Source organism: Sciurus carolinensis, chromosome 17, assembly GCF_902686445.1.
Source record: "Sciurus carolinensis chromosome 17, mSciCar1.2, whole genome shotgun sequence".
Taxonomy (NCBI): Eukaryota; Metazoa; Chordata; class Mammalia; order Rodentia; family Sciuridae; genus Sciurus; species Sciurus carolinensis.
In genome coordinates, this window is record NC_062229.1 from 19,184,569 (window position 1) to 19,461,711 (window position 277,143).

The window sequence follows — 277,143 nt, forward strand, 5'->3', positions numbered from 1 at the left end:
GTGCTGTTGAGGGGGACAACCCCTATCCTGGCTCCAGCTGGATAGGGGTAGCCTGGGGCTTATAAACAAAAAGTTGGGTTTCCCCACCCTCTTCCAGGGAAGACCCCATGATTGGCCTCCAACCAGCAAAGGAGATAACAGAGTTTGCGTCTTACCCTCCTCGGCTCCCATTTCCCACCCCTGAAAAAATTGAGCACTTAACCCCTCCCTTTTGGAGGGGCCCCACCTGAAGTGTCAGGTTGGGGCATTTAGGTACGGAACATATTTATTGCCTCCGTGCATGTGTGTGTCTGTGTGTGAGGACTAGTGTGCATGGGCCCGTCTAAAGCGGGTGTGTGGGACTTTCAGGGACCACAGAGGGGAGAAGAGTTTGCAGTGCCCAGGCACCCTGAAATCCCAGTAATCCAGTGGGAGAGTAAGGTACCCTTCCTGTCTCCCTCTTCTTTCCCTCACCTCCATCTTTGTGGACAATAAATCAATATGCACAGGTTCTGCAACTGAGTCCTTGGGCCCCCGTGGGCCAGAAGTGATTTATTCAGTCCCTAAGAGAGTGGGGTAGAGAGACACAGTTGGGTCCATAGAAAAAGGCCCAAAGCTCTCCAGGGCTGCCTGGTGCCTCCTGAACTTTGGTCCCTCCATTCCCTCCTCAGGGAGTATTGTGAAGTTATTAACCTTGTGAAATAAGCCCAGAGCAGGCAAGGATGATACTCCAAACCATCCAGGCAGAGTCCAGATGTAGGAAGGGAGCTAAGTGTACTGACCCACAAGGCTCTATACAGAAATGGAGCCATCACGGAAGTCCGTCCTCCCAATGAGAATATTGATCACCACTGGGTGGCCATCCCGGCACTGCTGCTGGCCATCACGAAGCACCTTCACTACATGATCTTCATTCTCCCGTGAGAGCAACAAGCCCCGGGCCCCCAGGCCCATAGCTGCTTTGTGATAATCTAAAAGAGATCAAGTCAGACACTAGGAAAGGCCCAGCCCACAGTGTAGCCAGTCCAGAAGAAGAGATATACAAGCCCAGCTGGGCCCAGATAGGCTTCCATCTACCCACACACACCCTGCCCAGACCCCTCACCAGTGTAGGCCAGGCCACAGGCCACATTGCTGCCCAGTCTGGGCACCTGCTCCCGAGAAATCTGAGTCCAGCCAGCATCATTCCCTACCAAGGCCATCACTGGAATCTGGAGGAGGAAAATGGGGCCAGGCTACAACTTTCAGCACAAAGGCAAGTCTAGCCAAAAGACAGGGCCTTGGGCAGACAGAGGAGGCTACCCATCTCAGCCCACCCCTGACAACATCTCCCAGGATCCTGGGCCCTAAGCTTCCATCAGGGAAGCCCAATCACCTTGTGTCTGACGAACGTGTCAAACTCGATGAGACTATAACCAAAGGCTCCATCTCCAAACAGGCACCAGACCTGGTGGGGGGAGCCAAGGACAGTTAGGGTGGCTCGTGGCCCAGAAAACAAGTCTCCCACTTCCAGTACCTCACCTCAGCATCTGGATGGCACAGCTTGGCCCCAAGTGCAAACCCTGCGCCTACTCCCAGAGTCCCAAAGGCCCCTAGAAGGATGAAGAACAGATAGTTGTAAAGAGTCTGGATTGTGAAAGGTGCCCTACATGTGGACCTCTCCTTACCAGGATCAAGCCAGCGCAGGGGGCCACGGGGCTGTACAAGGTAGGCAGCAGTGGCTACAAAGTCCCCACCGTCAACCACAAGAAACGAGTTGTCCGGCAGGGTCTCCTCCACCAGCTGCAACACCCGCACTGGGTTCAGGTGCTGGGCTATGGGCATCACTGCCTTCTCCCTACAACAGGGCTGCAGAAGTCAGTAGGCACAGTAGTAGAGCCTGTTAGGAATGCACCCTCCCATGTCCACCCCATTGAGCCCCCACCGATATGTCTGCTCCTTCTGTCGATCCGCTTCCCGCAGCTCTTCTGCCCACTCTGGAGCCCATGTCTGGCCCTGAAGGCCTTCCACCAGCTTCAGCATGAAGGAGGCCACATCTCCTGGAAAACAGAGAGCACAGCTGCAAAACAGTGCCTTCCTCCTGCCCTCAGCACCAGATGCCTGAAGATGGCCGGAAGCTAAGAGCAGCATCCGAGCAGGAGTATGGAAGCAGGTCAGAAGTGCTCCTAGGGCAAAACAGGCTAGGGCAGCCCTGGTGAGACAGAGCGCAAACCAGGGAAACGAGGTTTAGGGAATAAAAAGTAAGTTATAGACCCAAGTCAGCCTTGTCACCTCCCTGCCCCTTATACCCCGAATCATGAAATCCTGTCAATTCCACCTCCAAAACACAGCAATAAAAAAAAGCTATGTCCCACTTAAGCAGGTCTCTCAAACTAGGGCATGCAGGAGCTCACAGTGCGCATCCATGCGGAGAACGAGTAAACATCCCACTTGAGAGTGATCAGAGGCTTGGAGATATTGAGTTCCTCACCCAGTCCTTTCCCACTTTGGGCCATGTGGTTTCTATCCTGGCCCTTAACAGCCCTTCTCCTCTGCCAGTGCCCCTTCCAGGCTGATGCCCACCAGCTGCTAGGGTGGACCTTCCCAAACACAAATGCAGTGGTGCTGCTGCTCTGCCTAACCCAAGACCGCCCTGTCACCTACACCTCAGGGAGAATCGCTGTCCTCAGAATGATGGGCAAAGAAGAACACAAAAAGGGGATGGGATGCAGAGTTTCAGGGGCCAAAGAATATGCTCTCTGACACAGAGAGGGCAATAGGCAGTTGAGGAGACTCTGCACCCAGGCATGTGATCAGGTACCCCTGTGCCCACCTCTCCATTTGTTCCTATGGAAATACCCATCCACCTGACTATCAAATACGAGTCTCAGGCTGCCTGGGTGTCCCATGGGGCAGGGTCTGGGCCTTGATCTCCCAGTACCCAGCTCAAGTCAGCTGTAGCAGAGGTCATGAGGAGAGGGACCATGTACATGGTGGGGATGCTGGGGGCTCACCCTGCACAGCCTCCTGGGGCTTCCAGAAGATGTCTGAGTTGAGCAACATATCATCCCGGTTCCGATTGATGATAATTATCTTGCTTTTGCGGCTGAGGATTCGGCCATAGGAGAGGCGGAAGTCACACACAGTTCCTGGGGTGAGGGAAAGGGCATCAGTGGTCAGAGGACCGATGCCCTAGGTGACACCCACTACCTTACTTTTAATCCACTGTGGACACTGTATGTTAAATGGTTCCCATTCTTCACCTCTCCCCGTTCCTGTGCCATTTGCAATGACTTTGCAGCTCTTGAATCTGGACTGAGCAATTCTGGTCAACAGAATGTGGCAAAAGCAATAGTGTGCCATTCCTAAAACCAGGTTTAAAGATGCCTAAAGGGCAGGGATGGGGAGCTCAGTAGTACAGAGCCTGCCTACCACACACAAGGCCATGGGTTCAATCTCCAGCATGGCAAAAAAAAAAAAAAAAAAAAAAAAAAAGAGGCTGGGTGTGGTGGCAAACCCCTGTAATTCCAGCAACTCGGGAGACTGAGACAGGAGGATCTTAAGTTCAAAGCCAATCTCAGTAACTCAGAGAGGCCCTAGCAACTTAGCAAGACTCTGCCACAAAATTTTAGAAAAAAGGCTGGGGATGTGGCTCAGTGGTTAGGCACTCCTGAGTTCAATCCCTGGTACCAAAAAAAAAAAAAAAAAAAACAGCATGCCTCTCATCTTCTATCTAGTGACCCAACTCAGGCTAGCCTGCTGGCTGCTGCAGATGCAGAATATGCAGGTAAATGTGGAGACTTGCTTATCCCAGCTGAGGCACCCTTGATCAGCCACAGAGTCAGACAACTCCCGAACAGATGAGCAAGGTCCACCTCCATCAGCACAGCTGCCTGACCAGACTCATGAACCAGTCTGACCAAACCCTGAATTACCACCAAACCTCTAGGTGGGTCTTAAGAAATCGCTGTAAATCACTGAGTTTGGGGAAGGTTATTATAGTCCTGGAACCGCATAACAATGTTTTGGTCAATGTGGATCACATACAAATGTGAACATGGTCCCATGACATGACATCACACAGTGATGGCGTAGCCATGTTATTTTTCCTAAGTTCATCTGATGTCCACACAATGAAGTCGCCTAGCAATGCATTTCTCTGAATGTATCCCTGTTGTTAAGCAATGCCTGACTGTATACAACAGAGAATGCCTACTATGCATCTGGCGCAGGATTCAAAGGTCTTCATGTGTAAATGTAAGGTAAGACACCACGGAAGCCCACTAGGTATTCACCCCCATGGAAGCCCAGGCACAGCACACAACTGCATCCTGGGAGGGTTCACCCGAACTTCAGACTTAAGACTGTTCAAAACCCTTGAAAAAAGAAGGTGTGAAGGCAGATGAGAGAAGGCAGGTGATCGGGAGGGTGGGGTATCAGTGAGGAGGAGGGGCAGAGTTGTGGGAAGGAGGCTCCTGGAGGAAAGGAGTGAGGAAGGGAGGGTGCTGAGGCCCACCTGCCAGGAGGACAACATCTGCTTTCTTCAGGGCAGCACTGCGGTTCTGCCGGATGTGCAGGGGGTGGTTGCGGCCCAGCAGCCCCCGTGCCATCCCCCCCAGGAAGCAGGGGACGCCTAGGGTCTCCACAGCAGCCCTGAGGGTTCAGGCAAAGCAGAAATCAATGTGGCCAAGGGACTCCTTCCTCCCCACAGGGCACCAGAGGACCAGGACTGGGGCTGGAGCTCCTCACCGAAGCCTGTCAGCAGGTACTGGGGGCAGCAGGGCCTGACTCCCCAGCACCAACAGGGGCCTCTTGGCCCGGCTCAGGATCTCCACACAGCGCTGAACCTGAGGCAAGAGATGGGGCTCAAAGCGTTGTCCCTGAGTCACCATCAGCCCCCAAGACTAAGGTCCCAATCCTGGCTCTAGGAGAGGGTCTGCAGAGCTCTGCCAGAAGGGGAACCTGGGCCCGGCAAGGGAGACAATTCACCTGTTGGGGGGATGCCTGGGGGATGTCCAGGGGCAGGGGCCCTTCAGGCTGAGGCTCCCAAGCCCCCACAAACAGGTTAGCCAGGCAATTCTTTAAGTACCTGTGAGAAGGAAAGGAAGCAGCCAATTACCAGAGTCCACTGCAGAGATTCCAAATGCCAAGGAAGGTGAAGGCAGGAAAGGGGCCCGGAGCACAGTGGGAAGGAAGAGAGGTGGATGAGCAATAGCACAGGGTCACCAAGCCTCCAGCTGCCTGATTGGCCTCAGAAGCTCTGTGGCCTTCCCAACTTGACAAGGCCCCCGCAGAAAAGCAACACAAACACCAAGTGTCAGGATGGGGGCTGTGACTGTGGGTCAGATGGATGTGGGTTTGGGCCCCCTTGGTTATGCCACTTCCTAGCTGTGTAACTTTTGACTTCACCTTTCTTTGCTTCCTCCTCGATTTAAAAAAAAAAAAAAAAAAAAAAAAAAGACCCTCCCTTCCAAGTTTCAACCACCTATTTTAGGGTACAAAGTACTTTGCAAAGCGTTCAACCCGCGGGAGTTATTAAGGTCATCCTCTCATTTGTTAAGAAGGCTTCTCTAGCTAGCATGGAGGCGCACTCCTGTAATCCCTCCAGCTGGGGGTGCTGAGGCAGGAGGATCACGAGTTCAAAGCTAGATTCAGCAAAAGCAAGGCACCAAGCAACTCAATGAGACCCTGTCTCTAAATAAAATACAAAATATGGCTGAGGATGTGGCTCAGTGGTCAAGTGCCCCAAGTTCAATCCCCAGTGCCCCCCCCCCAAAAAAAAAAAAAAGAGTGCTTCTCTGCCTCCTCAACTCACTGGGTCCCAGGCCCTGAGTTTGCTTAAGGCCCTGGAGACAAAGAGAAATCCTGCCCAGACCTTGCCCTCAGGAAACTCTCAATCCAGCTAAAGACAGATGTGTGGGTGTTGGCAGGAAGCCACTGGAGCTCAAAGCCAGAAGCATGTTTGCTCTGTTAAGCAGTAAGGTTGCAGAGGAGATGAAGCCAAAGATGGACCCATGGGAACCAAGAGTTTAAAGGCAAGGGAAGAGCTAGCCTTGCAAGGGGCACTGCAAGGGAGTGTGGGGGGAGAATGAAAGAGGGAGCAGAAGGGAGAGAGAGAAAAGAAGGGAACAGGGTGACCTGGAGACCAGAGGGCTAAGAACTTTAAGAACAAGGCCATAAAACAAAATCACTACTGCTTGAGCCAGCCCCCAGAGCAATTCTCAGAGACCTATCTTGTCCATCAGTGTCACTCCATGCCATTACTGGGGTTCACTATATATTTGGAAGAGGCAAAGACAAGCAAAGGGGAAGGCAGCAGGGATGGGAAGGAGGAGAAAGAAGAGGAGAAGGGCAGAAGAAAGGGGACAGGAAGATGAGGAGGGCTAGTTTGAGCTCAGGCTCTTTCCCTCTCCACTCTGCTCACCTGCTGTCACCTTGCTTTCCCAACCCACCAATTCATTCCTGCCTCAGGACCTTTGTGCATGCTGTTCCTTCTACTTCGAATGCTCTCCTCCCCACAGCTGGTTTCTCTCAGTCCATGTGCAAATCAATGAATGAGTCAGAGGAGGATAGATGTGTGCAGAGAGGAGGCTGCAGGTGAGGGGAGAGACGGTGTAGTGGGAATGGCACTATTCACCAGGAGATCACTCGACCCATGAGGCCCTTGGGCAACTTGGCTGGCACCATCTCCTTCTGGATCATGAAGTAGGGGTACAGCACATCGACAGGAAGCTCCACAAACACTGGACCTATGGGGTCAGGGAGGAGGCTGAGCCTGCAGCACCTCCCCCAGCCTCTGGGTCTGACCACTGCCCAGCACTCTACCCCACCTACCTGGGGTGCCCGACTGGGCAGCAGCCATTGCAGCCCTCAGAGTGGGAGTAATGTCCCGCACCCTCCGTACAGATGCACAGAACTTGCAGAGCGGCCGGAATAAGGACATCTGATCAATGGCCTGGAGCGCACCCCGTTTCTGGCAGAGACAGGTGCGACAGTTAGCACATGAGCCCCTGGAACCTCCCTGGAGCCCCTGCACCCCACAAAGACTAGGTACCTGCAGCAAGGTACTGGCAGCCCCTCCCAGAAGCAGGACTGCAGACTGTGCCACCTGAGCGTTCTTCACAGCAGTCACTGTGTTGGTGAGGCCAGGCCCCGCCGTCACTGCTGCCACACCCACCGTCCCTGAAACAAAGACTCTGTCACAGCCATGCCCACCCTCCAGTCATTCTCCTACCCGCAAGAAGCCACTATTACTCAGAGATGCCCTATGCCACTGTCCCACCCGCCCCCCAGTCCTCTCTGCACTGCCCTCACCTGTCAGGCGAGCCACAGCATCAGCAGCAAAGACAGCAGTGACCTCATGGCGTGTGTCCACCACACGGATGCCTAGCTTCTCACAGGCCACCAGCAGTGGGGAAATGTGCCCACCAACCAGTGTGAAAAGGAACCGTACACCATGGGCCCTCAGCACAGCTGCCACATGCTCCCCTCCATGCCGGACACTCGCCTCATCCACCTGAGGCGAAAGAGCAAGACTGTCAAGGGCTAAAGCATGGGCAGCTGGGAGAAGGGGTAGGAGCAAGGTCAGAGGTCAGGGTAACTTGGGTGTTGGCTAAACACATACCATACTATACATTAGGCTCAGGGCAGGGCACATCATCTTATCATAGTCTCTTGTCTTTATCTCTCTCATCCAGGTAAGGACACCAAGACTTGCCCAAGCAAGATTCAAAGTATTAGAGAAAGAACCCATATTCTTAAGTACCCATGTTACACTGCCTTTCTTGGGACAAGCAAGAAAAGAGGACAGGGAAGGTAGACATACAGAACACAAGGTAATGTGGCCAGGGCAGGGAGCCACTGGCAGGGTATCCCTGCAGGGCCAGGCACTTGGACTGCTACTTCAGCCTACCTGCTCCCTCCTACTCACTGCTGAGCAGGCCCAGGGCCAGCTGGCAAGCTGCCAGCCACCACATGCCTGGAACAGAAGCACACCTGCTGGCAGAGACCAAGCCACGCCTCCCAGCCCCAGCATCCTCCCAGCCTTAAATCTCTACAGACTTCAACATCAGTGACACGGCTGCTCACTAGAAAAGGGAGGATTGAGTAAAGGGCCCAGGAAGGAGTAAATTCTTGACAGAGAGCAAGAGGTTTGGAGGGAGATCTGTGGGGTCAGCTCTACCCATTCCATCGCCTTGAGCAAACAACCTCTGTGGACCACCCTCTCCTCTGTGGAAATGAAAAAAGAAACAACGGCACCTACTTTTGGGAGATGGTAAGGGATGGATGAGAAATTCCTCTAAAACTTAAGCTCAGCAAAGTGCAATTATCACAGCCACACCCTCTCATGTCTGCCTTCAGCCCACTGATGCCACTGGGTTAAAAAAGTACGATCCTGGTGGTGTCCCTCCGCTCTGTGATAAGGGCTCGGGCCCTGGGTAAGGAGGCAGGCAGAGTGTGAGTACCCAGGCACCGATAGTTCCCCTTATCTCTTAGTAGTGGCAAAGTCCAGGACCCATAAAAAACTTGGAAATGGGGACTAAGCCTTAAAAGAATCTCCCCACCAAACACTCCGGACTAGTTGAGACTTGCTTTCCCCACCTGTAAAATGAGTGAGCTGGAAAGGAACACCATAAGGCCCTCCTTCCTTGAGTGTCCCCAGCCCGCCTCCCGCCTGTGCCCCTGCACCTTGTGCATCAGCTGATAGAAGAGCCCCAGTCTGTGAGCGGCGCCCAGCAGGGCGGCCAACAGTGTCCCGCAAGCCAGGAGCAGGAACGAGGGGAAGAAGCCCTTGGCAGGAGCGATGGCCGCGGGGTTCTCCATGAGGTGGAACCTAAGGGAGAAAGCGCAGTGCCAAGACTGGACGCCACAGGTAATCTCACCCGGAAGAAGGCAGGTCCCCTCTTCCAGGCAAGATCCTGGGCCACGCCTCTTGTCGAGTTTCTAAGAGGCCACGCCCCAAACGCGAAGGAGGCTAGCCGCGCCCCCCCCACCCGGAGGTCCGGCCACGCCTCCCATGACGTCAACCCCATCCCCTTACTTCACCACCACCCAAGCTAAGCCTAGGCGACAGCGACACTAACACCACTTATCCTTCCCACTTACCTATTTGTCAGTGTATCAGCGGGGAGCCCCGCCCCTCTCTTACGACAAGACCCCCAATCTCAGGCCCAGTGGCGAGCCCACCCCACGTCTACGTCAACCAGAGGCAGGAGACCACGCTCCCAAGTCAGCAAGCGCGACCCTCTGCCCAAACCACGCCTCTCCCCCTTGGACAACACGAATTCCAAGCCCGACTCTCGACCTCAAATCGCGAGTCGAGGTCAAATTGCACAGTATGCTTCGCTGCCAGCTTGACCCTTAGGGTTCTTCAACCTTCACCTACAGGACGTGCCCTGACTCCAGCGGAATTCGGTACCCGGTGTGTCATGTGACCCTAGCGCACCGCTATGCTCCTTTTGCCCACTTGGCTCCGCCGCGCCCCGTAGTCCACCCAGAAGCGCGTGCGCAGAACTGGAGGCCCTCTGTGGAGGGGCGGGAACCCGCCCGGAAGAGCCCCACCTTTACTGGCCAAGTTTCACGCGGTCCCGCCTCTCCCGCCTCTCATTGGTTCGCGCTGCAGACCGCGGACCTCTTCTTTTTTAGTCTATAGGCCACGTCCCTTGTCTTCCACTAGACGGACTCGCGCAGGCCCACCCTCCGAGGTCTTTCATTGGCCCAACGTTGCAGTCCCTTAGGTTCTGGACCCTCGGCTTTCCACACCAGCGGAGGCGCCCCGCTTCACGTTAGCCAAGAGTGGATAGTCACCGGCCCGCTATCCAGAGCCGGGTCATCAAGGACCTCCTCCCAAGCAGGCCCCGCCCTCGCCCCCGCACGAGGCCCCGCCCCCGCACGAGGCCCGGCCCCCTCCGTAGGCCCACCCCCGCTGTGGACTCTACCCCTTTCTGGAGCCGGGAGGATGGAGTTTCTTCGCTTCTCAGGGAGCGGTGTACTTTGGTCCCAGATTCCATGCTGCGTTCCACCATATTCCAAACTGTTCAGCCTCTGGAAAAGGAACTCCCCTTCAGTAAAGGAGGAGTCGTTCTTGTAGTGAGCGCCCTGCTTCTGTCCGTACGAATGAATCATGCCGTTTTTACACTGGCTCCCTTCCTTCGTCTCCTGGGATTTGCCTCTGAGGATTCTCCGTCGTGGTTAATTTTCCCTTATGGTGAATCATTCGTACGTCTTAATAGCACCCACTTTCTTAAAAAGCACTTCCAGGACTGGCAATGCAGGTCAGTGGTAGAGCAGTTGGATGAGGCCCTTGTTTCCATCCCCAACACTGCAAAAATAAAATAAAATAGAGAAAGAGAGTAAGCAAGCAAGCTAGCAAAACTCCGCCATGAGTTGTGTATACCTAAAGACTCCTCCAGTTTCCTCCTGAACCTAATCTAAACATGCTCTTCCTTACCACTTCATGAGAGCTGTTCTGGATTATTCCAGCAGTCTCCAAATTGGTCCCTCTCCCTCCTGTCTCACTCAACCCAGTTTTCTCCGGGCAGTGTGAAGAAGTCACCTGTTCCTGGCTTTGTTTAGCGAGGGGACCCATAATTAACAGGGTGAACCACAAACTTCTAGAAGGGCCTTCCAGGCTCAAACTCCCGGAGCCAAAAATGAAAGAGTGCTCATTACTTTTTGGCAAGCGCTTATTATGTGCGAGGGGTTGTTCCAAGCACTTTTCACATATTAATTCATTTCATCTTCACAACAGTCCTGTAAGGTAGACTGACTCCCCATTTTACAGATGAGGAAACTAGAGCACAGAGATATTGAGGAACTTGCTCAAGGTCACACAGCTTGTACATGGTAGAGGTAGAATGAGAACTCAGGAACAGCGACCCAAATGGAGCATCCCAAAGATGAGTTTTAACCACGCTTAGCTTCCCCAGATCTATCACAGGATGTAGTGTTTGGGACCTGCTCAGATCCCCTTGCAGTTACCTCCCAGCTGCAGCATCTGCATCTTTTTGAAGATTTCGAAGCCCGTTTTACTCAACAGCGCTGCTCAGCAGGCCAGAAGTGCTAAGGAATCAATGCCTCCCTGCTGCAGGGCAACCCTCAGTCCAGCAGTCAGCGGACATGGCTGACTACCCCAGTTCTCTCATCCCTCAGGTGGGACAACACACAGGTGTGTTTCTACACTCATGCCCAGCCTTTCCCAGGGCTGCAAAGTCCCAGCTGCCCAAGTTGGTAATTTGCTTGATACCATACCCTCTTCTGGCCACCTTCCCATCCCCAGCTCTTCCCCACTCCCCTGCTAGAGTTTCCTTGGATCATCTACCGAACATCTCAAACAAACTACATACTCATTCTACTTCTGAGAGACTCAATCTAAGACATAGAGCTCAGTACAAAGCATATTCATAAAGTTCTACCCCATGGGTGAATAAATTGCTCACCCAAAGGAAGAGCAACGAGTGTCATCTAGAATGGCAAAAAAAAGTGTGAGTGAACAATGCCGACGCTTCTAGCTTCCTCTTGGACAGAGGCTTTAACTGTTAACCAGAAAATTGGCTTTTAGAACAATGATTGGCCTTTCTCCAGCAAAATTCTTTGATCCAACCAAAGGCTGATGAACTCTGCCCATCTCGTCAGATTCATGTTTATCTGAAACCACTCATTTCATTTCAGAACTCATTTCTCCCAGGAACCAGGTCATAAGCAAACCAGGTTGACCTTAACAGGATCCTCACATATTTCTTTCTACTTATGGTGCTGGGGATTGCATTCAGGACCTTCTGCATGCTAAACATACGCTCCACCACTAAACTACAGTCCCAGATCCATTTACATATATTTCTTTTTTGAGATGGAATCTTGCTATGTTGCCCAGGCTGGCCTCAAACTCCCAGGTTCAAGCCAGCCTTCTGCCTGAGCCTCCCAAGAGCTGGGACTACAAGCATGTGCCACCACACCCAGTTTCCTAAACTTCACCTGTTAAGAGTTTCACATTGACAGTCTCAACCACATTGGTGCTTTGCTTCTCCTTTATAAAAAGTTTTTTCATAAACTTTTTATGTTGGAATAATTCCAGGTTTACAGAAAATTGTAAAAATAATAAAGAGTGGCTATCTATCCTTCACCCAGCTTACCCTATTGTTAATATATTATAGCACTGGGTGCATTTGTCAGAATTAAGAAGCCAATGTTGGCACATTACTCTTAGTTAAATGTGAGGCTTTATTCCAGTGTAACCAGTTTTTCTGCAAATATCTTTTTTTCTGTCCTGCTATCCCATCCGCAACCCTACATTGCCTTTAGTCACCTCTACTTTGATTTTCTTTCACTGAGGCACCATGAGCCAGCCATTATTTTAAACATTTTGAGAGTATTTACTCAAGCTAGGTCCAGTGACTCACACCTATAATCCCTGCAACTCGGGAGGCTGAGGCATGAGGATGGCAAGTTTGAGGCCATCCTGGACAAGTTAGTGAGGCCCTATCTCAAACACAATCCTCATTACAACCTTCTGTGTGACGTAGACACAGTCATCCTTCAGTATCCAAGAGAAATCACTTCCAGGATCCCTCTCAGATACCAACATCCATGGATTGTTAAGTCCCTTATATAAAATGGCGTAGCATTTGCACAAAACCTCATTCATCCTTTCTTCTACATCCTTGAGCCATCAGCAGCTTTGCCTGGGTCTCCAGCCATGTGTGTGAGTCATCCCCTGGTCCCAACCCTGCATGAGGTAGAGTCTTACAGAGGCCTGTGGAACTGGTATTTCCACCCGCTCAAGCAGCAGGATGAAAACCAACTAGTCCTCACTACAGGAACAATTAAAAATCCACAGAAACCACAAAGGCATTACTAAAGGGGTCGTTAGTGATTCATAAATGGACTGATTCCCCAATTTCTTTTGTAAAGAAATGGAGGCAGCCTACGAAAAATGTAATGTGTTTAGCATCACCATAAAGTTAAAATTGAAATCAAAAGCTGGAGATGCAGCTAAGTGGTGGAGCATTTGCCTAGCGTGCGTGAGACCCTGGCGTCAATCCCCACTGCCAAAAAAAAAAAAAAAAGGATGAAATCAAATATCCTAGAGTCAGCTGACCCATAGCAGCTTTATTTGTAAAAGTTAAATTTCAGGGGAAACAGCTGAGAATGTAGCTCAGTGGTAAAGAGCTTGAATGGCTAAACTTATATCCATTCTAAGGGCTGCTACTCAGCAACGTGGTACGCATTATTACATACACACACACATACACACACACACACGCACACACACATAGTGTGGGTTGACACAATAACTTTATTTTATTTTTATGTGGTGCTGAGGATCGGACCCAGGGCCACATGCTCACAGGGGAGCAGTCCACCACTGAGCCACAACCCCAGCCCTGTATCTTATATATTATAAAAATCAAGGCAATTACTATGAGTGGAGAAGAGCAGCATCCTTTGAATGTGTCCCTCTTTCATCATGCCCAGTGCCTAAAGGGAATAGGAACATTCTATTACCAGAAAGTTTTACTATTAGACAATCATCAATATACACAGTCCAGAAACTAATCTGAAACTTTTTTTTTTCTTGGATCTCCTTTCAGTTCACCTGGGACGAAAATCTTCACTCCCATTTTCCTCCCTCTTCTCATACGTCACATTTCCTCTGGATTTTTTTTGTAGCAGAGATTAAACCCAAAGGTGCTTAACCACTGAGCCACATTCCCCAGTCGCCCCCCCCCCCCCTTTTTTTTTAGACAAGTTCTCACTAAGTTGCTTAGGGCCTCACTAAATTGCTGAGGCTGACTTTGAACTTGCGATCCTCCTGCCTCAGCCTCCTGAGTCCCTGGGATTACAGGTGTACGCCACCATGCCCAGCCTTTGGATTCTTTTTCAATCTCTTGGTTCCACTCACAGGGTCCTGGCTCTCAGTAAATTTGTGAAGATTGTTAAGAGCACAGATCACTTGGGGCTGAATTCCAGTGTAGCCTTTCAGGACCTGTGTGATATTGGGCCATTTTCTTAAACTCTCTGAGCCTCAGTGTGTCTTTTCAATAAAAGGGCAATAGTAACCTTGCTTCATAGAAGATGTAAAGCTGAGCTAAAGAAGTAACTTTGGATGGAAATGATTTAAGAAAAAGCCACTTTCCTAGCCTTGAACCACCCATCTCTAGACTGTTCCACAAACAACACAATTTCTAACCAGGTTTAGCTACTGTGTCTTGGGGTCTCTAGGTTATAGCCCCTCACACTGTACAATAACTTAATGCTGAAGTACCAAAAAATGAGGTTCTACGGTAATATAAACTGAAACTATGAGGCATTACGTTAATTTAACAATCAGACAAGCCATGAAGACACAAGACAAGATGGAAAGTTGGTAACACCTGTTGCATTGTGGCAAACAACTAGGTAAAACTTTTTCCTTTTTTGCATGCTAGGTATTAGACCCTGGGCCCCAAACATACTAGGTAAGCACTCTTCCCCTTAGCTACATCCCCAGCCTTTTTTATTTTTTATTTGGAAACAGGGTCTTACGAAGTTGCCCATGCAACTTGGCCTTAAACTTGAAATCCTCCTGCCTCAGCCTTCCAGGTAGCTGGGATTACAGCTTTGTGCACCACCACACCTGGCAACTATGATGCCTTGAATAACAAGCAAGGCACCCACGGAGCCTTTGGGGACATGAGTGGGAGAAGCCAGGCTATTTGTGTGTGTGTTGGATAGTTATTGCAACTGTTAATAAAGAGAGAGAGAGAGAGTGAGGCAAGCTGAGATGGAAGGAAATATAATTAGGGATGCTTTCTTTCCATGTAGGCTGTAATTTTAAAATGAACTGTAAGCTCAAGGGCGGGACGGGTGGCCAAACAGGAGTCGGGCAAAAGCGGCGGAAGCAAGCTTTATTGGAATTTGGCTCTCAGGACGAAATTCCTAGCCCTCGGGGGTAAAGATCTGGGTGGAGAGCCCGAGAAAATGGCACGTGGCCCCTGCTGCCCAGGGTCTTTAAAGGCCGGAATAGGTGGGGAGAAGGTTTGAGGGTTTGTTTAGTGGCCCCCTGAGGCTGGCTGGAAACTCCGTTGATTGACGGGCGGTTGCAAGACGCCACTGAGGTTTATCTGCCGGTGTCTGATTGGTTGTTCTTTGGCGCGCCGGCTTCCTGATGCCAGCTGTCCTGCCCTCTCCCATGCAGCCACTTAAATGCCGACCTGACATGGACGAAGTCTGCCGATGTGGGTCAGTGCTTCTGTACTCCCAAAGTGAAGTAGTGACACCAGGCGGATCCAAGCAAGCAGTCAGAGCAAAATAGGTATTAGGCCTTTCTCAACAGTTTCCCACTTAGTCTCTTCTAGACTGTGAAAATCCTCCCAGCCGCAAGTATACTGCCTTCTCTCTTGTGTTGGTCTGCTTTCTGTTACTATAGCATAATACCTGAGTTTGGGAACTTTATAAAGAAAATGTGTTTATTTATCTCACTGCTCTTCAAACCAAAACACTTCCCAAGCCTACTTTTAAGAAGGTTCAGAGTAGACACCATGAAGATGAGAGAATGCCAAAGGTCAACACAGAGGCCAGGAAATAAAGGACACATTCAGGTTTCAGAACCATGTTAGAAGTCATCTTTGGCTGTGGTTGCTTGGTTGCTTGCACATAAAACTTCTTATAGATTCAAAGAAGGAAAGCCTCATGAATTTCTGAGAGACCTTCATTATCAAAAAAAGACAATGACTATTTACTTGTAGAAACAATCCCTCGAGTGTGTTCTGTGAGCCCCTCAGAACTGTACCAGCTGGAAATGGCATGAAACATCAACAGGAAATGAGATGAAAAAGCTACATAAGTGACCATGAGCACAGAAGACAAAGTAGAGCCACACAGGCGACAAAACCCAGGACCACAGAGCAAAATGGACAAAGGACTCACTCTCGGGCAAGGACAGCAGCCTTCATGATTCCTGCCTAATGAAATTTTAATTTTTCTAAGATCCTTTGACTTCTGCTTTAGCCATGCTTCCATGAATGTTGGGCATTTCATGATTCAAGGGGTTTTCGTTGTTGTTGTTTATTGGTTGGTTGGTTGGTTGGTTGGTTTTTTGACTCTTTACTATGGTTTTACCATTTATATTGCATGGAGCCTGGAGAGGTTTATTAAGCATGAAGGTTCCTGGAACATGGGAAACTGTCCTGGGGTTTGGTGGCAAACCTTACATTTCAAACTGAATGTGGCGTATGACTGAATCATGAGGCTACATCCTTGGGAGAAGATGACTTCTAGCAAAGACGAGCAGTTGAAGCTGGGAAGTATGCCCAGCTGCATAAGGTGACACCCGTCCATCTGGCCCTACCTGTTTAGGAGGTGCATTCAGATCTGTTAGAGCCCCGATATCTACAAGACACATGAATCCTTCTCTGGCCAACAGTAACTGCCTTTTAGAGCACAGCTTCCTTCAGTTTAGGTTTAACTATGGCAAAATATGTAACAACAAAACTAGTTTTAACTAGTTTTAATTATTCAGCTCAGCAGCACTAATGATATTCACAGTTGTGCCGCTGTGACCACCATCCATTTCCAGGACTTTTTCATTTTGCAAAACTGAAACTCCCTGCCCCTGAAACACTCGCTCCCCAGTCCTGCCACCCACAGGCCCTGGCAACTGCTCTACTTTCTTTCCTGTCTCTGTGAGTTTGTCTACTCTGTGTACCTTGCATAGGAGGACTCATTCAATATCTGTTCTTTGGTGACTGGTTTATTGCACTTAGCATAATATCCTACAGGCTTATCCACATTGTGTCAGAATTTTCTTCCGTGTTAAGGCTGAATTATATCCCACTGCATGGATGCACAGAATTTGTTTATCCATTCGTCCACTGATGAGCTCTTGGATTGCTCCCACCTGTTGACTGAATAATGCTGCTATGAATGATCCACTACCAACACGGGTACAAATGTCTCTTTGAGAACTTGCTTCACTTCTTTTGCACATATACCCAGAAGTTGAGTTGCTAGATCCTATGCTGATTCTTTTTTTATTTCTTTTGGTTCCAGGGATTGAACCCAGAGGTGCTTAATCACTGAACTACATCCCCAGCCCTATTTTGTATTTTATTTAGAGACAGAGTCTCACTGAGTTGCTTCTCACCTCACTGTTGCTGAGGCTGGCTTTGAACTCATGATCCTCCTGCCTCAGGGTCCCAAGCTGCTGGTATTACAGGTGTGTGCCACCACACCCAGTTAGATCATATGCTCATTTCTGTTTCTAACTTTTCAAGGAACGCCCATACTGTTTTCCACAGTACTCAAGGGTTACCATCTCTCCACCTGCTTGCCAACACTTGTTATTTTCTGTGGGGTTTATTTACAGTAAACATCCTGATGTTAGTGATAATTTGGCTTATAATTCATCATTCTGCAAAAATTCATTCTCTTTCCTAGATCTTGTCAATGCTTCGCTTAGAGATAAGATGGAAATACTGATCAGCTACAAACACACACATCAAATTCGGTTTCCCCAAAGAGCAGGTCAGGCAGCCCAGCCAACACTAAATAAATACTCCAATCCATGTTTCCCAATGTGATATTCATACGCTATTTTGGATTAATTGGTTTCCAGAACAATTCTCTTGTTCCCCTGGTGTGATTTGGATATGATTTGAGTATGTCCATGTGTTGGAAGCTTGGTTCTCATGTCACAGTGCTGATAGGTGATGGGACCTTTAAGAGGTGGGGCCTAAAGGAAAGTAATTAGGTCACTGGGGGTGCTGCCCTTGAAAGGGTGCTCTGGCTTCCTGTTTTGAGATAAGATGTTATCACTCCCTCTCACATGCATTCCCAACATAATAGACCTTCACAAGAGGCTGAACCAATGGGGCTACCCAATCTCAGATTTTCAGCGTCCAAAATTGTAAGCTAAATAAACATTTTTACTTTAGGAAAGTTAACCTATTGGATATTTTGTCACAGTAATGAAAAAGGGAAAAATACATCCCACAAATCATACCAGCAGAACATGAACTCCAAAAGATTCAGTTGCAGCCGTGACAGAGGACAGTGAGAAACCTCCCATAGTGCAAAATCAGATATGAAAAGAAAGTATAGCATCTTTATTCACTGGAAATTTAAAAATCTTCCACTACCTCTGGGTAATGACAGAGGGAAGGGTAAAGGGAAAACACTATTTGAAACATCCGTTTCCATTTGAGGGATGGGCTTTGAACTGCAAATGGGTTTAAATGATATGCACAACCTATTTTTTCACATAACAAGAAACCTCATTAAGGACACAGACTTTTTTCTGCTTTTCTAATACCATCCTCCACATGTGTCACAAGATGGCTGCAGAAGCTCCAGACATCACCTTCTCACACAGACTCAACTAGATAAAAGAAAATAAAATGTATCATCTAACATTTAATTGTTTTAATGCAAGGAAACTATGGAGTCCCCTTCCACTGACTTCTCTTCCATTCAAATTGGCCAGAAACGAATAATGTGCACACCCCCATATCACTCTCTAACCAGAGAATAGAGTTACTGTGATTGGTTTATAATAATAAAAATTCTCAATTTCTCAACTCTGGAGCTAGGTAGGAGCCCATTTTTTAAGATTTTCCTGAAACCCAAATTAAAGCAGGGTTCTGTTTTCAAGATGTAAGAGGAAGCCAAATGCAGGGGCATTCTGTAATTCTAGTGACTTGGGGGGCTGAGGCAGGAGGATCACAAGTTGGACGCCAGCCTGGGAAATTTTTCAAGGTTCTCAAAATTAAAAAATTAAAAGGGCTGAAGATGAATCTTAGTGGTAAATCACCCCTGTGTTCAATCCCCAGTGCTGAAAAAAAATTTTTTTTAAGATGTAAGAGGAAAAGAAGAATACTGAGTGAGTGAACCTACATGACAGGTTCTTCCCAGAGTTCATACCACGGAGAGGGGAGGTCTCTAACTTTCCCACACAGGTGCAAGTGGGGAAACATGATTTTCCTAGTTCACTTACATTGTTTTAGCCTGAATTCAGTTTTTCACTGACTTTGTGGCTGGAGGCTACGTTCAGTTCCTTGCCAAGTGAGCTGCTCCAAAATGGTAGCTAATGAGGGCTGGAGATGCAGCTCAGCAGATCACTTGCCTAGCACATGTGCAGCCCAGCTTCCACCCCCAGCAGCTGGGGGTGGGGGTCGGGGGAATGGCAGCTGACCTCATCAAAGCCAGTAAGGGAGAGATAAGCCAGCAGGAAGATAGGTCAGAATCTTTCTCATGTGATCATGTAAATGCTATCCACTCCAACGCATTTTCAAAATAGTATCCCTGTGAGAACCACATAATCATATACACACTTAAATATGCAGAATGAGTAGTAGAAATTAAAAACAGAAACTCGAAGAGAGGTGTTTAAAGGCAAGGCACAGAGTCTCATGAGAAGTCAGAGCTGGCGGAGGTGACGACTCAGTTTCTCCAGTGTGATCAGAAGAAGGTGCATGGGGAAAGCTTCCAGTAGGTTTGCCTCCTTCCAGAGGTTCCAGTAGTAAGTGTATTGACTGGATCCAACAGGACTGGACCTATTCCTGCTAGGTAATTCAGGGAGTATTTGTAAAGGTGTGGGCAGAGTTAAGGGCTGCTGCAGCACCCCCAACTGGCCACTGGGGAAGTTGCAAATATCTGTTAATGACTGTGAGGTAGAAGCATTAAGCCCATCAATGACGTCCATACAAGTCTGTCTGCTGAGACAGAACAGAGTGGAGAATAGAGTAGACCTCTTGGGATGAAGGAAAAATATAGCACATTCAGCACAAATTCTTGGTGAATCTTATGGCATCAGTCCTATCACCAGTGTTTAACAAACTCTTATTTTTCTAGTGCCTTGATGTATAAAATTAGGATATTGATTTGGGATCTTTCTTCTTCTCTAATGTAAGTTTTTCCTACTATGAATTGCCCTCTGAAAACAGCTTTGGCTACATCCCATAAGTTTTGGTGTAATTTTTTTTTCACTTTCATTTATCTCACTCAAAGTGTTTTCAAATCTAACTTGAAACTATTTATTTGACCTTCTGACTGAATGTGTGTTCTTTCGTTTCTGCCTATTGGTGAGGTTTTTCTTCTGTTACTGACTTCTCATTTCATTTCATTATGGTCAGACACTTCAGATTTCAATCCATCACCAATGTTTAATTAAGCAAAAGCAAACCACAAAACCACAATTAGACACCACTTTATATCTAATACAATGCCTGTCACTTCTAAAAACATAAAGTAAGTGTTGCCAAGGATGTGAACAAATGAGAAGCTAGGATTGCCTCCTGGTGTAGGAATCCCACCCCTACTTATACAACCAAAGGGACTGAAAGAGGAATGCAAACACATATTTGTACACAAATATTCACAACAGCATTCTCCACCCTAGCCAAAAGGTGGAAACAACCCAAGCTGGTGCCAACAAATGATTGGATAAACAAAATGTGCTTCATCCAAATGATGAAATATTTTCATCCATAAAAAGGACTGGGCTCTGGCACATGCTACAACATAAATGGACCTAAAACATCATGCTAAGTAAAATAAGCAAGACACATCGTGTGGTTCCACTTAGATGAAATAACAAGATTAGGCACATTCACAGAGATAGAAAGTAGATTAGAGGTTACCAGGGACTGAGAAGAGGAGGAAAGGGGAAGTCAATGGGTACAATGACATTCAGTTTGGACGATAAAAAAAAGCTTTGGAAGGAGGTGGTGGTGGATGTTTTCCCAACATTGTCAATGAAGTGAATGCCACTGAATTTGACACTTCAAAATTATGACACTTCAAAATTATTGAAATGGCAATTTTTGTGATATGTATTTTTTACCACAATAAAAAAGAATGCTTCGTCCCTCATTTGCTGCCAGTAGATACCAAGAAATCAAGGACAAAGGTGGAAGAGAGCTAGAACCTAATTAAAAAAAAAAAAAAAAAAACTGTACTTAATTTAAAAAGAAAGAAAACAACTGTACTTGGGTGTGTGGTTTTGACAAAGGCAGCCTTGATCTGGCGACTTAAGAAAAAAAAAAAAAAAAAGTGAGCCGGGCGGGGTGGCACACCCCTGTAATCCTAGGGACTCCGGAGGTTGAGGCAGGAGGATCAGGAGTTCAAAGTCAACCGAGGCAATCTTGCGAGGCCCTAAGCAACTTAGCCAGACGCTGTCTCTAAATAAAACATAAAAAGGCCATGGGATGTGGCCCAATGGTTAAGCTCTCCTGGGTTCAACCCCCTGCGCGCGCAACACACACACACACACACACACACACACACACACACACACAGAGTAAACTACCTCTTAAAATAAATGGATGCAGAACACAGAACAAGCCCTGCTCTCTGCTGGCTAACCCCCCTCCCCCACCCCTATCCCCCCCACATTGCGAACCAACCTTTGGCGGCAGCAGGGGCGCCCTCCACTGGTGACTATGTTGCATCCCATCAAAATCAATGAAACCAAGAAAACGGGGGGGGAGGGGGGGAGATATTTTTATTGAGTTTTTACCGTCTCCGAAACTAGTAAATAACGCCTATTCTGTTTGGTGTAGGACTAGCTTGTTTTCCAGGTGGGGGATCTGGGTCTCAGCAAGGGCCTAGGTTGATGAAAACCTAAACGGTCGTGAATAATGCAAAGCAGGTCCTTATCTCAACACCCCGCAGCTGCGCGCCAGGGTCCTCTTGAGCGCCACCCTCACCTCCTGGTTGCGCAGAGTGTACACCACAGGGTTGAGAAGCGGCGTCACCACCGTGTAGAACACCGCCACCAGGCGGTCCTGGGCGGGGTTGGCCCCAGAGTCTGGCCGCAGGTAGATGATAGAGGCGCAGCCAAAATGCACCACGACCACGGTGAGGTGTGCGGCGCAGGTGGAGAAGGCTTTGCGCCGGCCGGCCGCAGAGCGGATCCTCAGGATGGCCGCCACGATGAAGGCGTAGGACAGGAGGATGAGGAGGAAGGAGACCAGCACCACCAGCACGCTCAGGAAGAAGATGCCCAGCGCCTTGCGCGCACTGTCGGCGCAGCTGAGCTTCAGCACCGGGGCGATGTCGCAGAAGAAGTGCTCCACACGGTCTCCGCGGCAGAAGGGCGACGAGAAGATCATGCAGGTCTCCATCAGGGCCACCGAGAAGCCAGAGCAGAAAACCAAGGCTCCCAGGCAGAGGCAAACGGTGGGTCTCATGATCACCGAGTAGCGCAGGGGATGACAGATGGCCACGTACCGGTCGTAACCCATCAGGGTCAGGAGGAAGCAGTTGTTGCATCCAAGGACCAGAAAGAAGAACATCTGAGCCCGGCAGCCAGAGATGGAGATGGCCTGGCTCTCCATCAGCAGATGGGCCAGCATGTTGGGGATGGTGACCAGCGTGTAACAGGTCTCAGAGAGGGACAGCACGGCTAGGAAGCGGTACATGGGTGTGTGCAGCGTGCGGTCCGCATGGACGATGGCGATGATGGTGATGTTGCCACTGAGGGTGACCAGGTAGGTGAGGAGGAAGACCGCGAAGAGCGTGGTCCTCAGGTCTGGAAGGTTGGAGAACCCCACCAGCACGAACTCGGTCACTAGCCCAGTCCCATTGCCCCGCTGCTTCTCAGGAGCCTGGGAAGAGAGCACAGAGTGAACGCAATAGAGCAGAGAGTGGTGGGGTCTGCTCGGCCTCAGGTAGAGTGGGGTAGGAGAGTCGTCCCTCTTTACCAACAGCACAGACACCCAGAACCCAGTCACTGGTTTTCCTCCTGTCACCCAGCTGCCAGTGTCTCCTCCACAGGTAAGAAAATCATAGGGACAAATAAGGACAAGAGACTTGAGATGTGGTGGGAGGAGGGCAGTAAGAACATCGTGTCTAGTTGAAAGTCCCTAGAAAGGGATCCTAGAGAAGGATTCAAGAGTAAGAGTGAATAGTTGCTGGGTGTGGTGGTGCCCGCCTGTACTCCCAGCAACTGGGGAGGCTGAGACGGGAGGATCTCAAGTTCCAGGCCAGCCTCAACAACTTGGCAAGTCCCTGTCTCAAAAGAAAAAGCAAAAAAGGTGGAGGGGGACTGGAAATGTGACTCAGAGGTTGAGCACCCCTGGGTTTAATTCCCATTTTCTAAATAAATAAGTAGGGCTAGAGCTAGAGATGTAGCTCAGTAGTAAAATACCCCTGGCTTAAATCCCCAATGCAAAAATAAATAAATGAATAAAAAGGTAAATAGTTCATGTGGGAGACATCCCCAAAACCACGAGGAGGGAAGTGAAAGGGAGACAGGCAGGAGTAACAAGGAACTGACCTCTGTGAGCAACTGGGATCTGATGTGACCTGGGGCCCCTGAGAGGGCTGAGGACACACAGCTCGGCGTCAGCCCACCTCTGGGCGAGGGGCTGGCGTGTTCATGCCCCACTCCCCTCAGATCGGTTGAGGGTTTTCCCTAGCAGATGTTAGTGTCCAAACATTTCCAGCTTATCAAATGTACAGAAGATTCAACATCAGTGTGATGAGCAAGAAACAGTAAGAGTCTAGGGAATGTGGGTGAGGGATGCACAGGGTCTGCTGGAGGATGGGAACAGAACCCCTGAGAGGGCAAAACCTATCATGTTGATCCCCAAACCAAACCCAGCACCACCTTAAGTGTCTGGTGGTGTAACTCAGGGGCAGAAATGCTTGCAAGTGTGAGACCCTGGGCTCAATCCCCTGAACTGCCAAAAAAATTAAAAAGGGAGAGGGGAGGAAGGAAGGAGAAAGAGGAGGGAGGGAAGGAAAAGAGAAATCCTACTGCCCAGAACTGCATCAACACTTTTGCCTTCCCTCATAAAATAAATAAATAAATAAAAAAGCAGGGCCTGTGGCACACACCTATAACCCCAGCTACTCAGAAAGCTGAGGCAAAAGGATCACAAGTTCAAGGCCAGCCTAGGCAACTTAGCCAGAGCCTGTTGCAAAGAAGGGCAGGGAATGCGGCTCAGTGGTGGAGCGCCCTGGGTTCCATCCCCAGCATCAGTAACGACTGTGCTTGTGTCAAGATGAATGTAATCGTCAACCGTGAACGTTCATTTTTTTTCCCCTGCTTATCAAGAGTTAATCTATGGGGTGTAGCTCAGGGGTAGAGCACTTGCCTAGTGTGAGCAAGACTCTGGGTTTGATTCCCAACACTGCAAAAAATAAAATAGTTGATGAACTCAGAATGTCAAAGAGACCTCTGCACGCCTGTTTTCATTGCATCATTATTTACAACAGCCAAGACATGGAAGAAACCTAAGTTTCCATCAATAGATCAATGGATGAAGAAATTGTGGTTCAAATAAGCAATGAAATACTTATGATCCAGCCATATACCAAAGAAGAAAATCCTGTCATTCACACCAACATGGATGATCCTGGAGGACCGTAGGGTCAGTGAAATAAACCACGCACAGAAAGACAAACACTACATGATCTCACGTGTGGTACCTAAAAAAGTTGAACTCTTAGAAATAGACAGTAAAAGGTTATTACCAGGGGCTTGAAAGTTAGCAGTTAAGGAGATGTTTGTCAAAGGTTAGGAAATTTCAGTTGGATGAAAGGAATCCATTTAAAAGACCTATTGCACACATGGAGACTACAGCTAACAATAATGTATTATAGTGTTGAAAATAGCTGAGAGTACATTGTAAGTGTTCCCACCACAAATAAATGATAAGATTATGTGGGAATGCACGTGTAAATTAGTGCAATTTAGCTATTCCATAATGTCTACATAATTCAAAGCATCATAACGTTGACGTGATAACTATATACAATTTGTGTATGTTAATTAAAGTAAATGTATAATTTTTTAAGTTAATTGACAGCTGAGCCTTGGGTGCCTACTTTGAGAGGAAGAGAGGTCTGGTTTTTCCGCCATCTAGTGGCAGTTGTGGCAAACTGCAAGGAGTTCGGAGAGACTCTGGTTAGGAAGAAAAGACCAATCAAGACCATGAAAGAACTTAACTGGAGCAAAAAATGGTGAGAGAGGAATGCCCATTTTTCCTGAAGAGAACAAAACCAGGAAACAAGAGGCATACAGTGGTGTGGATCCAGCACTGAGGTAAAAATGTATGCTGGAGAGGGCATAGTTTGGCTTTGTGGGCTGTCTAGTCTCTGCTGCAATGCTCGGCTCTCTCATTCTAGGATACAAGCAGCCATAAGCATTATGGAAATGAGTATGCATGGCTGTGTTTCAATAAAACTTTGTTTATACAAACAGGTGGGGGGCCATATTGGCCCCCCCAGACTATAATTTGCCAACCCCTGTTTTAGCACAAGTAAAATCAAAAAGACATTCAACTTAGGAGGAACTCCAGTGAGATTCTCTTCATGTAATTCGTGTCTTTAAATCTTCAGAATGTAAAGCAAAATGAGACCCCCAAACCAAGAATCTAGGATTCCATTTAAGAAATCCAGACCGGAGGTGATCCAAGATGGGGGACTAGAGGGTGACTGCATCTCCAGTCGCTCCAGAACCCAGGATTCAAGAAGGGGAGGCATTGAGGACTCGGACTAAAACAGAGCCACGGATGAGTCTCCCCCACCGGGTAAAGATCGGCCTGGGCAGCAGGCCCGGATAGAGATGGCTTATCGGAGCAGGGCAGGGCAGCTAGAGTCTTCCTCAGGTAGCCCTGCACACTCCGGCGGAGGGCCCCTCCCACACGGCCAGCTTCTCCAGTTTCTTGGAGCAAGCCCCCCAGTGAGAGCCTTTCTGATCAGAATCAGCTCCAAGTCCCAGAACCAGCGCGGCGAGCTCCGACCCACAAGCGGCTTCAGGGACCAGGACAGGGCAGCCAGGGACTTCCCCAAGCAGCCTGGCCCCCTCAGGCGGGAGGCGCCTTTCAAGGCTAGCTTCTCAGAGCAGACTGCCCAGTGAGAGCCTTTCTACACAGAGTCAGCCACAAGTCCCCAAGCCAACAGAGAGCTTCGACCCGCAAACAGCCTCTGGGATCAGGGCAGGAAAGCCAGAGACTTCTCCAGGCGGCCCTGTCCCCTCCGGCCACAGGCTCTTTCCACGGGGCAATCCAAGATGGCAGACTAGAGGGTGACTGCATCTCCAGTCGCTCCAGAACCCAGGACTCAAGAAGGGGAGGCATTGAGAGACTCAGACTAAAATAGAGCCACGGGGTGAGTCTCCCCCACCGGGTGAAGCTCGGACTGGGCAGCAGGCACGGATAGGGGCGGCTTATCAGAGCAGGGCAGGGCAGCTAGAGTCTTCCCCAGGTAGCCTTCCACACTCCGGCGGTGGGCTCCTCCCACCCTGCCAACTGCGCGGTGCAGGCCCCCCAGTGAGAGTCTTTCTGCATAGAGCCAGCTCCAAGCCCTGGAACCAGTAGGGGGCTAGGGGCAGCTTTCTTCGGAAGCACTGCATTATCAAGTTCCTCCAAGACTTCAGGCTACTGAAGGCTGGGAGGTGATACACTGGAAATCTACAGGGACACTATAAGCCAATAGAGGAAATCTGCAATATCTCAGGGTCCCACTGACATCTGACCAATATGAGAAAACAAGGGAAGAAAATGTCCCAAACAAACCTAGATACTATATCAATAAAACCCAATGACAGCACAGCAGAAGAAATGTCAGAAAGGGAGTTCAGAATGTACATAATTAAAACAATCAGGGAAGCAAATGAGGAGATGAAAGAGCAAATGCAGGCATTGAAGGAGGAGATGAAAGAGCAAATGCAAGCATTAAATGATCGCACCAATCAACAGTTAAAAGACCAAATACGAGAAGCAAGAGATCATTTCAATAAAGAGTTAGAGATACTGAAAAAAAAAAAAAACAGAAATCCTTGAAATGAAGGAAACAATAAACCAAGTTGAAAACTCCATAGAAACATAACCAATAGGATAGAACACCTGGAAGACAGAACCTCAGACATTGAAGACAAAATATTTAATCTTGAAAACAAAATTGGCCAAACAGAGAAGCTGGTAAGAAATCATGAACAGAATCTACAAGAATTATGGGATATCATGAAAAGGCCAAATTTAAGAATTATTGGGATTGAGGAAGGCTTAGAGAAACAAACCAAGGAATGAACAATCTATTCAATTAAATAATATCAGAAAATTTCCCAAATCTGAAGAACGAAATGGAAAACGAAGTACAAGAGGCTTATAGGACTCCAAATATACAAAATTACAACAGACCCACACCAAGGCACATTATTATGAAAATACCTAACATACAAAATAAAGACAGAATTTTAAAGGCCGTGAGAGAAAACAATCAAATTACATTCAGGGGGAAACCAATAAGAATATCAGCGGATTTTTCAATCCAGACCCTAAAAGCTAGAAGGGCCTGGAACAACATTTACCAAGCCCTGAAAGAAAACGGATGCCAACCAAGAATCTTTTTTTTTTTTTATGGGAAAATGTTAATTTCTTATTTTATTAATGTAAACATTTGATACCAAAGAGATTAAGGTAATTTTATGAATTCAGAGTTGTTTTAAGTACATGAAATTTCCATTTTACTATATAGTTTTATAACACTAGTTCAAATACATTTCTCTACAACTATTCTTCCAAAGCTTCTTTGGGATTAACTGAGTCATCCCTAACGTGGATGTGGCTTTACCACTAATCCTGAAGTTAAAACAAATAAAATTCCAAATATTAAGCTAATAAACGGTCCTCAGATAAATAGGGGTGTTAATCTCCAAGACATACTGTTGAAATGTTTTTTCTGATTCAGCAGTTCTAAGTCAGAATCTTCAAAAAACAAGGGCAGAACAAAAGCACAAAGACACTTATGCAGCTTAAACCTCCCATAGTCCTAAGCCCAAGCAAGGCAAAGCAATATTCTTGCAAACTAAAAGGGTCTCCAGTATTTGCATCTAAATGAGCTTTCAGAGATAGATACCTGAGACCTAACAGTAATATATTTACCATCTTGGCTGTGGCTGCATTAATTATGTCTAAATAGTTTAATACCCATCCAAGTCCAAAGGTGAAAGAACACATAGACTGGTATGGTTATTGGCAAGAGCAGACTATAAAAGCAAAGGCTAGCAGTACTGGTGCAGCCCTGTGGGAAGTTTTCTTCCACAGAGGCAGAGTAGAACAATCCTGCTAAAGAGATCAGTGGGATCAGAACAGTCAACGTAGGCAGAGACAGAAACATTCTTCTTCCCCACTTATTACACGCCACCTTGTTTTTAAAAGGTATATAGTAGTAAGAAAATTGAATTGCTGATTTTTTAAAATTATGAACTAGTGCTGCTCCGTTTCTTCTTGTTTCTTATTTTGATGTGTTGTCCTAGCTGCTTGTGGTATCATATTAGGAATTCCATCAATGATTGGATAGGCTATTCCCAACTCTTCATTAATCAATTCGTTTGTTGAGGCTTCATATCTGAGCGGCTTCTTGGAGAGCGGACACACTAGGAACTCCAGCAGCGCCTGGTCGAAAGTGCGGGGCTTTTTCCGCCCTCTCGCTCTGATCTGCCAAGGACAGCGACCCCGTCGTGCAGAGGCACCTACAAACGATCGCTGACGGCGGCGCGCGTTTCCTCCACAGCCTGGAGGCGAGCCTGCAGCATGATCCGCAGCCGGCAAACGCTGGGCCTGCGCCTTCCGCTAGCGGGGTAGCGCTCCCTTCCCTCAGCACCCCTTTCCTCGCACACAGTCGGCTACGCCCCGCCCCTGGTGCTGCGAGCCCAACCAAGAATGTTATACCCAGCAAAACTTACTTTCAGATTTGATGATGAAATAAGATCATTCCATGATAAACAAAAGCTAAAGGAATTTACAAAAAGAAAGCCAGCATTACAGAACATTCTCAGCAAAATATTCCATGAGGAAGAGATGAAAAACAACGATGCAAATCAGCAACAGGAGGCGCTAGCCTAACGGAATAGCCAAATAAAGGAGAAACCAAATCATGTCAAAAAACAAAAATGAGTCAAATGACTGGGAATACAAATCATATCACAATAATAACCCTGAATGTTAATGGCCTCAACTCATCAATCAAAAGACATAGACTGGCAGATTGGATTAAAAAGAAAAATCCAACAATATGCTGCCTGCAAGAGACTCATCTCATAGAAAGAGATACCCATAGACTAAAGGTGAAAGGATGGGAAAAAACATACCATGCACACGGACACAGCAAAAAAGCTGAAGTATCCATCCTCATTTCAGATAATGTGGACTTCAAGCCAAAACTAGTCAGAAGGGATAAAGAAGGACATTTCATACTGCTTAAGGGAAGCATAAATCAGCAAGACATAGCAATCATAAATATCTATGCCTGAATATTGGCTCATCCACGTACGTCAAACAAATCCTTCTCAATTCCAGAAATCAAATAGACCACAACACAATAATACTAGGCGATTTTAACACACCTCTCTCACCACTGGATAGATCTTCCAAACAAAAATTGAATAAAGAAACCATAGATCTCAATAACACAATCAACAATTTAGACTTAACTGACATATATAGAATATACCATCCAACAAAGAACGAATACACTTTCTTCTCAGCAGCACATGGATCCTTCTCTAAAATAGACCATATTTTATGCCACAAAGCTACTGTTAGCAATTACAAGAAGATAGAGATACTACCTTGTATTCTATCAGATCATAATGAATTGAAGTTAGAAATAAATGACAGAATAAAAACCAGAAACTTCTCCAATACCTGGAGATTAAATAATACACTATTATATGATGAATGGATAACAGAAGACATCAGGAGGGTAATAAAAAAATTCTTAGAAGTAAATGAGAACAAAGACACATCATATCAAAATCTCTGGGACACTATGAAAGCAGTACTTAGAGGAAGATTTATTTCATGGGGCGCATTCAACAAAAGAAGTAGAAATCAACAAATAAACGAGTTAACACTACAGCTCAAAGCCCTAGAAAAAGAAAAGCAGACCAACACCAAAAGTAGTAGAAGACAGGAAATAGTTAAAATCAGAGCCGAAAGCAATGAAATTGAAACAAAAGAAACAATTGGAAAAATTAACAAAATAAATAGTTGGTTCTTTGAAAAACTAAACAAAATTGATAAACCCTTAGCCACACTAACAAAGAGGGAGAAAACTCAAATTACTAAAATTCGGAATGAACAAGGAAATATCACAACAGACACGATTGAAATACAAAACATAATTAGAAGCTATTTTGAAAATCTATACTCCAACAAAACAGAAAACCTCGAAGACATCAACAAGTTCCTAGAGACATATGAATTACCTAAACTGAACGAGGAGGACATACACAACTTAAATAAATCAACTTCAAGCAATGAAATAGAAGAGGTCATCAAAAGCCTTCCAACAAAGAAAAGTCCAGGACCAGATGGGTTCTCAGCCGAGTTCTACAAAACCTTTAAAGAAGAGCTCATTCCAATACTCCTCAAAGTATTCATGAAATAGAAGAGGAGGGAACCCTCCCAAACTCGTTCTATGAAGCCAATATCACCCTGATACCGAAATCAGACAGAGACACATTGAGGAAAGAAATTTTCAGACCAATATCCTTAATGAACATCGACGCAAAAATTCTCAACAAAATTTTAGCAAATCGCATACAAAACATATTAAAAAGATAGTGCACCACGATCAAGTGGGTTTTATCCCAGGGATGCAAGGTTGGTTCAACATCTGGAAATCAATAAATGTCATTCACCATATCAACAGACTTAAAGTTAAGAATCACATGATTATTTCGATAGATGCAGAAAAAGCATTTGATAAAATACAGCACCCCTTCATGCTCAAAACACTAGAAAAGGGGGGCCAAGATGGCGGACTAGAGGGCGGCTGCATTTCACGCTGCTCCAGGACGCAAGATTCAAAGGAGGAGATAGTGAGAGACTTGGGACCAACTCAAAGCTGCCGGGTGAGTCTCTCCTGTTGGGGAGGCGTCCCGGATGGGGCAGTAGCCCCGGAACGCAGGGAATTTGTGAGGTGGAGTTGCTCGGCGAGACGCCCATCCCCCCGCTGGAGCGGTAAACACGGACAACTGGGATCATCATAGAGGAGGCGGCTCAGCACAGCACTTGGACTCAAGCAGCCGCTGGGGCTCCGGGCGGCTGCCTGGGGAGGAGCTGCGTGGTGAGCTGTTTGGACCCAGAGTGACCGCTTCCGAACACCGGGGGGTTGCCCGGAGGAGGAGGAGAGGCCCGGCGGGTCGCTTGGGTCTAGGAGTGACTGCATCAGAGCCACGGGCGGTTGCCAGAGGAGGAGCTGCGTGGTGAGCTGTTTGAACTCAGAGTGGGCGCTCCTGAGCGCCGGGGGACTGCCCGGAGGAAGAGGAGGAGCACGGCGGGACGCTTGGTCTGGGAGTGACTGCATCAGAGCTGCGGGCGGTTGCCGAAGGAGGAGCTGCGTGACGAACTGTTTGAACTCGGAGGAGCTGCTCCAGAACACTGGTGGCCTGCCTGGAGGAGGAGAGCGGTGGGACGCTTAGTCTGGGAGTGACTGCATCAGAACCACAGGCGGTTGCCAGAGGAGGAGGCGAGTGGTGAGTTGATTGGACTAAAAGCAACCGCTCCTGAACACCGGTGGCCTGCCTGGAGAAGGAGCGTGGTGAGTCACCTGGTCTCGGAGCCACCGCTCCTGAACACCCGGGGGGCTACCCCAAGGAGGAGGAGGAGGAACAGGGCGGGTCACTTGGACTTGGAGTGACTGCCTAGGGCTACGGGTGGTTGGTGGGAGGAGGAGACCCAAAGTGAGTTGTTTGGATTCCTAGTGACTGCGTCGGAAACCGGGCGGCTGTCCGGAGGAGGAGGTGTGTGGCGGGTCTCTGTGTCTCGGAGCTATTGTACGGGGCTCCAGGTGGTGGCTCAGGGGAGGGGCTGCATAGCCAGGCGATTGGTGCAGAGCAGGGTCCCAGGAGCTAGGTGGCTTCTTGCTGGAAGAGCCGCACAGAGACACGCCTAGGGGCGGAGCGAAGTTTCCAGGACTGCGGGCAGATTCACTGGGAGAGGCAGCCTAAGGAGACTCGCCTGCGAAGGGTGAGGCTCCCAGGCCCAGGACGTAGGTCCGGGCCCCTGGGATCGTTGCAGAAGAAGACAGCCCAGCCCAGGTGGTAGTTGTAGATTGAGGGGAACCTCTAGGAGGGCAACTGACTAGCGAGACGTCCCCACCGAGTGACTCTTCCCGGCCGGGGGAGGTTTTCCCACAGGGACGGTAAAGTCAGAGACATAGGCACAAACAGGCCTTGCCTCAGCCCGCAGCCTACTTCCCCATTGGATGACCATTGGTCAACAAGTGGAGGCACCTCCGCCCACTAGCAGGGAATATACGCCACCTGAGGGTTACCACACCTAGAGAGGCAGCTTCTTCGTGGAGCTCTGCATTATCAACCTCCTCCAAGACTTCAGGCTACTGAAGGATAAGAGGGGATATACTAGCAATCTTCAGGGACATTATAAGTTGATAGAGGAAATCTGCAATATCTTAATGACCCACTGATCCCTGAACAATATGAGAAAACAAGGGAAGAAAATGCCCCAAACAAATCTAGATGTTACATCAATAAAATCCAACGACAGCATGGCAGAAGAAATGACAGAAAGGGAGTTCAGAATGTACATAATTAAAATGATTAGGGAAGCAAACGATGAGATGAAAGAGCAAATGCAGGCATTGAACGATCGCACCAATCGACAGTTAACAGAGCAAATTCAGGAAGCAAAAGATCATTTCAATAAAGAGTTAGAGATATTGAAAAAAAACCAAACAGAAATCCTTGAAATGAAGGAAACAATAAACCAAATTAAGAACTCCATAGAAAGCATAACCAATAGGATAGAACACCTGGAAGACAGAACTTCAGATATTGAAGACAAAATATTTAACCTCGAAAACAAAGTTGAACAAACAGAGAAGATGGTGAGAAATCATGAACAGAATCTCCAAGAACTATGGGATATCATGAAAAGGCCAAATTTGAGAATTATTGGGATTGAGGAAGGCTTAGAGAAACAAACCAAAGGAATGAACAATCTATTTGAAGAAATAATATCAGAAAATTTCCCAAATCTGAAGAATGAAATGGAAAATCAAGTCCAAGAGGCTTATAGGACTCCAAATACACAAAATTACAACAGACCCACACCAAGGCACATTATAATGAAAATACCTAACATACAAAATAAGACAGAATTTTAAAGGCTGTGAGAGAAAAGAACCAAATTACATTCAGGGGGAAGCCAATACGGATATCAGCAGATTTTTCAATCCAGACCCTAAAAGCTAGAAGGGCCTGGAACAACATTTTTCAAGCTCTGAAAGAAAATGGATGCCAACCAAGAATCTTATACCCAGCAAAAACTTACCTTCAAATTTGACGATGAAATAAAATCATTCCATGATAAACAAAAGCTAAAAGAATTTACAAAAAGAAAGCCAGCATTACAGAACATTCTCAGCAAAATATTCCATGAGGAAGAGATAAAAAACAAAGAAGCAAATCAGCAAAGGGAGGAATTATCCTAAAGGAACTGTCAAATAAAGGAGGAACCAAGATGTGTCAAAATTTTAAATATGAACCAAATGACTGGGAATACAAATCATATCTCAATAATAACCCTGAATGTTAATGGCCTGAATTCATCAATCAAAAGACATAGACTGGCAGATTGGATTAAAAGAAAGATCCAACAATATGTTGCCTGCAAGAGACTCACCTCATAGAAAGAGATACCCATAGACTAAAGGTGAAAGGATGGGGAAAAACATACCATGCACATGGGCTCAGCAAAAAAGCTGGAGTATCCATCCTCATTTCAGATAATGTGGACTTCAAGCCAATGTTAGTTAGAAGGGATAAAGAAGGACATTTCATACTGCTTAAGGGAAGCATAAATCAGCAAGATATAACAATCATAAACATCTATGCCCCAAACAGTGGCTCATCCATGTATGTTAAACAAATCCTTCTCAATTTTAGAAACCCCTAGACCATAACACAATAATACTAGGTGATTTTAACACGCCTCTTTCACCACTGGACAGATCTTCCAAACAAAAATTGAACAAAGAAACCATAGATCTCAATAACACAATCAATAATTTAGACTTAACAGACATTTATAGAATATACCATCCAACCAAGAGCGAATACACTTTCTTCTCAGCAGCACATGGATCCTTCTCTAAAATAGACCATATATTATGCCACAAAGCTAATGTCAGCAAATACAAGAAGATAGAGACACTACCTTGTATTCTATCAGATCATAATGGATTGAAGTTACAAATTAATGAAAGAGTAAAAAACAGAAACTACTCCAACACCTGGAGATTAAACAATATGCTACTATATGATGAATGGATAACAGAAGATATTAGGAAGGAAATTAAAAAATTCTTAGAGGTAAACGAGAACAAAGAAACAACATATCAAAATCTCTGGGACACTATGAAAGCGGTACTTAGAGGAAGATTTATTTCATGGAGCGCATTTAATAAAAGAAGTAAAACTCAAAAATAAATGACCTAACACTACAGCTCAAAGCCCTAGAAAAAGAAGAACAGACCAACACCAAAAGTAGTAGAAGACAGGAAATAGTTAAACTGAGAGCTGAAATCAACGAAATTGAAACGAAAGAAACAATACAAAAAATTGACAAAATAAATAGTTGGTTCTTCGAAAAAATAAACAAAATTGATAAACCTTTAGCCACACTAACAAAGAGAAGAAGAGAGAAAACCCAAATCACTAAAATTCGGAATGAACAAGGAAATATCACAACAGACACGACCGAAATACAAAACATAATTAGAAGCTATTTTGAAAATCTATACTCCAACAAAATAGAAAATTTCGAAGACATCACAGGTTTCTAGAGACATATGAATTGCCTAAACTGAACGAGGAGGACATACACAATTTAAATAGACCAATTTCAAGTAATGAAATAGAAGAAGTCATCAAAAGCCTTCCAACAAAGAAAAGTCCAGGACCAGATGGGTTCTCAGCCGAGTTCTACAAAACTTTTAAAGAAGAACTCATTCCAATACTTCTCAAAGTATTCCATAAAATAGAAGAGGAGGGAACTCTCCCAAACTCATTCTATGAAGCCAATATTACCCTGATTCCTAAACCAGACAGAGACACATCGAGGAAAGAAAATTTCAGACCATATCCTTAATGAACATCGACGCAAAAATTCTCAACAAAATTTTAGCAAATCGCATACAAAACATATTAAAAAGATAGTGCACCATGATCAAGTGGGTTTCATCCCAGGGATGCAAGGTTGGTTCAACATCAGAAAATCAATAAATGTCATTCACCATATCAATAGACTTAAAGTCAAGAATCACATGATTATTTCGATAGATGCAGAAAAAGCATTTGATAAAATACAGCACCCCTTCATGCTCAAAACACTAGAAAAAATAGGGATAGTGGGAACATTCCTTAACATTGTAAAGGCCATCTATGCTAAACCCATGGCTAATATCATTCTTAATGGTGAAAAACTGAAAGCATTCCCCCTAAAAACTGGAACAAGGCAGGGATGCCCCCTTTCACCACTTCCATTCAACAGCATCCTTGAAACTCTAGCCAGAGCAATTAGACAGACCAAAGAAATTAAAGGGATACAAATTGGAAAAGAAGAACTCAAACTATCCCTGTTCACTGATGACATGATTATATATTTAGAGGAACCTGGAAATTCCACCAGAAAACTTTTAGAACTCATAAGTGAATTCAGTAAAGTAGCAGGTTACAAGATCAATGCTCATAAATCCAATGCATTTTTATACATAAGTGATGAATCTTCAGAAAGAGAAGTTAGGAAAACTACCCCATTCACAATAGCATCGAAAAAAATAAAATACTTGGGAATCAATCTCACAAAAGAGGTGAAAGACCTCTACAATGAGAACTACAGAACACTAAAGAAAGAAATTAAAGAAAACCTTAGAAGATGGAAAGATCTCCCATGTTCTTGGATAGGAAGAATTAATATTGTCAAAATGGCCATACTACCTAAAGTGTTATACAGATTCAATGCAATTCCAATTAAAATCCCAATGATGTACCTTACAGAAATAGAGCAAGCAATTATGAAATTCATCTGGAAGAATAAAAAACCCAGACTAGCTAAAGCAATCCTCAGTAGAAAGAGCGAAGCAAGGGTATCGCAATACCAGATCTTCAACTCTACTACAAAGCAATAGTAACAAAAATCGCATGGTATTGGTACCAAAATGGACAGGTAGATCAATGGTACAGAATAGAGGACACGGACACAAACCCAAATAAATACAATTTTCTCATACTAGACAAAGGTGCCAAAAATATGCAATGGAGAAAAGATAGCCTCTTCAACAAATGGTGCTGGGAAAACTGGAAAACCATATGCAACAGAATGAAATTAAACCCAATTAAAACTCAACTCAAAAAGGATCAAGGACCTTGGAATCAGACCAGAGACCCTGCATCTTATAGAAGAAAAAGTAGGTCCAAACCTTCAACTTGTTGGCTTAGGATCAGACTTCCTTAACAGGACTCCCATAGCACAAGAAATAAAAGCAAGAATTAATAACTGGGATAGATTCAAACTAAAAAGCTTTCTCTCAGCAAAGGAAACTCTCAGTAATGTGAAGAGAGAGCCTACAGAGTGGGAGAATATCTTTGCCACTCATACTTCAGATAGAGCGCTAATTTCTAGAATCTATAAAGAACTCAAAAAACTCTACACGAAGAATACAAATAATCCAATCAACAAATGGGCTAAGGAAATGAACAGACACTTCACAGAAGAAGATGTACAAGCAATCAACAGATATATGAAAAAATGTTCATCATCTCTAGTAATAAGAGAAATGCAAATCAAAACTACACTAAGATTCCATCTCACCCCAATTAGAATGGCAATTATCTAGAACACAAGCAACAATAGGTGTTGGAGAGGATGTGGGGAAAAAGGTACACTCATACATTGCTGATGGGGTTGCAAATTAGTGCAGCCACTCTGGAAAGCAGTATGGAGATTCCTCAGAAAGCTTGGAATGGACCCACCATTTGACCCAGCTATCCCACTCCTCGGCCTATACCCAAAGGACTTAAAATCAGCATACTACAGAGATACAGCCACATCAATGTTCATTGCCGCTCAATTCACCATAGCCAGATTGTGGAACCAACCTAGATGCCCTTCAATTGATGAATGGATAAAGAAACTGTGGTATATATATACAATGGAATATTACTCCGCAATGAAGAATGATAAAATTATGGCATTTGCAGGCAAATGGATGAAATTGGAGAATATCATGCTAAGTGAGATAAGCCAATCTCGAAAAACTAAAGGACGAATGATCTCACTGATAAGCGGATGAGGACATATAATGGGGGGTGGGAGGGGTTAGCATTAGGGTTAGGTTTAGGGTTAGGGATAAGGAGGGTGGTAAGAATGGAGGAAAGAAGGACTGTATAGAGGGAAAAGAGGGGTGGGAGGGTTGGGGGGGAAGGGGAAAAAAATAATGAATCAAACATCATTGCCCTATGTAAATTTATGATTACACAAATGGTATGCCTTGACTCCATGTACAAATAGAGAAACAACATGTATCCCATTTGTATACAATAATAAAAAAAAGAAAAAAGAAATCCAGACCTAAGAAAAGGCACACTAAGCAAAGATGTCCAAAAGATGGTCTGAAGCCTTTTTATGTAAATTAAACAATACCAGAGAGACCATCAGCATCTTTACAGAGAGAGAATGATAGACACTCAATTATATGGAAGACTTCCCAGAGAAAAAAGTAATTAGATGTGACTATGTAAAAGGTGGAATTCCTGAACATTACAGAGTTATTAAATTGAGAAAAACACATAAGCAAATCACAAACTAGAAAAAGCTGCAATCTACACCATGTTTAACTTTTTTCATACATTGAAGCCAGGGATGCTCTGTCATGGTCACTGAGCTTGTCCAGGCTGGTCTCAAGCTTGTGATCCCCTTGCCTCAGCCTCCTGAGTACCTGGAATTACAGGTGTGCACCTCTACACCCAGCCTAGTTTTAACTCCTACAAATCATTAAGAAAATAACGAACATACAGACCCACACACCCCCATCATTTCTAGAGTTCAAATGAAGGCCACACACACCATATGTTTGAATGTTTAAAGTTAAAAATAAATTCAATAAATTTGTGAAATAAAACGCACAAGCAAAAGGAAAAATAAACCTACGAGTTAAATTAAATACACATTTCTTCTTTGTTATCCTAGGGTATTCATTCTGGAGACATCACTCCTGCCAAAATCTGGGAATAGAGACATCACCCCTGCCAAAATCTGGGAATACCGAAGTCCCCTATGTAAAATAGCACAGTATTTGCATATAACCTATGCTTCCTGTTCTTAACTTTAAATCATTCCTAGATGATTTATGATACCTAATACAATGTGAATGCTACCTAAATAGTTGTTACACTGTATCATCTAAGGAATATCCACAAGAAAACAAGCGTACACACGTTCAGCACAAATACAATCACAGCAAGCCTGACTACATTTTTGATCCCTGGTTACTGAATTCAAGGGTGCAGAGAGCCACCTGGATTCTAACTCCCTTCTTGGGCTGGGAGTTTAGCTCAGTGGCAGAGTGCTGACCTAGCATGTCCGAGGCCCTGTGTTCAATCCCAGCACCACAAAAAATAATAATAATAGCAACAACATACTTCCTGATGACTTGAAAAGTCAGAATCAAATATGGAACTGCTGGTCTCTTCAGAGGCCACAGCAGAGGCTGGTGTGGTGTGGGAAGCACCCTGAACCTGCTCTTGACCCATGGCCTGTCCCTTCTCTTCCCACCCAGAATCCAGCCAGCACACCAGGGGACCTCACGTGCACCTGTACGGGCACCCCAGCCTTGCAACCAAGGTTGCAGCCTCCTCCAGCAGCCACACCTGGCCACCTCCAAGGCACACACACAGCAGTGAGGCCCAGGACACAGGGATGGCACCAGGCAAGGGGTGCACTCTCAGACCCGCTGGTGCCTGGCAGCCACCTAAGCAGGCAGTTGTGGGGTCCTGGGCTGCATTGCTTACAATGGGGTGCAAGCTCAAGTCAACACACACTCTTGGCTTTGTGGAAACGGCATGCCTCAGGGTGGGATGGGATAGAAGAGGCCCAGATAGGGTCCCCAGAAGCATCCCTAGCAGGGCAGAGGCCCCTCCTGCCCAAGGCTAACAGTGAGCAGGTGGAAAATGCAAACATCCAATGCCATTTGGAGCAAAGGTGTTTTAGTTTTGTGATAATTGAAGAAATGCAAGTTGAAACGAGATAGCTTGTTCTTCAAAATTAAACCCCTGGGTTATCACGGGGCCCGGCATTGCCACTCTTAGGTATAGACCCGAAGGAACTGAAGACGGTCTTTTGAATAAGAACTTCCACACAAATGTTTATAGCAGCAGCACCCTCACAAACACCAAAAGGTAGAAATGACCCAAATGTCCATCAGCTGACAAATGGATCAGGAAATGGGCACATCGTAAACTGAGTCCCCATAAAACCATGACGGTCTGGTATCCAAAATCACAACTCGATAGAAATATGATGCTCAGTGAGAGAAGCCGGACACCAAATGCCACAGATTGTGTGATGACATTTATGTGAAATTTCCAGACTGTGTAAATCCATAGAGACAGACAGCACCGTGGTTGCCAGAGACTGGGGGAGGGGAATGGAGAGTGGGTGCATATAAATGAGGGGTTTCTTTTGGAATGATGACAATTTCTTGAAACCAGAGAGAAGTGGTGTTTGCACAACATACTGATGTCTCCAGTAACGCTGAATGGTCTACTTTAATGCTCACTTAATGCTATGTGGACTTCACCTCGATTTTTTGAAAGACAGCACTTTCCATGCATCAAGTTGGAACCAATCAAGAATGGAGAATTCATCAGGCACAGTGATGCCTACCTGTAATCCCAGCGGCTTAGGAATCTGAGACAGGAGGATCACAAGTTCAAACCCAGCCTCAGCAACAGCAAGGCAACTCAGTGAGACCTGGTCTCTAAATAAAATATTTAAAAAGGGCTGGGGATGTGACTCAGTGGTTGAGTGTCCCAGAGTTCAATCCCTGGTACCCACCCCCCCACCAAAAAAATGGAGAATTTTTTAGAAACCATAGATAAATAGAAGAAAGAGCAATAGAATAGAGTAAAGGGAACAGGGGGAGGAGCAGGGAAGGGAAGTACTAGGGACTAATTTGAAGCAAATTATAGTCCATGCTTGTATAATCATGTCAAAGAAACCCCAATATTATGTATAACCATAATGAACTAATTCTTTTTGTTGTTATTTTTTTTGGTGGTGCTGGGGATTGAATCCAGGGCCTTCTGCTTGCAAGGCAAGCACTCTACCAACTGAGCTATATCCCCAGTCCCATAATGAACTAATCAAAAACATTAAAAAAAAAAAAAAAAAAAAAAGCATGGTGAGTGAGTACCGTTGCTTCCATGTGAGAGTTGCAGTTGGTCCTCTGCCACTGTCCCTGCCTGGCAGGTAGTAACAGCACACAAGTGGCCCATATGCCACATCACCAAAGCCGCTCTGTAATTTCACATCCAGTTTTTTCTCATAAAGAAATGATCTAATAGCCAGATGTGGTGTCCGGCGCCTATTGTCCCAGCTAATCAGGAGGCTGAGGCAGGACGATTACAAGTTCAAGTCCAGCCTGGGTAACTTAGAGAAACCCTGTCTCAAAATTAAAAGGGCCGGGGTGTAGCTTACTGATACAGCACTTGCCTAGTGTGCACGAGACAGAGTTCAATCCCAATGCCAAAAAAAAAGACAATTGAACAGCTCTCCGGCAATCTCCTTCCAAATCCATCACTGCCTGGTGGTTTGGGGTGAATATTCTGACACTCCGCAAGGCCACTCTCCCTACACTCAGTTTTGAATCTCAGTCCTAAGGCCCAGGATAGGTCTCCGTGACTTCTCCAGCCAGGCGAAAGCCCTGAGGTCACACTCACCATGACACAGAAAGGCTCACACTGTCCCTACTAGCATCCTTCTGCCTGAAGGGAGGGACTAAGGACCCAGGTCCTGATATTCCAGGGATCCCTGGAGTTGCTGTCCCAGGGGACCCTTGAGTCACTAACAAGCCCCCCAGAGCTCAGGCTATTGATGCCTGAGGGCTTCTTGGCTCTGGAGACGGGAGACCCCAGGGTCTGTTCCTCAGCCCCTGAAGGCTCAGAACTGGGGACGGACTAATTGGCATTTCCCTCCTGAAGGCAATCACACATGCACGCCTAGCCCATCAATGCTCCTGGTCCCCCAGGAGTGCCCAGCCCCAGGCCCTGCCCTCCCAGGGAGGAAGAAGATGCTGCATATCATGACACAGACGCTGCCCAGGCTTCACGTTGCCTGGACACTCCGTCTCCCAGGCCCCGCCCTCTGCTCGGATGTTAGCAGTCACCACATCTCCATTCTTCTCCCCAACATCTCCCCAGGCCCTCAGCGCCACCCCCGCTCCAGCCTGCGACCTTCTGCTCTGTAGCAAGAGGTCCCACCAGTTCCTCCTCTGCACTGGCCACCTGAACTCCGGGCTCCAGCTGTGTCCCCCCTACTCGAGGACCTTCCATGGTTCCCCACGCTCTCAAAGTACAGTTTCAGATTGCCCATCCGCACATCCAAGACCCTTGTGATCTGGCCCCTGCTGCCTTCTCTAATTCCAAATGCAGCCATTGCTCCGCAAACCGACGCTCATCCACACACAGATCAACCATCAAGAAACAAACGAGGTGAAGACCCACCAGATTTTCATGCTCTTTTACACCACTTTGCCCCTCTCCTGATTTTTTTTCTACATTTTTTTATGACGGGATTTGTCACTACATATTCATAAATGTACACAAATTCTTCCTAGACTTCCGACAAACCCCTGCTTGTCCTGAAAGACACATCTGCAGTATTACCCACTCCAGAAAGCCTTCCCTGATTGACCCAGTGTGATGGGCTGCCAGATCTGACTCCATGAGAATGTGATAGGCCAGACTCTAAGGGAAATGACTAAACAGACTCCATTTTGCTCTGAGACTCCATGTTATGTAGGAAATAAGTTTCTCCCATGGGAACACCCGCCTCTGTGCCCATCATCAGTTACTTGGTGTGACATGTTTAATAACACAATGGCTCATCTATTTTGGCTATTACTCTTCTGTTGGCGGAGTAACTGGCAAAGAGTTTCTCCTTATCTGTGGACTGTCTTCTCACTCTGTTGTTTCCTTTGCTCTGCAGAACCTTTTAAATTTTTTTTATTTTCTAAGTGCTTATTGCTGCTACATAAAAATATAACTGATAAAATTCATTAATTTTAATAGTTTACCTTGTAAGTTTTTTCACTTTCTATTTTTGTAATCATGCCCTCTAAGAATAATGAGTTTGAGCTTGAATTTCTTTTAATTCTGAGGCTTTTACTTTTGCTTGTTTATAGTATATCAGCTGTGCCCTGCACTACAGTGTCCTATGCCAGTAGAGACAGCAGTTCTTGTGTCACTTACAAGCTCAGTGAGAAATCTTTTCCATCATGTCACAAAATGTGAAGTTTGTTGTTGTTTTTTTCCCCAGATCATCAGTTAAGTAAGAATGGTATCCTCTGTACTGTTTTCCAAGGTTTTTAAATATGTATATGAATATATAAATGATTAAATTTTTTTCAAGTCCCCCCCCCCAAAAAAAAAAATACAATGGCAACTCCTACGTAGTGAAAATTGCTCTCTGTTGATCTTTATTGCTCTTAACCAATGTACCATGGGAACAGTGATTGTGTGGATGTTAGTTACCATTCTTTAGTTTGTACCTAGGTAAGGGTCGTTTTGACCCACTTCCCCCTCCGACGATGATCTCATGATGTTAATGTGTAATTTCGTATCATAGCAACAACACTTATTTTTTTTTTTTTTTTTTTGCACAGTAGGAAGGTTTTATGTGCTTGTTCTTATTTCCTGTTAAATTCACTGTGCAATATTAACCTTCCATCTACCCCTCAGTCGTGGCTGCGAATGGGACAAGAAAGGCAGAAAACACCAGGGTAGTGTGACACCATCTGCTCAACGTGGGGCTGACGCCTGGGGTCTCGAAGCCTCTGAGTTAGCGCCAGAGCGAACAAATCCCGGGCTCGCTGCGCTGCTCGGTTTAGCAGCTGTGCTTCCAGCTGAAAACTCAGTGATGAAATGCTTCTCTTCCATGCAACATGTTGGCAGAAAGCTCGGCTTGGCAGATCTGACATCTATTTCCAGTTCTCTCTCCCTCCTCAGGCTGTACTGGAGGGAAAGCAGAGCACCCAGCACTGTCCCGGCTCGATTGGAAAATTCTCAACGGTGCTTACAGTGCGTTGCAATGAGACTGCGCGCCAGGGTGCAGAACCCTGCTCACCTGCGTCCCTCATCACCACAGGCACGCCAGCACCTTCCCACCACCTTCTCGCCCCTGCCTCCGCCACCCAGCAACCGCAACCAAGCGCCCAGGCACAGGCCTGGCAAAGGTTTGGACAGGCGCTTCCCGTGCAGTCAGGTAGAAGAGCCCAGCACCTGCATCTCCACCGACCTCACGAGCATCCCCAACTGCAAGGCAGCGTGGACGACCTCGATTAGAAAATAAAAAACTCGATGGCAGGTGAGAAGGGGACCTTGCTTGAGCCCAGGGTTTTTCATTTGGCATCAGGTCCTGAAACTTGCCAGCCCTAGCCAGAAGCACCACAATTCTGCCATGCCATCCTCCCCTGCAAGTGAGAGGCCCCCCTGTGAGGTGGAACTGGCCGTCACAGCCTACTTGCCAAATGGAGTCCCCAAGAGCTGGCGATGTTTATGTCTCACTCCCTGTGAATTTGCCAGTATAGAACAAAGAGCAGGTGCTCAGTAGAATCTGGTAGAATTCATTAACTAAGCCCTGCACAGCCTGTTTCTGTGTGCTTGCTGACCCTCCGTTGAGTGCTTGCATCATTTCTTGTGCCGGACCCGGCCAGTGGAGAGAATGAGGGTCAGCGCCCTGCATGGTGACGAGCTCTCCTGGGGTTCTTTCAGTTCCCACTGCGCTTTCTACATTGGACAGCTCTGTTCAGGATATGAAGACCCAAGTGTAAAAGGCTTTTGGATTGTGCCATCTAATAACATAAAAATACTTCTCTACCCCTTTAACTGATTTTTGCCTTAAATTCCAAATGTAATACACACACTACTACACACATGCACTACCAGGCATTGATTTCACTCAGACATCTTTGCCTATTCTTTTTTTTTTATTTTAATTTATTTTTATTGTAAAAAAATGGGATACATGTTGTTTCTGTTTGTACATGGAGTAACACCATACCATTTGCATAATCATACATTTACATAGGGTAATGATGTTTGATTCATTGTTATTTTTTTCCTTCCCCCCCACCCCTCCCACTCCTCTTTTCCCTCTATACAGTCCCTCCTTCCTCCATTCTTGCCCCCCTCCCACCCATTATGTGTCATCATCCGCTTATCAGCGAGATTGTTCATCCTTTGATTTTTTTGAGATTGGCTTATCTCACTTAGCATGATATTCTCCAATTTCATCCATTTGCCTGCAAATGCCATAATTTTATTATTCTTTATAGCTGAGTAATATTCCATTGTATATATATACCACAGTTTCTTTATCCATTCATCAGTTGAAGGACATTTGGGTTGGTTTCACAGTCTGGCTATTGTGAATTGAGCAGCTATGAACATTGATGTGGCTGTATCTCTGTAGTATGCTGATTTTAAGTCCTTTGGGTCTAGGCCGAGGAGTGGGATAGCTGGGTCAAATGGTGGGTCCATTCCAAGTTTTCTAAGGAATCTCCACACTGCTTTCCAGAGTGGCTGCACTAATTTGCAACCCCACCAGCAATGTATGAGTGTACCTTTTCCCCACATCCTCTCCAACACCTGTTGTTGCTTGTATTCTTGATAATATACATTCTAATTGGGGTGAGATGGAATCTTAGTGTAGTTTTGATTTGCATTTCTCTTATTACTAAAGATGGTGAACATTTTTTCGTATGTTTGTTGATTGCTTGTAGATCTTTTGTGAAGCGTCTGTTCATATCCTTAGCCTATTCATTGATTGGGTTATTTGTATTCTTCGTGTAGAGTTTTTTGAGTTCTTTATATATTCTGGAAATTAGTGCTCTATCTGAAGTATGAGTGGCAAAGATTTTTTCCCACTCTGTATGTTCTCTCTTCACATTGCTGATAGTTTCCTTTGCTGAGAGAAAGCTATTTGGTTTGAATCTATCCCAGTTATTGATTCTGGCTTTTATTTCTTGCACTATCGGAGTCCTGTTAAGGAAGTCTGATCCTAAGCCAACAAGGTGAAGATTTGGACCTACTTTTTCTTCTATAAGATGCAAGGTCTCTGGTCTGTTTTCAAAGTCCTTGATCCACTGTGAGTTGATTTTTGTGCATGGTGAGAGATATGGGTTTAGTTTCATTCTGTCACATATGGATTTCCAATTCTCCCAGCACCATTTGTTGAAGAGGCTATCTTTTCTCCATTGCATATTTTTGGCACCTTTGTCTAGTATGAGAAAATTGTATTTATTTGGGTTTGTGTCTGTGTCCTTATGATTGATGTGATTTTGGTATAAGAACCCCTACAATCCTGTGGTTGGGGCTGTTCTCCCAAGAGCCATTTTTTGGGGCATTGAGTGAGACAGTCAGCCAGCCGGCTTAATAAAGACTCTCAAATTTGGACTTCTCAGTGGTGATCGGTCTGTTCTTAAGTTGCGCCCCATAACACCAGGAGCGTCACATGCAGTATCCATGCTCCCCGAGGCCCTGAGTCTCCCCTTCACATCGTGGAACCTGGGTGGAGCTCACTGGTGGAGCACTTGCTGAGTGTGCACGAGGCCCTGGGTTCCATCCCCAGCTCCAGGACGACACAAAACAAAAAACTGAAAGTGCACTTCCTCTTCCTCTTCCTCTTGCCTGTGTCCTCCTGTGTCTCCCCTGGCCTGTGAGCTCTCTGGAAGCCTCCTCATCCTGTTCCACCTTCAAGGAGCATTGAACCCAGATGACAAGCCCCTTCCTGGAAACGTCCCCCGCCCCATCTTGCTGTCCACGGCTGCTGCTTTGTCTCTAGCCACCCCTTCTCAGTGTCCTTCTCTCTTCCCCCACTATTAGAATCCCCCAGGACTCAGTTCTAGACCGTGGTCTCCCTGTGGGCAAGTGGGCTCCACCCCACTGCCAACCTCTGGGAACAGCTTAGAACATTCGCCCAGAGGGATGAGAGAGTCAAGGTCTGTCAACACCAACTCAGTCGGGTCAGTGACACGGGATGCTCCAGGGGACAGTTATTCCCTGTACTCCTAGCCTGCTACACATCGAACAGAGTAAGCTTTGGTGTCCAGAGAAAGTCCTCAGCCACATGGAGGCAGCCACTGGGCACTGGAGGGCAGGGTAATATGCCCGGACGTGGGCAGAGCACGAGGAGCTGGGCAGGGAGTGACAGCATCTACTGCACAAGGTTTGTCCCTTTCCTCTGACCACTGCTTCTTCTTTCGCCTCTCTGGCTACCCTAACTTTGGAGCTGTCCAGGGTTTCGACCTTGCCTCTCTTCCTAAATCTGGTCACCTCCTCAGTGCAGTCACGTGGTTTAAATACGCCTTCCACACGGGTACTGTTTATCTACCTAGTAAACAGCTGCCTTAGATGTGCTCAAAACGCCTCCCTCGTCTTGAGGTTGAGCGGAACTGTCTCACATAAAACCTCCTTCTTAATAAAGCGTTGTGTGTCTCATGGGATCTATTGAGTCGTATCTGAACGATACTGGCAACATAGTCCACAGCGAGTACCGCTGTGCACCCTCGTGATCCTGAGGCCAACAGCAAGCTACAGCTGGCTGCCCATGCCCAGCATCCCAGCTTCCTGGAACTAAAAAAGATTATGTGGGGCATCGGCTTTATTTGAGATGTTTTCACTTCATAAGTTGGGTGATAAATGCAAGCTGTGTTTTACCTTGAATTATTTCCTTTGTTTTTTTGAATGCCTGCCTGATGAAATTAAGTTGGTATTAATCCAAACTAGATTTTTATAAATTATGAGGCTACCTGTTATCTCCAGAGCAATCGCTGAGATAATGACTCAAAAATACATCATAAACTGGGTGCTGTGGCACACACCTGTAATCCCAGCGACTCAGGAGGCTGAGGCAGGAGGATTGCGAGTTCAAAGCCAGCCTCAGCAACTTAGTAAGGCCTTAAGCAATTCAGCAAGATCCTGTCTCTAAAAATACCAAAAAAAAGGGCTGGGGATGTGGCTCAGTGCTTAAGCACCCCTGAGTTCAATCCCCAGTACCCCCCCAAAAAAAAAAACCATAATAAAAGAAATGACAAGAGAATTAAAGTAGTACACTAGAAAATACCTATTTACAAGGAAAGGAAAATGGTGGAATGAGACAAACATCATTACGCTATGTACATGTACGAGTACGTGAACGGTGTGACTCTACATTGTGTACAACGAGAGAAGTGAAAACTTGTATCAAAATGCAGTCTGTAAAAATAAAAAAAAAAAAGAAAATACCTATTTAATACCAAAGAAGGCTGGATGAAACAAAAGGCAGGAAAATATATACAGAAAACAAACAGTAAAATGGTGAACATAGCTCTTACCTTATCAGCAATAACAGCAACGTACATAGATTAAACTCTCCAATTAAAAGGCATACATTAGGAGGACGGATAATAAGACATTATTTGGGTTCGACACAGTAGCACATGCCTACAATCCCATCTACCAGGGAGGCTGAGTCAGGAAGATCGCAACTTGGTGAGACCCTAGCTCAAAATAAAATTTAAAAGGGCTGGGGATGTAGCTCAGGGGTGGAGGGCCCCTGGGTTCAATCCCTACTACCCCATGCACACGAAAAGGCAGAAAATGGAAATAATAAAAATTAAAGTGAAAATTAACAAAACACCAATGGAAAAATAATAGAAAATACTTGAAAACATAACTTCTTTAAAAAGATCAGCAAAATCGGCAAAGCTTTATCTAGCAAGAAAACAAACAAGGAGACTCAATTTTTGAAAACTAGAAATGAAAGAGGATCCTTACCACTGATCTTTAGAAACAAAAAGTGTTTTGAGGGAGCACTGCAAATAACAGCACAGCAGGCATATGGGGGGTCCCAACCGCTCAGGAGGCTGAGGCAGGAGGATGGCTTGAGTCCAGAGTGGGAGGCCAGCCTGGGCAACATAGTGAGAGCCCTTCTCAACAAACACAAACAAAAAAATGCAATAAATAAAGTAACTGCACACTGAAATATTAGATAAGGTAGATGAAATGGGCAAATTCCCAGGAAGACATAGAATACCAAAACTGACCCAAAAAGAAAGGGGGGGATCAGAACAGATCTATAAAATTTTATTTATTTATATTTTTAACTTTTTGGCATCCTGGGGATTAAACTGAAAGACACTTAACCACTGAGCCACATCCCCGGTCCTTTTTTATTTTTTGAGACAGGGTCTAAGAGGGGACTAAGTCACTGAGGCTGGCCTCAAACTTGCAATCCTCTGCCTCGGCCTCCCCAGTAGCTGGGATTACAGGTATATGCTATTGTGCACAGCTCAGACCTAAAATAATTTTAAAATTTGGTAATAAAAAGAATTCCCACAAAGTAAAATCCAAAACCAGATAACTTCACTGGTTGATTTCTCACCAAATATTTAAAGAAGAATTAACACCAATCCTTCACAAATTCTCCTTAAAAATAGAAGAGGAGAGATCATGTCCCCACTCATTCTATGAGGTCAGTATAATATCACCCTGATGTCAAAACCATGAGGTAGGATTTTAAAAATTAAGTAGAGGGGCTGGGAATGGGACTTAATGGTCCAGTGCTTGCCTGACATTTGTGAGATCCTGGGTTCAATTCCAAGCAACACACACAAATAGGTAGAAAGAAGGAACAAGGAAATGTAATTTTATTTTTTTAATTTAATATATATATTAATATATATATATATATATTTTTTTTTTTTTTTAGTTGCTGATGGACCTTTATTTTATTCTTTTATTTATATGTGGTGCTGAGACTCGAACCCAATGCCTCACACATGCTGGGCAAGTGCCCTACCACTGAGCCACAACCCCAGCCCAGGAAGTGTAATTTTAATCTGAGGTTCTGCCTACCTTTCCAGGACTGTCACTTCCAAGCCAGCCTCTCGCCCAGACCCATCACTCCCAAACTCTGGGAAACCTGTAAATCTTAAAGTTACCATAAATTTACTCACTTAAGAAAAATTACCCTGTGCACTGTTAATTAGCTCACCATTAAATAAGTAGAGATACAACATTGTAAGAAACCTATAATTTAGGGAATTTTTACCTACTGATCAAATCATGGATCCCGAGCATGATCAGGCTGGGTTGTCCTCACCTTCCCATGCCCAATCCTCCCCAAGTTTCCTTTCTAAGAAAGCCCATGAACCCCCAAAACATCTCTCACTCTTGAGGTGGCCTGCATTCTCCCTGGAACGTGCATCCCTCACTTTCCCAAACAAATCTCGGTGCCTGTGCTGCTATGTGCTGAAAGTCTTATTCATGGGTCATGTCAAGGACCCCAGTAGTCCTCAGGAGAGTCCCCTCTTCTCTGGGAATTCCTCAGAACCCCCTTTGAAGACATCTCTTTTCCCATGACAACCAAAGATGTTGTAAGCAAGAAAATTATAGACCAAGGTCTCTTATTCTTATGGATGCAATATGTCCTTCAAAAACACCAGAATGTCAGATTGAGCACCATATAGAACAGATTATACACCGCGACCAACTGGGATGTGTCCCAGGAACATGGAACTTGTTCAACACTCAAAAATCAATCAGTGCAGCACACTGCATTGACAGAATAAAGAACAAAAAAACACACGGTTGTCCAAGAAGACACGGAAAAAGGATTTAATAAAATCCAGCACACTTTCCTGGATAAACTACTCAACAAAAGAGGGAGAGAAGGGAACTTCTAAGCCTTAAAACTGGCACCTAGGAACAACCCACAATTGAAAGGGAAAAAGGGGATTTCTTCCTCAGATCAGGGACTGGACAGAGAGATCGTCCTTCACCACTCCTGCCTGTCATTGTTCTGGAGCTTCCATCAGCTCACTCACCCCTCTGGGCGAGTGTTCTAGGCCATTCCAGAGGTCAGAGAGGTCAGCAGTGGGATGGAGTCCCCTTGCTCACAGGGTAAAGTGCCTGGTCAGCATCCACATCACGATATGAAGCATCGACTTCTTCCTCCCTGGGAGGGCAGGGCCTGGGCTGGGCACTCCTGGGGGACCAGGAGCATTGATGGGCTAGGCGTGCATGTGTGATTGCCTTCAGGAGGGGAAATGCCAATTAGTCCTTCCCCAGCTCTGAGCCTTCAGGGGCTGAGGAACAGACCCTGGGGTCTCCCGTCTCCAAAGCCAAGAAGCCCTCAGGCATCAACAGCCTGAGCTCTGGGGGGGCTTGTTAGTGACTCAAGGATCCCCAGGGACAGCAGCTCCAGGGACCCCTAGAATATCAGGACCTGGGTCCTTAGTCCCTCCCTTCTCAGGCAGAAGGATGCTGGCAGGGACAGTGTGAGCCTTCCTGTGTCATGGTGAGTGTGACCTCAGGGCTTTCGCCTGGCTGGAGAAGTCACCGAGACCCATCCTGGGCCTTAGGACTGAGATTCAAAACTGAGTGTAGGGAGAGTGGCCTTGTGGAGTGTCAGAATATTCACCCCAAACCACCAGGCAGTGACGAATCCGGAAGGAGATTGCCGGAAAGGTATTCAATTCTGGTTTTTGAAGTGCACAGAATATTGGGTAGAGGAGAATATGAGATCTGGACAGAAAGGGAAGGTGGAGTATCTGAGGAAACCCAAAGGTGACCCCTTAAGATCACCCACTGCCAGACACAGAACCCTGGCACACAGGTGTGGGGCCAGCAGCAGGTGGCACTGTGTTCTAGTGGTCAGAGCCTATTGGACTAGAACACACACGTGCACACTTGCAGGCGCACACACAGACACACGAAGAATTGTGTAGAGTGAAAGATCAAGGGGCAGGAAGGGGCTCCTGTTTTGCGGGGGCTCCCTGATAAGAAGAAAGAGGAAAAGGTGCAGGGTGTGGTGTCATCCCGGCTATTTGGGAGCCTGAGGCAGGAGGATGCAAGTTCAAAGCCAGCCTCCACACCTAGTGAGGCCCTATCTCAAAATTAAAGCTAAAAAAAAAGAAGGACTGGGGGTGTGGCTCAGTGGTTAAGCACCCCTGGGTTCAATCCCTGGTACGAGAAGAAGAAGAAGGAGGAGGAGAAGGAGGAGAAGGAGGAGGAGGAGGAGGAGGAGGAGGAGAGGAGGAGGAGGAGGAGGAGGAGGAGGAGGAGAGAAGGAGGAGGAGGAGATAATGAAGAAAAGAAGAAGAGGAGGAAGAGGAAGAAGAAGGACTGCAGGCCCTCATGCCACTTTCTCTCTGAGGCTCCTACAGGTCTCAGGAAGCACACCTGGGACCCTCTAGCTGGCACCAAGGAAGTGGCATGGGCCAGGTCCCTGAACCCAGCAGCCCACTAGTAACTCACCCACCAAGCAGGCAGCTGTCCTGAGGATCCATCAGTGGGTGCTATTTTTTATGGATTCCAGGTATGAAAGTAAGAACTGCTACTCGTGTCCTTTGTCCAAGCAATCTCTCCAAAGGATCGGAAGGAGGGATCCAGACATGTTGAGGCAAACTCAAACTCACAGGTCCTCAGTGGCTGTGGGATGAAATCCCAGCCACATTCAGCTTGCCCTCCGCTTTCTTCCTTGTCTCCCCAGCAGAGGCAGTGGCTGAAGCAGATGCCACCTCCAAGGTGAGAGGAGAGAAGGGCGCCTTGTACCCCTTCATGTTCCCCACAATGAGTGCCTCCCACCTCCAGCTCCCCCTGAGATGAACAGAGGCCTCCACGAACCCCCTGGCAAAGGGCACCTGGGAACACCTGACTCAGGATCCCTCCATGGCTCCCACCGCACATCTAGTCAACACCACTGTCCTCCCCGTGGCCCTCAAGGCCCTGCACCACATTTCACTGTCACCTCCTACTCTTGCCTCCGTCCTCTCACTCATTGTACCTACCTGTGTGTCCCCCTGCCTGTTCTAGTCCAGCCACTGGGCCTTTGCACAGGTTGGTACCTCCAACTGGAATGCTCCTCCCCTGCCCCACATAGCCTCCCAACTAATTTTCTCATTTCCTTCAGGTATGAATTTGGGGTCTTTGCAGAACCAACCCCCCTGGTCCATCCCCAGACTAGAAGTGAAGCCTAAAAATGTGGTGGTTGGAAGAAGAAAAATTGTACAGACTCAGGGTTAAATTTCCCAATCTTCCCTCAGCTTTTTCCTTTTCTTTTTCTATGCCTCTCATCTTCTACTCCACATCTCACTTTCCTGATGTCTGTGACTGGTTGCTGACTCCCTCTTCTCAATCCTGTCCTTCTCCAGGACGGCCCTCTCCGCCCACTTAGTTCCTTGTTATGTCCTCAGGGCACAGAGCACCACCTGGCACAGAACCGATGCTCCAAGAGCATGCGCAGTGCAGAGAGTGACGGACAGATTCTTCTAACTCCCATATGTCCTCACATGTAAATTTCACATAAGTGCCATCACACAATCTGTGGCATTTGGTGTCCAGCTTCTCTCACTGAGCATCATATTTCTATCGAGTTGTGATTTGGGGCACCAGACCGTCATGGTTTTATGGGGACTCAGTTTAGGATGTGCCCATTTCCTGATCCATTTGTCAGCTGATGGACATTTGGGTCATTTCTACCTTTTGGTGTTTGTGATGGTGCTGCTGCTATAAACATTTGTGTGGAAGTTCTTATTCAAAAGACCGTCTTCAGTTCTTTCGGGTCTATACCTAGGAGTGGCAATGCCGGGCCCCGTGATAACCCAGGGGTTTAATTTTGAAGAACAAGCTATCTCGTTTCAACTTGCATTTCTTCAATTATCACAAAACTAAAACACCTTTGCTCCAAATGGCATTGGATGTTTGCATTTTCCACCTGCTCACTGTTAGCCTTGGGCAGGAGGGGCCTCTGCCCTGCTAGGGATGCTTCTGGGGACCCTATCTGGGCCTCTTCTATCCCATCCCACCCTGAGGCATGCCGTTTCCACAAAGCCAAGAGTGTGTGTTGACTTGAGCTTGCACCCCATTGTAAGCAATGCAGCCCAGGACCCCACAACTGCCTGCTTAGGTGGCTGCCAGGCACCAGCGGGTCTGAGAGTGCACCCCTTGCCTGGTGCCATCCCTGTGTCCTGGGCCTCAGTGCTGTGTGTGTGCCCTGGAGGTGGCCAGGCGTGGCTGCTGGAGGAGGCTGCAGCCTGTGGTTGTAAGGCTGGGGTGCCCGTACAGGTGCACGTGAGGTCCCCTGGTGTGCTGGCTGGATTCTGGGTGGGAAGAGAAGGGACAGGCCATGGGTCAAGAGCAGGCTCAGGGTGCTTCCCACACCACACCAGCCTCTGCTGTGGCCTCTGAAGAGACCAGCAGTTCCATATTTGACTCTGACATTCAGTTATTATAAAAACATATGTATCAATGTAGGGAATTAGAACACATTTCATATAAGTGTGAGATTGATTGACTGATTGATTTTGAGACCAGTCTCACTTATGTGGCCAGAGTAGCCTCAAATTCCTGGGCTCAATAAGTCTTCCTATCCTATCCTCCCAAGTAGCTGGGACTACAAGAACGCCAGACTAGCTTGACTTTGAGCTTTAAATATTCAGTCCCATGCTGTATGGGTCTTTATTTGAACTCTGCAAATGTTGAGGGTGGCCCTGGGTGGTTTTGTTTGCTTGCTTGTGTGTTTTGTTGGATTGTTTTGGTGTTGGGGATCACTTCCTTTATTATCTGGAGATTTATGCCAGGTGTGGTGGTACACACCTGTAATTCTAGCTACTTGGGAGGCTGAGACAGGAGGATCACAAGTTTGAGGTCAGCCTGGGCAAGTGTGAAAGACCATGGCTCAAAATAAAAAATGAAGAATGTTGAGGATCTGGTTCAGTGGTAGAGCAGTTGCCCAGCATGCATGAGGCCATGGATTTGATCACCAGTACTGCAAAATAAAGTTTAAAAAGTTTAAATTCAGTTTTTGAGCCGGGCATGGACCTATAGTCCCAGCTACTCAAGAGGCTGAGGCAAAGTGGATGGATCACTTGAGCACAGGAGTTTGAGGTCAGCCTGGGCAACATAACGAGACCCCCATCTCAAACAATTTTTAAAAAGTCAAACTTTGGGGTTTTTCATTAAATGAATCCCTCAGAGAATCTGACTGGAATTCCTCCTAAGTGTTATGTCCCTGTTGTATTTGTGCTAGATCCAGGCTTAGCAAACTACAGTATGACTGCCAAATTCAGCTCCTTGACTTTTCGTATAAATAAAGTTCGACTGAAACTCATTTTTGTAATATAGTATTGATGCATGTATACTAGAATGATAGAACTGCAACAAAGACTGGACAGCCCACAACACCAAAAGACTCTCGAGCCCTCGCTGAAAATGATTGTATGGCAGTGCTGGATCCACACGGCTGCCTGCTGCCTGCTTCCTGCTTCCTGCTTCCTGCTTCCTGGTTCTGCTCTCCAGGAAAAATGGGCATTCCTCTCTCACTGCCTTTTCTCCTGTTAAGTTCTTCCATGGTCCTCATTTGTCTTTTCTTTATAACTAGAATATCTATAGGCTCCTTAAAATTTTTAGTTGTTTTACTCACTTTAGTTCTTCAGAACTAAAATTTAAAACTTAGGTTTCAAAAGGGAAAATGTGAACTAATTTTTCAAAAAGTTAAGTCATAATTTAAATATCCATCAACCCACTGTAGATGATGAATATCTTAAGGTGCACAGAACCTAAATTTAATTTTTCCTCTCCCCACAAGTCACTGGGTTTGCAGATTACCCCCAATACCCCTAGGTGGCACAAATATCCAGCCCCTCTGTCTCAATACCCTTTCTGTCTCAAAGGAGGTAGAGACAGACCTGTGCTCTCTCATCTAAACCAATTAACTCTTTTTAAAAACCATATATTTATTTCAACTGAAAAGTAAAAATGCATACATTTATTGTGTACATCATGATGTTTTGAAATAGATATACATGTGGAATGACTAAATGCAGCTAATTAACATATGCTTTATCTTGCATAAGCTATCATTTCTGTGGTAAAAGCACAATTCAGTCTCAAGGGTTTGCAAGACAACAGTGACTGCTATGTGGTACAATAGATCTCCTCAAATTGTTCCTCCTAATAAATTTTGCACCGAGTGGGGGAAGAATATGTCTCCCAAACCTTCCCCCATCTCTGGCAACTACCATTCTAGCCTCTGTGCACCCCCTAACTCCCATCCCCTAGTCCTGGGGATTGATCCCAGAGCTGCTCAACCTCTGAACTACACGCCCAGCCCTTTTGATATTTTGTTTTGCGACAGGGTTTTGGTAAATTGCCGAGCTAGCCTTGAACTTGCAATCCCCCTGCCTCGCCTCCCAAGTCACTGGGGTTACAGGCATGCGTCACCATACCAGCTTAGTCTCAGCTTGTATAAATTCAATTATTTTAGCTCCACATATAAGGGAAATCAGGTATTAATTGTCTTTCTCTGCCTGGTTTATTTCACTTAACACAATGTCCTCCAGGGAAATAGCACCAGCTGGGAGAAATCTTCAACCAAAGACTAAGGGGAGTGGGGCATGAACACGCCAGCCCCTCGCCCAGAGGTGGGCTGACTCCGAGCTGTGTGTCCTCAACCCTCTCAGGGGCCCCAGGTCACATCAGATCCCAGTTGCTCACAGAGGTCAGTTCCTTGTTATTCCTGCCTGTCTCCCTTCCACTTCCCTCCTCGTGGTTTTGGGGATGTCTCCCACATGAACTATTTACCTTTTTATTCATTTATTTATTTTTGCATTGGGGATTTAAGCCAGGGGTATTTTACTACTGAGCTACATCTCTAGCTCTAACCCTATTTATTTATTTAGAAAATGGGAATTAAACCCAGGGGTGCTTAACCTCTGAGTCACATTTCCAGTCCCCCTCCACCTTTTTTGCTTTTTCTTTTGAGACAGGGCCTTGCCAAGTTGTTGAGGCTGGCCTGGAACTTGAGATCCTCCCGTCTCAGCCTCCCCAGTTGCTGGGAGTAGAGGCGGGCACCACCACACCCAGCAACTATTCACTCTTACTCTTGAATCCTTCTCTAGGATCCCTTTCTAGGGACTTTCAACTAGACACCGATGTTCTTACTGCCCTCCTCCCACCACATCTCAAGTCTCTTGTCCTTATTTGTCCCTATGATTTTCTTACCTGTGGAGGAGACACTGGCAGCTGGGTGACAGGAGGAAAACCAGTGACTCAGTTCTGGGTGTCTGTGCTGTTGGTAAAGAGGGACGACTCTCCTACCCCACTCTACCTGAGGCCGAGCAGACCCCACCACTCTCTGCTCTATTGCGTTCACTCTGTGCTCTCTTCCCAGGCTCCTGAGAAGCAGCGGGGCAATGGGACTGGGCTAGTGACCGAGTTCGTGCTGGTGGGGTTCTCCAACCTTCCAGACCTGAGGACCACGCTCTTCGCGGTCTTCCTCCTCACCTACCTGGTCACCCTCAGTGGCAACGTCACCATCATCGCCATCGTCCATGCGGACCGCACGCTGCACACACCCATGTACCGCTTCCTAGCCGTGCTGTCCCTCTCTGAGACCTGTTACACGCTGGTCACCATCCCCAACATGCTGGCCCATCTGCTGATGGAGAGCCAGGCCATCTCCATCTCTGGCTGCCGGGCTCAGATGTTCTTCTTCCTGGGCTTGGGTTGCAGCCACTGCTTCCTCCTGACCCTGATGGGTTACGACCGGTACGTGGCCATCTGTCATCCCCTGCGCTACTCGGTGATCATGAGACCCACCGTTTGCCTCTGCCTAGGAGCCTTGGTTTTCTGCTCTGGCTTCTCGGTGGCTCTGATGGAGACCTGCATGATTTTCTCGTCGCCCTTCTGCCGCGGAGACCGTGTGGAGCACTTCTTCTGCGACATCGCCCCGGTGCTGAAGCTCAGCTGCGCCGACAGTGCGCGCAAGGCGCTGGGCATCTTCTTCCTGAGCGTGCTGGTGGTGCTGGTCTCCTTCCTCCTCATCCTCCTGTCCTACGCCTTCATCGTGGCGGCCATCCTGAGGATTCGCTCTGCGGCCGGCCGGCGCAAAGCCTTCTCCACCTGCGCCGCGCACCTCACCGTGGTCGTGGTGCATTTTGGCTGCGCCTCCATCATCTACCTGCGGCCAGACTCTGGGGCCAACCCCGCCCAGGACCGCCTGGTGGCGGTGTTCTACACGGTGGTGACGCCGCTTCTCAACCCTGTGGTGTACACTCTGCGCAACCAGGAGATGAGGGTGGCGCTCAAGAGGACCCTGGCGCGCAGCTGCGGGGTGTTGAGATAAGGACCTGCTTTGCATTATTCACGACCGTTTAGGTTTTCATCAACCTAGGCCCTTCCTGAGACCCTCCCCGACCTGGAATACAGGAACGACTCTCGTATTGCTCCCAAAGATTCGTGTGTTTGTACTTTATTCCCCAAGTGCTGGACTGGAAGCCGAAGCCTTGTGCGTTTGGCAAGCGCTCTACCACTGAGGTGCATCCCCGGCCCCATGAGTTGGAATCTTCATTCTCAAAGCAACAAGTGTGAGAAGTGGGAACATGAAGAAATGATAAGATCATGAGGGATCTAACCTTTTGAATAGACTAATGACAACATCAGGGAAGTAGATGAGTACCCTTGGAGTGGTCTCAGCCCCCTTCCTGTCTCTAATGCTCTCCTGCCCTTCCACCTTATGCTATGGGTGGTGAAACCACAAGGCCCTGGCCAGATGAGGCTTCTTGAAACTCCCCACCTCCAGAAAAAAATCCTTCTCCTTTATAAATAACCCAATATGTGATATCATACTGTAGCAGCTCAAAAGAAGCTAACACAAGGGACTGGGACATAGCTCAGAGGGAGAGCTCTTGCCTGGCATGTACAAGGCCCTGGATTCAATTCCCAGCACCAGGAAACATACACACACACCAAGACAGAAATTAGTACCACAAATGGGTTCTTGTTATAACAAGTACCTGAAAATGTGGAAGCAGCTTTGGAACTAGGTGTTGGGTGAAGACTGGAAGACATGCAGGGCAGGTCTGAATCTTCTTAGAGATTACTTAAGTGGTCAGGATCACGATATTGGTAGAAAGATGCGCCTGAGGTGAGTTCTCTGATGGAAATGAGGAATATCTTATTGGAAACTAAAGTACATTGTTATAAATTGACAAAGAACTTGGCTACATTATGTATAAAACCAAGGATTTTTATGGAAGGCAAAATTGAAGTGCCATGAACTAGAATATCAGGTGGAAGAAATATCTAAGAAAAATACTAAAGGCGTTGTATAAGCACTTTTAATTGCACATGGTAAAATGCAGGAAGATAGATGTGATTTAGAGACAGAAATTACAATTAAAAGGGAAGCAGGACTGGGTGTGGTGGTGCACACTGTAATCCCAGCTACTTGGGAAGCTGAGGCAAGAGGATTGAAAATCAAGACCAGTCAGGGCAACTTTGTGAGACCCTGTCTCAAAATTAAATTTTTTAAAAGATGCTGGAATGTAGCTCAGGGATAGAGCATCCCTTTTTAAAGAAGAAAACATAAAAAGAAATTTAAAACCAAGTATTCTATGCCTGGCTTGGTGGTGGATACCCGTAATCCTAGCAACTCAGGTGGATGAGGCAGGAGAGTCACAAGTTACTATGAAACCCAGCCACCTCTCTCCTAAGAAGAATGAAAATGTGTGTCCACACAACTTGCATGAATGTTTATAGCAACTTTATTCAAAATACCCAAAACAGGAAGTTACCAAAATATCCTTCAGCAGACAAATGGGTAAGTAAATTGTGATATATTCATACAACACATCACCCAGGCCATCTTCTGCAATGAAAAGGAATATGCATAGTAACGGGTGCATGTAACAACACAGATGAATCTCAGAAGCCAGCCTTGAAAGGTTACACGCCACAAGATTCCATTTACTTGAAATTCTAGACAAAACAATTGGTCTACTGACAGACAGTAGACCGATGATAACCAGAGCCAGGAATCTGGGAGAATATTGACCACAAAAAGACACAAGAAAACTTGTGTGGTAGTTTCATAGCTGCATGCATTTATCAAGACCTGCCAAATTTCACACTTAAAATTGATTAAATTTAGTAAATGTTAGTCATACCTCACAAAGCTGAACAAAAAATTAAATGAATGAGAAAACAGAGTCCAGTTTTTCAAATTGCTTCCACCTCATTCCCTTAGCTCTAAAAGCCAAAATAAAAAAAAATAAAAATAAAAATAAAAATAAAAATGTGAGCCATCTTGAACAAAACAGCTTGGTCTTTGTTGTAAAGGAGTAGGCTCACACTGATTGGGGTATCTCACTCTGAGCATTTATCTATGGGGCTAGAAAGTGGGGTAAAGGGACTGGGGTGTAGCTCAGTTGGTAGTGCTTTCCTCTCGTGCACGTAAGCCCTGGGTTCAATCGCCAGCACCAAAAAAAAAAAGAGGCAAAGAGCTTAGAGGGTAGTCTTACTATCACCCACAGTCTAGCAGATATAACTGAACCGTCTCAACGCACTGATTTTTAATAGGAAAATGGTGTGGACAGCTGCACGCTGGCCCCCCACGTTGATTCTCCACATTTACATATGTCTTCCTGACAGCCAATCACCATTTACATATGGCTTCCTGACAGCCAATCACCATGCTCCAGCTCCACCTTCCCCAACCTTCCCTTTCCTGAGGGAGAAGCACCTGTTTAAAGGTCAATGGTAGATGGAAGTTGGAGTTCTATATTAAGGAATGACTGTGTGTTATGGTTTAGATGTGAGGTGTCCCCCAAAAGCTCACCAGTAAGACAATGCAAGAAAGTTTAGAGGAGAAATGATTGCGTTGTGAGAGCCTTAACCCAACATTGAATTAATCCCCTGATGGGATTAACTGAGTGGTAACTAAAGGCAGTTTTAAGATGTGGCTGGAGAGGGTAGGTCTGGCGCACCTTTGAGGTATACATTTTGCATCTGGCAAGTGAACTCTCTCTGCTTTCTGATCATCATGTGAGCTGTTTCCCTCCACCACACTCTTCCACTACGATGTTCTGCCTTACTTTGAACCCTGAGCCTATGGACTGAGACCTCTGAAACTCTGAGCCCTCAAATGAACTTTTCCTCCTCTACAATTGTTCTGGTCAGGATCTTTTAGTCACAGCAGTGAAAAAGCTGGCTAAAACACTCTGTGCAACGTGTTCTGGTATATTCTTTTCCCTAAAACATTAACTTACTATTTTAGAGCTAAGCATTTTCCCTCATTTATAAAGCGAGAAATAATCATGCACCCCATGAGTTTCTTGGACCCAAGAGATTTGCTGAGAAGGAAAATGCTTTCAAAAACTCTTAGCTGTAACTTTTCCTTTGACTATTGATATATCTTAACAACCACACAGTCTTCCAAGTTTTCAATTTTAAAATTCGTGTTCCACAAAACATCTTGTTGGCAGTTGCCCCAAAGATTCCTGTTGTCTTGTAAGCAGTATCAAATTTATCAATGGTTAGTAGAATTTGTAGGAATTCTTTATTTCAATAAGTGCTTCTGATAATCTTAAATTTAAAAAGAATAGTTTCTGTGCTGATTCTCAAATGAGAAAGCTCATTTCTGATGATTGCTTAATTTTATCTCAAAAGAAATCTTTCCGCCTTTAAAAAAAAGAGAAGAGGGACGCTTTCTCCACACCAACTTGCCTGAACACATCTCCTTTGTTCCTTTCTTCTCCGTTCTTGAGATTTTCTGGCACGATGGGTGCCTGGCAAGCAGCTTGATTTGCAATGACAATGACATAGTCATCAACGCATCTTCTCTGGATGCATTTCTAGGCTCAGAGTGACTTGGAGGTAGAATGTGGTCATTTCAGTTCCAAGTTTCCCCTTTTCCTCTGAAGTCTATGGTTTAGACCGATGGCATTATTTCATGTTGTGCTGCATTGAATTTTAAGAGACTTGTTTCCTTTCAGGGTAGAACTTCTAACAAACCTATGTCCAACTTACTCTGCAGTGATAATGGGAGCAAGCATTTGGTTAAAGCTTGAGGATCTGCACCTCTTTGGTTTTGAAAAGTAATTATGAAATCACCTCTTCCTTTAACCCAGCAGATCAAATTTCTGATTGAAAAGAATTGAGCAATGCTGGTCAAATTATATTGTTATATGTTGTGTGTTTGTATTAATATGTAACAACAAATCGCATTATTATGTACAACTATAATGCACCAATAAAATAATGTGGAAAAATGAAATGAATGAATGGATAGAAAAAAGATAGATGACAAATGATAAGTGATAAATGATAAATGATAGGTTATAAAAGTAAGGTAGATTATAAATAAATAGATGGATAAAAATGATAGATAAGTGGATGAGTAGATTGATAGAAATACATAGAATTCCAGGAACAGTGGCACACCTATAATCCCAGCTATTCAGAGGGTGGGGCAGGAGAATCGTAAGTTTGAGGTTCACCTGGGCAATTTAGCAAGACCCTGTCTCAAAATAAAAAAAAAAAAAGACTATGGATGTAGCTCAAAGGTAGAACACTACTGAGTTCCGTTCCCAGTACTGAAAAATGAGAAATAAAAAAGAAAAGTAGAAAGAAACAAAGACAGAAGATAATGGCCAGTGCTGCTGCTGTTGATTATATGAAAAGATATGTTTGATGATGATGAAGACTGATAGATAAAAATACATGAAAAATGAAAGAATATGCTAAATTAATGAGACATGGTCAGGGAACAGGCAAGGGATGGAACCACATCTTGAGAAGAGCCAAGAAGAAGGGGAAATGACCCCGATGCAGAGAAGGTGGCTGAATGAAGAGTAATAAATGTATTTATTTCCCCTACAAGGTGCCAGAGAAATAAATAGATTTCGTAAATACATTTCATATGCCAGGTGCAGTGGTGTCCACCTGTAGTACCAGCTACTCGGGCGCCTAAAGCAGGAGGATCCCTTGATCTGAGGAGTCTGAGGCTAACCCTGGCAACATAATAAGACTCCATGTCAGGATACATAAGTAAGTACCTCCTGCCTTCCAATCTCCCACCAGTGCCTCCCATTGGTCAATCCCAAGGGGACATCGGAGAGCAAGGGAGTCGCTTACTGTTCCCCTGTGTCATCCTCCTGGGTCACAGAACAGTTGGAGAAGGTGGAGGGAAGATCTGGAGGACAAATGGCAGCCACTCAGCTGCTCCATCATTGTCCTTTCAGTGAGAAAGCCAGCTGGGACATCAAATCCAAAGTCCCCAAATCATCCCAAATTTGGGGTACTGATAAAGTCACGTGGGCCTGAAACTTTGATTCCCAGGAGCTCATTTTCCCCAACCATGATGGCAGGCAGTCTTCCTAGTCCTCCATCTGACACCACCGCCCCCAACCATTCCTGAGAGCCTCAGGTGCGGAGGGGGAGGTACATCTCACAGGTGCCAATTAGTACGTCAACTCTACCTGGTCCAAAAGGTGGGTTCCTTCTGTGGGACACACTTCTCCAATGCCCCATCTCATAAAGCCAGGGTTGAAAGATACAGTGAACAAAATAGATGGGGAGGACTTTCTCCTCATTTACATGGCCTTCAAAAAGAAGGGTCCCCAGACTTTCTTGCGCTCTGATCACTGTTTTAGCTACCACTCCCAAGCATCTACTCATGCACACAGCTAAGATGGGCTTCTCTCCAGCCAAGGGTTCAAGTGTCAGGAATTCTGAAGAGAGAGATCATTCCAGGCAGCTCCAGAGTGAGGAAGAGCAGGTTGCTGCCATGGGCAAGTGGAGCTCAATCCCAATGGGCAGCCTTCAAAACACTGTGGATCCTACCCAGACTTTCCCCCAGAGAGAGGGGTGAGAAAGCTGGGGTACAGATCCACCAACTCCCATCCATCTCTCATTTATTGAGGCTTAGTCCCACATCATGCAAAAGAAAGTCCCCAGGTGGAAATTTCAGGCGTTTTCAGCCAGACACCCCAGCAGGCACTAGGGGTAAGCTCTCAGGGAAGTTAGTGAGCACTTCCTGTAACCCCCCCTTAACTAGCCTCAAATCCCATCAAAGCAGAGACTGGGCCTGTGTAACTCATTACTTTACTCTCAACAACTTGCCCAGGACTTGTCTCACAGCAGGAGCCCAATAAATATGTACAAGTTAGATGAACAGAGCATAAAATAAACTTGAGACAAAAATAGAAAAGACTGTTCCATCTCCTAAGTCTAGGAGGGGGGAAGTAGAGTGAATGTAAATTTGTTGCTCCCACAGAATTCATCTTACAAAGCTAATGGTCTCTAAATGTATTCCACCCCCAGTAACAGAGCAGACTTTGAGAAATGCATTAAGAAATTAGCATCGCCTGGGGCTGGGGCTGGGGTGTAGCCCGTGGTCCAGCATATGCTTAGCAAGTGTCAGCTCCTGGGTTCCCTCCCCCACACTGCAAAAGAAAGAAATCAACACATCCCTTATTCCATTGCCATAGTGATCATTTAGAGCAGGAGTTGATTCTGCCTCTTGGTGAATAATTGTCAATGTCTGGAGACAGCTCCCCACAGCAAAGAATGATGTGGCCCCGAGTGTCAATATTCTTGACATTAAGAAACCTTACATTAGAGGATAGATACATGACCCAGTTGAGGTCAACAGAAAATCAACCCCAGGGCTGGGGTTGTGGCTCAGTGGTAGAGCCTAGCATGCATGAGGCCCTGGGTTCAATCCTTGGCAACACTACAAATAAATTAGGTCCACATACACCTAAAAAGAAAAAAAGAAAATCAACCCCAAGACCTGAAGTTTCACTCTTCTTTGGAAAGTGCAATGTGGTCTATGACTCTGGCACTTATTTTGCTGACAGAGATGTGCTGGAGTTGTACAGGGTACACACAGGTACGTGGGGAAGAAACTGCTGAGAAGCTGTAGAGATGAAAAGAATCTCAGCCTTTGTTGACTTCATTTGAGCTGCTAGGTTGAACTTCCCCAAAACTGGCCTTTTTTCTTTATATGATCTAATAAACTCCTCTCTGGCTTAAACCGATTGAGTTGACTCTCGTGTTACTTGCAACCAAGAGCACTCCAAATGACAGGGAGAATTTATGGACATTCTATTCCACTGACCCTCCATTATGTGTCAATCAGCTTTCCATCACTGTCACAAAACACCTCAGATAAGCAACTTGAAGGAGAAAAGGTTTATTTTGGCTCACGGTTCAGTCCATGATCAATTGGCTCCTTTGCTTTTGGGCCTGTGGTAAGGTGGTTGTCATGGCAGAAACACATGGAGCAAAGCTGCTCATCTCATGGTAGCCGGGAAGCAAAAAGAAAGGAGAGGCCAGGGTCCCCATATCCTCCTCCAGGGCATGCCCCAGGACCTCACTTTCCCTCCTCTAGGCCCATTCAAAGGTTCCACCACCTCCCAATAGCACCATGAACTGAGGACTAAGCCTTCAACACCTGGACCTTTGGAGACATTCAGATCCAAACTATAGCACTTTCCTAGAAAGCCTTAACACACCTTGCCTTGGAGCATGGTTTGTTGCAAGAATCCAAAACCCACTGAAGCTGGGCAGAGTGATGCACGCCTATAATCCCAGTTGAGTCAAAGCAAAAATAAAAAGGGCTGGAGATGTAGCTCAGAGACAGGGAAGGGAGAGGAAAAGCAAGAAAGATGACAAAGAAGAAGGAAGACAAAAAAGAAACCCACTCAAGCCGTTGTATGTAAAAGGGTATTTATTACATGTACACAGGGATAGCTTCAGAACTGCAGAGAGCATGAAGTCAAGGTGAGTTTCATGCAGAACCGGCATCTGGCACTTACACAGCAATTAATACATACCTGCTGACTTCAATGGAATGAGTGAAGGTCAATTAACTGGAATCAATACTGCATGTGGATCTCAGATACTTCCTCCAGTCTTGGGGGGGCCAACTGAGCTCTCAATCGATTCTCCTGGCATATAACCTCATCAAAGTGCTGTCTGGCTCATCAGTAACCACAGCACAAAGGCAGGGGATGTTGCTCAGTAGTAAAGTGCTTGCCTAGTGCACCTGAGGCCTTCGGTTCAATCCCCAGCACCACGGGGGGGCGGGGGGGGGTAGAATCCCCACTGCTCCAAATTGGCAACCAATATTTCTTAATCTGCCTGTGACCTTAAAAGTTCCACCAACTGACAGTTTACTTAGCATCTCCATTATAGAAAGTTCTTGAACAAGAGAATCTCATTGGCTCATCTTAAGTCAGGTAACCATCCCTGATCCAATCAGTGAAGACACCTGCCAAAAGAGACTGAGTGGCTGAATAAACCAAATAGGTTTAGCCCAAGATGGGAGCTCAAGTTAGCCCTGGGAAGACAAGAGCCAGCCACCACCACACCCCCACCTTACCTCGATACAGACCAGTGACACTGAGTGTTAACTATTCCTTTATTAGGCGGTGAGGGTAATGGGGCTGTACAATGCAGGGCCTGAATTCAGCTACACAAGCCATATTACAAAAATAGTCTAAAAATACTTCTATTCTGCCATGAGCCGGGCCAGGGGAGTACCAGGAGGAGGTGCCACTCAGGCAGCTCCTCTCTCCTGCCTGCAGTCCCACATTTGTGGGGAGACAAAATGGAATGCACTCTCCCCTGGCCCCCATTTTCCACCAGCCATCCCCAGTTCCCAAAGGGATATGGCCCAAACTCTGGGAGGGTGGGAGGCCTAGAAGGGGGCTCAGGCCAGAAGGGCCCTTCCCCAGCAAGGCTACAGGACAAGTCTCATCTGGAATGCAGTGAAGTGAGGGAGGAGGGGTGGGGAGGAGGCTCCCGAGTCTCCCCTGACCCCTGGCCCCAGAGGGTGCGCCCAAGGGTGCCTACTTGGTACATACCAGGGTCGTGTACTCGGTACACGGGATCCTAGTCATGCCTGTGTACTCGGTACACAGAATCCAGCTTGGCCGAATGGGCCCACAGACTCAGCCCCACAGGGGCACTGGGGGATTCGCAGGGGGGAGGGAGTGTCTCCATATATATATTTTGTAAAAAATAATAATAATAATAAGTTTGTTTAAATGAATTTGTTTCTATACAAAATGTAAAAAAAAAAAAAAAAAAAAAGAAAGAAAAGAAAAAAATGATAATTCACTCATGTCAGAGTGTGAGAAAATGAGGAGGGAAGAGAACGGGGGAGGGGGGGGAGAGAGAAGGTCCCAGACTTGTTACAAGACTGAGCGGGCAGGTCAGCCCCCACCCATTATAAATAAAGGAAGCCTGAGGCCCTGGGCTGATGACCCACCTTGGCCACACAGCAAGGCAGGACTGCAGGAGGGTTGCTGGAGAGAAAGAAGAGAATGAATAAAACTACAGGTGAGGAAGGAGTCAGGAGGGGCTCCCCAGCCCCCAAACCCAGGACCCAGGGCGTTTCAGGCCAACACCTGCCTCTTAGGGGTGACTTCTGGCTGGGGCCCCAGCTGGGTCTGGGCCTGAGCAAGGGAGCTGGGGATGGACAAGGAGTGTGGCTGGGCAGGCAGCGCCCCAGCGGCCGTGGCAGCCGTCCCCGTGGCAGTGGCCGGGCTGGGTGTAGAATCGGACCAGTCCGAGAGGGAGGGGGGAGAAGGGCTGGCCCAGTGCTCGGGGGACTCTGGGGAGGGTGTCAGGTAAGGGTGTTCACTGGGGACACGTAAGAAGCGAGCTTTCGGGGGGCTGCTGTGGGCCCCCGCTGCCGGGTATTCCTCGCCATGTCCTGGGGCTGCCAGGTAGGGTGGGGGTCGCTCCTGGGGAGAGACGGGGGTCCCAGGGTTGAGCATCTGGGGTCCCGGTGCAAGGGGCAGCAGGAATGAGGGCCCTGGAGGGGCAGGTGGAGGCAGCCGGGCCCAGTCGAGGGGGACAGCCACCGGGTTCAGCAGACCCAGGCTAAGCACACAGCCTCCAGGAGGCTGGCGCCCTAGGGGGCCTGCCCGGCCTGTGCCACCAAGCTGCGCCAAGGACACTGCAGTGGCCGTGGCAGTCGCATAGGGACCCTCAAGGGGGAAGCCTCCAGGGGAAGCAGGGGGCCCACCGAAGGGCCGCGGGGAGTCCAGTGAGTCCACCGGTGACAGTGTGACGGAGCTCTCGGCCAGGGGACCTGGGCAGGCCAGCGTCAGCTTTTTGCCCCGGCCCCGGGCCCCTTGCGGCCCTAGCCCTGCCTTCCCGGGGGGCCTCCTGCTCTTCTTGGCTCCGGGTTGTGCCGCCTTGAGGCCTGGGAGAAAGGCCCCAGGTGGGCAGAGCAGGGGCCCCAAGCCATGGGGGCCAGGGGGGCTGCGCGGCCCACTGGGCTGGTCCAGCAACCGCACGATGTCCTGGTGCAGCCGCTCCTGGGCCACATCCCGGGGCAGCCTGTCCAGGTGGTCTGTGATCTCCCGATTGGCAAAGTGGTCCAGCAGTAGCTTGGCAGCCTCGAAGCTGCCTTCCCGGGCAGCCAGGAACAGCGGGGTCTCCTCCTGAGATGGGGATGGGGGAAGAACCCAGAAATGTTGAGGTCAAAATCACTCTCTGGTCAACACCAGCAAGGTCTCCAGGCTCTGGGGAACCTGAGAACTCAGAGTCTGTACCCTGGAGCTTGTCGCACCTGGATGGGAATCCCAGCAGGGAATCTGGGCAATTATTTCCTTTGAACCATATACACCCAGCAGGTAATTCAGGTGAGACAATCACCTTAGGCACAGAACTTAAAGGAACACCAAAAATCTCAGTAATCAAAATAAATTATACTTCAATGTAACTTTTTTTTAAACTTAAAAGAAAAAAAAACATAATGAATAAAATATTGAGCCGGGCGTCGTTGTGCACACTTGTAATCCCAGCGACTCAGGAGGCTGAGGCAAGAGGATCAAGAGTTCAAAGCCAGTCTCAGATACTTAGTGAGGCTCTTAGCAACTCAGCAAGACCCTGTCTCTAAATAAAAATACAGAAAAAAAAAAAAAAAAAGGTTGGGGTGGTAGGTCAGTGGTTGAGTGTTTACCTAGTATGCATGAGGCATTGGGTTTGATACTCAGCACCACATATGGATGGATGAATGAATGAATGAAAGAGCGAATGAATGGATGGATGGATAGATAGATAAACAAATAAACAAACAAACAAACAAAGTGCTGGGGATGTGGCCCAGTGGTTAAGTGCCCCTGGGTTCAATCCCCGGTTCCACAAAGCACTTTGCAAACACACCGGCTCACTGAATCCTCAAGGGAAGTGATGAAGCAGGTCCATTACTTCCCCACTGTACCCAGGTCAGGCAACCTGCCCAAGGTCACAGGGTGACTCCTGCAGACTTCCTCTCCGATTCACTGTTGAAGACTCTTGGCCCCAAATCCCACCCCTGAAAGCTGGCTGCAGGCAAGGTGAACGCCACCACCAGCTTCACCCCACCCTGCTCCCTTCCACCTGTGGGGGCTATGCTGATGCTGCCCACCAGGTGGACTGAGGGCCTGGGCTCACCTTGCTATCCTGCATGTCCTTGTTGGCTCCATTTTTCAGCAGAGCCAAGGTGGCCTCCACATTGTTCACAGCTGCAGCCCAATGTAAGGCTGATTTTCCTAGAGGGGAAATAGAGATCAGGGTAAGGGTAAGACTCATGTCCCAGGTCCCCCATCATAAGTGGGCAGGAGGGATCTAGAACATGGCCTGGCAGTGGGTAGGAGAGGGACAGGCTGCTGCAAGTGCCTCAGTAGCTGTGTTTGGGTTCACGTGTGTGTGGACAGCTACATAACTCCTCTGACCACATGGCTCTCCATGTACAGGAGGTGCTGTGTGGACCCGACTCTGTGGGACCTAGAGCTGGGCTGTCCAATGCCATCACCACCAGTCTCATGTGGACCTTCAGATTTAAACTAATGAAAATTCAATAAGGTCGGTGCTGCAACCATAATGAGAAGTTTTTTCAACTAACGGTACTGGAACAACTGGATCTATCTATGCAAAAGAATGAAGTTCAACCCCTCCTTCACACCATCCACAAAGCGAACTCAAAATGAACCAGAGATCTAAATGCAAGAGCTCACACTACAAAAACCTCTAGAAGAAAACACGGCAGTAGATCTTCATGGCCTTGAATTAAACAAAGGATTCTTAGACATGACACCAAACACACAAGCAACAATGAACAACAATAAGTAGACTATATATTTTATTTATGATATGCAATTCATCTATTGTTTTGCTTCCAAGGACACCATTGAGAAAATAAAAAGAAGCTGGGCACAGTTATACATGCCTATAATCCCAGCAATTGCAGAAGCTGAGTCAGGACAATCACAAGTTCTATGCCAGCCTCAGCAACTTAGCAACTTAGTGAGACCCTGTCTCAAAATAAAAATTACAAAGGCTAAGTAAGGATGTTGCTCAGTGATAAAACACCCCTGGGTTCAATCCCCAGTACCAAAATAATAATAATAATAATAAGAAGAAGAAGAAGAAGAAGAGGAGGAGGGGGGGGGGTAGAGGAGGAGGAGGAGGAGGAGGAGGAGGAGCCAGGTATGGTGGCATATGCCTATAATCCCAGCAATTTGGGAGGAGATCCAGGAAGATTGCAAATTCTATGCCAGCCTCAGCAATTTAGCGAGACTCAGTCTCAAAATAAAAAATAAAAAGGACTAGGGGGTTCAGTGGTAAAGTGCCCCTGGGTTCAAACCCCAATACCAAAAATGTAAGTAAAAAGAAGCCGGGCAGGGTGGTCCATGTCTGTAATTCCCACCACTTGGGATTATAGACATGGACTTTCGGAGGCTGAATCAGGAGGATTGAAAGTTTGAGGCTAAACCTCAGAAGTTTAGTGAGACCTTGTTTCAAAATGAAAAATAAAAAAGGGCTGGGGGTGTAGCTCAGTGGTAAAGTGCCCCTGGGCACCACACGATCCCCAGTATCACAGAAGAGACAAACCCTGGGGCTCAGAGTATAGCTCAGTGGTTAAGAGCTTATCTAACATGCATGATGTTCAGCACTGAAGAAAAAAAAAAAAAGGATCTCACTAAAAAGGGAGGGGGGTAGGCACACCTCTCAATAAACATTTCTTCCAAAGATATACAAATGGCTAAGGAGCACAAGAAAAGATGTTCAACATCATTAGCCACCAGAGGGACATCCACTTTATACTCACTAGGAGGCCATAATCAGAAAGACAGAAAAAGCTGGGCAAGGTGGCACACGCCTAGAGCCCCAGTTATCAGGAGGCTGAGGCAGGAGGATCACTTGAGCCTAGGAGTTTGAGGTCAGCCTGGGCTACATAGTGAGACCATGTTTCAAAACAGAAAAAGAGGGCTGGGGACATAGCTCAGTTGGTAGAGTGCTTGCATTGCAAGCACAAGGCCCTGGGTTCAATCCCATCCCCAGTACCGCAAAAAAAGAAAAAAAAAAAAAAAGAGAGAGAGAGAGAGAGAGAGAGAGAGAGAGAGAGAGAGAGAGAGAAAGAAGAAAGAGAGAAAGAGGAAAAAAAAAAAAAAAAAAACAAGCATAGTCAAAGATGTGGAGCTATCAGGACCCTCACACAACCACTGGCGGAATTGTACTGTGGGACAACTGCTGGGAAGAAACTATCTGTCACCATGTGACCTAGAAATTCCACTCCTAGGTATGTACCAAGAGAAAGGAAAACACCCTACACAAAAACTTGTATTTGAATGTTCACAGAAGCATTATTCACAATAGCCAAAAAGTACAAACCACCCAAATGCCCATTAATGGATAAATGGAAAAGTGGTCCAGCCATACTATGGAATTTTTTTTGGGGGGGGGCAGTAATGGGGATTGAACTCAGGGGCACTCAACCACTGAGCCACATCCCTAGTCCTCTTTTGTGTTTTATTTAGAGACAGGGTCTCACTGAGTTGCTTAGCACCTCACTTTTGCTGAGGCTGGCTTTGAACTCGTGATCCTCCTGTCTCAGTCTCCCGAGCTGCTGGGATTACAGGTGTGGGCCACAGCGCCCAGCCATACTGTGGAATATCATTCAGCCATAAAAACAAGGGCTGGAGAAGTGGCTCAGTGGCAGAGTTTTTGCTGGGCAGGCATGAAGTCTTGGGCTCAATCCTCAGTACCATGAAATCAATTAATTAATTAAAAAGCAAAGAAAAACGAAGCCCTGACACATGCGACTATGTGGATGAACCTTGAAAACATGGGGCTCAGTGTAAGAAGCCAGGTACAAAAGGCCACATGGCATATGATTCCACTGATATGACATGTCCAGAAGAGGCGAATCCACAGAGACAGGCAGTACAGAAGGCTGCCAAGGGCTGGAGAGATGAGGGATGGGCAAATGTGGCTGACGGAGTGAGAGTGTCTTTTTCAGGTGATGAAAAAATATTCCAAAAATTGATTGTGACGATAGTTGCACAACTCTGTGATTATGCAAAAATACAGTGAATTTTACAATCCCCAGTAGAGTAAAATAATAGATAAATAGCTGGATGCAATGGAACACGCCTGTAATCCCAGCAGATCAGGAGGCTGAGGCAGAGGATCCTAAGTTCAAAGCCAGCCTCAGCAAAAGCGAGATGCTGAGCAACTTGGTGAGACCCTGTCTCTAAATAAAATACAAAATAGGGCAGGGGATGTGGCTCAGCGGTTGAGTGCCCCTGAGTTCAATCCCTGGTCCCACCCCAACTGAAAAAAAAAGATAAATAAAAATAAAAGTCTTTGAATCTTATACTTTTTTTTTTTTTTTTTTTTTTTTTTGCAGTGCTGGAGATAGAACCCAGGACCTCCCACATGTTAGGCAGGCACTCTGCCATGGAGCTTTATCCCCAATCCAAAGTTTATACTTTAGATCTTTAGATGGGTAAACCATGAGATATATGAATGATGGCTCAAAAAACTGTATGTGTATATATATTTTTAAAGCAAATAAAACACATATTTTAAAAATTAAATGAATTAAAAGAATATTTAATTCTTCACTCGTCCCAGCTACATTTCAGGTGCTCAGGAGTCACCACGCACAGCCAGTGGCTGCCATATTGGACAGTGCCAACAGAGGACATCTCCACCACCACAGAAAGGGCTATTGCCCAGTCCTGCTCTAGAGTTGTGGTTCTCCACCAAGCACACTTTTCTCCCTACAACGTTTGGTGGTCACATATCAGGGTTGGGAAGCTACTGGCATCTAGCGGGTCAAGGCCAGGGAGGCTGCTCCACACTCTGTAGTGCACTGTCCCCACACAGCCAACCACTGTCCCACCCCAAATGTGCACAACACTGAGGTTGAGAACACCTGCTCTAAAGGATGTATCTCCAGCTGTGTGACGCCCTCTGGCCCTGCAGACAGATTGCTGTGAATCAGCACAAGTCAGCTCCCAGTCAGCAAGTGGGCTCTGGGGAGCCATCACCATTACAAATTTTTTCAATGTGCAACTTTATTGCAACTCTCCAGCATGTGGAAGTAGAGCGAGTTCTTCCAACAAAGCAGTTGGAAGAGTCCTGGAGAAGTACACCTTTTTTTAAACTCCTGAGATGCCCTAAAGACCTTGCATAAGTGTGTTAAGTCCTTGTGAGAGGTGGTTATGTGTGCATGAGCTTCAGCGACATGAGTGTGAATTCCCATCAACAGTCAGGGCCCAGGGGACATCCTCCCAGCCACGCGGCCGCTTCCCCAGCCAGCCTGCCTGCCTACCTAGCTCATCCACAGCATTGACATCGGCGTGGCTGGCGATGAGCTCTTCCACCATGCCTTCCACTGCCAGGCGGGCCGCCAGGATCAGTGCAGTCGAGCCATCTGCCATGCGGGCGTCCAGGTCTGTGGAGCGGTTCCTGATGAGAATCTAGAAAAGAGAAGACGCCGCAGGGAAGACATAGCAGGAATGGAAGGTTCAGGAGCACCCCTAAGCCCCGTTCCTCTGGAATCAAGCTACAGATGCTCCTTGATTGACAGTGGGGTTATATCCTGATAAACCCATCATAAATTGAAAATATCCTAATGAAAACACATGTAATACACCTACACTATCAAACATCAGGACTTAGCCTAGCCTACCTCCCGAGGACCTTAAAGTACTTAGAAAACTTACACATCAGCCTACAATTGGGCTATTTATTTTACTTTTCCCCAGGTACTGGGGATTGAGTCCAAGGGTGATTTACCACTGAGCTACATCCCCAGCCCTTTTAATTTTTTATTATGATACAGGGTCTCACTAAGTTGCTGAGACTGGCCTCGAACTTGTGATCCTCCTGCCTCAGTCTTTGGAGTCACTGGGATTATAGGCGTGTGACCCTGCGCCTCGTTCACAAAGCCTATTTTATGATTGCATTGAGCTGGGATGTAGCTCAGTGATGAGTGATTTCCTAGCCTGGGCAAGGTCCTAGGTTGGATCCCTATGACTACAAAGGGAAAAAGAAGTGTGGAATAGCTCATGTAATTAATTGAATACAGTACTGAAAAGAAAAAATAGATCAGCTATATAGGTACACATCTGAAACATCCTGAAGTGGAAAAATCTTAATTCAGACATCATCTGCCCTTGCCAGACACTGTACTCAGGTAGATCCCCACCTTGCTGCACCCTTGCTGCACCTTTTTTTCCATTTTTCTGTGATGCTGGGGTTGGAACCCAGGGCCTCTCATGCCAGGCAAGCACATTGCCACTGAGTTACACAGCCTTAGTCCCATTTTGTTTTGGAGCTAAGGTCTGGTTAAGTCACCTCAAACTTGCAATCCTCCTGCCTCAGCTCCTGAGTGGCTGAGGCCATGGCACCAGCTCCCATTTTCCAAATGAGAAAAACAAGCTCTGAAAGAAGGACCCGAGGCTCAGACCCACATGCATCTGATGCCCACCCCAGTTCTGATGTGCAAAGAGGGGGACCCGTCTCACCTGGAAGACACCCTGGGCGTCAGCAGTGACAGCTGTGTGCAAAGGGGTGCGACCCGAGTGGTCCTGGGCATTCGTGTCTGCCCCAGCATCCAACAGCCGCTTGGCCGCGTCTGCCCGGGCATAGCGGGCAGCCAGGTGCAGAGCTGTCTCGCCCGTACGATCTGTCCGGGCCCCTAGCTGGGCCCCCTGGCAGATCAGGTCTGAGATGATGCTGGCTGATGTGTCATCGGCCTCATCCTCCTCAGCGGGCATCGGCTCCAGGGCCCCCCCACAGAAGGAGGCCAGCATGAGTGGGGTGAAACCATCTGCAAGGACCAGAGTGTGTCACAAAGGCACAGGGCCTCTCCAGGGAATAAGGCCAACAGCACTGAATTAGAAACAAGCGGGACACACAGGAGGACAAGAAAGTGGCAAAGCCTGTCATCTGCACACCCACCCCCAGGATAAGGACTCGAGGGCACGTGATTGATCACAGAAGGGCTCCTAGGGAGCAGGGGATACAGGACAAGGGACAGAGGAAGTCCAGCAAGCACAAGCTCAGGCAAATCCTAGTAGGGTTTCCAATCTGATCCCACAGAGGACCCTAAAGTTAAAGATACCCTAGAGTTGTAATCCAGTTCAATATAAAGGGGCCTTCCATACTCCTGCATCCACCAGTTAAGCCACCCGCAAGGATGCACTTCAGGCCCTGGTAGCATGGGAGACTTCAAGAGAGCAACAGGTATGGGCCATTTGGAGTAAAAACAAAATAAGCTGGGGAAGGAATACTCTGAAATGTGGCAAAGATTGATCCAAGAGGATCTGGACAACAGGAGCTGCTACACCCTGCATGACCTTTTGCCCTGGTTTTCCTTAGGGAATCATTTGCACCCTATTCTCCAGACTCAAGCTCTGACCAGAGGTCAATTTCCTTCCCTGGCTCAAGGACAAGCAACTGGACCAGGACTAGTCAATATGCATATCCCAGCCCCCTGGTCACACTTATTGGCTCAAGAATGAGCATGTGACCTTATCCATCCAATCAGAAGGCATTCTGAGACTTTTGCTGGAGCACTTGAGAAGAAAGGTTTTGTAAAGCAGTAGCTAAGGCATGTAGAGGGGAATACTGAGTCCAGGATCCAAATGTGCCCACTACTTCCAGTTACATGGCAGTAAATGCCTTGATTTATTTAAGTTAGTTGGAGTCGGGCTTTTATTATGTACAACCAAGAGTCTCAACACACACACACACACACACAAGCCCATTCTCCAGATCACAGACCCAGATGTAACCTCTCCAATGTAGTTCAGGCGAAAGGCCTCCTCTGGGAGGTGACTGACCTGGGCCACGCACGTTGACATCCATGCCATCAGCATCTGCATCTCCCTGCGGTGGTGTCAGTGCCATGGCTGGTGCTACACGGATGTCAGCGGCAACCAGGTGGTGTTGGGTCCACTGGCGACAATCCACAGGCTCCTCAGCCCCCATACCAGGCTCTTCTACCTGGAGGAACAGGGACCCGAGTTCTCAGACCTCACCCTTTGGAGGTGGGGAGAGGCACTACCAGGAAGTGGGCTGGGCTTTCCCATGTTGATGAAGATATACATGCAGCCCTGGAAAACCATTTGTATCCATTAATATCCTGCTTCTATTACAGACAAGGAAATAAGGAATGGATGCCCTGGAGCTCAGGAAGCTAATGAGAGGAAGAAATGGGGTTTTAATCCAGGTTGGAAGGAGGGAGAGGCTAGGAACCCAAAGTGGGTAATGTATACACAAAGAGGCATAGTGCACGGTACCAGCCAGCACCCCAGATGCAAACACAATGAAAATGAAATTAAGAGAGATATCCCACTGACAAGAACAACAGGAACAAATATTTAGGATTAAATTTTTATGAAGAAGAGTAAAATTTATACTCTGGAAACTAAAAATCCCTGGTAAAAGAAACACGGAGGATCAGCATTAATCCTTCAAGGATCAGTATTTATCTGGGGAAGGAATGACTAGGTGCTGAAAACAAGATGACTTGTCAACAAGCCAGAAAGAGCCCCCTCCCTGGGGTAGCCTCCAGAACTGTGAGAAAGTAAATTTGTTAAGCTACCCAGTCTATGGTATTATGTTATGGCAGGCTGCTATGGTTTGGATATGGTTTAAGGTTATCCAAAGGTTCGTGTGCTGGAAGCTGGGTGCTCAATGCAATGATATTTAGTGGTGGTGGATATTTTAAGAGGTGAAGTCTCAGGGGAGATGATTACATTATTGGGAGCACGGCCCTTGAAAGGGATTAATGTAGTTCCCAAGGGACCCAGTCAGTTCCTTTGAATGGGAACTGAGTTATAAAAAGAGTGAGTCTTGCCCTTGAATTTCTCTCTGGCTTCCTGTCTCACCATGTGATCTTCCCTGCACGAACTCCTGCTACCGTAATGCCATCTACCATGAGGTTCTCATCAGAGACCAGACCAAAGGATTGGCCCAAATCTTGGACTCAATGGAATGGCCCAAATCTTGGCTCAAAACTATGAGCCAAATAAACCTCTTTTATTTATACATTATCCAGCTTTGGACTGAATAGAAAATGGACTAGGACACAGTCTAAGCTGACTAATATAGAGCCCATGAGAAGGCTCCAGAAGAGGAAATGATGCTTAGGACCAGGGGATACACATTCATGTTGGGGATGCTGGATGAAGATAGAACCAAAAGAGAGAAAGCAGACGTGCTACCAGGGTCAGGGCCCAGGTCATCCCCTTTGGGATGACCCCAGGCTGGCCTGGGAGCAGGAACCTGGTTGAAGAGGGGCAGGATGGAGGAGAGCCTCTACCCCCTGGAGAACTCTGTGGGTCCCATGTCCAATCTCTCCTTCCTCCAAGTGCACAGAGCCACACCAAGGAGAAAATGAGGTCACAAAGCTATGGCTATTCTCTGGAGCTGGGGAGGAAGGGAAAGCAGAGACTCCCCTGTGCTCTCCCACTAACAACCAGGGTGCCCATCTCAGACCCCAGGGGCAGGGTGCAGGAAAGGGGGCACCACCTTCAGTCGCTTGGCCTCTGGGCACTCTGTGTCCATCCAGTCTGTGGCCACCTCCCCGATCAGACTCTCACTCTTGGCCATGTTCCTGTGGGGCCAATGGGAAAAAAAAAAAAAACATAAGAAAGAACACGGGAGACATCCAGCCTGGGAGGAGGATTTGGAGTATGGTCAGAGCAGACATCACAGAAGCAAGTCAGGGATCCGGAGCTGGGATTGGGGTACTGGGTCAATAGGTACAGGGGGAGGGCTAAGATACAGATTTCAATGAGGGAGGGAGGAACAAAGGGAGGGAGGGAGGAAGGGAGGGAGGCAGTCAGATTGCAAGGGGTACAGTCAGGGATTATGCTGGCTGGCAGTCAGTTATAAGGTAGAATCAGGGAAGAGACAGGAGTGGAGTCAGGGTCAGAGCAATAGGTTACGGGACAGATGAGGGTCACAGGCATACCAAGGGGTTATAGAAGATGATGTCAGAGTCATGGAGGATGGAGTTGCCCTCATATTGAGTGGAGTAGGTAGCCAGGATTGAAAAAGTGTGGTGAAGGGTCTAGAGTCATGGAGTCACAGAGAAATGTCACATTCAGAATGGGGTTACAGGGCTGGGGAGATAGCTCAGTTGGTAGAGTGCTTGCCTTGCAAGCACAAGGCCCTGGGTTCGATCCCCAGCACCGCAAAAAAAAAAAAAAAAAAAAAAAAAAAAAAGAATGGGGTTACAGGTCAAGAATAGAGATACAGGTCAAGTTGGGGGTGAGGTCCAAGGTTAAGACTGAAATTAAAGATCATGAGAAATGAATGAGTTGGGTAGAAAGGGGGTCAGAGGTGAGGTCAAAAGTAAGGGTAGGTTGGAGCTAGGGCTGGTTTGGGGAATCATAGAGAATAAGGATGGAAACAGTCACATAGGAATGAATCAGGGTAAAGTTTGAGAAACTGGTTTAGGGCGTTGTCCAGGCAGGATATGAATCAGGAAATGATGATATAGGAAATAAAATCAGAGGTCAGGCATCTGGGGTGATCCCCAGGAATCATGGAGTCAGCAGTCAAGAGACTGAACATGGGAGTACCAGGTGGAGGCTAAAGTAAGGTGAAGATGGGGTCAGAGGTCAGAGACAGACCAAGGTGAAGTCCAGGGCTCACAAAGTCCCCACAGTCAGGGACAAGAAGACAGGGTTCTTACTTCATTCCCAGTGCATCTTGTCCCACAGGCTCCCGCCGGCCCTTGTGGCCTGCTGCGACGTCCTTGTGTAGTGCAAAGCCCTCAGGGAACCAGAGGGTGCTGTGCTCACGCTTGCGCCGGGCCACCATGACGCCCAGGACGAGAATGACCAGCAGGAAGACAGCACCCGCGGCCAGCAGTGGCAGCAGCGGCACGCTTGGCTCAGGAAGCTCCATCGGCTCCCCTGCAAGAAAGAACCAGGAGACACTGTTGCCACCACGCAGTGGGGCTGCAACCACTGCCAGCGCCTCGTCACTCTTCCTTCCCAGCCTCACCTCGCACATCCCGCAGCGGGTACGGGAAGTCCAGACGCTCCACGGCCGACAAGGCCCCCAGGTAGTCGGCTGCGCTCTGGGCATCGGGGAAACAGTGGTCATTCTCAGGCGACTGCAGGCAGAGCCGATTGTCAATCTCCAGCATCACTACAGAGCTGTGGGGACAAAGTTGAGGGATCCGAGGGCTCAGTGGTCACCTAATGCATCTCGGGCACCAAGCCCCATTCTGGAGCCATCTCCACCTGCCACATCTCCACCACCCACCTGCTCCCAGCTGCCTTCCAACCCCACTGCACCCCCAAACTGGTCTCGCTGTGTCCACCAGTGTTCTCGGAGCCAGGAGCCCAACAGACATGTTTTCATATCAGTATCTCAGTAACTTCCTCACCCACCCTAGTAGAGAATATCTGAGCACAGGTTTTGGTTTTCACTTGCAGTACTGGGGACCGGACCAGGGTCTAGGGAGTGCTAGGCAAGTGCTCCACCACTGAGCTGTAGCCCCAGCCCTTCTCCTTGTCTTTTCTAAGCTAACTTCTCTCAACCAATCCATAGGCCTGTGTCCCCAGGCTCACTCTTCTGTCTCCTTCTCTCCCCATTTCACTGATCTCTTCCTGGCTTTAGTGATCATGAACATCCTACCATCTTTCTTGTTTCTATCTTCAGCCCCCAGGGCTGAGGGTCTCCCCTCCACACCACCAAGTCCCAGAGTGGCCCCTGTTTACCATCAGGTGTCCTTACCACTCAATCACTTCAGCAGAGGAAGGCACATCAGCCACCCTCCTCCACCTCCTCCACTTCCGGCTGCATCCACTCACATCCGGCCCCTAACCCCTGCCCAATATCTCTAAAGTCCAGCTCTCTTTTCTGTGTCTGGGAACATCCTTCTCAAGCTCCTTAACCATATTCAACTAAGACCATGTCACTTTCTGTCCCTTTACCAGGACACCAACAAGATACTTCTATATTTTTCTACATTTCTCATTTCTTAGAAAATAAAAAAGCCTACATGTGCTCTTACACACTCTGCTAAACCACCTGTATCTCCAGAAGTAGGTAGCACTAGAACCCAGGTGCAAGTCTGTGACCTCCTCTAAAGGGACATTTGCTCGTATCTGGAGGCATTTTTTTCATTGTCACAGCTAGGGGCAGTGTTGCTATGTCTAGTGGGTAAAGGCCGGGGATGCTTCTAAGCATCCTACAATGCACAGGACAGACCCCCACAGCAAAGAACGATCTGGTCCCAAATGCCAGTGGAGCAGAGGTTGGAAAGTCTGCGGGAGCCAGACATGGCAGTGCATGCCTGTCATCCCAGCTACTCAGGAGGCTGAGGCAGAAGGGTCACAAGTTCATGGCCAGCCTGGGCAACTGAGCCAGACTCTTCTCAAAATAAAATAAAAAGGGTTGGGGATGTGGCTCAGTGGTGGAGTGCTTGCCAAGCATGCACAGCTCCAGATTCAATCCTTAGTAGCTAAAAAATAAAATAAAATTTAAAAAAAGAAAAAAAGAAAAAAGTCGGTGGGAGAAACACTACTAAGGAAGACTCAGATGCTCACGGGAGAGAACACACAAGATCAATCACCAGTGCCCCTCCCCTTCCAGTCCCTGAGCCTCCCTTGGTGTTTCAGAATTCAGATTTTGGGGGAAATTTTGGAATAATTGTATATATATACACATTGTGTATATATATTGTATTGTATATATATATACATTGTATATATATATAGTAATGTGTATATATACATTGTATATATAATTGTGTGTGTATATATAATTTGCATATATAAACAAATATATGCACATATATGATAATTTTACGGACAGAGCCCAAGCCTAAACACAAAATTCATTCGTGTTTCATATGTACTTCATCCACATAGCCTAAAAGTAATTTAAACAATATTTTTGGTGAATCTAAGGTTTCATTTGTGGTGCGAGGAACCGAACCCACAGCTTCTCCAGGTGGAGTCACTCACCCGATCACCTCAGGGGCCAGCTCCCTCCGGGTCCGTAATTCTGAACCAGGACTTGGTCGGTGGTACGGGAAGACCATGGCCTGGCCGTGCGCGTCCAGGCGGAAGCGCAGAGAAGTGCGCAGGATGGCGCTAAGTCGCTGCAGGAAGTCTGCGCTGGAGCGCAGCAGCTCTTCCGGAGGCAGCAGCACTGTGAGGACCAGCACGCCGCGGGCCAGCAGTGCCGGCACCTCACTAGCACAGTCCAGCCCGTCCCAGCCACACTCCTCAGTGTTGCAGCCCTGGTCACAGCGGCCATCAGCAAAGTGGTCAGCGCAGTACTTCTCATACACTGGGCTAGGAGCAGAGAGGAACAGGGGTCAGGGGACCTTCAACCCCCCAAATGCACACACGGCATACAGCACCAGGCTCTGGACAGTGCTTGCTTAGGGAACGGAAATGTACTGGCACATGTGAAGCCACTAGTTAGATAACCACAGGGTGAGTATTCTTATCTGAAAGTGCTTGGACCAGAAGTGTTTCAGAATTCACATTTTGGGGGGTTTTGGAATATTTGCATATGTGTTTGCACATACATGTGTGACATATAATATATATGTATATATATCATGGTGATATATATCACATGTGGATATTTCATATATATACACATATGATATCTTAAGAATTATATGTATGATTTTTCTTTTTTTGCGGGGGGGGGGTGGTGGAATATCAGGAATTGAACTCAGGGGCACACAACCACTGAGCCACATCTCCAACCCTATTTTTGTATTTTATTTAGAGACAGGGTCTCAATAAGTTGCTTACTGCCTTGCTATTGCTGAAGCTGGCTTTGAACTCGTGATCCACCTTGTCTCAGCCTCCTGAGTTGCTGGGATTACAAGCATGTGCCCGGCTTATATATATGATGTTTTAGGGATGGAGCCCAAGCTTAAACACAAAATTCCCAATTATGTTTCATATGCACTTTATATACATAGCCTGAAAGTAATTTAAACAATATTTTTGATGTGCCTGAGGTTTTGTTTGTGGTGCTGGAAACTGAACCCAGAATCTCATGCACGCCAGGCAAGCACTCTATCACTGAGACACATCCCCAACCTGTGCCTATCACACGAGGTCAGGTGTAGAATTTTCCATTGTGTTATAATATCCATGCTCAACAAACTTCTGATTTTGGAACATTTTGATTTTCATATTTTTTCATTAGGGATGCCCAATCTGTATTAATATATCAATAACTATTAACTGATCACCTGCTACATCTGGGTGCTGCCACAGACATCAAGAATATGACCCAGACCCAAATCTTTGCCTAGGAGGGGCTGGCACTTCAGTAGATGGAGACATATTAAATAAGATGAGAGAACAGAAAATACAGCATTCTGATTACATGTCAATAAAAAATAAATAGATCTAAACAAATATAAACACACAGTGCTAGATGAAATTAAATGTTAAGGAGAAAAATAAAGCAAGGGACATCCTGGAAGTAACCAGGGAGGAGCTCACAGAGAAGTTGATACCATTTGAGCAAAGGAGGTGGTCAAGAGCCACGTGGCTTCTCAAGGGAAGAGCAGTTCAGGCAGTGGAAACACCCAATGCAGAGGCCCTAAGAGGGGACCAAGCCCTGGGTGCCTGAGGAATGACAGAGGCCAGGGTGGTTGAGGCAGAATGATGGAGGGGAGGATTGAAAAGGAGAAGGGTAAGGAGCTAAAGGTAGGGAAGGGATGAACAAGCAGGAGTATAGACAGATAGTTGGGTGCAAGAGGAATGAAAGAAACTCATGGATAGAGAGCCAGACAAACAGGGAATGAGGATGGACAGGTGGGGTGCATAGGCAAAAAGAAAAGCAGACAGGAGGGCACACAGATGAAAAGAAATGGACAGCTATGGATCACACTGATGGAGATAGAGCAAATGGGTAGCCGGACCCTTAGACAAGAGACCACACCTGGATGTGCAGATGGCATGCACAGAAAAACAGACCAGAAAATGAAGAAACAGCCCGATGGACCGTCCAAGAATAAACTGACCAAGAAGCAGAGTGGGGCAAATGGGCAAGAGATAGGGCCTATGGATGGTCGGATGTGGCGCATCGGCAGACATACTGGGGCAAAGAGATGGCTAGAGGGACGAAGGCGAGGCCCATGCACCGACAGATGGATGGACCACTCACTTGCAGGTTCGCTCCCGGCCACCGGTGTGGCAGTCGAAGTTGTCATAGAGGCAGGCAGGTGAGCTGCAGGCAGGGTCACAGCGGCTGTTGTTGAAGAGACGCCAGCACTGCAGCGCCTCGCACTGTCGCCAGGGGTCTCCGACGCTCAACGAGCAGTCGCCACCGTCCCAGCCGCAGCCCGGGCTGTTGCACTCGCGGTCGCAGCGCTTATCCCCGCGCTTGGCCTGGCAGGCGGCCCTCGGGCAACGCGGCTCCTCGGAGATCTCGGGCGCGGCTGCGGGGGTCTCACAGCGCGGGCCGCTCCAGCCCGGAGCGCACATGCATCGGAAGAAGGGAGCAAGCGGTGCAGCGCGACAGGAGCCCCCGTGGAGACAGGCAACAGCTGCGCAGGTGGCGTTGGCAGCCCCCGGAGGCGACCCCCTGGATCCACGGCAGGAGGGCCCCGACAACCCTGGGGGACAGGCGCAGCGAGGTCCGCGGGCTGTCTGCTGGCATGGGACACCCACAGGGCACTGCAGCTCCCGGCAGGAGCGTGCAACTTGTTCACAACGAGGACCCCAGAACGGCTGGAGGTGGGTTGGGGGTAAAGAGAAAAAAGTGTGGAGGAGGAGGGAAGGAAAGGAGGAGAAATGGAAGGGTGGAGAAGAGGAGAGTCAAGAAAGAAAAGAGTGAAGGGTCAAGAGGGAAGAGGTTGAGACCCCAACCTCTCCAAGTCCTGCCCAAACTCTCTGGGTTGCTCTGGAAGCCCCACTTCATGTACAAGCCACGCCTTCTCCAGGAGGCCACACTTCCAAATCCCAACCTTGCCCCCTACACTCCCGACTTCAGCATTTCCATTCCACTTGTCCCCTAAGCCACACCCTTTCCTGAGGCCCCAGGAGTCACCACCCACGCCACTCACACAAACCTACCTGGACACAGTGGCAGGTGAAGGTCAGCCCACCCCCAGGGCCTGGGCTGGGACGGCACTGGCCTCCATGTTGGCATGGCTGAGACTCACAGGGAGACAGGACAGTCTGACAGCGGGGACCTGAAAAAGCAGGGGCACTGGAATCAACCACAGTGGAGGAACAACAGCAATAACGGTCCCAGGCCAGCCCTACCTCTCACACTTACCTGTGAAGCCAGCATGGCAAAGGCAGCGGAAGTGCCCACCTGGGTCTTGCAGGCAGTCCCGGGTGTGTGCTGCATGGCAGGCACCTGGACGACACTCATTAATGTCTGCTTCACAGTGCAGGCCAGTGTATCCTGGGGGGCAGTTGCAGCGGAAGCCACCCACCAAATCTACACAAGTGCCATTGTTTAGGCACCGAGGGCCTGAGTCCAGGGGGGGACCAGGGCCACAGTCATCCTCATTAATCTCACAGAGCACACCTGCAGGCAAGAGGCGAGCCATCAGTGTGGGAAAGAGACTTGGCCTCCTAACCTATCCCCCAACCCTGGCCCTGGCATACCCAGCGTCCCAGGGGGACAGGAGCAGAGATATCGGTCCACAAGGTCAATGCAGGAGCCCCCATGCTGACATGGCTGGGAGGCACATTCATCCACATCGTCCTCACAGTCGTCACCAGAATAGCCAGCTGGACACTGTGTAAGGGGAAGAGAGGGACCCATTTCAGTCTGAGAACCACAGACATGCCTAGACATACCTGTGAGGGCACAGAGAATCCCAGCACAAAAGGACACACCCAGATATCCAACACATGGAGACATGCCCAGTGTGCAGGATACACGCATGCAGATGCAAGGAAACGACCAGTGCAGAGGGACACACACATGCAAACACACAGGAAAAACACCCAGATGCCTCAAGATACCACAACCAGACACACACTCTGGTTCATTCATTCATTCACAAGGAGACGCCATGCACACAGACACACACAGATGCTCCCAGGAACCAATTGAAGTCAGAAGCAACCCAGATACAAATACCCCCAGATTTACCTACAGTGATACCCACAAAGATATACCCAGTCACAAAAGTAAACACCCAGACATGCCTGGGTGAGAGACATACCTGCACCAGGTCATAGACACTCAGAAATATGTGCCCATGCACACCCAGACATGCCCAGACATGACTAGCTCCCTTCCCTCTCACTGGGCCACACGCTTACCTCACACATGTAGCCTCCCATGTAGCCACGGCAGGTGCCTCCATGCTGGCAGGGCTGGGCCAAGCAGGGGTCCACTTCATGCTCACAGTAGCTGCCGGTGCGTCCCTCTGGGCACACGCAGTAATGGGAGCTGTCCTGGTCCACGCACTGCCCACCTGCCTGACACAGCTGCTCCAGCCGCACCCCTGGGGAGAGGAGAGTGGCAGCTACACATTCCTCCTCTTTTCTGCCCACATCATACACATCACGCAACATCCCTACTGGCATCAGTCCCCAGGATCTCACCCACATTCCATAGGGCTGTCACACATCCTCTCAGCTGGCACGTCTCAATCACTGACATACACATGACTTTACTGCTCATACTGGCTCAGTCACACGGACTGTCCCAGCTGTCTCAGGATGACAGACACACATAACATCCGGGTCGCTGTCACACAATCACACACCCACACACAGTTACACACCCCATTACACCCACAAACCGTGGCACTCGTTGGGCTCACACTAGCAGGAGGTAGGTTCATACCCACCCTCCCCTAGACGCAAACGCCAGCCAGGCCACGTGCTCCACCTTACCAATCTGGGCTGCGGCCTCTCTGCAGGGCAGGCTTCGGATGTCACAGAGTCGTCCACTCCATCCAGGGGGACAAAGGCAATAGGCCCCATTCTGAACACAGCGACCCCCATTCTGACAGGGCTCATGGCTGCACCAGTCTACCAGGGTCTGGAAATGAGGCCCTTAGAATCGGTATTGGGCTTCGCTCCCAGAAGGAGGGGCAGGCCCTTCCCCAGACTGCGCCACCAAACTCCTCCCCCCAGGACCTGTGGTCCCGCCCACCTGGCACTGGCTGCCGGCGAAGCCCTCCCGACAGGCACAGTGGAAGCCAGGGTGGGTGGCGCTGCAGACGCCCCCGTGCAGACATGGCCGGGAGAGGCAAGGATCGGCCTCATATTGGCAGTGGGCACCCACGTAGCCCGGGCGACACAGACAGCTGAATGAGTTCACACCGTCCACACAGGTCCCTCCATTGAAGCAGGAACTAGGGAATGGGAAGAAAAGCGTCAAGCTCTGCTCCCTCCCACCTTCCCTCCTAGAACTGGGGGTTTCTCCAATCTCTGACTCATCCCCCCACAAGAAGCTGCAGCACTAGCAGAGATCCCACCTCATCCCTTAGTCTCAATTTACCAAGATTCAGCGCTAAATTGGGAACCACCTGCAGGCTCAAGGTGCAGCGTCTCTAAGATGACCTCCAAACCAGTCCCTTCAATCATCAGAGTCCTCAGCTGGGTGCCAAGCCAAGGACCTCCCCCTAGTCCTCCACTCCATCTGGGGCCTCATCTGATGCCAGAGCCCCTGAGTTTCAAGTCGAGGCCCCACCCACCTGGGGCTGCAGTTGGGCAGGTCTTTCTCACAATGGAAGCCTCCATAGCCTGGTGGGCAGGTGCAGGTGAAGGAGGCCACGTGGTCGGTGCAGGTGCCAGGGCCACAGGGGCTGCTCAGACACTCATCCACATCATGGGCGCAGCGTGGGCCAGCGAAGCCAGGAAGGCAAGAGCAGGAAAAGGAGCCCACGCTGTCCTGACAGGAGCCACCATTGAGGCACGGGTCTGTATTCAGAAGAGAAGAGGTCTGTTTAGCCCACCTTGTCCCCATCGCCTGGCCTGGCCTGGTCAGGCCTCACATAGAGGGTCATGGAGAGGAACTCAGAGGAAACCAGGTTCAACTGGGAGGGGCACATTTGGTCAGAGGGATAAAATTCTGTCCCCTTTCGCAACCTTATCTCCTGTCTCATCTGGAAACCTCCCTGTGTGGAAGGGAAGGGCTTTGGGAGAACCAAAAAGCCCCTTGAGCTGCCAAATACACTCTGCCCTCCATAACCTTGGATTCAGCATTGGTGGATTCGACCAGTGGATGGGAAATATAGAAAAAAGAAATTGCATCTGTACAGAACATGTACAGACATTTTTCTTGTCATCATTTCCTAAACAATAGAGTATAATAAGTTTTTACATGGCCTTTACATTGTATTAGATATAACTTATATAAGGATGATTTCAAGTATCTGAGAGGTTGTGCATGAGTTCTTTATAAACACTGGGCCATTTTATGGAAGGGACACAAGCACCCATGGGTTTTGGTATCCATGGGGGTCCTGGGACCATCCGCCATGGATACTAAGAGACAATTGTACTGCTAATTGTGCTTGCTTTCATTCCTGGTCTCGGCACAGGCCAGCATAGCCACGTGTGGTTACATTGTTACCAATACAAATGGAGATACAGAGTAAGTATAAAATACATACTGAATTTCAATCTTTGAAAACAGTATACAAGTAAAATATCTCAACAATTTTAACATTGGTTACATGTTCAAATTATAATATTTCATATACTGGTTTAAATAAAATACAGTATTAAATTATTATTGCCCATTTCTTCTTTGTTTTTCAGGGTGCTGGAGATTGAACGCGGGGTTTCATGGATGCCAGGTAAGCATTCTACCACTGAGCTCCACCCTCAGACCTTCTTTATATATATATATATATATATATATATATATTTTTTTTTTTTTTTTACATGGCTACTAGAAATTTAAAATTATAGTTATTTGTCTATTAGACAACTCCAGAGAACTCTCTGGGGCCCTTTGCTTTTTTGTTTTGTTTTGTTTTGTTTTGTTTCTTTTTGGCAGAGCTGGGGATGAAACCCACAACCTCAGGCGTGGTAGGCAAGAGGAATACCTCTGAGCTACATCCCCAGCCCACTCTGGGGGCCTTTATTTCTTACTCTAACACAACACAGCAAGCAAATGCTTGCTGCCAGAGGCAGAACACAGGCTTTGGGGCCAGACAGACCTTTGCTCCAAACCCAGCTCATTCCCTTACTTGCTGTATGCTCTTGGGTAAGTCACTTAACCTCCTTGGGCTTCAGTTTCCAAGGGAGTAAAATGAGGAAAGTACAAGAGCTGTGAACACCACATGAGAGCACAGTGCCACTACGCAGTACAGGCTTGATGAATGTCCCCAGGGCAACACTCCCCACAAGCTCCCCTGTACTCACTGGGGTCACAATCATTGATGTCCTGATCGCAGGAAGGACCAGTGTAACCCCCGTGACAGGTACAGCTAAAACTTCCCACCAGGTTGGTGCAGGAACCATGGGGGCCGCAGGGTGAGGGGCCGGCACACTCGTCCACATCTTGCTGGCATCGTGGGCCTGGAAGTGGGGGAGCAAGGTGACACCTAGGGTTAGAGGGTGCAAGGCAGGGTCTGAGGGTACCTGGGGCACAGGAAGAACCTGTGGGTTGAGATAGGTAAACATATTTGCACAGGCCATTTCAGAACTTACTTCTGTCTGTCTCAGCGGGTACAAATGGTCTGCCCTACAGGAAGCTGTCCCCAAAACAGCTGGGTTGTAGCAACCCCAGCCCCATATGGCTTCTTCTCCAGAGCCGACCCATATCTACATATGGGTCAGTAGATACTGATTATCTACAGTGAGAACCTATATCCAGCTCTGTTCTTTCCCAGAAGGAAGCTCCCTCAAAGACAGGGTTGGAGTGAGGACCCCTCTGGCCCCCAGCATAACCCAGTATGGGGTAAGGCACACAGGAGGTAAGGGAGAGGAGTGGCTAATGTACCTTGCCAGCCTGGGGGGCAGGAGCAGACAGTCAGCTGACCTGGAGCAGACTCACAGCGGCCCCCATGCTCACAGGGGTTTGGGGAGCAGGGGGACAGCAGCTCACACTGACGGCCTGTGGGGGGGCAGACAGAATGGGATAGTCTTGAGGGACTCCCTGTTCCCATCTTCCCCCTCCCTGGGATCCCCACCCTGATATCCAAACCCCTAGGAAGCACCTCAGAGGGAAAAAAGAGAAGCAAAAAGAGGCAAATGTAGACGAGAACGGAGGAGAAAAGAAATGAAGACAAGGGTGTCAGAGAGCCTGGGGAGAGAAAGTGGGGCACACACCCTGGACTCCTGGGGGACAGGTACAGTGGAAGCCCATTCCATCGCTGATGCAGGTACCACCAGCCCCACAGGGCTGAGACTCACAGGCATCTCGAGCCAGACTCTGGCTGCAACGGGGGCCACTCCAGCCGGGCTCACACACACAGCGGAACCTGGCAGGGGAGGCAGTCAGGGTGGCAAGTGGCCAGGGAGACAGCAGAGGGGGCATGAGTTGGGCAGGGGTCTTACCCGCCAGGCGCATCATGGCAGAGGCCATGACTGCAGGGCTCGTGAGCACAGGGATGGCTTGGCGGGAGGCAGAGTGGAGGCAAGGAGCCAGGTGGGCAGAGGCAGCTGAAGCCATTTTCCCCATCCACGCAGGAGCCTCCCTCACCGCAGGGGCTGGATGCACACTCATTGATCTCCACGTTGCAAAGGGGCCCTGGGAAACAAGCAGGCCATCTCATCCCTGGACGAGGATGGTGGAGCCAACCAGAGACACCTTGTCCCATACCCCTCTGCAAGGACAACCTCATTCTCCTCATGTATCAGCTCTTACACAAATTAGGTCAGCTACCTCCTCAACCCAGAGCTGCTTTGCACCAGATCACGCTGGTTCCCCAAACTGACATGAAGGCACTTCCAATTCCACCAAGGATTACCTTGTCACCACACAGACACAATCTTGTCCCGGAGTCTAAGCTTCATCTTTACTCCAGAATAATCATGAGCCAATATGGGGACAATCCCAAGCCAATGAGAAAGAGCACAGTTTCAGGGAAGAGTGAAGACAACCTCATTGGACATGTGTGCAAATCCAGCTAACAGAGACCAGTGACTTCACCCTTACCCGATAATGACACCTTCTCCATGGCAGTCACTTGCTCACCTGTGAAGCCCGGTTGGCAGACACAATCATAGCGGTTGATGCCATCACGGCAGACTCCAAAGGTGCAGGGGTTGCTGGCACAATCATCTATGTTGACCTCACAATTCACGCCTAGGGGAGGGAAACATGGCAAGAAGCCACCACTGTCGTGCACCATTCCCAAACGCTATGCGCCCCTCCAGGTGTACTGTTCTTGTCAAGCCCCCAAACCTACCTGTGGTGCCGGGAGGACAGCGACAAAGATATTTGTCCACCAGGTCTAGGCATTTGCCCCCATGGCGGCAGGGTTGACTGCGGCACTCGTCCACCTGACTCTCGCAGCGCGTGCCTGTGTACCCTGGGGCACAGGCACATGAAAAACTAGCAATGCCATCCACGCAGCGTCCATGGTGGCACGGATCCGGAGAGCAGTCGTCCACATTGTGCTCGCACAGCGTGCCCTCGAACCCTGCAGGGCCAGAGCGTCAGGCTCCACCCACTTGCCAAGGGCCTGCCCACAGTTATGGCCTCTGCCCAATCCTGGCTCAGCTCCATCTAAGGCCCTGCCCACCAAACCATCGGGAAGCATGTTCAACTCAGGCCTTCACTCCATCCAGCTCCAGCCTCCAAGACCCTTCCCTGGCCTGTGTCCCCAACCTCTAGTCCTTACCCTATGGGCTTCTCCCTTGACTGGAGAGGCTAGGGGTCACGGGAAGGTAGAAGGGACTGAACTCATTTACAGGCTAGATCCTTTGGCCCAACCCTCAGCCTACATCGATCCACGGCGCAGGTTCTCTCACTGGCCCTGCCTGGTGCTTGCCAAAAGCCTGCCCCCAACCTCTCCTTCTGAGTCCAAGTCTGTTATTGGCGCCCTCTGCCGCACTAGCTCCGCCTCCAGATTCTTGCCAGATTGTCATTGAGCCGCCCTCACCTTCTGCACAGCGACACTCGTAGCCGTCAGGCTGGTCCACGCACTTGGCGCCGTTCCTGCAGGGCGTGCTTGCGCATTCATCCACGTCCAGCTGGCAAGTGGACCCACTGAAGCCTGGGGTGAGGAAGGGAAAGAAAGGAGGCCCAGACAGGGTGAGCATCACCCCTCACCATCCCTGCCTTGTTTGTGTGGGAAACCTCATTTCCCATTTACTTAGTTTTAAATAAATTTTAATTTTTTTTTTATACTGGGGATGGAAACTAGAAGTACTTTACCACTGAGTTATATCCCCAGCCCTTTTTATTTGTTAGTTTTAATTTACCTTGTTTTCCTTATTTATTTAGTAGTACTGGGAACTGAACACCAGCTCTCACTAAGCTACCCAACACTTTTTTATCTTTTACGTGGAGACAGGTTCTCACTAAGTTGCCAAGACTGACCTCGGCTCTGTGATCCTCCTGCCTCAGCTTCCTGATGAGCTGGGATGCCAGGTGTGCCCCACAGTGCCTTGAACCTCAATGTTTTCGAAACTCTTCCAAGTTATCTGCTCACATGACCTGACGGTTCCCACCCTGGAGCCTTTGCCCCTGCGCAGACCACTCTTCCTTAGGCTGCCTGTCCCAGGATTCTCACCCGAAGGGCAGGCACAGCTGAAGCCATTGACTCGGTCTTTGCAAACACCACCGTTGACACATGGGCTACTCTGACATTCATCAATGTCCACCTCACAGTAGGTTCCTGTGAAGCCTGGGAGTGGGGAAAGAGGATTAGGGCAGTAGGAGCTACCCTCTGATCTAAAGGGGGCCCAGGGAGAGAGGCACCCCTTTTCCTACCCAAACAGATCCCCTGTGTCTCGGCTTCATCCTCCGCTCAACCTAATTCAGTTTTCAACCACAGGCTGGATTCTCACCCAGCTGAGGTGCCAGTTGGACCAAGATTTATGAGACCCCATATGTGCCTTGCTTTTAAAACACCCACTTTGTGACCTAGTCCTAGAGTCATGCCCTGCCCAACTGCAGGACCCATAGCAGCCTTGTGCACAGCTTCAAGTCCCCCCCCTCCTTAGTGCGAGACTGTCTGCAGGAGACATGTGACCCCACTGCAGCCACTGGCCCCACTCCTGCCATCCGCCACCACCACCCCCATACTCATCCTCACCCCAGTGTGGTTCCAATGCCTGGACTCCACCCCCAGCACATCAGAGGGACTACTGACTCCATTGGACCCACGTCCTCCCACAGTCTCAGGCAAGATTCTGCTCCCACCTCATCCCAAGTTTCTATCTCTAAGGATCTCACTTTTGAGGGGGTGATTCTGGGGATAAAAACCAGAGCCTCACCCACACTAAGCACTTGGTGCTGTCACTAAGCTAAACCCAGTTCCGCTCCATGGAACTAGGCCTCAATCCCCAGCTACGGCCACCACACACCTGCCATACAGATGCAGGTGAACTGGCCAATACGGTCCAGGCAGGTGGCCTGATTGCGGCAGGGCCCTGACAGACACTCATTGACGTCGGTCTCACAGCGAGGTCCAGTGTAACCGCGACCACACTGGCACAAGAAGGATCCCTGCGTGTTCACACACCGACCTAGATGTTCACACGGGTTGGCGCCTGCAGAACGGGGCACAGTGTGGGCATGACCCGCCGAGACCCCTGACTGCCCTCATTCTCCCCTCATTCTCAGAAGGTGCCCTCTCACCAATGGAGCATTCATCCACATCCTGATCGCAGGCCCCACCAGTGAAGCCGGGTGGACAGGTGCAGATGGCCCGGCCATTCACGGGGTTTGTGTCACAGATAGCATCCTCGTGACACGGGTTGCTAACACAGGCATCATCCAGATGACACAAAAGGCCTAAGAAAGGGTAGACAGAGGTCAAAGACTGATTCTCCAGCTCTGCCTAAAGGTTCCTTCCACATCCCTCCAATTGGGGGGTACAGGAGGCGTTGGTGCAGGGGATTGAACCTGGGGCCTTAGGTATGCTAGGCATGAGCTCTACCACCAAGCCACGCTCCCAACCCCTTGTTTTTGTTCTTATTAACCTGCAGAGTATTAAGTAGCTGTTTTTTTTTAAATCTATCTATTATGAAAATTTTCAAATATAAAAGTTGATCATTCCTGTACATACCACCAAGATTCCACTACTGTTTATGTGTTAATCTTGTCCCCCCAAGCTATTTGAAAATAAGTTACAAACATTGTTTTAAAATCTACACACTCTTCTGATTAGAAAAGGGTCCTACCCTTACGCTTTCCTTCTGTAGTACTTCTCTGCCAGGCATACCCTCCCTCCATTTCCGAGTCCCGCTTCCAAACACCACACCTCCCCATTCCAATGGTTTCTGCCTTAGGCAGTGTGCCAGCCTCCTCCCAGGCCTCTCCTAGGCTCGCCATTCACCCCAAATTCATCCTCCAGCACATCCTCAATCTCCTCCTCCCTCCCTCCCTCCTTCCCGGTTGCCGGGGAGGGAACTCAGGGCCTGGCACATGCTAAGTGCACACTCTGCCACTACACGCCCAGCCCCAGACTGATCTTTCTTATTCTTTTCTTTCTTTTCTCATACTGGAGATTAAACCAGAGGTTTTTACCACTGAATAACACCCCAGACCTTTTTATGTTTTATTTTGAGATAGGGTCTCAAGAAGTTGCCCAGGCTGGCCTTGCTCCAATTTGCAATTATCCTGCCCCAGCCAAGTAGCTGGGATCACAGGCATGCGCCACTACACCCGGCCCCAGCAGGATCTGTCTATCACTCAAATCAGAGCCTTCACTGGTTCTCCGCTGCCTACAGAGAAAATGACCACTGACCAGTCTTGCCCATGGGACAGGCGCAGTAGAAGGAAGCCACACGGTCATGGCAGGTGGCCCCATGGAAGCAGACAGCTGTGGCACAGTCATCGATGTTCTGACTGCAGCTCTCTCCTGTCCAGCCATTGACACACACACAGCTGTGGCCACCCAAGGTGTTGAAGCAGGTGCCCCCATTGTGGCAGGCATTGGGCTGCAGCTGACACTCATCCACATCTTCCGTGCAGAATTGGCCTGTGGCACACAAATGGACCAGTCTAGCCCCCTGGTATGTGCCAACCCAAGGTCTGCCACCCAGTTCCCTCAGTCCTGGTGCCCACCTGTCCACTCAGGAGGGCACTGGCAGTTGTAGGTGTTGACACCATCCACACATGTCCCCCCATTTAGACATCGGTGTCCTGGACAGTCATCCACGTTCACTTCACAGTTCTGGCCCTCAAACCCTAGTACGGGAGGAGAGGGCAAGGATGGTCACTAGAGGCTGAGCCACTATCCCCACCCACCCTGCCTCCCTGAGTACAGCTCACTCACCAGGAAGGCAGGCACAGTCATAGGTGAGGTCGCCATTCTGCCTACAGGTGCCCCCATTGCGGCACGGCGAAGGAGCACAGGGCACTGTGGGGCTCTCACATAGTGGCCCTGTGTAGCCCCCTGGGCATTGGCAGTGGAAGGAGCCAGGTGTGTTAAGGCAGGTGCCGCCATGGCGGCAAGGCCCCCCCACCCGGCACTCATCAATGTCGCTGCGGCAGCTGCGGCCCTGGTAGCCGGGTGGGCAGGAGCAGACGAAGCGGCCATCAGACCCCACTGAGCAGCGGGCACCATGGGCACAAGGGCTGCTGAGGCAGGGATCCGGCAGGGAGCAGTCTGGGCCTGGAGGAACCAGGAGAGGTGAGCTTGGGACTGACCGCACCCTCACTGGCCTTGGGCTCCCCTCCAGAATGCCCCCCTCACCTCGGAAGCCACGGGGGCATCGGCAGGAGAACCGGGCAGTGCCTGCCACCACCGAGCTCTGGCAGACACCACGACCAGCACAGGGACCTGAGTGGCAGGGGTCTTCCAGTTGGCATCGCTCACCCACCCAGCCTGGTGGGCACCTGTGGCAGAGACAGTGTATTGGGGGTACTCAGGGCAAGGTGGACCCAGACACAAAGATACAGGGACAGGCAAAACATACCAGCAAACACATACTCCACACACTCATTCACTCTTTTTTCTTTCTTTTTCAGTACTGGAAATTGCACCCAGGGACACTCTACCACTAAGCTATAGTCCTAGCCTGTTTAAAATTCTTTACTTTGAGACAGTGTCTCACTAAGTTACTGAAGCAGGTCTTGCACTCTTTTTCCTCTTCTTGTTTTTTGCTACGGGGGCCTGAATCCAGGGGTGCTTAACCACTGAGCCACCTCCAGTCCCTTTTTTGACACAGGGTGTCCTTAAGTTGCTGAGGCTGGCCTTGAACTTGTGATCCCCCTGCTTCAGCCTCCTGAGTTGCTGGGATGACAGACGTGCGCCACTGTACCTGACCACACTCATTCCTGCAATGAACAGTTACTGAGTACCTACTATTCGCTAAGTCATACAAACACAGAAGCAAATACAGTGAAAGTGACTTTTCCTCTCTGGATACTCAACAGCCAGATCAGGCAGAGTACACAGACAAGCAACAAATTGATACACTACATGTACTACGTGCTGGCCGCCGGGCTGGGTGAGCTATGAAGGCTATGCAAGTGTGGTGAGGTGAGTGGTGGCCCCCAAAAAAGACAAGTGCAGGTCCCAGAACCTTGTTTAGAAAAAGTTTTTTCAGAAGTAATTACATGAAGGATGTCAAGATGAGATCATCCTGGACTATGGGGGGGGGGGGGGTTAAATCCAATAACAAGTGTCCTTATAAGAGAGAGACTACAGATTTGGGAGGGAGGGAGAAGAGAAGGTCATGTGCAGACAAAGGCAGAGAACCGGATGAGGCAGCCACAAGTCAAGGAACGCCTGGGGCCATCAGAGGCTGGAAGGAGCAGTGAGGGCTTCTCCCCTGGCAACTCTGGAGGGAGTGTGGGCTGCCAACACCTTAATTTCAGACTTCTGGCCTCCAGAATTTCCAGAGACTACATTCCTGTTGTTTCAAGCCACCCAGTTTGTGGTAATTTGTTACAACAGCCACAGGAAACTCTTACACAGGCTGAGTGGATGGAACGATGGGAAAAAAGAGAATGGGTATTATATTTTCACAGACTAAAGAAGGTGAAAAGGGACCACAGGGTTGTGTGGGGAAGAGCATTTCAGGCAGAGGGAACAGTGAATTAAGAACCTCAGGGGCTGGGGAGATAGCTCAGTTGGTAGAGTGCTTGCCTTGTAAGCACAAGGCCCTGGGTTCTATCCCCAGCACCCCCCCCTCAAAAAAAAAGAACCTCAGATTCTGAGGGATAAGTATCAAGGCACACCCAGACAGACACAGAAACCACAGATACACATACAGAAGGACGCGCCAACTGAACACATTGGCCTGGCAAACACAAACACCAAGCCACAGCCTCCTCCGCGGATATGGGCAACTCTCACTCACATGAACAGGCGGATGGGCTCCCACAAATCCTCAACTCCTTTCTCCAGGATTCATGCAAACTTCCTCCCATGCAGGAGTGTTGGGGTTTGTGGTAGGGACCTCCACCCTCATGTTGGGAGAAGACCCTTCAGTCTGCAGACCCCTCCCCAAGCCCACAAAGGCAGCCTTGATTGTAAAGGGAAATGAGAAAGGGGGAGAGGGTTGGCTTGAGATTGGAACCTCCTGGGGGACAGCCCGAGGAAGGATTCTGAGGGAGGGGCTTGGAAAGCCGGGGGTCCAGGCTGTCTTGGCAGCGTCCGGGCTCATCCTACCCCTCGCTCTCCCTATCCCCGCCCCAACCCTCCCCTGCTACTTGCGCCGGTCCCTTCCCTCGGGCTGGTCCCAGACTCCTGGGACCGAACACAAGCAGGTGACTCAGTTCTTAGCGTCACCACAATGTCCCCCCACCCCGGCCCCCAGCGAAACAAGTCGGGGCACAGTCCGCAAGGGCGCGGGTGGCGTTAGGAGCGGAGGGTACAGCCCTCGGCCCCCTCCCCAAAAGCCCGCAGGGCTACCACGGCGGCCAGGACTGCGCGCCGGGAGGGGGCGCGCTTGCCGGGCGCCTAGGACAGCGGGTCCCACCGCCAGGCAGGGCGCGGCCGGCGCGGCCCCCTCCCTACGCCCCGGGCGGGTTCCCACGCTCTACGCCCCGCGCCCCCGCCGACCGGTCGGGCCGGTTCCAGCCCCAGCCCGCGCCCCGCCCCACGGCCTGAGCTTTGGGGGAGATCGAGGGGGGAGCGCGGGCTTGGAGGGGGACCGGTCCGCTGGGAAAGCGGGGGAGGCGAGGATTAGACGATAAGGACGAGGGCTTGGATCCTACTTTGGGGAGGCGACTCCGGAGATCTGTAGGGGAAGGTACCCCTAAAGTTTGGGGTACCCCTAAAAGGACAGGAATATTTGAGATCTTGAAGATCGTTGGGGGATTGGGGGGTTTAGGGAATGGTTCCCCTACAGCCTTGCTCTGGAGACTGAGCCCGCTCCACTCCGGGTGATCCGGGCTCCGGGAGGCCAAGCGTGCCGGTGATTCACCTGTCGAGGGGCGGGGCAGCCTCGGGCGCATTCACCTGTCGGCAGTAGTCCAGGCATGGAGTTCCAATGCGCAGGCGTCCGAGCCCAGTGGCTTAAGATCCCGAGTGAGTGGCTCCAGGTAAGATCACATTTTCCCCCAGCCCCACGAACCCCCATCGGCCAGTTTTAGCTTCCCCAAAGAGGTAAATCCAAGTGGGGTTCTAGCTAAAGTAAGTGCGGTGAAACTTCAAAGGGGCTCTTCTGGGTCTAAAATCACCCCAGACCCACCCAGCTCGAGCCTGACCCAGTGCCTGGCACACATTCTGTTGAATAAATGAATACCTTAATGAATCCATTAATGGCTACTGGGTGAACTGCTATTACCTGTTAAAACATAAAAGGAGCCAAGCCTTTCCCCATAACCTTGAGCATTATTTCCTATCATTATTATTTATGAGTATTTATTTATTACTTGCTGTACTCTGAGCATATCCTATGAAGAGACTCTTAATCTTCACAGTCAACCCCATAAAGGAAGAGCTATTACTGCCATTTTTCAGATGCAAAAATCAGAGGCTTAGAAAGTTCCAAGCATTTGCTCAAGGTATCCTACAACCCGGAATTCGAACCATGCTCTGACTCTGCTCAGCACTTTCTCAGCGCCAACTCTGCTCCTCCAACCCCCTGCCTTTTCTTATATTGGGGAAGAACTAAATTCTCGGGCTTCTTCACAGTCCCAAGCCAGGAAGAAACATTCCTATTTCACAGATGCATCCCCAAAGAAGTAAACCCAAGTGGGGGTTCTAGCCACAGTAAGTGCGGTGTAACTTCAAAGGGGCTCAGAGAAGGGAAGTGTCTAGACTAAGGTCACACAGCAAGAAAGGTGGCAGAGCACTAATGCATTATAGGCCTCTGCACCGCCCCGCTACTAAAATTTGAGATATGGCAGAATATGAATGATGTCCTCACCACTACCAAGCCGCTGCCATTTGGACCCTCAGAGTTTGTTAATTATTAACTCTCTTCATTAAGAGGCTTTAGATGTGACCTTAAGAGGCTGAGAACTCCATGAAGTCGGGGTTACTGAGCCCATTTTCCAGACCAGGACACTGAGACTTAAAGGGTTTAATTCCCAACCAGTAAGCAACATGACGTGGGATTTGAATCCAGCCCAGGCAGACTCCAAAGCCCCTGCTTTTAACCCTGCTCAGTTTCCAATGGGGACACAAGGTTACCCAAGCCACACACATGTAGGAAGTGGTACAAGCACCCGCAGTGGACACAGTGGCCGAGGAAGAAGACTCCCTTCCCACGCAAGGCCCACCGATGGCGCTGTGCCAGGCACTCACAGGCAGGCAGCCTCCCGGGAGGGCAGCTGGGTGCAACGACCTCCATTTGCACACGGGCTTCCGTCCAGGCAAGGGGGGGCTGCGAGGGGCACAGGAAGGTGGGGGGTCAGCTGGGCGCCCAAGAACCCCAATCCGAGTGACAGACCCCCTCCCTTCCTCTGCCAGGCAACAGCTGCACTGGGCTGGGGGTGTCTCTGTGGGTGCAGGGAGGCCCCCTACCTACAGTTCCCACGGCCCCCGCCCTGGCCCCAGCTGTTGGGGTTGCAGCTGTCCCTGCCAGCTCTAGCCCTGGGAACCACAAGGCAGGGGCGGGAAGAAGGAGGGACTGGTTTGTGCCAGATGTGGGGGCTCAGGAAGCTGCCAGAACTAAGATGTGCAGAGTGGGGAGTGCAGAGTCAGGAAGTGAGGGTGCTGAACGTTAAGGGAGTCCGTGATTTAATGTCCAGGTCTCATGAAAATGGAGGGGCGGGAAATCTGGGGGTCTATGGGTCTCGCTTCACCTGATGTTGGTCACCTATTCCAGCTAGCAGGTCTCTGTGCTGGCTCTTGAAGAGAGGCCAAGGCAGGTACTCAGGAGTCAGTGAAGACTACAAGGAGAGCCACTATGGGCATCACAGGGATAGGGTGTGTGTTGCAGGGAGGGGCAGCTGGCATGAGACAAGTGCTGCCCTGTCCGGTGTCCCCATCCCTGAGGGCTGTGTCCCTCTTGGGTGTGGCACAGTCTAACTGTCCTTTCAGATGGGCCAGGGGTGTGGCTGGGACTGAGCTAGTGGAGAATGGAGTGTGTCCGAGCAGGTGTGGGGCCATATGGGTGTGTGTCAAAGATAGATGGAAAGAGTGAGGGAGCTGGAGAAAAACAGAAACAGAGAAACATAAAAGAAGAAACTAGAAGCAGGAAGACGGAGAGAGAGACAGAGGACAAAGACAGAGATAGGGAGAGACAGTAACAGAATAAGTTGAGAATGAGAATGGCCAACATGACAAGTTCAGGGCACTGTCACTCAGACAGGGGACTGTGGGTATTTGTGAATTTACCCTGGTGGCTGTGTGACATGAGCCATTTCCTCCCCAAGTCCCTATCCTGCTGTGCTGTGAGCCATGTGAGCCACACGTGTGCACACATGAACTTGTGTGTTGGTCTGTGTGGGGACTTGAGCATGCATCTGTTATGTCCTCATGCAGCTAAATTTGAATCTGCACGTGCATATAAGTATGGGCAAATTTCTGTGAACTGTGAACTGCATACCCATGCAGTTGTGCAGATAGATGTGTGTGCTTTATGTAGACAAGCTGCGTCTTGTGTGCATGTGTGTGAATCCTGTTATTTGGGTGTACAATTGTACACGGGTGTGTATATGTAGGGGTTGGATGTGCTTGTCTGTGCATGTGAGCAGGGCGTAGGCATGTCCTTGAATCTGTATCCGTGGGTATCTGAGTGTGTGCAGGCAGCGTGTGTGCCAGGTCTTGGGCTAGGAATGGCATGTGTGATCACATTTGATGAGTGTCCATGCATGTCACTGTGTGAACTGTGTGCATCTGGGTGTATCTTGTGTGAGCCAAGTGTGCATGTCTACATATACTGGGTCTGCGTGCATGCACGTTTGCATCTCCATAAAGTGTGTGCCCCAGAGCTGTGTGTGGCTGCAAGTGTGTGACAGGCCATGAGTATGCTGGTCCTGCGGGGGCGGCTGCTCCTGCCCAGCTGGGCCCTGGGATGAGCCAGTGAGGCCATACCCTCCTAAAACCCCCACCCCGCCCAGCGCTGAGCCCCACAGTAGTGTCCTGAGACCCCCGGCCCGGGTCGTCCGCCCGGGCCCCTCCCCCGCCGACCAGGCCTCCTGGGGAGGGGGTGGGGGGCGCCCCCGCAGCCCCCGTTCAGGCCCCGTTGCCTGTCCCGCTTTGTCTGGCAAAGAAAGCGCGAGGCCGGCCGGGGGGAGGGGGTGTCTAGACGGCGCAGCCATTGTCCCGAGCGGGGGAGGGGAGAAAGAAGGGGAGGAGGGGCGGGGGGCCCTGGCCGGCTGGGGAGGGGCTCGGGCCGCGGGGAGGGGGAGCTGAAGCCCGAGGGGAGCACGTGGGCCCTCTCCCCTTCCCCTCCCCGCACGGAGGCGGGGTCCGGGGTCTGCAGGATCGCGGCTCCCAGAACTGGGAGTGGGGCCGCAGGCGAGGGAGGGGGCGCGGGCGCCGCTGAGGCTCCAGCTCCCGCTCCGGCTCCGGGTCTTGCAGCGCTCCGGCCTGGGAAGTTTTCTCCGAGTTCAGAGCTCCGAGAACTTCGCGCCCCCTCCCCGCCCCCCGCCCGGCCGGCCCGCCCGGCCCAGGGTATCGGGGGCGGGGGGTTTTGTGAGAGGGGTCCTCGGCCTGGGGGTACTTCGGCCCCAAGGGTAATCTTCCCAGGACTGCAGGCCGGGATGGGATGGGGCGAACACCGGATTCTTGGCACCCCCCCCCCCATCTTGAGTCCCTGATTCCCTCACCTCCAGCTCTGAGTCTCAGACTCCTAGGTCCCTTCATCTCCAGACTCAATTGCTCAAGGATCTCTTCTCCTCTGGCACCCTGCCGCTCATTCTGAGTCCCCGTACCCCGCCACCCCCCAGGACTGGCACATAATCCAGCTCCTGCACCCCTGCCCCTGCACCCCTGCCCCAGCTTTGGTCTCTGACTCCCTGGATCCCCCAGTCCCAGACTTGGGACTTCTTGCACTCCCCCTCCCCCGCGTCCCGGTCCCGCCCGCCAGGTCCCGAGCCCCTCACCTGCAGCCCCCGGCCCCGCTAGCAGCAGCAGCAGGGGCAGCGCGCGCACAGGCGATGGTGGCGGTGGCAGGGACATCAGGCGGCGGCGGCGGCGGCGGCCCCGGGCCCCCGGCCCCATGGCGGCCGGCCGCGACCCTCCCTCCTCCCTCCCTCACTGGGCTCCGGGCGCGTCCCCGGCCAGCCTCCGCGCCGCCAACTTCGCCGAAGTGAGGCGGCCGGCCGCCCCGCCCCCAACCTTCAGCGGCTTGCCCCGCCCCGGGGCTGTCCCTGCGCGCCCCCGCCCCCCGCCCGGCCTCCCGGGGTCCCTGTCCAACCTCCCGCCGCAGAGCCTGGGACCTAGGGACCCTAGGAAACTTAGGCCGGCCACGCGAAGAGATGCGCGGCGAACCTGCAGTGACAGGCACACGCAGTTTGTGAACACCCCTACCCGCATCTTCCAATGCACAACTAGAGCCAAGGACACACCCAGAGCTAAGGACACCCACAGATTCCCCAGAAACCCCCCAAGCTGAGATCCTAAGAGGAGCACGAACACGCAGCCACCGTGGCACAAATGCAGACCTATGCAAGAGCTTCAAGGGCACAGGAAAGAACGAAGCACTCACAAACCTGAAACTCAGGCCCAGCCAGGCCAAGAGCCTGGGGCAGCATTTGCAATATCAGACCTGGAGACTTTCACCGGGAGTCACATGCACCTGTGTGTGCACCCCTTCCTAACCTCGGCCCACCCAGAAAGCACCACCTTCCTGCTCACTACCATGTGTGAATTTCCAAAGTCCACCCAGCACCCCCATTCCCTTCCCTTATGGCCCCTGCCCACCTCACAGCTTTGCCACTCAGTCTGCCTTGCTCAGTGAAACCTACTGCCTTTCTCAAAATCAGTCTTCCTCCAAAGGCTTCCCGCAGCCTTCTCTGTCTCTGTGATGAGAATGGGGACCCTAAGACAGTGCAAGCCCAGACCTGGGGGAGTCCCAAGTATGCTCGGAGGGGAGCCAGACACAGTGGGAACCAAGAGACTGCATTCCTAATCTTGATTATGCCTGAGACTTGCCTTGCAATGTTATCTTAGTGTGAATACCAATTCTTTCTGAAATTCGGTCTCCCAACCCTAATTGTAATTGCAGTGTATTTACCAGCTATTTGATGAGTACTACATTTGTGAAAAAATGTAATTCAAAAGCACTGTTGATGTCGAATACCAGATTCCACTGTGTAGTAAAACTTTTAGGGGGGCACAGTACTACTGAGCTACACCCCCAGCGTTTTTTATTTTTCATTTGAGACAGAGTCTCCCTAAGTTGCTGAAGGTCTTACTAAATCGCTGAGGCTGGCCTTGAACTTGCAACCCACCTATCTCAGCCTCCCAAGTTGCTGGGATTACAGGTGTGTACCACAGCATTCTGCTAGGACCATTTTTTGTTTAATTGTGGGTCATTTTCTGATCTTGTTGTTGGGAGTTCTTAAATCTTGCATCACAATATTTAATACAAAAAAATCTGTGTAAGCTTTCTTTCAAATTGGAACAATTGTCTGTATTAGAATAGATGAAATAAAAATAATAATCAAGGGCGAAGCTTTGACTACCCAGAAAGGAAAACTTTCCCATTTGCTAAGAGCCACCATATTTTCCTCAGTAATCAAGATAACTAAATGTGGGTCATTTTGTTAAACTTATGGGACTGTAGATCTGGGTTTTTGGCTAAAGGTTTTGACTGTTGTAAAAATGTTATTTGGAATATATTTTGAATTTTTAGAGAAAAGAAAGACAGACAGACACAGGCATCCCCAGCACTAAAATTTCAGAGGTAGTCCAAAATGAGCCACAGAATCTGGCAAGGCACCCAGAGGGGTTGGTGAGAGCTGTCTTTGGGAGGGTTACTTACTTGTAAGTGGATAAGGCTCTTGTTCTACGTCCTGTTCTGTTCTAGTTCTGAAACTGTACCTTGCTTTCCTGGGTAGGGTTTCCCAGGGGAGAATCTAGAGGTTCAACCCTTATGGAGAAGCTGTAGGGGAGATAGCCCAGCAGAGGAACTGGGCTGCACATAGAGGAGGGAGAGTGGACAGGCCAGGGATCAGGAGGAGGAGAGAAGGGCAGACAGAGCCCCCTGGTTTCTGGCTTGGTAAAGAGACTGTTAAACAGAGGAATGGGTTGACTGGGGACAGAGATGGGGTTGAGGCACTGATTCTGAAGAGCCCAAGGGTCACTCCAAAAGCAGCCGAATGCTGGAACTGAGCATAGGAGGGTTGTCTGGATGGGATATAGTCACATGGGTGCTCCAGAAAACTCTGAGCATCTTTTTCATCTTCTTTTGAAATCATCTATTTATTTATTATATAATCATTTTAAACAGAAAGTTGCAGAATAGCACAAAACTCCATGAGCCCTTTGTCCAGATTCATCAACCAACCACACTGCCATGCTTGTCTTATAAACACACAGACACGCATGCATTTCACTGTGTGTTTCCTAATGACAAGGGCGTTCTCCTTTGTAAATTACTCCAGTTTTTCACCTGCAAATTTCACCTGTAAATTACTCCAGTTTTTCAAAGTTCACTGGTTGCCCCCAACAATATCCTTTCCATACATTTCTTCGTTGATTCAGGATCTAATCCAGGTCACGTAGTGCGTCTCATCATCATGTCTTTTGGTCTCTTTCACTCTGAATTAGTTCCTCTGCCTTGCTTTGTCTTCCCTAACTTTGACATTTTCTGGAAAAGTGAGGTCAGTTGTTCCAAAGGATGCGCTTCAGCTGACCTCCTGGTTCCTCCTAAAGAGAAGTATACCTAATGTTAGTTCCCAGCACTGGTGATGTTTGCCTTGATGGCTTGGGCAAAGTTGGTCAAGTTTTCCTACCGTGAAGACGCCATTTTACTCCTGTCCCATACTTTTTTTCCCTTGACGGTGCTGAGGATTGAATCCAGGGCCTTGCACATGCCAGGCAAGTGCACTACCGCACTACCGCTGGGCTACATCTCCAGCTCTTTTTATTTTATTTTGAGACAGGCTATCACTAAGTTGCCCAGGCTGGCCTCAAACTTTTGATCCTCCTGAGGCACAATTATCCTGAACAATTATCCTGTCAGGAGATCCTCAGACTGTGTGAACATCCTGACGCCCATTAAACTTTTGCCCACTGGTTTTGGCATTTATTGATGGTTCCTCGTTGTGTTTTGTTTGCAGTACTATGTATTGGATCCAAGGACTGGCACATGCCAGGCTAGCAAGGAACCACTGAGCTACACCCAGCCCTGATTTTCTTTTTCTTTTTTTTTTTTTTCTGGTACTGAGGACTGAACCCAAGTGAACTTTACCACTGAGCTCCCGTTCTTTTTTTATTTTGAGATAGCTCTTGCTAAGTTTCCCAGCTGGCCTCAAACTTATGTCTCAGCCTCCTGGCATTACAGATGTGCACCACCAGGCCAACATCACCATTTACTATATTAAAGTGTGTAATTGAGCAACATTTAGTGCATTCACTAAGTGTTGTTGTGCAACCATCACCTCTGCCTAGTTCCAAGACATTTCCATCACCCCAAAGTAGACCCCATTTCCATTGGCAGTTCCTCACCATTTTTCTTTTCCTCTAGCCTCTGACGACCACTACTTGCCTTCTGTGTTTATAGATTTGCTTGTTCTGGACATTTCATATAAGCAGAATCATCTGAGATGTGCCTTTCGATGCCTGGCTTCTTTTACTGAGCATCACGTTTTTGAGGTTTATCCATGTTGTAGCATGGACCAGTGCTTCATTCCTGTTGTGTAGGGGGGGTGCTAGGGATAGAACCCAGGCACTCTCTCTTGTGAAGAAAGAGTTTTACCACTGAAGCACATCCCCCAGAGATGATTTTTCTTTTTCTTTTTTCTTTTTTGAGATGGAGCTTCACTCCATCTCACTTCATCTCAGATGTTGCCTGAGTTGGTCTCAAACTACTGGACTCAAGTGATCCTCCTGTCTTAGCCTCTCAAGTGCCCACTACTGCACCTGGCTTCCTTTGGATGATTTTTATTTTATTTTATTTTTTATTTTTATTTTTTTTTGCTGTGCTGAGGATTGAACCCAGGGCCTTGTGCTTCCAAGGCAAGCGCACTACCAATTGAGCTACATCCCCAGCCCTTTTGGATGATTTTTAAAGAGTAGAGGAGGAAAAGAGAAGAAGGCCGAGAATGGACATCAAAAAGAGAGAAGCAGCATGAGGAGGTGAAGGTGAAGTTGAATGACTAACCAGGGACCTGCACCAGAACTGACTCCCCCACTCCCAGTCCTGCCTAGACTGGCAGGTAGCACAGTCCCACAGTCAGGAGCTGAGGATGCCCTGTCACTCCCATTTTACAGGTGAACCCTCATCTGGGAGGGGCGATCCCTGCCCATCTTATGGGCACAGCTGCATAATTGACAGAAGAGTGGTGATTTGATTTGCTAGAGGCTTAGTAGAACAGCTGAGGTGGGTGTTTGTTGCTTTTGTTTTTTTCGATTCTGGGGATGGAACCCTGGGCCTAGCACATGCTGGACAAGTGCTCTACAACTGAACTGTGCCCCAAGAGTTAAGGTTTGAACTTGGGCCTGAGTTACTCCAGGTCACATAGATTGCAGAGGTGGAATGGGGAAGCAGGAGGGGCGGGTAGAGAAAAAGACAAAAAAGAGTTGCGCAAGAAGGGCACACGCTGACTCACGGCAAGGGTGCTGAGTCAACTGGCCCGTGGGCAGGCCCAGCTCCAGTCCCTTCCTGTGCCCATCATCCCAGGAAGAAATTCAAGTCCCCCCAGCCTGGCGTTCAGACTCCACTGGCTGGGACTAACCCTCTCTAGCCCACTCATAACCACTCCATCCTCCCATCCTTCCTTGGCATGCCTCTGCTTCCATGTCCTTTGCCCAGATTCTTCCCCCTGCCTGGGACCAGAGGACCCTTTGACTTCCACCCAAAGCAGGAACTGACAGCAAATGTGTTCTCTTCAAAAATGCACTTTCAGCTGGGCAAGGTGGCACATGCCTGTAATCCCAGTTTCTCAGGAGACCAAGACGGGAGGATCACAAGTTCAAGTTCAAGGTCAGTCTTCATGAAAGCCTCTCAAAAAAAAAAAAAAAGAAAGAAAGAAAAAAGAAAAAAGAAAAAAAGAAAAGAAAGAAGGAAAGAAAGAAAAAGAAAAAAAAAGAAAAGAAAGAAAGAAAGAAAGAAAGAAAGAAAGAAAGAAAGAAAGAAAGAAAGAAAAGGCAGGTATCACCATGCCTGTAATCCCAGTAACTCAACTTTGGAGACTGAGGCAGTAGGATCACAAATTCAAAGCCAGTCTCAGCAACTTAGTGAGACCCTGTATCAAAATAAAAACAAAAAAGGGTGGAATATAGCTCAGTGGTAAAGTGCCCCTGGGTTAAATCCCCAATACCAAAATAAAAAAATAAAAAAGTTTTTTCTATTTGTAAGGGAATGCTCTTCTATTTTCCATTCTTGCCACCCCTTTGTCCATGGTACTGGACCCTCTTCCCAACGTGCCTTCCCTTCCCTGTTTCTGTACCTGGCGATGTCCTATTTCTCCTTCGAGGGTCCCCCTCCTCCCCCAGGCAGAGCCCCTCTGCTGCCCCGAGCTCTCCCAGCACACGCCCTCTCTTACCTCAGTCTTGCTCACAAGGGGCTTGCAGTGTCTTTCCTGCTCTGTTGCCTGCCTGGGAAACTGGGGTCTCTAGGAGGGCCGGATGGAGGATGAGGGTCACGGCATCATCCTCTAGCATGGGGTTACCTGGTAGACTCTGGTAACTCAGGCAGTTACCAGAACAGCTGCTGCAGGGGTTCAAACCACTCTCTTCAGTACCATTCTGGGGGTCATGGGATCCAGAAAAGGGTCTGCAGCTGGAGGGGGCAAAGCTAGAGCCCCCAGGAAAGACCAGCTTGTCCCCTGACCCATCTGAGAAAGAACTCTCTCTCAGAATGGATGCTCTAGGAGGCACTGAGCTCCCTGTCAGAAGAAGCCACCAAGGAACTTGGACACACATTTGATTAGACAAGACCAGAGTCTGTGACCCTGTTCATGCAGCAGCCCTTGGTCTGTGGGAAACATAAGCCTGAAGATAGCTCGGGGGAGTGAGGATTAAAGGAAGAACGGCACATCTGCAAAGCACCCACCCAACAGAAGGTGGGGTCCCACTTGGCTCCAGGTTCCTGCATAGTATCAGGAGTGGGCCAAGGTGTCCAGATCTGTAGGGGACAGGACTGTCAGAGCAACCGTTCCCACGGCTTTGCAACCCTCGGCTGCTCAGCTCCTGGTGTGGGGATGGGCTTAGCCCCTGTCTGTGTCTCTGCTGGCTGTCTTGGCTAGGGACTACATTTCTTTTCAATGAGCTCAGTCCCTGGGGACCCACGACCTGGGGCCAGGCCAAGACACAGATGCCGGCATGCTGACCAGGAACCTGAGAACGTGCCCTGGGCCTCTCCTCCTGGGACTGCAGGCCCCCTCTTGTGCAGAAGCTGTGGTCAGATCCTCACGCCCAGGCAGTGGGCCATGGGAGCCCAGTGGGATCCAGCAGAGGTGAGGCTAGGAGGCTGAACCCCAGAGGCTATGGAACTCAGCCAGGTTCACTGGTTCCCGGGACCCTCTGTTGCTCCCCTCTGCCCAGAGCAGCACAGCCTCTACACCTGGCCAGCTTCACTGCCCTGCCTCTCAGCCTTCCCAGACTGTGTACAGGCTGTTCTCACAACCACAAACCCTGTTCTTGTTCTCCAAAGGCTGCTTTCACCTGTCTGCTCACTGACTCTCCAGTTCTCACCTTCATTCAGTCATTGGACATTATTATTGTTATTATTATTATTATTATTATTGTTGTTGTTGCAAGACTAGGATTGAACTCAGAGCCTTGCACGTGCTAGGCAAGCACTCTACGACTGAGTTACATTTCCAGCCCTTTTAATTTTTATTTTGAGACCAAGTCTCACTAAGTTGCAGGGTATGACCCCAAACTTGCAATCCTCTGCCTCAGCCTCCTGAGTAGCCAGGACTACAGGCATGGTAAACATTTTATTGAGTTCCTACTTGGTGCTAGGCCCTATTTTAGATCAAACTGTGCTAAGACAGAGCCCGTTCTTCTGATGGGAGAGGAGGATAAGAAACAAGAAGGCAAAGAAATAGGAATTATCAATGTGAGATGGTTAAGTGTGACTGGAAGGAGGGAGTGATTTTGGTGTGGGGAGCCAAGACAGGCTTCACTGAGGATGGAAGACTATAGCCAAGACTTAAAGGAGGAGAGGAGCTGGCAAGACAAAGAGCCAGGGAAGGGTGCTCCAGGCAGAGGGAACTGCAAGTGCAAAATCCCAGAGGAGGAAGACGACGGATGAGAGGAGCAATGAGAAGATGCAGAGCGAGTGAGAGGTGAGAGGTCAGGGAATTTGGGGAGCTGAGTCCTGAGGGACCAGAAGGTCTGGGAATCTATCCCAAGTGGAAGCCACTGGGGGATTTTGCAGGGGAAGTTGATCTGATTCATTCATTTATTTATTTTTTAATTTTTAAATTATTTTTTTAGTGGTTGATGAAGCTCTATTTTATTATTTATATGTGCTGCTGAGAATTGAACCCAGTGCCTCACACATGCTAGGTGAGTGCTCTACCACTGAGCCACAAGCCCAACTCTGATTCATTCATGATCACTCTGAAAGCTTTGCCTTCCTGTCTCCCAGGGAGCCAACCCCTCCATGTGATCCTGTCTGGCTTCCCCAACAGATTGTGAGCTCTGTGGGCATCTATCTTGTTCCATGCTGGATCCCCAATGTCTAATACAGAGCTTGATGCATAGGAGGTGAAATAATTGCCATTAATTTATTTATTTATGGTAGTGCTGGGATCAAATCTAGGGTCTCACACATGTTAGATAAATACTCTCCCACAGAGGTGCACTCCTAGCCCTAATTACTGTCGGTTGAATTCATGAATCAGGAGCTGGGACCTGAATGTGCCCAAAGCCAGACCTCTACCCCTGTCCCCAGACCTCTCTTCCAGACATGGATATATATGTCCAGCTCTCATTAGATCAGGGGCTAGCTCAGAGGAAGAGATGGGGGCTGGAGGTGCTTTCCTAGGGAGGGGATGTGAGATTTGATGGGGAAAAGAAGGAAGTGGAGAGAAGGGAATTCAATTCAATTGAGCACTTGTGGGCTCTGCAGTTTTAGAAGGGAGAACAGGGAAGGTCACCCCCACCTCTTCTGAGGGTGGAGGTTTCCCTGTCCGGACCCAATGCCCCATCGTCCATCTGGTCTTTTCAGACCTTGGGCTTCAGACCATAACCGACCGTCCATGCCCATGGCCTCACCCTGGACCCCGTTTCCTCCTGCTCAATTCTGAACCATGACACTCTGATGTCTCTTAACTACTTGTTCTTATCTCCCTGGCCCCTAATCTTTTCCTCCTTTCTTTCTACTTCAGAGAGCAGAGTTTCTCCCGTGGGCTTTTCATTGCCTCCTCCCTCAGCCGTAGGCTGAGGTCTCCTTCCTGATAAAATAAACCCACAGTGAATGTTCATCCAACATCTGCTCAGCCCCAGCTCCTCTCCCCTCTCCTTGCTCTGCCGCACCCCAACTCCATTCTTTCCTTCTCCACTCCACTCTGTGCTTGCTGAAGCTGTTCTTGTCCTCTAGTTCTGGATGCATTTGGGCAGCAATAAGCAATGGCAGAAGATGAAGTTGGAGAAAAAAACAGTGAGAAAGGGACATTGGCCCTCTTGGACTCCTCCTTCCAGGGTCGTTTCAGCTGGCTGTATTCCTTGACCAAAGATCCTGCCCACACGACCTTCTCTCTAGGCTCTGTTTTAATTCCCGTTGCCTGGCAGGGCACCCAGCAATGACAATGGATCTCCGCAGGTGTCTGCCCAGGGTGCTGCATGAACCCCTGTTGGTTTCCCCAACCTCTGCCCACCCCATTGGTTGGGGATGGTCCTCGAAGTAAGCTTGCCTTAAATTCCCATTCAAAAGTGTCAATTGTTTCCCTGAACCCTTGTCCCAATCTTCCCCTCCCCGTGCCTGCTAAACCTCCCTCAGCATCCAAGCCTTCTGTCCTTAGTCTTCACCCCCAGCTTTCCTCCCTCATGATTTTGGCGGGGGGCGGGGGGCGGTTTGCCTGGTTCAGTCCTCACGGTTGATTTTTCAGCAGGTTGAATGATGCTGCTGGTTCTTGCTGCTCCCTCCTCCTCCGTTGCTGGGCCGCCACACATGCACACTTTGCCTCCTTCTCTGGCCTCTCTTCTGCCTGTCCCTTAGATGTTGGGGACCCCAGGGCTGAGTCTCAATCTCCACTCTGTTTTGTGCAGACTTCAGCCACTCTCCCAGCATCAGTGTCTCCCTCCCCTATCGAACACTGATGCATGTTGGGCCATCTGTCTTCAGTCTGTCTCTGTTCCAAGGGTCCAGAAACCTCCGACATGACCCAAACTTGCCTTTGTGCCTTCCCTGCCTATGTGCTCCCCCCACCAGTGCCTAGACTGGAGTATCATTCTATACTGCTCGAAATACACCAATCCTCCTGCCGGGTTTCCCACCCTGTCTTTCCCCTCTGGTCCAGCCCCCTCTCCACTCCCCAAGTAATATTCCAGACACGCAGGTTTGTCCAAGATTTTCCCTTGCTGGCACTGAAAGTCCTTTACAACCCCACGTCTTCCTATCCCAAACTTTTCTTCCAGTCTCACGGAAACGTGCGTGGGAGCCTTCCGTTGGTCGGAGCACTTCTGTTTTGCAAGGTTCGGCTCCAAGATCGCCTCCTCCAGGCAGACTTCTCTCCCTCCCTCCCCCTCTCCTGGTCACTGCCCACCGGTTCCACATTCCAAAGGTGCCTGGACACACTCGGCTGGCAGTGTTCGGCTGTCTCCTCCGCCCCTCCTCTGATGGGAGGCCAACGGTGGCACCAGCAGATGCGTGAGTGAGTGAGTGACTGCATGGCTGAATGAATGAATGCACGAGTGAGTGAATGACATAAAGTGGTCTAGAGGCAGGATTTTGAAGAGGGAGAGCGTTCCTCCAGTTCCGGGAGGAGCCCCAGCTGGAGCTCTCGGGGTCTCTACTCCCGCCCAAAGTGCTGCGCTCGTCCAGCCCCCGGCCGGAGAAAGGACGCTCCTTGATTGGCTCGCCCTTGGGGAGGCGGGCATCTACTGAGCCACGAGTTTGTAATGGCTCATTGGCCAGAACTTTGCCCAATCAATGCGATCGCTTCCTTTATAAGACCCCGCCTGCAACCAAGGAGGCGGAAGACAGCGCCTTCTGGTTGCCGCAGCAACCGTCAGCGGACCCTCGTAGTCCCAGCAACTATCCCAGACCTCCCGTCAACTTTTGCCGGGGCCTCTCCAATCACCCAGACAACCGCTACCCGTTCCGGTCAACCATCAACCCTTCCCTCATCACCCTGGCAACCATCGCCTGACCCACCACCCCTTGGACGTCCTCTTCATCTCGTCTGCAGGCCTCCTCGCCCCACTCCTCCACCCTAGGCTCCGAGGTTCGTGGGCCCCAAGTCCCACGGGTCCTCCTCCTGGCCCCCACGGCGGTAGACATTGCCCCCTGCAGGGGAGGCCTGTCCTGTGGAGGCCGAGGCACTGCGCTGTGCTGGCAGTCCATTGCTGTCTCTTCACTCGCATTCTTGCAGGGAACTATGGGACTGTCCAGCCGCCACAGGGAGCTCTTCAAAATGCAAGCCATGTCCCTCCCCTGCTGAAAACCCTGCTCTAGCTTCCCTTGAGAATCGATTTCAAACTCCTCACAGCCCCTGGCGGTCTGGTTAGCAGCTACTGGCCCCCACATTGTTACTCCAATAGCCAGAGCTCATTCCCTGCCTGTTGATGGTTTCCTACTCCTGGGAAAAGTGAATTCCCCTACTAGGATCCAGTCTCTGGTTCCTCAGGGAAGTCTTACCTGAGCTGTCACTCACTTGAATAGCCCTCTTTCCTCCCTGTGAGCTCCAGGAATGGGCTATGGCTTACAATCCCACATCTTCCTATCCCAAACTTTCCTCCAGTTTCACAGAAATGCTAAACTTGTGCATGGGAGGTTTCTGTGAGCTGGATCAAATCTTTGCAAGGCTTAGCTTAAGATGGCCTGATGGTGCACACTGTATCCCTAGGATCTAGAACAATGCCTGGCATCTATGTTGAGTGAAAATATGTCTCTTTGGGGATAAGAGAGGGCAGAAGGGGAAGGCTTAGCAGTTGGGCTTTGTTTAGGTAGGCTCAACACAAAACTAGAAGGCATTTCTCAGGTCCCCTTGAGTCCTCATGCTGCAGGTGAAGACACTGTCTCCAAGACACTAAATTCTAAAGCCAGGAAGATGGAAGTTGATCTGGAGGTTCACCCTCCACTTATAACCCCCTCATTTGGAGGCTGGACCCAGAAGCCTCCAGAGTCAGCAGAAGATTTTAGGAGCTGAAAGGGAAGGCCTCAGATCCCAGAGAGTCATTCAGGGAGCCGGTCTCTTTCTGTGCTGAGACCAGAATCTCATGTATGCTAACAGAACCCAGAGCTGTATTCCCAGGGATCTAAGACAGGCTGGTACAGGTTGGGGTGAGAGAACTTGACCTGACTTGAACTTGGTTATAATGGGGAAGGGGATTGTGGGAGCTGCCCTGAGCTGGGCTGGAGAGGAATCTGCATACCCACCTGCCTTCCTATGAAGGTCTTACCTTTGCAGAGTGGCCAAGAGGTAGGCAAGGAGGTCCCCCACTCTTAAACTAGACGCATTCTCATTGACACTGACTAATAGAATTTTCTGCACTGAAGTGACAATTGAACACTTGAAATATAGCCAGTGTGACTGAGGCACCACATTTAAAATTGTATTTCATTTTAATTAATTTACATTCATATTGAAGTAGCCAACCGTGGCTAGCACTACCATATTGGACACAATATTGGAGAAGACTTGAGATCCAGACTGGAGGTGGAAGCTAGAGACAGAAATGTGTTTATAGTCTATACAGCTATGCTGGGGGCAGCTTTGGTAAGAAGGGTTAAGACACCAAATTCTATCACCTAGCTCCATGAAGGAGAGGTAAACCTGGTTCCTAGGTTCCAAGTGCTTGCAACACAAGCACACACCTGCCTGGATTGGTGTGCCTCAGGGAATCCATAGACACGTTTTTTGTGCCATCCAGAAGTTCACCACGTTATGTACACTTTACAGACTCCCAGGCCCACACAGATGATGTGTTCCCAAGTATACACGTGCTTGTGTACCTGGGCAGGCCAGTGAGCAAGAAACACTACTCCAGCAGATCTTGCAAAAAGGCCCACATATACTGGTGCATCTCCTGGGGGTTGCTCTGTGGGATCCAGTGCCCTGCACCTGGCAGGATGTGAGCCTCCAGGCGGCCTGGCACAAAGCGTCTACCAATGGCTTCCACCAGCCCCAGCTGGAAGTAGGGGTCCTTCTCCCCCCACAGCAGCAGTGTGGGTGTGGCCAGCTCCTGGGGTTCCAGGGGGAAGTTCCTATGGCCAAGACAGACAGATAGGCAGAAGAATGGCTACCCCTATTCCCTGCCCCTGGAACTCTTCTGAGCTTCTACCCTGGGTCCAGCCTTACCTGAAGAGGTTTCGGTAGTAGTTGATGGGCCCTGTGAGGCCACCGGGCTGAGAGAAGTTATAAAGGAAGGCCTCGAGTTCACTGGGGGTCAGGTGTGGGATGCCTCTCTTGCGGTGGGTAAGGGTGGTCTTCAAGATCTGGGTACAGAACAGGGTTCTGGCTTCAGTGTCCAGCCTTCCTAGTCCCAACCTGCTACCCCACACCCCTGGGTCTTCACCCCACTGCACCTGGAAGTCAGACATGGACAGCAACTTCTCTGGCAGCCAAGGAAGCTGGAACAGGAACATGTAGTTCGATCGGAAGAACTGGCCAATGTGGCGTATCGAGTAGTCTGGGAAGGGAATGAGGGGGAAAGAATGCGAGCTTGGGTCTGGAATGGCTCTGCACCTTATCATCCAACACCCAGGTCAGGCACACAGTCCTCAAGAATGCCACCACTGCCTCCTGTCTGTGAAGACACTTGCCCCCTTCCTGGCCCAGGTACCAGCTTTCTTCCTTGCCAGGCAGTCCCTGTATTCACAGAACGGGGTGCCTCCCTCTGTAGCTCTTCGAAGCTCCCACAGCCCCCAGTAGGCTTCCCCTGCCTAGGTCTGGATGCAATCCCTGTTTCATTCAGCAAACATTTATGTGCCAGGTCTGGCTCTACACCTTGGAGACCCAAAAGTGAACAGGAGAGGAACACTCTACCCTCAAGAGCTTTTAGTCTAGGGCTGGAAACAGATAAGAAACAACAATGGTGGTAGTGGGGGAAGAACATCATGACTGTGCTGCTGGACACTGAAATCAGGTGAGGGCAGAGTGCTTGCTCGACCGGCATGCGCGAGGCCCTGGTTTCAACCCCAGTATCACAAAAATAAATAAATAAATAAAATCAGGTGACGTGGATTTGGGGTATAAGTAGTAGAACACAAGCTGAACATGCTCAAGGCCCTGTGTACAATCCCCAGCACCAAACCCACACCCCCGAAATCCCCAGATCAGGTGTGTGATAAGGCTCTGCTATCACAGTGAGTGGTTGCTTAGTTGTCTATGTCTTCACCACCAAAAGCAGGCCATTTAGCCCCCCTTGCCTCAGTCTCCTCCAGTTGCAATATATTTTCGTAAGCCCAGGAACCCTGGGTAGGCAACCGTGTACAGGCTCCCTGTCACAGGCAATTGCTACAGATTGAACATCGCTCATCTGAAAATCCGAAATGTTCCAAAATTCAAAACTTTTGAATGCCAATATGATGCCACGTATGGAAAATTCCACACTGGACCTCTGATGGTTCAATGTATACAAGCTTTTTTCACACACAAAATTATTAAAACTACTCTATAAATTACCTTCAGTCTACATGTGCAAGGTAGGTAGGAAATAATGAATTACAAATTATTTTCTTTCTTTCTTTCTTTTTGGTACCGGAGATTGAACCTAGGGGCACTTAGGCACTCAGCCACATCCCCAGCCCTTTTTTGTATTTTATTTAGAGACAGGGTCTCGTTGAGTTGTTAGGGCCACACTAAGTGCTGAGGCTGGCTTTGAACTTGTGATTCTCCTGCCTCAGCCTCTCCAGTCACAGGGATAACAGGTGTGCATCACTGCACCTGGCTGAGTTATGAACTATTTCATGTTTAGACCCCAGTCCCATCTGTAAGATATCTCATTGTGTGTATGCACATATTCTAACATCTAAAAGTTTTGAAATCCAAAACAATTCTGGTCCTAGACAAAGTTTTGTTTTTTTTTTTCAGTGCTGGGGATTGAACCTAAGCCTCAAGCATGCTAGATAAACATCTTACCACTAAGCTATAACCTCTCGGCTCTTATTTGTAAGTTCTTTAAAAATGTGGGTCACTCTTTTTTGTTTGTTTGTTTGATTTCTGTGATGCTGGGGATTGAACCCAGGGCCTTGTGCATGTGAGGAAAGCACTCTACCAACTGAGCTATATCCCCAGTCCTGTGGGTCACTCTTAAGTGTAACTATCATTGATTTTAGATTGAGGAGTGCCACAGGGAAGGGATCCAGGTTCACTGCTACACCCCTAGCCCTTGGCACATGACAGGTGAATGGAGAAGTGCAAATACAAACACATTGCCCTGCACACTGGCACATTCCAGCATCAGGACACACCTTGGTACACTGACATGGGGGCAGCACTGACCACAACCATCCGTTCTACCAGGGATGGGAAGTAGATGGAGAAATTCCAGGCAAGGAGAGCGCCCCAGTCATGGCTCACAAGGATGCACTTGGAGTAACCTGGAGGACAGAGGAGCTGGTGTAAGATGCCAGGTAGGAGCGAGGCAGGGTGGGCAACGTAGGAGATGGGCATGGACAGTATGGGGGAAGCCTTGTCTGGGATGGTGTTGATTTCTTACCTAGGCCCAGGATAACATCCTGGATGTCAGCCATCAGCAGCTCAGTGGTGTAGCAGTCCACATCCCTTGGAGCATCAGAGGGGCCGTAACCACGCAGGTCCACAGCCACCACATGGAAGTGACTCTGAAACTCCCTGAGCTGGTGGCGCCAGGAGAACCTGCTCAGCAGGAGGGAGTGTGGGGGGAAGTTGAGTCAAGGCCCCCAGGAGGAACTTCCATCCTACGCACAACAGAGACTGGTGACCCCACCTTCCTGCTCTGGACTTCCCAGAAGAAAGGATGGGGAAAACCCAGGCAGATGCAGAGGCAAAGGCAGAGGCAAGCTGCATTCAAAAAACAGGCCAGCTTCAATCTCAATGCTCCTTGGTCCCATCCCCTCAGGGTCTACAGATCCTGAGGCATCCTGGTGTGGTCCTTCTGTCCTCTTGGCACTGTCAGGGCCCTAAAATGCTGCTCTGTAACCACGGGACGCCTCAGTCCTCATCCCCACCTCTTGGGTGCCATAGTGGTAGGAGCTCCTTCTCTCCACAGTCCCACGCGCCCCGGACATACCAGTTCTCAGGGAAGCCATGCAGAAACAGCATGAGGGGCCCGTTGCCATGGCCAGCGGAGACATAGTGCAGGCGTAGACCAGAGCTCTGCAGGAGGGCAAGATGTAAGGCTTGGGAATCCTTCCTCCCTAGACTTGAACCACCAGGACTCTACTGAGCCGGATTTGGATTCAATCATTTCCTCCTTGCTCATTCCACCCCAACCCCTTGAGATTCCGCAGCCTTGGAGCACTCACCCTGAGGCTCAGAAAGCCATGCTTGCCCAGCGTGGGGTCCTTCAGGCAAGCTGGAGCCACTCGCCTGGGGCGCCCGCAACAGCCACGTCTGGGTCGACACAGCACGTGCGTGAGCGCGATGCAGCCATAGATTGCCCCGGCCACTAGCGCCGCCGAGTACACTAAACTCCACATGAAGGCGCGCAGCAGCTTCAGCGTGAGGCGCGACGGCGCCAATAGGGCCGTCACCACCAGCTCCGGCATGTCGCCGCGCCCCGGGATGACGACAGCGCTGCGGTCGGGAACCTGGGCCAGGGGCTCTTGCAGCAGTGGCAAGGCGGGATCTGGCCCCGGGACCCCACCGCCTTTGGTCTGAGGACCCTCCGTGCCGTCTGGGCTGTGGGACTCGCGGAGAAAAATAGATGGGCAGCTCAGACAGAAACCGCCACCGCACAAGACTCACCTAAGTGCCAGGTAAATACCTGGGTGTGACATGCACAGGAAATAAGTCTAGAAGGGTGTGGGGACAGAGCCCTCGAGGACCTTCTGTGGCTGGGGAGGGGCCTTGGGGGAAAAGAGGAACCGTGGGCGTGGCCTAGGAAGGTCTGGGTGGAGCTTAAGATAGGGACTGGACCTAGAAGGACACCTGAAGCAGGTGGGTGGTTCTAAAGACTAGAGGGAAATTCCGAAACCAGACAAAAGCAGACCTTGGGCGAAATGGGCGGGGCCTCGAGTGAAGGGGCGTGACATATGTAAGTGGGTGGAGAGCGGGTGGAGCTTGAAGGAGGTGAGGGCTTAACATTGGGCGGAGAAGGTCGGAGGCTGGGCCAATGAACTGGGATTGGTCTGTAGCTGGGCCAATGAGACGGGGAGGCGGGGCCGGAACCTAATATGGCAGGGAAGGCCCGAAAGCGGAAGAAGGGCAGGCAAAGCTGTGGCGGTTAGTCGAAGTAACCCGGTAGGTCTCGGTAGCCTCGGCTATCATCCCACCCGAGTGGCTCCCGCCTTGGAGCGCGTGACTTTCTCCTCGGCCTGACTCCGAGAGACCCAGCAGCATCTGCACCCAGGTCTGGTTTCAACGGTGGGTCTTGAGGCCTCCGCCCCGCGCAGTCTTCCCATTGGTCCAGCGGACCCGCCAGCCCGCCCCTACGCGGTTGTGATTGGACGGTGGCGGCCATTGATGTCCGAGCGACAGGTCCTGACCTGATACCCTTAACCGAATGTTAGGGTCTGGGCTCCCCGGGTGGAGACCAGTGGAGCGAGAGTCCTTGACTCCTAGAGCCAGCTTGGGAGCTGGAGGACGGGGCCGAGCATGATGGAACCACGGGTCAGAGTCACGTCCCTACAAGGAGCCACCTTCTTCCTCCTCTCTTGCAGCCCTCCAAGATTTTAGGGACATTCATTTAATCCTTATAGCAAGGTTATTAAGTATGGGTAATATTATTTTGATGTTTTTGCATTACAGATCATGAACCTCAAGTTTCAGGATGAAGTTATTTGCCTGAAGTCATACCTCTGGCTAAACAGCAACCCAGGAGTATTTACAGAGGAAAACATTAATCTGTGACTCCAACCCTAGAGCCACTTTCTTCTGGTGGTTACCTAGATTACCTATAATGTGTTTCTGTGGCTATTTTTTTTTTTTTAAATGTTTATTAGTTGTTGATGAACCTTTATTTTTATGTGGTGCCAAGAATCAAACCCAGTGCCTCACATGCTAGGCAAGCACTTAACACTAAGCCACAACCCTAGCCTTTGTGGCTGTTTCTTGATTGACCATTTTGGAGCTTATCCATTTACTTAGTCATCACCAGTGGACATGCAGTTTCCATTTTTACTTTCTCTCTTGGTTTCATCTAACTTAAAACACTCCATCCCTTGTAACCTTCCACCTCTCTTTCTAGTTATCTTTATACCTTTGTATTATTAAACAGAATGTTTAATTATGGTCCCAGAACTGTACTTCCTGGGACCATAATTAAGCCCATGGGTTGCTACTTGAAGGAGAATGGCTGTTTATGTTCTGCCTTGGTAAACACTACGTCTTGGAAAGGAATGACACTGATTACATTGCCTATATTTTAATTTTTGTGTTTTTGGCGGTACTGGGCATTGAACCCAGGGCTGCTTTACCACTGAGCTACATCTGCAGCCCTTTTTATTCAAACAGGGTCTTGCTAAATTGCTGAAGTTGGTCTAGAACTTAACCTTCTGCCTCAGCCTCCCAAGTAGCTGAGATTACAGAATTGTGCCACTGTGCCCAGCCATTGCACTAATTTTTGTTCTCTCTAAAGATTTTTCTTGTGATTAGCCTATATCATAAATTTGGTTTCTTTTATATTTCATCAAATCAGTCCTCTGACAACTTCATTGTCCCAGGATCTTTCCTGAATTCTCTAATCTGGCTGTATGGCTGCTCTAGTTGTCTGGGAACCTCTCTTTTTTGACAGAACCCTGATCCTGGCACCCACTTTACCCTTCCAACTCTACCCTCAAAAAGACAGCAGTAGTGCTCACTTCAGTAGTACATATACTACAAGTGAAAGATTAGAGAAAATTAGCATGGCCCCTGCACAAGGATCACACACAAATTCCCCAAGCATTCCATTAAAAAAAAAAAAAAAAAAAAGACAGCAGTAGTCATAGGAGGGTAATTTGATATTCAGTACAAATGTTTATTTTTGCAATGAGAACTGCACAAAAAAAAAAAGAACCTTTTAGTATATAAGTGAAAAGTCTACGAATTCCCTTCTACAAATGTCTAAAGTGTTGTATATTAATACAAGTCTCAGATTCACTGACATGATTATTGGCCAAGCGATCCGTGCATACAGTACAATGGGGCTTGTACACACCTCTTAACTCTTGTATAGGACTAAGATTTCTAGTACTGTGGGAGGGATTTGGAAATGGCCAGAGAAATTAAATAAATCCCAGTTCTAATTACAACCCAGTTAGAGAAACATCAGAGAGGTGTGGAGAAGGCCATGGCAGAGTTAAAAATATTTAGCAGGAAGGTGCAGACAAAACCATCTAACTCAACCATTGACTGAGCCTGGGGAAGTTTCTGAACAAAACAAAGAACAAAAATGAGGAGGGTGAGATGAGATGGAAGAAATCCCCAAAAACCAAAATGTGTCAAATTTGAACTGGCACAGTTCAAACAGGCACAGGTATATGAAGTGCCTGGTGTGGGCAGGGACACTGAGGAAGTGGGGGGGGCCACTGACTGGATGCCTTAACTACACCCTCCCTAGGAGGTTTGGCAGATCCTAAACACAAGACAAGAACCTTTCTGGTTGAAAAAGGGGAATGTGGGTTAATAAACAGTGCTAGAAATGTTTCCATTTGTCTCTGCATACATATAAATTACATACTCGAACCTTACATCCTTGGGGCTGTTCTTGGGTGCCACCCATGCCTTGTGGCTAGGGTATGTGCGTACAGTAAGCCCACTGGCAGGGAGGCCACTTGTGGGCTTTCTGGGGTGGAAACGTGTGTTCATGTGTATGCGCATGTGCGCATGTGTGTGAGGTGAATGAGGATCCTATTTGGGGGGAATGTACACTTACCTAAGAACATCTGGTTAACCCTGAGCTTAAATGAAAGGAGGAGTTAGGTAGAGGCAAGCAAGGTGGGATAAGTGGCCCAAATCCTTTGGTAAGTGGGGGACAGGGATGGAGGAGAGCAAATGGGACAAGTATGGTCTGGAGTTTGGCCAGAGTTCTATTGGGGCATGTCACCCACTTAGGCCAAGATCCACAGGAAGGCTGATGGGTTATCTGGGCTCCCTGTCACACCTTCAGCTTAGGGTGGTTGCTGTGAGTCTGAGTGGTTCCTGCCCAGGAAAGGCAGGAACAGGCCACAGGAAAGGGGCTATGTTGTCATTGTTGGTAGTTCTTGTGCAGAGGTGGCCCGGGGTCCTGAGAGCACAGAGGAACCTGGGCCTAGCCTAGGCAACCGCTGGTTCACAAAGAAATGTCAGGGAGACACCAGTATTAAAAAAGAGAGATGTGTTTATTCCATGATCAGTACAGACCAAATGCATATTCACCGTATGAAAGTCAAACCAGTCAGTGACTCCAGAGTTTGGCCAACACTGAGGCACCAGCATCGTGGTGTAGTGGGTTCTCATGGCACTCATAACCTCGCCAAGGGCTCCAATTATTTAAAAAAAAAAAAAAAAAAAAAAAAAAAAAAAAAATTATGGGAGGGAGCAGCCACCTGGTTGGGACTGGGCACTGGGCAGGGAAAGCCTCTGCCTCAGTCTGTGCCCCCTCACCTGCTAGTTCCTGAAGCCCACCTAATCCTCAGTCCCTTCCTTTCTTGGTTAAAAAAACAAAAACAAAAACAAAAACAAAACAAAAACACCCCAAAAACAAAAAACACAGATTTGACATTAAAAACAAAGAAAGAAAAGCCAACAAATGGCAGGGAGAGGGGGATCGCAGCTTTCTGGTTTATAATTAAAAATAGACTAATAGAGTTTGAAACTGAGTAAAATATAGGCAGGGTTTTTTTTTTTTTTTTTTTTTTTTTTTTTTGCTTTTTTTTTGGTGAATTTTTTTGTTTTGTTTTTTTACACTGGTTTGGTGGAGTCACCAACAAACTTCAAACAAAGATATGCCAACTATGTTCACTATACAGTACAGCCACGGTCACACACTACCCACAGTGCGGTGGGAGCCGCCGCTCAATGAGACGATCACACCATTTCGGAGATAAGCAGTGCCATTGTGTCTGGAGAAGAGAGAATTAAAAATAAAATAGAATTCAACAAAAATATATATATATAGAAAAAAACAAAAACAAAAACAAAACAGAAACACAGGTGGGAAGGAACTGACTTTGGTTGGTGGCCTCACTCCCCGGGCAAGGCCCGCCCACACTCATGGGACGGTCACCTCGATCAGAATTGCCATGGGCACACACACACCTCCACGGCACTATTCCCTTTTGCACAAGCGAACACTTATAGAGAGCGGCTCTCAATTAAAGGCTTGTGGGGGGAGGGGAGGGAGGGGTCTGTTCAAGGCAAAGTCAGTGCCAGCAAGGGGATGTGGGCCACTGCCCTCGTCCGCTGCAGCCCACTTGGACCTGTCCTGGCCTCTTAGGAGCAAGCGGCGATGGCTGGGGTGTGGGGAAGGACTCCCATCGGGCAGGACGTCACAAACGTCACGTTCTCAGGGACAGAAAATCAGTCACGGCGGCAGCGACAGTGTCCTGTGTATACTGTGTAGACATTTGGCGGAGAGAAGGGCTTCTGCCCCACACGCGGGGACACAGGCCTTGAGTCCGGCCGGCACTTGCTCTTGCTCGTATTGAGGCGTGCTCTGAGCTGACGTCCTGTGAGAGGGGTGGCGGGACGTCCCTCCGGCTGGCTGTAAGGCAGATGGGCTCTGCGATCTTCAGCTGCCCGTCAGGCCTGCCCTGGGCATAGCATGCAGTAGGGCCAGGCCTGGAGACACCCCGGCCCCTGCTACCGCCTCCACTGCCGTCCCTAACACTATGGAGAGTCAATGTTTTGCCAGAAAATCAAAGTCAGAAGTCACCTAGGTGCTCTCAGAAAAGATTTTCTTCAAATATTGACAATAGATCACTCTGGAAATTCATGTCAATCGTAGCTGCCATCTGGAGGGGAAGAGGAAGGAGGGTGGGAATGAGTTTGGGTGCCCTGCTCCTGCTGTGGCTCTAAAACTTCCTCCATAACCCAGCACCCATGCTGTCTGTGTTTGGCCCCAGACCTTCCTCAGGACTCTTCCCTCAGAGCCCATCCTGAGAGCACTTGGGTTGTTTATGTACCAGCTGAGTCACCTCTGAGTCCTGGTGTGCACCAGCAGGCCTGGGCTCACCATCTGCCCCTCCTCCCTCTCCCAGGCCTCCTTTGCTACTTCCTCCAGGTAGATTTCTGCCCAAGAGTTCCAACTAGGGCCCCAGACTCACGGCCTCCCGGCGCCTTCGCTCCTGCTCCCGCTTCCGGGCCAATTCCCTCTGCTGGTCCAGCATGGACTGGGGCTGGGAGCTTTGGGCCTGGGGGGCGGCAGCGGCAGCCACAGCGGCAGCCTGCTGCTGCTGCTGCTGCTGCTGTTCCTGCCGTTGCTGCTGCTGCTGCTGCTGCTGCTCCTGGCGCCGCCGTGCCTCCTCATGGGCTCGCCGTGCCTGCTCCAGTGCATCTTCATCCTCTCGGCTCCTGGGCAGAGCAGGGCCCTGGGTCAGCCTGGGGCCTTGGTGTGGCCCTGAGAGCCCCGGTGCCCTGCCCGGACCACAGCCCACCTCATGCGCTCCTGCCGCAGTCGCTCTTTCTCCTTCTCTGCATGCTCAGCTTGTGCCTTCAGGGCCTTCTCCCGCTCTTCCTTCTCTCGAGCAGCACGGCGAAACTGTTCAAAACTGTCACTTGATGACTTAGCTGTAGAGGATGGGGTGGTTGGATGCTTCTGTACCAGGCTGGCCCAGGAGCCCATGTTCTTGATTTTCAGGTCCTGCAGGGCACAGAAACCAAGAGGAGTAAGAAACCTACTACGCCTGAGTAGGGAGTTCGTGCCCTCCAAGGTGCCTCCCTGGCGTGAGGACCACAGGGCAACCACTGGTCTACTATCCCTACCTTTTTTGGTGCCACTGGCGTCTTAGGCTCCTGTTTCTGTTTGTCCTTGTCAGGGGCCCCTGGAGGGGCTGCATTCTGTTCAGGGGGTCGGATCACAGGTCTCCCAACATCCACAGGTTTCAACTCAGGTCCTGGAACACAAACAGCCTGTGGGCCTGGGCCCACCTTATCCCAGTAGGACAAGATCCATGGCCCCACAGTAAGCTCATGTCTGGCATAGGCCTGGGGCCCTGAGCTCCAGGTGTGGGCAGGGAGGGCACTCACGCTGGGGCAGGTGGACTGGGGCCTTGATGCTCTCCGGGTGCTTGGGGGGCTCCGGCCGCAGTGAGGGACTGAAGGGCTCACTGCGGATGATGGGTGAGTGGATTTTCTCCTCTTTCACCACCACCAGGGGCTGGGGCTGGACCACTGAGGCCTTATGCAAATCCTGAAACAGCAGAGGCACCATGGTCTGAGACAGGCAGGCATTCCTGGCTGTGGCCCACGCCTACCCGTGAGGGATGTGGCCTGGCTCGGCCCTTTACCTGCTTCTTAGGCTGGACATTTTGCTGGGGTGGAGACTGGTGGGTCAGGCTCTGGAACGGTGGCATCTGGGGGGAATGTATCATAAGCGGGGAGGGGGCTTCACGGAGGTGACCTAGGAGAGGGCACAAGGAGTACTTCAGGGGGCTAGCATACAGTCCACCAGCCCTGGACCACAAGAAAATTCTAACAGGGAAAGGGGATGTAGAACCAGCATGAGGCCTGGCTAGGCTTGACAGAGTAAAGATCCAAAAAAATCTCCTGGGCCTGATAAGGATTTGACTCCCTTCCCCCAAAGGACTGAGTGTGGGGTCTCAGGTGGGGTCCAGGCACTAGAACTTTTTAAAAATAGTTTCAGACAGTTCTAAAATGTGGTTTGAGCTAAACATAAGGGATGTCAATCCACAAGGATGAGCCTGGTTACAGTCCCCACTTTGCCCCTGAGCAGCCTGGCTCACCTGAGTGGTTGCTGAGGACCTGGGGCCTAGTCCTTGGGGGTGAGGGTGGGGATTTTCAGAACCCTTCCTAAAGTCCTGTCCTCTAACTCAGCTTGTCTGCAAAACAGTGAAGTCAGGAACTGGCCTCCACCTGGACAGAGTAAGTAGAACAGGTCCTCACCTTGTGGCTAGGAGAGACCCAAAGAGTTGCAGGTCAGAGGAACCCTGGAGAGCTCTGCTGATGGCCACTAAGAAATAGACCCTGAAGTACTTTAGTCTCCTTAGCTGTATAGTGAGGAAACTGAAACCCAGGTCACAGTGAGCCAGCAGCTCAAAACTGGGCAACTGAAGGAGCTAAGTCCCACCCAACCCAATGCAACCCACACACCCTTCTGCCCAAATTCTTGCCTGAAGGGGCCTTGCCACCTGATACAGTGTGGCCAGCTACAGCTCAGGACAAGCCAAACTATCCACAAGAATAAGTACCGCCTTTCCAACACATTCTGAGTTCTGCTTCATGCTTCACGCTGAGCAATTTAATTTGGTCCTACATGCCAACTTCCAGGTCCTGCTTCCAAGCCACTGTCTGCCAGCAAAGGCACTCTTGGGTCTGCCAAGAGCCCCCCAGCTGAAGGTCTCTATTTTGATATGCCTGGAGTAGACCGTAATGCCCCAGGTGTGTCATACCCTCCTGTCACTCTCTAAAGACAGGACTCGCCCTTCACTCCTAAGTTGTTTGGAGCCTATAACTGTGGCAAGGTTTGCCCAGTCCCTGCAGTCTCACAATCCTCTGGGGTTGGTTTTATTGGCTTTGACACTTATCTCCATTGTAGTGGTTCAGGACAACTACCATCTTATCTTGCTGGCCCTGGTTTTGGCCTGGTGCCAGCGACCCACAGGTCACATGAATATGACAGGCTCCCAGATAGGGCTTGGTTGTTGGGGAGAATCTGCTGAAGCTGATTAGGCCAACAGAAGACTCTTGGGCTGATGCTATAAGGAACCACCCACCTTCTGGTACCCTTGGAGGGCTGGCAATTAAGATACGGCACCGGAAAGCTGGCTGGGTGCCCAGGGATGCCTGCTGAGCCTCTGTGGAACTCTTGACAACTTCATTTTTGGCTCAAAGTCCCCAGCTGTGTTCCAACCCTCACCATTCCTCATGCCCCTTCCTAGGCTGTAGGAGCTTGAGTCAGGGCTTGGGACTCAAAGAGGTGGCCAGATATCCTAGGCTATTGGCCTAAGCTCCCCTAAATGCCAGTTGTTCTGTCACCTATCACCTTCCTCCCACAGGGAAGGTTGGCCTGCTCTGAGTGAGAATAGCCACAGCTGCACAGTGATGAAGCCCAAAACCAGTTTTTCCCAGGGAGGATAGACAGCTGCTCTCAGCTCAGGACACAGGCAATCCACTTGCACCTGGCAGTTTCTACTACTCAGTTTGTGGGCTGCACTTGGAGAGCCTCCAAGGCAGACTGTACAACCTATGCTATCAGTCCAGGACAACTGCCCTGATCCTTAAGTGTTCCACACCACAAGACACGAATGAACATTTTCTGGCCAGAATATTTTGGGGTTGAGAGAAGAGCCCCATTGTTCCAAAACAGTGCCCACAGCCCAGACCTGATTCCGGCTCTACCTGAACCTCATTTCCATACTGTTTACTAAATTAGCAATTGCTTGTACTATAGTCATCTCCTCCAGAAAGCCTATTCTGAACTCCAAAGGTGGAACAGATGCCTCCCTGGGGCTCCTGGATTCCCCATCTTGCAGGAGTTAAGGGTGCATTGCCATGTTCTCTTAGAACTGTGTGTTCTAGGGCTGGGATTGTGGCTCAGTGGTTGAGCACTTGCCTAGCATGTGTGAGGCACTGGGTTTGATTCTCAGCACCACATATAAATAAATGAATAAAATAAAGATCTATCAACATCTAAAAAAAAAAAGAACTGTGTGTTCTAAGAGAAGAAAGGAAGCCTTACTTTGGGCAATCTCGATGTGCAAGCAGGAGAGAGCGCCGATAAAGACACTGTAGGAAGCACCAATGTTCCCTGAGTACAGCTCCTCTCTTTAACTGCCCCAAGCCTTTAGAGCTCAGTTCTGAGCTCACTGTAGTCTGAAACATAAGCTAACTCTTTTGGTTTTTTCAAGAATAAAACTCCAGGCCCAATACCAGCTTCCCCAGAGCCCAAGGGCAGGGCCACTTACCAGTTGAGTAGGGGTCCGACTTGTGGTGCCGGGGTGAAGGGTGATGCTGGATGACTTGTTGAGGTTTGGCGGGCTGGGGTGGGGGTGGCTGCTGGCCCGGGGGTGGGTGGGGGGGCTGCTGGCCCGGGGGTGGTGGAGGTTGCTGGATGTGGGCGGAGAACTGCATGGGCTGCAAGTGCACTGGTCGTGGTGGGGGCTGGTGCTGCTGCTGGGGTGGCGGCTGGGGCTGGGGTGGTGGGGGTGGTGGTGGCTGCTGTTGGAGTTGCTGCTGCACAGAAGGATGGGGAGGAGGTGGCAGGGGTGGAGGGGGTTGGGACTGCACCTTCACGGAAGGGAGTAGCGGCGTGGGGGGCTGCACCTTCTGCAGTTGCTGCAGATACAGCTGCATCTGCATGGAGGTGAGGGGTGGGGCAGGTGGCTCTTCGTCCTCCAGCAACACTTGAGGGGGCTGGGCCATAGGGGGCTGTGGGAGCAGTGGTGGCTGGGTCAGGGCAGGTGACACGGCAGGGGGCCGGGTGGGCTTAGGGGGGAGGGCGGCAGCTCGGTTGCTAGGCCGTGATGGCTGCTGGGGCAGTGCGTTGTGCAAAGCTGGAAGAACACAATAGTGTGGCAGTGAGGTCCAAGAGCCCTGTTACCAAGGCTGGCCTTCCTGCTCTATGCTGACCCTGTCTGGACTCTAGTGACCTCCTTTTGGTCTCCTGTCAACTAGCACTCTCTCCCCACCCTCTACAGCTGTGTTGTTCCCCTAACCCTTCTGCTGGCTCATGATCTCACACAGCTTCCTTAGGACAGGCCTCGGTCACCACTCACAGACCTTCACCAGTTCATCAGGAGGGAGTGGCCCTGTCTTACATCACACAGTACATGCTACCCAGGCTCCACAGGACTAACTTTTATCAGGAAGAGTATGTTCCTACATCCCCCAACTGCGAATTGCAGAGGGATCCCATCATTTTTCACTTAATACAATGTCTGGCCCCACAAAAATGAATCTGTAGCTTCTGAATTAAAATGCTAGTTCCTTGCCACTTTTATTTCCAAGACAGTCCCAAGAAGTTGCTGACCTGGGCAACTGAGGCTAAGAAATTGAAGTATCCATTATGGTAGGGTGGAACCCAGGTAGGAAGGGGGCAGTGGCCACCGCTCACCTGGAGGAGAGACCACGGCGTGCTGGTTGAGATGGGGCGGAGTGCTGTGCTCAGGTGGTTGGGGCAGGTGAGGGGGCAGCTCAGGCTGCGGTAGGTGCAGGATGGGCTGTGTGAAGTGGCCGATGGGGTCGAAGACGCTGCCTGGGAGCTGTGGCTCCAGAACAGGTACCTGGGCCGCGATGAAGGGCGGGGGTGAGGACTTCATCACTGGGGCTGCCTGCTGTGGCATGGAGGGTGGGGGCGGCGGGGGTGGGGGTGGTGGTTGTTGTTGCTGCTGCTGCTGCTGCTGCTGCTGCTGCTGCTGCTGCGGAGGCGGTGGGGGCTGCTGGGGAGGAGGGGGTGGTTGCTGGGGCACAGGGGCCGGGGCTGGCTGCATCTGCTGATGGTGGTGGTGATGGTGCTGTAGGTAGACAGAAAGATATACAGGCTGACATCAGGCAGGCAGAACAGACTCAATCAGACCCAGGGTGCCCCTGTGGCTGAAAGAGCCGAGTGGCTGGCCAGCTCTCACCTAAGAGAGGGCAACCCTGAGCCACATACCTTCTTCTGGTCCCTCCCGGGGTGCCCCTTCTTTTTTGACTTCGGAGCCATCTCTGCAGAGAAAAAAGAAGGTGGTAAGGCTCTGGCGGAGGATCATAAGCTGGCTCTGAATGCAGAAGAGAAAAAAGGGTGCAGGACTTTTTTGAGGGTAGGTGGGATCCAGAATAGTCATGGGGAAGGGGAATGATGGGTGTCACCTACCATCTGCTTTTCCCAGCAGGGGTTATGCCTGAAAAAAGCACCCCTAGCCCTGCCCCACAAGCTTCAGACCACCAGTGCTATTGAAGGCTGATTCGCTGAATGCACTGGAAACAGATCTTGCCCAAGATCTTCCCCTAGTCACATGTCACTTTGGGTGTTCACATGCTCTGGACCTGAACTGGCTATTTTGGGATAACCTGTGATGTTGGAAATGATCCAATTCATTGAACAGTTGAGAAAAGTGAGCTCTGAGAAGTTAAGGAGACTTGTTCAGGGTCACACAGCTAAAATGTAGCAATCTGGGGCCTCTAACTGCATTGCCTTTTGAGACCCCTACCTTCCCACAGTCCCAGGGGAAGCAATGGCTGGAGCTGAGACTAATGCTGTTGGTGAGTCACAGCCTGGTCACAGAACCACAGCCCCCACCCCCACCCCGCCCCTGCCAAGTGAGCACCTCTGGGGAGGCAAGGAAGCAAATCAGCCTCCCCAGAATGAACAGGTACAAACAGGGCAGAAGCTCATTGTCATGGCTATCAAAGGAGGACACAAGCCTGCTTCCTCTATCCTTGGGGGAGACAGAACTCAGAGATTTCCATTCTCTGGGGCAGAACCAAGGTGTTGCAGAGAAGGCAGCATGTACCCTAACAGAATTCTCTGGAGTCAGCTTGGTGCTGACACCACGTAGATATTTCTAGTATGTGCCTGCCTCCTCAAGGCATCCTTTATAAAGGCCTGTGCACTACCTCTGCTCCTTCCCCAGAGGTTCATGTTAAAGAATGTTTACCAGTTGGATGCCTCCTCACAAAATAGATGGTGTACCAGTTCCAGAGAAGGAAACCACCCTAGCTTGTGCTTCCAGGTTGGCAAGTAATATACGTAGTCTTTCAGATTCTTGTCATGGAGGCAAGAATCTAGAACCTCGTACCTTTGCCTGGCTTCCCCTGAACGCCTTGCCAGGATGCCAAACCTTACTGCTGATTTCAGAGGATGCATGCTTTGTCCAAATCAAGGCTACCTTTCTGTTCAGGGTTGCTTCACGAGGGCCGTGCTAAGCTTGTGAGATGCATGACCTTGAGGTGCAATGTGCCACCAAAAGGGATGAGACAGGACCTCATGCCCTGTAAAAGCTCACCACTCCATGCAAAAGACAAGACATGGACACACACCTCAGCAGCTATAGACACATGTCCTCATAACAAATGGTAAAGGGCAGCAAGTGAGGAACCTAGGACATGGGAACCAAAGATGAGGTCCCAAACCTGAACACCAGGATATAGGGCTCAGGACTCTAGGTCAGATTAAAAATCTAGAGGGATGTTCTTGTAGGTGAGATATACAAAAGGGGACAGTTTGGGTAGACTTGCAGGGTCAAGGCAACAAGGTATGTTTGCTGTGAGGTTAAAGAAATGCTAGCTGGAGAGGCTGGATACCCCAGGACCAGAGGTGAGGTGAGGTCTGCAGAGCTCTGGTCTTAGCAGCAGAGGTCATTGAGCCAAGGGAATAGGAGGAGCAGTCCTGGACCTCTCCAGGATGGGCTCTTCTAGCACCTGTTCCAGTGCAAGGTGGCCATGGGTCAGGGTGGCTGCTCAAATGCAGGGCATACTTCTGAGGGAACTGGGCACAGAAAAGGGAAGTTAGGGAAAGAAGCCAGGTCACCATGTGAAGTCTGACCTCGATAAGCCTCAGGAATATGTCCAGACACTGTCCAGTGGTGGAAAGGTGGCTGGGTAGAGCCATGGCGGCCTGTCGATCAGTACCCTTGAATAAACCATTCCTTTTCCCCTTACAGAAAGGAGGAGCAGTTGAGTAGAGGTCCACATGAACAGGCATGTAACAAGGACAATGGGCTCCTGGGGGTTCCAGGGAGGGTCTTGGCTGCCTTGGAAAGCTCACAGGAGTGTGTTCCAGGGTTTGTCTCCAGAGTGGAGAAGGTGGAAGGCACAAGGCAGACCCCTGGGCCCAGATGAGATTAAAGGAGCCAGTGGTGGGGGCCAAGGAGAGCCGGAGTGTGTTTTGGGGCAGTCCCATTTGGCTCCCATAGCCTGAGCCTTGTGTTGGAGTTACCAGTAAGAAGACAAGACAGGAAGTGCACAACTTCACAACACACCAGCCCCAGACACCCCCACACAAAACTCTCTGGAAAGGGTTACATGGAGATGGCCTCAAGTACTGTGTGATCTTTATTCCATGACAATCTTCAACTCAACACAAATTTCATCTTTACATAGGATAGTAATTGTACAAAGGAATAAAACGTTTTGTAAAATCTGATTAAAACACTGATTTCTCCCAACCCACCCCGCACCCAGACCCACTTCAGCCAAGGAGACAGAAAGGAGGGTTAAGGGCAGGGCAGGGCAGGGCAGGGTAGAGGAGAGGAGCCCTTGCTAGTTCTGCCACAGGACCCCAGCAAGCCCTTGGCTGAACCTTTTATTGCCTGGATCAGGAAGCTGCCAACAAGGAAGAGTGGGTGGATACTGTCCTGTCTGCTGTCTTCTCCAGGCACCCAGCACAGGTGACAGTTTAAGTCTAAAGAGCTCTCAAGCTCAATGGGCTCTGGATATGCTCTGGCAGATGGAAGCCCCACAGGCAAGAAAGATGGGATCCCTGGACAGCAAAGGTGTGAGGACCCTGCAGGAGAGCTGGCCTGTAACTACAGCCTGGGTATACTTTGTATGGGGAAGAGAAGGGGTGGCATGTGGCTGAGATACTGTGGGAATCGAGGCTGCCATTTGGTCCAAGACAGCAGAATCTTCCCAGAAAGATAATGCCAGCAGCTTCCCAAGTGTCCTGTGGGAATCTCTGGGCACAAATCGCACCATCCCAGCCAAGCCAAGTTCACTTGGAACACATAAGGCACAGGCCAAAGGGCAGCTCAAAATAGTCTGTTTGGCAAATGGAGCTGACTGGAAGCCGGATGCCTGGAAAAGATTGGGAGTGGCTTAGGAACTCAGAAGCATCAATGCAGGGGCCTGGGAAATTTGGGGAAGGCTGGGGCTAGACCCTGTAGCCATAGTAGGTCTGGGGCAGTAAGCAGCACAAGGACATGAGGAGCTGAGGAGGGCTGCCAGATTTCTCCAGGCAGGCACCCATAGCCTGACAATAATAAAGGCACCTCCTCAACCTGTTTCCAGCTCCAGAAGGCAGACTCCAAGGTTTCAGGAGATGGCAGGTATCTAAGTACACATAAACTACACTTCAAAAAAAGAAGGGAAAAAAGAGTCCTCTAGAATGTAGATGCAGTTTCTAGGGAACATTACACTTTAGGCAGTGTCTTGCTGAGATGCTGGATTCATGACCAAAAAAGGGTTGATATTTATTTTTAGAGCAAAAAAGTCTATTTGGTGCCCCTGGAAGGGCTTGGATGATGTGGCTACTCTTGATTACCCCAGCACCAGTGCCTGTCATCATTCTAGGGGACTGAAGACTGCTAATGCCCCTTAAGATGGGCAGCAGGCAGCACACGAGGGGCTGTGGTTGATGGGCCTGAGTGACCCTCACCAGAAGTTCTGAAGGTGTTTTCCTCTTGAGGAGAAGAGGCCAAAGAAGTTGTGAAAATGCACACCAGGCAACATAAACTTCTAGAAATAGAAACAACGGGGATGGAAGGTAGACTTCAGGAGGCTTGAATCAGCTGTGGCTGGTGATAGCCCCCTAATTAAGCCAACCAGGATGGCCCCATTGAATCTTCCATGGCCCAGCTGGCCTTGCCTCTAAAGCCCCCACTCCTTATATGGGAAAGTTGGAGAGGTCAGAGTATTCTTCCTTATGCTGAATGAAATCTTTCCTAGGCTAAAGTCACTTGAAGGCCTGAGAGGGAAGCACTTAGGGTCTGGAGTCTCAGAAAAAGAGGGAATGAAGAAAGAAAATATACTGTGATCAGGCTTTGCACACGGAGCAGCACCACATGTACACATATGTGGGGGGATTGTCATCACCCTCCAGGAGATGCTACCCACCCAGAGACCCCAGATGACCAGGGAGGCTGGGCAGGATAGCCAGGCAGTCTTTGCACAGGGAGGCCCGGGCGGCCGGCCAGGCAGGCCGCCTTCCCAAAGGCGGGATTAGGCGTGTGCTGCTGGACATGACTAATCCACCCCAGGGGACAGGCCCAGGGCTCTGAGGAATTCCATAACTTGATGGAGTCCTGTCCCTTTCACAGAAGAAAATGGACTTAAGCTATAGCTTGCTGGGAAGGAATCTGGAACTGAAGACCGTTTTATTAAGAGTCCGTGTCCAATGATTAGGCAGGACCTACATAGAGGGAGAGAGAAACCAGTGTGAGAGAAATGGTGTGGAATGTACCATTCAAGTCACAAGAACAGAAGAACTGCAGACTGAGTCAGCCTTCTGTGCCCCAGTGGCTGACAGGGCACGACAGAATGGTGCTGGAGACCAGGAATCCTGCCTAAGGCAGGAACAGACCCCACCTTTCCCTTAGAAGGGTCATGGATCCAGCATATTCAGACCTCTCCAAAACTGCCCTGAGTCTGTTCATCCTTCTAGACAGAACTGCTTCTACTAACACATTCCATCTGTGTCCTGCCTGACTGCCTGCTACATTTCCTTCACCATTACTGAAGCTGTTCCCTTTGAATGTCAAGAGGTACCTCTTCTTGTCCCACTAGCCAGTTTGTTAAGCCCATTAGTCATCTGCTAATTCCAGTCTGAGGGAGGCAATGTCAGCCCTTCCTTGGTGTGGTCAGAGAACCACCACCCCTGACAGAGGTGTGGAGTGCAGGATCTCCAGATGAGGGAGGCAAAGAGCAGAGCCTCATCTCTGCATTCCTCCAGATGCCCAAAGCAAAAAAACATGAATTATAAAGAGGAATCCAGGATACTACTGAGGAAGTGGGTACAGAAGGACCAAGGAGGAAAGTCTTGTCCTTTCCTTCCCTTTCCAGGGCATCCAACATGGTTTCCAGATCAAGGAGGGGCACCAGGCAAGCCCACTCTTGAAGCAGCAGCAGAACCACACCTCTGCTGGAGTCCCAGATGCAACAATATACTGCTCCCTGGTCCTCAGCACATGCCTGGGAAAATCCCGCCCACCACGGCCTCTCACTGCAAGGCCACATTCCATAAGGATCGCCCTCAACCCAGTGAAGCCCCAAACCCCTCCAGCTGTAACTCGTGTGTGTGTGTGTGTGTGTGTGTGTGTGTGTGTGTGTAGGGTTGTCACGTGGCTGTGTAGACCCCCAACCCTTATAGGAACTTCACCCCTTCCCAAGGGCAAATGTCATACGCTGGGAGCAGGCAATCCATGGCCTACAGATATGACTGGAATGAGTCCCTCCAAGACTCTGGGGGCCAAGAAGTCCAGACTGGTTGTGTGGTTAAGAGCGTCCCATGGCCTCTGTCTGCACTTCCCAGCTCAAATCCTTCCAAAACATCCAACATTCCTTTTTACCCTGGAGCTAGTAAGAAACGCCCACATGCTCCAATCCTGGGAAAAGGAAATCAGGAGACTAAAATAGCTGTTCTGCCTTCTGCTGTAACCAGAAGACCAGGACAGAATCAGAGAAAATCTCCCCATATGTCCTGGAACCCCTGTCTCAGTGTGGAGAGCTGAGGATGTGGGGGATGCTCCTGAGAGAGATACAAACTGTGTGGCCACCACTGCCTAACAAGACCTGTGCATGGCATTTGAGAAGTGCCAGACATCAACAATGTGATAAATGAGATCTGGTGGAAAGTCCTAAGACATTCCATAACCCATATGCCAGGGAGACCTTATCCCAGTGCTGGTGAGAAAGCAAAGGCTGCAGCCTACTTGGGATGGCAGTGAGAAGGGGAGTCCCTTCAGTGCCTGCCTTCAGCTTGCCTAGAAGTGGGGAAAGGTGACATCTGGGTTCTAACCTTGCCTAAGCCAACAATGAAACTTCCCGCAGTTCTGGACTTGAGCTAGACAGAAGCTCACTGAAAACCACACAACTCAAGTAATAGCTGGGTTCAGAAGAAGTAATGGGACTGGTCGTTGGTGTGCGTGCTGCTGGGCAAGAGACAAGGGGACCCAGCTGGGAAAGCAGCTTCCATAGTCTCATCTGGGCACAGCCTTCCTAAACTGCAACCTGGCCCTAGAGGCCCAGGACCCCTGTCCTGGGCAGCCTGCAGCATTTTTGCCATGGATGGCTGCCAGAAGAGTGCTCCATTTACCACTTGCTTCCAGACTGATTCAGCATCACTCTTTAGTTTCTTTTGGCAATCCATGTCCTGGACCAAGTCAGCAGAACTACCCCTTAAAACAAGTGTCAAAAATAGGCCTTTTCAGGAATTTCAATTCTAATCCAGATGGAAACATAAGAACGAGGGCAAAACAAGCCCCAAAAGACTAAAGGAAACTATCTTTAACACTCCACTACTCTTTCCACTCCCCTCAAGGCAAAACTGCCTGTATCCACCATAGAGATTGGGGCTTCCCTGCTTCTTTGGGAGCCAGGAAAAAAGCTGTTGGAGAGCTGCCTACTGGGCACCCTTATCCCACCACCAGCAACAATGCAATGTCCTCTGTGGCATGGGGCAGCAGAAGGTTGCATTCACTATTCACCAGTGCCACGTGTGCTCCCACTTTGGGATCTGTTGTACAAACCACTTACGGTAGACCCTTCCTGAGCAGAAGTGCCCAGTCAGCTCATGAAAGAGCTTGCCAGTGCATACAGAAGGCAAAGAAAGCTCCTGCTCCATCATCAGCCCTGTTTGCCAGCACTCCGAAGATAAAATGGAGTCAGGCAATATCCAAGGTGGGGAGGACATTTGGGTAGAGGGGAGAGCCCCGCTTGAGGCAGCTAAGGGAGAGACTAGAGCTGGATGAAGGGAGCCTGAGAGCATGCAAGCCGGCAGACCTAAGACCGTAAATCTCACCCTCTATCCCGCCAGGAAGGCTGTTCCCAGGACTCTCAAATTACTGGTTGCACAATCTTTCCACTTTCTTTAAAGGCAAGGGGGAAAAAGGCAGCAACAGAGAGCGGTTGAAAATTGTGTTGTGGGATCGCCAGTGGCAGAAGCGGGACAGGGCACTCGTGGGAGCCCAGGGGGGTTTCTGCCTAAAGCAAATATGGAGAAGAGGGCTGGAGGGGACCAGAAACAAAGTTCATAGTCACAGACTTGCAATTAGGACATGATGACCACAGCCCCCTGAAGTACAGCATCAGGCCAAAGCAGTTCCCCTGCACAATCCAGCTAAGTTGTTTTAGTGATAAGGTCCACTGCCAGTTCCAGCCTTTGGGGTTTTCTTTTGGTTACTCAGATCTGAAAAACCCCTGGAAGGAGCAGTCTGGTAGAAAATGCAAGAAGTGCTAAAACCCAGAGGAATGGCAAACCAGAGGCTTGGCTGGCACTTAAAAGTGAAAATTCAGTGTCTACCAGGAATGCTAATTGGGCCCAAGAATACAGCTAGTCACCCATTCACCCTGTGAAGGGCAGGATGCCCCGACTCCCCTCCCACAGGCAGCCCAGGTGTACAGCACCCCCTGCTGGCTGATGCAATAAAAAAGTAAGGATGGGGAGAAAGAATACTAGCGATAAAAAAAAAAAAAAAAAAAGCAAGGTTGGTTTTGATTAGGGGAAAAAAAAAAAAAAAAAGGTGAAGGATGGCAACAGGGGAGGCCAGCAGCCTGCCCCAGGCAACATCTGCAGCCAGTGCTGAAGAAATGGAGAATAAACGGGGCTTAGCAGATTGCATCTCATTTGGGTTCATCAAAAATGAGGTAGTCCAGAGCACCAGAGAAGCCCCCAGATGACCCCAAGGTCTGGAAGTGCCTCTTTCCCCCAACCCGAGATTACCAAAGCAGAGGTGGGCTCAGTCCACTTGACCTATGAACACACACCTTGCAGCAACATGGATCTTCCCACCTGCTGCACAGAAGCCTAGACCTTTGAAAATATTAGGCCACTATTTCCATGCATTCAATTTGTGGGGATTAGCATTTATTTCCAGTCAGAATAAAATTCTAACTGGGAATAGGCCTGTGGAAGAACATGCCAGGAACCTTTTGACTCAAATACACATTTCCCAATGGATCTGCACACCCCAGTCCACCTGGCAGAGCATGCCTGAGACCCCATGGCTGGGTCCCCAGTGTTCTGCTGCTGGTCTACTTAGCTGATGGGACATGACCTTTCCAGGGACAAGCTCACTTGCATGATATATGCACCAGGTGCCCCAGCTTTCATGGCTCCTTCTCTACCTCTCCTTTCAGCCAGTCTGAGCACCTGCACTCCTGAGAATGAGAAAAATGTACATCCAGGGAAAGCGGCTTCCGCCCTACCTAAGCTAGCTCCCAGCACTGCCACTTGCCTGCCCATGCCCTCTAGCTCTAAAGCTGCTACACAGAAGGTGGGCTCTGATGGGGCACCAGTGCAGGTCCACAGAACACAAAGAACTGTTAAAAGTGCAGGACATAGATGCCCAGGTACATGCAGAGTGAGAGCAGAACAAGGAGCAGTCTACACAGCAATAAGCACACTCTGGAGAGGATTAAGTGCCAGAGCCCAAATGAAAACAGGACCAAGAGCAGACGGGCAATGTGGTCTGTGAGCTGCAGGTGGTTCAGCTTTCACCAGTATAAGCACTTTCTCTGTAATGTGGCACTGCATGCAACAGTGATGTGGGCAAGATGCAGGGATGCAGTCCTCTCTGGGACAAAAGGCTAGGCAGGATGGCACCACCTGGGGCCCCCAACACCAACAGTTCTGAAGCCCTAGCCCTCTGCTTGCTTCCTACCTGGGTTCTGTAGTGTCAATACCTTTGGCTACTAGTACTTCCTAGTTTAGCCCTCCAGAGTAAGAGTGTGAGCGTCACATAAAGAGAATAGATCACTGCAGCACAGGGCTACCCACCACCCTCTAGGGAGAAAGTTAACAAGGTAGATGGACAGACAGAAGGGCCCATCAAGTATGACAGACTGTTGCCTCTGGGCGCTGGGGGGAGGGGACTGACAAGATGCTTAATAAGGAGTCACCTAACCTGTTTCGGAGTCTTCACTGTCAGAGGAGCTGGACTCGCTGGTGCTCTCTGACTCAGAGGACGAGAAGCCCTTCATCTTGGAGGAGCCAGCAATCACATCGACTTTCTCAGCTGCAATTCAAGCAACAGGAACCATGTCAGGTAAAACTGGAACCCAGGAGGCTGCTGTTAGCTATGGCGTATGACAAATACCAGAGAAGGACAAGTGGGAAGCCTGTGCCCCATGGGCCTAATCACTGATCCGACCTACCAGTTGCCATTGTCACAGGACCTGAGTGGTCCCATGTTTCCTGCTAGTAAGCTACTGCATACTGGCTGATGCCGGAATTTCAAGGCCATATCAATTTCTCAGAAAATTTTTTGGAGGGCTGCTCAGGGATTCAGGGGACAAGGCAGAGGAGTAATTTTGAGGTACTGTTGGCTTTGGGGCATCCTCAGTTACTCTCTGGAAGAAGGCGAAAAGAACCTATAAGGAACATGATGCCCAGAGACAAAGCAAGACAAGGGAAGAACCCCAGTGGTCTCCTCGAGCTCTCATCTAGTATGCAGATGGAAACCCAAGTGAATGTAATAATAAAGTGCACTTGAAGAGGAGCCAGCCTGGGCTGGGAATATAAAGGCTATGTGCAAAAATGCTCTGACACAGATCCCAAGTACTGTGGTCCCAAGAGAAAACTTGTGTGCCAAGATGAGGCATATACAACTTGAAAAAGATGCCTGAAGAGGGGTCCATATCATCCCTGCTAGAGAAGGACAGAGTCTGGTTCAGTTCTGATTTAAAGTCAGTACACGGGTCCCTGGGGCATGGCAGGCTTATCTTTCTTCCTGGCCTTGCTCTACCCTGGCTCCAGAGGCAAGACTTTTGGGGGACCGACTGACAGGCAGTTGAGGATGGAAGCAGCTGCTGCTAAGAGAAAGGCTCAAAACACAGAGGTGCAGATGGGCTGCAGACAGCCATCAGTTAGGGAGATCTAGAAGGCTCTGACAGATGAAGCATAAATGCCATAACCTTCCAGGGGTTTCTGTGTTGAGTCCATGTATTTTACAATTGGAAAAGAAGGCTACAGAGGGAGAAGGGAGAGTCAGGATGTCCATGGGAAGGACCCCCATACCCAGAGGGCCCAAGGGCACCTTGAGGTTTCCTTTTCTTCCGCAAACAGGAGGTGACGTAGCGCTCCAACTCGCGCAATGTGGACGGCTTCAGAGTCTCAAAGTCAATCTCAATCTCATCAGGGTTGGAGTTCTTGAGTGAAGGCTCCCGTGACTGAATGATGTGCACCACGCGGCCCAGCTTCTCACCCGGGAGCTTGTTGATGTCCAGGCTGAGCTGTCGCTTCTCCTCATATGACATGGGCTTGCATTTGTCCTCTTCTTCAGACTCATATGTGGGAGGGGGCTTGCTCTTCATGGGTGCTGGCTCCTTCTTGCTATGAAGGGACGATGCAGACACCATCAAGAACAGGTCCCCTGAGGAAGCCGGGCACTCATTCCTCCACATGCAGGGGGCTTCCCACACCCTACCCAGCTGGTCTTCACAAGAAATAGGTTTGAATATACCCAGTAGAGATGGACAGTAAACTGACCAGGGGATGCATGAGCTGGGACTCTGCTGTGTTTGCACCCTTGGTGTCTACACCATGCTATCCTTTCTTACCAAGCATGGGAGCTCCAAAGGTTCATTCCAGAGAAAAGGGAAGAAGGAATAACTAAATGCTGCTACAAGTGAGCAGCTGCCTGCCTGGCCCACCTCACCATGGGTGTGCTGGAAAAAGGATCCCCACCCAGAGTAGACTTGGGAAGCACAGACCTTGCACTGTTGCTGCTGCTGTTGTTTTTCTTTGTCTTTTTGGGAGGAAGTTCCTTGGCTTTGCTTTTCTTGTTCTCCTCTACTTCCTCTTTCTTTTTGTGCTTTTCCTTTTTCTTTTCCTTCTTGTCTTTTTCCTTTTTCTTTGGTTTGTTCTGCTGGGGCTGCGAGAGGGCTGCAAGTTGTTCGTGCACGGCTTTGAGCTGCAGAGCAGACAGGCAAGATTTACACCCGGGGCTGAAACTTCCTTTCTATAACCCACACCCTGGGCATCAACCTTGTACCATACAGGACACCAGGAAGTCCCAAGAAGCAGAGTCTGGCACAGCAGGAGGCAGAGGCAGGGCTGGTCCTTAGTCAAGTGACCTGCTGCAATAACCAGATTCCAAAGTCCCCATGCTCACCCATTCCCCGAACTCCAAAGTTTTCCAGGGTCCTCCTCAGGGGAGGAGTTGCCCAAGCTGGCAGATGCTAAGCCCTTGGCCATCCTGGTCCCAGGATGCAACCTCCTAAAAGGTTGGGCAAGCGCATATAGATACATCAGGCACTAAGGACCCAAGTACTAGCTTGGAGGGAGAGAAGAAAGCAGACAGCCCCAGGAAAGATGAATATCCTGGCTTGGCCTCCTCCTCTGAGATATGGGAAAGATATAAAAGAAGCCTCATCTCTGCCCAGAAAATGACCATGTTCCATCCCAGCTCCACCCCCGCTCTACCATGTGTATGATCAACATGTAGTACTCGACCTAGCAGATGGGGAAAGGCCACAAGGGAACAAGTAGGAATGGACAGACATCTCTTGGAAACCTCTAGGTCCATGAACTCTGAAGGTTGGTATCCTCACCTGCTCTTGGAGCTCAGCCAGCCGCTGGGCTCGCTCTTCCTCAGAGTCATCAGTGGAACTGTCACTGTCCGAGGAGCTATCACTGCTGCTGTCACTGGATGAGGGTGGGGCCACCACCTTGGTGGGGGGTGGCACTGCTGGGGAGGACACAGCCACCACTGGCTCCTCAGGCTCGTCTGGCATCTTGGCAAAGCGCATTTCAAAAACATCCTGGGGAGGGAAGCCATGCCCACAAGGGTCACCTTGATCTTACTGGCTGCTGTAGTCAACTCAATGGGGAAGTATGCAAGAGGATAAGAGGTATGCAAGGATGAGGAACCCTCTCTGACACTAACATGGGTGATGAGGAGCTGGTTCAGGCCCTCTGACAGGTCATTCAATACTACTTTCTCAAATCTCACTTTGAAGAGCCAGGTGGTCCTAACACGGCTGGGTACTTACCGCCTAGGGTACATAATGACCCACAATGACTCAGGTCCAGCTTACTGAGAACTTTAGTCTGAGGGTGCTTGAAAAATGCTGGGCTCAGGGTGAAAACCTCACAAAGAGGGCCCTGAGGCTGTGGCCAGGTTTATGGTTCCCAGAACAGAAGGCTCTGCCAGTCTTTGATACAGAGGAAGCAGGAAGGATTGCAATTACAGAGAATCTTCCAGGCAGAAGGAGGTGTATATGAAAAGGCCACAGGTGGGAGGGTGCTTGGGAGAGTGCAAGGCCACATGCTTGAGTCTATATCCCCATTCTTCACATTAGCAGGGCCAAGTTCCTGACTGAGACAACTCCAGGGTACATAATGCAGAGTGCTGAGGAAAGGCTCAGTCACTTTGTGAGATCCAAGTGACCTGAGCAGAGGCCAGGGAGATGACTGGGCATAGGAATTTATTCCAAGAGACCCTAAGACCTCCAAGATTCAAGAGTCATATGGAACTTGCGAGGTTTCAGAGCTCACAGAATAGGAGCCCTGTCTGGGGTTCCAAGGGTCAGGACACACATCAAACCAGCTGGCAGGGTTCCTCTATTCTGATGACTCCACCATAAATCCAGTGATTACTCTGGACAAATGCTGAAGGAACAGGCTTCCTGGTGGTATTTTTTGTTGTTGATGGTGCTGGGGATGGAACCCAGGCTTCATGCACACTAGGCAAGCATTCTACCAGCAAGCCAGTCCCAGCCCTCCCAGCAGTACTGAGACAGGCATTAAGCACAGAACAAATTGATCAATGTAGCAAAACACACAACAAAAAAGTACCTTCCCTAAAGTGTATGTTCATGCTTCAGAGAACAGTGTGTGGGGTCATGCACTGAGGCTGCTGTTCCAACTCAGTGCACACTTGATGAAGCCTGCCCTGGGACTACCTCTTGAAGGATCAAGAAACACACTGAGATTTCCTCTTCCAGGCAGCTACAGGAGAGGGTGTCTTCTATAGCAGGCATATCACCTCCCTTCCTTCCAGACTACCCAGTGCACAGCTTCCTTCTTCCAGTAGGGTCTGCCTGTGATTCTTGGTGTGTTGAGTGGTTTGGCTGATCAAGTACTAGAAGGGCAATAACTTTCTAATTTACTCAGAAATAAATCCTTGAGCAGGCCTAAGGACAAGGACAAAGATACACAACAGATGCCTACAGCCTGTTGAGAAGGGACCGGGCAGAAAGAAGGAGTTTCACACCAGAGAAGGTCCCTAATGGGGCAGCAGGTAAGACCCTTAAGCCCCATAGCACCTGGTCATGTGCCAGGAGAGTTGTCACCTCCACCCTAACCCACCCACGGCATCTTAGATGCCGATTGGTAGGCTCAGACCCCACAAGAGGCAGCTAGCTCCACAAGCTCCTGGAAGAATCAGGCCCATAGGCAAGACACAGAGGGAAGGATAGTGGAGAAGTGTTCCTGAGAAGTGTTAGGATATCAGGACATCACAAAAGGAGGTGACCAACTCTCCTTCTCAGGTCAGAAGGAAGGCCTAGAATATAAGTTGCCTCAGGTCACCTGTCTATATCCAATCTCTCTGGGCTGGCTTTGAGATAGCAGTACACTTACCACAAGGACATCTCTGTTCCTCCACTGTAGACTGTGGTTACTGTTTGGGACAATGGGAATGAAGTGGGTGGCCCTCACTTTTTTTTTTTTCTTTCTTTTTTTAAATTTTGTGGTGCTGAAGATTGAACCCAGAGCCTTGTGCACATAAGGCAAGCACTTTACTAACTGCTATATCCCAGCCCGGGTGGCACTCACTCTGAGGCCTATTCCTACTCCCTGAGTATTCTTGGCTCTGTCTTACCCAAAGTCAAGACCAAATAACAAGGAGTACAAGACAGGAAGTCAGTTGGGATAAGAAACTAACGTCAGGCAGGGCTGGGACTGTCAGCTTCCTGGTTGTGTCCAGCTGTGACTTCATCCTTCTCACGACTGTGGGATACAAGAACCCTGCTCCAGCCTACATGGAGTGAGGGTGGGAGTGTCCATATACTGACTGGCCCAGAGACATGGCAGGAAAACCTGCGACAGACACATAGCTACCAAACGCCCACCACGTAAGCTCCCTGCCCTGAAGGAACTAAGTCTAGTGGGAAAGAGAAAAGATGAATAAACAAATAGTTATAAACTGTTCTAAGTGCTAAGAGGGAAAGAGCAAGGTTGCAATGAACTGGGAATAACTGAAAATGGTATGCTGTGACCTGAGCAAAGAGATGGACACTAGACTCAGCTGGATGAAAAACATTGCTACAGAGACCAGGGAGGACAGCACCAAAGAAGAAAGGAAGAGGGGCAAAAGTACAGAGAGGGGGCTGTTGTAGGGTCAGTAAATGGACCAGAGAAGCCAATCTGAGATATAATCCACAGCAAGCATCTCCCAAGGGAGGACACAGAGGATGAGAAGAACAGTGCACAAAAGCATACTAGGAAAAAATAGGCCTTAGGCCTTCTTCTGTTGGGTGGACAGCATTTCAAGGTGGGCCCAGGTCCCCACCTGGCATCCCATAACTCCCAACCCCTTCCTCTGTGGGTCTGGGTCATATGCATTTCTCAGCCTCAGCATGCCCCACAAGTTTCAAAGCCAAGTATCTCTTCTTGCTAGAAATGCTGACCCAGGGTCACATACCCCAGGCTGCATCTGATTCACTGGGGAAGCACACCCCACCCTTTAAGGAAATAGATATGCTCAGGTGCTAGGCAATCACAGTGCCTCAAGACTACCAGATGAACCAGACCTGGAGCCAAGAGTGGGAGCTACAGAACACAGGAAGTGGGAGGTTCACTAGGTTCCAGGTGCTAGGGATGCAGCTGTGCGTGCAAGACATAGAGACACATGTACACCTATCTCAAAACCCTGCCTCTGGGATCCACACCAGGCGGCCCAGTATACTTTTCAGTTTATTTTTTCCTCACTATGAAAAAAACTGCATATCGCCTTGAATTCGTGATTTTTTTTTTCCCCTCCACAAATAAAACTCTGGTGGTAGCCACAAGGTTGCAATCACTACCAAACTTTCTAAATTACTCTTCACAACAAAGCAGAGAATAGAAGACAGGACCAGAAGCAGCTCTGGATCCACTACATGTACATATGGCCTTTAGTCCAAACCTCCCTTAGGCGCCTAAGGAAATTCTTAAGTCTAGAGGCCACTGGCCATCTTTATGACCATTGCTGCCAGACTGGTAGAGATTTTCTCAAGCCCCAGAATTTAGTGCCTAAAAAAATAAGATTCTTTTCCATTTAACTTTTTAAGATAAATCCCACTCCTTTGGCATAACCTAATTAAGAAACTTAACTCAGAGGAACTTAACCACTGAATCACATCCCCAATCCTTTTTGTATTTTATTTAGAGACAGGGTCTCCCTGAGTTGCTTAGTGCCTCCCTAAGTTGCTGAGGCTGGATTTGAACTTGCAATCCTCCTGCCTCAGCCTCTCAACCTGCTGTATTACAGGTGTGCACCACCACAACTGGTCAAAAAGAAAAATCTTAAAACTTATTTTTGGAAAAGCAGGTATTGTGAAGGGAAAGCAGCTCTAGTTTGAGTTGAGGATAGGAAAAAAAGATACAGAAATTAGTAAGAGAGACAGGACATATTAGAGGGTGCTTTTTCTTTCCTTTCCCTAACAAAGTGGCTCCAAATAGCATTTTCCAAGGTTGGCAAAGAACTTGTTTTTGTTCTGCTGCATCCCTGAGGGCAAAGAAAGGGCATAACTATTAGACATGTGCAAAAGTTACCTGTCTTCTCAAGAGACTATGGAGTGAAAGAGGGAAACATGTAAGGCACAAATCTGTAGCCACCACTGCAGTAAAATTTAAATGCCTGAACTCTTTCAAGAATGGGACATGTAAACACCAAGGGGCAAAGGGCAGTCTTCTTTATGAAGATGGGTAGCACCAAAATGAAAGAGGGAAACATGTAAGGCACAAATCTGTAGCCACCACTGCAGTAAAATTTAAATGCCTGAACTCTTTCAAGAATGGGACATGTAAACACCAAGGGGCAAAGGGCAGTCTTCTTTATGAAGATGGGTAGCACCAAAATGAAAAGGGAGCATAACCCTCCACTCCCTGCCAAAGTCAGGAAAAATAAAACCAAGAAACAACCCCTAGAAACAAAACCTTTGAATCTGAGCATGCATTTGAATAATAAGGCCAGGTCCACACTAGTAAGAGCAAGTCCATCCAGCCCTACAGGGAAGTGTTTTATTTCTCATGCCAGAATTTGAGAACACATCCTCTAAACCAAAGGCAGTCCCTGACCAGACACAGGCTGAATGATAGAATCAGGATGAGGATGCATAACAAAGGAGGAAAAGGGAGACACTATGGTGCGAGTCTGGGACAGTGAAAAGAACTAGCAGAACTATAAGACAGGTGGACAAGTGGGACTCAGGTGTGACCTGTGTGGCAAACTCACAGGTCACCAAAAGTTTACCAAGTCCTCACTTTGCAGAAGGACTTTGCAGATGATTGTATAGGTGGAGAAAGCTTTGAGGTCACAACTAAGTCAACCTGCATCATGCAACAGCAGGTGGCTCAGCCCTAAGCCTGTTAGGAGCCTAAAAGCAGAAGCAACTCATGGCCTTGGGGAGAAAAGGTGGGGAATTTTAATGATCTTATATGCTTACTTTCTAAGAATTTTAAAAAGCAGGTTATAAAAGCGATAAATAATGGCTTTATTCTCAAAAAAAAATTTTTTAATTATGGTAAGACTAGGACCCTGTACATGCTAGGAAAGCACCCTACCACTGAACCACATCTCCAGTCCTATATCTCCAAAATTTCAAAACCCTTAAATTCTTTTTACCCAAAATAACCAGGTATCTATTTCTAGGCATCTAGTTTTATTTATTTAAAATAAAGAAAAGCAGAATTAGTTTACACATTTAAGCTGTAATCTCCTCCATGTGTGAATTTTACAGTATACCACCCAGGACTTAACTTGAAGGATAGAGCCTGTGAACTTCTTCCCTTAGAGAACTGTGGTCATGTGCAACATCGAGGAAGAGGCGCCCTGCAGCCAAAAGGCAAACAAAGCCTTCCAAGGCTATGGTGAAGAAATGCCCAGAGGTGAGCAGTTACTTTGGCTCATAAGTGTGATAAAGTGTTTACTTGTTGACTTGAGATAGTCTGTTTTGGAGAAGAGTTTGGGCCATGCACAGCACATTTGCTCTTGTGGCCAAGGGCATCAGAATGTAGATGAAGGGCAAGGAGGGGGTTTTCAATGGAACACCCCCCTCCCCCCAAAAAAACTAGCCACCCTGCTTCAGTAATAATTAAATAATCCCAACTTAAAATGCATGCATTAACCTGAGTTGAATCAACACTTCCATAGCCACATGGCCTTATCCCAAAGTAAAAAAAAGAAATAAATACCCCAAGAAATAAAATCTGTTAATATTCCTAAGAGGTTTGGCCTGCTCTCCCCAAAGCCTCACCTGGAGCTTTCGGGCCATGGCTACTACCTCATGGTCAGGAGGGTTGTACTTGTAGCAGTTGGAAAACATCAATCGGACATCGGCACCAAATTCCTGAGCATCTCGGTACTCACGGGACTCTAGTTTAGACTAGAAAAACAAGACAGATTCCATTTAGCCTTGCTTGCCTGTGTTTCAATGGGGAAGTGGTCATTCGATGTGGCAGCAGCAAAGGCTGCTTGAAGGAGCTATTTGGTTTCTTAGTGGCTCTAGGTTTAAACCAGGTCCAGGTGGGGGTTTGTGGTGCTGGTGGTGGAAGGGAGAAGCTATCACCCCCATTCTCAGCATCCAATGCCCAAGGAGTCACTCAAAATCAAGTCTCAGAGCAAAGAACATCCCAGTTTAACAACCCAAGCTCATCTGGGCGACTAGGTAAAGGGCAAGAGACAGAATCCCAGGAGGCAAAACTTAGACCAGAACTGAAGAAAAGGAAGATGAAAGGAGGGCTGGGTCCAGTTCTGATTTTTGCATATACTTGTCTTGGGGACATGAAAGAGGACCCTGATCCAACGACCCAGCACCACCCTCTACTCTTCCTGTCTTGTATTTGGGCAGCCTTACTCCACTCTTGGAATAAGAGAAACATAAAAAATCTTAAACCCAAAAAGGCTAGAATGCCTTTTATTCCAGTGCAAATGTCAGCACTTATAGCATTGTCTCCCACAGAGGAGAAAGCAAGGTCCTCTCTATTACACAGAACCTGGCAAAATCACCAGTCTTTCAGCTCTTTTGGAATATCTACCCGGGCAATGGAGGACACACCTTAGTTTTCCTGAGACAAGGGGAATGGGGCAGCACCACTGCTTGCAACCAAATTAAAGCACACTGTCTCAGTGCATGCCTCCCAAATCCCAGCAGGGGGCACCAGGTTTCTTCGGGAAAGTATATAGCTTACACAGCTTGTGCAAGCTGAAGCTGAAGGTCAGGGCCTTCTTGGACTGGTCCAGAAGGAAATCTGGGGAGGCAGGTCTCTGACCCATCTTGGCTCCCCCGCCCCCCTACCCAGGAGGCACACGTGGGCTCACCTTGATTGTACTCATGTCCATGGGGTGCTTGATGATGTCACAGTAGTCGTGCAGGCCCAGTGCCTCCACATCCACAGGCTTGTAGAAAGGCCAGGCGTAGGCAGCATGCTTCTTGGCGAACATCTCCTTGAGGATGCCACTGCAGCACTTGAGCTGCTCTGAGACCTTGCTACTCTTTTCTGGCAATGGGTGCTGCTGTGAGTCTGGCACATCCTTCTTTGGGGGCTTCACAGGCCGGCTGCTCTCCCGCCGGGGGCCCAGCTTGGTGGTCTTGGGCTCAGGGGCCAGTGAGGGTGGCTCATGAATGGGGTCAATGGTGGTGGGAGTGGTGGTATCTGCTTTCCTCTTCACCCCCTTCTTTGTCTGCCGTGAGTATAGATGTGACAGGTTTGGTCAAATTTGGCAGTCAGTACAGTCACCCCTCAGGATCACCCCTAAACCAGGCCCTGTATAGGGTCCTAACACTCACAGGGCTCAAAGGTAACTGGAAGGCTGGGGATATAGCTCAGTTGGCGAGTGCTTGCTTCGCACACACAAGGCCCTGGGTTCAATCCCCAGTACCACAAAAAAAAAAAAAAAAAAAAAAAAAAAAAAAAAAAGGAACTGGATAAGCAAAAATGTTGAGGACAAGGAGACTATGTCCCATCATCTGCTTTGTAGCTGGGACAGGACCAGACAGTGAATGATAGGAGAAAGTACACAACTGAGTGCAGGATTCAGAGGTCAAAGAAACCTACTGAAGCCATTTCCTACTTAATGCCAAAGACCTTTCCCATAGCAGGCACAACTCAGAGACTATTCAAGATGACACCTGCAAACATGCAGTCTAGAGACAGGGGAATGGGCCAGTTATCCACTGGGGGGTGTAATGTGGTTATGAATCTTTGGGTCAGCAGGGTACCTACTTCTGGAATGCAATTTAAATATAGTAAGATACCCCCAGGATCATGTGTCAGTGCCTAGGACAGGTTCTGCACAAACCATTAGCAAGGACAGGGCTACCTGTCTCCTGTAAGACCCAATTTCTTGGTGGCAACAATCTGCCAGTACTCTAGATGCTCACCTTCACAGGCTGTGGGGTGGCCGCGATGATGGGTGGATGGCTCTGCACGGGCTGTGGGGCTGGAGCAGGTGGGGGTGGTGGCTGAGGTGGCACTGGTGGGGGTGTCTGCAGTGGCTGGGGAGGCACCACTGTCATAACAGGGGTCTGACCGATGGGGTCTGGGGTGACAGCAGGGAAGGGGTGAGGTGTGGCCTGCACAGGTGGAGGGTTCTGCTGAGGGGTCTGGGTCTGCGGAGGAGTTGATGCTTGAGTTGTGTTTGGTACCGTGGAGACGCCGGGTTTTGCTGTCCCTACCAATCACAAAAAGGACAGGAAGTTAGAAGATGTACTGAACATACTGGCTGACTTTCCCAGCGTACCAGTACACATCTGCATGGTGCATATGCCTCACAGACAATGTCCCCCACACCCCAGATGCCACTGTACCAAACTCATCCCTGAGGCCTGGAGAACAAGGGCATACTGCATTCACAATTCCTGGGGCATCCTGACCACAACTCCCCATTTGGGTACAAATGTAACTTCAAAGAATACAGGCCTGGGATGAAGGAGCAGGAAACTCATGCTGAATGTGAGCATAAGGATTGTAAATGGGCATTATAAAAATGCTCCTTGGAGCATCCAGCCAAAGCTGTTCTCATTCCCTGAAGTGCTGCCTTCTGTGTAGGTGTTCCTGGCAGATACCAGCAGCAACCACCTTCACCAAGGTTTCTAAAAACTGGCACAACCCCACCTCTTGGCACCACTGGGTTCAGTGGACAGCTGCTGCCTTTTGTGACTATCTCAGCCTGCATCCCTACAGCTGTGTGGATGAGTGGGAAAACAAAATGGTCATACAGCATGACCAACCAGCTCCAAAAACAAGGGGTTATGACCACAGTCTCTAACATGAGCAAGTGGACCATGAAATCTGAACCTGGGAGTATGACCTGGATTGCCACATCCTTTGCATGCACACTGGCTGCCATGCAAAGAAATACAGAAGCCCAATGCTCTCTAAAAGTAGACTTGATCTCCAGGCTGTCCAGGCTCTCTATGAAGAGCAAAGGGGAGGTTCTGTGGTTTCTACTGAGTTTCCCAATTCTCCTTCCCCAGACACTACATTTGGGCTTCTCCCAGAATCAGAACACAGAAATTGTCACCATGTCTGCCACATGTGGGAACCAAACCCTGGCCCCAGAGCAAGGAATAGGCTCCTTGTGTTAAAAAAAAGGGACAGTCAAGAGGTGATCAGCAAGACTGATTTTCCTTGGTTACTCTAGGTACTGCAGGGGATTCGGTGGACCACTGTGCCACTTCAGAACCAGATGGGAAGCCAAGCCAAAGGTTTCTCTTTAAGAGAAGCACAAGAGGTTGGGGATATAGCTCAGTTGGTAGAGTGCTTGCCTCACAAGCACAAGGCCCTGGGTTCAAATCCCCAGCACTGCCCCCCAAAAAACCAAACCAAAACAAAACAACAACAACAACAACAACAAAACACCCTTCTGCAGCACAGAGTCACAAAGGACAAGATACAGGAAGTAGTTAAGACATTTTCTTAGACAAAAACATGTTTTTGAGTGGGCAACTCTCTGCCAGCTAGCCTCTGGAATCCTGTGTCAATTTGGGGTATTTGTGGGGGAAGGCATGACAGGACATGCAGAGATACACAAGGAGGGTATAACTGACTTTAGATGACTAAGCATCAAAGACAGGCAAGGCTGTGACACAAGTGCATCAAGGTAATTCAGATAACAAACCTCAAGGCTTTAGGATAGACACACTGGTTAAAACTGCTTCTGGACAGATTAAATATAAAATGGAAAAGTAAAAACCGTCTACAGTACTAGTAAGGTGAGAGCTCAAACAATGTCTACATGCTTAAAAAAGCTGTGTTTTCTTTCTGCTCTAAGTAAATCAACCATCTTCTACAAAGTAAGGCCCAACAATGGCTACTTGGAGGAGGAGGTCACAAGGTCAAGGGATCCTGTGGGGCAGACCCAATACTGAAATTGATCCCACTGAGTCCAAACAGTGCCACTTTAGTGTATGGTTGTCACCATCTACTTCCCCACAACCCCTAGTCCTCCATTAAATCTGGGGAAGGGACAAAGACCAGGGAGAAACAAAACCAATTTGTTTGCTGTTTCAGTACTTTACCTGCTTCTTTCCTCCCACGTCCTCTTCCTTTTGCCTGGACTATCATGATCTCAGTTTCTTCTGTGGGCAGTTCATTGATTTTTTGCAAGAAGAGCTTCTCCAGAGCTTCTGCCATTAAGACGATGTCATCTCCAGGCTGGATGAGGAGACACACGGGGTAGAGCTGGAAGCCCTCCCCTCCCCACCTCTATGGATGGGCCACCTAGGGCCACCCCTTGCCCCAACACATAAAGTATCATATTTAGGCTCCTTCCCTGATCTGGACCCCAAGGGGCCACATCAGTTATTACACTACCAGGTGTCCCTATAGGGGTACTGAGTCTGCACTTGTCTATTGCAACTCCTCTCTCATAGTTTAAATTCTGGCCTGAGAAACCATCCTACTGCCTAAAGCATGTACCAAGTTCAGTCAATCCCTGACAGGGGCTCTCCTTGCTTTAGGGCCTCCTTGGACACAACTTAAATTATTTCACTAGAAATACTTGAATTACACAGGATTTCTTGCCATGAATACTTTAGCAGGGCTCCAAGAGTACTCCCCAATGTACCCCCAAGGCAGCTCAGTGGGGTATGGACAAGGCTCATCTCACACTTCTTCATGGGTCCCCATCTATCACCTTGTCCAGAACATGCTCTTCCCATTCAGCTCTAAACCAAGGGCCTAGTCTGTACAGGTCACTGCCACCTAAGTGGGGAGAGCTAAGACTTTACAAAACATGGTAAACTTCAAGAAACTCACCTACCCATCTCTTCTGGGCAATTTTACCCACTACACCAGCAGAGGTCAAAAGCTGAGTTCTGTATAGTGTCTCCCTCCAGAGTCGTTCTATGAAAGGGTTGGTTTTAATCACATCTGTGGTCTGAACTGTAAACAAATGATCTGGCTTCATGGCACAGCCGAGCCGAAAGGTTTGACTAGGGGGTTAGGAAGTGACCCTTGGGTCTACATGTAAGATCGGGGGACACTCAATGCTATGGCCAAGTTTTATCAATGGTCATGTCCACAGTTCCAGGAGACTGTGACCCACAGAACTGGCAGGCTCTGCGGTCAGCTCCAATGTACTCTCTCTCACATTAAGGTTTCTGTCTGCACACACCTCTGCATACTACATTTGAATAGGCTTTCCCTGACAATTTACACCATCCCAGTGGACTGTCCTCAAATCTCTCTACTAGACATGCAGAGGAACCAAAATCCCAAAGGTACCAGAAGCACATGCTTCAGGCTCACAGGGGTAGCTTTAAGTGGCCAGTACCCTCCTCCCCTCAAATGAAACACACCCAGTCCCAGGCAAATCCACAGGTCTGTCGCCTCCACCTCTAACTCTCATGCTGTCAAGACTCCAAACCCAGCTCCCAGCATTCCTACCCTAAGGCTCCTGACAAGTCCCCCACCTCCTTCACCCAGAACAGCTGAGTACCCACCCCAACATCTCACCTTGTTGTAGATGTAACAATTTGTAAACATAGTGTTGAAGTCCTGGATACATTCCTGAGCATTCCAGTAATAGTTGTTTTCCAAGCGTTTCTTTATTGTTCCCATATCCATAGGTGTTTTAATGATCTTATAGTAATCCTGGGGAGCAGAGAGAGCAAAGGCTAGTGTCATCTCAGAAGCCATATTGGGATAGCCAGGTTGTCTGTGGGTCTCACTCCAGGTGACTCCACTGGTAAAATGAGGAGAGTCAGAGCACATACCAAAGCCTTTTTCTATGATGCCAGTAAGTGACCTCCAGGGGAACCCCAAAAAGTGAATCAGGGAGATTCCTAAATGCTGGGTGGAAATTTGGAAGGAAAATTTGCAAGCTGCCAACTGCCCCATCCTGAAACAGGTTCTTTATCAAAATGTTTTCTTTCCCTTTTCTTCTCAATGTTTTTAAAATGGTCTTTTAAAATAAATAATAGTGCAAGTACATATGGCCTTTAAAAAGCAGTTTTTACCCAGTAAAACAATCACAGCAGGGCCTCCTTTGTCCTTATCATTTGATATCTTATCATCCATAAAAATGCAAATTCCCCTGGCACCAGCATTGGTGCCCCTCCCCAACAATTGCCTACCAAGAACTATGAAGCATAAACCTCAACCTTCAGTCAAGTTCACTGTACTTCAATACTTCTTTCACTAGCAAGCATTATACCACTAAGGATTCCTTAGTATTGGAATTTGGGTATACAATGAATCACCAGGTTAATTGCCATGATGTAGTTTCAATGAAAGAATCCAATAGACACAATCCTCAAACCTTTGGATCTTAGTCTTAAAAGTACCAAAGAGAGCTTATGTATGTTCTACAGTCTTTGAAACCCAACTTTGTACTAGTCTCACAGTTTTTCTCTACATCTAAACTATTCTAAAACCAAGAGCTTATTTTCAAAAACATACAAGGAAACTGAAGATCCATCAAACAGTGCTGGCTCTCCAGGTAGAAGGACCACAAAGGACCAGGAAGGAGGCTCACAGACAGTAAACTAAGTGTTGGTCCAGCTCTGATCACTTGGCCAAACCCACTGAGAACTGCATTCTCTGAGACCATCTTCCCCATTCAGGATGAGGATTCCTATAATTAAGCTAAGCTCTGGTTGAATATCAGAACCAAGTTTAGTGGGGCAGCTAGGGGTAGAAAGGCTGTTGCAGAGGAAAGGGCAAAACTACCATTCAAAACACCAAATCCTGCCCAAAATTGGTGGTGGGTAGTGGGGTTTTGGGTTGCTCGGAAACCAACAAGGGAATAAGAGTCACCACTTCAACGTAAGATCTGCATGTGCACACAGCAGGTATCCCAGGTAGGAGACCAAGAAAGGAACTCAAAACTGAACTTACCACTGCACTATGCTCTAGTCGCCTTTCCCAAGAGAACCACACCCAAATATGCCAGACTCAATGGAAATCTATATTTTATTCTTGATCAAAGGTCTCTAAGATAGTATTCAGTGTTTGCATTGGCCACAGTGTGTCAAGTGACTCAGAGGCAAAGAGAGTAACGGTAGAGGGTAGACTACGAGGGAGCTGGAATGAAGGCAGAGGCAGTATGTCTAGGAGATAACAAGAGGCCAAAACGCACGTGAAGAGCAGCAAAGGCATCAGAAAGCAAAAGGGGAGTGGCTCTATTAACAGCTCCTGATAGAGAGGGAGTTTTTCTTTCCAGTTTCCAGGAAACAGTGTTAGTGTGATGAATGACCGGTTTCTCTGAATCAGCCAACCTAAGGGTTCTGAGACTATTCTCACCCAAAAACCTCCCTCCTCTTGGCTCCTCACTCTCCCATCTGAGAACACAGTGTCACCAGCAATCAGCTTCTTTGCCCTTCTTTGTCAGACTGCTCAGGTGGGGAGACAGGTGGTCTACCAGGAGCAGTGAAATGATGGCCACCCTTGGAAGTCAGCCTCCATTTCACACAAACTGACCCCTTTGTCTTACCAACCATACCCCTACCCAGTATGTCATACTACCCAACTGTCATACTGGTCATATGGCCTGGGATGCTGCCTTCTCAGAAATCTCAAGTTCCCTAAGCTCCCCATTCCTTGGTCTTTGCCCTCTCAGTCCTCCACGCCTTTGTTTCCCATTTGTGCAGTTTCCTGTAACAATCTGATCTGTCCATTATTCTGGCTCTGATCCACTATCTTTCAAAGCCAAGTTTCTTGAAATCCTTCTCAATCACACCATCACAAATCTGGTTTCTATTTCTCCATCACGTATTCCTAAGCTCACCAATGCCTTTCTAAAGTCCGACAGGGTGGTCAGATTGGAATCCTCATCTCTGATTTCCCTGTAGTCTCTGATGCAGAAATTTGGAGAACTGTTGTCTGCTGAAGAGTCTCCCATCTTTTTATGGGCCTTCTACTGACCCTGTCCCTCCTCTCCCCATGAAATCCTTGGGTTCCAGTCCTGGGTTCCCTTCTGCATTGGGGTTCTTTGTGTTTGCAACCCCAGCCAGCTGCTTTCATTCCTTGTCTTGGTCAATGGTTCACATGGTCCCCCCCTTTGCCTTTACCCCTTTCCTGAGCCAGTTCATTACCCCTCTCCAACCTCCTCTTTCCTTGAGTGTTTATGATATGTATTTGGTGGGCAGATAGCAGTGGATAGCTGCAGACAATATTTCCAAGCCAGGAAGGTCAAACTGGGTATCCCTCCTTCTAGAATCTAGATGCCTGGTGGAGGCTAAGGCTGCTCCTCCACATAAGCGGTTCCAGCACTCGTAGACCCAACCTGGGTCACTGCTTACTACCCCTAATTCACTCGCCAGGTTACATAAGACTAGCATACAGCAGAGGGCAATTTAGAAATAAGGCCTTGAGACTTTGAAGGTAAGAAAAAATTTAAAAATTTATTTTAAGGTTCCCTGAGGTTCAGTGAGGGAGACAAGTTATGTTTACAGTGCTGTGGATGTGGACAAATGGAAAGCAAAGTCTCCAGGGAAAGAAGTAGAGTACAAAAGAAAAGTGTAATAAGCACATTGCAGCCACAACGAGGAGATGGGCAAAGCTGTTTCCCAAGGGACTCGGCCTGTTCACCTCCCATGGGGTCACCTCCATGTATATGCTCCTTGGGATATAATCTGTTGTTTTTCCCCAGCCTTCATCAGGTGATAGTGATAATGATACTAGCTTCTGCTGCTTGCATGAAGCCAGTTCTCCAGCGAGTCTGACCATAACTACTACTACGTTCAGTAAACCACCGCTGAGGACCACCGTGTGCTGTGATTTCAGCTCATGGTAGAACTGGACAGAAACCTGTAAGCAGTCTTTACCCCCTTATTTCAATCCATCTTAACCAAACTCTTCCCAACTGTCTCTGGGGTCCCAGTAACTAAAAAAACAGTGACTATATAAGCCAGTTACTTTGTTCTTTCTCTTTTCCCCATTTCTTTTATTCTTTTTCTTTCTTTTTTTTTCCTTCCCCTTTTGTTACTGGGGATTGAACCCAGGAGCATTTTACCTCTGAGCCACACTCCCAGCTCTTTTTAAGACAGGGCTTTGCTAAGTTGCCCATGTTAGCCTTGAACTTGTGATCTTCCTGCCTCCACCTCTCAGGTAGCTGGGATGACAGGTATGTGCCATCCTGAGCCTGGCCTCTCCTTCCCAATTCTAATTCATCAGGACTGCTTAAACAACACACTCAAAGGTCCCACAGGTGCTGGTATTCAGAGCTTTCACCATGGCTCCAAACCCTTCTGTTCCTTCCCTTGAAATGTGCCCTTCGCCTGGAGACACAGAGAAGGGCAGCAACCCTGGGCCCTGCCCAAATTACTCACAGGGAGGTTTAGCTTGACCGCATCCACAGGCTGTTGGAAAGGCCATGCAAACTGGTGTTTCCATAGTGTCTTGAGCACCACTCTGAGCAGATATTGCAGTTGGTTGGTCTGCCTCTTGGGCTTGTTGGGATTGGAGGTCTCCGGGGGTGGGGGGTTGGTGCTGGCTGCGTTGGCTGGTTGGGGTTGGGCCTGGGCCTGTGTTGTAGACATTTGGGAGGTTTCTAGTCCATCCCCCATTACTGGCAGATTTCTCAATCTTGTCCCAGGGCCACTCTCCGCAGACATGCTAGTGATCCCATCACATTCTTCACCAGGCACTCTACAAGGGAAGAGAAAAGTCCCATCAGAGACCAGGCAGCAGAAGGGTACCACTCGAAATGACATGTGCCCCTGTGTCTGGGGCCTCCAAGGACTGAGGTTCCTCTGACAGTGACTGGCCAGGTCTCAACTCCATGCCCCAACTAAAAGGGCTACAATGCCTGTTCTCCTCCAAGATTTGACATAGAGCAGGGATGAAAAAGAGATAACCTACGAACGGCGAGGGGCAGGGCACAGAAGTGAGAGCCAACCAGAAGCCAGGGGTTGGGGTGTGGGGCACTGGACACTAGAGAGTTTCCAGGGGAGGAGGTACAATAAAGCTGTTCCACAAACCTGTATGTCCTCGATCCCATCTGCAATCCTTCAGGGGATGATGAAGATTTACAAAGCCCTCAATTTGGCATTTATATTCAAATTCTTATTTGTATTTGTGGCTCACAAAGCACTGAGTCAAGTCAGTAATTCCATTTGGTGAACCAGGGCCAGGCAGGGAAGAGTAGGCCTGAGTACCCACCCACCCTTGGATGGCCCACACAGCCTAGTGTTGAATGCTCTGAGCATAGCTCACAATTACTAAGAACATTTTCTTGGTAACTTAAATTATATGTGTTTGCTGATGGGAAAAAGAAAAAAGAAAATCCCACAAAAGGTTACTGCTGATTAGAATTAAACAAACAAAAATCTCCAACAACTTGGGAAGTAGAGGTAAAAAGAGTACAAGTTTGAGACCAGCCTCAGCAACTTAGCAAGACCGTGTCTCAAAATAAAAAATGATTGGGGATATAGCTCAGCATAAAGAGCCCCTGCATTCCATTTCCAAACACAGGGGAAAGGGGTGGATATCCATATTCCACTTACCGTTTTATTAACCAGAAAGGGGCACCTCTCATGACAAAATCTTGCTTGACTGTCAGTGCCCATATGAACACACACCTCATTTGGTGCCATCCTATTCCCTTCCCTGAACAACTCCTGCTAAAGGTCACACCAACTCTGCAAACCATGCTGCAAGAATCCCTGCAAGGGTGACTTCATGTAACCATTCATATATTATAATGTCACAAACTCCAAGATGTACATACAACTGCCAGTTGATGATATATGAATTTTTATTGCAAACTGCTCTTCAGAAACACAGCAATTCGAACAGCCCAGCACAGTGGTGCATGCCTGTAATCCCAGTATCTTGGGAGGCTGAAGCAGGAGGATCACGAGTTCAAAGCCAGTCTCAGCAACTTAAGCAAGGCACTTAGCAACTCAGTGTGACCCTGTCTCTAAATAAAACACACAAAAAAGGCTGGAGATGTGGCTCAGAGGTTAAGCAACCTTGTGTTCAATCCCCAGTACCACCCCCCACCAAAAAGAAAAAAGAAAAGAAGAAACAGCAATCCACCCTCTACTCACAATGCCAGGAGTTCTTATTAATGAGATGAAACATCTGCTCAAATGTGGACTGGCCATTTGCATCCTTTTTGTGTACTGTTGTATGACACTTTTCTACTGGCAAGAAAGAGTCACATGACCAGCTTTAAACTCAGTCTCAGCAGTAAGAAAAATAGTAAGCTGGGGGCTGCCTGCAGCTTATCTCTAGGAATAAGATATGTATCTCTAGGAATGAACCTTGGAGTTGAGCAGAGGTAAGAAAACCTTTCTGATTCAGGGAGTCAGTCAAGGGCTTTCAGAAAAGAGGGGAGGTTTTAGGACCACAGGTAGGTAGAGGGATAAGAAAAGGCAGGTCAAGCTAGCTGGCTCTGTCATGGCTTTTATTCTGGAACATTCTGTAATGAACTTTGTCAAGAAGTAGTTTTATGCCTAGGCCCTCTAGGTGTTGTTGATCAAATACTTTATAATTCAAATCAAGTGAATTTAAACCAAGGCTCCCAGAATTCTTTTGTAAACAGTTCTGGCAAATTAACATATTTTAAAACTGCCAAGGGAGAACTTGCTACATAAAGCAACTCTGAAGTCTGTTGTTGGCTGTTAACAGCTGGACCTCCTGGCCTATGGAAGGCAGGCTAGAAGTCATGCACATAGGTTCTAGCCACTGAGCACCCCCCAACATCCCTTGCTACACACCAAATTTCTGGATGAAGAATAGTCCTAAGAGCTCACCTTCAAGGAAGACGGTTTCTTCCTTTCATAGTACTCTGGCTGACTTCAAGTTCAGCTATCAACTGGCTAAAGAATGCACGGAGAGTCGGTAGAGTGCTTGCCTTGTAAGCACAAGGCCCTGGGTTCGATCCCCAGCACCCCAAAAAAAAAGAATGCATGGAGAAAGCAGCATCATGCTCTAAGAGGCTGCATAGGGAGGGATCAGAATGGCAGCAGCCTAGGGCTACCTCTCAGAAGACTCTGAAGGGGGCAGGGTGTGAATGCAACTCACAAATTCACAAATGACTGGCAGTGATGAACACATTTGTACTATGGATTGCTCAGACTCAGTCTGAGAACTGAGTTCTTGTTTAAGAGGGAAGATGGTTTTTCCTTTATTTTTCACCCTGTTTAAAAAAAAAAAATTAAATGCTGGTACTGGGGTTGTAGCTCAGTGGTAAAACACTTGTAGAACAAGTATGAAGCCCTGGGTTCAATTCTAAATGCTACCCCAACCCCAACCCCCAACCCCCCCCACCCCCGCCGCCACCAAAAGCCAGAGTGGGGATGTGAATCATCTACAACAAACAAAACTCATGACTTCTTAAACTCACAGGAGAAGACAACACTGAGGGGAGAAAACCCCTTGGCACCTGCATGAAGACATCTGAGGAGAGGAAGGAAGGCATGGTGTGGCAGCCCTTGATGTGTGTTTGTGTGTGCACATGTGCGTGTGGGGGGTGTTCTTTGTATTCACTGCTAAACAATTACTTGGTGAGGTCTGACCATTTACAGGAAGGACAGCAGGGAGGTCTTTTGTACATGTGAAGTCTTGTCCCAACACCTCTCCCACCAAGAGTGTTAGAGACAGGGGAAGATACGAGTTGAAACCAGACTGGCACCTTGCACCAAAGTGAAATGGGCACTGAGGTGAAGACCAGTTAGGCAGCAGCCTATGGAATATGTCCTGAGTGAAGAGAGCAGTGAGCTATGAATTTAGGGGCAAGATGGGGCATTTCTCTGACGCAACTTCCTTGAGGGTTGGTCTTGTGAAACATCGAAATAATCTAGTAAGTACCTAGCAAGCATCACACACTAAGGTCCATTCCTTCCGTCCATTCCTTTCCTTTTCTTTTTGATGCTATGGATTGAACTCAGGTCCTTAAGCATGCTAAGCACACACCTGACTACTCCTCTCCAGTGATTTCTAAAGGCAGATGTAGGTAGGCCTGCCTCAGGTACTGGGAACACCAAATATTCCCTCATCTCATCAGGGTTGCTTCTGGTGACAAGTCTGGTCAGACGCAAATGCCATGCAGACCTAGAAGTGCCTGTGGCATGAATCAAGGCAGTTGGAACTGACAAGCTGCTGGTAGGAAGGAGGTGCATGAATAAGGGCTGCCTGGGAAAAACTAATGGCTGCTCAGGCCAAGCTGAAAGCCTGGAAAAGACAGAGTGAGCCCTGGAGGCCTAGGCGAACACACCCCAATTAAAGAAAGAAAGCAGTCACTCTCAAATCCATGGAGAGGAAGCACTCAGAAACTGTGGGCAGGATATGAACTGTCAGAAAGTGCTTGCTCAAAGGAGAAAGAGTACAAAAGGATGAGAAACCTAGGGCCTGGGTCAAATCACCCGAGAGCATGACACAGTGTGTGCATGTATGACCTCAAACACACTACTGCTGGGCAGGGAGGTATAGCAGGTGGGCCAGGCAGCCCAAGGAGCGATTGGAGGAAGGCATCACCTTAGAAATGGCATCCAGCTCTGTGGAGCCTTGCAGAAGGGATATGCTTTCATCCTGAGGAAACAAGAAATAGATTTGATCAAAACCTGATTGAGGTTTAGTCCCAAAGGGCAGGACCTCATTCTCAGGGAAGCAGCATTAGAGGACATGTGTCAGAAGGGTTTAAGGATGCCTGGAGTCTGACATGAAAAGACTCACATGCAGCAGGACCAACATGTCCAAAGAGATAGGGGATGAGTTCAACTTAGTCCTGTCAGAAGGGGAAGTTTCAGTGCACAAGAGAAGCCTGGAATGGGGAAGGGAGGGTGCAGAGAGTAGGGCTAAAGCATGATGTCTAGTTGGTTGCCATGATCAGATTTCTCCTAGAAAGCAGCCCAGGAAGAACACAGCTGATGCTGTACACTCAGCATGTGCCAGGTGAGCTGCAGCAAGTGTGTGTGAGGGGTAGCCCCACCTAGAAGAAGCTACAGTCCTGGGGCAGAGAAGCAGGTAGTAAGAACACAAGTCACCAGGGGGCGCAACCACACTCATTCTACCTAGAGGAAGCAGTCCCATAAAGTTTCCATTAAGTAATGACATTCTGGAAATCGCCAAGTAATGTCCCTGAGGCAAACTGAATGCCAAGGTAGCTGATTTTTGAAGCTTCTGGGCTGGGCTTTGCTTTCTCTCTTTCCAAAGGGGCTCACAGCAAAGCCAAACAACAGAGGACTCATGTACTTTGGGTCTGTGACTACCAGTTTTATTCCAGGCCAAGGAAGCTGAATTTTCTGTATACAAGACAGATGGGAGATTTTTTTGCTTTTAGAAAGTCTGATTCTTAAACATCACCCCATCTTAGGCACTACAAAAAAATCTTTCCTAGCCAGGCAGCTCACATTTGATACACAGTAACATTTAGATCCCTACTCTTGACAATTCTTCTGGCCTCATCCCCAATTAACAGATTAAAAGTAACTTATCCAGGATGTGTACAGAACAGGTCTGAGCAAGGAGGGTGGCCTAGAACCTGGCATTTGATTTATGTACAGTTTAAATTGCATCTGAACCAAGGAAGTGCCAATGAGTGAGCTGAACACACCCCAGAGGGTCTAAAAGATAGATGGACAGATTGGCAATCATCCTTAACTAATATGAAAAGATTGACACACTCATGATGACTGAGGGCAATCCCACAAGGAAAGAAACTGAAAGCTGTTGGATGAAATGCAAAAGCATGACATGATCAACAGATTAGGACAGACCTGAGAACCTGTTGAAAAGTTTCTTTTAGGAGGCTCTGGACAACCAGTGACAGGTGTCATGTATGCCTCCTACCCGCCCCCCCAGAGAGAGACCATCAGGTAATGACAACTGAGTCAGAGGATCACCATGAGATGCCCAGCACTACTGTTCTGTACCCATGATCTGACTCATCACAATGTTCCTAAGCCCAGACAGCTTACATGTTGTGGCTCAGCCTTCCTATACATAACCATAGGATAGTAAAACACTTGAGAACTTCAAGAACCACTCCTACTGGCCATGACAAGGAACAGGAGGAAAGTTAACCAGAACTTCTAGTCTGTTACAGGCCAAGGAAGAGGTCCACTGAGAAGTTCTACTCAGAGCCAGACAACTTTTCTAAGGCACAGAGCTGATGAGGTCAGCCTCCTGGGGTAAATTCTTCCCAGTTCGGTCACTCACCTCACACTGCTCCAGGTCCCTAACATCTGTGCTCCAAACAATGTCTCTATCACCTTTAGGCCTTTCATTTCCTACCCCAGCTAGGAGGACACAGAGGCAGGCAACAACCTGTACCCAGCACCAGGCTCCATCTAGTAAGTTTCCAGTCAGCCCTGGAGGTACACCCTTGAAAGCCCAAGAGTAGGCCCTCCTTGACTTCATTCTTGCCTTCCTCGAACACAGTAGGTGTGCCCTATAGCAACCACATCCAGTTGTCACTCTGGGGCTCCCAGTTCAATCTCAATGCAATAGCTCTCAGGACAATGTATCTGACTGCCAGATTCAAGTCACTCAGCCAATGTGTCCCATCTGAACTAAGTGGCAGGCCTGGGGACTGAGAAGTCAACATGACATTCTCCTGAGTGATGAAGTAATATCTGGGAGAATATCATGAAGCAGGACTGCTCTGGCCACGGACAGGGAGAAAGAGACTTTTGCTGACATGGAGGGACAAAATTGGACCACTGAAGAAGGGCCAGAATGGGAATGGAAGGGAGAGGCAGAACATGTGCTCCTGTGATGAATGAGGGAGGCAGGGGTAGGAAGGACTCCCCTGATCCATGCAATGCAGTAATAGCACAGGCACCAGTCTACACAAGAGAGACATTGGCACATGTGAGAAGCTGGACAGGATGGCAGGCAGGATTTGACAGCTGGACATTGTTTTCAACCATTTTCCTATCTAAAGGATTAAAAAAAAAAAAAAAAAGCTGTTCCCTTCTCACTTTCATTCTGACCTGTGGCCAAGAGGCAGGAACAGTCATTTACTGTTAGGTGCTAGATGAAGGTCAAGTAGCAGTAAGAGAATTTCATCTGAGTGTTTCCAACCCAAAAAACGGCTGCATGATCCAACTGGATGCCCTATTTCTGGATTTGCACCCCAAAGAAATCTTTCAAAGCATGTTCCCAGTTTAAAAGAATAAGAAGAAAAAGATGGAATAAGGGTTAGGTGGTGCCATGGTTAGTGTTAAGGTGCCCCAGCATGACATGATAAACCCCAAAACCACTGCAGGATTGGCACAATGTAATCACAATTTCAACATTAGACTGCATCATATTCCTTTTGACAATCCTGTAACTTGCAAAGATTGATGTTTAGAAGTTGCTGTAAAATATAGCAAATACCATATAAAAATCGATGTGAATAGAAAATGTAAGCAGTGGTGTCTAATCTGATTCTGAGACTGACAAGCTGTTTTGTACATTGCCCGATGGGTGCACATATCGCATTAGAAGTTAGCTATGGTTTACGGAAGGATAAAATAAGAATATTTAGGTCTTCAATTTGCATGTTTCATTTTTTTTCAACAGCTATACGGTTCAGTTGCTGGAACATTAGTACTATTCGGTTGTTTATACCTAACAAAAACTGGTAGAATGCTTTTTGTCATGGGAGCATTGTGAAAAAAAATGAAACACTTAAGGATGCTGTGAATCAAAAGTTTAGGAACCTCTGGTATAATGAAAATTAAAATATTTCTCCTACTTCTGAGTTTCTGATTAAACATGGCTTATTTTCAAGGATATTCTTTACTTCTATTGTCTCAGCCCTCATTTATATGATTTCAGAATATTTATGAATAGTATTTAACAGCACCACTGTAGTGATGGGGTTTTTTTTAGCTTTCTACAGAAGTTATTTCCTTTTACAATCTTAACCTTGTTTATAATCTAGCTAATAGTCTAAACAAATTAGAAATCTGTAGATACAGAAACTTACATTTCATATAAATCCAAAGCAAGTTCAAAAAATATTTTCTAAAATGACAGAGTCCTACTTGTAAAGTAGGTGGCGGTGAGCCCTCTTCACTGGCTTCCTCGGTCAAGTGGTGGTTCTCACTGCCTCCCTCATCATACCACCACCACTGGCTCCTGTCCTTTGGGCTTTTAGGAACTCTAGATGGGCTGTTCTGAGGAGGAGCAGGGGAAGAAGAGAGAAACAGAGTTGTTCTGGGAATTAGAGGGCTAGCAAGAAAGAGAGGAAGACAGAACACAAATAACTGATTTCTGAAGATTCAGTTTCTAGTTCCACTGATAGAGACTGAGTAAACCAAGAGGGTTGTGACCAGCTACACTTTGTACCTGTGTCTTCACCTGAAGTTCTGATCTTGGGGCCCAATGAAGCCCAGTGGCCCCATCTCAACTCCATCTTATCTATTCAGACTCTCTTTTTTCTTAAGTGTCAGTGCATAGGCAGCAAGATGACAGAAAGGCAAGAGCAGTTTTAAGGACAAATGTTAGCTAACTGAAAGCTTTCTGAATCCTTCCATGAAATAATGGCAACTATACTTTCAGCAGAGCTTTATGCAAACCACCACCAAATGCATTTACACCAGGGGCCTAGGAAAGTTTGTCAGATGGTACCTGCCACTTCATGGGCTAATGCTCTTTACTGAGCATTTGACCTGCATCAGCTTAATCCTCAGAGCAACACTACAGAACACACAGAAGTGGCTGTGGCAGCAGCAGCAACAGCATCATCAGCATCAGTATTCTATCCATGGCAACACAGAAGCAGCGTAGGTGGTGGCCTGGTTGTCTGAAGGTCACTTGGAGCAACACCTATTCAAGTGTGCTCTGCTCCAGAGCTGTCTTCAAATTAAGCACAGAAAAACCACAAGGGGGACAGGAGATGGGGAGGCCTCACTGATCAGCACCACACTTCCTGTATCCACTAGTGGGCCGGGACTCTCACCGAAAAAAATATCTGAATGCCAGGAAGTCCATGGGGTGGCTCAAGTCAGATTTCTGGAGCCTGAAGCCAGGAACCAGGCCTGGGCTGAATACAGTCCAGCTAACCAGAAGTTCAGTCCCTTTTCTTTAGAAAAAAAAATTTTTTTCTAAAGAGTTTCACCCCATAAACAAATCAGAGCTGAAACAATTCTCACAGCACCTGGCCATCTACGTGAAATTTGGTCCACATCACAGGTGAAACTGAAGCACAGTTCTCCACTGAAGCCATGGGACACAGGACAAGGGGAATGAATACCAAGTTCTTATTTATGCATCTCAAGCAGAAAAAACCTGAGGGAATACAGTTTGAATTTGTTTCATGCTGACCAATGCTGGTGGATTCAGCCTGTCTCGAAAATACAAGTTCATGTACACATTTAACTTTCAGACAGAGGTGTTACCTCCCCACTGCTGCAAGGCTCTTGTCTAAACAATCATTTGGGGAAATGAAAGATTCTACCCAGGGACAAAGAGAAGGGGGTTGGGGAGAATCCTAACTTGTGTAAAAACCTGGTAATTTCTCAAATATTAATCAATCTGTGGAGTATCTTACCCTATCCTAGGGACATCTTTGCTGAAATGCTGGTTACACAACATTGAGTATCAGAAGGCCTGTTCCACTCCTGTTCTTAGTGCAGTGGCTACTTCATATCCATGATGACAGCACTATATAATTGTGCAATCTGTGTCAGTGGGGAAGTACAAACAGGATTACTTTTCCATCTGACTGGCTCAGGCAGCTGGTGAGAACAGTGCTCATGTCATCAGCCAGACTGCACTGCCTGGAGCTGGGCCAGTGGCCATGTGTGGAGGCAGCCCTTAAAAGACTTAATCCTCCTTCATGCCGCTTGTACACACCCTGCCCCCTGTTTCTCGGACCTGCCAAGTGAGGTCCCATTACCTCAGACTCTGCAGCTTGCCCTGACCCAAAAGGCAGAGATAAGTCAGCCTTCCCAGTAGGGGAATGTGAAACAGTCTCAAACTGTCCCCTACTGAAAGGGACACAGGCCAACAAGGATCTTGCAGCCAGGAGGACCAGGAGCCAGACCTGGGATGGACACAGCCCTGCCAACCAGAATTCTAGTCCCTTTCCTTTAAAAAGCAAGCAGGAGGCCAGTTACATTAGGAGTACTGAGAATGCTGCACTTTTCCCTCTTCTCTGTAAAAGTTGCCAGCAGCTGGAGGCAAGAGACTTTCAGGTACAATAAAAGGTTCCATTATTACATACAGGTTACATCATGGTATCGATTACTAAATCTGAGCAGATGAATTCATGAATTTAAAAGATGTCTGTGAGGCACATGCAATAAAAAAAAATCAATCACAACAAACATTGCTGTGGACAAGATCAAGACCACTGGGCTAAAACATATTCCAGCTGGGACAGACTAGGCCAACTTTTCCTTCCTATCAAAGTGCCAGAGAATAAGTACAGTCAGCTGTGCAGGATATAGGTCAAAATAACCCATTTTACTGTCTCCACAACATGAAACCAACCATAGACAATTGAAGAGATAAGCCTAGCTGTGTGCCAACAGAACTCTGATTGGTTCCAGGATGACAGTTTGTGGCCCCCATTCCACAGGTTTACAGACATTGTGAAGATAAGGGAAGTGTACATGAAAAAATGTTACACTAGAAAAGTAATTTTCAGACGAAATTAGGTAACAAAAAAAACATGTGGGTGTGGGACCACAGAATGAAGTGGGATATGGTAGCAGGTTTGTGAATGACTCTATCTATGTAAAAAACAGTCCAACCCCTGCCATCTGCCCTGTTTCAAAAGCCTCCACCAGCCTCTCTGGGTGTCTGTGTATCTACCTGGTAAGTTGGCTTCCAACCACTATTTTCCAAAGCAGCTGTGACTTGGCTAAAACCCAAATAAGAGGCTGAAACATGATGAGAGAAACAGGACATCATTAATTCAAACTATGCATCCCCAACCAATTCAGGCTGTGCCAGGAGTGTGTTTCAGGTTGGGCCTTTCACAGGTTAAAAGCAACAGGTTCTCTGGTTGCCTCTTTGAAGCTATTACTTCATCTTTTTCACCTGTCTTCACTTTATACTTCTTTGGTTATTCTTTTTTTTCAACAGAGCTGGTGCAGGATATAAGGCCCTAAGCTCAATCTATACCATAATATGAAACATGAGAGAACAGAACTGTTAAGTTGTGTAGAAAAATTCTGTTTTAACAGACTCTGCTCTGGTTCACATCTGTAATCCCAGATACTTGGGAGGCTGAGACAGGAAGAATCACATGTTCGAGACTAACCTGGGCAATTTAGCAAGTTCCTATCTCAAGATAAGAAAAGGACTGTGGTGTAATTCAGTGGTACTGTGCTTGCCTACCATGTGCAAGACCCTGTGTTTGATCCCCAGCACTGCAAAAACAAACAAGCAAACAAACAAAAAGAGAAAAAAATAAAAATAAAGAGAGTGTAAGGAGGAGGGAGGAAGGGAGAGAGAAGCTAACTGCAGGATAGCCAGAGAGTAAGCCGAGTACTTCCTTCTAATTAGAGGATTCTGGTAGGAAGAAAATAAAGGAGTCACTGGAAAATAGAAGAATTTTCAAAGCAGGGCTGGGGATATAGCTCAGTTGGTAGTGTGCTTGCCTCGTAAACACAAGGGCACAAGGCCCTGGGTTCAATCCCCAGCACTGCAAAAAAAAAAAAAAAAAAAAAAATCAAAGCAGCCAAGAGTGGGAGGTAATGTTCACTTGAAGGACCCAAAAAATTGAAATGGTGAAAAGATCTAAAAGTGAGAAACCTAAATTAGTCAAACCGGGCTGATAATGCAGTCTTGGGCCATCCTTTGTATAGATCAGAAAGCTTCTGAGGATGACATTACATTGGTCTTCTCAAACCTTTCATTCCCCACAAAAGGATTAAAAACAAAGTTAACAAGCTTCACAACACCCTCCCCACATGTGCATATGCGTGTACGTACGTACACACACACACATATTTAAAGATAACTATATAGCACTTCTGCCACAACAAATACCAAGAAAACATTAATGTCAACCTCCATGCATGTGGTCAAGATTAAACTGGGAATCTGGGAGGCTAAGAAAAGGGAGATAAAGCAGACAACAAATAATCCACCACATAGCTGATGACCACACTGCCTGTGGCCAAAATACTCCAGAACACATCAGCTTGGCACACTGGTTGCTCATGTGTAAGTGAAAACAGCCTGAATTCATGAGCAAATCCAATGGAGCAGGAAAAGTGAAATGCAACCAACTTTCAGCAATTGCCATCCACTGGGAAGCAGCCCAGACAACAAGAGCACATTGTGCCTCTAAATTTCCTCTCAAAGCAGCAGAACAATGACTGAGACTGCACAAACCCAGTTATCCCTAGGATTGGCCTATGCTAACTGGAACAAAAAGGACTTAGAGAACAAAGGTAGCAAAATGCTTCTAGACATTCTGGAGCAATACTGAAGTCGCAGCTGGAGAAGAAAGTCAAACCAGGTCTCTGATGCCAAAAGGAGACAGGGAGACATACTGGGGACCCAGGAGCAGGACAAGGAAACACATTTACTCAACTTAGGGTTGAGATATCTGAGTCTGGTTACCTTGATGAAAAGCTGATGTTACTGGGATGACCCTTTCTTCAAGAACATTACCCCTTTGTTGTGAAGGTGAACTTTGAAAGAAAGATCTGGGTTACACTGGTGAATATCCAGGTATACTCTTTTTTTTTTTAATTGTAAACAAATGGGATACATGTTGTTTCTCTGTACATGGAGTCAAGGCATACCATTTGTGTAATCATAAATTTACATAGGGCAATGTTGTTTGATTCATCAAGTATACGCTTAATAAGTCATTCCAGGAAAGACAACTTTTTCTTTCACCCTGCCTCTCCTCTCATGAGGTACTCAATTCCAACTACAAGGGGTGGGGGAAAGGAGAGAACCACTTTTCACAAAAAAAAAAAGAGACACAGAAAGTGACATAAATTTAATGCCAGAACTGGAAAGACCCCACCCAAGCCCCCAGTTTACAGAGGAGGAACTGAAGACTAACCCAAGGACCAAGGATGGCAAGTCAGTGAAAGCTGACAGTGTTTAAATTGCCAGGTTCACATCTAATAAATCACCCAAGAGTACAGGAAAGGTCACTTACTCCATGTCAGAAGTCTCTGACAGTCTTGTGACCCCAGGGAAACAGGACAAGAGGCTCTGGCTTCCACACCACCTTGACTTCCTTTTAGTCTTACTCTTTCTTATCTGAATAAGCTGCCCAGACAACCACCTCCATGTATTGCCAGGACACCCTCAGTCAACATTCCATGTCTACTGCCCAGACCACTTAACCAAGTCAGCTTGAGAGGGATGCTTGGATCATAATAACTGATAACTTCTGGATCTCAGGAACTTTCAGGATGCAAGGCACTGAATGGGGACAAAATTCCACACCACTTTAGATTAGAACAATTAAGGAAGCAAAGAACTTGGCAGGGAGCAATCACTTTGCAAGAACTCAAAATGCTGTTTGTCATTACTTTCACATTATAGTCCACAAATAACCTACAAATGTGAAGATGCCCAACTGACACTAACAAGGAGGATGTAGGTGCTGGAGATCAAAAGATAACACAAGGTGTGTCTCATTTCCTCAAAGGGCTCACTCAACATCCTCTTCTAGCCTTTGCAGGTAGGCATCAACCAGCAGCATAGTCAGTTACTCGTACACAGCATCTAAGGGAGCCTCAGGGGCAGCCTTGGACTGGTACCTCACAAACTCATCATACAGTCCAAGTGTGCTTCCCTGCAGACTCCCTTTGTTCTTTAAGTCCAATTAGGAGTTAAGAGCCCCTTGCTGCTACATAGAGAGCTTTCTTCAGTTTGGGGAAACCAAAAGCCAAGGCAAGGACTATCAAACTCCCACTGAACCTGAAACATTAACTCCTCATTGCTCTTGTATTAAAAACTCAACAAATATTTAAGAATGTAGAAACAGGGGCGGAGTTGTGGCTCAGTGGTAGAGCGCTTGCCTAGCATGTGCGTGGCCCTGGGTTCGATTCTCAGCACCACATATAAATAAATAAAAATAAAGGTCCATTGACAACTGAAAAAAATATTAAAAAAAAAAAAACAGTGTTCAATACATATGAAGTTTTACACTAGGGTCTAGAGTACAGAGTGACTGAATTAAGGAAAAAATGAGTACACAAACATCCTAGCGTAGAAAAGAAATGAAAGACAATATATATCTTCAGTTTTTAATTTTCTACTTGACACATTTGTGTTTTCCAACTCCTGAAATGACATGTATATAGTTTTCAATCAGGAACAAGGAAAAAAATACTTTGGTCAGAGGTAGGTAGGGGTATAAAATACCAGGAACAACAAACAACTTAGAATGGAGCATCCCCTGATTTACAATGCATGTGTGGGCAAAGAGAGAGAACCATGCACCACAGCTTTCCTCAATCTCTAGTTCTGCTAGGTCTCATCCAGGGAGGGTACCAATGCCCTCCTACCAATGTTTCCCATGTCTCTGTCCTACTGTTTAAGGACCTGGGACCAAAAGGCAAAGTGACAAAGAGAGGAGTCTTCTTCCATATATCCACTACCAAAATCAGTCCTCATCAGGTAACAGATGCACCCTACCCTTCCACCAGCCTAACACTCAGTGTAGAAGTCAACACAGAGCTATACCAAGGCAGAGATTGGGTACTAGGGGCATTCGCAGGTCTGAAGCCTAGTTAGGATAGAAAAGAAAGACATGCCAGTATAGAAAGGAAAGTAAGACTGACTGGATGGAAGGTATCAGCCGTGGGGCTACAGTGAGGAAGTGAAATTCCATACCTGTGTGCATCCAACAGAAATCTACTGTGGTGACTCATGCAATTTAAGATTTTCTAGTAGGCACAGTAAGAGAAACAGATAAAATTAATAGTATGTTTCCCTGAACCCAATATATCTAAAACATTTCAACATGAAATCACTGTAAAAAAAATTGAGATATTTAACATTTTGTTCCACACTAAATCTTCGAAGTTCAATTGTGTATACTCCACACTTATGGCACATCTCAATTTGGGTACTAAATTATTTAAAATTTGGATGAAATACATAAAGATTCCATAAAACCTGCAGTTGAAAAGGTAGATTTGGAGGACCAAAGTACCCCAAACATAATTAAATCTAGTTTCTCAATAGCATTGACCATATTATGATGCTCGACAGGCACATAAGCTGCATGCAGTGGCACACGCCTGTAATCCCAGCTATTATCAAGGTTGAGGCAGAAATATTGCGAGTTAAATACCAGCTTAGCAAGATTCCATGACAGACACAGACACACACATACACAGGTTTGTTAATAACCACACTGTGAAGATCGCACTAGAAGGTTTCAAGTGCAGGAATTTTAGGAACTTGGCTGCAGAGCCACAGAGACCCAAATCATTACATATTCAGGGCTGGGTTAACTCCTGTTGGACCCTCTTTACCCACCAACCTCTATCATCCATGTATTCACCTGTGTTTCAAATCAACTTGCTTTTTACAAACCCAAATATATTTATGTAAAAGAAAACATTAGCATCACAATGTGTGAACAGAGGAGACACATTTTTGGACAACAATAGGAAATCTCAATATCAGATGCAAAAATTCCCGACTTTCTATATGTAACCATGTTTACTGTGGTGTTGGGGACGGAACCCAAGGCCTGGAGTCTGCTAATAAGTGTACTAACCACTGTACTACATCCCTGTTCCTACTTGGTTTCAGGGAAAAATGCTCTTATTCTTTTCTTTTTAAAGAAACATAAAAATTTTAAGTACATTCATGTTATTGTACAGCCATTATCACCATGTATCTCTGGAACTCTTTACATTCCTCAAAAGGGAAGCTCTGTACCCACTGAGCACTAACTCTCCATTCCCCCGTCTTCCAGCCCCTGGCAACTACCATTCTCCCTTCTGTCATTATGGATTTGACTACTCCAGGGATCTCTCTTGAGTGGAACCCCCCCATAGTATTTACCCTCTTATGACTAGCTTGTTTCACTCAGCACGTTTTCCAGATTCATCCATGTTATAACATATGCCAGTATTTTGTTCCTTTTTAAAACTGTCTGCATATTATAAATACATCACATTTTACCTACCCATTCATCCCATCATGGGATATCTGGGTTGTTTCTGGTTACTATGAACAGTCCTGTTATGAACACAGATGTATAAATGCCTGGTCAAGTTCCTGCATTCAAGAGAATGCCCTATTCTTATAAGTACCATGCACTAACCACCATACGCCTGGAGCTCCAAGAATGCCCTGTTCTTGAGATGTCTGAATACACAGAGATAAAATCACATATGCAATTTACTTTTTTTTTTTTTAATTTTTAGTTGTCCATGGACCTTTATTTTATTCATTTATTTATATGCGGTGCTAAGGATTGAAACCAGTGCCTCACACATGCTAGGCAAGCACTCTACCACTGAGCCAGAACCCCAACCCTCTGCAATTTATTTTAAAGAAATAGAGAGGGAACCCTTGTGTGCAATGATGAATACACTGGCAGATCTAGTTTTTTATAAATCTGTAATTTTTCAAAAATTAAAAGAAAAAAGGCCACTAATGCAAAATCCAGCAGCAGGTACTATGAAAGAAAGTCAATAACAGTAACAAAAACAGTCAGGCTGTTGGCCCAAGGTTCTGAGGTGCACTTGATCTGAACAAAGGGAACAGATTAGCACCCAGATCCTTGAAGTCAGAGGAAGGACTGAGAAAACTGAAAGGAGAAGCTCCTGATCCCTTGAGGATGAGAGTTCCTGTACTGACTAAAGTCACTTTACTTCAAGGCTCAGGCATCACACATGCCTATAATCCCATAATCCCAGCTACCTTGTGAGGCTGAGACAGGAGGATCACAAATTCAAGGGCAGCCAAGGCAATATAGCAAGACCCTGTCTCAAAAAAAATGAAGAGGGCTGGGGATGTAGCTCAGTGGCAGAGTGTCCCTTGGTTCAATACCCAGCATCAAAGAGAGAGAGAGAGAGAGAGAGAGAGAGAGAGAGAGAGAGAGAGAGAGAGAGAGAGAGAGAGAAACTGAAATGACAGAACTCCCTGCATTGTTAAGGCCAAAGAAAAGTTGAAACAATCAGAGACCACTAAATCTTGGGGCAGAAGGGTGGTTATACAGCAAACACGTGAACCCCTAATGATCGATATATGTGTATACATACACTATTTCTTTTCTTTTCTTTCCTTTTGGGAGTATTGGGGATTGAACCCAGGGGGTTCACCACTGAACTATATCCTCAGACCCCCTCACCATTTTTTTTTTTCTTTTTTTTTTGTAAATTTGAGACAGGTTCTAAATTGCCAAGGCTGGCCTTGCATTTGCAATCCTCTTGCCCTAGTCTCACACACTGCTAAGATTACAGACATGCACCACCACTCTTAGCAGGTGTGCATATCTTTGAAACCCAAAGACTGAAGTCCCTAAAAACTTTACAAAGGATTCTTTATTGGAATTGAAAGTTTCCCCATCAAGGCCTCTCCCCTTAAAAAAAAAAAAAAAACTGTAATGACATTTAAAAACCAAGACTAAGTTGAGGGACATGTAGATTATTAGAAGAGTACACAATTAGAGTCAATGTTAAAAATTTAGTACTAGACCAGTACATTCTCTTCAAAATACAGAAGTGACTTATAATGGAATTTATGTGCCTTCAGTAATCCTGTTATACCATATTACAAAAATAGAATTTGTTCCCTTGGAGTTCACTGGTTGCTACAGAAATGGCATCAAAATGCAGTACATGTTAAGGTGAAGAAATGCACCACTGGTGCTAAAGAAGAAAAATACTCATCACATCCAATACAAACTCAAACCCTTTTAATAATAAATGGGAGCAAGTACACCCAGAATACCACCTAAACATGTATTCCAGGACTGGGGAAGAGGAGTTTCACTCATTCATTTAAAGGTACAGTACACCAACCCAAGGAAAACACAGCTGCCCTGCCCTGCCCTCCCCTCTAGGTTACACCATATTCTGCAAGAGCTGGGTCCCAGAGGGATGGCGCTCACAAAAACACATACCCTCCTTCCCTAAGTTCAGTTTTCATGTTTCTGGTTGATGACATTCTCATACTGGCACATATTTATAAAACAATACCCACCTCATGCAACAGGAACAAGTTCTTTGTCACTACTGGGCAGTGACAGAGAGAGAGGCTATTAGAGATTGTATTTCATCCAAAAAAAAAAAGAGAAAATCTTAAAAAGTATGATGTACAACTGTAATTCCAGTTACTTGAGACACTGAGGCAAGAGGATTGTGAATTCAAGGGCAGCCTGGGCAACTCAAAATAAAAAAGAAAAAGGGTTGGGACTGTAGCTCAGTAGTACAGTGCTTCTGGGTTCAATCCCAAGTACCAAGTGGGGGCAGAGGGTAAAGGTAGTGGTGGGGTTCCTATTGAATTATAGAGGCAGATGGTATTTTTGATTCCAGCAAGACCCAAAAGGAAAGAAGCAGACTTGATGGCACTTCAAAGCCTGTAAAGCCAAGTTAAGGGGTATATTAAGGGTTCAGCTTGCTCCTTCCATTAACTTTGTTTCTGTGATCCCACTACTGCTTACCACCTCCTGTTCACTAATATGTTTATATGGGGTCTGCTCCAGACTTCTGCTGCCCCAACACTTGGCTTCCTTTTAGGAGCTGCTGGAAAGCAGAGGCGGGACAAGTAGCAGGCACTTGCCTTGGTATGACTCTCCTCCCTCTGCTACTCAGTCACTTGAGTTGTTTCTGGCTTAGGTGAAAACTTTGGATACTAGATTCATCCATTCAACAACACCCTACATATTTCACAACACCATAGGCTCTTGGGATTTGACACAAAGATTCTTGCTTTCATGGTTCACAAGGATAATCAAAAACAAAAACAAAAGGGCTGGGGTTGTGGCTCAGGGGTAGAGCACTTGCCTAGCATGTGGCACTGGGTTCAATCCTCAGCACCACACAAAAAAATAAATAAAGTTATGGAAAAAAAACAAAAAACCACTCACCCACTTCTTGGAAATGTTAAAACAACAACAACAAAAACCATGTGATATATTAGCATGCGGTAAGTGCAATGAGAGAAAAAAAAAAAAAAAGGGACAGATGGGATAGGGCATTTTAACTTCCTGTTCCTTGTGCCTTTCACTAGTAAGGTTCTGTGGTTCCTAATCTCTTCTCAATTCCTCCAAATAATGTATTAAATACAGTGAACAAACCTTCTCCCCTAGACCATCTTATTCATGCACAAATTACTCTAAAGCAGGTTTCCAAGATATGTATCTATTTTGAATACTGGGGGCTATGGCTTACTTAAAACCAGGGCTTCCACTCTGTAATAGCTAGTTACACTACCATCTTTAAAGTTAATGAAAACGGTAAATTTATTTACCTTTGGGAAGTTACATATAAGAAAATGTTGTTTTAGAGAAATGCAAATTAAAACTACACTGAGATTTCATCTCAGTCCAATCAGAATGGCAATTATCAAGAATATGAGGCTGTGTGCAGTGATACAAGCAGGAGGATCATGAGTTCAAAGATAGACTCAGCAAAAGCAAGGTACTAAGCAACTCAGTAAGACCCTGTCTCTAAATAAAATACAAACTAGGGTTGGGGATGTCGCTCAGTGGTCGAGTGTCCCTGTGTTCAATCCCTGATATCTGCCCCCCAAAAGAATACAATTAACAATAAATGTTGGTGAGGATTAGGGGAAAAAGGTACACTCGTACATTGCTGGTGGAACTGCAAAATGATGCAACCACTCTAGAAAGCAGTATGAAGATTTCTCAGAAAACTTGGAATGGAACCACCGTTTGACCTAATCATCCCACTCCTCAGTATATAACCAAAGGACTTAAAATCAGCACATTACAGTGACACAGCCACATCAATGTTCACAGCAGCTCAATTCACAACAGTTAAGCTGTGGAACCAACCTAAGTGCCCTTCAACAGATGAATGGATAAAGAAAATGTGGTACATACATACAATGGAATATTACTCAGCCATAAAGAAGAATAAAATCATGGCATTTGCTGGTAAATGGATGGAACTGGAGACTATCAAGCGAAGTCAACTAGCCAATCCCCAAAACCAAAGGCGGGCTGAGGAGATAGCTCAGCTGGTAGAGTGCTTGCCTTGCAAGCACAAGGCCCTGAGTTCAATCCCCAGTACCGCCAAAAAAAAAAACCAAAAAAAAAAAAAAACAAAAAAACAAAAAACAAACAAACAAACAAACAAACAAAAAAAACACCCAAAAACCAAAGGCAAAATATTCTCTCTGATATGTGAATGCTAACCCACAATAGCAGGGAGGTGGGGCGTTCACTGGATTAGACAAAGGGGAATGGAAATAAGAAAGACAGTACAATGAACTGGACATAACTTTCCTATGTTCTTATATGAATACATGACCAGTGTAACTCCACATCATGTACAACAAACCACAAAAATGGGAAATTAGACTCCATGTATGTATGATATGTCAAAATACATTCTCCTGTCATGTATAACTTTAAAAACTGCAATGCAGCTCATGTAATCAATTCTATACTACAACTTCAGTGATTTACATGCTTTTTGTATTTTGCCTAGATATTATTCTGCAGAGACAAGTGTAAGCCTATTATCCTGACTCCACCCCTCAGATGGGTTACAATAGCAACCTGAAGGTTTACACTATTATACAGGCAGAAGTGGTTATTCCTTCTAGTACAATCATTTTGCTAGGTAGTAACAAAATGATTCTTTAAATCAATGTCAATGTTATAAGCATTGCTGAATGACAACTACTCAGTTAACCAAAGTCAAATTTTTTTAGTTCAATAATATACATTCCATTTTTAACTGGGAAAGCAAGCCAAAGAGAGACTCCTGTTTATAAAATGCCACTGTGCTTAATGACCCTACCCAGGTCTTCTCTGTAGGCCAGAATTCAGCTCCTATGAGCAAAAGAACATTTTATGGGCTGGGGATATAGCTCAGTTAGTAGGGTGCTTGCCTAGCATGCACAAGGCCCTGGGTTCAATCCCCAGCACCACCAAAAAACAAAACAAAAAAACAAAAAAACATTTTACAACCATCTGGGGAGGTGCCTTCCCATGGCTGTAGATTCAGATAACCTACACCCAAAAAGCCACTGCACTAGTGGAAACACTGGATTCAGAAGCTACAGCATTATTATGACATGATGGACTACAGAGAAAACTGTTTGGTGAAGAGGCAAATCTACAGATGTTTCCTTGAGAATAGGTCTCAAGTTTCCTAACTTTGGACCTCTCTGAGAGGATTCCAGTCAAGGAAGGAAGGCAATGCTCTGCTCGTACTGGGTAGGCGGAAAACAAGCATCACCTCCTGGAGTTAAGGGTGGCTCCGCCCACACCACCTCACTGTGTAAGGTAAACCTTGAAATAGCTGTCTACCACCAGTTCAAGGAGGCCAATGACAGTACAACTTGAAACAGTGACATTTGAACTGAAAAACTAACAAACAATAAATATCTTTAACTCAAAGCAAGATTAGTTGAACCTGGATGCCCATGTAAAAACTGGAACTAAAAAACAAACCTGAAACTACTGAGTGTTCAGGAATTCCTGGCCATTTGAGCCTCAAAATATAGCCCCAAACCAAAGGTTCCAGGAGGGCAGTGCCAGGCATAAAGCTACCACAAAACCCAGCACCACCTAGAAGGCAAGCTTATCCCAGGTCCCAGGAAAACAGATTAGAAGTATCCCACGAAAGAGAACACCAGCAGATAAAGGTACAGAAACAGGAAGCAACAGCTGGCAATATGATAGCATGCAAAGAGACAGCAATGCTGTTTCACCAAAAGAAAAACCAGTCAAAAATTTTTAACTGCCATGGCCGAGGGCAACAGCCTTAGCTGACCTCTGCAGGCACCACTTGTTTCAATCCTTGCTGAATACAACTAATGACCACTAAGGTGTCCCTATAAGTTAGCTACTGAAAAGAGAGGTAAGGCACACACATTAAAGGGTAAAAAATTGTGATAAAATACAAAGAACATAAAATTAACCATTTTGCCCATTTTAAGTGTCAACATCAAGTACATTTATATTGTTGAGCAATCATCACCATTATCCTTCTTCAGAACTTTTCATCATCCCAAACAGAAACTCTATCTGCTAACAGTAACTCCTCACTCCCCCCATCCTGTGGGTAACCACTATTCTATTTTATGTCTCTAGGAAATTTAATTACTACAGGTATCTCCTACAAGTGGAATCACAGTCTTTGTCCATCTGTGTCTGGCTGCTTTCACTTTGTATAAAGAATTCAAGGTTGAACCGTGTTGTAGCACTTGTCAGAATTTCCTTCCTGGGCTGGCAGAGGGCTTGCCTAGCCTACATAAGGCACTGGGTTTGAATTCCAGCATTGCAAAAACAGAAAAAAAAGGAAAATAATAATAAATAAAAGAAAATGAGAGCTGAAGTTGTGGCTCAGTGGTAGAGTGCCTGCCTGGCATGTGTGTGTGTGTGAGGCCCTAGGTTTGATACTCAGCACCACATACGAATAAATAAAATTAAACAAAAGATTCATTGACAACTAAAAAAATACACATCGAAAAAGAAAAAAAAGAAAAACCTTCTTTTTCAAGGCCAAATAATATCCCACTGTATGAATACACTATGTTTTGCTTACCCATCTATCTCTAATATGGACATATGGTGCTGTTTCTACATTTTGACTACCGGAAATAGTGCTGCTATCAGCATCAATGAAGGCATACCCATTTTTACCTCAGAGCAAAGACTGTCTATTTCATTCATTCATTTAAGTTAATTTTTCCATCTCAAATGACTTAGCAGAAGTAGCTTCAGTATTTAAATTAGGACCCTACTTCCTAGATTTCATAGGGCCCAGGTGTAGCCTATGGGTCTTCATAAGCCAGATTACCATTGTCACCATCCTCAGACTAAGAAGGAGGTACTCTGCAATAAGACAACAGAGGAACAGACATAAAGAAAAGTGTTTAGTCAATCAGGTCCAGGAAAGTATGCAACTTGACTAGTTTGTTTCTTCTTGCAAGATTGTGCCACTTCTGACTCCAGATGAGATGTGCTACAAAAAAGTAGTGTACAGAACCACATACCTGGCAGCATCTGGGACACCTTAAAAAAATACTGCTGACTGGGCCCTTCCCCACAGAGATTTCAATAAAAAGGGTGCCCAGCTGGAGCCCAAGTATTGGAATTTTCAAAAGTTCCCCCCTTTTAAGTGTGACTGTAACAATGAAGACATGCTTTTCAACTACTGTATGATCAAGTAATGGAGATTCATGGCAGAACACACCAAGAGTTTCTGAGTTTTCACAAATATAACACAGTAATTTTCCTATAATCTGAAGCAAAACGTCTCTGTATTAAGTAAAACATAAAAGAAAATGCCAAAGTGGAATATTCTCTTTCCCTGTGTTTCTGCACCTGTAACCATTAAAGGTCTGGATGTATAGTTCACAATGGAGGAGTGAGACTGGCTGATTGATTTCCTTTGTAGCTAAGTGGCATATGTCCTCATGTAAGGCAGATGCCCTGGGCCTGTTGGATTCCTCTCCAATCTAAAAGTCAAAAGGATAAGAGGAGGACTGATGTATGTAATTTCTGCTGCCAGAACTGAACATAACTGAAATTTGGCTATACTGCCACTGTGGAGGGTGGGGGTGGAGGTGGGGGGAAGCAGATGACATTGAAAATGGCCCAGAAATCCCAGGGCACCTAACACACGGAAGGAACCCAAGGTTAATCTCTTCCCCTTTTCCCACTGTTTCTGCATAAGTCTTCTCAAAATACCACAGGCAGTCAACAACCTAGGACAGGCTTGTGTTTCCAAAGGTTCATGGAGCCAATTTTTGGGACTTTTCTGCTGGGTTCCCAGAGAAGAATGCTGTAATGATGGCTGAGTGCCAGGACTAATCCAAAATGAATAGAATTGCAAATCCCCTCAGAGCCTGGGGCTCAAGGGCCTGGCTTACCTCCAAGATCGCTGGGAGGCAGAGTCACACTGAGGGGCATCTAGGGCCCTCAGTGGTGAAGCTGTGTGGCAGTAAAGGATAGTAAAAGGTGGGCAGGCTGTCCCAGGGTCCATGCCCAAACTGCCATTCAGAAAGCAAAGAACCATTATACCCCGCTCCAAAAAGGGAGGAGATAAAATTCCACCTCAGTTATGAACATTTTCCTAATTGTTTCAACACTCACCATCACACCATGTGCCATTTATAATTTCCTAGTCTGCAACCAATTAGAGATTCTGTGAAGGGGGACGGCAGCCCAGGGAACAAATCATATGGCTAAAGCTGAACCTTGATAGAACCTGTCCACCCACCAAAAAACAGTGTGCTGAAGGAAGCTATGCCACACCAAATTGTAGCCAGGGGGTGCCAGGTGTGTGCATCTGATGTCTACACATTTACACAGATTGCCCTGCACCTCAGGGCACCTAGCACATAGAAGGAACCCAAGGACTTGAGCAGGTTCCTCCTTGCTCTCACAGGTACTTGCAGTGAAATGTCCTCTGAATACACTAGGTCTCCCATGCTTGGAATATCCTGTCCTCTTCATGGCACCTCACCTGCCTACCACCAAGTCTGGTGTGAGTGGCCTTCCCAGCTGTTCCTGGGGTCAGATTTCATCTTATAATCACAGGATCTACTTAATGCTAAGAAACTAGATGATCTCCCTTTGTGATGTGGAACAAGGCAAGGATGTCCTTTCAATCACACTGAAAGTCAAACTACATGAAATTAAGGAAACAAGAGGGATATAGGTTGGAAAGGAGGAAATAAAACTATTTATTTATTTATTTATTTACATGACCATCTACTGGAACTAAGAAGCAAGGTTATTGATACCAGGTTAACAGATAAAAGTCAATTACTTTCCTACATACCAGCAACAAAGAATTAAAATTTGAAATTACAATCACTACACCTTCCATACTGTGATACTGTGATCATATTTATTCTCCTTCTTCCAAGTTCATATGGACAGCATCATGTGAGTATCTAGCAGGTTGAAGGTCTCAATAAATGTTTAAAGAGGCCAGATGTCTGCAGAAAATGTTACAGCTGCTGAAGTGAGCAGGGTGCCAAGAGGACCAAAACGAGGTGTGAGGTGGTACAGAGTTCAGCCTCTTGACCTCCCAATCTCAGTGAGCTTCTATAGCACCCCTTCACCCAAGAGCAGGGCTTCAAGTATGAAAATTCAGGGTCATAAAAGAAAACAAACCAACTTGTCTTAAATCCTCTGAAAATCCATTTAACAAAGGGGGTGTGTTGACAGAGACTTCAGTAACATCAACAGGTTTGTTTTTCTAAGCATATAACCCCAGTTGCAGCTGCTCCTTCCTCATTTTGTGTGTCTGGGGATGGTGGTGACCAACTCCACCCTAGGTGAACCAACTAGATCTCTGCAGGCACCTCAGACCAAGGGGGAAGGGATTCTAAAATCTACCTTGTATTTTTATAAGGACTATTACAAAAAAAAGAAAGAAAGAAAGAGTAAAAGTAAAAGCAGTCAGCATAGTTTCTAACAGATAAATATACATAAATAATATATACACAGACAAAAGGTATGTTCCCCTACTAAAAATGGTCTTCACAGGATATAAAATAGGAACAGTCCTCAGCTACATTCTCACCACCTTGACAAAAGACACAACATGACAGCCAGGGCAGGTATTATCTCTTTATGGCACCCTCAAATGTAGGAGGACTTGAACTGAGTCCTTCTACTGACTAGGTCATAGAGACTGAGACGCTTTCCAAGTTGTTCCTTCTGCTAAGAAAACGGGAGATTGGAAAACGGCTTCCTCACTTTCCTAATCAATCAATCTACAAAATATACAGAGGACTGAGGCCCCCCAATTTGCCTTCACTTGGTTTTTGAATTGCCTTGGGGTTTTTAAATTGCTCTTTTTGCTCTGATTACTTTTTGAGTCTTTAATCATCAATGGCTGACATACTCCCAATACTATTGTCTACTGGGCAAACACAAGGGACTTTACTTGCATAGCTAATGGGCCTCTTTCAGAGACCTGCATTTGTACAGGGTTCAGGTCTAGTGGGGAATGCCACACTTACCCACAAAAGGAATGCAGTTGTGGGCTCCAACTAGGAGAGTCTTGTTTCCTCTGTCTGAGGCCAGCCCTCATCACAGGAAATGATGGAAGAGTCAGAAAGTTAGGTGAAATGTAGAGTAGCACACAAGGACCCAGCAGCGGGGGCGGGGGTGCTGCTGGAGCCTGTGTGTGTTCCCATTCCCAGTGTCAGGCATTTCTGCAATCTCACCTGTGAGGTGAAAGGGAAGTTAAAGGAACCTCAGTTATAACCAGTCATGTTCCTAGTTGGGAGTACTACTAGAGTCACAATATGATGAGCTGCTCAACACCAGCAGCCAACAATCACCAGAAAGGTGCCTCTCTGCCTGTCCTATGCAAGACCAGTTACTCAAAACCCATTTTGGACTTCATTATTAAGCAATGGCTTATTTGTGGACTCTGGAGAGGACACAAACATGGGTACATGTTCACAAACAGAAACAGTGTACACACTACTGGAAAATTTGGCTTCTTTTTGCCTAGACCTTTGCTAAGTCTGTACAAGACTGGTTAACTCAAATGGTTTTCAAGAGAACAACTGTAACACACTTTCCTTGTATTCTTCATGTAAAAAGCTGTGGTCAGGGGCTGGGGAGATAGCTCAGTTGGTAGAGTGCTTGCCTTGCAAGCACAAGGCCCTGGGTTCGATCCCCAGCACCGCAAAAAAAAAATAAAATAAAATAAAAAAGAATAAGAATAAATAAAAATAAAAAGCTGTGGTCACATTCCTTTTCTTCCCATTCCACCCTGAAAAACAAATGAAAAGAACTCCCACACAGCTTCCCCAACACCTATGGACTAAACCAAAATTGCAACAATCTATTTCCAACAAGAAAATCAGCAGCACACAAATATATAAAATCACATCCCTTGTGAAATAATCAATCCAACTCCACCCAAGACCTAAAGAAAGAAAACTGGTCACACACGAAGAGATCCCGGGATTCCAGCACTTGGATAACTGTGGGCACATTCTGATGTCATCCCTGCAGGTCATATCCTAAACATTATAGCAACAACCTGCTTCTATTGGCATATAGCCCTTCCTCAGTTATAGTGGCAACATAAACACTTGCAGGAGTGGACAGTCAGGGCACAAATATACTCAGTTATCCCAACCGTCTGCCTAAGTAAGACATCACACTTCATAGAGGCAGAGACTTCCACACTGGGCAAGAGAGGCTCTCCTGGTCAGGAGCTGCTTATTTGTGACATGTGTCTTGTCTTAGGTAGGATGCTGCATCACTCTACTAGAAGGTGATTGTTAAGCAATGAATGGACAAAACCCCCCGCCCCCACTCTCAGTGTACATTTTTAAAAGAATTCTCCAGTAATTCAGATTCATGGTTACCAGGAAATTCTGCAGCTTTCATATAAAGTCACCCAATTCTTTTGCAGTGATAAAGGTGCCCAGTCAGCAGAGTTATCAACTGGAAGAGTATCATGGCAGGGATGGGGGGATGGGAGGAAGGGACATGAAGTAGGACCTAGGTATCCAGACTCAGCTGCCAATTCCAGCTAAGGAGCTGGCTCACAGAATTTGCAGTTTGTTTTACGATTTTTCAGCCTCAGGCAGAACTCTCAAATATGAACACATGTTGAGAGGCACATGAAAACAGGGGCATACTTCCATAGTTTTTTTTTAGTTCCAATGTAAGTGAACTCTGGGGCATAATTTTCTCCTTCCTCCTCCCCAGGGCAAGGCTTCAGTAGTAAATCACCGTTACTCTAGGAAGCAGGACCTAAAATTTCAGTGCTACCTTTCCTTATAGTAAGCAGTCATCTGCTTCTGCCCACTCTGGTCTTCTAAGGATCATAAGCAAAAACATAACTTAATTGCTGCTCTAGAGAGAGCCTGCAAAGTAGAAGGTCTCATCCCTCACTGAACAATCGCTAGGGAGCTTGTTTTAAAAATCCATGTGTGGGGTAGGGGAAGGACAACCTGTAGCAAAATGAAAAGATGCACACACTAGTCTGGAAATATAGCTCAGCAGTGTTGCCCAGCAGGTTTGAGTTCAATCCCCAGTACCACAAAAGGTGGGGGGGGGGGGGGGGGGGGAGAGAGGCAGGTGTGTGTGTGGGGCGATGTATACACACAAAACCAGAAAATACAATTATAGTTGGTTAAGAGATAGAAAATATTTTAAAATTACTTATCTCACAAAGGACTAGTATTCAGAATATATAAAGAAGCCCCAAACTCAAAGAAAAAACTTTTTAGAAAAGATTTGGAAATACTTTATCAAAGAGCAATATAGGGCCAACAGACATCTGAAAAGATGCTCAATAATTATTTATTAAGAAATGCAGGGGCTGGGGAGATAGCTCAGTCGGTAGAGTGCTTGCTTTGTAAGCACAAGGCCCTAGGTTCGATCCCCAGCACCCAAAAAAAAAAAAAAAAAAAAAAAAAAAATAGAAAAAGAAAAAGAAAAAGAAATGCAGGGCTGGAGTGTGGCTCAGTGGTAGAGCGCTTGCCTGGCTTGTGTGAGGCCCTGGGTTCAATACTCGGCACAAATCCCTGACAAAACTAAGTGCCAGTGAAGAACTCTCATCCACTGCTGATAGGAAAGAAAAATGGCACAGACACTCTGCAAATGTCTGACAGTTTCTTATAAAGCTCAAATATACTTATTCAAATTACCCAGTCATCCCATGTACAGGTCTTTAACCGAGACCTACAGAGAAGGGGACATGGCTGGGCATGGTTTTCTCTCTCTCTCTCTCTCTCTCTCTCTCTCTCTCTCTCTCTCTCACACACACACACACACACACACACACACACACACCTGTAATTCAAGCTACCTGAGAGGCTGACATAGTAAAATCACAAGTTCAAGGCCAGCATGGTCAGCTTAGTAAGACCTTGTCTCAAAATAAAAAATAAGGGCTGAGGATGTAGCTCAGTGGTAGAGTACTCAAGTTCAAATCCCAGTATCACAAGAAAAAGGAAAATATGTTCACACAAAGAACATTTTATAGCAGCAGTTTCATTCAAAACAACCACTGAGACCCCTCCCCCACCACTGCAGGGAGGTCTTGAAGGTGCTATTTTGCAGGGGAGGAGAGAGATCAGGCAAGGACAGCCTATTCTGAACCCCAAGGTCTAATGCTAACCCGGGAGACTCTAGTGACAGACATCATTAGGCTTAGATCCCTTCACCCTACCCCAGCCAAAAAAAAAAAAAAGCCCAAAATGGTTTAGAGGATCCAAGTTCAGTTTTTTTCCAAAGATTAGCAGGCTTACAAATAGTGCCTAATGGTTTGTTCAACAGGTGTTCAATCAGACTCCACTGTGGAGGGATATATAATGCAAACTATTCTCTTTCTGGAAAGATCCATCTATCTAGTGTAGACTGGGAGTTCTTCCAAGACAAAGGGCTACTGGAACACTGTTTGTTGAACAAGTAACAATTACGAAGTGCTTTTCTGAAACAAAATCTCTAGTTAAGATAAAGAAAGGAGTCTATAACTTGAAAGTAATCAAGAATTGGAGTAGGTTGTGGGACCCCTGAATTTACACCTGCTGAAGAAGAGAAGCAACTCCTAGCTTAGAGAAGAGAAAAGCTGATACCCAGCTATCCAAGAGAATTTAATGTACAGCTAATCATTTGAGAGAACTCAATTGCGCTAACAGAGCAAAGCTGCTATTTAGAATGTTTTTCATACTAACGTTTCCTGGAGGAACTTGGTCCAATTTTTAAAGTGTTGATTAAATCTCAAACTAGTAAAGATATTTGTCTCTGCAACAATGGGGAAAGGACAAGAATTCCTAGGCAACAAAGAGCCAGATTCAAAACCTCCTTCTGGCTTCAATAGCAAAACATCTTCAGGTTCAGAGGGAAAAAGCAGCATTGAACAATTCTGCCTGTGAACTGAGTTCCTGTGATTAAATCATATAACTGCTATTACAATAAAATACAAAAGAGCTAGGGAAGAGCTGGATATGGCAGCTCACGCCTATAATTCCAGATACTCGGGAAGCTGAGACAGAAGGATCATTAAAAGTTCAAGATCAGCCTCAGCCACTTAGCACGACCCTGTCTCAAAATAAAATATAAAAAGGGTTGGGGATGTAGCGACCCTAGGCTACAGCCTCAGTTACCACCACCTCCTCCCTGAAAAAAGTGCTAGAGATAAGGCCTCCTGGCACCATAACCTCTATCTCCACACCCAGACCACAGGATTATCTGCAATCAAAGTTTGTCTCAGTCTTGTGTTCTGTTTTTAATGGAATATTGTATGTCAGTCACCTTTAACTGTGATGTTATAGCCACTACCTTGTGAAGGGCCCATGAGCATATAACCACTCCTATTTATGTTGGGATGTTTCCAGTTTTTCAGGTATTATCATTACAGGGTCAAGAGAGGGATCAACAAGCATTTGACATCTAATTATTATGTGCCCTGCTCAACAGTCCCCACCGTGAAAGATACAGGTCAAAGTCCTTGACTAAGATGCCAACAAAAACATTCACCACAACAGACTCCATTGGCAATGCTTGGAGTTAGTGCCCTTCAGACAACTGAGGCCCTCATTCTGATGTCTGACCATCAAGGGCTAGGACTGAAAGAGTTCAGAGCACACAAAGAAATGACCAACCCAAGCTTCACTGTCATTACTCTCCTCCACAGAAGACAAATTTAAAGCCTCTCTTATTCCACCATCTTAAGCCTACCATACAATCCCAACCCATCCTATCCCTTCACAAGTCATCCAGAGAAGACACATTGCAACACAAATGCCAGGCAACCACCAGATCCCTAGCAATCTTGTTTGCTTGCCCTCACGAACTGACGATGTCTTCAACTGTGGTCACTAAAGCATTTCTACCTCAGAAAGCTTTGCTCCACTCATGGCCTTAAGGCTCCTCACAATGGTTAAGAGGCTAATAAGCAAGCAGTTGTCTGGATTTAGCCTTGTGACTACACTAGGGACATAGTGAGCAGTTAGAACATGTTCTTATGCTTTCATTTCTAGAATGCATTTCATTTCACACCAAATAAACTCAGCTCTAGGACTCACTGTGCACCTGTGTGCACTGGGAAAGTTTTCCATGTAGTTATACATTCTCCAGGCTGCTAGTGCCCTGCCAGGGAATTGCTGAGCAGCCAAACCCAGGCTGGCCACAATGCCTGTAGTAGTTGGCAGGCAATATGCTAGCAGTAATTTTCCCAGTTAAGTGCCAACTTTCCCTGAGTGTCCACATGCTTAGGGAACACTGCTGGATTCAGATCAAGAAGCAATTACTGAATGCCTATGAGGCAGAGAAGGCTCAATGTGTTTGTATGTTATATTCCAATCTCATGAGAACCTTGCACATGGTAGGATCTAGGAACTCAGTTTTACAGTTCAGGAAGGGATACTAGAGCAATCAGTGATTTACCTGAGATCACAGAATCCATAAGAGATTTAGAATCTACATGACTCCTCACCCTATACCCCCCCACACCAAAATCATTTTTGGATAAATCAAGGGCATAAACTGGATAGGCAAAATCTTACAACATTATTCTTAGAATAGAGAATATATTTGACTTCAGAGTAATGTTCTTCCCATAAACCACAAAACAAGAATTCATAAATTCAGACACATTAAAATTAAGATCTTCAGTTCATCAAAAGATACTATTGAGGGGTCATCAAACTAGGGGAAGATATTTTCAAAATATATTATCCACAATGATCCAGTACTCAGATCCTATAAAGAACTACAAATAATTAAAAAAAAAAAAGATATACAACCTAAAAGAAAATAAACAAAAGACTGACACAGACACTGTAAACACAGACAATGAATAAATACAAGGGATGCTCAGCCAGACACATGCCTATACTCCCAACATGTGGAAGTCTGAGGCAAAAGGATTCCAAGTTCCAGGCCAGCCTGGGAACTTAGTGAGAACTTGTCTCAAAATAAAAAAGGAAAAGAAAAAGAAAGAAAAAAAACAAATAAAACAAAAAAAAAAAAAAAAAAAAACAGGGCTGGGGCTATACCTCAATGGTAAAGCACCCCTGGGTTCAACCTTCAGTACTGAAGTGGGGAGAGGAAGGACAGTCGTTCAGCTTCATTAATTTATAACTCTGGTCACAATGACATTGCATATGATCAAGACTAGAAAAAAAAAATCCATTAATTTAATGACAGCAAAAATATGGTTCAACATTTTGGGATATAGGAAGGTAAACTGCTGCAACTATTTTTGAAAATAATCTGACACTGTGGTTATCCCTGATGGCCTTGCAAATCCTTTCCTGGTCATTTGCTGAGAAACCTGCACATCTCACATGAATGCAGAATGTTCATAACGGTGTTTCTTTCACCCTTCAATATGAACAACTCTAAGGGCTGGGAATGCAGTTCAGTAGTTGAGCACTTGCCTAGCATGTGCAAGGTCCTGGGTTCAATCCCAGTACTGCCCAAGGGAAAGAAAAAGAACAACTCTAATGACCCAAATGTTCACCAGTACAAGAATGAATAATCCGTGCCACATTCACACTTCAGTGAAGATGAGTGAGCTATACCTACTGCAGCATATTTGAATCATTAACCCCATAAGCCCCAAGTTTTAAATTCTGTTACTATTTCAATGAAACTGACAAAGATGCATTAAAATAGCTAGGAAATCATAATCTAGACCTTATACATACCTTGTATATATTTTCATAAATATGAAATATATTTTTCAAATGCTCTAATCATTTGCCTAATCACAAGAAAAGAACTTTAAAAATATTTCAGGGCTGGGGATATAGCTCAGTTGGTAGAGTGCTTGCCTCACAAGCACAAGGTCCTGGGTTCAATCCCCAGCACCGCCAAAAAAAAAAAAAAAAAAAAAAATTTTTTTTTCAGAAGTTACTAAATTTGTGGCTCAATTTAAAGTCTTACAGGTGTTCCACATCTGGGAAGATGGGATTTAATGAGTTAACCAAGGAAGTGGTCAAAGTCTGAAAATGGTGAACTGCCACTGATGTTAAGCTCAAACACAAACAAAGCAATGCATTGTTCAGAAGTATATGGGACTGAGAGATAATTTAAAAAAAGGCTGGTGAACTAAAATTCAGGATGGCAAGGAAGTAAGGCAGGGAAAGGCAGCACAGGTGACTGTGCTGGTCATACTAAATCTCACACTGGGAGTTACAAATCAGTCATTCAAATTTTAAGTGCAAACCAAACAATCACCTACAACTGAGTCTCACAGCATCTCCAGGAAAACTGAGCATTTCAGGGTGGGTAAGTACAATGCTCTCTTCTATGCTTGACTTCCATCTGTCCCAAGCAGAACTTGATCCCAAATATAGGACCTCCATAATCCTGGAATGGTAGGTGGAAGGCTTGTTATCCGCCCCCCCTTTTTTTGGATAGGAAAACAGGCCTGGAGGCCAAGTAGCTTATCCCAGGATCACTACCCAAATTTCAGTGAGTGACTATTTTCAGCTTCAGTACTAAGAGCCACAATGGTACTCATCTGCTTACCTCTTAAGTAGTCTGCTCCATTTTCACCAGGCTACCAAACACATCAGAGAAACAGGTAATTCAACTAATCATGAAATCCAACACTCAGTGACTATCCCATTCCTTTCCCAAGACAAAATAACATCAATGATGGTGAAACAATAAAGAGCAGTTTCACTGATATGTCTGGTTGCCAAACCTGTGAGTTACCACCTGCAGAGATCCCTAATGAATCAAGTCTTCATCTTCCAGATGAAGTTGTCAACTAGAAGTTGTTCAGCACAAGCTCAAAGAGTAAGATGGTTTGCTTGAGTAAACTCAAGAGAAATGTGAACTGGAATCCTTGACCCAAGATCTCAGTATCGAACTACTAAAAAGATCAATTAAAATACTATTTGAATAAAAGCACATAAAATAAGCCCAATAATAGACTTTGAATTTAACAACTTAGATGGATACAGTGGTCCACACTTGTAATCCCAGGTAGGTCAACCTCTGCGATGTAGCAAAACACCATCTCAAAAATAAAAATGGCTGGTGGTGAAGTTCAATGGTAGAGCACCCCTGGGCTTAATCTCTAGTATGATCAACAAACAAACATCATCTTGACGACACCATGCATTCAGGTCTGCACCAAGGACCATCTTGTAACTGGTCACATAACAAGACTCACTTGAAGAAAGTATATCCTCCAAGAACCTGAAAACATAACCACTTTTCATTCAACTGCTGCTCAGAGTGGTAAGGAAAGGGTTACAAAGCAGAAGCCAGGTATGGTGTGTCCTCTGTAATCTCAGTTATCTAGGATGCTGAGGCAGGAGGATCACAAGTTGGCAGTCAGTAATGAACAACTTGGCACAACCCTGTTTCCAAATAAAAAGTAAAAAGGTTTAGAAATGTAGCTCTGTAGTTGAAGACCCCTGGGTTCAATCCTCAGTATCTGGTGAGTTTAAAAGGAATCTGTGCTGCAATAAAAAAATAATAATAATAAAAAAAAACCAAGTACTGTAAAAATGTGAAGAAATCAGAACCTCAAACACTGCTGGTGGGAATGTAAAATGGAGCAGCCACTTTGGAAAACAGTATGGCAGTTCTACAAAAGGTACCTAAACAAAGGTACTGTATGATCCAGAAATCCCCTATACTCCTAAGTATATACCAAAAAGAAAGGAAAACATTTGTAAACATTTGTAAACATTCATAAGAGCAAAAAGTAGAATTACCAAAATACCCATGAGGGGCTGGGGCTGTAGCTCAGTGGCAGAGTGGTTGCCTAGCACTTGTGAGGCACTGGGTTCGATCCTTAGCACCACATAAAAAAATAAAAAATAGGGCTGGGGAGATAGCTCAGTCAGTAGAGTGCTTGCCTTGCAAGCACAAGGCCCTGGGTTCGATCCCCAGCACTGCAAAAAAAATAAAATAAAAATAAAAAATAAAAAAATAAAATACACATGAACTGATGAGTAAACCATCTCATCTGTAAGGATGAACCAGATTTTCGCGGGTGGGGGGACATCCTTTTTGGGGAGCAAATTATATAATATGGTAATAAATCTCCAAGCTACCCCACTTACAAGGACTAATGTTCAATATCCAAGGATCACTAAAGGAAGAAGAAGAGTAGAAAATAAAAGAAGTTGTCCAGGCGTAAGTCATTAAACAGACAGCTTGCCATTACAGGCATCACTAGAGGCTTGCCTACCCTCTGCGACATTTTATCAAGCGTCAGAAGAGACCCCCTGGCATAAAGCATTTCAGAAATTAAGCTCTCTGAATACCTTCTGAGGCAATACATGGAGAAATGTTAAGCTACTTTGATTCTCTGAGTCATTTCTGGAGGAGAGAGCTGAAATCAAGACAGAATTCAAACTACCTGCTATGTGAACTTTTATGTAAAGTGCACAGGGTGAGATAACTTATAAGGTAAGATCCTAGCAAGTAAAGGGGTGAGGCCTAATCCATCTTTAACAGGCCTCTGATTTTTCTTTTAGGCTGCTCTGAAAAACAACTGGCTAAACATCCTGATGCCACTGCTTGAACCATCTTCACTGCCCTTGAGTCCACTTTTTACAGCCACCCCTACAAAATTCTCCCAATCCCCAATCAGTTGCAGTGTGTAGGCAGTATCCAGGGAGGTTTGTAGGGACCAGTAGTCTTCTGTGTTCACAAAGTGAACAAGTATGTGTGAATAACCACTTGTCTTGTGGTTATTCACACACCCATGTTCACTGCAGCATTATTCACAACAGTAAAGAGGTGGAAGAAACCCAAGTGTCCAAGAGCAGGAGATAAAATGCTGTATATCCACACAGTGGAGTATTATTCAGTTTTTAAAGGAAATTCTGACACATGTTACAACACTGATCAATCTGGAAGACATTATGCTAAGTGAAATGCCAGTCACAAAAAACAAATCCTGTCTGATTTCATTTATATAACATATCTTGAATAGTCAACTGAGAGAAACACAAAGTAGACAGTAACTGTCACAGTTTGTTGAGGGGAGGAAAATGAGTTGTTCAATGGATATACTTTGTTTTGCAAGAGAAAAAAAATTTTAGTTGGGTGTGATGGAGCACACCTGTAATCCCAGCAACTTGGGAGACAGGAGGATCCTGTGTTCAAAGCCAGTCTCAGCAAATTAGCAAGGCCCTAAGCAACTGAGCAAGACCCCATCTCTAAATAGAATATAAAATAAAGGGTTGGGGATGTGGCTCAGTGGTTAAGTACTCCTGGGCTCAATCCCCAATACCAAAAAAAAAAAAAAAAAAAAAAAAAAAAAAAACCAAAATTTTTAAACATCTACTGCACAACTATGTGCATATAGTTAATATGTTTTACACTGAAAACTGGTTAAAGTGGCAAATTTGTGTGTGAAATAATGGAGACTAAACCCAGGAATTTGCACATGCTAGGCAAGCACTCTACCACTGGTTATACTCCCAGTCCTTTCTAATTTTGAGATAGGCCCTCCCTTAGTTGCCAGGGCGGTCTAAAACTTTAGAGCCTCAGTCTCCTGACTAGCTAGGATCATAAGTGTGCACCACCACATTCGGCTTACGTTAATGTATCTTGACAAACCCCCAAACCAACACACATGTATACAAGAAGCTTTATCCGAGATTCTTCAACTCTAAAATGAAGGCAAGGGGCTGGAGATATAGCTCAGTTCACAGAGTACTTGCCTCGAAAGCTCAAGGTCCAGGTTCAATCGCCAGCACCACTAAATAAATAAATAAATTAAATTAAATTAAATTAAATGAAGGCAAAACCCTCTCAGGGATGGTCTAATGTCAAAAGAGAAGCTACACAAAAGTGCTCAATAAACACCCCAAATTAATAAAGTCATAATTTACTACCAACTTTTAAATATTTACATTTCATAAACCTATGATCATGGAGTAAAACCAAGCAGTGGCACAGTCTGCCCTGCAGTCCACTAGCAAATGAGTTCTGTAGGAAGACAGGATTTATCCACCTTCTTTATAGCTGACATCCAGCTCTGGATGGTCCCTGACACTCAGCACAAACTGCTAAATGACAAGACAGAACAAGGGCTCACTAGAAAAAACCCATGATAAAGGACAGGAAGGGGTATATAGGTCAAAATTTGGAATCTGCTATGGGAGCTCAGGAGTCATCCTGCCTGATCCATCAGGTAATACTTTTAAGTCATCTTGAGTTGACTCACTCCATGTGAACCCAACATTAGTGGCATCTTCCAGAATCACAGTTCAACCTTAGGTCCTCACTCGAACCTTTGTTCCCATTCTCTACACATAAAGACAATGCACCAAAATGGGTCAGTCTTGCTCCCAAGCTCTGCTCATAAAATGGGAGGGGGGAAATGAAATGAAAGATGTCATATAAAGCAAATTTCAAAGAGAGGTGGGGAACTTTCTCCAAGAACAGAAGAACAAAACTAGAGGACATGATCCTTATCTAGATAATTAGCTTTCATACCAGGACAACCGTTTTGAAAAGTCCTTCCACTGATGAGGGCAAATTCAGTGTTCCTACCCTCCCACGAGCTTGAACTCTTCTCAAGCCTGGGACCCTACTGGAACTCCATTTCCAAACTTCTACAGGGGCAAGAGTGACGTGCCTATCTCCCACATCAAAATTCAGGTTTCTGGGTTGGGGAGATAGCTCAGTTCGTACAGTGCTCGTCTCGCAAGCACTAAGGCCCTGAGTTCAATCCCCAGCACCACAAAAAAATAAAAATTAAAAAATTCAGGTTTCTGTCTGTCTGTCTTTTACTGTAGTGCTGGGGGAATCAAACCCAGGGTCTTGTGCATGCTAGACAACCGCTCTACAACTGAGCCACATCCCCAGTTCTTTCTATTTTTTTCTGAGACAGGGTCTCAACAAAATTACCCTGTCTGTTAGGTTGGTCTGGAACTTGCAATCCTCCTGCCTTAGCCTCCCAAATAGCTGGGATTATAGGCATGTGCCTGGCAGGAAATTCTTTTTGAGTAAGAGTCCCTAAATGGGAAAAAAGCACCCACAGTCTAGAACTTAATACCATCCTACAAAAAAGCAGTGCTTCAAGACTGAGAGGTTCACTAAAATCCCAAGAGATCATCTAGCTCACACTACAATTTAAAAAGCCTGGGAACCTGGATTAAGGACACACATGCTCCAGTTTACAGTCTTCCTCAAACCCCTTCTCACTCACAGCTTCCACTGGAGTATCAAACAAAGCAAAATAAAACAAAACAATGGAAGTGAAAGATATCAAGGCAGCCTGGTGCTCTAGTGGGAACATCAAGATGAGGTTAAATTTCACCTATGTGATTATTTTCATAAACTCCTCAGCAGGGTGGCACTGCTTTTACTGACTAGCTGAAAATGAGATCTGCCCAATTAGTTATGCAGCCCTCTTCTAACCTCCCACCCTGGGCCAGCCTACAGGTTACCTACCTCCTTCCTTACACTCAGATGAAAAGTTTCTTTCCCTCCTCAGACTGTTCCTTACTTAGTATTTCTCGGGTTGCCTTTTGTATATTATGCATCACCTAAACCATGAGTTTCCTGAAAACAAAGTTACACATGGTGGATTCCCTCCTCCCACAATTTGTAGCACAGGAGTTCAGAATTCATGGGCTCTATAGCCAGGTGCTACCACTAAACCAGCTCTGTGACCTTGCAAACCTGCCCAAGTGACTCAGCTCTTCCAGGTTATAGTCTTCCTTATCAGGAAGTGGAGATGATTCGACTGCCCCAATTTAAATAAGGTGGTTTTTTGATGACTTAAGGAATAAATAGCAATTTACAGATTCAGTGCCAGAACACAACAATTACTCATATATTCACTAAAATGGAGTGAGCAGAAGCAGTGAGCTCAAGCTCATAGCCTGGGGAGACAGTACATGGTGAAGGAGGAAAGGCAGCAGCACTGCAGCTCCAGATAACATTATGGCTGAACAGACATCACAGTAGCTGATCTTTGGCATCACCATTTCAGAGGAGGCATGCAGGAAGTAATAGGAAAAAAAAAATGTCAAAATATAGTTCTGAACTTTACAGGTAAGCCCATTCGTTGGCAGTTGTTTTGCTAAAAGTCCTGAAGTTTTCATAGAGCCACCAAAGATAAGCACTGCCTTCAAGTGAAAAATGGGAAATGGGGGATCAGAAAGGCAAGTGAGCTAGAGTCCAGAGAGCCAGAGGCCACATACAAAGCAAATACATTGGTTACCAGAACAAAAAGGCCCAGATATGACCTGTAAGATGACACTGAGGATAGGCAAGCTACAGGCAGTATTTGGTGCAACTCAAAGGGTCCTACAGAGAACCTGCTCCAACACTGGTAATTCAAAACTGCGCTTCTGGGATTATAAAGATATGTGAGTTATTACCTTGAAAGAGATGAATGTGAAGGTGGTGTTATTTCCAGACAGCTAATCTGTCAGCTCAATAGTTTCATAGTGTCAAAAGGGAAACAAATGAAGAGTCACACGCACAACTTTATTACTTAGCAGTATTTTTAATAACTGAAAGCACTTCAAAGCCAAGTAATTTTTATGAAGATTAAAATGAAAACAACCAACACATGGATAGCACCACCTTTTATAAAACAAAACTTTTACATACTCAATCTCATTTCTGTTTTACAAAAGTCATGCCTGCACAGTAAGACCGCAATTCAACAGAGTAGTGAAACAGGATTAATAAAGTCAACATCAACAGTAAATGAATGAGGGAAAATATCCATTAGGGCATACGGATTTAATTTTTAAACTATAGATGTGGGAGGTGAAGTCTACAATAGGCACCATTCTTAGAAGTAGTAATTCTTTTCCACCCTCTGACTCAATTCCGCCCCAATTACAGAAGTATGAATTATTCTAGTTTATGGTATTGTACAGCCTATTCCTTTCACCAGACAGGGACATGGGGAGGAAGAGTAGAGTAGCATCTCACATGTCACTGCGTGTCCAAAATTCTAAGCATAAGCATGTTATTCTTAAGATGGTACTGTCCCACAAGCTGTCTTCCTCAGGCTGTAGGTTCAAGTGCATGGTTAAACAAATGTCCCACAGCTAAAAACAGGAGCTAAGCCATGTAAGAGGCCACAGCCATAAATCTTGGTTTTTAAGTCTACCCACATCCAATACCACCAAATACATGATCAGGCTGGCTAGAGGCCCACAGTGTTATCTTCTGTAGCAAAGGCTCCAGAAACACAAAATCCTAGAGACAGTTTTATGAAACAGCAGCAGCTTAGGGACAGACCCAGAACAAAGACCTTTCCTCAATTGTAGACACTGTGATTTGCCTATTCTGAAATTCCTCATCCCTCGGAAAGAGGGCAAACTGAAAAAGTGGGGATGACACAGCAATCCTGGACAGGTTCACACACTGTTTACACACAGGTAACTTGATGAGTTTGTAAAAACCCTCTGCAGGCAGGGTGTGGTGGTGCACACCTGTAATTCCAACAGCTGGGGGGAGAGGGGGCCTGAGGCAGAAGGATCAGATTTGAAGGCAGTCTCAGTAACTTAATGAGGTTGTAAGCAACCTAGTGAGACTCTGTCTCAAAATTAAACAAATAAGGGGGGAGGGGGGTGCGGGACTGGGGATGTGGCTCAGTGGTTAAGCGCCCTTGGGTTCAATCCATCAACAACAAAAAAGACAACAATGATAACAACAACAAAAACCCTCTGTAGAATTTTTACAAAGACAAAGTGGGTGTTCCACACCATTTTGGGTGATAAATTCGTAAATGTCTACAAAAGCAGCATACATATGAAAGTCTTCAAAACCATCAAGAGCTGGGCATGGTGATGTATACTTTTGTAATTCCAGCAACTTGGGAGGCTGAGGCAGGAAGATCACAAATTTGAAGCCAGTGTCAGCAACTCAGCAAGATCCTGTCTCAAAACTTAAAAAATAAATAAATAAGAAGAACTGGGGGTACAGCGCAATGGTAAAGTGCTGCTGGGTTCAATCCCCAGTACCAAACAAAACAAAACAACCCATCAAGAGTCTTTTGATTAACATCATTATAAATTTCTTATCCTAGGAGTATAAAGTGCAGGAAATCTTTCAGATAGTCTATAGGGTTCAAGGTTTACACACATGGGCAATTTGGGGGGAAAAAGAATCCACAGCATTCTTCACATTCTCAAGGGGTCCTCCAACCTCTTCTCAAGAACTGATGCTCTAGTGAGAAGCAGGGCTGGTCTCATTCTTGGCCACAGGATTCTCATTTATTTTTAGTCCCTTAAAAAACACTGAATATTTCCAATGGTTGGAGCTAAAGGGAAAAGATTACTATAGTAGAGCTAAACACTTGTTTTTGATTATGGAAATTTGAGTAGGCCTTTTATAATACTAGAGGAATGCCAAGCAGCAGACTACAAGAACTTGAGTACAGAAACAGCGTAGCAAACAGCAAAATTACAACTGTAGTTTTCGCAGGCATGGAAGATGATTAGTCTAGTATAGTGAAATGTCCTGCAGTACAATTTTATTTGTGTAAACATTTATTGAAATGTACTATCTACCTGACTTCTAATCCAGGACTTTCCTTCAGTTCTTTGACAGTGGAAACTGTCAAGCCTTTGTGCTCTCTCAGGGCTATTTCTTGACAAACTTAACCCTAATAAGGTAAATGAGTCCACCTGCTCAAACAAGTGACTTTTTAAAAAAAATTTTATTTGAGACAGGGTCTCATTAAGCTGCTTAGGGCCTCACTAAGTTGCTGAGGCCAGCCTCAGATTGCAATTCTCCTGCTTAAGCCTCCTGAGTCAGTGGGATTACAGGTATACACACTGTGTCTGGCCCCAAGTGACTCTCAAGACTTGGCATGACTCCTCCCAGAGCTCCCACAGCAGAACCATCTGTGCCTGACAAGATAAACCATGTCTTTCATTTCTTCCTCCAACAACAGATTTGGTTGGGATACACACATCCTTTAGCATCTTCACTTTACTCTCTTCATGAGCAACTCATTCTAAAAAGATTTCAATGACTTCTGGTTGACCATGACCTAGTATGGAAAATTAGCTTCCACTGTTCAGACATTCAAAATTTCTTGCTTGATGTTAGAGGGTACATGCTACTTCCAGTACAGGGGAGATTGCTGAACAAGCATCCCATCTGGTATGCTTCATAATGATGAGCAAGATGCAGCTGGAGCTACTACTTGGGATGAGTGAATGAATGGATGAGAGACTGGTCAAAGGTACTGTACTGGAGGCAAGGTGGTTCAGCATCCCACTCTGCACAAGAGGAATGGGCAATGATTCAACCCAGAGCCCTCTGCCATAAGAGTGTGCTACTGGGAGGGCACTCTTAACCTTAAGTCACCATATTAAAGAGAGAACAAATTCTGAAATCATCATTCTGAACCCCTGGATTCAGCTGTGTCTGAGACTGACTTCAGACTTCCTTGTCACATCAGTCAACAATTTTCTAACAGAACAGTCATCTTAATAAACAGGGTGGGAGGACATTATCTTAAAATAAAGAACAAGTACGTTACAACACAACAACCACAAGCATGTACAAAATATTGTTTATATACTTCTTGTTTCAAAATACTAACTAGACCTTCACCACCACATACTTCCTCAAGTCTCTCCCCATCTCCAACAAAGGTTCTAGAAATCAGTGGGTACAAGGAAGAAAAAATAAAGACATGCATTTCACCAGCTACTAGAAAGCATAATAAGGATAACCACTGATGAAATGGTATATAAAGGGCTTAAAAACAAAACAAAATAAAACCCAAGGTACTCACAATTACCACAAAGTAACAACAAAAAAGAATGTTATTTACATTCCCAACATGACCCACAGTAAGAAACACATTTAATCATGTACACAACATGTAAGAGCAAAGGTTTTGTGAATTAAAACTTGAAATGAGTAACACTCTCTGACATTTCGATTTTCCCCTAAACAGAGATTGCAACCCACTAAATTCACTGTATTACCTGATTTGAATAACCCAGATACAAAGAATTACTTTTCCTTAAAACCCAGATTTCAGGGCTGGAGCTGGAATTCAGTGGCAGAGCGCTTGCCTAGCACGTGAGACACTGGGTTCAATCCTTAGCACCACATACAAATAAATAAAGGCATTCTGTCCATCTACTACTATAAATAAATAAATAAATAAATAAATAAATAAATAAATAAATAAAACAAAAAAACCAAAAACCCAGATTCCAGTCCAAGTTCTCTGGAACTCACATCTATTTAATACACTTTAAAAAAAAAAAAAAAAGGGCTGGGGATATAGCTCAGTTGGTAGAGTGCCTGCCTCACAAGCACAAAGCCCTGGGTTCAATCCTCAGCACCGCAAAAAAAAAAAAAAAAAAAAAAAAAAACACCCACAGACTTGGAGCCAGGCACCATGGTGCATGCCTTATAATCCCAGCTACTCAGGAGGTTAAAGCAGAATTCTGAGTTTGAAGCCAGCCTCTAATTGAAGGAGACTGTTTCAAAATAAAAAAGAACTGGGAATGTAGCTCAGTGGTAGAGCACCCTGGATTCAATCCCCAGTAAAAACACTAATAAAAAAAGGGAAGATGGGTGAATAGTCCATCCAAGGCTACACAGCAGGTGGGGTCTGCCCCAGTTGAAGTATGGCTGCCCACACTGCTGGGCTGTACTGAAAGGTTCCATATTCTAGCTCATATAAACCTTCAAAATAATGAACCACTCCCACAATATGTGTTCCTCAAACTGCATAGAAAATGTTTCAAATGTAAAGTGCCCAAATTAAACACACCATCTTCTTATTCTTTTACACAAACAACATAACCTAATAGGTCAATCTGCACACAGGCATGTATGTGTCACTGCCTGAAGCAGGACAACTAGGGATATCAGCCCTACACAAGGACAGGGGAATTACTAATTGGGAGTTTCTCCAAATTGCATAATACCAAGCCCAACACCTCTCCCCTGGCACTGACTCCGCAGTGTGCCAGTGTCTCTTCACTAAACAGCAGCTAGAAACAAAAATACAAAACAACAATAGTAACAATAAAAAGGGGTTGGGGATGTGGCTCAGTGATACGATGCCTGAGTTTTCAACTCCTGATACTGCCAAAGGAGGGCGGGGGTCTAGAAAAAAAAATGAATTTCAGCCTTGAGCAGAAATCAAGACAAAGTGTGTGGCAAATGCAAAATAGGAAGGGCCTGAACAACTGTTCTCATAGTTCTTCAGGCAAGGAAAGATTCTTGGTCTCCCCCTTTTCTACCCCAAGGAATCTCAGTATTACAGTAAGATGTGCTGCTCAAGTACCCACATGGTGCCACCTTTGTTCACCATCAATGCTGAGGAATACTGACCTAATTTTACAAAGGACAGAACTGAGGCTTATGAGATTATGTAACTTGCTGGAGGTCAAGGACAAAGGGGTGGGACTGGTCTGAACTCTGACAGGGGATTCCACAGTTCTTCCTTCCATACACAGTTCCACCCAAGCCTAACGAACCCTACTTGCCTCAGCATGAGGTCCCACAGTCTTTCTACACTGGGTCAACAGGTCAACACACATCAAAGAAAATATCACAGAAGAGCCCATACCTAGGACAAACTTAAAATAAGGTCTTTATTTATATCATACATCAAACAGAACACATGGGAAATCTATTCAAATTCTCTTAAGTTAATGCTCAGATTATCTGACCAAGGTCTGAAAGAAATACATGCTTCTAATGATATTTCACAAAAACAAAAGGTATCCCTTAAGGAACTGGATCCCTATAGCCTTAGTAATAGTGACTGGCATCAACTAGTTTTTCTGGTCAAAAGACCCAAAGTCCAGAAGTAGACCCCCAGTCTCTCAGTCAAGAACTCCACTCCCCTGGCCCATCTAGCTGCCTGGTTCAAAAAACGAAACCCTTCTCAGGAGATTATGACTGGTGGCACATACCATCCTGAGGACCACAATACTTTTACAAAGCCTAGATGCCAATACAATTTAAATCAAGGCCAAGGGAGGTGAGGAAGGAATGGAGAGATGTTGTGACTATCACTGAAAAAGCTTCAGTCCACCAGCACCTCTGGTTCTTGTCCAACAACTTTGTTCAGATAACTAGGTTTTCATAAAGGGGATAAGTTACATTTTAAGCCAGCAGATGCAGTGGATAACCTTCCCCTGCTGGATCATTTTTCTAAACTCTGCAGGATGCATCCCAGGGTGGAAGCCCCCAGAGTTGCTTCATTTTCATAAGCCCATTATCACCATTCTTTATTTCATTATCAGATAAAACAAAGGCAATCCCCTTTCAAATCCCCTCCTCCACTGATCTCCACTCACAACTTCCTTAGAAGATGACACAGTATCCCTGCAAGGCACTGGAGGATTCTGGTGTTACCTACTGACATGGCTGGAAACCAACCCCTGCATCAACTGGTACACATTCTCAACTGTCAATGGCTCTACTCTCATCCCTTGTGTCTTCTTCCTGCTTCTACTGATTGATTGATTGATTGATTTGTATTGGGGACTGAACCCAAGGGTGCTAAGTCACATTCCCAACCCTTTTAATTTTTTAATTTTGAGATAGGTCTCACAAAGTTGCTTATTGCTTTGCTGAATAGTTGAGGCTGGCCTCAAACTTGTGATCCTCCTACCTCAGTCTCCTGAGTTTGCTGGTATTAACGGGCATGCACTGAGTCCAGACCCACTTCTATTCTTCACCCTGGGCAATGAGAGCAGATAGCTAACCTTGAGAGGGCACTGCACTGGTGCCAAGATTTGTGCTGTGTGCCCTCTGAGTTCCTCATTTTACCCTCATCTGAAAGGTAGGCAAATGAAGCTCAGGGGAGGTTGAATTAGGGACTAAAGATTGCATAGGAGGCAACAGGGCCAGGAATCAAACTGGGTTTGTGCCAGAAAGGTGGTTTCAAGAGTCTCTGGGACAGGACAGCAAAAGTGAGACTGGACTGGGTGCCCAGAAAGCTGCTCCAGTCCTCTACAGTCACCCTCCCTAGCACATTCAAATAACACTGGGCTGCTATCCCAGGGTCAAGAGACTTGATTTGAGGAAACAAAGTCCAACTCCAGGCAAGAGAGGAGAAAGAACAGAGATCATGTGCCAAAATGCTTTTGTCTCTCAGAATCCCCCAGAACACATTTTATTTTTAAACAACTATCATTTATAGAGAAAAAATGCTAAAAGCTTCACTCACTCACACACCTGTAATCCCAGCTACTGTGGATGCTGTGGCAGGAGGATCCAAAGTTAGAGGCCAGCCTGTACAATTTAGCAAGACTGTGTTCCCCCACTGAGGGGGGGGGGGGCATGGGCGGCTGGGAATGTAGCTCAGGAGTGTGGTAAAGTGCTTGCCTAGCATGGGTGAGGCCCAGGGCTCCATCTCAGCACGTCCAAAAAGAAAGAATGGAACAAACTGTCCCTTTTCCCTAACCCTAACACTGAAATCATCTTTTCTTCAGAATGGAATACATCCTATGACTTATGCTTGTACACACGGCTGTGGTTTTAAGAAGGCTGGAGGCCTGTTTAGACTGAAAAAATAAAATGAAGGTTTTTTTAAAATATTAAAATCAACCTTTCAGTAACAGTAGTTGGTTAAGACTGGGGTACATCTTCCAAAATGTTTTTATATACCAGCATTTCAAATTGTTCTGTAAGCACAGGCAAGTTAAAAATCAAATAAGGATCAAACCATGCAGAGCACAGTACAACATGTCAACATGCTGACCTGGCACTTCCATTTCCTCATTCATTTAAATGGTTACACTGCATTCCATAAAGCTTTTCTTTTGACACTTCTACTAAAAACTCTAGAAAGTAAATGAGCTTAAAAAAATCACTCTGCATCCATCCTTAAAAAGGCTCAGCAATTACAATTACTATGCGATCTAGCCAATTCCATTCCTAGATAGCTGCTCCAGGAAAATTCATACATGTCACACAAACAATTGAATATAAACATTTATAGCAGCACTATTCACAACAAAAAGTGGAAACAACCCAAATACCACCACTGATTATTAGATACAAATAAAATATGGTATATCTACATAATGGAACATCATTCAGCCATTAAAAACAAAGGTAGTACTGATTCACACTACAAACCTTGAACCTTCTGATAACATCCTGGGTGAAAGAAAGACACAAAATGTTATACATGATTACAAAAATACCTAAAAAAGGTCAATCTAAAAACAGTACAGATTAGTGGTTTCCAAGGTAGAGGGGGAGTGACTGCTACACAGATATAGGGTTTCTTTTAGGGGAGATGGAAATACCTTAAAATTGATTATAATGATGGATGCTCAATTCTGTGAATATGCTAAATACTGACTATTTTGTCATATGTGAAAAGTATCTCAAAATTGTTATTAAAAACATAGAAAGAAGCCAGGCGCTATGGCAAAGTCTGTAATCCCTGCCCATAATCCACGCCCCTTCCAGGGGCTGAGGCAAGAAGACTGAATGTTTGAGGCCAGCCGACACAATTTAGCAGATTCAACAACTTAGGTGAGACCCTGTGTGTGTGTGGGGGGGGGGGATGGGGGGAGCAATAATGTACCCCTAATGTAGCTCTGTGGTAAAGTGCCCCTGGATTCAACACTCGGTATCCACAAAAAGAAAGAAAAACAAACAAAAAAGAATGAAAAACACAAAAAGATGTCTGACAGGATTTTTTTTTCAACAGTGTCATCCTCAAATTATATATGATTGATATCCAATAAACATTTGGGGAATGAACACTTAAAAAATTATATTATCAAAACAATGTTATTGTACAAAATTATCTTTGTCTTCCACATAGTAAGAATCTAGTAATTATATAGATGAGCTGATTGTATACCCATGAAATCACAATATTAAAAAGAATATGCTCACTGTGTGTGTGTTTTAACGTGATTATGTTTTTACTGACAACATGAGATTCACATTAAGAAATGTTACCCATACATGTTCATTATGTCTGGGTTGAATACAACCTAAACTCACTCATCACTTTTCAAACTGCTAAATGGGGGGCTGTAGATGTAGCTCTGTAGTTGAGGGCTTGCCTAGAATGTGTGAGGCCCTGGGTGTGCTCCCACCACAAAATAAATAAATTTGCATGCCATGCTGCTCACATTAAGTCTACGGAAATCCCTAGAGACCTCAATGTTATCTTAAAGTTCACATTCCTTGTAGTTGCTATTGAACAATTATGCCCACTAACAATATTTTTAAAGAATTATTTGCATTTTGTAATATGGACATGCCAAATTCTTGCTCAGTTATTTCTAACAGAAAGAATGACAAAGTCAAAAAACCCTGCCTTCATGAAACTTATATTTCTCTTTTTTACATTTTTTAGCTGTAGGTGGACACAATACCTTTATTATTATGGGGTGCTGAGGATCAAACCCAGGACCTCACATATTCTAGGCGAGTGAGCTACCACTTGAACTATAACCCCAGCCCAGAACTTACATTTTTTTAAAAAGTAGCTTAAGGAAACTGTTTTTACAAACATGTCTTATATGCTAGCATCAATAAGGAATTCCCCACAATTCACATTCAAACTACCAGTCTTTTCTAAACACTAAAAATCACAAAGATTTATGAAACATTAGTAGCAGTTTCCAATGACAAGCTTTTCTTTCCTTTTATAAGACCAACATGGTCTACTTTACAAGATTATTCAAAATTAGAACTCAAAATAACTGACATCCTCACAATCTTCAGACCATGACTGTGGGTTGTAGGAAGTTCATTTAAACAGTAGAGGATTCAAATTGCTGAGGCATCGAACAGTTTTTACTTAAAAAACAAACGTCAAATCTCTCCAAAATCTATGGATCTCAAGTAATTCAATAACTTGAATTGTGTAATGTGAAAATATTGCATTCTCCCCCACCTCCGAAAGAACAATTTAGTACAAAGATCACAAAAACTGGCTCAAAAAGGTAACTTTTGGAAACAAAGTCTAAATTCCTTTAAACAATTCAATAATTTAGTGGAAATTTTACTAAGAGGCCTGCTCTAGCTAAGTTTTCTTTCTTCTTTTTTTTCCAGCCTCCCTGTCCTCCAAGCTAGGAATATAGATAACCCAGAACATCCAAACAATCCTTAGCCACTCTCACGGTTCTAATTTATCTGTATGCAAAATTCCTTTAATCTTCAGCAATCTGCATGTATGGAATGCTGTCAAGATACAAGGAAGTGGAATCTTCCATTTTCAGTGGAAACCCAACTAAAACCATCTTAAGAGGTTTAGAGACAACTTTACTCCAGCCTGAGCCTTTAGATGTTTTCCAGGCCTATGCAAGGATGGTGGATAACAGAGTAGCAATGCGTGTAGCTCCAGATTAGGTTTTTCCATCTCAATTTGATCAATGGAAATCATCTGAGAGGTTTATCCTTCTCCAAAGTTTTTTGGGGGAAGCAGTGGGCTATCTGCAATTTCTTGGTGGGAAAAGACCCCTATCCAAATTAAACCGAAAGGAATGTTTTATCAAATTATTGTCAATGTCATAAAACAGACTGTGGCATACAGGATCTCCTTGAAACTGGAAACACATTCATAAATTCTTCTGAATATCACTTTCTTTACAACTTCAAAGATCTACAAATTCGAAGAACAAACAATTTCGGAAACCTAACAGCTCCATTCATAAAAATCTCCCAACCATTATTACAGCACCAAAGAGTCACTGGTTTAGAGATACACTGCAGCTTGGTTTTTTTGGTAACTAGGGATTAGTAGAGCCCTCTCAAAAGACATTTCGATTCTCAGCAGGCACAGAGTACAAGAGGTCACTTATAACCAATACACACACACAAAAATGATCCCACGAACCGAGAGGATAAACCTCGCCCGGTTGCACAAAACGTAAACAAGTAGATTAAAACAACAATTCAAAAAACAAAGCGTTTTCTTCAGTAAAAGGGAGGTCAGCCACTCAGCAGAAGCACATGACTCATCCACGGGCCTGAACAGAAGTATTTACACCGTCCACTACACCCAAAGTGGGATTTCCCATCTCCATCCAAGGCCGAGCCTTGGGGGCATCACAGGAGAGTGAAGTTGTGCTATTTCCGTGTGTGTGTGCGTGTAGGGTGGATCATTTTATTTCGCTGAATCACAACTCCCCCACATTCCCACCCCAAACCAGAACACGCACACACACAACACCTTAAATAAGAGGCCATGGCAAGGACGCCAGCGAGTCCGACCCAGCAAAACAAAGCGCCCAGCGAGGGGCTGCCAAGCTGGGAGTGGGTGGGTCAGGAGAGCCCGGCTCGCCCAAGTCACCTCTCCTGTTCCCTGGGGGTTGTCTTCGGACAGGCGTGAGACCGCAGCCTCCTCCCTCCGGAGGCAACCTGCCTGGTTCTCCACAGGGCCACGGGAGGCGTCTCAGAAGGTAAGAATATGGGGCGGGGGCGAGCTGCCCCAGCCCGGACAGAAGAATCCAGGTGCCGGAAGAAGAGCGCGCCAGGCAAAACCCACGTGAGCGCCAAGGCCCTGACGGATCCGCACGACCTCAGCCCGGCACAGAGGCGCCCGCGGCCACCACGCCGGGCCTGGACTTACCCCGGCCCGGAGCGCCGCGGACCCCGCGGCGGCCGCTTCCTCCTCCTCCTCCTCCTCCTCCTCCTCCTCCTCCTCCTCCTCCTCCTCCTCACTTGACAAAATGGCGGCGGCAGGAAGTGCCGGGCGCCTCGGCCCGCCCCCCGCCCGCCCCCGGCCGCCCGCCCCGCCGCGGCGCCCGCGCCCCTCGCCTGCAACCCTGCCCCGCCGGTCGACCTGAGCATGGGACCACGGCGCCAAAGGTGGGACGCCGGCAAGTCACCCGACCACCCCGACACCAAGGGTGCAGCGGACCCGGCCCGGCGAGAGCGGAGCCGGAGGCCCGCAGGCCCAAGCCCGCGTAGCCCCGGCCTCCCCGCCCCCGCGCCGCGCCGATGGCGTAGGTGGTGGCGCACCGGCCCCATTACGCAATGCAGGTTACGCGGGACGCGCGGCGGACCCCCACTGCCCGCCCTGCGCCGCCCGTCGCCCCGAAGGACACCGGTCCTTACCTGAGACGCTAGGCCGCACGCCGCCCCCGCCGGCCGCCCGCTGCCGCCGCCCCCTCTCCGGGACTGCCTGCGCGGCGCCGGGGCCCGCCCGCCGCGCCCGCCGCTCCGTCGCACTCACAGGCCCAGCTCGCCCGCAGGCACCGCCGGCAGCTGCCGCCGCCGCAGCCGCCGCCGCCACTGCTTCGGCTCCTCGGCTGCGGAGAGCAGAACAAACAGCCCTGCCGCCGCCGCCGCCGCCGCCGCCAGCGCACTGACGTCACCGCGCACGTTGCGCGCGCGACCACGTGCTGTCGCCGCCGCCCTGCGTGCGCGCTCTGTCCCGGCTCCCGGAGCGAGCAAGCTGCGCAGAGGTAGCTCTGGAGGTGAGGAGAGTGCTGGGGGCTGGCGCGCCGCTTGGAGTAATCTGGCAGACCGAGAGAGGGGACCGGGAAGATCTAATGAGGGCGATCTCAGACCGAGAGCGGGGATCCCGCAGACCGAGGGGAGACCCACAGACCGGAGGCTGCGCCTGGGAAAAGATCTGAAGGTTGAGACCGACGTCCAACATTTGAAGGAGGGCATCGATGATAGATCCTCCGAGGGAGGACGTGCGCAGCGATCCCGAAGACTGATGGACGGGGCCGAGAAGAGACTCCTGTCCGCGGGAGGCCGCCTCAGTGGAAGCCGAGCGCTGAAGTCGGCGGTGCCTGGAAGCGAAGGCGAGAGCTAAGATGGGGGCGCTGGGGCTGAGGTGAAGAGAAGGAAAGGAGGTAAGAGGAGGCTGTCGCAAGGCTTGGCGCCACCTTTCTTGGCTGGCCTCTAGGATCTAAAGATCGGAAAGCGCTGGTCTCCGAGCCCGGGCACCTTCGCATCCTTGAGACTCAGCCCGTAAGTCAGCTCCTTCTAGTATGTGCTTAGTCTAGATGTGTGACTCCGGACAGTCACACACCCCTTCTGGGGCTTGCAAAGAAAACATCGACCTGGAGCACAGAAGGTCTTAAACACTGGGTTTATTTGTGATCCGTCAAAGGAGGTTAGGGTTAGGTTTCTTGCAACTTAATGTAACGATTCTGTGAAACTTTTCAAACCTGGAAACATAACCACCGCCTCTCCCTTTTGCCTTTATCTTCACTCTCAACACTTTTAGTCCCGTCTTTTAATAATAGACACGATTGTAACTCTGTAGTAGAATGCTTGCCCAGCAAGCATAACCCCCAACACCACCAAACAAGAGAGAGAGAATGAAAGAAAAGAAAGCAAAGTAAAAATTCTAGCAAAAAAAAAAGAAAAAAGAAAAAAAAAAATTCTAGCAGGGCATGGTGATGGTGCACCCCGTTAATCCCAGCAATATATAACCCGAGCAACTGGGGAGGCTGCAGCAGGAGGATGAAAAGGCCAGTCTGGGCCATTTAGCTAAAACCTAAGCAACTTAGTGGGATCCTGTCTCAAACATTAAGGAAAGGGCAGGGAATGTGGCTCAGTAAAGCACCCCTGGGTTCAATTCCCAGGTCAAAAAAAATTTTGTTAAATAAAATAAAGATTCTAGGTAGTAAAAATTTTCCTCATGGTGTCTTATTTTAGAATATATTGACATGACTGGATACCATTAAAATGAATTGTTTTTAGCTGGGCATGGTGACACATGCCTGTAATCCTAGCCCCTGCATAAACTGAGACAGGAGGATTGCAGGGTTGCTGCCAGCCTGGGAAATTTAGTGAGACCCTGTCTCAAAATAAAAAATAAAAAGAGCTAGGGCTGTATCCTCAGTACCACCAAATTTTTTAAAATTATGTGTGTGTGTATTTTTTCTACTATGGTGTTTGCTCATGAATAACAAAGGGCAATCACAAATTACTGATAAATCCTAATAAGCAAACTAAAAACTAAATTTCACTTTTTATTTATTTATTTACTTACTGATTAATTTTCGTGGTATGGAGGTTGAAACCCAGGGCCTCTCAAATGCTAGACAGATTCTCTACCACTAATCCCCAGCCCTTTTTTATTTTGATCAGATATTACACGTGATCTTAGTCAAAAGGCCAAGAAGCAATTTTTATTTTGAGACAGGGTCTCTAAATTGCCCAGGCCGACCTCAGACTCCTGCATCAGCCTTTCAAGTACCTGGGATTATAGGCATGCACCACTGTACTCAATTTACTCTTTATTTTAACAGATCATGGGATAAATGATTAACTGCAAGAACTACAGGTATTAATTGTAATTCATTCCTCAAAGCTTCCTTCTAATTTTCTGTTGCAGAACATTGAAACTTGTGAATATCTTCTGGCTCCTAATTTTGCAATTTGTGGAAGATGATCAGAAGAAAAACAATAGGAATGTACAGAGGACTGTGTCAATATGACAACTTGTTTGTTGTTAAGGAAACAAGAATGTATCCATTTTAGGTTTCCCTTTCCCTTAGTTGTCTTGCATTATCCATATAATTTATTATCATTACAGGCAACATATTTTTGGAATTGGGAGCTGCCAGTTTGAAAGTCACATAATAAAATCTGTCCTTTTTTATGAATACTTAGAGGAAAATAGAATGCTATTGAGAGATACATTGGCCAGTTATTATGAAAAGAAATTACACAAGCCAGGTGTGTTGGCACAAATTTGAGCTCAGCCTAGGCAATTTACTGAGACCCTATCTAAAAAATAAAAAGTACTGGGGATATGACTCAGTACAATGGTCCTGGGTTCAATCCCCAGTACAGGAAGGAAGGAAGGGAACAAGGAAACAGTAAGTCCTGGGGTGAGGTTGAGGTACAGAAGACAATTAACAGAACAAAAGGAAAATATCTTTATTTTATTATATAGTCCCACTCATTACAGACAAAACCATATGTCTAACTTGAAAGACTAGACCCAACTAGATGACTGTTGCCTATTGCTAGAAATTAAATCTAACCTAAAATAACTGTGAAAGCTATAAAGGCAGTTCCAGAAACTATCTCCAAAACAATTTTAGGAGAAAAATTTCTTTCTCTCTCTTTTTTTTTTTTCCTTTCACAGGGCTTAACCTAACTCTTCATATATAGGTCTAACTCAGAAAATGATTATCTGGTTGAATGAGGTTAATAAAAATGGTCTTGTTACTTAATGGTTTGCTTTTCTTTTTTCTTCCTTTTTTTTTATTGTACTTGGTATTGAACCCAAAGACGTTTAACCACTGAGCTACATCTCCAGGCCTCTCATCCCCTTTTTTTAAATTTTGAGATAAGGTTTGCTGAGTTGCTTAAGGCCTCAAATAAGTTGCGAGGCTGGCCTCAAACTTGCCATCCTCCTGCCTCAGCCTCCCCAGTTGCTGGGATTACAACAAGTTTGTACCACACTGCACTTGGCTAATGGTTTACATTTTGAATAAGTTCTTTTTACTTTCTCTTGTTTGAACTGTATTTGTAATAGTAAAACCTAAAGAAATTAATGAAAATATTAAGGAATGAAACATGAAGTACATTAATAATTCTTATTGATTTTAAATATCTATTACTCATTTTAAATAAAGTAATACATGAAACCAGCTTAACTGAACAATACAAGAGAACAGAGGAAAAATTAAGTTTCCCATCTCTCTTTCCCTACCCCAACAGAATAACCAAAGTTATGATCTTAATAATGTTTACTTTTAGTCTTGTGCTGTGTAATCCAATGGTTACTGGCCACATGTGACTTTTGATCACTTAAAATGTGGCTGCCCCAGATTGAAAATTATTGTAAGTGTAAAATACATACTGTATTTCAAACATCAGTGTGAAAAAACAAATGTAAAATATCTCATTATGAATTTTTATATTGATTATATATTGAAATAATATTTTTAATCTATTGTGTTAAATAAAATATTTAATTTTAACTTCCTTAATAAGACTATTGGAAAATATAAAATTATGTATATGGCTTACATTATATTTCTTTCTTTCTTTCTTTCTTTTTGGTATTGGCAATTAAACCCAGGCCCTCACACATGCTAAGCACACACTCTCCTGCTGACTATACCCCTAACCCTCACTTCGTATTTTTACTGGACAGTATAATCTCAGCAACTCAGGAGGCTGAGGCAGGAGGATCACAAATTTGAGGCCAGCCTCAGCAATTTAGCAAGACCTTGTCTTGAAGTAAAAATAAGTAAATAAATGAGAAGGACTGGGAATGTAGCTCAGCATCCCTGATTCAATTCCCAGGACCAAAGGGTTGGGGGGAGGAGAGGAATGATAGCCCAGGGATTGACAAAATTTCTGAAAAGAACTGAATAGTGTCTTAGGTTTAGTAGGTAAGTGAATGGATGTAGCTGTGGTCCAGTTGAACTTCATGAACACTAGAATTTAGAATACCTTAAATTTCATGTGTCATGAAATATTGTCTTTTTGATTTTTCTAACATTTTTAAAAAATGTAAAAAATAATGAGGCCAGATTTGTCTCATGTGCAGTAATTTGCTGATCCCAGCTCTGGACTTTCACGTAGATATTTCTTTACTGTCATATAGAAAATACTCTGAAACTTTAATTTGTGGATTTTTTTTTTTTTTTTTTTTTTGTGGTGCTGGAATTAAACCCAGGACTTTGCAGAGGCTCTACCACTGAGCTATATCCTCAGTGCTTTTTATTTTTTTTAATTAATATTTTTATTTATGGATGGACACAATACCTTTATTTTATTTATTTTTATGTGGTGCTGAGGATCGAACCCAGTGCCTCACACATGCCAGGCAATTACTCTACCACTGAGCTACAATCCTAGCCCGGCCCTTTTCATTTTTCTTGCACTTGTGATCCTTCTGCCTTAGTCCCCTGAGTAGTTAGGATTATAGGGATGCACCATGAGACCCAGCAATAGACTTTTTTTAGTCATTTTAAATTTATATAAAATTTGAGTGGCGGTGGCTGAGGCTATAGCTCAGCGCCAGAGTGCTTGCCTAGCACATGTGAAACACTGTTCGATCCTTAGCACCTCACAGAAAAACAAAGACATGCTGTTCATCTACAACTACAAAAAAAATTATTTTTAAAAAAACTTGAGTGGAAAGTACAGAGTTCCTACATCACTCCTCCATCCCCATTTCCCTCCTTAACTTACCTTGGTGTGATACATTTGTCACAATTAGACAATATTAATAGGTTGTTATTAACAAAAGTCCATAGATTAAGCCCATAGTTCAGTGTTTTTGTTGTATATTTTTTGTGTCAAAGGTCATGAGATTTATCTCCATGTTTTATGAGTTATAGTTTTAGTTCTTATATTTAGTTCTATAATCTGTTTTGGTTTTCTTTTTTTATAGGGGGTACTGGGAATTGAACCCAGGGGTACTCCACCACTGAACTATATCCCCACTTGTTATTTTGACACAGTGTCTCACTAAATTGTCCAGGCTGGCCTGGAATTTGCAATTCTCCTATCTCAGCTTTCTGACTTGGTGGGATTATAGGTATGACTGTCAGCTAATCTTACCAAGTTTTGACCCAAACTAGCTAGGAACAAAAGTATGCTTCAGAGTACAGCATTACAATTGTACCTGCCAAAACAGGTATACATTGGCCCTGAGGATCATTTTAGTCTCTACTATTTCATTAATTTGTATTTTGCTATGTTTTTACTTAGTAAATTTAAGTTTTCTTTTCTTTTTTTTTTAGTATGGGACATTGAACTCTGGGGTGCTTAACCACTAAGCCATGTACCCACATCCACAGCCCTTTTTATTTTTTATTTTGAGACAGGGTCTTGCTTAATTGCTTAGGGCTTCACCTAAGTTGTTGAGGCTAGCCTCCAACTCATGATCCTCTTGCTTCAGCCTCCCAAGTCTGGAATTTATTGGCATGCACCACCACGCCTGGCAAGTAAACTTTTCCAAGTTGCAAATATAAATAAAATGCAGAGGTTGTACATAAGACAAAAGTCGGTAGATCGGACGCAGTGATACATGCCTGTAATCTCAGGTATTTGGGAACCCTGAGGCAGGAGGAGCACAAGTTTGAGACCAGCCTGGGCAACTTAATGAGAATCTGTCTCAAAGTAAAATATGAAAAAAAGCAGGAGCTGTAGCTTAGTGGTAGAGTGCCCCTGGATTCAATTCCAGCACCACAATAAAAATATAAAATAGGCCAGGCACAGTGCACACACCAGTAAGCCCAGTGATTTGCGAGACTGAGCAGTAGGATCACAAGTTCAAGGCCAGACTCAGTCACTCAGGGAGACTCTGTCTCAATATTTAATAATAAAATAAAAAATGTATGTGTGTGTATATGTGTATATATATATATATACATATATATATATAAATTAAGTCCTTGGGAGGAATAAATCTGAAGGTCAAACAAGGAATACCTGGATGTTTGATTCAACCATCTTCGGTTTTTTGGTTTGTTTTTGCAATCCTGGGTATTGAACCCAGGACCTCATGCATGTTAAATTGGTTCAACCATCTTTGAATCTAACAGTCTGACTATCTGATGAAGCTGAAGATCAGTAAACCCTATGACCCAGTAGTTCTAATCTCATAGAAACTTGCTGACACACTTAAGGAAGTTTAAAGGTTTGGAATGGTGCTGTTCATAAAAGCTCACACAGAAATCAATCCAAATGTCCATGTATGGTAGCATAAATAGTAATGTAATACAACTGAACATACCACAGGCATGTATGGCAACATGAGTGATTTTTATGAACATAAGGGGAAGCCAAAGAAATGGGCATGTGCATATATGATGGTTTAATTTTTGTGGATGTGTCAAAAGCAGACAAAAATAGACTGAATAAATTTTAAAAACAAACACTGAGGGAATGATCAGGAAAGGATGAGGGCAGGGAGGAGATGGTGGGTTTTTGAGGTTTAGCAATGTTGTATTTCTCTTTTATGAATTTGTTTTCCAAATCGAAGACTCAGCTAGGTGTGGTGATGCACACCTGTAATCCAGTGTCTCAGGAGGCTGAGGCAGGAGGATCACAAATTCAAAACTGGCCTTAGCAACTTAGTGAGACCCTAAGCAACTTAGTGAAAGATAAAAAGGGCTGGGTCTCTGACTCAGTAGTTAGGCACCCCTGGCTTCAATCCCTGGTACCAAAAAAAAAAAAAAAAAAGGCAAAGACTTGGCATAGCCCTGCTGATTTTTTCCCTCTGTCCCCCTGCCCAGACCCCACAACACACACACACTGGGAAAAAACACATAATGTGAAATCTACACTCATAACCAGTTTTTTTTGTGGCGGGGGTGTCTTGGGGATTGAACCTGGAACTTCATACACTCTAAGCATATGATGCTCTGTCATTAAGCCGCAACTCCAGTCCTCCAGTGACAAATTTTTAAGTGTAGGCCGCAATATTGTTAACTATAAGCCCCATATTGTACAGTAAATCTCTGTGCAGCATACACTTAAAAATTTCTGAATCTGCATTAGGTTTGTAGTCATATACTATACCTACTCTTTATGCATGTGTTCTTGTTTGATTTTTCAGGTATTTTTTCAATCTTTATTGTTTTGGTGGGAGGTTTACTAGGGATTGAACTCAAGGTGCTCTACCACTGAGTTATATCCCCATCCCTTCTTGCTTTTTTATTTTGAGACAGGATCTTGATAAGTTGCTGAGTCTCAGTTAAGTTGTAGAAACTGGCCTCAAACTTGCAACTCTCTTGCCTCACCGTCCCCACTTGCTGGTATTATAGGTGTGTACCACCATACCTGGCTCAAACTTTTTAAGGGAGGGGAAAAACAAAGCATGAATCAGTCTATGAGGACAAGTACAGGAGAAGTGAATAGAAAAAGTTAATGATACAATTGAAATGGATAAACTTCTGAATGTGTGGCCAGGAAATGGGCAGCTTTGCAAGACACCTCGGTTAAGGCTCCTGCTGAAGGCTGGCAATTTGAAAATATAGAAACTAATCAAGGTGAAAAGTACTACTAAAATCTTGGGCACAAAGGCTGGCGTTGTAGCACTCACCTAGTGTGAGCAAAGTTGTGGGTTCCATCCCCAGCATAATAAATAAATAAAATTTGGGGTTTGAGCCTCTGGTGATCCCATAAGTTCAAGGCCAGAATATGTGACAGTGGGTTAAGTGAGACTGCTTTGGGTGTTGAAGTAATTCTTTGGTATTTGCCGAGCAGGAAAGGAGAAAGTTTTTGTTTCGTAGTACTGAGAATATTGAACCCGGGGCACTCTATCGCGGAGCTACACCCCCAGCCCTTTATATTTTTTTATTTTGAGACCTATCTCACCAAGTTGCCAAGGCAGGCCTGGAACGTGGGATTCAACGGTCTTGGCCTGCTGAGTCTCTGGGATCATAACTGTGTGCCACTGTGTCCAGCTAGCGAAGGGTTCCTGCCTTGGCAGATTTTCACTGTAGTTGAAACCAGCTGATTGTGGAGAAGGATGTTTGATAACATTTCAACAAGGAGCCCAGGGGAAGGCCTGTTCTAAAAATGTACAGGAATAACATCCTCCCCCTGTGGGTTTAAGTATGCATTAGGAGGGAAAGCTTAAATCTTGTCTTGTTCCTTTCATCTTTCCAGAAAAATGAACTGATCAATCTAGATTTATACAAACATTGTGTGGTAGGTAAATTTCAAATGGATCCCAGTAATCCTACCTCCAAGTGTCAGGCCCTTGTGTAATCTCTTTCCCTTATATGTGACGTGCTTCTGGAAAATAAGGGTATGGCAAAAGTGAGTGAAAGAAAACAACTTGCGCCATTAAGTTACTAAAGCTTTGACATACATCCAGCTAGACTCTGCTTCCTCAGCTTTCACATTCTGGGGGGAGGGGGCATCTTGGGGATTGAACCCAGGGGGATTTACCACTGAGTTACATCCCCAGGCCTTCTTATTTTTTATTTTGAAGACAGGGTCTAAGTTGCTGAGGGTCTTGCTAAATTGCTGAGGCTGGCCTCAAGCTAGTAATTGTCCTGCCTCAGCCTCCTGAGCCACTGGGATTACAGGTGTGCACCAACACTCCAGGCAGTTCGCATGTTCTGACAAACTGCCCTTTACAAGAGACCCATATGCCAAGGAACTGAGGATGGTTTCTGGCCAAGAGCCAACAAGGAGCTGAAGTCTTTGATCTAGTAGCTGTGAGAGCTTAGTTCTGCCAATGACCATGAGTAACTGGAAAAGATCCTTGCACAATCAGGCCTTTCTCTCCTTCCTCCCTCTCTCGCTTCCTACCGTGAATCAAATTCGGAGCCTCACTTATGTCAGGCAAGTACTGTACTACTGAGCTACAACTCTGGCTCTTTTTAATTTTATTTTGAGACGGGTTTTTCCTAAGATGCCCATGCTGGGCTCAAACTTCTATCCTCCTGCCTTGGTCTCCTAAGTAACTGGAATTATAGGTGTGCACCACCCTGCCCAGCACAACTGAATCTTTAAATGAAACCCAACCTTGACCAATACTTTGCAAGCTAAGGGCCCAGCTAAGCTGCACTTTGAGTCCTCATCCACAGATATTGAGAAATTATAAATGTGTGTTATCTTAAACAACTAAATTTTTTAATACATTGTTAGCAATGGAAAACTAACAATATATTTCAACATTAGTGAGATTGATGAATAACAGCAGGCAAATTCTTCCTTCTTCCCTTAGTTAACTGTTTTTGTTTTTCTCTCTTTCCTTTTTTTTCCTTGATGCTGTGGATGGAATCCGGGGGCTTTTTACCACTGAGCCATATCCCCAGCCTGTTTTTTGAGACAGGGTCTCACAAAATTGCTTAGGGCCTTGGCAAGTTGCTGAGGCTAGCTAGCTCTGAACTTGGGATCCTCCTGTCTCAGCCTCCTTAGTCACTGGGATTATGGGCATGTGCCACCACACCCAGCTTGTTTGAACTGGACAAAGGGTTATTTTGAACACTGGGGGAAAGTGAACTGTTGTCATCTTAGTTCATTTGAAATAATCAGTACTTTCACTCTCATTGTCCTTCAATGAAGAGCAATTAGGAATTTAAGTGTCATTAAGGAGAATACATGTTTCCTTTTGGGTACCAAAGCAGCAAAGCATTCTGACATGCACACACACTCTGTAACCTTGAAGTTAGTAATTAACCTGTGAGGAGCATTTTATTTTTATTTTATTTTTTATGGTACCAGGGATTGAACCCAGGGGTGATTAATCACAGAGCTAGATTCCCACCCCCTTTTTTGTATTTTTTTTTTTTTAGATATAGGCCTTGCTGAGTTGCTTAGGGCTCTCTAATTGCTGAGGCTGACTTTGAACTTGCAATCCTCCTGCCTCAGCCTCCCAAGCTGCTAGGATTACAGGCATGTCCCACCATGCCTGGTTTATGAGGGTTATCTTGAAAGAGGACACTATTTAGCACTTCTTTCAGAGATGATTTCTTGGCAACAAATAAGGGAAATTTTCCATGGATTTCTGAAGTCTATCTTTATCCCTACTTAGTTGTTCCCAAATCCTTGTAGGCATCTAAGAAGCTAAAATCCATAGGTATTTCTCATAGAGTAGGTTCGGGATTAGACTTCGGTGGGTAGGTGCTAGCAGATTACTGAGTAAAGACAGGCATATACAGTGATACTTGCATCCACAATGTCTAGGCCCTACAGGCACTAAAACACCCAACTTGTTGACCTGTGACTCATAAACCTAGTACCGATAAGGAGATATTTATGTTTTATTTATTTGGTTCTGGGGATTGAACGCAAGGCTTCACTCATGCTAATCATGTATTCTGTCACTAAGTTGTACCTGCAGCACTTTATGTTCTTTATTCAGAGCATTCAGTTAAACTATTTGCAGGAATAATTGGTCTTCCACATAAATTTAATAGAATTCAGTTAGGAGAAAGATTACTGAGGATATAAATATACTTTAAAAAGAAATGCTGTTGGTTGCAGTAGTGCATTCCTGTAATCCCAGTGACTGAGGAGACTGAGCAGGAGGATCGCAAGTTCGAGGCCAGCCTCAGCAATTTAGCGAGACTCTGTCTCAAAAAGAAATAAAAATGACTGGGGATGTAGCTCAGTGATAGAGCAACCCTGGGTTCAATTCCCAGTACCCATCCCCCAACACACAAAAAAGCAATGTTATCTTCGGGGCACAGTGGCATTGCCGGTATTGCTAGCTTACTCAGGAGCCTGAGGCAAGAGGAACACTTAAGCCCAGCCTAAGCAACATAGAGATGCTCTGTCTCAAAAGGAAAAAATAAAAAGAAAGAAGAAAGAAGATAAGTTATACAATGAAGCCAACATTATAAGGAAGTTCTAGCTAGAGCAAGAGACAAGAAAAAGATAAAATAAGCATCCATATAGGAAACTGTCTGCGTTCACAGGTGACATATCATATAGATAGGAAATCCTAAAGAATACAAACACGCTATTAGAGCCAATAAACAAATTCAACAAAGTTATAGGATACAAGATAAACACACGAAAATCAGTTATATTTCTATATGCTCACAATGAACAATCAAAAATGAAATTAAGAAAACAATTACATTTTATAGTAACATCAAAAGAATAAAATAGAATATATTTAACAAAATATAATGCTGAAAGCTAAAAAATCACTATTAAAGACCTAAATAAGTGGAAACATGTCTATGTTCATAAATTGGAAGACTGTACAGATGGCAGTACTCCCCAAATTGACCTGTAGATTCCCTATCAGATATTCTTATCAGAGTACAAGTAGGCTCATTTGTAGAAATTGACAAGCTGACCCTAAAATTCATATGGAAACTCAATGAACACAGAATAACTAAAATGGTCTTGAAGTAGAGAAAGTTGAAGTATTAATGCTTCTCAATTTCAAAGTCTACCACAAAAACTACAGTGTTGTACTGGCCTAAGAATAGGTATATAGAACAATGGAATACAACTGAGAGTCCAGAAATAAACCCATGTAGCTATGGTCAGCTGACTTGATAAGGGTGCCAGAACCATTCAATAGGATAAGATTAATTCCTCTGACAAATAGCTTTGGAGCAGGGCTTGGTGCTGGATGCCTGTAATCCCAATTACTCTGGAGACTGAGGCAGCAGGAATGCAAGTTCAAAATCAGCCTGGGCAGCTTGGTGAGTTTGTCCTAGGAAGTAACTAGGGATATAGCTCAGTGAAGTGCCCCTGGATTTAATCCCTAGTACTCACCACATGCCTATAATCCCAGCTTCTTGGAATACTAAGGCAGGAGGATCACAAATTAGAAGCCAGTTTGGGCAATTTAGGGAGAGCTCATCTCTAAATAAAATTAAAAAAAAAGGGTTGGCAGATCTAACTCAGTGGTAGAGTACCTGAGTTTAATTCCCAGTACAACCCCACCCCAAAAGCAACCAAACCAAAAATGAATTCTAGATCTAAATATGAGCTATAAAACTCTTAGAAGAAAACAGGTAAATCTGATTACCCAGATATGACATGAAAAGTGACAAAGGAAAAGTGACAAATGGCAGTATGTGGGCAAGTTGACTTTGTTTGCTCAAAATTAGTTTTTTGGGGCTGGGAATATAGCTCAGTTGGTGGAGTGCTTGCCTCGCATGCACAAGGCCTTGGGTTCAATTTAAAAAAAAGGTTTTTTGCAATACTGGGGACTAAAACATTTTTGTGCCTTACTGGGGCTGGTGGCACATGCCTACAATCCCAGCAATTTGGGAGCCTGTGGCAGGACGACGGCAAATTTGAGGCCATCTTGGGCAAATTCAGGAGATCCTATAAAAAAAAGGGGGGTGAGGGAGCTGGGGATGTAGCTCAGTGGGAGAGCACACCTGAGTTTAATCCCCAGAACAAAAAAAAAAAAAAAAACTTTTGTGCCTCAAGGGCACTATCAAAAGAGAAGACAATCCACAAGATGGGAAATAGTTGCAAATAATGTCTGGTAAGTTTAATAAATTTTTTTTTTTTTAGTGCTGGGGATTGAACCCAGGGCCTTATGCTTGCAAGTCAAGCACTCTACCCACTGAGCTATATCCCCAGCCCCAATAATTTTTGTAATTTAACAAAAAGATAATCCAGTTTAAAAACAGAAACTGGGCATGGTGGTATACACCTATAGTCCCAGCTACTAAGCAAGCTCAGGTGGGAGCATTAAGCCCACAAGTATGAACCCAGACAGACCCATTTCAAAAAGGAGAGAAATGGGCAAAGAACTCAAGTTGATTTACAAAGATACACAAATGGCCAACAAGTACAAAAAGATATCCCATTATCATCAGTCATTAAGCAAATGCCAGCTAAAATCACAAGAGGGGCTGGGTGTAGTGGTACACACTTACATTTCCAGAAACTTGGGAGACTGAGGCAGGAAGGTTGCAAAGTTCAAGGTCAGCCTCAGCAATTTACAGCCTGGAGATGCAGCTCAGCAGGAGAGGGCCCCAGTACCAAAACAAACTAGTGAGGTGCTGGGGATACAGCACAGTAGTAGAGGCTTGCTTAGGATGTATGAGGTCCTGGGTTCAATCTCTAGTGCCAGGAACAAAAACTACAGTGAGGCCACTCCTCCCACCATGAGAGCTAGACTATTTTAAAAGAGGAAAATAAGTTGTCAAGGATGTGGAGAGCAGGGTGTGATGGCACACACCTGTAATCCCAACTACTCTGGAAGCGGAGACAGGAGAATCTCAAATTCAAGGCCACTCTCGGCAATTTAGGGAGACCCAGCCCCCAAATAAAAAAGGGCTGGGGATGTAGCTCCCATCCCCAGGTGGTGAAACGCCTCTGGGTTCAATCCCCAGTACAAAAAGAAAAGGGAAGGGGGGAAATGGCAGAAGTAATCCTTATTAATTCAATGAAAAGATTAAAAATAAGGCATAGTGGAATGTTTTTCACCCACAGAAAGGAATGACATTTTGGGTTGGGGTTGTGGCTCAGTGGTAGAGCACTTGCCTAGCATGTGAGGCACTGGGTTCGAGTCTCAACACCACATATAAATAAATGAATAAAATAATGGTCCATCAACGTCTAAAAAGAAAGTGAAAAAAAAAAAAAAGGAATGGGGCTGGGGATTTAGGTCAGTTGGTAGAGTGCTTGCCTTGCAAACATGAGGCCCTGGGTTCAATCCTCAGCACCGCAAAAAAAAAAAAGGAATGAAGTTTTGATACATGGTATTAACATGGAGGATCTTTAAGAACATGGTGAATGAAAACAAAAGATCATATATTGATTCCCTTTATATATAGAACAGATAATCCAGACACAAAGCAGATTAGTGGTCATCAGAGGCTGTGGGGATTGAAATGGGTGGTTAAGGGGTATGAAGGTTGAGGAAAATGCCTTACAACTTATCAAAGCAATGGTTGCACAACCCTGTAAATGCACCAAATTGTTCATTTAAAAATGGTAATGAGTGGGCTGGGGTTGTAGCTCAGTAGTAGTGTTTGCCTAGCATGTGAGGTACTGGGTTTGATCTTCAGTATCATATAAAGGTATTGTGTCCAAATATTTTTCAATGGCAATGAGCCAGATGTGGTGGTACACACCTGTAACCGCAGCTACAAGGGCAGTTAAAAAAAAAAAAAAAGAGCTTCAAAGGACAAACTCAATCTGCAGTTAGGTCACATCTATGCAGCAGTAAGGAATGATGTGCAGAAATGACTCGAGGCAGTATTTTATTGAGCTGTTCTCATTTCAGTATTTGGTTAATATTGACTTATTAATGTTCATCTTTCTCTCCAATAAAGCTCCTTGAGAGAGAGAATTGTTATGAATTAGTGCCAAGTATACAGAGTAGGTAGCTCACCAAATATTTGCCTTATTAATAATTTCCAACTGGCCAGGGTTTCTCAAGATGAGATGTATCTTTAAAAGGTTTACAGGGAAACAGACCCATTAGTATCATTTCAAAAGGGAAAGATCATCCACTTTATCTGATTACATGAAACTAATTGGAGTAAGCTACCTTCAACACAGCTAGCCTCCATTTCTTACATATTCACAAATCTCCAAAGTATTATTTATCTTATTTTTGTTATTGGGGAATTCACTTGAGGTGCTTTACCACTGAACTACATTCTCAAGTCTTTTTTTTTTTTTTTTTTTGAGGCAGGGCCCAAGTTGCTGAGGCTGGCCTGGAATCATCCTGCCTCAGCCTTTCAAATCACTGGGATTACAGGTATGCATCACTGGGCCTGGTGGAACTGTATTTATCTAAATGAAATGTTTATTATCTTTGTTAAATCTGGGACCTGCACATGCCAGGCAAGGGTGATATACCAAGGATTCTATGGTCCTACTGCTGTCGGCTTCCTCTTTTTTCTTTTGGTGTTGTGGAATGAACAAATCCAGGGGTGCTTTACCCCTGAGCTACACCCCCAGTTCTTTTTGAGAATCTTGCTAAGTTGCTAAGGTTGGCCTCAAACTTGTGACCCTCCTGCTTTAGCCTCCTGAGTCCCAGGTATTACAGGTATGCCACCGCACCTGGCCTGGATTTTTTTCCTTTTTTTTGGTACTGAGGATTGAACCCAGGGCACTTAACCAGTGAACTACATCCCCAGACCTTTTTATTTTTTTGAGACTAAGTTGCTAAGGTTGGCCTTGAACTTGAAATCCTCCTGCCTCGGCCTCCCAAACCACTGATATTACAGGAGTGTTACCACACCCAGTTGGTTTCCTCATTCTTGAGTGTCGACTAGGTATTTTCAGTAGTGTAGGTCTGCCAGATTCATCAGATCTTTGATAAAAGTTCACTGTTCTCTGATGTGACATGACCATCATCACACGCTAAGATGCTGCCACATCTTGTGAGGATTACACACCGTACAGTGTGCTACAAAAGCAGAAGTCAAAAACTGAAGCTGAAGGAAACGCATGGAAAAAAAAATTCACTACAAAGCAATATATGTAAACTAACATTGAGCTGCTCCCAACTAAAATGAAAAAAAGAAAAAAAAAAAAAAAAAAAAAGGAGGCATTCAGTCAGTGGCTATATTTAACAAGTATCAATATCTAATTGCCTAAATTTTATTATTCCAACTGCTATGTAAAGAGAAGTGTCAGAGCCGCTTTGGGAATGTACTTCTGCCTTCAAACCAAGGTGGGAAGCCACGCACTGTGTAAGACAAGCTCATGGGTTACATAGTTCAGAAGGAAATGGTTGAGTCTCTTCACCAAAATTAGCTTACAGTATATTCCAGTAACACACACCCTAGTACTGCTTATAAATCAAAGAAGAAAGAACAATGCATTATATAACACATCCCTTGAAACAGGGAAAAAGAGGATTATTCTGCATGAATATTATCTTTGGCCTCCGCATCACTTTGTCCCACTTCAGATTCCACAGCAGCTGGGGCAGGAACATCAACTGTTAGAGCATTTTCTGCCTCTGCTGCCAGCACCATGGCCTCACTTCCAGCCTCAGCTTCGATGTTGCCCTTCTCAGATGCTGTTCCACTGGGAGTCTGCTCTTCCAGTAGCTGTTCAGTGTGGAGATCGTTGCTGGTCTCTGCTGCATCCACTGGGCCTTGCCCTTCTGCCAGCACTTCACTACTCTCTCCAGCTGGCACTCCTTCCCCATCGACAGCTCTCACGGCTGCTGTAATCACCTCTGCTAAGACTTCTGCAGCCACCTCCTCAGGTGTCTCTTCCTTATCTTCACCTCCTAAATTGTCATCTCCTTCTATTTCAGGATCAACAGTTTCATTAGTGAAAGGGTCCTCACCCTGTACAAAAGGAAACACACATCAGTTGGAGAGATGAGTTTGAAGGAGGCCCAGGTTACTGGAAGCTCATATTTTCAGGACTGGCAGAGTCCACCAGAGAATCTCTTAAATTCCTAACAGCTTCAAAAAAACACATCTCGGAAAATCTTCACCAGCACTATTTTGCAATCTTTTTTTTTTTTTTTTTTTAAATGGTGCTGGGGATTGAACCCAGGGCCTCACAAGTACATGCTAGGGAAGTGCTAAGTACCACTGAGTTATAGCCCCAGTTCCTATTTTGCACTTTTCATTCAAACATAACCATGAGGAAAAGTTTAAAAAGATGTAGGATTTCTTAACTGATTTAAAAAAACAAAACAAGTTAATAGGAAGACTATTTTTAAACTTTAGTTTTATTTAAGCTTGTGGCCCTTACATGAAGATTGTTCTCATTTTATAATTAAGACTCAAAGATCAGTAGCTTACTGGGCACAGTAGTGCACTCCTATAATCCAGTGGTTCTAGAGGCTGAGACAACAAAGCCAGCCTCAGCAACTTAGCAAGGCCCTGCTGTCTCACAAGAATAAAAACCGCTGGGGATGTAACTTAAGTGGTTAAGTGCCCCTGGGTGGGTTCAATCCCCAGTACCCCACCCCCCTAAAAAAAATCAGTAACTTGCGTGAGGTCACATAGTTATTAACAATTGGAGTGAGGGTTCTAACCCAAGTCTAACTCCCTCAGAAACCAAACTTTTCACTAGCACTTGCTAAAATTGTCTACCCTAAAAGAGGTAAACTAAACAGTATTCCTACAAAATTACAGCATATTTTAAAATATGGTGCTTGGGCTGGAGGTGTAGTTTCAATGGCAGACTGTGTGCTTAGTATGTGCAAGACCTTGCATTCAATTCCCAGCACGAAAAACAAATGAAATCTCTCTCCTCAAAAATAACCATCTAGGGGCTGGGGTTGTGGCTCAGTGGTAGAGTGCTTGCCTAGCATGTGTGAGGCACTGGGTTCGATTCTCAGCACCACATATAAATAAATACATAAAATGAAAGTCCACAAACAAATAAAAATATGTTTAAAAACAAAAATAACCATCTACCTTGAATTTTTTTTTAGAAACAGGTCTATGTTGCTCAGGCTGACCCTCCAACTCCTGGGTTCATACTATCCTCCTGTTTTAGCCCCTGAGTAGCTGGGACTAAAGGTATGCTGACACTAGCTCAGCTTGGATTTTTAAAAACAGCATCTCATCATCATTTGTACATTATTTTTATGGCTAAATAGTCACTGTTTCTCAAGGTAAGAGTCAGCTCCACTGCACAGTAATTAACCAAACTGCACTCCATCCCCAGAGTTCTTGGGCAAGCACTGTCTTAGGAAATCCCCAGCTGTCACATAGCCAAGGCTGATGCATTCCAATATCCCTCAATTTTTCAAAATATTAAAAACTGAAGTCTTTTGACTAAATAAATACTGCACTCTGGGATATAATTCCATACTCATCCTCCTTTTCAAAGGTTTCTCCTGTCTACTGGATTTTAAAACACAAACCTTGAGGTATTTTTCCAGCATCTTCACTATGTGTCTGTTGTTCAAAACACTTTTAGCCACATGGAGACTTGTTTTCTTGAACTGTTCAGCAGCCAACTGCAAAGGGAACCAAACATGGATTTCTAAAATGCAGAGGAGCAAGAGAACCAGCCAGATTATGCCAAGCAGCCCTCAGAAGCAATTTGATACAAATTTTAATATTTGTTGATACAAATATTAAAATGTCAGGTTCTAAGAATGAGAGAAAGAGCCTTTGGAACAAAGATGGCATAACCAAGTAGAACAGTTAAATAATCTGAAGATAAAACCAGACACACCACTTATCAACATACCATGTGAAGAAGCAAGAAAATTTACATTAGAAACTATATAGACTAAGTAGGGGAAATTTCAGCCCTTTGGGTTATATTAACTTCACAGTAAGTTTAACAGCAGAAGAATGTGTTAACCATCTGACCATTGTAGAGCTTGCACATTCATACACTAATCCCTTGCTTGTAGAATGCTTTTATGCTCATTTTTCATAGTATTGTGGCATGGGTAGGCATCTATTGAAACCACCATTTGTGTAAACTAAAGATAAAGATTTTAGTAGGGTGTGGTGGAGAATGCCTGCAATCCCAACTACTTGGGAGGGTGAAGCAGGAGGATTCCAAGTTCCAGGTAAACCTAAGCAATTTACCAAGATATTGTCTCAAAAACTAAAGGGCTAGGTATATACCTCAGTGATAGAGCCCCCTGGGTTCAATCCTCTGTATAGAAAAACAATAACGGAAACCCAACAACAATGCCACATTAAACCAGTAGTCCATAACACTACAGCCTACGGACCAAATGTAGCCACACCCACTCTATCACCTGTCACCAGACACAGATCCATGGCCTTGCAGGGGATGGGCTCTAGGAACCCTTCAGATCACTAAATTCAAAGGTGCTAAGGCCCATATATCAAATGGAACAGGCACTTGCATGAAACCTATGCATTGCCATATATCCTCCCTACACTTTAGATGACTGTGGAGTACCTTATACAATGTAAATACTACGTACATAGTTGTTACACTGATCAGCAACTACTTCAATCTATGGGTGTGGAAATCATGGAAAAGAAGGATTGACTATATTTACAATCTGACTTAAACAACAACAAAAACCCTTGCTGTCCCTTAAGTTAAACATTTAGTCTCAGGCCCCATTAGCTCATAAGGAAACAACTTGTCTTAATGGCCCTGAGCCTCAGTTTATAGAAGTCAACAGTTGTTCAGCTACTGGGGAATGTACCTGGTAGTTAAGAGAACATTCTGAAATCAGGACAATTTCAGTCATTCTATCTGATTCTAAGCAACTTATTTTCTCACTTTTGTGTGTGTTGTTGGGTGGGGTGGGGGGAGTGTGCGGTAGGCAAGTGTCAATATATTTTATTTAGAGACAGGATCTCACTGAACTGCTTAGTGCCTCACCATTGCTGAGGCTGGCTTTGAACTCGTGATCCTCCTGCCTCAGCCTCCTGAGCTGCTGGGATTACAGGCATGCACACAGGGTTACTTTTTTTTTTTTTTTTTGCGGTACTGGGGATCGAACTCAGGGCTTTGTGCTTACAAGGCAAGCACTCTACCAGCTGAGCTATCTCCCCAGCCCCAGGGTTACTTTTTAACAGAAACTGGGGTGAATCTTACAACTGATGAAATGATAGACTCAATATACAGCAAGAGTCCCTACAGATGTGAGCACTTTGGTATGACACAGGTTTGAGCCCCACCTTCCAGGCACCTAGCCCACATTAGAAGACTCACCCTGCGGTTATGGTTGTGGTCCACAGAATGCAGATGCCGTTGGAGGAGCTGGTGCTGTGCGGGAATTAGCATGTCACAGGCCAGGCAATGCGCAGCCTCGATCTTCTTAAAGAAGTGCTCCTGGCCAATCCCTGTGATGGAACCCAAGCAAGTGATTCCCCTCTTACTGCTCCCATATTTTCTCCCTGCAATGCTCTCTAAGGATTCAGTTAGGACAAAATGAGAAAGGTACTGTCTATTCTCCCACAGCAATATGGGGTCAGAGCACCTGGCCTCTATACACAGGAATTCTGTGTCAACTCTTTTGATCATTACAATTCGTTACAATCCTCTCTTCATAACAAAGGGGGGAAACTATCATATTGTTTAACATCACTCTGATAAGCTGTGATCTCCATTAGGCCACACCTGGGACTTTTTTTTTTCCCCATTGGTAAGTGTTCTTCCCACGGGGCCTGAGTTCACATTTTCAGCAGCCCTCTGTTAGGGACGACGCCCAGGCCTTCTAGCTTGCTAAGAAGCACTCTACTGATAAGCTACACCACCAGCCCCATTTGTACTACTATAAGGGTTACCTCCCAGACCTTATGATCATTTAAAATAACCTGCTCCCTGGCATCGAACTCACCTTTGAAAGGATCTGGTTTTGGTTTTGTGCTTTCCTTGTCTATCAGTTCCTGACGCCTCTTCTCAATCTTCTTATTCCTGTTTACGATGTATTCCTAGAGGAGTGGGATATGGCACCAAATGAAATGAGAGGTCGATTTTTCTCACCTGCACAGAGGGTGGGATGATGCTATCTGAGAGTCCTGTGGCAGAAACTATGGTGGCTGGAGCTCTCAACTGTACCTCTGACTCGGGGAGAAGAAATTGATCCCATTTAGGCCTCTCATTTCCCTACTGCTTTCCTTTTCTGCAAGGGATCGGATACCTGTGGAATAGTTAGGAAATGCTGCAGTGGAGGTCAAGTGTCCTTTACCTGGAGGAACTCTACCGTCTTGTCAGGCAGCTTGGTACTTATAAATCGCAGTGTCTCTTTGTGGAATTTGCTTTGCAAATGCTTCTGGATTTCTTCATCTTCAAAACTTCGAAACTTGCACACTGAACAGGCAAACTGAATCCTGAAGAAGGAACGTGAAAAAAATAGTGGTGAGGCAGGGATCAGTGGCTCACCTCTGGGTACAGCTGAAATGGAAACGGAAACACAATTTCTGAACCAAGACCTCTCACTTCTTGCAGTGAGGCAGAGCAGCAGTTATCTGAACATTCCCCCCACCATCTGAGGAACAGGATACAGCCTTGCAGCTATTTCAGGAAAATGATTCACACAGTAACTCCTTGACATATCAGTCTCTCTTTGGCCCAAATTCTCTAAGAGAGCACCTTGAGGTGGTGACTTTTTAGAATTGTGGACTCCCCAAACACTTGCTGATTGCTTTGGGAACTTGGTATTTAACTCCATAGTTTCTCTGATGTGTTTCTATCTTTGGCCATCAAGATGACATACGACAATCTTATGTGAGGGAAAAATTCTGCACTGCACACCTGTAATCCTAGTGATTCAGGAGGCTGAGACAAGAGGATCCCAAGTTCCAGGCTATCCTTGGCAACTCAATGAGACCCTGTCTCAAAATAAAATTATTAAAGACTGGCATATAGGTTGGTGGTAGAGCACCTCTCGGTTCAATCCCCAGTACAAAGGGAAAAAACATTTCTGAAGACTCTACACAATTCAAAGCTCACATAACAGACTGGGGTTGTGGCTCAGTGGTAGCGTGCTTGCCAACCATGAGGCCCAGAGTTCGATCCTCAGCACCACATAAAAACAATTTATTGTGTCCACCTACAACTTAAAAAAAACAAACAAAAAAATACACCTCACATAACACAAAATGATTTCTTCCTTGGGACTTGACATTCTAGATTCTTATAAACAAAAGTTTAGGCTCCTGTCATGTGCTTCCAAAGCCTCACTAAATGCAATCAGGTTGTATGGCAAGGGAGAGCAGCTTGCAGCCCCCCTGCCCTGCCACCAACCAAGTGAGAGGGTTAAGGGTGCAGACAGGTGGCATTCAGGATTCCTCCTCTGCCAACTCAGATTTCTGTTGGCTCCCTGCTTGGTTCTGATCTCTGACTACACTAAAGACACTCTGGCTTTTAGAGACAACTCCAAACAGAGGAGTAAAGAAGACAATTTCATGAGTCCCATAAAGAGGGCTACCAGGAAGCCACCAAAGAGAGGCAGGGAATTCACACCTCCCTACTGCAATTTTATCTCCTCTGTGACAGTCTAAGATGATTGAGATTCGTGGTTACTGGTGTAGTCTAATAAGTTTCCTTTTTTTTTTTTTTTTAAATAAAAAAGCTATGTTTCCATGTTATATGAAAATAGACCTAATTTCCTGATCAGTTATCTTTTAAAAAACAAAGGTTTGGATGAGTTTCTGTACCACTCAGAAAGAAATGACCTTGTGACTTCCCAGACTCTCCTAGTCTTTTTTTTTGGGTGCTGGGGATCAAACCCAGGGTCTTGTGCTTACAAGGCAAGCACTCTACCTACTGAGCTATCTCCCCAGCCCCTCTCCTAGTCTTTTGCCAAGCATTTCTTTGCATGGGAAAATCATTGTCCTATTTCTGAGCTTTAAGGTCAAAGAACCCTGCACAGAGAAGTCGCAAAATCTGGATGGCAGGACCATGTATACACGTATTCTTGCTATATCTTATTCCAGAGGAGGTCTGGACTTGGACAAAGCACAAGTCACCTTTTTGCCAACTCTGCTAAATGAAGGTCACTTCCTGGGATGTCAAATGCCAAGCTAGGAGACACGGCATCCCTCAGACCTGCTGGAGCACAAGGGAGACCCCTGCTGGGCATGTATGGGTCACACAGTCCTACCAACAAGGTACAATTCCAAATGTGAGACTGAGAAAGAAGTCGGCCTCAGAGGTTGATTCACCAAGCAAAGCAGAAACACAACTTCACCTCTTTTCCACATGTTCCCAACTGTTTTCGGCATTTTGTCTCCCAATGACTTAGCTAAGATTTCCTGACACTTTGGAGTCAGATCAAGCCAGACATTCCTAAGTTATGGAGCAAAGACAGGTAAGCTCAGGAAAGCCTAGACAGTGCCCAGGTCTGGCCACCTTCAACAAGGGGTCTGCGCCTAATTCTTTGCCTCTGGCCATCTGGTTTCTCACCTGTCAGCTGCTCGGTCCCGCATCCTGTCTCTCCTCCTCTGCTTTTCCCGTCTCTTCTTTACTTCTTCGTCCTCCTCATCTTTCTCTCCTGAAACAAAAAAATCCCTTCGAGATGCTCTGAGGAGCCTGCAGAGGAACTGAGCTCCAAGGCCTTGTTGGGGGCTGCAGTTTGGCCAGCACACCCTATGGCCATGCCCGGCCTCTGCCTCCACAATGTGGCAGAGTCAGGACACCCTGATGCATTGAGGGCCATCAAAGGCTCCTGATGGGCAAGGGTCTTTGATGAGAACCCAGAGGAGTCACCTTACTCCTCACATGGCCTGACAAGGCTAGGATGGCATGTCCATCCCACACATATGTATCCCACCTGCTCTTACCTGCCCCAGTTTGCTAGTCAATCTGGTACCCTATTATCATTGGTTCTTCTCACATTGTCACTTAAAGAGAAAAGCAATTCTCCCCAGGTCCCGAGGCAGTAGCTGGAAGGCCCCCGGGAAATAAAGCAAGCTGCTCTACTGCCCTCCGGACGACCATTCTGTCAGCCTCATCTGAACTAGGGCCTCAGCAGGTCTGACAGTCCTTGCTGGCCCAAACTCTATCTTCCATTCACAAAAACCACCAACCTAGGGCGTTCCCAGGACTGTGTGGGAAGCAATCCTAGAAACAAAAATGGGAAGAGACCAATTGGTCCTCCCATCTGCCCCCTGGGGCCAGCACAGGAGCTCATTGGAGAGCTGTGTGGCCAGCGTCCCAGTGTGAGACCAGGCAGGTCCTGAGGCTCAGGGCCAGGGCTGAATGCTGGAAAAAGGTTGGATAAGCATCTGAACTGTGACCCCTACCCCTGAAGCCAGTCCCGATACTGTCCCACGAAGATGGCGACCGGCGTGCGCTGCTCAGAAGCCTCTCAAAAGGGCGTGTGGGACTTTTGGCAAGAGGTCACTGCCTGAAACTATGACTGCTGTTTAATAGCAAAGTCATCCCGGGTAGGTAGCAGGACCTGCGCGCAATAAACACGTCACCTTTGCTTTAGCATTTACCCGGCTACGTAGCTGCCGAACACTTGGTGTGGTCCTGCACTAAGGACACAAGTGCTTCAATATGTGGGGTGGGGGGAACTCAGAGAGTCAGCTAAACTTGAGAACCTAAAAGGAGAAGCCAGGCCAAGGGCCTTCACCAATTACCACAAAAGGGCCAGTCTATGATCCTTGGGGCAACCAGTTATGAACAGAACAGGAAAAGAAACAAGTGGCTTTTGGGAGAACTCAAGCAGACTATAGCTCAGATTTCTTCATGTCCCTCCAAAGGGTATAACCTTGTTCTTTCCTCACTGCTTACTTTGGGCTCCTAGGTCTCCTATACCGGAGCTGATGAGACCTGCTGAGCAATGTGACTGCGTCTAGAGACCTGGGCCTGGTGTACCTGACAGGCTGCCCTCTACTACCTTACTCCCAGCCCTGGTAGATATCTGCTGTCACACACCAGCAGGCACTACAGGTGCCAGTATCCCCAGTAGAGACTGAGGGCACAGCTCTGGACTGGCGATTGACAGACTGGATTCATGAAGTCCAGAACAGTTCAGGAACCTGCACTGGCAGGAGGGAGACAGAGAATATCGGCCAGAATGGGGGCCTTTTCCCTTAGGCTTCTGAGACTCTCCCTTCCCTTCCACCACAAACGTCACAGACACTGAGACAGGCTCCCACACTCTGCAGTCTGCATCAAGTAAGGCAAATGGATACGTTTCCAGCAAATACTGCCCCAGACATTTTGGAACAAAGCCTCAGAGCGACTGGCACAGCTTAGCCCCACCCAGCAGCCACAGCCCCTCCTCTACCCTGAGTCACGGGCCCCTCCATGCAGGCCTGTGGCATGCTCATAAGCCCACCCTGACTGGGTGATGGGTGGTAAGTGTGGGACAGACACAGGAAACTTTGCAAGTGACACTGGGTAATGCCTACCTCTCTGCCTCCCGGAGTCGCAGAATTCGTCCTCCTGAAAAAGGGCACATGCAAAGTTGGGCAGTGAGGTGGTACTTCCAGAATTCTCCACAAAAAGTCCAGCCCATGTCAACACCTGGTTGGTGGTCTCAACCTAGACCTAGGATGCTGTGCCACCAGGAAATGAGCCACTGTGCATCAGGACAAGCCTCAAGACTTGAGTGGAATTCGAATGCCTTGCTGCTATTCCTGTTTGCCTTCAGAGGCTCTGTGATGATGACTTTTGTATCTTTAAGACACTGACCCTTTTCCAGTTCTTTCTAAAGCTAGAAAACTTGCCTCTTCGCAAATGCACACCTGCAGTTTTGTGCCCCAGAATACCAGGAGCCCATCTATTAACTGTAGGTTAAGAAGCTATGATTTGTGGGATGCCAATTCCTGCATTCTTAATTGAAAATAGGCTTTACCAAATTTCCAAGCATTTGTTTACATTTATTCAGTATTCTAACAAATCAGGTGTAGATACAACACAATCGCTCTGATACCTGAACAGAGCTGATGCCTTAGGCAGTGAGCCTAAGATTAAAGTGGCAATCAGAAAACTTGCAGAGCCATGACTTAAGCCATGGGTTTGATAAAGATCTAAGCCAGCTGATAGGAGGCAAGTGAGACTTGAAAGCTACGAAGTCACTGTCCTGAGAACCCCCACCCTACCTAACCATCAAAAGAACCTGGAAGAAGCCTTCTCATACAAGAAATCTTCCCCAGGTCCTACCCCTCACATTCATCAGAATTTGCAGAACACAGGGAAAGTACCCTCCCCAGGTACATGCTGTGGTCCTAAGTACTGGCCTTAGATGCCACTAGCCTGTGGTTAGCTGTGAGGACAGAAAGAAATGGAGTTGGGTCAGTCACACGTGGCATGTAGCTGGCAGCCAACGCGCCTCCAGCATCTGCCTACTACTCTCAGCCTGTACAACCCCTACATTTACCATACTCATAGCTAGGTCCAACACTACAAGGACATAGGGCCAGGAACAGGGGCTAGGAGCTCTTTTAAGAAGACAATTACTCTTGTCAGAAAAATTTTATACAAACGTAGGTACAAGTTGGGGTTCCAAATCCACTCAGAGTTAGAGTGGAGTTTAGCAGGGCAGCTGATCCCACCTCTTTAAGAAGAGCAATAAAGGAAAATATCCCACTGAGACAAAAGGGGTTAGCCCTTAAAGGTGGACTTACACCCCTGAATTCTTCATCTCCTGACCGGAAGTCACCAGCTCCATCATCTGCCAGACACAAGAGAAAAGTCAGTCCCTGGGTAGATGGTGCCACTCCGTTTTCACTTTCCTATGCTTACTAAGCAGACCAACAAGTCCATCCTGACCACAGTAGTGGCCAGGGGACCATGGAGTTAACACACCACCCTTGATCTCCCCACGTGTCTACTGGGCAAACAACTGACTCATCTCATTCATCCAGTCCACCAGCCCCAGGGCATACCATTTTCAGAAAAATCTCCTTCGCTGTCAGCCCGAGCCAGTTTGGCTTCTGGTTCCTCGTACATGGGAAACTGCTTTCGCTTCCTGCCCATGCTGTCTGGTCCGAAGCGCTCAAACCCTCTCCTCCTGGGCTACAGATACAAGCACACCCCATGTACCACTTCCCTGGGCCATTAAAATATCCCACAGAAATGAACAGAGTTCTTAAGATCCGAGAACAAAAGCAGAAAACTAGAGAAAAGACAACATAGTTGAAATTCAAAGAAAACATGGTGCTCAATGAAAGAAGCCAAACACAAATGGTCACATGTGTGATTCCACTGATAAGAGGTAAATCCACAGAGACAGGAACCAGATGAATGGTTTTCAGGGCCCAGGGGGAGGGAATAGGGAATGACTGGTAACTGGCAGAGGTTTCATTTGGGGTTGATAAAAATATTCTGAAATAAAATTGTGGCGATAAATGTACAAATCTGTAAACTTGCTGAAAGTGGAATTGTATATTTAAAAATAAGCAAGATCTTGCAGGATTTTTTTTTTTTTTTAACCTCAGTAAAACTATTAAGAAGAAAGCCAAGAAGACCTGATGGAACTTAGTGCTTACCCGATCCCGAATCCGAGTCTGAGCCCGACCACATCCATAAGGCATACTGTTGTCATAATTGCTTGCTCCCTGCATGCCCATCATGCCGTAGTCAGGGGCCATGGACTGGGAGAAGAGGGAAGGAGGTGGCCTGCTGGGGGAAGGGCCTCCCAGGCCTCGTCCCCCCACGTAGTTGAGCTCATTCCAGGAAACGGAGAGGGGTTCCGAGGAAGCCGAGGGTGGCATAAAGTGGTCATTGCGCATGAAGGTGCTGGAATTGCTCCGATCCTGGAAGCGGCCCTGGCCCTGGCCCTGGCCCTGGCCCTGGCCTCGGCCCCGCATGAAGCTATCAAGGGAGCCCCGCTCACGGACTGGGTCCCGGCAGTCGCTGTACTGCCCACCAAAGCTGCCATTGCGGTCGGTCCCCAGGTCAAAGTCATAGTCGTAACTATAGCTGGGGCGGTAGGGATTATGTTCGGGCAAGCAAGGCCTGGAGTCATAGGACTCATATGGCTGAAAGCGGAAGGAGCTGCGAAGGAAGCACAAATCATCAGGGGCAGCTGGGGGCTTTGTCCAGCTACCCAGACTATACACTTCTACCCTCCCTCAGTGCAACCTCAACACCTCCAGCAAATATGATCCCTTATATTCAGACCAACCAACCAAACCACTAAGCACCCCTCCTGAATGCTATGAAGGCAAAACATCAACAACTACATTTTTTTGCAGTGCTGGGATGGAACCGAGGGCCTCCCACGTACTAAGCAAGAGCTCTACCACTGAACTATACCCACAGCCCCTCCCCACCAACACCCTCCAAACATTGTTTGAATGAAGGGCATGGAGCCCTTGGCCATAGGAGCAGCATGAAGCAGAAGTAAGTAATCTGAGGTAGCTTAGCCAAGAACCATGCCCCAACCCCCAACTCAGAATTAACAACAAAGTACTACTGAATGCTTTGCTTCCCCACCCTGCCACCAAAAGTCCCAACTCAGGAGAAAGGCAAGTAAGAGAGGGTGTCTATTCTCATCTGCATGAAGGCAGGCAGGCAAGTCTCCCAGGAAAGGGCTCAGGTTGATATTCACCTCTCTCGGTCCTGCATACCCTCCCCACAGCTGCTGCTCCCGCCCCTGCCTCCTTCCTTGGACATCATGTCCAAACGCTGGTTGATCTTGGCAATGAGAGAATCGGAATTGTCGGTGCATGGCTCTGGGCCATAGGATGCCATGTGCATGGCAGGGCCCCCTGCTGCCAAGCCGCCATCACTGGCCTTGGTGGCCTCCCATGAGGCTGGGCCATAGCTGTAGGTTGCTCCTGCAGTGACACTGGTGTTCTGGGCACTATAGTAATTGTAGTTGTCATAACCTATCACAAGAAAAAGGAAACAAGTCAGATCTCAGCAGCCATAAGGATTGTCCACGGCAGAAATATGCAGGAGCACCCCCTGGTCCACCCACAAAGGAAGTGGTTTATGGGACCAAGTGCCACTGGCATTACTCCACATTGTGCACATAACCTGCCAAAAGGTAGCAGGAAGAGGCTAGAGGAAAGAGCAGCCTCAGCTGAGTGGTGGGTTTTCTGGGTCAAAGTCTAGAACTTGCTCTCCATCTCAAGCCAGAGGTGGCTGAGGGCCTGGGAGTGGCAGCTTGGGCTATTGACAGATCCAGCTCTGCTTTCAGAACACAATCACAGCCTCTTAAGGCTGGCTTCATCCCTGGGCCTCCACAGCACCTGATGCTCAGTATAGCAGCCCTGGCCAGCTGGGTCCTCAGGAACAGAGCCAAGAAAACAACACTAAAAGCTTGCTGATGGCCTGATCTGCCCAGGCTTCAAGGAAGCTGTGAGTGCAGCCAGGATGGGAGGCTAGGGTGCCTGCTCATAGGCCCACTTGCCTACCTACAGAACCTCATAAGGGCTTACCTTGCCAGCTGGCCACACCACTTCCATATGTACCTTAGGAGAAAAAAAGCATGCAAGAGCTTTAGTGGCAGAACAATAGTATCTGAAACCACTCTGGAGGGACAACTCATTTCACTCCAGAAGTGCTCCTGAGGCACCCTTGGTTACCCTTAGGTTTGCTCATTTGCTATAGAAAGTAGGCTAAGCAACAGCATGGCATCTCTCCTAGGCAACCCCAACTTCCCACATGAGGACCAGTGAGGGAAAGAAGGTTGCACACACCCCAGAAAGCTGGTCCACTGCAGAATATCAGCTGAGAAGTCAGCCTGGACACCATGGAGAGTCCTTAAGAAGGACCAGTCTCAAACTGGGCACTGTGGTGCAAGTACACCTATAATCTCAGCTACTTAGGAGACTAGAGGAAGGAGGATCCTAAGTTCAAGGCCAACCTGGGCAACTTCATAAGACCCTGTCTCAAAATTAAAACCAAAAGGGGTAGGGGTTCTAGCTTAGTGGTAGAATATCCTGGGTTCAACTACCAGTATGTGATGGGCTTCAATTTCACCAGGTGCTAGAGCCCAGGGACTGCCAACCACACAAACAGGTTATCAGTGGAAAATCATGTTCTCAACACAACTGAGCAAGGGGATATTTGTGTTACAAGGGACCTGGGAGGCCTGCTTCTGGGACACAAGGTAATCTAAGAAAAGTAGCCCACTCCCACTGGTCCAGGCCCAGAAAACAAAGTATTCCATGGAATAGGGGCTGGCAGAAAGCAAAAGACCCTCACCACCTAACAGCAATTCTGGTCCTCCAAAATAAGACAAAAATCATGATTCAGACTCTAGAGCAGGGGTCAGCCAAAAGCCCTGGGCCACATGCAGACTGTTTTTTTTTTTGTTTTGTTTCTGTATTACTAGGGATCAGAATCCAGGGCTGCAAGCATGTTAATGAAGCAAACACCCTACTACTGAGCTACATCCTCAGGTATCTTTTAATTTTTGAGACAGGGTCTCGCCAACTGGCCGAGGTCAAGACTAGCCTTGAACTTAAGATTCTCTTGCGTAAGCCCCCCAAGTAGCTCAGATGACAGATGAACATTAGTACACCTGGCCAACTGCCGGTTTTTGTACAGCCCCCAAGCTAAGAAAGGGTTTTACACTTCTAAATGGTCAGTGGAAAACAACTTAAAAGAACATCTCATTATATGTAAATTGATGTTAAATGAATTGCTTATCAATATAATGAATCAATGTAAAATAAACTAGTTACTTATGTATCAACATTGGTTTATTAATTGAAACAAATGTAACATACTAATGTTAGATTACTTTTTGGGGGGTGGGGCTGCTAGGGATCTAACCCATGGGTTCCTATATGCTAAGCATATGCTCAACTACTGATCTACATCACAGCCCCATGACGTATTTTTTTTGTGTGTGTGGTAATGGGAATCAAACCCAGGGCCTGGTGCATGTTAGGCAAGCATTCTACCATTATATTCTCAGCCCTATTTATTTTATTTTGAGTCTGGGTCTATAAGTTGCCCAGATTGGCCTTGAACTTAGAATCCTCCTGCCTCGGCTTCCCAAACAGCTGGAATTATAAGCCTACACCCCCATGTGTGGCTCCTGCCAGATCTTAATGGAAAAAACTGTGCCTGGGTGGCGACTGTATCCACTTAATTCTATAAGTCTAAAGTTGTAATGAAAAGTAAAGTATAGGGCTGGGGAGATAGCTCAGCTGGTAGAGTGCTTGCCTTGCAAGTATCAGGCCCTGAGTTTGACGCCCAGTACAAAAAAAAAAAAAAAAAAAAGTAAAGTATATCAATCATATACAGAAAAAACAATCTCTGATTATACTCTCAGCTATCTATTTACCTCCACCAAAAATATATATTTTAGCCAGGTACAGTGGTACAAGCCTATAATCCCAGTGACACCAGCGGCTGAGAGAGGACTCTGTCTCACAATGAAAAATAAAGGGCTGGGGATCCAGCTCAGTGGTAAAGCACCCCTGAGGTCAATTCCCAGTACCAAAAAAAAAAAAAAAAAAAAAAAAAGAGAGAAAAAAGAAAAGAAAAATTTTGCTAAAATTAAGATTATGGGGTTGGGGTTGTAGCTCAGCAGTAGGGCGCTTGCCTCACATGCATGAGGCACTGGGTTCAATCCTCAGCACCACATAAATGGGTAAAATAAGGGTATTATGTTCATCTACAACTAAAAATTAAAAATAAATAAAATTAAGAGTATTTCATGACATGAGAATTCTGATATTCAAATTTCATATCCATAAGTATACGCTGACCTAAACTTATCCATTTGTTTATATTATCTATGGCTGTTTTTGTACTACAGAGATCACATGCAAAACCAGAGATACTTTTTATTTGAACCTTCCTCTTGACCAGGCAAGCATCACATTCAGCTCTTCCACACAGAAGCCTCAGGCAGAGGACGTCCATAGTAACACATTAAGCAGGACCAGCTTACCCTGGGTGTTCGCAGGTCCAGCACTCCATGCCCCATAGCCTGTGAAAAGAAGACCTTGTGTGTTAAGATCTTATTTATCACACTAGAAAATGTGGGCTTTAAAGGTTCTCTGAAGAGTCAAAAGGGATGTCCTCCTAGGAGTTCAGTGCCAGCCTTACAGGAAGGCAGGAAAGTCATAGCAGCACCACCCCTCTAAAAGTCATCCTCCGACCCAGCTGGGCGATGTTTTATCACACTCCACTAGGTTAAAGTCAAAAATGGAAAGAAAAAAAAAAGTGAGGGAACCAGGTCTGGAAGTCATCCTGGGCAATCACCCTCAAGCCTCAATTCACAACTGAGGATGTCACAGGACAAGTTATGCATTAGATCAGTCCCCCATCCTGGTTGACCCACCCACCATACAGCTGGGAAACCAGAACAGGCTCCCACGAGTACCCTATACATGAAAGAAACTTGAAATCTGGAGATAAAAATTGTGCCCCTCCTTGGGGTGTCCCCTTTTGACTTTAAACCTTCTAATGCTCCCAGGGCCTTTAAGTCCCAAAATCTCAGCCTGGCCCTAAGGCATCAAACTGGGCTCCCCTTGTCCCAGCAGGTAAGAGTGTGAAAGTTGCTTCTCTTCATTTGGGTTCCTGGAGCAAGGCACAGGAGGCTGGCTGCCCATGCCAAATGACTTCACTTTGATGAAGCAAGAAGGTAGCCCCCTTTACCAGAACCACCATCATCAGTAACTGAATGCCTACCATACATCTACACATGACATACACTCAGCAAATGCTGCTGCCCCTGAATGCCATTCAGAGACATGGGAGCAAAGGCACAGAGGTTAGGGGTCTTGATTCATTGTTCTGCTGTGCTTTAGGTTTGCCCTCTTCTCACCTCTGCAAGCTATACCTTTCCATCCCTACCCCATCCTGCAAAACCAAGTAGTCTTCCCCATCTGTTCAGCAATAAACACTAACCTTGGGGACACTGCTTTCCTGTGTGGTACTAGTCTATCAATCCGATCTTAAAACACTTCCTCAGACAGATGAAATCAGGAAGGTTGCAGTATCTTAATTGATTCTGAAAGGTTTTGGGCAGTAGGAAGTGGGGGTGGGAGGTCTCTCTAAAATAAGGATCTAAAGCAGGATTACAAAAATATCTGGCGGGTAAAAAGGCAAATACTGGAAGATCTAGCCAGACATTGAAAGGCCAGGACAGCCAGGCTAAGCCTCCCCTAGGGCCCTGCAGAAACCCAGGACATGTGCATCGCCTGATCTCAGAACCTTTCCTTCTGCAATCCCGGCTGCTGGGAATCCTCCTAGTTTGCCACCTCTCAAGATCCTGCCCTCTCCAGCAGCTGCAGCCAGGATCAGACCACTAACTTCTGCACCAGATCGGGCCCCACCCGGCATGTTCCAATTGTTCCCTGTGGGCAAACTTGGCTCTCAGCACAAAGTAAAGGCCTCCCAGGAGGCTCATTCCAGAGACTGGAAACAAGGAACTCCAGAAGAGCGGCCCTAAGGCAGGCGGATACTTAAGGCCAATGGAGAAGGGGCACGTTTTCTCCTACACAACCCCTCGGGCCCTCCAGTCCCACAAGAGGATGCCTGAAGGAGAATGGCCAATCTGTCGCATAGCCCAAAGCACATCAGGTTTCCAGCTTTGCACATAAAATACTCTTAATTAAGACACTCAAGACCTCAAACTATGCAGTCTCTAGCTCCCAGGGTCGACCAACGCCAGGCGGGCCCGCACTCTGCCCCGCCGCGCAGCACCGCGGGGCTGGCGGCGATAGGTCTGACCCCAAGCAGCTCAGGTCGCTTCCGGGACGGGTGCCCAGGCCTAGTGCTCCCAAGGAGGCCCAGCCGAGCCCCACGGAACGACACCGGCGCGGCGGCTGGGAGACAGGAGACCCCTGCACTCGATCCTTGGCTGCAGATCCCAGGCCCGGGCCTCGACCCCACGACCGGGCGCTGAAGCTCCGCCCCCTGGCGCCGCCATTTTGTGGCGTCTTCCGAAGAGAAAGGCGGGACTTCGAACTTCGAGGTCGCTAATGCCGGCCCGGGCTCCGCCAGGTCTTGGGGGTAAAAGCCACCCCGACGGCCCAAGGCGACCCCCGAAGCCAGCCGCAGCGTCACCCGTCGAGTCCTGACCGTCCCCCCCGGGCCCTGACGACCAATCCGCACGCAGCAACCCGGAGCGGACTACGCCGAGGACCAATGAACGGTGCGCGCGCGTCCCGGCAGCCTCTCAGCAGGGCCGGGCCTGCGGCAACCGCACTTCGACTTAAAGCCCGATAATGCGAACCCTGTACGACGGTGGCTTCATTAACCGGACACCTTCTCGCCCCGCGCCGAGCAGTTCATACTAACCTCCGTAGCCCTGCTCCATGTCTTCGACGCGACTCGCCAGCAGACCCTTTTTCTAGTCTTCCACAAGACGCATGCGTTCAACGCACCTCCCGCCGTCTGCTACTGGAAGGCCCGGTGCACACGTCACTCCTCCCGCGCACTACCATTGGCTGTCGACCTCGGAGGCCCGCCCCCACCGTTCCTCTTAGTCTTCCGGGTTGCTCAGGATGGGCGCCCATAGGATCTTGGGAATTGTGGTCGAGCTGCAGTGCCTCTGGGTTAATCCCGCGCACAGGCGCGCCCTGCTTCTCCCTCCCCGCCGCCAAACTCCCGTGCGCAGGCGCGCTCCGCTCTCGCGCAGACGTATCGCTTCGCTCGCGCCCCACACCCGCCTGCAACGCCCATTGACACAAACTAGGAGGCGCATAGGAAGAACTTTATTAGGCTCTACTTCCAGCCTCGGCCACGCGGGCCGCACGGGCTCCGCCCGCCTGGGATCCGGGTCAAGGGGCGCCACCGCCGCCCTCCTCGTCATCCTCCACGTCTAGGCCCGGGATGCCGCGGATCTGGCGCTGCAGCGCCCCGCCCAGCAGGGGTACGACGCCCTCTTCCTCCTCATCCTCCGGTGGCGGGGGCGGCGGCGGAGGCGACGTTGTCCCGGGGGCCGGCTCAGGAGGCACGGGGGGCTGCACTAGGGCACTGTCTTCTCCCTCCACGACTCCCGCAGCTTCGCCCGGTGGCCCCTCGTCCAGGGCGCTGCCCTCTGCCTCCTCCTGCTCCTTTTCCTCCTCGGGGCTGTCGGTGAAAGGGTTCTCTCCCTGCAGGGAGAAGCAAAGACACTGAAGGGAAGGAGGGCCCCCCCACAGCAGGGTTGGGGTTGGGGACGGGGACCAGTCCAAGGCTGGCGTCAAGACTGGTGGGGGAGGAGGAATGTGTGCCTTCACCTCACCTTCAGGTAGCGCTCCAGCTTCTTGCTGATGAGCTTGTTGTTGAGGATACTGCGGGCCACCATGAGCGAGGACTTCTTAGACTGCTCCATCATGAGCTGAGGGCAGGGCAGACAGGGCTGGAGAGGCTGCTCCAGGAACCCAGCAAGCCCACCCGACCTGACCGGCGCTTCTACACCCAGGGCTCAGCTCCACCAAAGCCTCTAACCAGACTGAGGGTCTTTAAGTGTACACCTCTAGTGTAATCCTGCAGCCACTTCACAAGCATGGAACCACTATCTGATCTGATCTTTGGCTTAAATGCTCCATCCTTCCACATCATACTTACTGTGTGATTGATTTAAAGAGAGAGAGCTACAGGTCTATATATATCTATAGGCCTATTGATCAAATCTAACTTCCGAGTATAAAAACTTTAGGGCTGGGTGCGGTGGCGCACACATTTAATCCCAACAGCTGGGGAGGCTGAGGCAGGAAGATCACGAGTTCAAAGCCAGCCTCAGCAACTTAGCGAGGCCCTGTACAAAAAGGGGGCTGGAGACATAGCTCAGTTAGTAGAGTGCTTGCCTGTCAAGTACAAGGCCCTGGGTTCAATCCCCAGCACCACAAAAAATAAATAAATAAACAAATAGGGCTGGAGATGTGGCTCAGTGGTTAAGCATCCCTGGGTTCAATCCCCAGTAAAACAACAACAAAAAAAACCCCAAAACCTCTAAAAAGTGAAAAAATTTCAAATACCTATTTAAATGCCAAATGCACAACCCATAGTATCAATACAGAGAATATAAAAACAGAAATACAGTCTAACAGTATATTTTAGTAAATGATACATATTCCTTTAGGATTCCGAGCATAACAAAACACATGCAGTAATGGTAAGGCTGAAAAGAGACTGCTGGTGGGAAGAGCAATTGTTTACGTATTTTTTTGGAAAGCAGTTGCATAGAATGTATTAAAAGTAAACTCTCAGTAATTCCTATCCCTGAGTTTAATACCTCAAAACATGCATGCAGACTGGTTGTGGGTTAGAGCGCCTGAAGGTTCTTAAAAGGAGAAGTAAATAAATCATACATACAGCCCTTCAATGGTTCATCTCTCTGTGGCACAGTAAGAAAGGTGTGTGACTGATAGTTATCAAGACTTGAGTGTTGTGTGGAAGGATTTACAGGGAGAAGCTGGGTCATTTCCTCAGTGGTGGGAGACCAGGTAAATCTCACTTTCATCATCATAAAGCCATAAAGAGAAAGAGAATGAAGCTAATTTTTGTCTTGTAGGAGAACAGACTTCACCTCTAGGAATTAACTAAGCTCAGCCTACTCTGCTTACATGTTTCTGGAAGCCACATAACTTGCTGTTTATACTCCCTTTCCCATATTCACTTTTTTCTTTACACATTTTTCATTCTACTGCTTGGCAAAATATTAGCCTCATGCATGCTCATAACAAGTTAAAGATACACAGTCAGTATTCCTTAGCAACTGTTTCTTTTTTTTTTTTTTTTTTGGGTGGGTGCTGGGGATCGAATCCAGGGCCTTGTGCTTACAAGGCAAGCACTCTACCGACTGAGCTATCTCCCCAGCCCCTAGGCAACTGTTTCTTGATGACACATTATCCATCCCCCTTCTAAGTATAAGGATGGACACACTACAAATTCTCCCAACTGAGTCACATTTAATGTTTCCAGATTTTCATCAACCAAACACCACCAGAGTAAGTATTTCCAGGCTGGTGCTTTTAATTCTTTTTTTTTTTTTTTTTTTTTTTGGGGGGGTGCTGGGGATTGAACCCAGGGCCTTGTGCTTACAAGGCAATCACTCTACCGACTGAGCTATCTCCCCAGCCCCCTGGTGCTTTTAATTCTAACCAAAAAGGTTCCCCAACATGATAGCACCTGATTACTCTACAAATATATAAGTCACACTTTCTCCACCAGTATTAAAACAACAAAGTAAGTGAACCTGGTGAGGTGCATGCCTGTAGTCTCTGCTACTGGGGAGGCTGAGGTGGGAGGATCACGTCAGCCCAGGAGTTGGAGATTAGACCAGGCAACGTGGCTACCCTGTCTCAAAAAACAACCAACTGGTCCTACCACCTTCTATCAGCATTGGATGCCATCACTGTGGGATATTTTTGCTTCCAGATGAAAGAGAAAATAATGTGTGCTGCTGCCCCTGACACTTCCCTGCCCACTAGCAAGCCTGAGAGTGGATATGCACCCTGGGCTACCTGCCCAGCACTCTATGAGATTAACTTGTCTTTGTCTATAGATTTCCTGGCTTGCTTAAGAAGGATTTCTTTAACATACTTAAAGCAAATGATCTAAGTTTTCTGGAATTTAATATACAGTATGAGGCAGGGATCCAACTTACTTTCCAAAAATTTAGAAAATGAATCATCACTTCCCTGCTTTATTGAAACATAGGTCTACAATCCATTTTTAATAAATCCGAAGTCTACAAGGCTCTATAAAACAAATATTTCCCCTGAAATTCATTTGGTGACAAGACAAGAGATGACATTTCATTTTCTTGGGCAGAGGGGCTACCAGGGAGTGAACTCAAGGGTGCTCAACAACTGGGCCATATACCCAACCCTTTTTTGTATTTTATTTAGAGACTAAGTCGCCGAGGCTGGCTTTGAACTTTTAATCCTCCTGCCTCAGCCTCCCAAGTCACTGGGATTACAGGTGTGTGCCACTGTACCCAGTTTATTTCATCTTTCTTTATCCCACTTGTATGTCACTTGAATAATTACTGATGATTCAAATACCAGACTCTTAGATTCTGCTGGAGGCTAGTGATCACACCATATTGTCTTTCTGGAACCCAAAAATTAACTCAATCACCTGGCCCTAAAGTTTCAGAGAAGGGACCTGCACAAATACTAAATTCTAAAATATACTGGGACCTTTCCCTAGATCTTTTGGTTGTACTTTTTATTCTAATGCCAACATCATTTTTTGCTGCTGGTTTAAGTGACTTTGTTTAAAAAAAAAAAAAAAAATATATATATATATATATGTGTATGTGTGTGTGTACTTATAATAGATACACATATATAGGTCAATATACATAGTACACATATAAATATAGAACATGTATATTACAGTATTTTTCTTAATTAAAATTTTTTTTTTTTAACTATCTGTGTGAGTGTGTTTATGTGTGGTGCTGGGGATGGAACCCAGGGCCTCATGCAGGCTAAGTAATTTACAACCCTACACCACTGAGCTACACCCCCAGACTTAAATAAAAACTTTTAAATTTTGAAGTAGGATCCTGCTAAGTCATCCTCCTTGCCTTGGCCAACTGCACAGCTGGGGTTACAGGTGTGTGCCACTATGCCTGGCTATAATAACCTTTAATATCTGTAAACTCATAACTGCCCTTTGTATAATCTTTCTGGCTACTGTTAGACTTGGAAAACAGGCACAGAAAGACAAATATAGTATGTTCTTTCTTACATGTGGAAGTTTATAAAGCTAATCTCATAGAAACAGAGTGTAGAATAGAGGTTACCAAAGGCTAGAAAAGGAGTGCAAGGGGAGATGGAGAGAGGATGGTTAATGAGTTCATGGGCACATTTGCATAGAGAAGTAACTTCTAATGTACTACAGCACAACAGAGTATTATTGACAACAATTAACTGTATATTTCAAAATAGTGCAGAGAGGATTTTGAATGTTCCCAATACCAAAAAAAATGATAAATGTATGAGGTGATAGATGTAACAGCTGCACTGATTTGGTTATGTATTATATACAAGTATTAAAATAGTATACTGTACCTACTAAATATATACAATTATGTACCAATTAAAAATAAAGGGAAAAAAATGTAAGATTTTAAACATTTTCAACTAATTCACCTGTCCCTGACCTAAATGATGATGGAAATTGCACTGTCCTCATCAATTGGGGGAGAACTGGGGTTTGTTTTACTATTAAATATTAACTCCCCATCTAAGAACATAGTATGTTCCTTATGTTCCTCCATTTGTATCCTTAGAGTATTTGTAGTTCTTTCTCTTTTTTTTTGGGGGGGGGAGGGGAGATACCAGTAATTGAACTCGGGAGCCCTCAACACTGAGTCACATGTCTCACGAGTTGCTTAGTACCTCACTTTTGCTGAGGCTGGCTTTGAACTCAAGACCCTCCTGCCTCATCCTCCCCAGCCACTGGGTTTATAGGTGTGTGCCACTGCACCCGGCTTGTAGTTCTTCTTAAAGATGCCCTGCCTTTCTTTAAATCTATATTCCTAGATACTTCATACACTATGGTTACTGTGAGATTTTTAACCTCATTTATGCTATTGGTTATTACTAGAATAAAGAAAACCAGCTACTTTTTGTATGCTATCTTGAATTCCACCTCCTCATCAAATTCTACTAACTTAAGAACAATTTGCAAGGTGCAGTGACTAACATCTGTAATACCAGCTACTATACTAGCTACTCAGGAGGATCCCAAGTTCTAGGCCAGCCTGGACAACTTAGTGAGTACCTTGTTTCAAATAAACAGGGCTGGGAATGTAGCTCAGTAGTAGAGTACTTGGCTTAGCATGCTTTCAGCCTTAGATTCAGTTCCCAGTACCACACACACAAATATATATATATATATATTTTAAAAACATTTTTTTTTGGCTGGAATGACTCAACTTCTCTAAGAACATAATCACATTATTTGTACATAGTTTTCCCTTCCAGTATTTTATACAAAATGTTCTTTGATTTCATATTAAACCTTCTTTGCATTCCAGAAACAAATCCCAACTACTATACATCTGAATTACAGATTGATGATGATTATTATTTTCCTTGAGCATGTTTATGTCTTTAATTATAAACTAATCTACATTTTCATCTGGGTATCATCTTTACTTTTTGGAATTAAAATTTAAAAAGGCCTAAATATTAACTAGAGAGTACAGTCTTTTAGTATAGCAGGTAGAAGAGCTCTGTGAATCCACTCGCCAATGAAACTGATGAAAATTACTAAGAAAAGTCTCTGAATATGTCCAAGGAACATATAGCAAATGAAAAAATACTTAACAAGGAAAAGGTATTAAAATTAAGTGAGAAAGTGCGACAACAGCTGTGTTTGACCTATTGCCTCCCTGCCCTCCCCAGCTCAGTGTGTTAGAAACTCCACTCCAGATAGTGCAACTAGGAGGTCAAGCCCCAGCTTCTACCCACCTCATCACAGCTGAGGACTGTAACAGGATGGCAGCATTTCTCATCCTGTCCCCACCTACCTGCAGCTGAGGCTAAGTTCTGAACAAGTACAGGTGAGAGATGATAGCTCCTTTCTTCTGCCCAGTTCCCATGCACAGAATAGAAATCTGAGAATACTGGGGCTCACATAGCCCTGGCTTGTTCATAAAGTAGAGGTCCAATGTCAAGAGAGGCAGACCAAGACCAGAAAGAGGCCACAGCTCATTCACTTCTCCTCATCTCTTCCGAAGCACCAGAGTCACTAGTCAGAGAGAAGTACCTCTTTGTCCCCACCCTGAGTCTTGGCTTAGAGATTTTGCCCAGGAGAGCCTGGCCTTACACCAGTGAGCTCTTAATTTCTTTCCAACTTCACTGGAAAAAATAGAGTTTGAGACTTAGGACTCTCTCAAACAATGGAGGTTGTGGAGAAAAGGAACTGGAAGGAGACTGGAGGTCTGACAGTGATATAAATTAAACCATAGTCTAGTTAGGTTACCAGAGAGAATCAAAAACAAAACAGACAAACACAGCAAAGAACAGCCTCCCTGGGTTCAGAATGAATCTCAAACTATAACCTCAACAATCAATGCTGTAAAGGAGCACAAATCTAAACAGATTAAATCAGAGTGCAATTTATGCCCCAGGGCACTGTTGAGAATCATATAGCAATCATCCAAAAAAAAAATGGATAGTAACTGCCGAGTACAGTCAGGGAGACGGTCAGAGACAGCCCCTACCTACTAACTGCTAACCATGTCAGGGTGGTTCCCAGTCACCCCAGGGTGACTGCACATTCCCACGGCTTCCTCATTCAAGGCATAATACCAGAGCTTCACAGTGTGGGAATGAAAGAGACTTCTCCAAAAGAGACCTTGCTACAAAAATTTGGCTAGTCACTAATCAAACACATAAACAAATATAAGAACAAGATGCTGGATATGGGGGCTGGGGTGGGGACCAGTATCCAGACTTGTCACAATAATGTATTATCTAAGATGCCTAGTTTTGAACACAAAATTATGAGACATTGAAGTTAGGATGGTGGCAGATGCTTATAATCCTAGCAACTCAGGAGGCTGAGGCAGGAAGAATGCAAGTTCAAGGCAAGCCTCAGCAACTCAGGGAGGCCCTAAGCAACTTAGTGAGACCCTGTCTCAAAATAAAAAACAAAACGGTCTGGGGATGTGGCTTAGTGGTTAAGCGCTTCTAGGTTCAATCCCTGGTAACATCAACAACAACAACAACAACACCCAGATATTGAAAGGAAACTCTGACCCACATTCAAGAAAACACAGGAGATGATAGAAACTGCCTGAGGCAATGAAAAGATGTCAACTTTAACAAAGATTACAAAGTATTAAAAATGTTTAAGGGGGCTGGGGCTATAGCTCAGTGGTGAAGTGCTTGCCTAGCATGTGTGAGGCATTGGGTTTGATCTTCAGCACCACATGTAAATAACTAAAATAAAGGTATAAAATATACAGTAACATTATTAAAAAATGTTTAAGTAATGCTTAAAGAAGTAAAAGGTATAGTGACAGCTCTTCAAACAGACATCAACAAATTAATAAACTAAAACTAAAATATAAATCTTGGAACTGAAGAGTACGATAACCAAGCTGGACAGTAGATGGCAACAAAATTAGTGAACCTGTAGCTCAACAGAGATTATACAATCTGAAAAACAATGATAAAAATGAAGTCTCAGACAGTGGTGTGGGACACCATTAAGTGACCCAACTTTTGCATAACAGGAGCATAAGAAAAAGATACAGGAAAAAATACTTGAAGAAATAATGGTTGAAAGCTTCCCAAGACTGATGAAAAACTTATTCACACAAAGATCGATGAACTCTGAGTAGAATAAACACAGAGATTCACCAAGAGATATATAACTAAAATGCTAAAAGTCAAAGACAAAAAAAGGGGCAGGGATTGTGGCTCACTGGTAGAGTGCTTGTCTAGCATGCGTTGAGGCACTGGGTTTGATTCTAAGCACCACATACAGTTAAATAAATCAAGGTTCATCAACAACTAATAATAATTTTTTTTTAAAAAGACCAAGGAAAAATCTTGAAAGCAACAGGAGAAAAACGAATTATTACTTAAAAGAGAAACCCAAAGGTTCCAAACTACCATCAGGATAACATACCGAACGAAAAAGTCTGTCAACCAGAATCCTATACTGAGTAAAAGCTATCTTTAAAGCAAAATTGACCTTATGAAAAATCAGAACTGATAAAGCTGCGTGTGGTGATGCACGCCTGTAATTCTAGCTACCTGGAAGGCTGGGAGGATCCCAAGAAGTTCAAGGAAGGAAGGCAGGCAGGAAAGATGGAAGGAAGAAAGGCAGGCAGGCAGGCAGGAAGGAATTTCCTGTTAGTAAACCCCAGACAGTAATGTGAATATTCACTGAAGAATTTAAATTAATTATGCATGCCTGTAATCCTAGTGGCTTAGGAGACTGAGGCAGAAGGATCCCGAATTCAAAGCCAGCCTCAGCAAAAGTGAGGTGCTAAGCAACTCAGTGAGACCCTGTCTCTAAATAAAATAGAAAACAGGGCTGGGGATGTGGCTCAGTGGTCTATCCCGAGTTCAATCCCCAGTACCAAAAAAAAAAAAAAAAAAAAAAAAAAAGACATTATAAAGGCATAATTCTTTTCTTTCCTAAAATGGTTCTATAGATATATTGCAATTGTTTATCTTATATATTGCAGAAATGTTGCTAAAAAGGAACAAAGAAAGTGAGGGCAAGAGCATAACCACCAAATCCGGGAAACTACCAAATAAATAATCCAGTTTCTTCCTATAAATCAACTGCAAGAAAAAAAGGACATGAAGGAGCAATCTATATATTGAAAGGAGTTTGAGATATAGCAACCATCTGCTGTACATGGACCAGTCTGGGTCCTTAGTTCCTGATTTTTTTTTTTTTTTTTTTTGGAGGTGCTGGGGATGGAACCCAGGGCTCTGTGCTTGCAAGGCAAGCACTCTACCAACTGAGCTATCTCCCCAGCCCTTAGTTCCTGATTTTTAAAAAATCCAAGAAATTTGAATGCCAGTTATTTGGAGATTTTAAGTTATTACTGGGTACACTGGTATATGCCCGTAATCCCAGGAACTTGGGAGGCTGCGGCAAGAGGATTCCAAGTTTGAGACCAGCCTTGGAACTCAGCAAGTTCTTGTCTCAAAATAAAAAATTAAAAGGTCTGAGGATGTAGCTCAGGGGTAAAGTGCCTCTGGGTCCAATCCCCAGCACCACACCAAAAAAAAGTTATTATTATTATTAGTAATTATGCTAGTGATTTAAAACTCTATATTTCAGAGCTAAACACTGAAATGTTTATGGATGAAATGATGTGATATCTGAGACATGCTTTAAAAATAATTGGGAAATAGGGGATGGGATAGATGGAGTTATGAAATGGGACTGCATGAGTCAATGAAGGGTTTATGGGAATTTATCATGTTATTCTGTCCTTTGTACATGTTGGAAATTTCCTTTGTAAAAGTCTTTTATAGAAAACTGACATATTAAATATACATTTGCTTTAAGAGCAGAACAAAAAACCAACAAATAAAAAACAAATCAGGTGAGGGGAGCAAAAGTGTTCTGAGCTATGGAAATGACCATAGATAATAACTCTACAGAAACACAAGAAGAGTATGAGAAATGGGAAATAAGACTAATATTATAAAAGCTATGAAGATATAATCATTCTTCTTTCTTCAACTTCTTTAAAAAACAAAGTATAGAAAGTAATAATTACGACATAGTTACAGAGAAGCAACAATCTCCTTGGAATTAAAGTGTATCTGGGGGCTGGGAGATAGCTCAGTCGGTAGAGTGCTTGCCTTGTAAGCACAAGGCCCTGGGTTCGATCCCCAGCACCCAAAAAAAAAAAAAAAAAAAAAAAAATGTATATCTGAAGTAGACTTTGAGATGTTGTATGTATAAAAGGTAAGACCTTCAGGTGTGGTGGTGCACGCCTGTAATCCCACCAACTCAGGAAGCTGGGGCAAGAGGATCACAAGTTTGAGGCCAGCCAGCATCAGCAATTTAGGGAGACTCTAAACAGTTTAGCAAGACCCTGCCTTGAAATAAAAAACAAAAGAGCTGGGCTATAATGCAGTGATTAAGTACCCCTGGGTTCCATCCTTGGTGCCCACCCCCAGGAAAAAAAAAAAAAAAAAAAAAAAAAAAGATAAGGCCTAGAGAAACCACTAATGGAAGTCAAATAAAAACAAGACAGTGGGGAAAAAAAGAAAGAAAAAAAATCACTAGCGAGGCATGGCACAGGCCTGTAATCCCTGCTGGGGATTACAGCTCAGCACAGGAGGCTGAGGCAGGAAGATTACAAGTTCAAAGCCAGCCTCAGCAACTTAGTGAGGCACTAAGCAACCTAGCGGGACCCTGTCTCTAAGTAAAATATAAAAAGGGCTGGAGATGTAGTTCAGTGGGTTAAGTGTCCCCGGGTCCAATCCCCGGTACCAAAAAATAAATAAATAAAATAATAAAATAAAATAAATAAAATAAATAAGCACCATAAAACAACTAGGCATTAGAGCAACTGACAGACACTCCAGCAAATTGCAGTAGAATACAGATTCTTCTCAAGCACAGCAAACATTCTCTGGGATAGATCATATGCTAAGCTATTTTAAAAGGCTCATTAAGGAGCAGAAGATATGGATCCATGATAGAGTGCTTGCCTGGCACGGTTCACAAAGCCCTGGGTTCAATCACCACCACTATGCCCGCCCCCCAAAAAAGCCCTCAGTAAACTTAAAAAACTGAAATAATACAATGTATATTCTTCACATAGAATTAAATTAGAAATGAATTTTTAAAATCTGGGAAATTCATTAAGTAATGGATAAAACTGAACACCAAAATTTATAGTATGAAACACGAGCAGTATTCAGAGGAACATTTACAGCTATAAACATCTACATTTAGTAAATGGTATGAATAGGCAACAACAAATCCCATCATTATGTACAATTATAACACACCGATTAAAAAAAAAGTAGGAAAAAAAGAAGAAATGGGGGAAGAAAAAACCCAGCAACCTAAATGTAACACAAGCAGAAGGGAACTTATAAAAATTAGATTAGAAATTAATAGAGAATGAAAAAAGAAGAAAAAATCTCAATGAAATTGTTTGTTCTTTCAAATATTAAAAACATTAACAAACGTTCAGCAAGATTTACCAAGAGAAACAGAAGACTCAGATGACTAGAGAACATAACTACCAATCTCACAAAAATAAAATGAATTGGGGCTGGGGGGTTGTGGCTCAGTGGTTGAGCACTTGCCTAGCATGTGTGAGGCACTGGGTGCGATTCTCAGCACTACATATACATAAATTAATAAAATAAAGGTCCATCAGCATCTAAAAAACTTTTTAAAAAATAAAATGAATTAGAGAATAATACTAACAAAATATAACATCCTTTCAGTAAAAAAACCCCTCAACTATCATATTTGACCCATGAAGTCCCAAGTTTTCAATTCTATGACAATAAAAATTTAATATTAAATTTTAAATTAAATTATTAAACATTAAAACATTCAAAATTCAAATATTATTTCAAATAATATTTAATTCAAATATTAATTCAAATAGATCACCATAATAATATTTAATTCAAATATTAATTCAAATAGATCACCATAAGTGATCTATTTATTGCTCATTTTTTATAGGTGTTCTATCTGGAATGATGGGACAAAATGGGTAATGTTGAGTGACTGGGGTTATCCCCTTAAGATATAAACAAGGACATGCACGCTCGTCACTTGTGTTCACATTATACCATAGGTTCTAGTCAGGGTAATTAGTGAAGAAAAATAATTGGCATACAGTTTGGAAAGGAAAAAGCACAACTAATTCTGCAAATAACTGATCTTCTACCTAAAAAAAACCACTAAAACAGCATTAGAATTAATAAATAATAGCTCTTGCTTACCATGTGCAAGACCCAGGGTTTGATTCCATTTCTAAATGTATCAGATTCATTCTCAAATATTGTTTTTCTTTTTAACAACCACGGGGGTGGGGTGGGGGGTGGGGGAGCACAAGACATTCTGAAAGCTCCAAAACAGTTTTGAAAGAAATTAAAATCTACATAAATTCAAAGATATTCCACATTCATGGATTAGAAGACAACATTGTGAAGGTATACTCCACAAATTGGTCTAGAAAATGAACACAATCCTATCAGAATACCAGTTGGTTTCTTTGGAGAATTTGTTAAGTTGCTCCTAAACGCATGGAAATTCAAAGGGCACAGAATAATCAAAATAATTTTGAAAAATAACAATAAAGTTGAAGAATGCCCATTTTATCACTTCAAATCTTATCATGAGGCTATATATAGTACTAACATAAAGATAGAACCATGGAATACTGTTTGAAATCCAGGAATAAACCCACACAGCTATGCTTCACTAACATTCAACAAGAGTGCCAAGATCATTCAATGGCAAACAAAAGGTCTCATTTCTTTTTCAAATGGTGCTAGGACAATTAGATATCCACATGTAAAAGAATGAAGTTAGATCCTTACCTCACACCATATGAAAAAACAAAATGGATCAAGGTCTAACTGTAAAAGCTAGAACCATAAAACTCTTGGAGAATAAATCATAGGGGTAAATCTTCATCATCTTGGATTTATCAGTGGATTCTTGGACATGACACCCAAAGTGAAAGCAACAAAAGAAAAAAATTGACCTAGGTATGGTGGTAAATACCTGTAAATTCCAGTGACTCAGGAGGCTGAGGCAGGAGGATCACAAGTTTGAGGCCAGCCTTAGCAACTGAGTGAGACCCTATTTCAAAATAAAGTTTATGAAGGACTGGGGATATAGCTCACAGGCAGAATACTCCTGAGTTCAACCACCAGTACAACACACACACCCACCAAAAAAAAGATTTACTATTTAATCAAGCAGTCCATTCCTAGGTAAATGCCCAAGAGAAATGAAAACAGATGTGCACAGAAGAACTCGCACACAGATGTGCACAGAAGAACATGCACACGCTGTTCCTGAGGGCATTACTTTTGTTTTACTATTTTTTTTTCTTTTAGTTGTAGATGGACACAGTATCTTTATTTTATTTATTATTTTTATGTGGTGCTGAGGATTGAACCCAATGCCTCACATGTTCCGGCAAGCGCTCTACACTGAGCCCAATCCCAGGCCCTGAGGGCATTATTCTTAAGAGCCAAAAGGAACAAACAATCCAAATACCCAAACAGATGAATGGATAAACAAACACAATATGCTGGAGCAGTGGTGCAGGCCTGTAATCCCAGTGGTTCAGGAGGCTGAGACAGGAGAATCTCAAGTTCAAAGCCAGCGTCAGCAACTTAGTAACAAGGCCCTAAGCAACTTAGCAAGACCCTGTCTCAAAATAAAAAATAATAGGGTTGGGGGATGTGGTTCAGTGGTTAAGCACTCTGGGTTCAATCCCTAGTACCAAAAACAAAACTAACAAACAAAATGTGGTATATCTATGTAATAGAATATTCTTAGATTACACAAAAAGAATGAAGTTCTGATACATGCTATAGTAGATGAACCCTGAAAATAGTGTGCTTAGTGAAAGATAGCAATCACAAAAGGCCATGTATGAAATGTCCGGAATAAGAACAATCTGTAGAGATTGAGAAATGCGCCTGGTGGTGCACGCCTTGGTAATCCCAGCAATTTGGGAGGCTGAGGCAGGAGGATTACAATTCAAAACCAGCCTCAGCAACTTAGCATGACCCTGTCTCTAAAGGGCTGGTTCAGTGGTAAAGCACCATCTGAGTTCAATCCCTGGTACCAGAAAAGAGAGAAGAAAAGAAAGTATGTAGCAGACTAATGACCGTGTAAGTCTGGGAGAGGACAGGAGGTGATAGCTAAGGGGTATGGATTTCTTTTTGAGGTAATGAAAATCCTATAATTGTGGCAGTGGCTTCTGATTATACAGAAATCTATATATAAACTAAAAACTACTGAATTGTACATCTTAAATGGGTAATAATATGGTATGTGAATCATATCTCAGTAGAGCTGTTACTAAAATAATAACAAGAAGTTTTCCATTCATTACCATAGTCCAGAACTTTAAAAAATATAGTATTTAGCTGGGTGTGTGTTACACACACAGTTACTTGGTAGGCTGAGGCAAGAACATCACAAGTTAAGAGGCCAGTATGAGCAACTTAGATCATTCTCAAAGTAATAAAAGGGCTGGGGGTGTAGGTCAGTGGTATAGTGCTTGCCTAGCAAACATAAGGCCCTGGATTCAATCCCCAGGGATTGAAGGGATGGGGAGGGGGGATGAAATTAAACACACAAACACACACATGCAGCATTTAAATTCTTTTAGGATCAAGTACTGTCACTCATTACCCCTATATTGGGGGGTGCACAGGTTAAACCCAGGGCTTCTTGTATGTAGGCAAGTACTCTACTATTGAGGCTCTATCTCTTCTTGCTAAATTGTCCAGGCTGGCCTTGAACCTGCTATCCTCCTTCAGCCTCTTGAATAGCTAAGATTATAGGAATATACCACTGTACCCAACTTCCCCTAGATTTTTTCAAAGATTTTAATAATGCATGTATTCTGTACTCTCCACTGTCTGTCTTCTCTCTCCCTACCCCCTCTATCAGTTCCCAAGCTAAGAATCTTTCTGGGCAAGATCCGTACAGCTTTTCTGTTGCTAAAGTCAATGGACCCTTTACTAATCTTTCTAGACCCCTCAGTGATATTTGCCAATACTCAATCTGTGACTACCCAAGCCAGACCCCTGGATGAGAACTGCTGCACTGAGGAAGACCAGAAATGAGGTGGGATGGGTATGAAAAAAGAATGAGAGATGCTATTTCCTATGCGCTCCTTAGGTGTTAGCAACTCATAAATCCAACAAGTCTTATTCTGATTATGGTCACATCTCCCTTTAGTTTAGAACTGGTCTTGGGCCTCTGAGCTCTCTCCCTACTACAGTCCTACCACATCACCTGATTTCTAACAGCTACCTTCTATCCAGCACGTTACCCCTTCAACCAGAAACACCTTCTCTGGCCTCAGTGCTAGGCACTCCAGACATGCTAGCAAACAAGAACATAGTCATTCCTTGCCAAATGGTGCTTCTCTTTCTGAAATAGATATACCCAACCCCTTGCCATGCAAAATCAGTTCCCAGAGTCAGAAACCTGAGTCATCCCTGGCTCCTGGTCACTCCCACAGGCCAACCTCCTATTCCTGTACTTTGAAAGCTCTCCTCTCACCCTAGATTATAGCAGCCCCTCATTGGCTTCCAACTCCCTCCACAGCAGGGTGCTGAGGTCTCAAGGTCAACATCAACCCTAGTTTTGGTCAATCACCTACCACTTGAAAACTCTGCCACCTGCAGAAACAAGTCTGAAGCCTTCAACCTAGCACATATGAACCTCTGAAGTGCAACCACTGCTCCAGCAACAGATGCAACGTACCCTTCTCCATCTCTTTTCTGAACCTAATCTGGTGGTTGGTCCCTAGGCAAATGGAGGTCTCCACATCCCATGGTGTACTGATCCTGAAGACCCAGCTCAATATCACCATCTCCCAGGCCACATCCTCATCTCCTGGCTTTTTCTATGTAATCACACTGATTGCACTCGTCTGGAAGTGTCCTTATCTACTGCCCCCTGCCTTCCCCTCTCCTCATTACAACCGCAGGACCTTCCCAGAGGCCTCATTCAGTTCACCCACAGGAGGGAGGGGCCACCTATGGCCACTCACCCTGCGGTTCCTGTTGTGATCCATGGTCTTGAGGTGCTTCTGGATGATCCCAAACTGCATGGGAATAAAGAGGTCACAGGCAGCACAGTGGGCTGCCTCCACCTTCTTCACAAAATGCTCCATGGCAATTTCTGTAGGGGGAGAAGGAGGGGGTCACCACTGGTTTCAGGTGCCTAAAACAAACCCAGAAGACTAGGAAAAATATCAGGCCAGCTTCTCAGCTTGATGGGACCAGGCTTGTCTCACTGACCCTTCCAGAGGAACAAAGGGGTGTCAAAATCCTGTACAGAGAAGCAGAGGAGGGCAGGCCGAGGTGCTGCCTGGTGGGAGGTGGGATGGAACCTCCTCACCTTGGGTCAGATCCTGGTCTCGGTAGATCTGCTGGATCAGACCATCAAGATCCTCCACAGTTTTTCGGAGCTCCTCTGTCTTTTTGGTTTTGTTGGTGACATACTCCTGTCAGAGACATGGAATTTCACATAGGCTGCCCTGTGTCACCAGGGGCCCAAGAAATCAAGAGGCAGCTATGCTGCTCTGAAGCTCACCTGCAGAAAGTCAGCCGTCTGCTTAGGGAGCTTGGTGCCTACATATTTAAAGTGCTCCTTGTGGAACTTGCTGTCAAGGTGGCTGGCCATCTCATCCTCATAGAAGGTCCGGTATTTGCAGAGAGAGCACACAAACTGGATCCTGCCACAGGAGAGAAACAAGCAGCTGAGGCTGCAAGGGTCCCAGGGAAAGGTGCTGCCGCCTCACCCAACCCAGCTGCAAGCCCTGAAACAGGGCTTGCTCACGGGCCTCTGAAGTGCGGTCCCAGCAGAGGGACAGGCTGGGACCAGGAGGGTCGGGAGCAGAAAGGGAGAGTCTGCAGGCTGCAGTTACTGCAACGTAGGGGCAGGGGAGGAGCTCTTCCTTCCCACAGGCAGGAGGCTGAAGCCTGAGGCAGCAGCTGCTGCAACAGGCAAGGAGTCGCTGGAAGGTTGCCGGAGGGCCACTCTACCAAGGCTGGGCAGCAGCTTGTGCACTTGGCCCAGGTGGGGACCGGAAGGAAGGATGCCCTGGCGTGAGCCAGGTGGCCCTGAGGCGCAGAGTGGAGTACGCAGTCCCGAGGCAGGGCCCGAAAAGGTGCTGCATCTTCCTTCTGGGTTCTGGGGAACTCAAAGGCCCAGCCCATCCTCTGCTCAGAATGCTTGGGGGTGGTGTCGGGAGGGATGGAAGGCAAGCAGGCCTGGGCACCTGCTGCCTCATCTTCCTCTTCCAAGAAGAGACCAGTCTGAGCTGGAAGGAGGGCGCCTGCCCGGCCTGCCAGAGGGCAGCCTGGAGTCACCTGGGCGAGGTGCTCTGTCTGGGCCTGGTGTCCACAGCAGAAGCCCGGGGTCTGGGGCCTGGGCTGGAGCAGGCCGCCGTGGCAAGGGGCGGAGGAGGCCAGCCGCCACCGAGGCCTCGGGGCAGGTCCCTACCTCTGCCGGACGTCCTTATCTGGGCCACGGGGTCAGCTTTGTCTGGAGAGCCCAGGGGCCGGGCGCCGGCGAGGCTGAGGAAGGTCCAGCAAGAGCAAGAGTCTGAGGCGGAGGAGGCAAGCGCCAGTGCGGGAGCCCTGAGGGCAGACAGACCCGACCAAGGGGCGTGAAGGGCTCAGCCACAGACAGGCCCGGCCTGACAGGGCCGGCGGGTAGGGCAGAGGGCAGGCCCGAGGCTGCCATAGCCCACAGGTGCTGCCATCTCTCCTGAGCACGGCGGTGGCCTCTTGGCAGCTAGCTGGGGTGGCACAGGCGCCTTGGACCTCGAGTCTCTGATGAGCTGGCCCCCTCCCTCAGGGGCATCGGGCCCCCAGTGCACCTCGGGGCTCGTGCGCTGAGTGACCTAGCGCTGGAGCTTCTGGGCAACGGTGCTGAGCAGTGTCGGGTCTCAGGCCACAGATGCCAGCGGTCGCCAGGCGGCCACAGAGGGGCAGGGGACGAGTCAGGCCTTGGGAGCTGGGCCTGGCGGGAAGCAGGGTCCATGCACGGCTGAGCAGGTGGTGGCTCCCAAGGGAGGCCAGAGGGCGGCGAGATGGCAGAGCTATGGCCCTGCTCTCCTGGCGGCAGCCCCAGAGCGAGGCAGAGGCAAAGGGATGGAGGGAAGCTGGTTACCTTTCCACCATGCGGTCTCGCTGCCGCTTTTTCTGTTTGTCCTGGCTCTTCTTGCTTGCCTGCAACTTGCGTTTGACCTGGCCATTCTCATCCTGGGTGATAAGAGCCCCTGTGGGAACAGAGTGATACAATCACCAGCTTGGTTCTGCCACAACAGGGCAGGCCCTAAGGCCTCTGGTTGAATCACCCGCTGTCCATTCCAGAGGGTCCATCTGAGAGCAGTTGTTCACACAATGCCTTTGGCCATGAGCAGGGCTGGGTACCCTGGGCTGGATAGGAAGTGGGTTTGGCCTAGGCACCAGGAGTGGGGGTATACACGCCGAACCCTCTGCTCTCCAGAACACCCTCACTCTTTGGAGTGGGCCACGGGGAGGCTGGAAGGCAAAAAGAGGCTGTCTTGGAGGGGACACTGGCACATGTTCAGAGCGGCCAGGTGGTGGGATGCAGGGAGGCCGCTCACATGGCCCTGCCCACCCCCCACCGGGCACCGCGGCAACAGTGGGCTGAGGCTGGATTTACTGGTAGGTACCTGCTGGCGCTCATCACTCAGATGGGGGGACACGGACTCCCAACAGGGGCTGGAGAGGCGCTAAGGGAGAGGACACGCAAACCAGAGCCGTAAAAACTGCACCGAGGGTCCCAACTCAGACACCAGCCACTGAGGACTCGGAACTGCACGTTACCAAGGGACCAATAGCAGGGGGTGTACCTAGGGGTTCCCACAATTTTGCTTGCGGCCCCCACTGGAAGGCAAAACCAATACGCTAGACAAGGACACTGCCATCCATGGCCTCCACCTGGGAAGAACAGGGACAGGATGGGAAGGGGCAGGGGAGGAAGCAAAGTCCCTGCCAGCACATACCCAGCCCACAAGGCAGGTCCCAGCCAGCCACATTCCTGCCACAACCCTGCCCTCAGCTGGATCCTTCCCATTATGAGTACCTGAAAGAGTCACCTAAAACCCAAGCCCCCTAGAAGACTCACCTTTCTCCGAATCTTCTTTGCCTTCTTCTCTCCCATCCTCTTTTCCTTCCTCATCCTCTCCTTCCTAATATAATTTTAAAATCCAAATTTAAAGTGTGCAGTTACTTATAATGACTCTAAAAGACAAGACCCAGGGCCAGAAGCCTTACAACCTCCTGCTAGCCAGTATACAGAGGGACTGTTCCACCATTTCCCACGAGGAAACATGCTGCTGCGTAGGCAGCCTGCACTTTCTACCAGACCACACTGCCTTCTTGTGCTGATCACCCACCACCTGTGCACACAGGTGACAATACCACATAAGACTCCTGTGGTGGGGCCTGCACTCAGCTCAGTTTGGTCTTCACAGACCCCACCTGCAGGAAGAGCGAGCTCAGGGCCAGGGGCCACTTACTGCTCTGGAGCCTTTTTCCATAGCGTCGATACCTTCAGTGCCCTCTGCGGTTTCCCCCTCAGTGCCCTCATCTGTAAGGACAGAGGAGGCAAATTCAGCCCAGAATCTCCATGGAGGCAGGGGAAGGGGAAGGAGGCAAGGCCCCACGCCACCATGCGCACCATTGTCTGAGTCACTGTTTTCTGAGCAGTCTGTCCGGGTAGCTTTGCTGTCCGGCTCGTCAGGACTGCCACCCTGCTTTCTCTTCTTCTTTTTGGTCTGAACCAGAAAAAGAAAGCTGGGTCAGAGGGGATGGATCTACTCCAGGAATAGGTCAGGAGGGGTAGGCTGCCTCACTTACCCGGAAATCAGCCGTAGTCCAGGTTTTCCAGGTTCGCCTCATCTGCTTCATGCCATTGCCAAATCCAAAGCCAAAGCGGGAGCCACCTGGGAAGGCGCCCCCGCCACGCATGCCCTGGAACATGCCATACTCAGGGATGATGTTCTGGGAGAAGAGGGAGGGCAGCCGGGAGGCACCAGGCATGCACTGGCCCCGGGCCCCCATGGGATCTTCCCACATGCGCCCATAGCCCGAGGCCATTGGCCTGCCGCTCCGGGCATCCCGGGCCCAGCCCTGAGCCCTTGGACCAAAGGTATCGCTGCCACGCATGCGGAACTGGTCACGGTAGGCATCATACTGGCCCTCATAGGCCATTTCCATCTCAGGGTCAAGCTCGCCATAGTCATAGCCCGACCGGTACAGGTCTCGCTCACTCAGGACAGCCCTTGAGTCACAGGCCTCATAGGAATCATATCTGCAGAGACAAATGGCAAGCATCAGGCAAAGACCCCTCAGAATCGATTATGTTCAGCTGGCTAAAGGCCAAGTCAACTGCTCCTGCCCTCCCTTCAACCTCCCAGACGTGGGACAGGAAATGCAGCTCTAGTACCCACCCTGCCCAGTCAGGAAGACTCAATGTTCAGAAATACCAGTTAAAATATTCTGGACTCTTAAGGGCAGAGAATACTAGAAGTAGGAAGGGCCTCTTGGCTGACATCCTCATAGGGGCCTCACTTAGGGACCCTAAGAGGACCAACACTTAGCACGAAAGCTCTAATCCAAGTCATTTCTATGAGGGGCAAGGCTACACCCAAGGTCTTTCGGAAACCAAACTCCATTTGTGATGGGCACAATGCCCAAGGCTGCTCGTCAGGGGAAGAGTTAAGTATCCCAGCACACTGAACACTTAGCCAATTGAGGCAAATGATACACAGGAGAAACAGTGCAGATCTCATCCTACACGGCTGGGGGGGACCCATGAAAGCCCTTCAAAGCCCCTCACAACCCAAAAGAAATGAGATAAAATGGTGAATGTTTCTTAGTAAACATTGTGACCTTGCCAAGGTGCCAGAAAAAGAGCTGTAAACCCTATGAAGCAATTGGGAAGGAGGCCAGGACTTCTAGCCCGGAGAGTCAGTTTAACCATGGTGGTAGCCCATGCCCCCAGGGCCTACACCACACACACCTCACGTGCACAGGGGTCCCTCCTCACACTCTCCTCCCCAAAACCAAGTCATTAGGAGGCTCCAGCAGATGGAAGAGAAGCAGCCCTGCTCCTTGGGCTCCAAGCTATGGCAAGATGGCACACTATAGCAACTCAAGTTCATGCAAGCAAGTTCCCTTGCTCCCTCCCCCAGTGACCCTGGGGCCACACTTGGCCATACCAATGACCAGTCAGGCCCTTCCTTGTTCTTCTCACTAGGGCACAAGGACCCCTGGATGGACACCAGTTCAGTCAGTGACAACTGCTCTGCAGTGCGGCAGATCAGGGTGTGAGTCCCAGCCCCACCACTTAGTCAATGGGTGCCACCTGGCAAGGGGTATGACCTGACTGCACTTCAGTTTCTCCATCTGTAAGATGAGGACAACAAGAGTTCCTCACAAGGATGTTTTCAACGGGTGTACATTTATTTATAAGGTATTGAAAAATGACCAGGAAGTGTCCATGTCTGTCCATCCTCTATATTGGGATGGCCTAGTTCACAGTGTCAGTCCCAAAGGCTTGTCCCACCCTTCATACAAAACCCAACCTGTCCTTGCCCTGTCTTGCAGGATGCAAAGTCTAGACTGAACACCAAAGGGTTGTCCGGAAGAGAGGGGCCACTGAACACTCTGCTCCTGAGGAGCTATCTTGTGAGCACAATGCAGCCAGGTCAATCTGAACTTGTTCCCTGCCTGAAGCTAGGGAGAGGCTGACCATGAGAGTGACATAGGTCAGAGAAAGGAAGTACAATGGATCCCACTGGGAGCAGAGCATCCAGCAGAACAGAGCAAGGATGGAGAAAAGTCACAGAGGCGCATTCAAAGGAAGATGCCAGCAGGCAGCAGTTGCCCCTGCAGAATCTCTGCCCCTAGGCAAGCCCCCACTCACCTTTCTCCACCTGAGCTGTACACTCCTCCTTGTATCATGTCTGTCTCCAAGTGTGGAACCATATCTAAGCGCTGGTTAATTCTGGATAAAACGGAATCGGCACTGGCGCTACCCGAGGCACTAGGGTTTGCATTTGTGTCAGAGCTAGGCATTTCCCAAGAGTTTGAAGTGGCCATACCATACCCATAGTTGGTGGTGTTATCCTGGCCATAGCCATAGCCATAACCATAATTCTCGTAGCCTGCAGGGAGGGAAACAGACAGACAGATAGCAGGGCAGGGAGGAAGAGAAAGACAGAAACAAACAGAGAAAAGAGTGTCTCTGTTACAAGAGATAAGCTGGGGACTCCGGGTAGGCCCTAGGCATTCCAACAAGGGCCTTCTGTGATGCAACAGCTGGCCCCAGAGACATCCAAATCCCTCTTTGGTCAGGCTGGGAGTGGCAGAGAAACAACTGGTTCAATTCTGAGGGAGAGGAGTGTGGTTGTAGGAATGATACTTGCCTCTGTTTGTCCCAGAGTTCCAAGTTCCATATCCTACAAAAAAATAGAAGGACAATTACATCATAATCACTTATAGTACAACTTGAGTGTTTTTTTTTTTGGTGTGTGTCTGTGTGTGGTGCTGGAATTGAACCCAGGGCCATGTACATGTGAGGCAGGCACTCTACCAACTGTGCTATATCCCCAGTCGGCAACATGAGTTTAACTCATTTTAATTCACAAATGAAGATGGTTATTCTCAGAACCTGACTGGTTATAGCAGATTGGATCTCCTCTAACTGAGATAGATGCCTCATGCTAGACAGCCCCATATAAATGCACCAGGCTACTTGTTGCCCTGGTCCCTGGCCTTCTGTAGCTCTGAGCATTTGGTATTTAAGGAGTCTCCTGTTGCCAACATTCTCAGCCACTGAATTTGTCTCCTACACTCCAACCATGCAAAGCTAGAATTAAAAGAAGACACCCTTTCACCCCTGCCTGCTAAGTACTAATTAGAGAAAGAATAAAACCATTTACAGTGTTTTATGTAGACTGCAGCACTTGCCTAGCATGCCTGAAGCCCTGGGTTCATAGATTAGATTGATAAGAGAGACAGAGGTCATAGGTTGTTGTGCAAGAGGCAGCTGGCACAATCCATATCAATGCTGAAATAATGTCACTCAAGCCACCTATCAAGCCATGTGGAGCAGGAAAACAAACCACCCCAGACCCCAAATATCTGCCTTAACAGGGAGGGCCAACAAGCCTTTGAAGTGTACAAGTATGCTGTGTGGGAGCCCATCACTGAGGGAAAGACTAGAAGCAACTCCTAGCTTGAGAAAAGCCATTGAAAAAATGATCTGGATTATTAGATGAATTGTGCTCTGGATTTGATAGCAACACATGGTAAAAATTTACTCTTTCAGAAGCACAAAGCCACTAACAAATGACAAGGGGAACTCTGAGTAACCAGACCATGGATCCACCTTAGAGGAGCACACGGGAACAGGTAACTCCACTCCCAGTATCTCTGGTGAGACTGACCCTCCAATTCTCTCCTAGTACATGAAATCTCTGCCCGCAGACAGTAAAGACAAGCTCACCCCAGAGGAGGGGACCAAAGCTTGTTGAAATGGCAGCATGATGAATGGCAGAATTCAGACTACAGAAGAGAAACAGTGAAACTAAAAAGATGAGCCAGGTACAACCCAACAAACAAAGAGAATGGAAAGGTGTCAGAAACCAGCCAAAGTACTCTAGATGACTGCTACATGTAACAAACCATAGGTAAGAAAGAGCCTACAAAGAAAAAGTCCTCTTTGGCTGTGGAAACCAAAACCTTGGTTCTATGCAACAAGCTTTTTTTTTTTTTTTTGGTACTAGAGATTGAACCCAGGGTTGCTTAATCACTGAGTCACATCCCCAGTCCTTTTTATTTTGAGACAGGGTTTCACTAAATTACTGAGGTTGGCCTCAAACTTGTGATCCTCCTGCCTCAGCCTCTGGTGCTACTGGTATTACAGGCTTGTACCACCACACCTGGTGGTGTATGTGGGGGGGAAGAGGGTAATACTGGGGATTGAACCCAGGGGTGCTTTACCACTGAGCTATATACCCAGCCCTTTTTCATTCTGAGACGGTCTCACCAAGTTGCTGAGGCTGGCCTCAAACTTAAAATCCTCCTGTCTCAGCCTCCTGAGTAGCTGGGATTACATGTCACCCAACAACTACTATCATTTCTCAGCAGAGGTTGGGTGTCCCAGACACTGTTCAAACCTAGAATGCTGCCTGATGTTAAAGGAGACACTAAGAATAGAAAGTATATATATTTATAAGAACAGAAAAAAAAAAAAAAAATATATATATATATATATATACATATTTTTTTTTGGTGCCAGGGATTGAACCCAGGGGGCAGTGTCTTACCAAATTGCTTAGTGTCTCACTAAGTTGCTGAGGCTGGCTCTGAACTTGCAATCCTCCTGCCTCAGCCTCCTGAGCTACTGGGATTATAGGCATGCACCACAATGCCCGACTAAATTTATAAATATCAGATAAAGTCCACAGTAGTAGCACATGCTTGTAATCCCAGTGACTCAGGAGGCTGAGGCAGGAGGACCTGAGGCCAATCTCAGCAACTTAGCAAGTCCTTGTCTCAAAATAAAAAAAAAATGGGCTAAAGATATAACTCAGCAGTAAAGTGCCCTGGGTTCAAACCCAGGCAGGATTAAAAAAAATAAAATAAACATATCAAATACATAAATTGAATAATCACATGTTTACATATTAGCAATTAACAACTGTAAACTGGTTAAAAAAAAAAAAACAACAGGGGGGAAGGTGCCAGGGATTCAACCTAAGACATCACCATGCACTTTCTCTACCACTGAGTCACACCCCCAGGGCCACAGAAATTGAAAATTTTAAAAGTGAGATTTACCATCGCACTAAAAACATGAAATACTTAAGAGTAAATCAACAAAATATGTGTAGGATCTGTGGGTTGAAAGGTATAAAATACTAATAAAAATGTCACAAAATAAATGGAGTGATATCGTACCTATGGTTTAAAAGACTTGATTGTTAATATGTCAAATCTCCCACACTAATCTATAGGTTCAAGGCTATCTCACTCAAAATCTCAGCACAATTTTTTTTTTTTTTTTTTTTTTTTTTGGTGGTGCTGGGTATTGAACCCAGAGCCTTGTGCATCCTAGGAAAGCACTCTACCAACTGAACTATATCCCCCGTCCTGCACAAATTTTGATAAAAATTGACACACTGATTCTAAAATGTATACACAAAAGCAAAGGCACTAGAATATCCAAGACAATTTTGGAAAAAGAGTAAACCCAGAGGACTCACACTAACTGATTTCATGACTTCCTATCTAGTAACTAATATAGTATGGTTCTAGAGAAAATTCAGATATAAAGATTAACTGAAGAGAAGTACAGTCCAGAAAACACAATATATGGTCAAGTGATTTTTAATAAAGGTACAAAGGAAATTAAATGGAGAAAAGACAGTATTTTCAACAAATGGTACTGGAACAACTGTGTATTTATACATCCCCACCCATAGCCAAAAAAGAACCTTGATCTCTACTGTACATATTATAATTAACTCAAAATTGATCACAGCCTAAATGTAAAACCTAAAACTTAAAACATCTAGAAGAAAAATTTTGTGGCTTTGGGTTAGGAACAATTTGTTAGCTACAATATCAAAATCATGATTCATTAAACAAAAAAATGATAAATTGGATTTCATCAAAATTAAGAACATGCATTCATCAAGAGACTGACAAAGAATAGACACCAATAAGTCTTAGAGAAAGTATCTGCAAATGGCACATTTGATAAAAGGCTTGTACCCACAACATGTAAACCAGAGAAAAAAGAAGTTAAAAAGATATGCCCAGGGCTAAGGATGTGGCTCAGTGGTAGAGTACTCACCTAGCATGCTCTAAGACCTTGCCCAGACTTAAAAAAAAAAAAAAAAAATGTGTCATTTGGGACTACTTTCGATTAAAAGGGGGAAACAGAGATAGCAGGATGGAAAAGTCATGAAAACCAAGTTTTCCCTTACTTATGAACTATCTGATACCTCCTTACCCAATTTCAACACATTTTTAGTCCATTTATTCACTGACTCCTGAGGGAATGCCAGCTTAATCTTTCCCCGGACCTTGAGAGTAAAACAAATCACCCACCTCAGTAACCAAGACATTATTCATTCCAAAGAGAGCTCCTTTCCTTCTCAACAGACATCTCTGGGGTCACAGAAGTGGAAACACCAGCTTTATTGGCGTTCTGAGGCTGCTGCAGCACACCAACAGAACAGCACCTATGAATCCTGTTGGGTGGCTACTTCTGAATTAGAGAATTAAGTGTGTCTGCCCACAATTTAAAAATCAATTGGACAATTTCCTTCAATGCTGTGTGTGTGGAGCCCATGGGCTTGAAGTGGCCTGACTACAATCTCTAAATGCCAACTAGATTCAAACAGCCTTTCCCCTACTCACACCACCCTGGGGCTAAGTTAAAAACTGAATTTCTCCTGGACCAATCATTTAGACTTTGATTGGCTACTCTCCTTCCCAGGCTCTCAAGGAGAATATTCTGAAGTCAGATCTTTAGTCAAATATCACAGGTACTTCTATAAAATGTTAAAGGGTCAAAGAAACTAATCATTTATACTCTGGCTTGCTCAGTAAACACAGATATTGTTGTTACAATTGCCCCAAGAGGAAGCATTAGCTATTCACATGGCCCACTGTAACACTCAATACAAGTTTGGGTCTAGTAAAGGAAGACAGGCTGACAGCAAAGCCAAAGGCAACAAAGACACAGGACTGCACTGTCAAGAAAAGGCAGAACACTCTGGTTCCACCAGGGGCCACACTTACCATAATCACAGGTGGGTTGAGCGCTGGTATCTGAATATGTCGACTGCAAAGTAGTTTCAGATCCCTGGACAAAGCCTAAACATATGCACAGTGTGGTTAATTTCTCCGAACAAATCACAGGAAAATGACTAACACTACCCCCTGCAATACAGACCAGATCCTCTGTTCAGCTGGAAAATCACCCAAACCTCTGGATTCCATGTTTTACTTATTTTGTATTGTTTTGGAACCAGGGAAGGGGCACTCAACCACTGAGCCTCTTCCCCAACCTTTTTTATTTTTATTTTAAGACAGGTCTTGCTAAGTTTCTTAGGTCCTCACTGGCTTTGAACTTGGCGATCTTCCTGTCTCTGCCTCCCAAGCTGCTGGGGGCTCCTGGCTAGATTCCATGTTTTAATCAGACCTCTGGAACATAATAACCAATGGATAGGTAGGCTATGTTTAACTTGCTACACCAGAAGGACTGGATAAAAACTTAAAAATTTGGGGCTGGGGAGATAGCTCAGTCAGTAGAGTGCTTGCCTTGTAAGCACAAGGCCCTGGGTTTGATCCCCAGCACCCAAAAACACAAAAAACAACAAAAAATACAAACTTAAAAATTTAAGCCAGTAACCCATTATGTTAAATGAATACCCAAATTATTATTTAGTTAAATCAGCAAAATACTTTTTACTAAATCACTGTAAAGTATGCTACTTCCAATTCAAACCATGATGAGGGTTAGTTTTGAAGTGATGTTAAAGCAAATGCCCCTCCCCTAATCTAAATTTGAAACAAACTGCTTTATATTTTAGTTTTCCCATTTAGAAAGTGTTGGGTTTAGGGCTGGGGACACAGCTCATTTGGCAGAGTGCTTGCCTTGCATGCACAAGGCCCTGAGTTCAACACCCAGCAACTCACAAACACACACACAACACACACACACAGAAAGTATTGGGTTTAATGGCACACACCTACAATCCCAACAACTCGGGAGACTGAGGCGGGAGGATTCCAATTCACAGTGTACCAAAAAGAGGGAAGAAAAACAGGGTGCATTACCTTCTTTTATTTTGGTGGTAGTGCTAGAGATCAAAACCCAGGGCCTCACTCTACCTCTGAGCTGCATCCCCAGTCCCCATTATTTCTCAGATGTAATTATTTGGAGCTGGCATGCTTACATGGCAATATTAAGTATCACACTACATACAAGCTGAGCATCCTTAACCTGAAGTGCTTCAAACTCTGAAAACTTTTTGAGTACCAATACAACGGCACAAGTAATAAATTCTACATCTGACCTCTTGTGTGAAAGATCACGGTCAAAATGGAGGTACACTAAAAGTATTGCACAAAATTACCTTTAGGCTAAGTATCAAGAGGCATATGAAACAAATGAATTTCATGTTTAGATTTAGGTCCCATCCCAAGATATCTTATAAGGTATATGCAAATATTCCAAAATCCAAAAAAATCTGAAATCTGAAATACTTCTGGTCCCAAGTATTTGAAGAAGTGATACTCAACCTGTACTTATATGAAATACTTTCTCTTCTCAACTCAAACTACTTCTTCATTTAAAATGAATTAATAGGGGCTGGGGTTGTGGCTCAGTGGTAAAATGCTTGCCTCGCATGTGTGAGGCACTGGGTTCCATCCTCAGCATTGCGTATAAATAAACAAAATAAAGGCCCATCAACAACCAGAAAAATAAAAATAAATGAATTAGTATCAACTAAGGAAAATCTGACCTTCTACCAGGAACTTAAAGACTGATTAGAATAAACTATGACTGATCCTAACACTTGCTTTAAAACTATATTTTGGTGCATGCCTACAATCCCATCGACTTGGGAGGCTGAGGCAGAAAGATCATAAATTCAAGGCCAGCCTGGGCAATTTCATGAGACTATCTCAGAATAAAAATGAAAAGGGCTGGGAATGTAGCACAATGGTAAAGTGTCTCTGGGTTCAATCCCTAGTTACCCCCCCTCCCGCCACACACACACAAAGAAAACGAAGAAAAGATTTACTTTCAGCACTGAAATTATGACAAATACTGTGAAAGGAAATAGGCAATATTTGCCTCTTTTCATTGGAGTCAATCCATGATCTGCAAATTAAAGTCAAACCCTCAAAAAGCTTACTTACAACAAAAATACAAAACCAAGTGCCTCCCCCTTGATAGACAGTATCACACTTGTTGACAGTCTCTTAAGATCTTAACAACAAAGATAACAGCAAAAGCAGTCAACACAAACAAGTGTGTCCCCTGCAGGGTGCTAAGAGCTTTGTCTACATTATCTCATTCCATCTCAGGAGGAAGCCAACAGAAGAAGACCAGGCCAGGACCCTTACCCTGCAATCCCTAAGGTCCAAAAAGGCCTATATTCCTCTCCACAAATGTATCAAAATTTATGTAGGGGTTAAACACGCCTGTGAGGTCATTTACAATCTTTCTTTAGCCTACTTGGTGCAGAACTGCAGTATTAATGTGTGGTCTGTTTTATGGTGCTGGGGACAACCCAGACCCATGCTTTATCACTGAACTATACCCCCAACTCCTAAAGTATTTAATTAATTGCAGGGTGTTGCCTGGCCCCAGAGATGATGCTGTGTGGCACATTTCTCTCAAGCTAGAATTCCAAGAACAACCACTTCCAAAAGCTCCAAACGAGGAACTGGGGACTCAACTTCAACTTTACTTCCCAGAGGAAAGAACAGAGCCTGGAGCCTGAGGCCTAGGGAAGAAGACAAAAAGTATTCAGATCCAGCCCTTCCAATTTACCCTAATTAAAAAGGGATGAATTTGAATGGATTCTTTTCAGGGATCTAAAGACCTTTCTGAGGTACCTACATTCCAAGCTCTGATGTTCAATAACTGTCCATGAGAAACACTGAAAGAATTCTTTAGAGAATTCACCTACAGGGAAATCTCATAATCAACAAGTATCCAACCCCCAGCTTCTCCACTTTGCTCAACTAGCTTCTGAAAACCTGTTTGTTCAGCATCAGAGATGCCACCAAAATGCTCCCGGACTTTACGTAATGTTTGGGCGTTTTTTTTGTTGTTTTTTTCAGATGGGATCTTGCTATGTAGTCCAGGCTGGCCCCAAGCCTCCCAACTCAGGAGTAGCTGGGACCACAGACACGTACCACCATGCCACACTACATAATGTGATTTTTTTTTTTTTTTAATATTTTTGTTTCAGTTGGACACAATACCTTTATTTTACTTTTATGTGGTGCTGAGGATCGAACCCAGGGCCTCATGCATGTCAAGCACTCTACCACTGAGTCACAACCCCAGCCCTGTGATTTTTTTTTTAATACATCCACTGCACAATACCTTCTGGGACTTGGTTCCAGGATACTCTCCCCAACACAGAATAGCAAAATTCACAGATAAGCAAGTCCCTTATATAAAACTGGAATATTGCAGTGCCACACACCTATAATTACAGTGACTTGGGAGGGAAGGGCAGGAGGACTGCAAGTTTGAGGCCATCCTCAGTTAACTTAGGGAGACCCTCACCAACTTAGCAAGATCCTGTCTCAATATAAAAAAGACACGGGATGGAGCTCAGTGTTAAAGTGCCCCTGGGCTCAAACACCTCAACAAAGTACACATTTTCATAAACTTATGTGCATACTTCTGTATACTTTAAATGTTTCCAGATTACTTGTGAGACTTAATACAACATAAATGCCGTGCAATTATACCATATTGTTTAGGAAATGACAAGAAAAAAAATATCTGTACATGTTCAGTATAGAAGCAATTATTTTTCCTGAATGTTTTCAATCTTCTGTTGGTTAAATCCATAAATATGGAAACTGAGGAAACAGAGGGACAACCATACTGCAATCCAAAGGGGAACCTAGCACACCCCGACAGGAATACATACTAGAATACAGTAAACAAGCTACAGAGCATAAGATCTGTTGATTCAGGAGAGAATCCTGAGAATAAAGAAAAGGTAGGGCTGGGGGTGTAGCTTAGTGGTACGACACCTGCCTAGCATATTCAAGGTCCTGGGTTGGATTCCTAGGACCACCAAGAAGAGAAAGAGAAGTCAATCCAGCAAATTTATCAAACCAACCTGCAGAGGTCAATAGCAATATTTGCTCTACTCTGTGCTACCCACATTAATATTCTATTCCACAACACTGTCTCTGCAGCACAGTCTTCTTTTAGCCAGTTATGGCCCTTATGGTGCATAAAGTGTTTTCTTCTTTGTTGAGTTTTCCAGACTAATTAGCTCTGGGGGAAGAAATAAAATAAGTCCTGGATGGTCCTATAAAGCTAAGGGTTAGACCATGGAAATCAAATTCTGCAGCATAACCCCTCTCTCTTAGCAGCCTATCACTGTTTTTGCTCAAAAATACAAAAGCATATCTAGTTTTATTCCTTTTTTTTTTTGAAGAATATTCTTTGAAAAAAATGACAGTGACAAAAGTTAGAGGACAACTAAAATTTGGTTAGGTCCATCCTCTAGTAACTGAGCCAAAAACAGGGCAATAACCAGTCTCTGAGATGGTCTCCAATGATTCTTATATCCTGGGCTGATACAGTCCCCTCCCAAAGTAATAGAGGTAGCCAGTGTAACCAAAAAGATTTGGGGGAAATGACTGAGTGACTTCTTTTTTTCTTTCATAACCAGGATTGAACCCAGGGTGCTCAACTACTAAGCCACACCCCCAGCCCTTTTTAAATATTTTATTTAGAGACAGGGTCTCACTAGGTTGCTTAGGTCCGCGTTAAGATGCTGAGGCTGGCTTTGAACTGGCAATCCTCCTGCTCAGCCTTTCAAGCCATTGGGATTACAGGCGTGCACCACTGCACCCAGCTGAGTAACTTCTTAGACTTCTGCCTTGCTCCTTCTTGGACCATTTATTAGGGTTCTTCCAGCAGTTCTACAGAGAGGTCCATATGGTAAGGAACCACTGCCAGCATCAATGTGCTAGACACAGAAGTTTGAGTCACCCTGGAGGGAGGGCCTCCAGCTCCGGCAAGCTTTCAGATGACGGTCTCAACTGACATCCAAATGTAACCTAAATGTAACCCAAGCTAGAATACCCAGCTAAACCACTTGTGCATTCCTAACACAATGCAACTGTGAGAGATGTTTCTATAAAAAGATGGCAGATTTCAGAGTTTTGTTTGAAAGCCTGATCCTAGAATTTTTTTTTTCTGCCCTGTTTTTCTACTGCTCCCATTTTTACTTTCGCTAAAGAGGGAGCCTCCTTTCCCAAGTATAAGTAAAGCAAAATGAGTCATAAGCTTGATGAATTAACAAAAGATAATTATTTCTATCACCTTTCATGTCTAATAATAATGGTAACATTTGCCTCAAGGCTTTCAGGGCTTAGCCTTAAAGCAGAGTCTCCTGAAATATGACTTAAAATGCCTTTGAACTTAGTGATCTCGCTTCCTCTTCTCCTTTTTTTCAGGCTGGAGATGGAACCCAGGGTCTCACATATGCAATGCAAGCACTCCTCACTGGGCTACATCCCAGCCCTGACCTGCTTCTTAGAAAGAAAAGACCAACATTATAAAGTTACTGTGGTTTTTTACCTTATCAATATCAAGAAAAGGGGATGGGGGGAAGGATAGATAATAGATGAGACAATCATCATTATCCTATGTACATGTATGATTATGCAAACAGTGACTCTACTTTGCGTACAGAGAAATGACAGTTGTACCCCATTTGTGTACAATGAATCAAAAATTAAAAAATAAAAATAAAAAACAGAAAAACTAACCATTAGCTTATTAGTCTATAAGATCTGGAGCTGAAATTCAGGCTTGGTCATTAGTGACTTCTCTAATTCAGTTTCCTCATCTAAAAAATTAATGCTCCATTATTAAGCTAGACCACAGCATCCAACCATTCATTTGGTTTCTTCAGCAGTCCTGTCGCTAAATTCCTTAGAACCATCTTCAGTCTTGCTAACACTTGGAGAAAAAGAATTACATCTCAATTTCAGAGAGGTCAGCAACAGTCCTGACTTTCCTCAAACTAGGGATGCTACAAAAAGGCTGCAGCACAGCTTGCCTAACCTTGGCACCAAGAATGTATAGGACCAGTGGTGGTGGGGGACTTACTGTGCATTGTAGAATGCTGAGCATCATCACTGGCCTCTATCCACTAGATGTCAGTAGAACCCCCTACTCCTAGAGACAACCAGACATTGCCAAATTGGGGGTGGGGAAGAAGGTTCCAAATCACCCTAGATGAAAACTAGAGCTAGGAGATGGCTGCTAGAAACACTGCAGTTCTTGACCTGGGGGTCAGAGCAGGGTGAACTGGTACATTAAGTGGCCAACATTAAGTGGTACAGGTCAACACAAAGCAGTTCACAAAGAAGCCAGAGACAGAAGTTCCACTCTCAGTCTTGAACATTCTGAGTAGAATGCAGGTTACCCAGCAACCACATACGCTAAAGTCTCAAATACCTATCCTAAGGGGGAGGCCCGGTTTATGATACTGCCTGTGAAACCTCATTGGTCACTGCCAAAGCAAACCCAGGTGGCCTTGACAATTTCTCCAGGAATAATTTAGGATCGCCCAAGCATACCTCTGCCGCATCCCCTCTCTGGTTTCATCCTCCACCTTCCTCTTTCCTCAAATCCCACTGGTGTCCCTGGGAGATCTACAAGCCAAGCAGTTCCTGCCCCTGGGCCTTTTACAACAGCTTCCTGGGCCACTTATCTTTACTCCTTTCTACTCCACGTATCTGCTTAATCCTCACATCTTTACAAAGGTCTCCAAGCTCTCCATGTAATGGATTAACCATTTCAGAGTACTGATCACTCCGGAATACAACCTGTACTCATTTATTTGCCTGTTAAGGTCTACCCTCGCCTCTAAGTTGCGCTGCATTCCCAGTGCCTCTTCAGCCCCTGACACGGTAAATTTGACAGATGTTGAGTGAAACAATGTTGAAGTTAGCCATTCTTTGCCAAGGCTCAAGCTTAGTCCCTAGGGGCCCAAGGTTCCCCACTCAGCTCAAACCCTTCAAATATTTACTTATTCCCCTGGGGCCTGGCGTCTCTCCCAGCTCCCGAGCAGGCGAAGGAGGGTGTGGGGTGGGGAAGTAGCTGCGGCATTTTGCTGCAAAACTGCGCAGGGGAGGGGATGCAATGGCGACGGCAGCCGAGCCTGCATAAAGATTGAAAATCCGAGGTCTTAAAAACGACGACTGGAGACGTCGAGGTTTAAGAAGCACCGGCCAGGGGCGGAGGTAATGAGAACCGAGACCTCTGCGCCGAGGTTTCAGGGCCTACAGACACAAGCAACAGAAGCCAAGACCTCGGGCGGCCAGGATCCAGGACACCAGGCTACAAGCATAGCAAACTGAGGCATCGTGGCGAGAGGGGCGCGACTCTGAAGCTACAACCCCAAGGCGCCATTTTGTGACCGCAGAGGGCAGTGACCCCGGCGCCAAGGGAGGCGTGGGCGAGCCTGGCACGGCACCGGCATGTCACTGTCGCGTCCACCACCCCGGGCCCGACCCCCACCCTGCCGGGCCCACCTGTGTAGCTCATGGCGGCGGCGAAACACTACATCTGAGGACTCCAGGGAGCTGCTCAGCGCGTCTGACGCCGCAAAAGCGGCGACAATCCCCGGGGCCCGGTCTACACACACACCACAGTCCCGCCTCCCGACCGCATTGGCTCGTGCCAACCACAGGCTCCACGTCCATTCGACTGCCTTGCTGTCTATCTGAGAACCTCCTCGAACCAGTGGCTTAAGACCCTGCCAATCTCACTAGGGCTCCGCCCCTTACCCGCCCCCCGTTATTCTAAGCCAGCGTTGATTGGTCGAAAGGAGCCGGTGGAGAGGTGGAGTTCTGCGAGGGTTCGGAGAGGCGGAGCTGTGCACTACGGAGAGGCCCGAGGCCCAAGAGCGGCCGCGCTTAAGAAGTGCCTGTGAGGCGGGGACCAGCCAAAGGGAGCCGGGACTACCGTGCATTGCACCTCTCAAATCCTAACTCTGCCACCGAAGTGCTGAACCGACCTATGCTAAATTTCTATGCTTCTCTCACCTTCAGCTCCAAAACAAGCATGATTAAGTCATACTGGAATAAGAAAATTAAGACTAAGTGGCAAACTTTTTCATGAAATATTTTGTATGTAAAGAAATTCTTCTGGTGCCAGGTGCACTACATAATTACTACATTCTTATTGCTGCATAACAATCAATAGATTCGTAGGGGCTGAGGGTGTAGCTCAGTGATCGAGCGCTTGCCTAGGTATGCTTGGAGCCCTAAATTCGACCCCCAGCACCTCACATTTAAAAAAAATATATGTGTTAGAGATTCAGTGAGCCTGTTCGTACTCACCTTGTATGTTCCCTCAAACCTGCAAGGAGCTTTTTCTCCCCCCTCATTTAAAGGATAATTAAAACAAGCAACAAACCGGGGTCTTGGAATTCTGATTTCCTCAAGGTGCTTGATGCTTAAACGTTAAATTTGGAACGTCTCTTCTACACCCCTATTGGTTCATTCTGAACTTCAGAGATTCTGCAATAGTGCTGGCTACAGCTCGGGGTATAGCTCAGTGGTAGACACTCACCTGGAATGCAAGAGAGCCTGTGTTTGATGCCCAGCAACATCCCCCAACACACACACACAGAGTACAGCTCAGGGCCAGCTTTGTCCTCAGCACTCTCTTAGATGTGTGTGAACCACTGTCGAGGACATCTCGTAATTTCTGAGAGATAACTTGACAGAGGGTCAGACACTGAAAATGGTACTTAGCATGTTTGTGAAACCTCACCAAGGAGTGCAATTATGACTTGTGTACTTTTTGGTATGCTTTAAAGTTGCTGTTGCTTTTTGATATTTAAAAATGATTGTCACTTCAGGGGTAATGATGGCATTTTGAAGTCCTTATTCTTCAGGGAAACATACTGAAATATTAAGAGATTATTGAATCAATGGCAGGGATATGCTTTACTGTAGTTTAGGTGGGGAAGTTAGAAAGGGAAGATAGGCAGAAGGTCATTGATAAGTTCATGAGTTGAGATTAATAAGTGAGGGCTCATTTTATCATTATCTCTTTTATATAGTTGGAATTGTGCACAAGTGTTTGATAGCATACCTCCTCCTGTTTGGAGCTGAAGGCCAGAGAAGCATAGAATGGGGCTTATGCAAAACTTGCTGCCCCATGGCAAAGTCACTTAAGATGGGTTAGATGAAAAACTCCACATAGGAAGCACACAGAGCTCAGCTTGAGGCGCACTAGTTTGCAGTGTATCTTTGTTACCCTCCAGGATGCCTGCCTGGCCTTCAAACTATGGCAAGGCCCTAGGACACCTGTCCTACCTCCTATAGCTTCTGTTGTGGAACTTGCTAGAGCCGTTGTTCACTGATTTGAAGATTTTAACATCCAACACCCTGACAGGCTGAAAGCAAGCAGTTCAAAGGTCAAGACTGTGCTTTGTCAAACAGTAGAATGTCTTCAGCAGGGAAGGGCCATGCTTATAAGTTTAGGAAAGACCTTCCATGGTAAGAACTATAGATGACCCTCACAAGGACACACACAAGCTATTAGTATACAATGGCAGGTGGGGAGGGGTTTCCCATGTTACTCTAATATTAACTTGTATTATCTGCCTTTATTTACCCATCCACCACTTTATATTTTTTTGTGGTACCAGAGACTAAACCCAGGGGTGCACTACCACCAAGCTACATACCCAGCCCTTATTTTAGAGACAGGGTCTGGCTTAAGTTGCTCCAGCTGGCCTTGAACTTGTGGTCCTCCTGTCTCTGCCTCCAGGATAGCTGGGATTATAGACACATGCCTACTTACCTAGCTCATTTCGTATTTTAAAAAAAGTTGAAAAGGAAGCACCTTTGGGTCAGTTTTCCCTTCACAAAATACACCTTCCTTGCTTCCCAAGTCTTGGTTATATCCACCCACAGTGCTGGAAGGGAAGCACCATCAGGTAAGAGAAGCATGTGGGTCTAGACCACCTGTGTAAGCACGTTATTGCCACCTGTTAAAGCTTCCTTCCCAGATGGTGGCACAATACAAGGAATTAAGGAAAACCAGGGTTAGGGCAGATGAGGCCCCTGCAATCTACACCTCATGAGATCATTCCCATTTGGCTATTCAGTGAAAATAGTCAGCTGAAATCCACATACAATCATCAAGGAGGGGCAGCCATCAAAATCTTACAATCTCAGAAAATGTTCAGTAAACATTTGCCAAGTGGGAAAATACCACAAAGGAGTTAGTAACTCCTTTCTCCTCCTGGTGTTACTTGGGTTTGGGGTGCAGCATCTTATAGAAATCATGTCTTAGGACTGTAGCATTCAATGCTAGAGTGCTTACCTAGCATTTGTGAGGCCCTGGGTGAAATCCCCAGCACCACCAAAAAAAACTTTACATGTTTTAAAACCAAGTGAATTCCAGCTCTGTACCCTTACCAACCCTCCTCCCTCCCCCACCACCAAATGCTTCCAGGAGCTCTGTGCTGCTTCTTACCCAACCCCACTGAGCCCCCAACTCCCCTGATGGACAGCTCCTACTCTTGGAAAGCTTTTTCTAGCCTCAATCATTTCTTGATCT

General features: G+C 46.5%; 12 protein-coding genes, 1 long non-coding RNA gene and 2 other non-coding genes across 25 annotated transcripts in view; 6 read left to right on the top strand and 9 right to left on the bottom strand.

Moving 5' to 3' along the window:
* Positions 1–489, top strand: part of Syde1 (synapse defective Rho GTPase homolog 1) — a 6,749-nt gene extending 6,260 nt beyond the window's left edge. Inside the window, exon 8 of the mRNA XM_047531413.1 lies at positions 1–489. This exon is cut by the window's left edge and continues 885 nt beyond it. The gene's annotated coding sequence lies outside the window, so the exon portion shown is untranslated.
* On the bottom strand, positions 479–9,648 carry Ilvbl (ilvB acetolactate synthase like). 6 transcript variants are annotated; one of them, XM_047531418.1, is made up of 16 exons: positions 9,520–9,648; positions 8,647–8,791; positions 7,273–7,474; positions 7,013–7,140; positions 6,793–6,931; positions 6,596–6,707; positions 4,948–5,047; positions 4,708–4,805; positions 4,475–4,611; positions 2,973–3,107; positions 1,904–2,018; positions 1,647–1,816; positions 1,501–1,571; positions 1,355–1,426; positions 1,085–1,190; positions 479–950 (listed from the first exon to the last, which is right to left on the bottom strand). In XM_047531418.1, exons 2-16 carry the CDS (start codon positions 8,779–8,781, stop codon positions 772–774), a joined length of 1,899 nt encoding a protein of 632 aa, XP_047387374.1. In that variant the 5' UTR covers positions 8,782–8,791; positions 9,520–9,648; the 3' UTR covers positions 479–771. The 6 variants fall into 6 exon arrangements, with proteins under 6 accessions (XP_047387374.1, XP_047387370.1, XP_047387373.1 ...); XM_047531414.1 differs by lacking the exon at positions 9,520–9,648 and adding an exon at positions 9,344–9,477; XM_047531417.1 differs by lacking the exon at positions 9,520–9,648 and adding an exon at positions 9,404–9,475.
* An 11,939-nt stretch (positions 9,649–21,587) lies between these two features.
* Positions 21,588–23,316, bottom strand: LOC124968206 (olfactory receptor 10T2-like). Its single transcript, XM_047530496.1, has 2 exons — positions 23,290–23,316; positions 21,588–22,541 (listed from the first exon to the last, which is right to left on the bottom strand). Exons 1-2 carry the CDS (start codon positions 23,314–23,316, stop codon positions 21,588–21,590), a joined length of 981 nt encoding a protein of 326 aa, XP_047386452.1.
* Positions 23,317–27,728: 4,412 nt separating this feature from the next.
* On the bottom strand, positions 27,729–28,202 carry LOC124969112 (phosphatidylinositol N-acetylglucosaminyltransferase subunit Y). The gene has a single exon (XM_047531940.1). It carries the CDS (start codon positions 28,060–28,062, stop codon positions 27,847–27,849), a length of 216 nt encoding a protein of 71 aa, XP_047387896.1. The 5' UTR covers positions 28,063–28,202; the 3' UTR covers positions 27,729–27,846.
* On the bottom strand, positions 28,152–41,627 carry LOC124968207 (protein preY, mitochondrial-like). Its single transcript, XM_047530498.1, is given in 3 exon segments — positions 28,152–28,359; positions 28,361–28,589; positions 41,510–41,627. Coding segments are annotated over 3 exon segments (555 nt in total).
* Positions 41,628–47,365: 5,738 nt separating this feature from the next.
* Positions 47,366–57,359, top strand: LOC124968208 (olfactory receptor 10T2-like). Its single transcript, XM_047530499.1, has 3 exons — positions 47,366–47,390; positions 51,726–51,760; positions 56,406–57,359. Exons 1-3 carry the CDS (start codon positions 47,366–47,368, stop codon positions 57,357–57,359), a joined length of 1,014 nt encoding a protein of 337 aa, XP_047386455.1.
* Positions 57,360–65,161: 7,802 nt separating this feature from the next.
* Notch3 (notch receptor 3) lies at positions 65,162–101,067 on the bottom strand. Of its 3 annotated transcripts, none has more exons than XM_047531500.1 (33): positions 100,877–101,067; positions 98,130–98,208; positions 94,122–94,264; positions 93,702–94,040; positions 93,491–93,613; positions 93,171–93,404; positions 92,060–92,215; positions 91,786–91,971; positions 90,990–91,103; positions 90,357–90,470; positions 89,661–89,894; positions 89,447–89,557; positions 88,807–88,999; positions 88,579–88,730; positions 88,250–88,363; positions 87,670–87,825; positions 85,992–86,217; positions 85,448–85,649; positions 85,186–85,333; positions 84,607–84,791; positions 83,941–84,073; positions 83,603–83,860; positions 83,398–83,516; positions 82,487–83,052; positions 80,308–80,640; positions 78,335–78,489; positions 78,021–78,243; positions 76,850–76,934; positions 75,157–75,319; positions 73,837–74,141; positions 72,639–72,786; positions 68,471–68,568; positions 65,162–67,476 (listed from the first exon to the last, which is right to left on the bottom strand). In XM_047531500.1, the coding sequence occupies exons 1-33, from the start codon at positions 100,992–100,994 to the stop codon at positions 66,421–66,423; spliced, it is 6,969 nt and encodes a 2,322-aa protein (XP_047387456.1). In that variant the 5' UTR covers positions 100,995–101,067; the 3' UTR covers positions 65,162–66,420. The 3 variants fall into 3 exon arrangements, with proteins under 3 accessions (XP_047387456.1, XP_047387455.1, XP_047387457.1); XM_047531499.1 differs by having other exon boundaries at positions 76,850–76,943; XM_047531501.1 differs by lacking the exons at positions 98,130–98,208; positions 100,877–101,067 and adding an exon at positions 95,734–95,752 and having other exon boundaries at positions 76,850–76,943.
* Positions 101,068–112,657: 11,590 nt separating this feature from the next.
* On the bottom strand, positions 112,658–117,179 carry Ephx3 (epoxide hydrolase 3). Its single transcript, XM_047532433.1, has 7 exons — positions 116,566–117,179; positions 116,331–116,416; positions 115,779–115,936; positions 115,531–115,659; positions 113,644–113,747; positions 113,417–113,553; positions 112,658–113,322 (listed from the first exon to the last, which is right to left on the bottom strand). The coding sequence occupies exons 1-7, from the start codon at positions 116,806–116,808 to the stop codon at positions 113,097–113,099; spliced, it is 1,083 nt and encodes a 360-aa protein (XP_047388389.1). The 5' UTR covers positions 116,809–117,179; the 3' UTR covers positions 112,658–113,096.
* Positions 117,180–117,438: 259 nt separating this feature from the next.
* LOC124969474 (uncharacterized) lies at positions 117,439–119,226 on the top strand. The gene is made up of 2 exons (XR_007105968.1): positions 117,439–117,625; positions 118,010–119,226. It is a non-coding gene; the product is annotated as an uncharacterized LOC124969474 (long non-coding RNA).
* LOC124969646 (U6 spliceosomal RNA) lies at positions 119,054–119,158 on the top strand. The gene has a single exon (XR_007106017.1). It is a non-coding gene; the product is annotated as a U6 spliceosomal RNA (small nuclear RNA).
* A 1,902-nt stretch (positions 119,227–121,128) lies between the features above and the next one.
* On the bottom strand, positions 121,129–206,223 carry Brd4 (bromodomain containing 4). 3 transcript variants are annotated; one of them, XM_047532430.1, is made up of 21 exons: positions 205,972–206,223; positions 180,978–181,184; positions 155,237–155,555; positions 151,422–151,559; positions 149,984–150,119; positions 147,845–148,134; positions 146,782–147,144; positions 145,718–145,846; positions 139,808–140,017; positions 138,968–139,167; positions 138,292–138,587; positions 137,161–137,271; positions 127,995–128,047; positions 127,455–127,854; positions 126,307–126,894; positions 123,670–123,782; positions 123,410–123,572; positions 123,146–123,276; positions 122,818–123,023; positions 122,488–122,734; positions 121,129–122,175 (listed from the first exon to the last, which is right to left on the bottom strand). In XM_047532430.1, the coding sequence occupies exons 2-21, from the start codon at positions 181,046–181,048 to the stop codon at positions 122,107–122,109; spliced, it is 4,233 nt and encodes a 1,410-aa protein (XP_047388386.1). In that variant the 5' UTR covers positions 181,049–181,184; positions 205,972–206,223; the 3' UTR covers positions 121,129–122,106. The 3 variants fall into 3 exon arrangements, with proteins under 3 accessions (XP_047388386.1, XP_047388388.1, XP_047388387.1); XM_047532432.1 differs by lacking the exons at positions 155,237–155,555; positions 180,978–181,184; positions 205,972–206,223 and adding an exon at positions 150,723–150,809 and having other exon boundaries at positions 151,422–151,549; XM_047532431.1 differs by lacking the exons at positions 155,237–155,555; positions 180,978–181,184; positions 205,972–206,223 and adding an exon at positions 150,723–150,848 and having other exon boundaries at positions 151,422–151,549.
* Trnav-cac (transfer RNA valine (anticodon CAC)) lies at positions 187,739–187,811 on the top strand. The gene has a single exon. It is a non-coding gene; the product is annotated as a tRNA-Val (tRNA).
* Positions 205,703–209,815, top strand: LOC124968209 (translation initiation factor IF-2-like). The gene is made up of 3 exons (XM_047530500.1): positions 205,703–205,859; positions 205,977–206,838; positions 208,214–209,815. Exons 1-2 carry the CDS (start codon positions 205,703–205,705, stop codon positions 206,678–206,680), a joined length of 861 nt encoding a protein of 286 aa, XP_047386456.1. The 3' UTR covers positions 206,681–206,838; positions 208,214–209,815.
* A 12,019-nt stretch (positions 209,816–221,834) lies between these two features.
* Akap8 (A-kinase anchoring protein 8) lies at positions 221,835–239,927 on the bottom strand. The gene is made up of 14 exons (XM_047531696.1): positions 239,848–239,927; positions 237,491–237,529; positions 235,020–235,052; positions 234,185–234,464; positions 233,121–233,628; positions 232,518–232,647; positions 232,257–232,303; positions 231,039–231,072; positions 229,081–229,168; positions 226,862–227,003; positions 226,511–226,604; positions 225,883–226,013; positions 224,090–224,185; positions 221,835–222,551 (listed from the first exon to the last, which is right to left on the bottom strand). Exons 1-14 carry the CDS (start codon positions 239,864–239,866, stop codon positions 222,111–222,113), a joined length of 2,082 nt encoding a protein of 693 aa, XP_047387652.1. The 5' UTR covers positions 239,867–239,927; the 3' UTR covers positions 221,835–222,110.
* Positions 239,928–240,247: 320 nt separating this feature from the next.
* Akap8l (A-kinase anchoring protein 8 like) lies at positions 240,248–274,227 on the bottom strand. Of its 2 annotated transcripts, XM_047531470.1 has the most exons (15): positions 274,098–274,227; positions 266,577–266,651; positions 262,187–262,219; positions 261,868–261,925; positions 261,685–261,765; positions 259,614–260,067; positions 259,435–259,531; positions 259,274–259,344; positions 258,880–258,943; positions 257,896–258,004; positions 256,312–256,453; positions 256,117–256,222; positions 255,767–255,897; positions 240,776–240,871; positions 240,248–240,644 (listed from the first exon to the last, which is right to left on the bottom strand). In XM_047531470.1, exons 1-15 carry the CDS (start codon positions 274,108–274,110, stop codon positions 240,330–240,332), a joined length of 1,845 nt encoding a protein of 614 aa, XP_047387426.1. In that variant the 5' UTR covers positions 274,111–274,227; the 3' UTR covers positions 240,248–240,329. The 2 variants fall into 2 exon arrangements, with proteins under 2 accessions (XP_047387426.1, XP_047387425.1); XM_047531469.1 differs by having other exon boundaries at positions 261,685–261,925.
* Between the last annotated feature and the right edge of the window lie 2,916 nt (positions 274,228–277,143).

Bases quoted from the DNA above. Each gene is read 5' to 3' on its own strand.
- Ilvbl (XM_047531418.1), bottom strand. From the start codon at position 8,781: ATGGAGAACCCCGCGGCCATCGCTCCTGCCAAGGGCTTCTTCCCCTCG. The intron at 7,475-8,646 runs GTGCAGGGGCAC...CTTTCGCCTCAG, and splicing joins TCTATCAGCTGATGCACAAG to GTGGATGAGGCGAGTGTCCG. The intron at 2,019-2,972 runs GTGAGCCCCCAG...TCTGTTTTCCAG, and splicing joins GCCCCAGGAGGCTGTGCAGG to GAGATGTGGCCTCCTTCATG.
- LOC124968206 (XM_047530496.1), bottom strand. From the start codon at position 23,316: ATGAACACGCCAGCCCCTCGCCCAGAG. The intron at 22,542-23,289 runs GTGGGCTGACGC...CTCTCTTCCCAG, and splicing joins CGCCAGCCCCTCGCCCAGAG to GCTCCTGAGAAGCAGCGGGG.
- LOC124969112 (XM_047531940.1), bottom strand. From the start codon at position 28,062: ATGTTTCTGTCTCTGCCTACGTTGACTGTTCTGATCCCACTGATCTCT.
- LOC124968208 (XM_047530499.1), top strand. From the start codon at position 47,366: ATGTACATGTACGAGTACGTGAACG. The intron at 47,391-51,725 runs GTGTGACTCTAC...TTGTCTCCCCAG, and splicing joins CATGTACGAGTACGTGAACG to CAGAGGCAGTGGCTGAAGCA. The intron at 51,761-56,405 runs GTGAGAGGAGAG...CTCTCTTCCCAG, and splicing joins AAGCAGATGCCACCTCCAAG to GCTCCTGAGAAGCAGCGGGG.
- Notch3 (XM_047531499.1), bottom strand. From the start codon at position 100,994: ATGGGGCCGGGGGCCCGGGGCCGCCGCCGCCGCCGCCGCCTGATGTCC. The intron at 85,334-85,447 runs GTGGGCGGGACC...CCTCATTTCCAG, and splicing joins TCGCCGGCAGCCAGTGCCAG to ACCCTGGTAGACTGGTGCAG. The intron at 75,320-76,849 runs GTGGTGCCCCCT...CTGTTCCTCCAG, and splicing joins CAGAGGCCAAGCGACTGAAG to GTAGAAGAGCCTGGTATGGG.
- Ephx3 (XM_047532433.1), bottom strand. From the start codon at position 116,808: ATGCCGGAGCTGGTGGTGACGGCCCTATTGGCGCCGTCGCGCCTCACG. The intron at 115,937-116,330 runs GTATGTCCGGGG...CCTGCTGAGCAG, and splicing joins CATGGCTTCCCTGAGAACTG to GTTCTCCTGGCGCCACCAGC. The intron at 115,660-115,778 runs GTAAGAAATCAA...TCTGTCCTCCAG, and splicing joins GGATGTTATCCTGGGCCTAG to GTTACTCCAAGTGCATCCTT.
- Brd4 (XM_047532430.1), bottom strand. From the start codon at position 181,048: ATGAGGGCTGGCCTCAGACAGAGGAAACAAGACTCTCCTAGTTGGAGC. The intron at 137,272-138,291 runs GTGCCCTTGGGC...CTTGAATTGCAG, and splicing joins GAAGAAAAGGAAACCTCAAG to CTGAGAAAGTCGATGTGATT. The intron at 123,024-123,145 runs GTAGGGATAGTA...TGTGCCCTGCAG, and splicing joins CGCCAGTGGCACCAAAAAAG to GACCTGAAAATCAAGAACAT.
- LOC124968209 (XM_047530500.1), top strand. From the start codon at position 205,703: ATGGGACCACGGCGCCAAAGGTGGGACGCCGGCAAGTCACCCGACCAC. The intron at 205,860-205,976 runs GTAGGTGGTGGC...TCCTTACCTGAG, and splicing joins CCCCGCGCCGCGCCGATGGC to ACGCTAGGCCGCACGCCGCC.
- Akap8 (XM_047531696.1), bottom strand. The intron at 232,648-233,120 runs GTAAGCACTAAG...TTGTATCTGTAG, and splicing joins AGACTCGGATTCGGGATCGG to CCCAGGAGGAGAGGGTTTGA. The intron at 224,186-225,882 runs GTGAGTCTTCTA...TTCCCTTTGCAG, and splicing joins ACCACAACCATAACCGCAGG to TTGGCTGCTGAACAGTTCAA.
- Akap8l (XM_047531469.1), bottom strand. The intron at 258,944-259,273 runs GTAAGTGGCCCC...AAATTATATTAG, and splicing joins TGGAAAAAGGCTCCAGAGCA to GAAGGAGAGGATGAGGAAGG. The intron at 258,005-258,879 runs GTGAGTCTTCTA...CTGTTCCCACAG, and splicing joins CAAAGAAGATTCGGAGAAAG to GGGCTCTTATCACCCAGGAT.